Source organism: Curcuma longa, chromosome 20, assembly GCF_044706935.1.
Source record: "Curcuma longa cultivar G26 ecotype Majalengka, Jawa Barat chromosome 20, ITB_CL_G26_1.1, whole genome shotgun sequence".
NCBI classification, from domain to species: domain Eukaryota; kingdom Viridiplantae; phylum Streptophyta; class Magnoliopsida; order Zingiberales; family Zingiberaceae; genus Curcuma; species Curcuma longa.
Genome location: NC_133880.1, coordinates 3,445,352 through 3,722,896, shown reverse-complemented (window position 1 = coordinate 3,722,896; position 277,545 = coordinate 3,445,352). Strand labels below are relative to the sequence as shown.

At 36.6% G+C, this 277,545-nt stretch overlaps 38 protein-coding genes, 3 long non-coding RNA genes, 3 other non-coding genes and 1 pseudogene across 69 annotated transcripts in view; 20 read left to right on the top strand and 25 right to left on the bottom strand.

The window, feature by feature from the left end:
* The window catches only part of LOC141813330 (putative prolyl 4-hydroxylase 7), a 3,597-nt gene extending 1,624 nt beyond the window's left edge, over positions 1–1,973 (top strand). The window contains exons 4-7 of the mRNA XM_074701275.1: positions 983–1,040; positions 1,128–1,303; positions 1,369–1,429; positions 1,546–1,973. Of these exons, the coding sequence (XP_074557376.1) occupies positions 983–1,040; positions 1,128–1,303; positions 1,369–1,429; positions 1,546–1,853 (603 nt within the window). The 3' untranslated portion in view covers positions 1,854–1,973. The remainder of the gene's footprint in view (positions 1–982; positions 1,041–1,127; positions 1,304–1,368; positions 1,430–1,545) is intronic.
* A 1,140-nt stretch (positions 1,974–3,113) lies between these two features.
* Positions 3,114–12,951, bottom strand: LOC141813825 (chaperone protein dnaJ 10-like). Of its 5 annotated transcripts, none has more exons than XM_074701812.1 (11): positions 12,872–12,934; positions 12,685–12,801; positions 12,134–12,239; positions 11,601–11,660; positions 11,264–11,346; positions 10,960–11,125; positions 6,064–6,193; positions 5,648–5,806; positions 5,412–5,575; positions 5,160–5,240; positions 3,114–3,447 (listed from the first exon to the last, which is right to left on the bottom strand). In XM_074701812.1, exons 3-11 carry the CDS (start codon positions 12,218–12,220, stop codon positions 3,364–3,366), a joined length of 1,014 nt encoding a protein of 337 aa, XP_074557913.1. In that variant the 5' UTR covers positions 12,221–12,239; positions 12,685–12,801; positions 12,872–12,934; the 3' UTR covers positions 3,114–3,363. The 5 variants fall into 5 exon arrangements, with proteins under 5 accessions (XP_074557913.1, XP_074557915.1, XP_074557914.1 ...); XM_074701814.1 differs by having other exon boundaries at positions 12,134–12,235; XM_074701813.1 differs by lacking the exon at positions 12,685–12,801 and having other exon boundaries at positions 12,872–12,951.
* Positions 12,952–14,675: 1,724 nt separating this feature from the next.
* LOC141813895 (bidirectional sugar transporter SWEET2a-like) lies at positions 14,676–16,495 on the bottom strand. Its single transcript, XM_074701894.1, has 6 exons — positions 16,453–16,495; positions 16,334–16,370; positions 16,036–16,249; positions 15,087–15,245; positions 14,874–14,993; positions 14,676–14,781 (listed from the first exon to the last, which is right to left on the bottom strand). Exons 1-6 carry the CDS (start codon positions 16,493–16,495, stop codon positions 14,677–14,679), a joined length of 678 nt encoding a protein of 225 aa, XP_074557995.1. The 3' UTR covers position 14,676.
* A 686-nt stretch (positions 16,496–17,181) lies between these two features.
* LOC141813737 (OBERON-like protein) lies at positions 17,182–22,861 on the top strand. Its single transcript, XM_074701720.1, has 3 exons — positions 17,182–17,277; positions 19,637–20,835; positions 22,092–22,861. Exons 2-3 carry the CDS (start codon positions 19,668–19,670, stop codon positions 22,682–22,684), a joined length of 1,761 nt encoding a protein of 586 aa, XP_074557821.1. The 5' UTR covers positions 17,182–17,277; positions 19,637–19,667; the 3' UTR covers positions 22,685–22,861.
* A 420-nt stretch (positions 22,862–23,281) lies between these two features.
* Positions 23,282–26,102, top strand: LOC141813851 (uncharacterized). The gene is made up of 3 exons (XM_074701842.1): positions 23,282–23,410; positions 25,093–25,249; positions 25,952–26,102. Exons 1-3 carry the CDS (start codon positions 23,408–23,410, stop codon positions 25,996–25,998), a joined length of 207 nt encoding a protein of 68 aa, XP_074557943.1. The 5' UTR covers positions 23,282–23,407; the 3' UTR covers positions 25,999–26,102.
* A 1,177-nt stretch (positions 26,103–27,279) lies between these two features.
* On the bottom strand, positions 27,280–28,961 carry LOC141813738 (uncharacterized). Its single transcript, XM_074701721.1, has one exon. The coding sequence runs from the start codon at positions 28,959–28,961 to the stop codon at positions 27,411–27,413; it is 1,551 nt and encodes a 516-aa protein (XP_074557822.1). The 3' UTR covers positions 27,280–27,410.
* Positions 28,962–32,027: 3,066 nt separating this feature from the next.
* On the top strand, positions 32,028–34,677 carry LOC141813739 (uncharacterized). Its single transcript, XM_074701722.1, has 2 exons — positions 32,028–32,753; positions 34,660–34,677. The coding sequence occupies exon 1, from the start codon at positions 32,052–32,054 to the stop codon at positions 32,727–32,729; it is 678 nt and encodes a 225-aa protein (XP_074557823.1). The 5' UTR covers positions 32,028–32,051; the 3' UTR covers positions 32,730–32,753; positions 34,660–34,677.
* LOC141813740 (LIM domain-containing protein WLIM1-like) lies at positions 34,510–35,673 on the bottom strand. Its single transcript, XM_074701723.1, has 5 exons — positions 35,406–35,673; positions 35,232–35,328; positions 35,106–35,149; positions 34,951–35,034; positions 34,510–34,876 (listed from the first exon to the last, which is right to left on the bottom strand). Exons 1-5 carry the CDS (start codon positions 35,538–35,540, stop codon positions 34,631–34,633), a joined length of 606 nt encoding a protein of 201 aa, XP_074557824.1. The 5' UTR covers positions 35,541–35,673; the 3' UTR covers positions 34,510–34,630.
* A 404-nt stretch (positions 35,674–36,077) lies between these two features.
* On the top strand, positions 36,078–46,480 carry LOC141813741 (uncharacterized). The gene is made up of 16 exons (XM_074701724.1): positions 36,078–36,374; positions 36,446–36,529; positions 38,469–38,609; positions 38,707–38,777; positions 39,222–39,315; positions 41,074–41,151; positions 42,169–42,235; positions 42,928–43,013; positions 43,135–43,185; positions 44,127–44,174; positions 44,649–44,769; positions 44,859–45,039; positions 45,560–45,697; positions 45,788–45,900; positions 45,978–46,049; positions 46,132–46,480. The coding sequence occupies exons 1-16, from the start codon at positions 36,168–36,170 to the stop codon at positions 46,230–46,232; spliced, it is 1,653 nt and encodes a 550-aa protein (XP_074557825.1). The 5' UTR covers positions 36,078–36,167; the 3' UTR covers positions 46,233–46,480.
* A 3,862-nt stretch (positions 46,481–50,342) lies between these two features.
* Positions 50,343–50,795, bottom strand: LOC141813590 (protein VACUOLELESS GAMETOPHYTES-like). The gene has a single exon (XM_074701552.1). It carries the CDS (start codon positions 50,793–50,795, stop codon positions 50,343–50,345), a length of 453 nt encoding a protein of 150 aa, XP_074557653.1.
* An 18,616-nt stretch (positions 50,796–69,411) lies between these two features.
* Positions 69,412–70,103, bottom strand: LOC141813589 (histone-lysine N-methyltransferase ASHR2-like; annotated as a pseudogene).
* Positions 70,104–72,009: 1,906 nt separating this feature from the next.
* On the top strand, positions 72,010–83,286 carry LOC141813913 (uncharacterized). 4 transcript variants are annotated; one of them, XR_012600410.1, is made up of 10 exons: positions 72,010–72,268; positions 72,345–72,459; positions 73,402–74,477; positions 75,333–77,022; positions 78,023–78,329; positions 78,456–78,586; positions 79,785–80,641; positions 81,447–81,559; positions 82,409–82,955; positions 83,123–83,286. XR_012600410.1 is itself a non-coding variant. In XM_074701920.1 (10 exons), the coding sequence occupies exons 2-10, from the start codon at positions 72,382–72,384 to the stop codon at positions 82,704–82,706; spliced, it is 4,482 nt and encodes a 1,493-aa protein (XP_074558021.1). In that variant the 5' UTR covers positions 72,010–72,268; positions 72,345–72,381; the 3' UTR covers positions 82,707–83,037. The 4 variants fall into 4 exon arrangements, 3 of the variants coding, with proteins under 3 accessions (XP_074558021.1, XP_074558020.1, XP_074558022.1); XM_074701920.1 differs by lacking the exon at positions 83,123–83,286 and having other exon boundaries at positions 73,402–73,458; positions 73,527–74,477; positions 82,409–83,037; XM_074701919.1 differs by lacking the exon at positions 83,123–83,286 and having other exon boundaries at positions 82,409–83,037.
* A 423-nt stretch (positions 83,287–83,709) lies between these two features.
* LOC141813239 (putative serine/threonine-protein kinase PBL3) lies at positions 83,710–85,744 on the bottom strand. The gene is made up of 6 exons (XM_074701169.1): positions 85,536–85,744; positions 85,028–85,392; positions 84,813–84,951; positions 84,598–84,731; positions 84,408–84,531; positions 83,710–84,331 (listed from the first exon to the last, which is right to left on the bottom strand). The coding sequence occupies exons 1-6, from the start codon at positions 85,597–85,599 to the stop codon at positions 83,898–83,900; spliced, it is 1,260 nt and encodes a 419-aa protein (XP_074557270.1). The 5' UTR covers positions 85,600–85,744; the 3' UTR covers positions 83,710–83,897.
* Positions 85,745–87,149: 1,405 nt separating this feature from the next.
* On the bottom strand, positions 87,150–87,951 carry LOC141813588 (homeobox-leucine zipper protein HOX21-like). Its single transcript, XM_074701551.1, has 2 exons — positions 87,517–87,951; positions 87,150–87,449 (listed from the first exon to the last, which is right to left on the bottom strand). Exons 1-2 carry the CDS (start codon positions 87,949–87,951, stop codon positions 87,150–87,152), a joined length of 735 nt encoding a protein of 244 aa, XP_074557652.1.
* Positions 87,952–89,096: 1,145 nt separating this feature from the next.
* LOC141813234 (ATP-dependent 6-phosphofructokinase 5, chloroplastic-like) lies at positions 89,097–99,285 on the top strand. 2 transcript variants are annotated; one of them, XM_074701164.1, is made up of 15 exons: positions 89,097–89,254; positions 90,170–90,498; positions 90,641–90,722; positions 91,801–91,874; positions 92,530–92,641; positions 95,317–95,412; positions 95,505–95,606; positions 95,707–95,781; positions 95,993–96,133; positions 96,260–96,376; positions 96,446–96,550; positions 96,928–97,008; positions 97,916–98,044; positions 98,820–98,988; positions 99,081–99,285. In XM_074701164.1, exons 2-14 carry the CDS (start codon positions 90,191–90,193, stop codon positions 98,985–98,987), a joined length of 1,590 nt encoding a protein of 529 aa, XP_074557265.1. In that variant the 5' UTR covers positions 89,097–89,254; positions 90,170–90,190; the 3' UTR covers position 98,988; positions 99,081–99,285. The 2 variants fall into 2 exon arrangements, with proteins under 2 accessions (XP_074557265.1, XP_074557264.1); XM_074701163.1 differs by having other exon boundaries at positions 98,820–99,285.
* Positions 99,286–99,321: 36 nt separating this feature from the next.
* Positions 99,322–100,916, bottom strand: LOC141813236 (expansin-A10-like). The gene is made up of 3 exons (XM_074701165.1): positions 100,765–100,916; positions 100,346–100,658; positions 99,322–100,260 (listed from the first exon to the last, which is right to left on the bottom strand). The coding sequence occupies exons 1-3, from the start codon at positions 100,892–100,894 to the stop codon at positions 99,954–99,956; spliced, it is 750 nt and encodes a 249-aa protein (XP_074557266.1). The 5' UTR covers positions 100,895–100,916; the 3' UTR covers positions 99,322–99,953.
* Positions 100,917–104,354: 3,438 nt separating this feature from the next.
* On the bottom strand, positions 104,355–105,967 carry LOC141814008 (uncharacterized). Its single transcript, XR_012600424.1, has 2 exons — positions 105,707–105,967; positions 104,355–104,611 (listed from the first exon to the last, which is right to left on the bottom strand). It is a non-coding gene; the product is annotated as an uncharacterized LOC141814008 (long non-coding RNA).
* A 103-nt stretch (positions 105,968–106,070) lies between these two features.
* Positions 106,071–106,142, top strand: TRNAP-AGG (transfer RNA proline (anticodon AGG)). Its single transcript has one exon. It is a non-coding gene; the product is annotated as a tRNA-Pro (tRNA).
* Positions 106,143–107,542: 1,400 nt separating this feature from the next.
* On the top strand, positions 107,543–107,615 carry TRNAA-UGC (transfer RNA alanine (anticodon UGC)). The gene has a single exon. It is a non-coding gene; the product is annotated as a tRNA-Ala (tRNA).
* A 696-nt stretch (positions 107,616–108,311) lies between these two features.
* Positions 108,312–112,444, bottom strand: LOC141813587 (uncharacterized). The gene is made up of 6 exons (XM_074701550.1): positions 112,386–112,444; positions 110,152–112,276; positions 109,242–109,633; positions 109,042–109,139; positions 108,737–108,928; positions 108,312–108,643 (listed from the first exon to the last, which is right to left on the bottom strand). The coding sequence occupies exons 1-6, from the start codon at positions 112,442–112,444 to the stop codon at positions 108,312–108,314; spliced, it is 3,198 nt and encodes a 1,065-aa protein (XP_074557651.1).
* A 1,229-nt stretch (positions 112,445–113,673) lies between these two features.
* On the top strand, positions 113,674–113,746 carry TRNAA-UGC (transfer RNA alanine (anticodon UGC)). Its single transcript has one exon. It is a non-coding gene; the product is annotated as a tRNA-Ala (tRNA).
* An 877-nt stretch (positions 113,747–114,623) lies between these two features.
* Positions 114,624–122,164, bottom strand: LOC141813586 (uncharacterized). Its single transcript, XM_074701549.1, has 9 exons — positions 121,983–122,164; positions 121,725–121,907; positions 121,544–121,643; positions 121,416–121,446; positions 120,850–120,889; positions 119,551–119,703; positions 117,479–118,518; positions 116,392–116,885; positions 114,624–115,863 (listed from the first exon to the last, which is right to left on the bottom strand). The coding sequence occupies exons 1-9, from the start codon at positions 122,042–122,044 to the stop codon at positions 114,655–114,657; spliced, it is 3,312 nt and encodes a 1,103-aa protein (XP_074557650.1). The 5' UTR covers positions 122,045–122,164; the 3' UTR covers positions 114,624–114,654.
* Positions 122,165–125,892: 3,728 nt separating this feature from the next.
* On the bottom strand, positions 125,893–126,524 carry LOC141814059 (uncharacterized). The gene has a single exon (XM_074702062.1). It carries the CDS (start codon positions 126,478–126,480, stop codon positions 125,902–125,904), a length of 579 nt encoding a protein of 192 aa, XP_074558163.1. The 5' UTR covers positions 126,481–126,524; the 3' UTR covers positions 125,893–125,901.
* Positions 126,525–132,517: 5,993 nt separating this feature from the next.
* On the bottom strand, positions 132,518–135,361 carry LOC141812826 (protein NEGATIVE GRAVITROPIC RESPONSE OF ROOTS-like). The gene is made up of 4 exons (XM_074700785.1): positions 135,348–135,361; positions 133,852–133,922; positions 132,732–133,258; positions 132,518–132,646 (listed from the first exon to the last, which is right to left on the bottom strand). Exons 1-4 carry the CDS (start codon positions 135,359–135,361, stop codon positions 132,518–132,520), a joined length of 741 nt encoding a protein of 246 aa, XP_074556886.1.
* A 2,986-nt stretch (positions 135,362–138,347) lies between these two features.
* LOC141813338 (uncharacterized) lies at positions 138,348–155,617 on the bottom strand. The gene is made up of 13 exons (XM_074701286.1): positions 155,112–155,617; positions 153,904–154,053; positions 153,591–153,803; positions 153,417–153,506; positions 150,241–150,357; positions 148,898–149,167; positions 148,571–148,727; positions 147,846–147,923; positions 146,510–146,610; positions 144,780–144,950; positions 143,565–143,639; positions 139,765–139,857; positions 138,348–138,850 (listed from the first exon to the last, which is right to left on the bottom strand). Exons 1-13 carry the CDS (start codon positions 155,508–155,510, stop codon positions 138,527–138,529), a joined length of 2,238 nt encoding a protein of 745 aa, XP_074557387.1. The 5' UTR covers positions 155,511–155,617; the 3' UTR covers positions 138,348–138,526.
* Positions 155,618–156,604: 987 nt separating this feature from the next.
* Positions 156,605–159,719, top strand: LOC141813335 (uncharacterized). Of its 4 annotated transcripts, none has more exons than XM_074701283.1 (7): positions 156,605–156,969; positions 157,700–157,790; positions 158,448–158,617; positions 158,738–158,765; positions 158,853–158,961; positions 159,027–159,096; positions 159,147–159,330. In XM_074701283.1, the coding sequence occupies exons 1-6, from the start codon at positions 156,697–156,699 to the stop codon at positions 159,070–159,072; spliced, it is 717 nt and encodes a 238-aa protein (XP_074557384.1). In that variant the 5' UTR covers positions 156,605–156,696; the 3' UTR covers positions 159,073–159,096; positions 159,147–159,330. The 4 variants fall into 4 exon arrangements, with proteins under 4 accessions (XP_074557384.1, XP_074557383.1, XP_074557381.1 ...); XM_074701282.1 differs by having other exon boundaries at positions 158,735–158,765; XM_074701280.1 differs by lacking the exons at positions 159,027–159,096; positions 159,147–159,330 and adding an exon at positions 159,363–159,719 and having other exon boundaries at positions 158,735–158,765.
* A 1,075-nt stretch (positions 159,720–160,794) lies between these two features.
* LOC141813337 (histone H3.3) lies at positions 160,795–163,157 on the bottom strand. The gene is made up of 5 exons (XM_074701284.1): positions 163,065–163,157; positions 161,617–161,688; positions 161,449–161,525; positions 161,274–161,364; positions 160,795–161,169 (listed from the first exon to the last, which is right to left on the bottom strand). Exons 2-5 carry the CDS (start codon positions 161,686–161,688, stop codon positions 160,999–161,001), a joined length of 411 nt encoding a protein of 136 aa, XP_074557385.1. The 5' UTR covers positions 163,065–163,157; the 3' UTR covers positions 160,795–160,998.
* Positions 163,158–165,627: 2,470 nt separating this feature from the next.
* LOC141813334 (mitogen-activated protein kinase kinase kinase 1-like) lies at positions 165,628–174,093 on the bottom strand. The gene is made up of 9 exons (XM_074701279.1): positions 173,984–174,093; positions 170,735–171,638; positions 169,233–169,317; positions 169,039–169,101; positions 168,566–168,723; positions 167,942–168,017; positions 167,774–167,833; positions 166,651–166,758; positions 165,628–166,155 (listed from the first exon to the last, which is right to left on the bottom strand). Exons 2-9 carry the CDS (start codon positions 171,610–171,612, stop codon positions 165,976–165,978), a joined length of 1,608 nt encoding a protein of 535 aa, XP_074557380.1. The 5' UTR covers positions 171,613–171,638; positions 173,984–174,093; the 3' UTR covers positions 165,628–165,975.
* LOC141813585 (putative pentatricopeptide repeat-containing protein At3g13770, mitochondrial) lies at positions 174,042–176,059 on the bottom strand. Its single transcript, XM_074701548.1, has 2 exons — positions 174,383–176,059; positions 174,042–174,227 (listed from the first exon to the last, which is right to left on the bottom strand). Exons 1-2 carry the CDS (start codon positions 176,057–176,059, stop codon positions 174,042–174,044), a joined length of 1,863 nt encoding a protein of 620 aa, XP_074557649.1.
* A 698-nt stretch (positions 176,060–176,757) lies between these two features.
* LOC141813459 (uroporphyrinogen-III synthase, chloroplastic) lies at positions 176,758–183,853 on the bottom strand. Of its 3 annotated transcripts, none has more exons than XM_074701425.1 (10): positions 183,562–183,841; positions 182,567–182,654; positions 181,665–181,731; positions 180,675–180,793; positions 179,798–179,890; positions 179,235–179,290; positions 178,286–178,371; positions 177,704–177,828; positions 177,091–177,142; positions 176,758–176,985 (listed from the first exon to the last, which is right to left on the bottom strand). In XM_074701425.1, the coding sequence occupies exons 1-9, from the start codon at positions 183,733–183,735 to the stop codon at positions 177,123–177,125; spliced, it is 828 nt and encodes a 275-aa protein (XP_074557526.1). In that variant the 5' UTR covers positions 183,736–183,841; the 3' UTR covers positions 176,758–176,985; positions 177,091–177,122. The 3 variants fall into 3 exon arrangements, with proteins under 3 accessions (XP_074557526.1, XP_074557525.1, XP_074557527.1); XM_074701424.1 differs by having other exon boundaries at positions 177,694–177,828; positions 183,562–183,834; XM_074701426.1 differs by lacking the exon at positions 177,704–177,828 and having other exon boundaries at positions 183,562–183,853.
* A 705-nt stretch (positions 183,854–184,558) lies between these two features.
* Positions 184,559–191,270, bottom strand: LOC141813663 (mitogen-activated protein kinase kinase kinase 1-like). The gene is made up of 8 exons (XM_074701632.1): positions 189,643–191,270; positions 188,201–188,285; positions 188,008–188,070; positions 187,543–187,700; positions 186,975–187,050; positions 186,807–186,866; positions 185,461–185,568; positions 184,559–185,131 (listed from the first exon to the last, which is right to left on the bottom strand). The coding sequence occupies exons 1-8, from the start codon at positions 191,055–191,057 to the stop codon at positions 184,925–184,927; spliced, it is 2,172 nt and encodes a 723-aa protein (XP_074557733.1). The 5' UTR covers positions 191,058–191,270; the 3' UTR covers positions 184,559–184,924.
* Positions 191,271–193,852: 2,582 nt separating this feature from the next.
* Positions 193,853–202,614, top strand: LOC141813664 (oxysterol-binding protein-related protein 1C-like). Its single transcript, XM_074701633.1, has 9 exons — positions 193,853–194,174; positions 197,955–198,054; positions 198,812–199,272; positions 200,215–200,370; positions 201,415–201,582; positions 201,662–201,802; positions 201,882–202,100; positions 202,193–202,300; positions 202,400–202,614. The coding sequence occupies exons 1-9, from the start codon at positions 193,926–193,928 to the stop codon at positions 202,571–202,573; spliced, it is 1,776 nt and encodes a 591-aa protein (XP_074557734.1). The 5' UTR covers positions 193,853–193,925; the 3' UTR covers positions 202,574–202,614.
* A 1,303-nt stretch (positions 202,615–203,917) lies between these two features.
* On the bottom strand, positions 203,918–207,655 carry LOC141813749 (uncharacterized). Its single transcript, XM_074701732.1, has 9 exons — positions 207,537–207,655; positions 207,003–207,093; positions 206,858–206,918; positions 206,500–206,577; positions 206,171–206,244; positions 205,058–205,171; positions 204,852–204,959; positions 204,409–204,447; positions 203,918–204,322 (listed from the first exon to the last, which is right to left on the bottom strand). The coding sequence occupies exons 1-9, from the start codon at positions 207,620–207,622 to the stop codon at positions 204,236–204,238; spliced, it is 738 nt and encodes a 245-aa protein (XP_074557833.1). The 5' UTR covers positions 207,623–207,655; the 3' UTR covers positions 203,918–204,235.
* A 290-nt stretch (positions 207,656–207,945) lies between these two features.
* Positions 207,946–209,003, bottom strand: LOC141813583 (reticulon-like protein B9). Its single transcript, XM_074701545.1, has 5 exons — positions 208,916–209,003; positions 208,638–208,818; positions 208,410–208,551; positions 208,252–208,321; positions 207,946–208,168 (listed from the first exon to the last, which is right to left on the bottom strand). Exons 1-5 carry the CDS (start codon positions 209,001–209,003, stop codon positions 208,002–208,004), a joined length of 648 nt encoding a protein of 215 aa, XP_074557646.1. The 3' UTR covers positions 207,946–208,001.
* A 3,306-nt stretch (positions 209,004–212,309) lies between these two features.
* LOC141813891 (rust resistance kinase Lr10-like) lies at positions 212,310–215,462 on the top strand. The gene is made up of 5 exons (XM_074701891.1): positions 212,310–212,597; positions 212,716–213,315; positions 213,970–213,992; positions 214,068–214,568; positions 214,679–215,462. Exons 1-5 carry the CDS (start codon positions 212,362–212,364, stop codon positions 215,311–215,313), a joined length of 1,995 nt encoding a protein of 664 aa, XP_074557992.1. The 5' UTR covers positions 212,310–212,361; the 3' UTR covers positions 215,314–215,462.
* Positions 215,463–217,326: 1,864 nt separating this feature from the next.
* On the top strand, positions 217,327–220,007 carry LOC141813662 (cysteine-rich receptor-like protein kinase 44). The gene is made up of 5 exons (XM_074701631.1): positions 217,327–217,797; positions 218,115–218,325; positions 218,739–218,976; positions 219,057–219,207; positions 219,526–220,007. The coding sequence occupies exons 1-5, from the start codon at positions 217,597–217,599 to the stop codon at positions 219,907–219,909; spliced, it is 1,185 nt and encodes a 394-aa protein (XP_074557732.1). The 5' UTR covers positions 217,327–217,596; the 3' UTR covers positions 219,910–220,007.
* Positions 220,008–222,071: 2,064 nt separating this feature from the next.
* LOC141814045 (cysteine-rich receptor-like protein kinase 44) lies at positions 222,072–224,439 on the top strand. The gene is given in 6 exon segments (XM_074702046.1): positions 222,072–222,102; positions 222,105–222,253; positions 222,564–222,774; positions 223,179–223,416; positions 223,498–223,648; positions 224,071–224,439. Coding segments are annotated over 6 exon segments (1,149 nt in total).
* Positions 224,440–225,042: 603 nt separating this feature from the next.
* Positions 225,043–227,745, top strand: LOC141813491 (uncharacterized). Of its 3 annotated transcripts, none has more exons than XM_074701466.1 (3): positions 225,043–225,145; positions 226,146–226,217; positions 226,738–227,745. In XM_074701466.1, exon 3 carries the CDS (start codon positions 226,766–226,768, stop codon positions 227,573–227,575), a length of 810 nt encoding a protein of 269 aa, XP_074557567.1. In that variant the 5' UTR covers positions 225,043–225,145; positions 226,146–226,217; positions 226,738–226,765; the 3' UTR covers positions 227,576–227,745. The 3 variants fall into 3 exon arrangements, with proteins under 3 accessions (XP_074557567.1, XP_074557565.1, XP_074557566.1); XM_074701464.1 differs by having other exon boundaries at positions 226,704–227,745; XM_074701465.1 differs by lacking the exon at positions 225,043–225,145 and adding an exon at positions 225,257–225,541 and having other exon boundaries at positions 226,704–227,745.
* A 1,185-nt stretch (positions 227,746–228,930) lies between these two features.
* LOC141813863 (protein decapping 5-like) lies at positions 228,931–237,104 on the bottom strand. 2 transcript variants are annotated; one of them, XM_074701861.1, is made up of 9 exons: positions 236,892–237,104; positions 235,466–235,566; positions 231,403–231,471; positions 230,389–231,324; positions 230,099–230,161; positions 229,782–229,976; positions 229,580–229,690; positions 229,348–229,497; positions 228,931–229,261 (listed from the first exon to the last, which is right to left on the bottom strand). In XM_074701861.1, the coding sequence occupies exons 1-8, from the start codon at positions 237,034–237,036 to the stop codon at positions 229,354–229,356; spliced, it is 1,764 nt and encodes a 587-aa protein (XP_074557962.1). In that variant the 5' UTR covers positions 237,037–237,104; the 3' UTR covers positions 228,931–229,261; positions 229,348–229,353. The 2 variants fall into 2 exon arrangements, with proteins under 2 accessions (XP_074557962.1, XP_074557961.1); XM_074701860.1 differs by having other exon boundaries at positions 228,931–229,497.
* Positions 237,105–243,746: 6,642 nt separating this feature from the next.
* On the top strand, positions 243,747–244,359 carry LOC141813082 (uncharacterized). The gene is made up of 3 exons (XR_012600372.1): positions 243,747–243,827; positions 243,933–243,957; positions 244,035–244,359. It is a non-coding gene; the product is annotated as an uncharacterized LOC141813082 (long non-coding RNA).
* Positions 244,360–248,086: 3,727 nt separating this feature from the next.
* On the top strand, positions 248,087–252,125 carry LOC141813350 (phosphate transporter PHO1 homolog 1-like). The gene is made up of 13 exons (XM_074701301.1): positions 248,087–248,446; positions 248,513–248,813; positions 248,969–249,374; positions 249,460–249,508; positions 249,599–249,670; positions 249,739–249,868; positions 249,964–250,087; positions 250,174–250,423; positions 250,492–250,641; positions 250,811–250,963; positions 251,055–251,333; positions 251,506–251,642; positions 251,716–252,125. Exons 1-13 carry the CDS (start codon positions 248,087–248,089, stop codon positions 251,801–251,803), a joined length of 2,499 nt encoding a protein of 832 aa, XP_074557402.1. The 3' UTR covers positions 251,804–252,125.
* Positions 252,126–252,610: 485 nt separating this feature from the next.
* Positions 252,611–253,225, bottom strand: LOC141813096 (uncharacterized). Its single transcript, XR_012600377.1, has 2 exons — positions 253,041–253,225; positions 252,611–252,889 (listed from the first exon to the last, which is right to left on the bottom strand). It is a non-coding gene; the product is annotated as an uncharacterized LOC141813096 (long non-coding RNA).
* Positions 253,226–253,815: 590 nt separating this feature from the next.
* LOC141813095 (paired amphipathic helix protein Sin3-like 3) lies at positions 253,816–266,405 on the bottom strand. Of its 10 annotated transcripts, XM_074700997.1 has the most exons (24): positions 266,007–266,405; positions 265,321–265,488; positions 265,056–265,224; positions 264,881–264,979; positions 264,630–264,803; positions 264,124–264,433; positions 262,852–262,985; positions 260,095–260,170; positions 259,937–260,014; positions 259,548–259,792; positions 259,293–259,447; positions 259,011–259,126; positions 258,622–258,876; positions 258,044–258,445; positions 257,777–257,977; positions 257,605–257,696; positions 255,557–256,207; positions 255,384–255,484; positions 255,162–255,300; positions 254,923–255,075; positions 254,560–254,732; positions 254,379–254,490; positions 254,118–254,303; positions 253,822–253,963 (listed from the first exon to the last, which is right to left on the bottom strand). In XM_074700997.1, the coding sequence occupies exons 1-23, from the start codon at positions 266,075–266,077 to the stop codon at positions 254,136–254,138; spliced, it is 4,242 nt and encodes a 1,413-aa protein (XP_074557098.1). In that variant the 5' UTR covers positions 266,078–266,405; the 3' UTR covers positions 253,822–253,963; positions 254,118–254,135. The 10 variants fall into 10 exon arrangements, with proteins under 10 accessions (XP_074557089.1, XP_074557098.1, XP_074557088.1 ...); XM_074700988.1 differs by having other exon boundaries at positions 253,816–253,963; positions 254,115–254,303; positions 257,777–258,445; XM_074700987.1 differs by having other exon boundaries at positions 257,777–258,445.
* Positions 266,406–269,738: 3,333 nt separating this feature from the next.
* On the top strand, positions 269,739–270,822 carry LOC141813582 (uncharacterized). Its single transcript, XM_074701544.1, has 2 exons — positions 269,739–270,297; positions 270,527–270,822. The coding sequence occupies exons 1-2, from the start codon at positions 269,742–269,744 to the stop codon at positions 270,820–270,822; spliced, it is 852 nt and encodes a 283-aa protein (XP_074557645.1). The 5' UTR covers positions 269,739–269,741.
* A 2,132-nt stretch (positions 270,823–272,954) lies between these two features.
* On the top strand, positions 272,955–275,626 carry LOC141813580 (uncharacterized). The gene is made up of 4 exons (XM_074701543.1): positions 272,955–273,044; positions 273,135–273,717; positions 274,455–274,889; positions 275,457–275,626. Exons 1-4 carry the CDS (start codon positions 272,955–272,957, stop codon positions 275,624–275,626), a joined length of 1,278 nt encoding a protein of 425 aa, XP_074557644.1.
* Positions 275,627–277,545: the final 1,919 nt, after the last annotated feature.

The window sequence follows — 277,545 nt, the reverse complement described above, 5'->3', positions numbered from 1 at the left end:
TCTACAACAAATATAGATGAGTCTGGTCATTACTCAATACAAACACCCTATTCGTAACTATTAATGAACATGAGTGGCCCAATTTTAGATTATCTTCTAAAATCCTACACCACGTTGACACACAAGAGAGATACATTACAACCCAGCTGTGAAGTGGCTCAATTTTAGAACGTCTCCCTTCTTTACATTATATCAGATTATCTGATATGATGCAATATCATGTTATGAATCACTAATATTTCAACCATTGCTGTTTGTCCATAGTGTTGTTTTAGAATTTTTGATGTAATTACTAGTACTTTTTTTTTTTAGAGAGAGAGAGTTAAATGTCAGTCCATCGATCATGTCACAATTAGAGGCACATTATATGTGTGTGTAGATGGTAAATGTGATTTATAGTTGATTTGGACCCAATAGATTCCTGATGGAAAAGTTGTGATTAGCAGTTTTTCACAAATTATCTAAAAGTGAGTAAAGTTTGAATAGTCAACCTTAAATGCTCCAGGCAACTCTTGTTCTTTACTTGAAGTTGTTTCAGAATGCTAATGACCCACTGAATTGCTTTTTCTTTTTCTTCTCGGAATCATGTAAACAAATGTGCACAAGCGTGCACACACAACACAAAGCCAATGCACACTCTCATGCATGCTGACACACATTCTTATGCAGAGATAAACATTTTATATTGTCCTTTGTGATTTATTTACTTGTGTGGATAAATGTTGGGAAGAGATGGGAGCGAATAGTGGAGTAAGATGGAAAGAAACAGTACTCAGTCTGCCAATTTTTCATGTGTTTTCTTTGTTCCTTCCCCTTCCCTTTTCCCTCTTATTCATCCTCTCGAGCAACATGCCATCAGCATCATCCTTTCCACACACCCCCCCCCCCCCCCCCCCCCCCCCCCCCCCCCCTTCTGTGGTAGTTGCAGCTGAGCTACACTATGAAGATTAGTTTTATTATATTTGCAACCATCTTCTTGTAGGATGAAATTGTCGCAAGAATCGAGAAGAGGATTGCTGCTTGGACCTTCCTTCCAGAAGGTTTCTTACATCCCTTAAATTAAAGATTTGCTGTGTAAAAGAATTTATTATTCCTAAATGACCTTACTTTTTCCACCTTTTTTTCAGAAAATGGCGAGTCATTTCAAATACTGCACTATGAGCTTGGCCAAAAATATGAGCCTCATTTTGATTTCTTTCATGACAAAGCCAATCAAGAACTGGGAGGTCATCGAATTGCCACAGTATTAATGTACCTGTCCAATGTCCAGAAGGGTGGAGAGACCATCTTTCCTTCTGCGAAGGTAATAGATCCATCATTAAATACGTTGCATAAAGAGACACCCATACTCTTTTTCTATCATCTCAGGGGAAGTTATCTCAGTTGAAGGATGACAGCTGGTCAGACTGTGCAAAAAATGGTTATGCAGGTATCACTTATACCACAGCTATTGAACAATTTTTTCTGATTCTAATTCTTTCAGTATTTCATCTACAAATTGATGCAAATCCTTTTCTTTTTCCGGCCATGATTTTGTTTCTGTAGTAAAACCTTCAAAAGGTGATGCCTTGCTGTTCTTTAGCCTTCACCCTGATGCGACAACGGACTCCGAGAGTTTGCACGGAAGCTGCCCTGTCATAGAGGGCGAAAAATGGTCCGCGACAAAATGGATTCACGTGAGGTCTTTCGAGAACCCACACCAAACAAGCTCCAGCTCAGGGTGTGAAGATGAGAATGTTCTTTGTCCGCAGTGGGCCTTAGCAGGTGAGTGTGTGAAAAATCCTCAATATATGGTAGGCGTCAAGGATTCACATGGGTATTGTAGGAAGAGCTGCAATGTATGCACCTTGTAGGTGGTTATTATTTATTGTTCACTTGATAAAACTGTAGTCAATATTACCATCATAAGGTGAACTACATTATGTCTGTATACATGAGCATTTATTCTATAATTCTGGTATGATCTTTGATGAGGTTTCTGCCTCTAATGCATCAGTTTTTTCCCCCGTAGGCCTTAGAACAGCTAATAATCCAAGTGGAAGTTATTTTTCCTCCTCTCTTCCATTACCTCCCTGTGTCCTTCCCACTCCAATCATTGATCACAAGCCCCCTCCAAATTATAAATTGAAATATTGATCCATACAACTTCACCATCTAGTTTATACGTGTAAAATGGCAACTCTTGACGATCAACATTTAGTTCACTTGACCATTCAACTTACATGATTCTAAGAGGATAGTACTATTGTTGGTTAGGCACTGGATTTTTCTCCAATCCTAAACCTAAGATGCAGTTAATGCAAAGATTTTTCTCCAATAGAATGATAAACCTAAGATGCAGTTCGATGCATCCTAAAATTTTGCCACTCCTAGGAGGACAACTATGTATTTTTTTGATTTACTTTGATAGTCAGCGTAAAAAATTTTAAATTTTTATAAAATCAGATTGATCTTAAGATTTAATCGATTCAAAAAATCAGATGAATTATAAAAAAAAAGAAAAAGAAGATAGTATTATCTATGATTTAAAATTTCAAGATATTATTCTAATACATTATCAAAATTCCATACTATTCAAAACTGAGACGATGTCTTCTGCGTCAAGTAGCTTATCATATTAATACTCAATACCCCTTCACACGTTAAAATTTAGATTATATTATTTTTTTATAATTTATCTTGGTATAGAACAATATCCAAATTATAGCATTCCAAATAAAAACAAACAATAAACTAAATTATATAATTTTTTTCCCCTTTCCCTTCATCACTTTAGTTCTTCCATCTCCAATTATCATCAGGACCATACATCCGAAACGTTGACATGACACCGAAAATAATATCATTCCGATCAATGATCAAAACATCTGCACCACTCAGAGATTTCAAACCCTAATATTACCTTTGGAGAGTGTCAACGTTAACCACATGACTCCTCCGTTCAGACTCAGCAGCAACCTGTGACAAATTATATCGCAGAAACCACATGAAGAAGTCCAAATTAGCCATATAATTAGTTTCTTGGTGCTAATATTCTTGACTTAAACAAGTGAATATAGAAGGAACTTGTGAATTTAAATCTACAGACGGCTAGTTCTCAATAATCAGTCCTCTGGACAAGGGTAAGGAAAAGGAAACCACCAAACAAGCAACGTGTCTTACACAAGGTAAATTATCTTTGTGCTGCTGTCAAATCCCTCATCGAATATGCAAACATGTTATCATGCCAATAGAGATGGCCCACAAACTTAATAGAGGTTATGGAGTACAATTGGGCATTATCAACCAATGAGCTCCTTACACACTACAATATGGATTTCCTTCACCAATCGACAGAGCAATTTGGCACGGAAGTCTGAAATGCTAATTGCTTTTTTGTCTAAAGATATTGCAGGTGCTAGTCTCCACACGAAGGCTACTTTCCCTTCTACAGTTATCTTTTGCACCCTGATATAGATCAGAATAAGACTGCAGTTAGACAAACTTCATGGCAGAGATCACCACAAAAGGCACTGGCGTAATAGAGATTTTAGATTTCAGAGACGTGTTTGTGTTATAAGATGTATTGTTGATCTGTCATATCATAGCAAAATCACAGTAATCAAAATATAAGAAATTAAAAACAATGTAAAATCAAAGTCAACCTACTTTTGTTAAAATAATACTCGATTTATTTCTGCTATTCACTTGCACAATTTAGAACAATTAGAAGCTTCTAATAATTTCATTTTGTTTGAATTAATATTGATGCATATTGTACTATTTCTAAACCGAATTTAACATATTTATTTGACAAAAAAATCTTATATATTATCTGACACAATATAATTCCTTATATTGATAACCCCTTAATTAGATAACATCTGAATCTTAAACTTCCCATGCAAACTCTCTTATATATCACATCAACTTTTTCTTAATCTTCTCTCCATCCAACCTCCTTTCTCTATTCATCAAGGAAGAACTTCCTTCTGAATGGCTTAGAATGACTATTTTATTTCAGATATTTCTTTTGTTCTTTTATTATTCTAGATTTATATTTCAGTACATGGCTTCTTATTTGTTCCTATCATTCCAATCATTGCGGGACAACTTGTATTGCATTTATATATTTGTTATTGTAATATGGCCTTCAAAGAAATAAATTGTTTCAACAATACCTGGTGCAGATTTGGAGATGTTCTCTAAATTTATATTATAGTTTCATACATTATTTCATATTGTTATTAAATATTTAAGGATGAATATTTTCAGGAGGTTATTAGTTTACTTCCAATACCATGAAAAGCTACATTTTAGATTTTGTTCCAGAGTATTTTGTTACCTATGCATGACTAATGACTAAATTACTTTACAACATTATGTTTGTTAGGAAATTTTAGAAAATGATGATTGATATCTTATCGAAGATTAGAGTTGCATGTCTTAATGTCACTCCTATTATTTAAAATATTGAGCCTTCATTTCCAATTCTGCCACCAGCAACTGGATGAATTTAAATGAAATTCCATTATGCAATGCGTTGGAGAAATTATACTTACAGCTAAGATATGAGTGAAAGAACAAATATCGGGTGAAATGACCAATGAGATTGTAAGGATGTCTCCTTCAAAGTAAACATGATTACAAAATAAGGGAACGAATAAAGAAAGCAATTTGATCTGCTCCAATGAAAACAATATCAGCCTGTCCTAAGGCATCTGGGAATCCTGCCCCATCACTAAGATGAGGGGAATTGAATGAAGAAATATAACTTGCAAGCAAGATAGAGCAGGAAAGAGATAACAATTTAATGTCCCACCCCACTTTTTCCACATAAAATCTAAAGAAAAATTAAATATATTAAAGTTTATGTTGTATACTTTATGTAAATTATGTTGCCCAGCTAACTTGCCCTACTCAAGATTCAGATAGGATGGGAAGATAATGCACCGCACCTCATCTTGCCCTACTTCTTATGTATTATGCAGGATTGGATAGGATGCGCCACAATCAATTTCGTATTTAAAAACAAAAATATTGAAATCAAGAAAATCACATGTTCAAACTCCATCACATTCAATTTTATTTTGTTATTTACTTCATCTAATTCACAGTACCTAAAAACTAGAGATCAACAGTATATCTAGAATGAAATAGTTCTCAGTAAGCTCCCTTACCTGGAAAATTGTTCCCAACTTCTTCAATGCTTTGGCTCGTAACTTCAGAACATCCTTTGAAACAGTATTGTCTCTTAGAACCTGAATTCAATCAAGCATTTAATTATTCTCGTAAAAAAATCTAAAGCACGTTCTGGCACTTCCAATTATCTCACCAAAACACTAGATGAATATAGGAATTTATAATATCTAGTTTTATCCTTATGCCAATGCAGTACAATGTGAGCCATGACTTATAAGTACAGTGCTTACTGCCTGACAGACGTGTGAAAGAGTGGACTCTATGTCAAGCACATTAATTTTCCACAAAGAGCTAAGCATTGCGTCTTTTTTCTCTTCCATGATTTTCATGAGGTTCTCAGCATCCTGTGATTCTCTTTTCACCCCTTCTTGAAGCTGGATAAGTTCCACTGCCCCTAAAATGAGAAAGAATGGAAATGTCAAAACTCATGGAAAGGAAAAAAAGATGTAGAAAATCACGCGAATACCTGATGCTGCATTAACTTGTGATTTTACATGGTGACCCTTATCTCTTACCCATTCAGCTATAAATGGCACGCCCATGTATCGCTTGCTCTTTCCAATTTCTCTAGCAGCTTGTCTAGCATATATATAACCAATAGTGTGGAGCATAGGCTCCCCAAAAGCTACAAAATAAATATTTCATTTTAGCAGGTGGCAATTTGATAAAGAAAAGGCTAATCAATACTGATAACAATAGTGCAATACCAGATGCAGTTTCAAAATTTATTTTGACTGTCTTAGTTATTTGCTGATCAAAAGATTGTAGAACATTGAGGATAACACCACTCACAACCACATTTTTCCCCCAGTGAATAGGTATTATGGACTTTTACAATGATTAAAAAAATAGAGAGAAATAATGAGGTAAATGAGCATTCACCAGCTTGGGATAGACGACTTGCTTCAGAGTTCGCCCAATTCACAAATTCATTTTCTTGTCCTGACACATACAGATGAAGACGATCTTTCAGAGTTTGGATTAGTTTCTGTTCTCTTTCTCTTTGTAGTTCCTGCACTTTGATACATAGAAATTATCACAATATAGTTATGTTGAACCAACACAGCTCCTTATTAAACTAGAAAAGCTCCTTGTAGGTGAAGTATAAATAGCGTACAACATGACAGAGAGCTTGCATCTATATTCTTAGATCATACACATTAGAGAACCAATACAAATTTTGAAGTAACGAAATGCATTCGTGAGAAATTGAGTCTTAATGATTAGGACTTGCAATTGAATATGACATGCCAGCAAATCAATCTTCATCGTCCAGTACTATGATGAGATAAATGTCCCTACTCATTTCCAGTGCATGTCTATTGTTCTGTGGTAATTGCTTCCACTCAGATTTGGATGGCCATAAAGCATCATATGATAGTTATTTAAAATACCGAAGCTACATATCACTCTTCCAATAAACTAGTATAAAATGGTGAATAAAACTTTAATGAGATAGTCTAATAGATGTAAATCAAACAAAATCTAGAAAAAGGAATGTAAAAGAAAAAGTTTCAAATAAAGATAATATAAGGAAAAAAAGATGAGAAAGCAATGATTTCCATATTGCTCTTCATATTACTCATGGCACAGTAAAGCTGTAGCTGCTAATAACAGGGTTAGTTGAAAAGTAGTACGTGTGAGTTTGCATCTGCTTGTTCAGCAAGTTTACAAATCAGCTCCCAGAGTCGCATGTACAAGTATACATGATAGCAATAAGCTTATCAAATATGAGCTAGAGAGAAATAGCAAGGTAAAGAAAATCATGTTGCCAAGAGAGGCCAAAAACAATCTGAGAACGCATAAAGAAAAAAGTGACAAGGGAAGAGAAACTTGTTGTGAAGATGATATAACCTAATGTTTCATTTATTCTTTTCCTATAAGTAACAAAGGATACAGTGCTTTTTTGTCTCCTTATCATGCAAGACAAGCAATGTCAGCAGCGGCATGGTCCCTGTGAGTTCTCTCTACTGTTTTGTCCTCCCAGTACTTGCAAGTCATTTCATTAGCTGACTAATGCCCTATTCACCTGAAGAATGGATGAAGAAAAGGATGGATTGCATGAGAGTCAAGACACTTTCCTTGGTTTACTTGGCGTAAAATTAAGGAAAGCACAGATCAATTTGGATCCCTTTTTTCATCCACTCAAATCTGGCAGAACAAACTTTCTTTCCTTCCTCCTGTACCAAATACGACAACCCAGCAGCTCTCATTCTAAATCCAGCGACCAACCACCCAGACCGGTCTCCAGTGAGCCAACAGCAAGCAAGCTCGCAGCCAGCCCGGCCGCAAGTTTCTCCTCTCTTTTCCCTCTTCTCCCTTCCCTTTCCTCCATTCCTCCTCACCTCTTACTCTCTTTCTTTCCTTTCCTTTTCCATTGATCTTTTTCCACCCGTGATCCTTTTCCCTCCTCTATCCACCCTCCAAAGTAAACAAAGCCTAAGAGAGAAAGCATATGCTTCAAGTTTGTGGCATATCTGATAAAATTCAATATAGGAATGTGTACAAATAAGAAATAGGACTTTGATATGCATATACAGGGAACAACAATTAACTTCAAGAAGTTATTTTAACTAAAGCCTACTAATTGGTTCCTTTTGCAATGCTAAATTTATCATTTTTCTTTGCCATTGTTTTGATAGTCTTTATTGAGGTTTTTCTTTGATATTTCCTTATAACAGTTACACCAAAAGGGCATATCTAAGTATTGATCTTTCTTGAAATTGACTATTGGAGCCAAATTGAGATGAAATTGACTGAAGCAAGTTGATAGACATGAAATATTGAATTATTGTTATAAAAAGAACTTACTAGATTATATGTATTGAATCAACCATTACCCCATATAACAAATAACTAATGTAGGACTAAAACTACTCAACGTGTAATTATATTCATAGCTCTAGTTTTTAATAACTCTTAACCCTCCCTATCAAGCAAGAGACAAATTGTGATATATGTCCACCAAAAGGGCATATCTAAGTATTGATCTTTCTTGAAATTGACTACTGGAGCCAAATTGAGATGAAATTGACTGAAGCAAGTTGATAGACATGAAATATTGAATTATTGTTATAAAAAGAACTTACTATTGTATTGATATTACCCCATATAACAAATAACTAATGTCTACAACTACTTGTAACATATACTTGCAAGAGACAAATTGTGATATGTCCATCTTGTAACATATACTTGTAAAAAATCATATAGAAATTTAAACAAGGCACTTGACAAGGATGTAGACCAAGACACTATACAAGTGCATTGGCTTGAAAATGCCAGGTTCTAGTTTGAAAGAGCTCAGGGGTGGAATTGAGATATATTTGAGGATGAAGTTAGTGACAGTCTTCAAAAAACACTTGAGATGGGCCAATATCAGGAGAAAGACCGGGTAATAATCCATACTACAAGAGATAAAGGTGTCATAGAGGAGACAAAAATTTGATATACTTGAGAGAGAGGATACTGGAAGAGAGACAATGACGAATCTGTGTTTTCAAAGTCACAACCAAAATGGATGGCAGTGAAACAAGTGTTTTTGGATACCTGCAATTACTTGACCCATTTTAATGAGTTTGGGTACCCATAACTAGCTAATCCATCTAATCATTTCATGCCTGTTAAACCGGTTATGTTTGGGTGAAATAGTAGATATCCAACACAATAATGGAATGTGTTTAGGTTTGGATATCCATGTATATGTATATTAATTATACATATCTTAGACTTAATAGGTATTATGACTTTATCAGGTATACAACTATTAGAGCTTGACTTACGTGTCTCTTACATATCTTTAGTAGATATTTTGTTTATAAAAGATTGGATCAGTTACTTTTAGAAGTCTAATTTGTTATTATTTTGATTATTGGTGGTCCCATGATGTGTTAAAGTGGGTCTTGTCAGGCAGGGACAGGAGCGATCATAGGATAAAGGATAGAATAGTATCTATAATGGGAATGGGAGGGTTATAGGTTTGGGTAACGGCAACATTAGAGGATACTAAATTGCCAAACATTTTCCTCTAAGAGAGGGAGAAGGTGTCATAAAATTTGACACCACCTTTAAGAGAAGAGTGATATTGCAAAGGATGAACAATAACTAATCTCATCTTAAATTATTCACACAAGACGTGAGAGGTTTTGAAATAGAATCTAATGGTGCAATTTAATGAAAGTGGAAAACTTGAAGACTACATGCTTCAGATCTTTCACCCCTTGTAATCCACTACTTGCTTCTTTTATAGTATGGCCTTCTCTTATTTGTAATTTTTTAGATCTAACTGCCCCTTTTTATAGCCTCCCTCTTTCTTTCATTTCTTTTCTTAAAATTGTTTTTTCTCTCTTTCTATGAATCATTCACCACAATTTCTTTTTAAAACAGGTAGGCATCTAGCATGGACCTAGATCTGACAAGGTCAAGATACAGCAGCATGTATTGTTTGCTTTAGGTTTAAGAGCAACAATTGGCATTTGTTTGGGAGGAGGGGTTGATGCAGATTTACAGTGTGCAAGCTCCTCCATTGACAAGATGGTTGAGCTTACTATAAAGGAAAGGGACTAGCATACCAACAGGCGATATTATTAGCAAGGATGAAAAGAGAGGACAGTATTGTATTGCGACCTGCGAAGGGAAGAGGGCTTGCAAAATCTTTGATGGTAGCACTAGATGCATATCTTTTGGCAGAGTCCCACCGGCAAATGTTTATTGCTACTCAGAGATATTTGAGTGTACTTTTTCTCAAACTCGTCTATGGTTCCCACAGCTCATCCTCTTTGAATTTCTTGAGCCTCTTCCCACAGGAGAGGGCAGCAGCAATTTCATAGTGGCAATAGAGCATAATGGATACATCAGTGGTGGTAGTCTTGAAGGCAATTGGAGGGTCACTTTGATGAATACGCTTCTTGTCAATGTTGGTGAGAGTGTAGCAGGCCTTTGTAGGGAGGAAGTAAAGAGACAAATCCAATGGCAGTCTGAAGTTTGAAGCCAGGGAATGGTAAACTGGCTGGCTATGTATATGTGAGGATTGGCCTCCCCGATTACTATAGATTGACTACAGTAAGTGAGAGAGATAGGTTGTTGTGAACCTGTGGAAATATGCAATAGGAGGTAGGACATAAAAATAGGATTTCACAAAGAGAGGGTAGTGAAAATTAGGGTTCTTACAAGATTAAAACGCCCAACACTGTCTTTGCATCACATTGCTAGGACAAGATTAAAAGCCTCCCCCAACAGTGTCATTATACAAATTCGACCCTCTGACCTTTGTCTGAAAAGTCTTCTGAATATAACTCACTTACCACTAGATCAAGCAGCTATTAGTGGAGAATCTGCTAAGTTGAGAGGATTATTTTATTTAAAGATAACCATTTCAACATATATAAAGTTGTAGATCGTAACATCATATCACAAATATCCTATATGGGACTAGTCATATTCATCATGTAATTATAATTCTAATAATAGTTATGACTCAGTATTTTGAACAGAACATATTATAGATGTATGACCCTACAACATCAAGAAGAAGAAGAAAATTACACCTTAGAACCTGGTTAGCACAACGGATGATTAGTCAAACTCAAATCCACCACATGCAACACTGGATTTTTACAAATGAGCTAAGCTTAGAAATTAAGTTCTTCAGCAACATTGCCTATAACTTCATACATCAATTCTCAAGGGCATGCAGACGTGCAAGAATGTAGAGGCAGCATGATTCTATCAGAGTTCTCTAACTAGGTAATTCAGGGATTGCTGAAATACTAACTATACCTTAATTCTCTCTTGCACTCGTTGTCTTCTGTTGTCTGAAATATTTGATTCTTCTTCTGCTTCTACAGAAGCAATGGTTGCTAAAGCCAGTTGTCCAATATAATCCTCAAAGAAATCACTTCCAAACATCATTCCAAAGACAGTACCAGGATCTACCATGGAATCTCTGACATATTAAAGTTATTAGCATATAAGTAACTGGACAAAATAAAACAATGTCATTAGTAGGACCATTAATTCAGCCAAAATGCCAATGCTATCTCAGTGAAGATTCATCGTATGAAAATCCTTTCTATGAACTTACTGGAGAAAACCTTCCTTTCCGTGCTTGTCATACTCTTCACGCTTCACAGGATCACTCAAGACTTGATAAGCCTCGCCAAGTATCTTCAAATAGAATATTATTTTAATAAGACAGGAAACACAAGGAATTATAAATCTTAAATTTATTAGTATAGTTATATATGTTTCCATTTGCAAATTGCAATAAATTGTGGATTGCAAATTGCAAGGCGTATTTTTTGATCAAATAAAACATAGATTATAAAAAGAGACTATTTCTTTTTGTACATATTAAAAAATATTCGTGTAGAAAATTAGGTAATTGTGCCACTATTTTAGGAACAATCAATAGGAAGCACCTGAAAGTTATGAGCAGCTTGTGGATCTCCGGGATTTTTATCAGGGTGCACCAATCTTGCCTAAAGATAAAGAGACCAAATCAGCAATTTAAAAGGTCAAAATCTTCATAGTGACGTCAAATGTTTAACTAGATGAGACAAACTGAAATATATTGCTAGGACGGATCTGACCATTAATTTAAGCATCATATGGTAAAAGTGATTGTGGGTTCAGGATTTTCAATTGATACAAATGAGCAAGTAATCATTCCAATCCACTGACAATTAAAGTTCAACAAAATCTTCTTAACTATATGCGAATTATCAAGAATAGAACGTCATTATTATTACAAGTTTAATACTTTTACATCAGTTTGAACCTGTAAAGGGTTCAACTTGAAGAACTCATGAATGACTCGCTTTTATTATTGGGAACTACTGAACTTGTCCAGAGGATTTTCTTACTGTTCTGAGGCGGAAATAAGTGTCTTTTACAATAATATGGGAAAAAGAATGACTCAAATATATCTTCATCAGAGGAATCTTCTATTTACCTTGAGGTAATAGGCCTTCTTGATCTCAGAAGCAGACGCGTCTACGCTAACACCCAATATATCATAGTACTCGGTAGATTTCACCATGATTCCTAATTACACCTATCTGCAACACAGAGTTCAAATCATTAAATTGTGCAGCTAGTTATTCTCAACACAGGTTGTCAGTGGAACAAATCAATCAGTGGTACAGATATACATACAAACACACAAAAAGAGAAGCAGCAAATGGCATTTCCCACATTATTGTGGAAGGCAGTTAAGTTTTAGATCAGTAAGAAGCATTTTTCCTAATAAATTTATATCTTCGAAAAAGAAGAATATATATCACCATCAACGTAGGACACGGATCGAGGAGATATGATGGCACCAAGAATAAGCCCGCACAGGATAATAAGCAAATAATAAAAGCCTTTACTTGTCCCCAAAGGAAAATAGTGAGCAGAACAAAACCTTTTTTTTTTGTTTTGGAAAGAGAATAGGGAAAGAGGTAAGGGAAAATAGAAGAAAAAATCAAAGCACTAACAGAGAACACTACCTTCGATTCTTACCTCAAAGGGAAATTTCAAAAGGGGCGAAAGAGAAGGGAAGCAACAGGATCTAGGTGGGTTTGACTGAAACCAGAACAAATCGACGAAGCTTCGACGGCGAAGAGAGGATCAAACCGTCTGCTTTCGGGGGAGATTAAGCAACACGATAGAACAAGCGAAAAGAATGGCGAATCGGAGGAGCTAGCACCTGTCGATGCGGAGGCCACAGTAGAAGCGCCGGTGGAGCCGTACGAAGTGACCCGGAGCTCGGGGTGAGATAACAGTGGCGAGGGCCGATATATTACAAACTCGGGAAGACGATACAAAGCCGCCCGCTAGTATATCGCCCGTTACAAGCTGAATGATTGGAAATCGGGGGGAAAGTCCATTTAGCACCCCAAAGATTGCATAATTTTCAGAATGCCCTTAAAAAATTTTAAGGAAAATTAAGTATTTGCAAATAAGTTTACAATTATTTACAAATCAATTTGTAGGATCAAAGCTATATAACATTAAGGTGTGAGATACATTTAATTACGTCATGGGGCCGACCATGTGAGACCACTAAGGTGGCGAATTCCACCTTTGCAGAAGAAAAGATATATTTAATTACCCTTTTTTTTAATTGATATCAAATATCCAACTTACATTGATCAACAGGATAAATCAAAAAGTGCTTATAGTAGGTGACTCATCAATCTAGTATCTTAGGTCAACTATTCATTAAAGAAAATTCATCCATTACTTTATCAAATTGAGACTCAATTCTTAGATATCGAAAAATTAATAAGACGTACTACCGCTATACTATTATCTAACACTACAAGAAATTCATGAAATAGCGACGGAATTAGCGACGGAATTTAAATTCCGTCGCTAATTATCTATAAAGAGACATAGATATAATCATATAGTATGTTAAATCATTTAGGTAAGGTCATATTTTCCTCTGTTATGGTCAACTGTAACTTTTTAATTTACCTTTTTATATATAATAGTGGGACCACTGGAGTGACAGATTTCATCTTTTACTAAAGTTAAGTCATTTAGACTCACTTATTTTGTATATTTGACTCATTGAGTCTTATTTTGTATATTTGACTCATTGAGTTTAACTCTTTGAATATATTATTTGATGATCTCTCCTTAACTTATCTACTCAACTCAACTAAGTGAACTGTTTGTTCAATTTTATCAACTAAACAGGGCAAAAGACAAAGGGCATCCCAAATAAAAATAAAATCAAATCAAATGGACGTCCCTTTCAAAAAAAAAAAGTCAAAAACACTTCACTAAATATTTTATTTTTAAAATACTCTTTATTTTAACATTGTTATTGTTATAGTGATTATCAATAATTGTTATAATATATAAAAATTATTAAATAGTTGCTATAATATTATTTCATATTTCACTTTCAATATTATTATGGCAATTATAATTAATTATCATAATGTGTAAAAATTATTCTATAACGGCTACAACATATAATACATAATACAATATTATTGTAGTATTATAATAACTACTTAATAATTTCTACAACTATTCTAAAGTGATTTTAATGAATTAATAAAATTTAAATAATTTTCATCATATTGATAACAAATATTTTGACATAATAATATTCAAAATTTAAATTTAAAACTTAACTATAAAGTATAGAAATTACCAAGTAACTATTACAATAGGAAAAATTATCTATTTCAGTTTAATCAAATTAAATCGTAAATATATTATAACAGCTACTTAATAACTGCTACAACAACACTAAAAAAAATATTTTCAAAATAAAACATCTAATAAGACATCCTTCTGATTTTTTTTTAATCCACGATTTAATAAATCTAGAACGTCCTTTTGATTTTTTTTCCCCAATAAACAATTTAAATATAGAGACTAATGTATCAAAGATTTAAAAGTTTGTAAGAAAACATCAAAGAATAAACAAACACTTATTTGATTCCTCGATCAAAAAATATTGCAAAAAAAATTTAATGGACATTATTTTTATCAAGACAACAATGGCAAAGTCACCCCCTCTCTAGATTTCTTGTTGTAATAGCCATACAACAACAATTGCACAACCCCAAGGAGAGTTCCAATCCCATTTGGAATCTATGATGAAATAAAATCAAATTCATAATCTAATTTAATTATGGAAAAAAAATTTTAAAAAAAAATTAAAAGAATGAAATGATTAATCTTACATATATGAAGAAGTCATGCAATAGCATCCCATATGTAAAGAAAGACACGCTCATCAAGAAGGTGGCAAGGGATAAGTAGAATGGCATGAACTCCACACTCTTAGTCCTGATCACCAAATTCTGAAACGCACAAAATGGGTGAGGAGCATGGTTAGGGATTTCATAATTGCGAACGAGTCGATGAAGTAGGGTTAGATAGGTGTGCGGGCATACGATGATGAACAAGGGAGAAGCAAACATGGAGATGAGTGAAGCCACACTCAAGTATCCAACAAAGGTTTTCCGGTTTGGAGGGTCGAAGAACTCCAAGCTCGCGTAAACAATGGCGATAAAAGTGCATAGGACTCCAATGAGCATTGCTATCATTCTCCTCTGCACGATCAAACGAAAACAAGACTAAGAATTAGTATTTTATCATAGACACCGAGATAATACCCTCTTATGTAGTAGTCAATTACAACTTTTTGATTTATCTCCTCGTAAATGATCTTAGAACCGATCGTATAGGACTGTTAAGATAACAAATTATGTCTTTTACCGAAATATTTTATCATGGACATATTCAGAAATTAGAAATGGACTCAACTTTGGATATGAAAGAAATGAGCTTTAATGAGCTAAATAAAAAATTTACACTTCTTTAATTATACTATTAAAAAAATATAAGTAAACACTTTAAACAATATTAAATTTAACTAATTAAAAGATTGGAATATTATGCGCAACTTAACTACAATATTTTTTTAATAATAAAACAATAATATATTAGTTCATGATTAGTATCTAATTATCTATATTAATATCAAATTTTTTATAAAAAGAATAATTTTTAAAATTTTCAAACATTTATTATTTTTTAATGTTAAAATATCTCTTAAGATTTTTTTATTTTGTTTAAATTTATATTTAACAATTTAAATGTTTATGAACAAGTTTGAGCTTCAAATTAATAAAAAAACACATTCAAATGAATAAACTTAAGTAATTCATTAAAATAAAAAATAAATCAATACCTATACGCTTAAAGCATGTTAATGTCTATGATTAAATTTTAAATAAATAAAGAAGCAAATTAATCAAATATACTTCAAAATAAAAAAAAACAATCAAACAAGCTTAATAAAAGAACTAAACAAGAATTAAGCTTAAATTAAACTAGAACCTTTCGGTCCCGGTCGGCGTAGATAATGAAGAGGCCGACGTAGGCTAACTGGAAGACGGCGCCGGCGGAGTTGACGGTGGCGACGAGCACGACGCCGCCGACGCACGGCAGCCCGTACCACATGCAGATCAAGCAGTTCATCAGCGAGTAGACGTAGGGCGACCCCGAGAACTGCTGCGTCGACTCGTCGCCGACGATCCTCCTAAACGTCGGCCTGAACGGATCATCCAGTAAACATTAATCAACATAATATCGCAGCAAACCAAATGAACTCCCCTCCTCCTCCTCGATTACTCACACCGGCGACACGAACAGAACGAAGGCGAACAAGTTTCCTGGGAATACAAAAATTAATCGCCGTCAGGACGCAAATCTTCAAGCAAGTAATCGATCCTCAAAAACCGATCGCCCACCCACCTGCGATTCCAGCTGCGAAGGTGGAAGCAGAGTACTGATCCATCGCTGAAACCTTCTTTTCTTCTTCTTCTTCTCTTTCCCTCAATCTTCTAGGCCTCCGCCTCCTTGTTCTTATCGCCTTATTAATACATTATTTTTAATCACTCCTTAAACTCACTTATGCTCTGCACCGTTTAAACCCTCCCCTTAATTAACTTTTTGAATTAGGTAATTAAAGTGACAAGATAGGATGATGGTACTTTTATCCGTAATTATACATTTTTATTTATTATTATTTTTATTTAATATCTATATGACCTCACTTACATATGATGGGCGGTACCATCAAGATGAGCCAGAAACTTAAATTATTTTTAAAAAAAAGATTGAATTGAAGGCCAATATTTTTGTTAATATAAAATTAGCTGAATAATATAAAATTGTATTAGAATTTTATTTAATTTTCTATTGTTTATATTCTTGTTGAATTGAATCGTCGGATTGAGTTATTGCACCGCGGGCGGCGGTCCAGCCCGACCGGTCCGGATTTTTATTTAGAAAAATTATTTGGTCACTACAATGACGGATACCGAAAGCCACCCAAAGAATCCTCACCGTTCGTGTATTCCATTCTCGGCGAGCGAAGGCTGGGTGTGATTATCGGGTATTCGTTTCGAGTGCACGAAATACTGCGCATTTACTAATTCTGAGTCCAGCGCGTTTATTTTCAACCCTGGCGGCTATCCGAGTCCCGTGCCTCATCGCCGACGCCGGCTCGCCCTCGATCTCTCCTCCAGATCTCCAGTTTTTGTAGATCTCTCCGTTAATCCTTCCGGCGAGAATATGGTGAGCCTCCGATATGAGCTTTGATTTTAATTCGTCTTCTCTTCAGATTATTCTTAGGGGTCCGCGATTTTTGTTGGGGGTTTTTTCGTCAGTTCAATTTTATTTCTCATTTTCTCGAATGGATCTGTTCGATTCAGTTGCTCGTGCTGTTTGCTTCGAAGTTTCCAATGGAAATTTCATGCTAATGTTTAGGGATTAGCTATCTGTTGATATTGCACGGGAATTTGTAGATCTGATTCTTTTTTGTAGCACGAGGTAATTATTTTTCCGAGGGAGATCTGCTCGGGTGCGATCTGCTCGCTTGCCTTGTTCTTTGAAATAATTTTTTAGGAATAATAGTCCGTACGTACTTGGGTTGATTGAGAAAAAAAATTCCGATGAACCTATTACTTGCTCGATCTAATATATCAGAAGGTAGGATTTTTTTTTCCTGGACGCAATTTCTCTTCGTCATCGATATATTATCAAAAAGGGAAGAAATTAAAGTAATTGGCAAACTTATGTTATCAGTTTGCTGTAATTGATTATGGCGTTGAAATATTGACTCCTAAAATTATGGCATTGAAATATTAGGTATAATCCAGTGGATCTCCAGTGATGGCAACATAAAATGAAGCTTCTTAGATCATACTTCTCGACTTGCCCATAAAACAAATTAATAAATAGAGGAAATGACGGAAAAGCAGTAGAAAACTTGTGTTTGGGTTGCTCCCTATAGATAGGGAATAACAGAAAACTGTTACCGTTGGGTATGGATTAAAGGGGAAAAAAAACTGAAAGAAAATGTAACTTCCTAATTTTAATGACAGAGCGCTAATTAATTTATGCCTTTTAATTTTTTAAATGCACAATAATTGTCTACTCCTTTTGTTTGTCATATGCATCCATTTATTATAAAAGTTGATGCATTATTTTTCAGTTTCCTGTTTTGGTCTCTCTCTGACTTTACTTCTGTTTTGGACGAAGTATTTGATATTTATCTCTTGATTCGAATAGAGAAAAAGGGACTAGAATTCCGAAGGTTTTGATGTAGGCGCTCATTACTAAATCAATCCTTTTTTTTCCTCCAGTTTTGCTCTCTGCACTACTTGTATAATCAGGGTCTAATTCCAATAAAAAAATTGCCAAACTAATTTAGTAATAAATAAGGGAAATTAAGTTCCTGTTTACTTCTGCAAAATAGGAAACAAAGAAATAAGATCATAAATTCCACCTGTTTACTTGGAGAGAAATAACGACTAGGAAGGAATTCAATTCCATCCATCGCCTCTATTCATTTTTTGCCAAATGGAAATGGAAGAAAATGAATTTTAAGCATCTAAAAAAGACAAATGAATGTGATATTAATCAATGCCATCCAGGTAAACAGGATTAATGGAAGTGAGTGTAACAATACATTCTATTTTCCTTCTAAGTGCAACAGCATAGCTCAAAGTGCAAAATATGATCTTGCTCCTCAATCCCCTTTTTGTTCTCCTCCTTTGCTGAACTTTTCTCATGTTTCGGTTGACCTTGTCCTCACATGAGGCTTCTTGTCGCTTGTTCAAAATTTCAGCCTATGGTATGCAATCTTGTTGGGGGTTACCCAATTGTGTTTGATGGTGGAATAATTGTGTCCTTATGATTTTAGATTTATTGCATGTTTATTTCTTGCCATAAAGATAACCATGCCAAATTCAGAGTGAACATTTGATTGTACTGATTTATGGAGCAAGATCAGATTTTTGCGCTTTGTGCTATGTTGTTTCACTTAAGAGGGGAGGAAATAGAAGAAAAATGGAACATAGTATTGCACTCTCTTCCATTATTCCTGTTTGCCTGGATGACATTGATTAATATCACATATTCATTTGTCTTTTTTAGCTGCATAAATTTCATTTCCTTCCATTTTCGTTTGGTGACAATGAGATATAGGAATTGGATGGAATTAAATTCCTTCCTACTCCCTACCGCCTTCCAAGTAAACAAGTTTATGTTCTTATTTATTTTGTGTCGAAGGGAAGCCTTGGCGCAACGGTAAAATTGCTGTCATGTAACCTAGAGATCACGGGTTCAAGTTTTGAAAACATTCTCTTGCAAAGCAAGATAAGGTTGCGTACAATACCCTTCCCCGGGACCTTTATTGGTAGGAGTTTCATGCATCAGGCTGAATTTTTATTTCTATTGTGCCCTTTTTTTCGCACAAGTAAACACGATAGAAAATTTGGGATTTTGCAGTGGGTTGTATTTTTTCCTTCCTCTCCTTTTTTTGCACACATGGTTTTTTAATCTTTCCAGATTTGATCATTTGTTCTGTAATTTATTTCTTAGCTTTAGAAATTGTGTGCACTTGTGATGATCAAGTTTTTCAATGTCACAGGTAAGGTTATAGAAGAAAGCTAGTAATTGAGATGGGTACCTCTTCTGGTGCGAATCACCACCATCCTCAGCATCCCCACCAACCATCATTAGCTATGCTACCTCCTCGCCAGCATTTAAGGTCAACAATGCTACAGGCATCTCTCTCTTTGGCTTCATCTGACCCAGTGGCATCACCTGACACCCTGGAGCCAGGATCAAATTCTGACCAAGTGCAAGACTCGCCTACTGAGAGTGCAAGTTCTCGTGAGACCTGGCCCGTTGAGACAAACCGTTCTGATGCGATGGCAGGGAATAAAGTTGACAAGGAAAAGGAAGGAGAAAATGAAGTGGCGGAACAACAGGAGGTTCATAGGATGACGAATGCAAATAGGTTATCTCTCCATGAAGTTGCTCGTGACAGGGTTGATGTTGTTGCTGAAAAAATGAAAGGTATGCCAGATGAGCTTCTTGAGGAGCTTAAGAGTGAGCTCCGGTTGATCCTTGAGGGTGCAGGAGGGTCTCATCATATAGAAGAGTTTCTGTATCTCCAGAAGCTTGTCCAGGGTAGAGTTGACCTGAACGCCAAGTCCCTCGCTGTTACGCATCACGCACAACTGGAAATTCTTGTGGCAATTAATACAGGCATTCAGGCTTTTTTGCATCCAAGTGTCAGCCTACCACAGAGTAGTCTCATTGAAGTTTTCTTGTATAAGAGGTGCAGGAACATTGCTTGTCAAAATGCTCTCCCTGCAGACGATTGTAGCTGTGAGATATGCACCAGCCGGAATGGGTTCTGCAATCTCTGTATGTGTGTCATTTGCAACAAGTTTGATTTTGAGGTAAATACATGCCGTTGGATTGGCTGTGATACATGCACTCATTGGACCCACACAGATTGTGCCATGAGAGTTGGACAAATTGGAACAGGTCAATCTATTAAGAGTGGAGGAGGCCATACTGAGATGCTTTTCAGGTGTCAAGCATGCCACAGAACATCTGAGTTGTTAGGGTGGGTTAAAGATGTGTTCCAACAGTGCACCCCTGCATGGGACCGAGAGGCCCTGATACGAGAAATAGATTTCGTTTGCAAGATTTTTCACTTAAGTCAGGATCCTAAAGGAAGGAAACTGTCCCGGAAGTTTAGTGAACTCATAGAAAAACTGAAAAGTGGAACGCCTGAGTCCATGGTTTGCAGAATGCTCCTGCACTTTTTTCAAGGTATAGATAAGAATTATCATGTTTAACACATTAAATTTAACCTTCAAATTTCACTTGTTCTTTGATGACTTTAGCTTTCGTGTTAGATTAGTACTGCTTTGAAATATCTTTTTTGATCCATATGTTATGCCTCACTGATTTTTCCATTTGCCTCGTATATTATGCCATTCTGAATGCATTTTTCTTAGTGATAATGTAATTAAGTTTGTGAGTTAATTTTACTAGTTTTTGGTATAAAGATTCTAATAGATCTTTTGCTATATCCCGACACTCAAGAAAATTAGTTTGCCCTGTATTTTTTCTTTAGTAAGGTGCATGGGTGCTTATTCTTTCATGTGTTGCACCCTGCTCCCTAGTTAACTCAACTCTAAAGAACGTTAGCTGACATGAGGTCGAAGAGACTTTCATGTGATGCACACCTAGTTAATTCTGAGTAACTTTTAGCTGACATGAGGTAAAAGATCATTTATGTGAAGATAATTTGAACTTCTATAGCATACTGCAAATATATTCTTTCAGATGTTCGGGGACACGTTTCAGAAAGGCTTTTAGGAGAAATGCTAACTTGTTAATTGAATGAAAAAGAGGTTGATACCTTCTTATTTAACATCACATTTCTGAATGACTAAACTGTTCAAAATTCTATATAATTTCAAGTGAAGTGATCCATGTCAGAAAATGCACCGCTGGCTCATCACAATCCCAACTATCTCACTAAGCATTGTGAGCCATCAACTACCAACTCCAGTAAGCATTACAGCAAGTAGGCCAGTCTTCACTCTGCCATTAATATCATTGTTGCTGCAGCTATCAACTGTAAATCTAGGCTGAAAGAGATAGCTTTGTAAACATTTCAGATATGAAATTCTGTCAAATGGTCTCTATTCAAACTTCCAGATTAGAAGTTTGTGCATATCCTAAAACTTATTGTTGCACTATACACAGCAAAATTTTGCCTAGGTGTTTGGCACATCACTTGTTAGAATTTTTTTTATATGAGCTGAATGGGAATGGCAATATCTGACATATAGTGTGGGCGACAGAGTTTCAGATATCCCACATGCAAATGGCTGAGATAAATGAAGAGTCCAAGTAACATTAGTGCTTATTAATCTCCATTTTTACTTGGTTGTAAGCACTATAAGGAGTTTGTGGACTTCTGAGTATAGCTCATGCATTTATCTGGTCATACTTGTTTCCCTAATATACCTCATGTGTTCTACTGGTTTGAGGGTATTTTTTTTTTGTCTGAACAGAGCTCGAAATAGATTTGATAAAAAATCCAGAGAATGAAGAGGTTGGACGTCTGATTTCTCCACAAGAGGCTTGCAATAAAATCGCCGAGGTTGTCCAAGAAGCTGTCAAAAAGATGGAGATGGTTGCCGAGGAAAAGATGCGTATGTTCAAGCGCGCTCGTCTAGCTCTTGAGAGCTGCGATCGTGAGCTAGAGGACAAGGCTAGAGAAGTTCAAGAGCTACAACTGGAGAGACAGAGGAAGAAGCAGCAGGTGGAGGAACTGGAGAGCATAATCAGGCTGAAACAGGCAGAGGCCGAGATGTTCCAGCTTAAAGCGACCGAGGCAAAGCAGGAAGCTGAGAGACTACAAAGCATCGCAATGTCCAAGTCGGAGAAGGCCGAGCAGGATTATGCAAGTATGTACCTGAAACGTCGTCTGGAGGAAGCCGAAGCTGAAAAACAGTACATCTACGAAAAGATAAAGCATCAAGAGAGCCAGAGGCCGCCACAGGGAAGCAGCAGTGGCGGCGAGCAGATACTAAACAAAATTCAGGACTTGCTGAAGAATATGTATAGTGTGACAGCAAATACTGAAGGGCAACAATCAAAATGATCTACTGCTGTCTGCCTACAACTTGTTCTAATCCTATAGTGTGATGAAGGTAATTAGACTGTCATAAAGGTGCTTTTAGCTTATCAACTGGATATTAGTACCTCCCGTGAACTAATCTTGTAATGACTAAGGTAGATTATGTTTGTTTGGTGAATGTAGTCTGTTCTAAATATTAAATAGTAGAAACATCAATCTAAAACTTGGGAAATGAAGAGAAAGGATGAAAGAGATACATTCACGGATGCTTTGAAGTCTTAAATGAAAAAAAAAATCAATCAAAAAACTATGAAGAATTTTGTGACAATTCAAACTCGGAGTATCATTATAAAATTATTTAAAGGTCAAAGGTTTATTCTAAAAGTGAATTTAAATGAATAAATAAAAAAAATTCTATTAGAAATTTATTTGTTTTTTAATTAACTATATTTCTTGTTGAATTAAATAGGATTGAAGTATTACACCGAAAAAGGATACCAAAATCCACTCAAACAATCCTCACCGTTCATATATTCCAGTCTCGGCGATCGAGTTACCGAAGGCCGGGTGTGGTGTGCGGGTTTTCCTTGCGAGTGCCCAAAGAACGCTCATTGACTGATTCCGGGTCCGGCGCGTTTATTTCAACCCTGGCAGCGATCCGAGCAACGTGCCTTATCGGCGACGTCGGCTCGACCTCGATCTCTCCTCCGGATCTCCAGTTTTGTAGATCTCTCCGTTCATCTGAATATGGTAAGCCTCCGATATGAGCTTTGATTTGAATTCTCCTTCTCTTCAGATTCTTCGTAGGCCTCTGCGATTTTGTGGGGTTTTTTCGTCAGTTCAATTGCTTTTCTTCCTTTTCTCGAATGGATCTGTTCGATTCAATTATTCACGCTGTTCGCCTCGAAGTTTCCAATGGAAATTTTGTGTTGATGTCCAAATATTAGCTCTCTGCTGATATTGCATGGGAATTTGTAGATCTGATCCTTTTTCTGTAGCATGAGGTAATTATTTTTCCGAGGGATGTCTGCTCGGTTGCGATCTGTTCGCTTGCCTTGTTCTTTGAAATTATTTTTTTAGGAATAAGAGTTTGTACGTACTGTGAGTTGATTGAGAAAGGAAACTCTGATAAACCTGCTGCTTCTTAACGCATAAGTTAATGCTCGATCTAATATATCAGAAGGTAGATTTTTTTTTCTGGATGCAATTTCTCTTCGTTATCGATATACTATCAAAAAAGTAAAAAGAGAATAGTAATTGTCAAACTTATATTTTATCAGTTTGCTGTGATTGATTCTAGCGTTGAAATGTTCATTCCTAAAATTATGGCATTGAATTATTCAAATGCATATTAGAAGCTATATAATCCAGTGGATCTCCAGTGATAGCAGCATAAAATGAAGTTTCTTAGATCATACATCCGAGTTGCCCATAAAACAAATTAATAAATAGAGGACATAATGGAGAAAAGCAATAGAAAACTTATTTGGGTTGCTCCCTATATATAACAGCACAAAACTGTTAACATTGGACATGGATTAAAGAAAAAAAACTTTTTTTCCTAATTTTAATGTTTGGTGCAAGAGCTCTAATTGCTTTTAGTCCTTTAATTTTTTAAATGGACAACAATTTTCTACACCATTTCTTTCTCACATGCAATCACTGATTGTAAAAGTTGATACATTATCTTTTTCAGTTTCATGTTTTGATGACGAAGTACTTGATAGTTATCTGTTGTTTCAAATAGAGGAAAAGGGACTGGGATTCCAAGGTTTGATGTAGCCAGTTTTTTTTAATGACAACTTAAGATGAGTAACTCCCAATAATTTGGGTTTTCCTAATTCTTAAGGGTGCCTCATTACTAAATCAATCATGTTTTTCTCCAGTTTTGCTCCCTACAGTACTTATATAATAAGAGTCTAATTTCAATTCGTATAAAAAAATTGCCAAACTAATTTAGTAATAAATGAGGGAAATGAAGTTTTTCTTCCCTGTTTCTCCAAGATTCAGACACGAGTTGAGATTTAATTTCTGAAAATTCATTCTGGTATAGCTTGTTTGGAATCAATTCCTGTTGGAAAAGAATTCTAATGCCAATGATTATCTTTGGAGTTGAGAAAATGAGAATAAAAATCCCATTATTTTGGAACACTAGATCATGAATCTAACCTGCATTATATTATAGTCTGTCTTTTTTTTTCACCAAACACACATGCATAAAAGAAGAATAGAATTCCAATTGTATAAATTGATGGTCTCAAATAAGTTATTGGTTTCTTTTGAGGAGTTTGATATGCAATTCAATCAGAATACTGTGTAATAGTCTTTCTACTCTTAGAATCTATTTAATGGCTGGAATGTGGATCTCTCTGGAATGGTGTGAATGTGGATGGTTCTCTATATGATGATACCTTTGATTCCTTCATTTGCAGACAACATCAAGGCGCGTCGCCGAGAGGAAGGTAGCAAAGTTTCAGAAAAATATAACAAAGAGGGGATCTGTACCTGAGACAACAGTGAAAAAGGGAAATGACTACCCTGTTGGGCCCATTGTCCTGGGATTCTTCATCTTTGTTGTCATCGGATCATGTAAGACATCCTGACCTCATCTCCTCAATGATTGAGTTTGGATTGTAGGGTATAATAGTTCAAACAAAAACATGAGAAATAGTGCAAGCATAGATTTGTCTCTTTTATGCATGCAAGGGCACGTTATCTTTTGAAGGAGCAATCAAAATCTTCTTGCACTCCCCATCGTTTGATGAATAAGCTTTAAGTATACAGATATCTTATTGAAATTAGCTGACGTTCGATTCGGAAATTCAAAGGGAATCATAGTGTTTGCAACTTCACAGAAGCACTGGTTTAGTTTTTCTGTTACATTGAAGGACGAGTGATGCCTGTGGATAAATAGGGATGCCCATATAATTCATTAACTCGCATGAGACTCTGTATGTTTTGCTTCGCATCACCCTACCCGATATACAACCGTTCTCGTTCAGCATCTTCTCAGCATCACACACTAAATTTCTCCAGCGAGTAACATTGTATGATTTTCCTTCCTTTTATCCTCCCCCTCTTGTTTTTTCTATCCAAGTAACCTCACCCTTAATTTTGACAAAAAGATCACTAATCTTCCCTAGTCTTTCATCCTAATCTTCAACTGAACGTAAGACTAAATTACTTTGTTGGAAATTTAGGAGGGAGAGAGGCACATTACGCTTATGTTTTGTCATACTTCTACTGACTTTGTTAACGGCCTCTAAATTTTTTACCTTTTTGTGGTTGCAGCTCTATTTCAGATTATTAGGACTGCCACCAGTGGAGGGGTGGCGTAGACCAGAATTGAAGGACAATTGTTACAACTCAAGGCTACTGCTCTGTAACTTTATGACACTCATTTAAACCTGGTAACTAAATCAATGCAGATGTTTTGAATGTATTTGCGTACTGTCTCTAGATCCTATTGTTTGCAAATTGAACATTTTAGTTTTCCAGACCACAAAAGGCCTTTTTTTGCCCTAAAAAAATATTTTTACCTTGATGGAATCTGGATGGAATCAGCATAAATTCCCCCACAGCCGCAATTTATCCACATTTTATTCTACCGGAAGCATTGCAGCAAACCATGCAAGTTCTGCAGTTTCTTAGAAGGATATCAAATACTTAACTGTTAATAAACTTAGCTCTTAATGGACATTCCAGGATCCCACCTGTTATAGGTCTGTATGAATCTGGCTCAGAGAGTCAAGATCCGATCTAAAAAAAAAAAAAAGGACATCTCAAACAAAAAATATAATTTTAGGGTTGACTGACTTAGTCCTACACCCTGACTCGGCCGCTCTGGCCTTGTATTCCACTCAATCCAGGAGCGCGTGCTCGACTCGGGAGGCAGTTCAGGTCTGGGTCAAATATCAAACTCGACCTTAGACTTAGTTCGGAATTTCACACCCGGCCTCTCTCAAGGCTTGATTTCGATCTTATACTTGACTCCGAGCTCCGACTCCTAACTATTCCCATTCTATTTCACCAAGGTTCCTCTCAGCCATATTCTGTCTCAACCTCATTTTAAGCTCCCTCTGCTGACCAAGCTCTACTCGGTGCCCTACTTGATGCTCAATTGACTCTGTTTTGATCAATTTCTCAATTTGCTAAGTAGACATTCACCAGAAGAACACATGCAATCATGTGATATGTAGTTAACTTATTCCCCCATTAATGCACATGATGGTGTTATATGATGCCGTATCGAAATGAAGGATATGACTTTTTTGCTATTGTGACAGTGATGAAATATTCTCCTTACATAAATGAGATATCTTCTCTGATAAAATCTTCACTCAGAAATATTCTCCTTAATTGAGATATGATCTATTTTCATTATTCTCTCATCTATATATCTCTTTTTATCTCATAGATGCAGGTACACATGCACACATACACCCACTAATAAACTTACTCTCATCTCCCTCTCCCCTCCCATGAAAGAACTGACTTGAACATCGAAGTGGTTGAGTAAGGACATCCCTAACTTCGTTCTCACCCTCTTCTCTCTTGTTGTACAAGGCCTGAGTCACACTCCCGCATCCTCCAACATTTTACTTCTTTGTTCTGTTCGTGGATACTACCTTGACCGTCCGCTTCCCCGCCAAGCGGCCAGCGACTCGTCCAGAAGACGATCTCAACGGGAACACCACCATTGAAAAAACTTGTTCTTCTGTCTCTCCATTTCTATGACACAATCCAAAATTTAGGGTATACAAACCAAATCCATGCACATCTTGAATCCAGCTTCAGGAACAAGCTTTGTCCCGACAAGAATCGACTGCAATTCAGTTGCCAGATGAGTCTTCCCGGACGCAGAAATCCCCTCGAGAACCTCAGCAAGCAATGCCTCATCAGGCGCCATTCGCCTCCCTGCCATTTCCTTCAACACTTGGACCGCACTTTCGAAATCATCGTTCTCGCAAAAGGTAGATATCAAGAGCCGGAACGTATCGCCGTCCGGTGCGAATCCACTCCGCTTCATGGCCTTGTAAAGCTCGAGCGCCCGCTCGGAGTTCTTCCTCCTGCATTGTCCAGCGATGAGAGCAGCATAGGTCATGCCATTGGGGACCAGATTCTTGCCACAGAGCTCCTTCACCAAACAAGCAGCCTTGTTCGTTTTCCCGACATTGCAGAGGCCCCTTATCAGAGCATTGTAGGTGACGATATCGACCTCGATCCCGTTGGTCACCATCTCCTCGTACAGCCTCGATCCCTTCTCGATATCATCGACTCCACTGTAACCATTGATCATGGTGTTGTAGGTGATCGTGTTCGGCTTCAACTGGGCAGCTTTCATCTCCTGGAAACATCTGTAAGCCTCGTGCAGTTTGCCTTCCTTGCAGAATCCATGAATGAGCGTGTTGTAAGTTACCTCAGTCGGCTGCAAGCCTTTGCCGATCATTGCGTTCTTCAGCTTCGAGGCGAGATCTGGGATCCCTTTTTTACAGTGAGCATCGATCAAGGTATTGAATGAGACGACGGTGGGACTGCACCCGATCGCTTCCATCTTCTCGAGTAGGCGGAGAGCTTGCTCCGGTTTCCCCAATTTGCAAAGGGCGGATATCACCATGTTTAGGGTATAGACGTTGGGCGAGATCCGACACCGCTGCATCTCCCGATGGAAGGCCACGGCGACATCAGCCCGGCCCCGAGCGAGCAGAGAGCTCAAGAAGGCGTTGCACGATTTGACCTTGGGGGCGAATCCGTAGTCCCGCATCAGCCGGAAGGTCTCGCTGGCCTTCCTGAGCTTCTTCTCGTGCGAGTAGGCCTTGAACATGGAGTCGAAGACGGCGGGCGACGAGTCGCAGACGCGGTAGGTGCGGAGCACGGCGTCGAAGAGCTCGGCGGTGGAGTTCTGGGTCCGAGGGACCAGGTTCTGCCGGAAGATCTGCTCCGCGACGGTGAAGCGGCGGGATTTGGTGAGGATGTGGAGCACGATGGCGTGGGTGTCGAGGGAGTGGGACGCGGGGGGGCCGCGGGTGAGGCTCCAGCGGTAGAACTGGAGGGAGAGGATGGGATCGTGGCGGAGGCGGAGGAGGATGTGGGTGGTGCGGAAGGGTGTGAGGGAAGGGGCTAGCGCGTTTAGGGCCGCCCAATCGCCATGAAGGAGGTGGCTGTGAGCGACGGCGATGAAGTCGTGGTCGCGGCCTCGGGAGTCGGGGATTGAATGGAAGGGGATGGGAACTGCCGCAGGGAAGGCGGCGGAGGCGGCGGCGGCGGCGGAGAGGCGGCGAACGGCGGCGAGGGATTTCATAGCAGCAAGTTTGATCGGAAGAGAAGGAATAAATTTATCAGTGTTTTGTTTATTTAGGGTGGAAAAAAAAATGAAAAGGCCGATATTTTGTTCATTTTCATCCTATATAAAAATACTTTTTAGTTAAAATTAACATTATATTATTCATTTTTATCCCATATTAATGAAAATAAATAAATTTTATTTATGTTTGTTCAATAATATTTATCCCATAAGTTTAAATATTAATATTTATAAATCAATTTTTTGTTAATTTAAATAAAATTTAATTATATATATATTTTAAATAATCCTAACCCTTTGTGTTATTATTGATAATTTTAGTCAAAACAAATTTAATTAAATTAATAAATCAATTCCTAACAATATAGCATAATTTATTAGCAAATAAATTATAATTCGAGAATGTGATTATCTTGACAGTATAAAATTTTCTACAATTTCAAAGATTAATAAATTTTTTTCATAATTATCTTTGAATTTAAAAATTAAATTAATTAAAATGTACTTTGAAACCTAAAACGGAATTAATTAATTTAATAAATTTTAATTTAAATATATTTATATAATTTAAAAAATAATAACTCATTTATATATTTTGAAAATAAAATTAATATATTATATTTATTAATTTATTAATTAATGAATTATATTTATTATTTTAATAAATTATTTTATTAAAATAAAATTAATAAATTATATTTATTAATTTAATAAATTATTTTATTAAAATAATTATTTTAATGAAATATATATAAATTTATTTTAAATTTTAAAAAATAAAATAAATAACTTATATTATTAATTTAATAAATTATTTTATTAAAAATATATTAATTTATTTTAAATTTAAAAATTGTAAATAAATTATATTTATTTTTTATATTATCTATTTACAAAAGAATATTAAAGTATTTACATATTGTTGTAATCTGATTAAGTATTTAATCTTTGTTGTAATGATGATGATTAATCAAACATAAAACACTATTAATCTCCAAATACTATACTTTGATTGTTTTAATATAAAGTTTACTTTAAATATATATTTTTAAAGTAAAAAATATAATAAACTACCCTTTTAATATTTTTTAAGATAGGTGTAATTTTGAACACCTTTTTTCTTTGTACCATATTTTTTTATCTTAATACTTATACTATTTTAAAATCATATTACGTAGCTTAAATAATCATATATTTTTAAAATTTTCCTTCCTTTTTAATAGTTAATTAGGTCTTTAGCTCGATTGTTAGTTAAACATTTGATTAATTTAAAGGTGCCCAAATTTCTATCCTTGCACATTTTTTATTTAATTGTATATAAATACGAATGGAAGAGCTTGGATTTCTTAAACCACAAGATTCTTGATGTTTTCATGAATATATTTTATTTAAAAATAATTTGATAAAAAATGTATTATAAGCTCAGTAGAACCATTAATAATCAAAGAAATGCCTCATTTGTTGAGAGAACATTCATTCTTCATCATAGCTTTGTATTGAATCTGAAAACAGATGCAATCTGTGGACTACCAAAAGATTAAAAACTGGAAATCGGCCAAACACTTAGTCACATTTGTCAGTTTTGCAACGGATTAGAACAAATAAATACAGAACAAAAAAAGGGTCTGGATTGGCACAAATCTGCACCAAGCTTCAGTTCATAGTAAAGAGTTGTGCAAGCAATGAAAGGGGAAGAAAAAAAAAGTTAAACAAGCAGCAAAATGACAGTGACAGAATTCAAGTCTTCGTGTAAAGAAGAAGACAAGGAATGAAATGCTGTAAAAACTAAGAAAAAATTAGAAGCTTGCAACAAAACCAAAGGATTTGCTAACCAAAAATGCAAGATAGAACCAAACATATCAAAAATCTGGAAGAAAAAGAACTGGGTGAGATCTGTTGGCACATAGCTCAGACGATGCAGATCATATCACGGACACTGGATCTCATATGTCCAGACATAAATAAGTAGCATCATTCATCATGGCTTAAAGAGTAAAAATAGCTCATGCACAAAGCCACGAACACCGTACGATTCATGCGAAAGCAATGACGAGAGATGGGGAGAGGCGGGATGAACGAAAAAATGGTGAAGATTCGCTGAGAAGCCTCGATGGCAAAGCTTATCGTCGCAGACATTCGAGGAGGCGCCGCCTGATCCTTTTTCCTTTTCCTTCATCGAGAGGGACAATTAGGTTTGGAGAGGGAAAGAATCCATGGAAGCGGAGGGAGGCAGAGGAACGCCGCAGAGGGCGTGAAGGGGAGGAATGGACCGGCGAAATATTTAAACCCTAAGAAGTTGAGGACCGCCACAGGCGATCTAGGGTTTGGAGAAGGAGATTAACGGGCCTACAACGGCCCAGTATTGAATGAGCCCAATATTCATCATATTTAAGATAATCTCCTAATGAGTCGTAAAGTAATCCTAATTTTTTTTATCATTATGTTTAATTTTTTTAATAATTATTTTTATTACTTTTAGTTAAAATTTTAATTAGTAAATAATAACTAAATTTATAATCCAATTATTTATTTATTTTGGTTAAAAAATTAGAGGTATCCGATAAATTAGACAATATATTATAAAAATCTTTTTTCATTTATTATAAAAATAATACATCATCCCGCACCAATATATTTTTATTTTTAAAACTATCCTTATTTTTTATATTATTATAATAATTATAAATATATAAGTATTACAATATTAATATTTTTATTTTTATTAATATTAATAATATTATATTATAGTAGTTATAATTTATAATTATTAAAATATGAATGCTTCATCTCTTATTACATACTAATTTTAATTTTAATTTTAATTAATATTATATTATAATAATTAAGAATTATAATTATAGATTATGATCATCCATACTAATAATAATTGTTAGGGTAGATTTTATAATTATCATAATAAAATTTTAAAATAAAAATATTTTTTTTAAAGTAAAATATATAAAATTTAAAGACCGGATGAAATATTATTTTAATAATAAATAAATTTTTAAAAAAAAACCCTCATCCTAATGAAAAGGACGCCCCACTTACTTTTTGACCAGAGAAACTCTGGAAGCAGACTCGATCATGGCAACCGCCAAAGTAAACGCCGCCGCGTCTTCCGCTACTCGGAAGAACTACGTGACCCTCAAGCAACTGCAGGAACGGCGCCTCAAGGAGCAGGGCGACGAGGAAGAGAGGCTTCGCAATCTCCATCTCGATCTCAACGCCAAGCGAGAAGAGGCGGCCCGATCCAGCAAGGATCAGCCTCCTCTTGTATCCCTCAGATGGGAGGTTGCGAAGCCGGTGTCGCCCTCGATCCCAGAGCTGGACGAGGCCAAGAGAACCGCCGATGATCCCGTTCCGGCCCCTCCCATCGGCGAACCTGCTGGCGGAGATCGTAAGCCAACTTGGAGGGAGAAGAAACAGGCGAAATCCGATTCGGAGAAGCTAACCGGAACCGAGTCGGCGCCCATCGAATCCGAGGAGGCGTCTTCGGAGGAGAAATCCATCGCGGTTACGACGGAGGGCGAGGGTCGAAATCGGTGGGGAGTGGGGCAGCCCAAGTCCGTCGGGGTTCCTGGAGGCCGAGGATCTGAGTGGCCACGGCGGATCGACCGGCAGAGATTCAACGGAAGCTATGGAGCCTTTGCCAGTGCGCCGAGGAGGAGTTGGATGCCGACGAGAGGAGGCGATGGCCAGCGGCGGCTGAGGAACGGCGCCGAGGCGGGTTCGGTGTGGGTCAGGAAGACGACAGGCTCTTAACTAGTTCCGGCGGAACATTCCAAGGTATCATTACTACCCGTTGCAAAACAATTCGAATTGACCTTTACAATATTTCCTCTTTTAACTTTAGTACTACCTACCACATCACATTGCCCGAAATGTGATATTCTACGCACCTGATCTTCAATAGAAAATTTCGAATGTTCTAGAGTATTTGAAACATCTGAAATAGAAATGATATTATTGCCCCCGGTCTCAGCTGGGATATAACTGAGTTGATTACGATGAAACAAACTTACGAGAAAAGAAGACAAAGATTCAAATTAGTCGACGAAGTCGAGTAATATTCTTCTCTGTCGTAATCAACTGTAATTTTTCTTCGATTTACTTCTTAAAGATGATCGTGAGACCAATCGTGTAAGATCGTTGTGATGGCGGATTCCATCTTTTACCTAAGATATTATTTATTTTTTATTTATAATTAAGATTTCTATAAAGATCAGACGCGTAGGATATTATAATCTTATATATATAATATAATATAATATAATTTTTTATTTTGATTATCATTAAAAAGTAGCTTTTTAAAAAACTATATATATTAAAAATTTATCATATTTTATTTGTTATTTTAAAAATATTTTTATTCCGATAATATTGTAGGAGTTTAAGTTAAAAGTCTTACTTTTAAGTTTTAACATAGACAAATCTTTAATAATATAGCTATCTCAATTAATTTTGATGTACGGCTGTGTATTATTAATAGTTTTGATAAACAATTTATGTTATAAAAGTTTTACTCAAAATCACTTTTTAATTGTAGTAGTTTTATAAAATCACTCTAATAGTATTTCATCAACTTTAATAAGTTGAAGTAATTTTGATAAATCAGAGCAGTTTTATTTAGTTTTAATTATTTTTAAAATATTTTTAATTTTGGGCATATTAGGTTAATTTTAGTTAAACTATTAATATTTGGATATCTTCTTTTTAAAATAAGACACCCTATTTCAAATAATAAAAATAAAAAATGTTTTTATTTAGTCTTACAAAAATTTTCTACTGACTAATAAGATAAATTTGAAAGGTCCAATAATAAATTTTTCAAGAAAGAAAATACTCTATAGTGTGTCATTAAATATCTTGTTGAGATTCAGTATTTAGATAAATCATTGAGTATTTTGTCGCTTTTCTTTTCTTTTTTTGCAAAAGATGGAATCCGCCTTACCTATGCCCCATACGATCTTGTCGCTCTTTAATATAATTTGTGGATGATCTTAAAGTAAATCATTGCTACTTTAACTTCATCCACTTTTTTTTTTTTTTTTTTGCAGAAGAAAAGTGGATGACCTTAAAGTAGCAATTATCATAATATAATTTGATGAACGATCTCCGAGATTATCCTAATCAATGTTTTACATCGAACCCAAAGTGTTCTTGGAGTTGAGTAACAGAGATTGTCTAACTTTGATCCAAACCAAGCTCATGTAAAATAATAATCAAAATAAATAAAATTTTATATAAAAATAATAATAAATCTCAGCTCATGTAAAATAATAATCTAAAATAGATAAAACTTTATACAAAATAATAGCCAAAGGGGCATTAAATGGGCACTTAATCAGCATGTGATCGAAGGTGAAGTGTTTTGCATGTTCAATGAACCCACTGTTTATCTGTCTACTGGTCACTTGAGCTTTTATTTTTGAAGTCGAATAGAAAGCAAGCAATTGGAAATATAAATCAAGTAGTCACTTTGTTGTAGCTTCTTCACCTTCCTTGACAAACAAACAAACAAGTCGAAGACAAGATCGTTCCACTTCATTTCAACACGAGTCCAAGATCAACAAAAATACACAGCAATTCAACACATTTCGAACAAAAACACTAAGCACACACCGGGCATCAAGCAGTGTCAGTCAGTCTTCGTAGGCCATCACCTACTCACCAGGTGTTTCTTCTGGTTTAGGTGCCTCTGACTCGCCGGCTGCTTCATCCGCACTCGAACTCTTCTCTCTGTCGGCCTCGAGTTGGCTCAGGTTCCCCTTCTCCTTGATCAGCTGAGTGTGGTGGTGCTTGCAGTAGAGCTTCCCGTCGTGGGCGATGTAGTTCGAAGGGCTGATGACGCATCCGCCATGGCAGCATTTGAAGCAGCTCTTGTGATATGCAGCTCCATTAACCTTAACCTTCAAGAACAATTCAGGTACACCAGCAATCAGTTATAGATCAACTACATCGAAAAATATATATATATGCATACCCTTTCAGTTGGATAAACAGTCTTTTCGCATCCAACACACTTCTCCTTTGTGCCGACGAAGGCACTCGACACTCTGCTGGCATTCTGCAGTATCATAATTGGTGTTATTGCATTGTCAGTAAAAACAGCAATTTGATTTGGACGAATTGCTCTACCTCAGTGTCGACAGGCTTTTCTGGTTTCACAACTTTCGGGATCCCTGAGGAATGCAAACGAGAGCAGTTTCAGGTTTCAGAAAAAGAAGAGTTTCTCGCGAGAAAATAGCAGAGAATGACGGTGACCTTCAAAGCTCTTATCCAGGCTGCCAGTGCTCTTGTAGAGCTGATCGAAATGGGGCTTGCAGTACAACACTCCTTCAAAGGAATTAAAGTTTCCCAACTGCAAAAACAAACAAAAAGAAAAAAATCAATAACAAGAACAGTAATCATTGAGAAAACGAACAAGATAAAATGGACCTTCAAGGTGCCATTGCAATGGTGGCAGCGGAAGCAGGCCTTGTGGTAGGCTCGCTTGTCGGCGACTAGCTTGTCGACCAAATACACCGTCTTGTCGCAGGCAGTGCACTTGGTGGTCGTCCCCTGGAACGCCATCGTCGTCTCTACCTTTGCTTACAGAATGCGGTGTTGTTTGGCCGCGAATGAGAGGGGAGGAGGAACGATTGAGGGGATGAAGAGGAGGGAGAGGGATAAAAGGAAGAGGCGAGAGGGAGAGAACTGCGGAGGAGCCAACGAATAAGGAGGAGGGAGGCCATGATCTTGGCGGATGGGAAGACAGGTAATATGAGCTAGAAAGAAAGGGAGAGGTCGGCAAACAACTGTCTCAGGTGACCATCACTTTATTACTATTATTAATTTAATTTAATTTAATTTTGGGACCATTTTAATTATTATTATTTTAATAAATAAAGTTGGAAAATAGAGTTTGAAGAGAGCAAAGCCATCAGTAAACAACTGTCATAGCTTTACAACTTGAGTATTTTTCACAAATTTCTTCTTTTTTCTGTTTGAAAAATATTTGGCTAGAATAAATTTTAATTTTCAAAATTGACGTCAGCATTGCGTCACCGGTTGCACATTATTTATATACTCACAGTCTCGAGTAGGTTCGGGAAACACTTTCACCGTCATCGTTGCGTTCTTTTTGGGCCTTCGCAGTAACTGCGAATCGCGACCGCCTTCCTCCGTTCGGCAGATTCCAAGCCCTAGCAATCCCTTGAAATGCCCGGATGCCGCCGATGGCTGCTCGGAATCGCCACCGTAGGGACCTCCCCGCTCCGCCTCGCGGTGGGGGTTACCGTCGCCGGCGCCGCCTGGGCGGCGAGTCCTCGGCCTATCGCTGCTGCCGATTCGCCTCTCTCGTCCACGGGCGACAAGTTCGGCTCCGTCATCAACGGCGTCATCAGATCCCCTCGCGCGATCTACACGGTGGGTATTAACCCCCGTCTTCCATTCTCGTTCTTGCGCTGGGTTCCGACCATTCGTCTTCGTCTCTCCAGATCGCCTTTATAGTGGTGGATTACAAGTATTCTTTACGTCATTTACTTCCCAATTCCAGCGATTACCGTAGGAAGCTGTCAGAGGTGCAATCTCTTGTTCATTGCTTTGGTAGCCGTCTGTGACCCGCAATATGTTCTGTTTCTAGTTTTAATTCATGTCTCAAGATATTAGTTGCTTAAAATTAGTGTTTCAATTTCGTTGTTAGCTGTTCATGTAACTATTGTTAAAACTTGAAGACCACCTACACGCATCCCATCAAGTGATGTTCATGAACCAATGTTGGAGAATATTGTAAGTTTAGCCGAAGTTAGATGTTGGGAATCTAACAACAGATGTTCATTACCATTTTATAAGCGATAGGAAAATCCACTCCAATGAGTGACAATTTTTTTACCAAGCATCTCAACTGTACATGTTGAAAAGAATCAAAGTTCATTCTTACTCAGCATCCTGCAAAGGGTCTCCAGAAATTAACAAAATAACTATGCATATAATCAATAGACCTAGGCATACTGTATAATGAATTAGGGATAAGGGGAGTAATAGAAGATAACTCTGAGCCTCACACACATGATGAATCACTGGAAATGACCATCATCATGTGATGATTACCTTACACTTCCAATGAAGAAGATGAGGATGCCTCCATTTTTTTCCCATTTACCTTGATTCCTCAAGGAAAATAAGAGTGTAGAAGAAATAAAATGGATACTTGTAGTCGTCTTGCTCACCTCAATTCACTAAAGGGTGCAGAATACTCATCAGCATCCCACGTGATGTGAATTTCACACAGTTTGAACTCAACTCTTAAGATACAGAGTTTTGTTCCTCCAATGTTTATTGTTTTCATCTTGTTTCATAATCAAACATCTTACAGAAGACAACTTTATTTGATCTAATCTGGCTGTGTCAAGGCCAACAACTCACTGTTATGTTACCCAAGGGCCAAGAGCCCTTAAAAAATGTTTGATGATTAAAACCTGGCAGTTGAAACATCTGTGTCATTTCTCATTGCTGTGCATGGCCCTGCTTAAGTGTCTGGCTTCATCACGCAAAGGGTGTGTGAAGACTCATAAGCAGCTCCACTTTGGTGTGGTGAAGACTCACTTTGGAAATGCTAAACTACCTGATAATTGGTGCAATCTTGCAGATGTTGGTGACATCAGGTCCTTCCTTGACTTTAATACCAGAAATCACATTGAAACTACTCCACAGAGGATTCATGCCTTACCGTCATGAGTTGGAAACACAGAATCTTGAGTTCTTGATGATGCTCAATAAATAGGATGTGAATCAGATAGTGTCCCAGCTCAATAAATAAGATTTGCCTCCAAATTAAACCAACTTACAACCCTTTTACATTCTGGATACAGGTTTGGGAAAATACAAGAAGATTAAAATAAAACCAAATAAAAGAAATACATAGTAAACTTATTGTTGATGCAGATTACCATCAACAGTTTTCTGCCTGTCCTATCTCAGTTCTTGAAAGGACTTAGCTTAAAAATGCCAGATATAGATAATGTTGAAAGACCATGCTTTGTGAGATCAATTTGGTGAACTAACTTTTTGGTTAAGGAAATACAACACATGCACTGTTGGCTTCTAGCAAGTGAGAAGTCCAGATTCCAGATACTCAACGATGTTGGTCTACAGATGTTGTATGGCTGTTTCTTCTAGTTTAGATGACGCCATTCATAATGGGAAGTTTGAAAAAGAGACTGCCTGGATGTTCTGCAGACCTGGAGAAGAATTTACATATTAAGTTGTTTTTTTCCCAAAGATTAACTGATTATCATTACTAGTTCAGGCAAGACCTTGCTTGATCAATAAGTCTTCAACGTCTCTTTACTTTTTTCTTGTACTTTTTTTCAAGTATTTGTATATCATTTGTTATGTAGCCCGCCCTTTTTTTACTTGTATTTGATACTTAAGTGTTATGATATCTGGCTCATTGCTAATGTACTCAAACATTAACAGAACAAAGCTAATCTCCATTCTGTTCTATTATGGCTTATCCAGGTTCATCTTCGCTCCGCTAAGAGGTTAAAAAAGTTGTGTGAAGCCAATAAAGGTTTCTATGTGAAAGCTGGTCAATTTGTTTCCTCCTTGAGACAAGTCCCCAAAGAATATACTTCAATCCTTTCATCTTTGCAAGATCAGGCTTTAATTTGTTCTATACCTTTTGCTTTCCTTTTTTGTACCACAAGAATGAATGAGTTGATTTATTGTGTTATGCCCTTTTAATGTGATATCTCAGGCAACTCCATACCACTTCAAAGATATTGAAGATGTAATAGCCAGAAACTTGGGAAAGGATTTATCAGAAATGTAGCTACATCCTCTGAGCAACTTCATTTTATTTCCAGATTGATTTTTGTAGATGTTCGAAAATGGGGGCATACATGATAGCATTTGGATAATCCTGTTATTTATTATATGAAACCTATTCTAAAACACTCTTGCTGTATTATTGCTGTTAATTTAGTTTTCTCTTTTCTATTTCAAAAAGTTTTTTGAAAGGATGATAATGAGTATTACAGTAGTTAGTAGTGATGGGGGCACATCAGGTAGCATTGTGATTCACCTGTTATTTAATATTCAAAGCCTACTCTAAAAAACTCTTGGTGATTACTAAGTTGCCTAGTTGAACTGATCTTCATCTTGTCAGGAGAATAGGTGTTAGCTAGATCCACTGGCATGGAAAATATATGTTGGTTCATTGCATGCCATATATGATGAAAATTTAATGTTTCAAACTTGTTTATCGGTCAGATTTCTGGCATTTGATGAACAGCCAATTGCTGCTGCATCAATTGCTCAAGTACACCATGGACTCCTGAAGAATTACCAAGAAGTTGCTGTAAAGGTTGGCATTGCTAAAATGATAGCTGAGATTCTCAGTTGTTAGTTACTCTTGAAATTTCTGTGTCACTTATTCATTTGAAAATATATCCTATCGTGCTTGATAGCTTGAATTATGGTGAGTAACATATTTCGCATCTATATCTCTTTTGATGCATAATAACATTGAACCATCACTAGACTTGATAGCTTCTGTAATTTAAATTCACTGCATGCTAATCAGTGATAGTGTCTGAACTTTTATGTTTCCATAGATTTTAATCCAATAGGTAATAGACAATGTAAAAGTTAATAGGGAAAAGGAAAATGGATTTCTTCCCCATGGTGGTCCTCTTTGCCTATGTTTAATTCAACATAAAATTACACTTCAATATGTAGTAGTTAAGTCCCTTTCAAACTTTAAAACATGTAGTAATTTGAAAGTACTATTGTGAAGCATGGCCTTGATAGAACAACTGAGTAATGTAAGATTAGGAAAAGAGTGGTTGTTACCGAATATATATCGTAAATACAATATAAGTACTTCTATGAAATATGACAGCATCTAAGACCATCTTGAGTAATTGTGACTAATTGTGCCACATGATTGGTGTGTATAGGATGGCCTAGTGGATAGTCATGGAGGGAGTAGCACATGTCTAATTTCCCAATATTGATATATATTTAGTTGAAAGAGAACTCAAATATATTGGAATAGAAGCTGTCCTGTCAAAATTTCGTTAGAAATTATTATGTTGACTTTGCATCCAATTTTAATGTAGTATGATTCATGAAAAGAAACTTGTTAGGTTTGCCTGGACATCTAATAATTACTTGAATAATTTGAGATGCAAACCAATTGGTTATCTCCATATATCTTGATATTTAGATGCATGGATGATACTTTTTTGAAACATTGGATCTGAGTCATTCCAGGTCAACCAAATTCTTGTCAAATATTTGAGTCTTCTAATTGTATGGTGATGATTCAATAAAGAAATATCATAATTAGCATATTAATGACAAATATAACAAAAACTATTCTTCTTGCTTTTGATTGGAATCTTTAAAATTCCATATAAGAAATTTAATCACAAATAAGATGAAAATAAAATAGCTTCCTTTACAGAATTGACATCCTGTTTTCCCTAGAAACTAAAGTACCTCTATTTTCTATTTTTCTTATCTCTTATTAACACCCCAAATTTATTTCCTTAAGGCCTTGCAAGAACATGATAATATTTATTTCATACGTTCATTAATGTTGTTAAGCAGTAGTCTGCTTATGCTTGGTTCCTTGACAAAGTTCTGTTTTTTTGTTGATATAGTTTTTAATTTTGATCAAGTATGGAGGCAGTTGCAGTACATCTGATTAAAAATTATTTGTTTGTTGCGATCTTTTATTTCTCATTATTCAAATCAGATTTCTTATGGTTATTTACCATGCTAAGATTTGGCAACTTGTGATTTCTTGTATTGCTATAAGCCTATAACAAAGTTGTTGCGGATGAGTTTTGTGCCATGCATCTATTAATTGTAAAAGTTCAAGTACTTTGGAGTTTGAACATTACAATCCTAAGGATTATTCATTATGCTGTTTGCTTACATTCAGAAAGTTGGGTTCTTTTATCTAGATTGTCTCCAATAAATGCTAATGGTCAAGTTTCCTTTCATTTATTTCTTGCTTTTTAGATTACTGTTGCATGAAGAAGAAAACTTATCTTCTAAAATTTACCTTATTTTATTAATCCTTCAGTATAAAAATTATAATCTTTGCATCTAGGTACAATACCCAGGTCTAGAGCAGCAGATGAAGATTGATATTACAACTATGGCTGTTCTGTCTAAGGCAGTTGCTTGGGTATGCAAAACATAATGTGAAAATCGTCTTTACTACCAACACATTTTGAAATTATGCACTGGAAAACCAATGATGAGAATGTAGCAAATGCTTTATTTATTATGCTGGTATTTCATTGGGAGTATTCTGAGCGAACTCCTCTCATGGCACTATCAGAATGCTTATTTGAGAGAAAAATTGGCTGGTTTGGTTGCTTCTAGCTACCTTGGGAACATTGGCAAAATAAAAAAAAAATTGCAAAAGGAAGATAACATGAAACAGCCCTGTTAGTTTCCATCAGCTTGTTCTTTTTTTATGTTTTATATAGCAGATGGTTGCTTTTCCAACTCACTGCTTACTCAAACTGAGGTGTGCAAATTTAGTGGGGATTTGTATATGTCATTGGAAGTGTTGATCCACCCCAGATCAAGGTCACCTTAGAACTTCTTTCCCAACCCACATTTTCTCTCCAGATTGATAGGCAATAACTCTACTACATATTACTATGTGCTGAGTCTCGCACAAGAAAAGATTTGAGATTTTCCCTATCTAAAGGTGTAGATGACCCTAACCATATAAGTTAATTGATAATAATACATACATCATTCTTCTTAACATTCAAAATTAGAAATACAACCATGTTTATGGCCCTTGCCTAAACTAGACTTGACAGTCAGATCCTAAGTTATTGTTGTTAAACTCCATCTCTACTATTTTACCCAACAATTAGTATCAGTAAGGATTAGCTATAAAGAAAATGTTTCAAAGGTTCAAAGTAAAGTGCTCTTCAGGATATTAGTGTTATTAGAGGATTTAGGTCTCCCATCACTAATCCCAGGCAACACTGATTTCCTAATTTGTTACCTTGAAAGATTGAATGGCAAGAAAGTTTGTGTTATCATAATGTTAGGAAGATGGCTGACTTTATTTTCTAATTCGAAATTTACTCTGCAAAGTATCTGCTCCATAGAACTCTATTCGTTTAATTGTTTGGATATTGTAGATTTCGACATTTGCTTGAAGAAATAATATCTACAGGTTTTCCCAGATTATCGGTTTGAAAGAATAATTGAAGAATTTGAAAGGGCAATGTTCTTGGAACTTGGTGAGTAGTCAAAAGTTCATTATGTTGTTTGTGCTGTCAAACTTGTCTTTCAAGTCATACAATATAGAAGTGGCACTGTTTGCTTCACTGACATGATGAGTTATATACTCTTGCACTTGTCATTTATCTCATTCCTGTTTCTATTTTAAGGAAAATTTTAATCCGTACACTTCACAATGTGCAGTTTTTGAATTGACTAATCATTATTTCTATATCTGATTATTTTCTTTTGGCAAATATGCATTTCATATGTCTACAGTTGCCATTAATCTGGAGTTTTGAAATTATTGGCTCTGAGCTCTCTGTGATGTAGTGTATTAATAGCTATAGATTTCCCCTTTCCAGTCTTCCAATGGGATGGTCTCCATTTTTGCACTTGTGAAATCTCAATGGTTGAAATATGAGTTTAGATTTGCAATTTTTTTAACATGTATTTGATAGTTTGTGACCTTCAGTATTGCATGACTAACACTCGTGGCTCTCTCAATAGTGGAAGAAAGTAAAATTGTCCAAGATTGTTTTGTTGGTTATTTTTTTCTGTTCTCTCATCAAATTTGAGGATAGCTCATAGGTTTGTATTCATTAAGAATAATCCATTAATTTCTTTAACTGGTTATCTGACTTGAGCAAAGACAACTGAAAGACCCTGTCATTGATCAAGTTTATCCTTGTTTACTATTTCATATCTACAGATTTTGTTCAAGAGGCAAAGAACTCCGAGAGAACAGCAAGAAATCTTAGGAACAATAAGGTTGTCAGAATACCTGGTGTATTTTGGGTATGTGGTTTGTCAACAGAATTTGTAGTTGTGTCAGCATACTAGATAAGGTTGAATGGGCTTTTTATGATGTCTTGGTTTGAGATGCCAGTGGAATTTGACTTTGGCTGACTTTTCTCAGGATTTAACAACAAGCCAAGTTTTGACAATGCAGTTTTGCAGTGGATACAAGGTATGTGACTTGTTTAACCTATCTGGAAATATTTTGGAAACTCTTCATATACTCAAACGCCCTAATGTCGTAGCTTTGAAGACCTTGCATTCTATGTACCTCATTTTCCTAAAGCCTTATAAGCTTGTCTCTTAAATACTTTAAACTTATTGATAAAACTATTATAGTAGTAACCCATAAATTGTTCTTGAACCTTTTTTAAATTATTCTGAGGAGTTATAATATCAGACAAATATTCCCAAATCAATAAACTCTGGAGTATTTTTGCCTGTTAAGATTCAATTAATAATTTTTCAAGGGTGGAATATAATGCTTGTGAGATTGCACATCTGTGTCTTTGGACTGGTTGCTTAGAGAAGATTTAGTTACACGGTTCACACATCACTGGTGATGCAGTTCCATTGTCCTTGTCGACTATTAAGTGTGATTTAGTTCTCTTTCTGATCCATCTTCTATGTGAAGCTGTATTACCTATGTTAGTTTCTGTTGTTTTCCTTCACTGTGCTCTTTTTCCCTTGGCTTTGTTGGGTACCATTACTCAGGTTAAAAGTAGGTGTTCACATCAATGCATAGAGGAGCCATGACTTGCACGCTTCTGGCTAAAGTGAAGATACATGGGTATCAGGCCAAAGTACAAACAAGGAGCTTAGAGTGATTATGCTTACATATAATAGTGCTCTGTTTTATTAATTCAGAAGACCTGCTACTGTACAAATAAGGCTTGTTTTATTTTCGTTCAGTGGGCCTTCTTGCTATGTTAGACCTGAGTCATTCTTTTCAAATTTGTGGAGAAATGTTAATTCATTGTGCACATAGTAAGAGATTAGCATAATGTCATCCAATCCATTTGCCATGACTGTGAAGGGGTTTTCTTTTGTATACGTTTGAATGTAGTTTTCTTCTGTGCAATAATTGACACTTTGCTGTCTCAACTGATATAGGTTGATGATGTCGAGTCCATGAGAAATTCCAAGATAAATACTCAAAAGGTACCTGCTTTGATTAAAATACTTTCTTCATTTGTCACCTCCATATAATTGTAACTGCTCAAAGAATGGTCAATTGCTCTCTTGCTTTTCAACATTTTAACAATGTCTCTTCTGAAAATGGTCAGTTGCTCTCTTGTTTATCAACATGTCAAGTGTTAGCCAATTATAACTTTCACTTTACTAGTTGAAAAACAAATTCAAACTTCTTGTCAAATTTGTGAATATGAAGGCTCTTTACACTTGTCTTCTTTGAAATTTTCTATGTTATGATTCATTAATCTCCTAATAACTTTTGGTCAAATCCATTGCTTAACATCAGTTGGGATCTCTTTTGGTTGTGAAATCAATAGATTTGATGGATCAAAGTTTGATACAAATTGGTGGATGCAAACAAAATGTATCTTGCTAGTTGATGCCTTGGTGGGACTATTTTAGTTTTATCTCATATGTATCAATTTGAGGTGTTTTTTTCAGGTTGCTCAATCTCTAATTGAAATCTTTGCTGAGATGATATTTATCCATGGTTTTGTGCATGGAGATCCACACCCTGGAAATATATTGGTTTCTCCCCAAGGTCATGGTGGCTATTCTATTGGTTAGGCTGCAATCTTCAGTTCCCTATTTGATTAACCATTATGCTACTGTGTGGAAATCTAGCATTGACTACTAATTTTGGAGATGCAGTGCTATTGGATCATGGGATCTATAGAGAATTAGATGAGCGGTTCCGATTGAACTACTGTGAGCTATGGAAAGCTTTGATTTGGTTGGATTCAAAGAAAATACAGCATTTGGGTGAAAAGTTTGGTGTTGGCAACTACTCGAAGTACTTTCCTGTCATCTTTACTGGAAGAACTATACAAAGGTGAGCTTTAATCTTCAAGTGTGTATCTGGGGTTGTCATTTTCATCCATGCAATAATGTCTTGTTGGAGTTGCGTTTGCAATATCTCCTAGCATGTTGCATATCTAGAAGATTTGGTGAAATATGATCTTACTATTTTGATTGTTCGATCAGCCTGATACTATAATAAATTCTAGATCTTATTTATGGCATGACTTTCAATTAGCCATAATATAAAACTAGCATTTTGAGAAGATAAATCAATAAAATGGTGATTTTATATAGCTATTTGTGATTAAGAATCCTGGTTCAGCTATGGGACTTTATTTTCTAATGCACCAGTTTAGTACCAATATTTGTTTGACAAGAACTAATAGTGTAGCTCATTTGATCTTTCTCAATGATGTTTCAAAGCATATCAATATGCTTCTTTAAATATAGGGTTGATTTTTTGGATGTTACGTCCAATAAAACTATCGATTATTCTTTCCTTTATAATGAATTATTCATGTTTAGTTGTTACTTGGTCATTTTGTTTTCAGCAAATCAGCTCTTGGAACACAATTGTCTAATGAAGAGAAAAAACTTTTGAAGCAAGAATTACATTCCTTGAGGATGGAAGATATTTCATCATTCATGGAATCTCTACCTTCTGATTTCTTCACCATTATCCGGACAGAGTATGAGCACATTAGATGACCTTTAAGATTTGAATTTAAGATTCGATGTTATTGGAGATCTTTAATAAAAAAACGCTCATGTCTTTTCAGTGGATTATTGCGGTCAATTATCAGCAAACTGGGAGCACCAAGACATGTGCGGCTTCTTGCATATGCCAAATGTGCTTTATATGGCCTTGAAACACGCCATGACCTTGACCATGGTAAACGTTCCTACTGTTGATATATCTACAAACATGCAGTTAAACAAACATTCTGAAGGGTTTCATCATTTATTTAGGGTTAACAATTACATCTGCACTCTCCAAAATCAAACCCAACGTGAGCTATCTTTGGTTGAGGATACTTCTTGGTAAGCTTCTTGTTTTCATGTTATAATTATCTAGATTTAACTTTAAACCGAAGAATCTGTTATATGTGCCTTCCATTTTCAGAATTCCTAGCATTGGTGTTTCAAATAGGAGAGGCAAGGCATTCACTTGCGATCAAGTGGAATAGGATGCTACAGAAAATGGTAAATTTCTTTATAAGATGATTTGTTGTACAAAAGAACTAACCACTTCATGGTACATAATGGTCTTTCCCAACTTCTGGGAACACATGCTATCTTCCGATTGCCATGGGAGAAATATTTATTTTGTCAAGTAACATAGCCATGATTAATAATTATTGATCCCCTCATTTAAATGCAAGCATGATCTTGTGTACCCTTAATCCCCATCTCCAGTTAAAATCTTTATCGAGCATCAGTGGTTTTATTTGTAGTTAGACTTAGCAAACATAGCGTGACTTTTTCTGACTATTTGTATTGTGATCTACGTCAATGTTTGTAATGGTTTTATCATCGTAAGTTTATATCTTCCCAAGTGTTCGATCTTCCGTATCTTTGTTATCTGGCATTGGTTATTGCTTTGAGCAAAGCTTTGAACTTGTGTTCATTGACGTTATTATTAAATTTGGTGTCAATTTCAACTCCCAATCAAGTATAGTAATTGTAGACAAGTTGATGTTTGGACAGAAGCAAAAGATACCGTTGCTCATTCCAAGTTTGACCAATTTGGTTTGATTTGTGTGTTGCACATATCACTTATTTGGTAGCCAAGAGCATGAATTTTCTGTTGTCGAAAAACAAACAAAAATGCTACCAAAATTACAAAGAAAATTGACGGTAATTTTGAATATTCGATCATTGTAAACGAAATTGATCCGGTGAAAAGGAAATAAAATCTTGTTTATTTTTTTACTTGAAATTGAATATTATCAACACTTTACCATGATTGTTCGGTAATTTTCTCAAATCACGTACTTGATTTTGTGTATTCTTCAAAATTTTATATCTCATTTTTGGATTGACTAAATCAAGAATTATTTTTCATTTTCTTTTTCATAATACCTCCTCTTTTAGTTAGTGTTCAAAGGAATTCCAAGCTATTTTATTTTTTTTCAAAAAAAATTAATCTCTTCCTTTGTTTCTGTCCAAGAGTAGTTACTGTTTTCGAATTATTATTTTTTCATATTATTGTTTGAAGATATGATAAATTTAGGGGCATTAAATGAGTATTTGAGGGCATGAATGTATTCAGAGGTATTACATAAGTACATATATTTTCATTTAAAATTGTTTCTAATTATCTAAGACAATCAACAATTCAAAACTGATTGATAGATATTTGCTATTCAAAAAATTAAAAATTTAATATCTTTAAAAAAATAAAAGTCTAAAAAATTTATTTATAGTGTCATAGTTAGTGAGTTGAAAAAAAAATATTATTCTCAATATAGTACCTTGTGATTGTGTTTAATGACATAAATGTAATAAGGAGATTAAGTTGAGTATATAAGAGTTTGTTTGGAGTGATTTGAATATCTCTAGGTCCATCAATCACTTTTGAGACAAAATCGACTTATAGATCTAGAACATTTTAAAAATTAAAAATTTAATTTGTCTATCATAGGAGAGTCTCCTATGAGCTCATTTGTGATGTCAGATAGAAAATATCATCGTCATGTAATTTACAATGAAACTCCGACATCATTTCTCAAGGCGAGAATGGATTTTCATTATAGTGTATCCTGATTATGTTTGACGACATAAGTATAATAAGAAGATTGAGCCGAGCATATATGAGTTTGTTTGGAGTGATTTGAATATCTTTAGATCAATCAATCATTTTTGCGATGAAATCAACTAGACCTAAGATATTTTAAAAATAAAAAATTTAATTTTATACGATATAGGGGAGTCTTATGAATTCATTTATGGTATTGAATAGTGAGTATTATCGTCTTACTATTTACAATGAGTTTTCGACATTATTTCTCAAGGTAGAAACGAGTTTAAAAAAAATTGAGTTCAATACAGTGTATTGCGATGGTGTTTGACGATATGAGTGTGATAAGGAAACTGAACCGAACATATAGGAGTTTGTTTGGAGTGATTTGGATATCTCTAAATTCATCTAGCCACTTTTGAAACTAAAATCAACTAATGGACCCAAAATTTAATATTCATGTTGTAGCAGCTACGAAACTGTAACTACTACAACTACTACAACATGAATATTAAATTCTAAATTTTTGAGAAATCATAACTTTTGACTTGGATTGAACCATGAGACACATAATATATTAAACAGAAGCTTGTTCAGAGATCTTTGATTTGATATATTATGCATCCTGAAGTTCAATCTAAGTCAAAAGCTATGATCTCTCAAAGTTATGTAATTATAGCAACTATAAAATTGTAGCTGCTACAACGTATGAATTTTAAATCCTAAATTTGATAAGTCATAATTTTTGAGTCAAGTTGAACGACAAGATGCATAATATCAAATTGAAATTCATTTAGAAATCTTCGATTTGATATATTATGCGTCTCATGATTCAACTCGAGTTAAAAGTTATGATCTCTTAAATTTTAAAATTTAACATTTATGTTGTAGCAGTTATGAAATCGTAGTTGTTACAACTGTATAGCAATTACAAAATTGTAATTGCTATAATATGAATGTTAAATCCAAACTTTGAGAGGTCATAACTTTTGACTCGAGTTGAATCATAGGGCGCTTAATACATCAAATCAAAGCTCGTTCAAAGATCTTTGATTTGATATATTATACATCCCATGATTCAGTCTAAGTCAAAATTATGATCTCTCAAAGTTACGCAATTATAGCGGTTACAATTTTGTAATTATTACAACGTGATTGTTAAATTCTAAACTTTAAGAAAATCATAACTTTTGACTCGAATTAAACCATGAAACACATAATATATCAAATTGAAGTCGTTCAACGATCTGGTCGTGTCCCATGACATGGATGTGTTCATCCTATCAAAATTAGAGGTGAAACGAAGCAACCACGGAGTCCACAACCTCCGACACACCCCTTGTGCCCCTTAGCATGACTATGTCCGAATCCACAACTTCTGACACGGCCCCTTGTGCCAACTAGCACAGCCGTGTCGCTTTTTGACCCGTGGCGACCCGATGACACAAAACAATAGACCAAACTTCAAATAGGCATAACTTTTGACTCGGGATAAATTACAAGATCCACAATCTATCAAATTGAAGATAATTCAAAAATCTACAAGTTTTGTTCAAAGTGGGACCCATAAAAACCTAATTTCAAGGCTCAAAAACTGACATTCAGAGTGAAATAGCAGACCTAAATTGTTGTGTTTGCTACCAAAACAACATTTTTAGGCCTTGAAATTAGGTTTTTACGGGTTTACTCTAAACAAAACTTGTAGCGCTTTGAATTACCTTGAATTTGATAGGTTGTGGGCATTGTAATTCACCTCGAGTCAAAAATTTTGCCTATTTGAAGTTGGTATATTGTTTCGTGTCAACAGGTTGCCACAAGTTAGAAAGCGACACGACCATGCTAGTTGGCAGGGGGCCGTGTCAAAAGCTGTGAGTTTATACACGGCCATGCCAGGGTAGGGGACGTGCAGGAGACTGTGAACTCCATAATTGCTTCATTTCACATCTAACTTCTACAGGATGAACACATCCCTAGCAAAGAGTCATGCCAGAGGTAGGAAGAGTTTTTTTTTCCCGGTGAACAATAAAAAGGAAGAGGCCATATTATGGAAAAGAGAATGTAAAGTGCAACTTTACAAATTTAAAAAAAAAAAAAAGTCCTAGTTATCATGCAACAGGTGCTGGGTCTAAACTAGTTACTTCAGGTTAAGTAAGAGACGTGAGTTTCTTTTCTACAAAAGATGAAATTACGAAGGTAAATCAACAAACTATAGTTAGTCACGATAGGAAAAGGATATTGTCTTGCCTTCATCGAGATTCAAACCTTTGTCCTCTTCTATAATTCTGCTCTATCGTAATCAACTCAATTATACCCCGAGAGCAAGAGACGTGAGTTTCAATTTATATAACAGCATTTAACCCTTATTGCTTCCGCCTATAGAAATCCTTTGTCAAATTAACATCGAATATGAGGATTAATTGTTTGGAACTTCAATCGGTGAAATTGTTTCTTGCAGTGTAAGGCACACAAACAAACACAACCCAAACAATTTTATTCTTAATTATGAACCATCATTCACTCTTGCACACAAAAAAAAAAACAATCATTATGAGCACTCATAATAATTATTTATACATTGCCTACCATACTAATCATCATCTTTCAATTGCATCGGCGATTAGGTCCAATCCAGGAAATCCTGCTATGTTAGCTGCTATATTTATAACCTTCAGCACTATTTTACCCACAGTTACCCAACTTCCTCCGTTTGGCCGAACCAAAGTGCACAACGGGTGGATGTCCACGCCGCAAGGCACGCATCGATAACACAAACCTATAGCGGTTTTACGGCAAACATCGCATCGACGTGGGTTATCCTGAGAGAGGACGTGCAGGGTGAGCAGATGGTCGGAGTGCATGGGGACGGAGATAGTGGAGGAGCAACGGGCACAGTGCTCGTGGAGATCGAAGTTACAGGCGTGGCACCGGAAGCGAACGCCATGTCCTACGACCTTGCACCCGTCGCACAAGAAGTTCCCCTCGATGTGCACATGCGCCAAGCGATGTTGGGGATGCAAATAGTGGCTTATCCCATCCTCATTCGCCATTCCCTCAGTTTCCCTGCTTCTTTGGGTGTCGCGATGCTCTTATGCTCAGTTTACTTGAAAGAGTGGGTGGTGGATGGATGAAACAAACCTAAGGATAGGATAAAGAGTGGGTGGTGGATGGATGAAACAAACCTAAGGATAGGATAAGGAAAAGAGATGGAAGGTGAATAAAATCCATCCTCATCCGTATCCCTGAAACCTTGTTTACCTTAACTAAGGAAAGAAAATAAAATTTATGTTTCTGGTCTAAAATACCCATCCCATCCGTGAACCTTCTTCCTCGTCGAAGCCATCCTCTTTTCTTCGCCGTCCTAATCGCCGGTGGCTCCTTCTCCTCCGCCTCAAAGGAGAGCTCTCTGTTCTTCACGAAACAACGAGCTCAGCTCTGTTCTTGACAGCAACAGCAAGAGTGGAGGATGGGCTCCTCTCCGGCGACAGCATGAGCAGCTCTCCAGCGACAGCAAGAGCAGTTCTCCAGCAACATCTCTCGTTCTCTGTTCTTCTTGCTGGCAGAGGAGATCAGTGTCAAGCAGAGGAGAAGGCTGCCGCGCAGGGGAGAAGGTTCTGCCGGTGGAGGTGGAGAAAGGTTCTTGTGCGAGGGAAAAGACTCTGCCGCGCAAGGGAGAAGGTTATGACCGGTGAACAAGGAAGGATGCCGGTCCTCACCCTCGCGCGAATGAGACGTGACAGCGGCACACCTCTGCTCCCGAGAAAGAAGAACAGTAGTAGGGCTTCGGCTTGCTCCTTGCTTCCTCAACGCGCGGACGACAACGAAGATCCGGCGGGAGGCCGTAGGTGTCGGCGAAGTCATGGCGGAGGAGGGGAAGAGAGCAGGAGGGAGGCTGCGCGATTGGAGAGAAAGATGGGAGAGAAATGTAATTTTATTTTCCATCCTCGCTTTCCGTCCAATTTTGGAGGGCTCATTTTTGGGAGAAAAATGATCCACAGATGGATTATATTTCTTTCCTCTACTAAGATTTTATAAAAGTAAACAGTAGATGCATGCATGTAAAGGAAAATTTTCCTCAGATTTACTTTCCGCACCTTCAAGTAAACTGGGCCTTAGTGCCCTTTTATAGGCATAACGATAACACGTTGACCGAATGGTTGTGATGATTTTAGGAGACAAATTCAAACTCATGCGTTACTTTACTTGCTGAAGAGAATAAGTGACGATGGTTTTTTTTTTCCAGCGTAAGATCTCCGACGTACACCGAATAATCTTTACGTGGACGTCTCATTAATCCAGTGGAACGACTATACCTCTGGGACATAATTGAGTTAGTTACGACGGAATAAATTTGTTGAAGTGGATAAAAATCGAATCTCGGTAAAGCCGAGGTAATGTCCTCCTCCGTCGTGGTCAACTATAACTTCTCGATTTACTTCGTCACAGATGATTGTGGGACTGACCATGTGGATCTGTTGGAGTGGTAGATTCTACCTTTTATTGCAAAGAAGTGTTTATGAGACCTTCAGGGCATGATTGAGTTGGTTAGTACGGGAAAGACTTGTTAAAAAGAAGTGTTCATGGGGCTTCCAGGGCTGCAGGGCATGATTAAGTTGGTTAATGCAGAGCAGAATTGCTGAAGTGGACAAGGGTCAAATTCCGACAAAGTCGAAACAATGCCCTCCTTCATAGTGGCTAATTGTAGCTTCCCGATTTACCTCTACATAGATGATTGTGGGGCTGACAGTATGAGATCGCTGGGATGATGGATTTTACCATTTGCTGAAGAGAAGTGTTCATGGGTGGCCCCCTAGCTAATTCGCTAGAAGTTCAATCACCACGAGCCTTCAAAAGTGTCCAGCGTAAGAATTAAATCCTTGCACCTAGGCTTATCTGGGAGTGTCAAAAATAAACCGGGCTTGCCAATCCGATTCAACAACTTAAAAAAAAAAAAGTCAAGTTAGAGGTGAGGGTTTTCGGATTCGGATCAGATTTAGACTAAGAGTTTTGGATTAGAGTAAATTCGGATCAATCCCATCAGATTTAGATTAAGAGTTTTGGATTAAAGTAAATTCGGATCAATCCAGATGGATCCGAATTTAAAATTTATGGAATTTTTTTTGAGAGGTTAAATTAAATTTTATTTTAAAATTAAGATATTTTATGTAATATTGGTATAATAATAATAAAGTATTAAAATAAAATGAAGATTTATTGAAAAAATAGTAAAAAAATATCTAAATTATTTGAGTTGATCGAATTATACCGATTCGAATTTAAAATTTAGAATTTCAAATTTTTAATAATATTTTATTTTAATTCCATTTCAATTTGAACTCCTCTAATTTATCCGAATTGATAAATTAGGAGGTAAATCGAGAAATTACAGTTGATCATGACGTAGGAAGGTGTTGCCTAACTTCGTCAAGATTCGAACTCTTGTCCTCTTCTACAATTCTACTGCGTCGTAACCAACTTAACTATGCCCCAGTGGCATCTATTCCATCTCTGCACAGTAGCTGAGGTGGCTTGTGATTTGGACTTATCAATTACATTAATCAAATTAAAGGTTAATTATGACCAATCATCTTCCAATCCACTCATTTATCTGAAATTAATGACCTCATAAATAATTTTGAAATTAAAAGTAAGACTTGGCTTTCATTGTTTTTAATTAAGTCAATTATCAACTAACTCATTTTATTATTAACACGCAATTATTAATCAAATGTGAGACAATTACTATAATTAATAAAAAAACAAAATAAAAATTCTCTTTATTGTACAATTGACGTAGTTTTTTATGTCTTTCTCTTTCGTCTCATATCCTCTCGTTGTATACTTTTTTAATAATACGTTCCTTGAAGACTTGACTTTCATTGTTTTCAATTAAGTCAATATCAACTAATCATTTTCTTATTAATATATTAAATTATTAATCAAAGTGAAACAATTTACTATAATAAAAATGATCACCTTGTTCATCAAATCTTATTTTATATCTCCCATTCACAAGAGCCGACATGATATAACATTGTTACTTTTATTTAAATGGATGTGAGAATTATAAAATGATATGTCTAATTGACTCGGGTTGAGTTTTTGGCTTTTGGCTTATATATTTTATTCAGATAAATGAACTCAAATAGAATATAAAAATTAAATTTATTTTCTATAGTAAAAGATGAAATCTGCTGCTCCAACGGCTCCACACGATCGACTCCATAATCATTTATGATGAAGTAAATCGGAAAACTGCAGTTGGCCACTATGAGAAAAGACATTGTCTCTATTTACTGAGATTCGATCCTTATCTATTGTAATAAGTCTGTTCTATAGTAACCGACTCAATCACTCCCTGAAGATAAAATATGTTCTAATTATATATATACTTGTTATTTAGATTTATTTTTAATAATATAGTGAAGGTTTATAAAGTCTATATCAAAATTTTATTTTAATAAATTGTATATAAAAAAAATAAGATATGGCAATATAAGTTATATTTAGTGCACTAATAATTTTGATCCCAATTTGAAATTATGTCTATTATCTTCTAGATAAACAAGGTAGATTAACTATAAGTGATTTATGTATTATTTTTGTTTAATTTATTAATAGGTATCTATTTTGCGTATTCATTTGTTCAATAGAGCAAAGTAAAATCAGATTAGATTTAGTAAATCTTCAATTACTAATTTTAAATTTTATTATGAAAAATAATTATTGAGTTAATGAAGGGAAATGTTAGCGTTGATGGAGTGAATTTAAATTATTATTTTTATGAGAATTATTAATTAACGGATTTTAATAGCTAGGAGGCCTTCACGAATTGGGCTTAAGTGGGTCTATTAGGCCCATTAATGTCCAAGTTCCCTCAAATATACAATCAAAAAACTTATATCATAGCCCGGATAACATTAGCTATTGAACATACACATATAATCCATCATAACAAGAAACTATATCAAACACATGACACCACCAACACTAAGAGATCATAGCCCCATATGTCCACACATCACAATACTTGCATGCTCATCTAAGGAACTTTCATGCCATGATAGACTCAGGCCATAAGTTGCATTTGGCTAATGTTGGGTGTGTTTGCCAACTTTGAATCTAGTTTTTTAGATTTAAGAATATTCATATTCCAGTAGATGGATGTTTGTTTAACCATGGGATGACTGTCATACGTTGTCCTTGCAGGGTAAACACCTGAACCTTCAGATAGTTTTGACCACTCTAATGAGATCAAGTTAGTTATGAGACTGTTAAGAGAAGCCTAAGTTGAGATAGGAAACTCTGATTGTCTGTTCACATGTTACTTGCCAATAACTTAACTTGCAGGCAGAGATTCCATATTTTTATGATTCTGAGCAATGAGAGTTCAATCCTCCTAGTGTTCCAACATTTGAACTTAGTTTTTCCTAGGAAAATCTTCATGCATTTAGTTCATATCTAGTTTTTTGGCTCATAAAGTTCAATCAGATGAGTGATTATACATGGTCAGTATGTATGGATTGAATTTTCATCATTTCTGTTGTTTTGCAGGTTGATGGATCAGATCTTAAATTAAATTTACGATCAGCTCTTCATTGTTCAGAGAGTGATCTTCTGCAGCGCAAGCTCTAGCCCTGGCTCAGTTTGAAAATGCTCTCATTTTGATGTATCTGGAGGACAGTGCGTAAGATCAATTGCAGGTACTCAGTTTGCACTGGAGTCTGTTGGTAGAAATTCTTTTGGAAGCAAGCAACAGAGCTCTACAGTCTGTTACACTTCTGCAACTTGTTCTGATATGATGAGCTTACAGGGAATAGATGCTGTATTTTTAGCAACCCGCAATACACAAAACAAGATGCCTGTTGATGAAGAATACAAAGTTACAGATAGAGTAATTTTTGTTAATGGAAAGAAAAGGGAGGCAAGAATTGCTGGGCCTAGATAATTCGTTCTGTTATATGGATAAACATTTTCATAAGGATCCACTGCCATCTGTTTCTGAAGGAAACAAAGTTTCATATAGTGCTTAAGTCCATGTTGGTAGCAAGAAAAGGAAGAAGAGGGATCCAGTGGCATTAGATAAATCGTCCTATCATAAGAATACAGGACTTCATAAGTATCCACTCGCATCTGTTTCAGAAGGAAAGAAAGCTATGGGTAGCTTAGTTGATGTCTGTGGCAAGAAAACAAGGAAGCAGGATCCATTGGCATTGGATAAATCATTAAGTGACAAGGATATACAATTTCATGTTGGCAAAACAGAGGTACTACCAACAGGAAGATAGCTAATGAGAAATCCTGTTGGTCTTCCCAGATCAAATTCCCATGCAAAAAATGGGATCCCAAAAACTTCTAATAATCGGAGAGGACAACTTACTGAAATTCATGATGGTACATGTGGCAAGTGTCAAGGAAGTTTGAAGAACCCAAAAGATAAGCAGAAAACATCATGTCTAAAATGCTCTAATCCTGGTCAAACACATCAATCAGAGAGCAATTACTCTATGGTGCCATGTACAACAACAACAACAACCAAGCCTTATCCCACTAAGTGGGATCGGCTATATGGATCCTTTTACGCCATTGAGCTCTATCTCCTATTATATCATCATTTATATTTAAATAAATTTTATCTTGTTTTATTGTTGCTAACCAAGTCTTTTTTGGTCTACCTCGCCCTCGTTTGATATGCGTATTTGTCTTAGTTTCACACCGCCTAACTGGAGCATTTATCGGTCGTCTAAGTACATGTCCGTACCAACTTAAACGTGTCTCACGGAGTTTTTCCTCAATAGATGCAACTCCAACTTTCTCTCTAATGCTCTCATTTCTTATTCTGTCCATCTTCGTATGTCCACACATCCATCTTAACATCCTCATCTCCGCAACTCTCATCTTTTGCTTATGTGCTCGAGTCATAGCCCAACATTCAGCGCCATATAACATGGCAGATCTAACTGCCGTTTTATAGAACTTTCCTTTAAGTTTTAGAGGCACTTTACGATCACATAAAACACCTGATGCTCTCCTCCACTTCAACCATCCTGTTTGTATTCTATGTAAGACATCTCTCTCAATCCCTCCATCGGCTTGCAAAAATGATCCTAAATATTTAAAACTCTCAATTCCAGACAACTCATCATCTTCTAGTTTAATACTTGTCTCATTACGTTCAATATTGCTAAACTTAAATTCCATATATTCTGTCTTTACTCTACTAAGCCTAAAACATTTATCTTCTAGTGTTTCTCGCCAAGATTCTAATTTAGCATTTACTCCCTCACGTGTCTCATCTACCAATACAATATCATCTGCAAACAACATGCACAATGGTACGGTATCTTGAATGTGTCCAGTAAGTTCATCCATGATTAGTGTAAAAAGATAAGGACTTAGAGCTGACCCTTGATGTAACCCTATCTTTATTGGAAATGCTTCAGTTAATCCGCCTGAAGTCTTCACTCTAGTCGTTACTTCCTCATAGATATCCTTAATTAGGTCAATATATACTACGCTAACACCCCTCTTTTCCAGAATTCTCCATATAATTTCCCTTGGGACTCTATCATAAGCTTTTTCTAAATCAACAAATATCATATGTAGATCTTGCTTTTGCCTCCGATACCTTTCAATTAGTTGCCTGAGAAGATGTATAGCTTCTATTATCGACCTACCAGGCATAAATCCAAATTGATTTTCGGTGACCATAGTCTCTTTCCTTAATCGTTTTTCTATTACTCTTTCCCAAAGTTTCATGGTATGACTCATTAATTTAATGCCCCTATAATTTGCACAATTTTGTACGTCCCCCTTATTCTTATATAAGAGAATTAGAGTACTTACTCTCCATTGATTTGACATTTTCTTTGTTTTCAATATCATGTTAAATAATTTTGTAAGTCATTCAATACCTTGTTTCCCTAGGCACTTCCATACCTCTATCGGGATATCATCTGGTCCAACGGCTTTTCCATTTTTCATTCCATTTAAAGCTTGTTCTACTTCTGAAATTTGAATTCTACGATAAAAATTTAAATTTCTATACTCATTTGACCTGCTTAAATTACCTAAGTTAAGTTGATCACCTACACCTTCATTAAAAAGTTGATGAAAATACCTCTTCCACCGCTCTTTTATTTCTCCATCATTTACTAATACCCTATTGCATTCATCTTTAATACATCTTATTTGGCTAATATCTTTTGTCTTCCTCTCTTTCACTTTAGCTATTTTATAAATGTCTTTTTCTCCTTCTTTTGTATCCAATTTTCGATATAACTGTTCAAAAGTTGTATTTTTAGCTTCATTCACTGCTTTTTTAGCCTCTTTCTTAGCTAATGTATATTTTTTTAAATTTTCTTCATTCTTGCAAATATATAATTTCTTATAGGTTATTCGTTTTTCCTTCACTTTTTCCTGTACTTTCTCATTCCACCACCAAGATTCTTTACTTGGTGGTACATGCCCCTTTGACTCGCCGAGTATACTCTTGGCTATTATTTTCAACTTTGATACCATTTTATCCCATGTCGTAGTAGGGTCACCGTATACTTCACCTAATACTTGTCCTTCTACCTTCTCCTTAAATATGTTTTGTTTCTCATCCTTCAACTTCCACCACTTAATTCTAGGAGTAGTGGATATTTTCTTTTTATGTATATTATGCTGAAGACGTATATCCAATACTACTAACCTATGTTGGGTAGTTAAACTTTCTCCAGGAATGACCTTACAATCTTTACAAATCTTTCTATCCCTCTTCCTAACCATAAGAAAGTCAATTTGCGATTTATTATTCCCGCTTTTAAATGTGATCAAGTGTTCTTCTTTTTTATTAAAAAACGTATTAGCTAATATAAGATCATATGCTATCGCAAAATCCAGTATAGTTTTACCTTCCTCATTTCTTGTTCCAAACCCATAATCCCCATGCACCCTCTCATATTCCTCATTTTTCACTCCAACATGTCCATTTAGAACACCTCCTATTAAAATCATTTCATTTGATAGAATATTTTGTAATACTTCATCTAGGTCATCCCAAAACCTTGATTTGATATTTTCATCTAATCCTGCTTGAGGTGCATATACACTAATTACATTTATAGTGTCTTTCTCCACTACTATTTTGAGAGCTATAATTCTATCCTTCTTTCTATTTACTCCTACAACTTCATCCTTTAACGAACTATCTACAATAACACTAACTCCATTTCTTGTTTTACTCTTCCCTGTGTACCATAACTTATAACCCGAGTTCTCTATCAACTTTGCCTTTTCGCCTACCCATTTTGTCTCTTGTACACACAAAATACTAATTCTTCTCCTAATCATCGTATCTATTACCTCCATTGTTTTACCAGTAAGGGTTCCTATATTCCATGTTCCAAATCTTAGACTATTAATTTTCCTATAATTTTTATTCTTACCCAACCTATGGTGTGAGAACTTTTACTCATTTAACACTACACCCAAGTTTTTATGGAGATGTAGCGGTCCTTGCCGAGACGTTACAGTCGGACCCTGCAACGCGTTCCTTCCGGGGAACATCCTAGCATTAACACAATAGTTTAATGGATCCATTCATGAGTGTTTGCCGTAGTTTTACGCTGGCTGGCAACCTAACGCAACCCTCCTCCTTTATCCGGGCTTGGGACCGGCAATGATAAGGTAAACTTACCATAGTGTAATACTCTATGGTGCCATGTATTGCCAATAAATCATCATCTATATCATTCATAACGAAGGAAGTTAAACCTTCAACTAGAGAAGAGGATATTGGTGCTACCAGTGATAATCAGGCTGATTTTTTTTGTTCTAAGAATATAAATTTGCAGGATTGCATGACTCTACTCATGTTGGATAATGAGGATAATGAGGATAATGAGAGAAGGTACATGCAAGCAATTGGAAGACCTGTTTCACCTACCTTACCTGAAATCAGAATTTCCAATGGTCTATATGGAGGAAAGGATCAGTCTCACTGTTTGGTTGACAGCATTTTCAGAAAACCTATATCTGAATTTACTTGTGAACCTTGTCGCCATTTTGATGTTATTGACTTGGAAATTAATTCAAACAAGTTGGAATTGTTGACACCAAACCCTCCAGTATCAAAGGATACTATAGGTATCATTCATGCATCTGAAGATTCAGAACCTGATTCTGTTCTTTAAAGTCAGAGATATTTAAACAAAAATGAGATTCAACCTTTAGTTTCAAAATGTACTCGAGGTGTTGCTCATGCTTCTGAAGAATCAGAACCTAATTGTGCTCTTATAGTTCAGAGAGATTTACACAATACTGAGCCTCTTGATAAAAGTGTGCAAAAATTTGACCATGGGAAGACTATGTTTCTTGCTGTTGGAAAGGGATTCTGTGACAGGGCGGTAAATGTGTCAGCGAACACTGTTGCTGGCCAATCTCTGATGTCAGGTAATGTTATTTATATCACCTGTAATATGGTTCTACTGCATAACTTGGCGAAGTTATAATGTATAGATGAAGATCCATTTGTCAACGTGGATAATGGTTTTTAAAAGTATATTGCTTGTTTAGATCTTTTCTCAATAGCTTAAGCTTTGACTGGTGGTTTCATGAAGTTAATTGAACAATAACAAAAAGTTACATGAAGGGGGTGGTTTCAGATATGTACGCACTGGCCCCTTTTGTAACTTAAACTGTGGACAAATTTGACTTTGGTAAAGCAATTGAATATTGTCAAGTTATACTAGAAGTGAACATATGTAGTATCATAGGTGGTGAATAGTGTAATACTTTTGTAGCTTGTAATACTTTGCTAGTGATCCAGGATAACTTTTATCATAACTGATCATGATGTTGTGGCAAACCCCAGATGATTTTCTTGGTGCTGGAAAAGTTGACAACAACCAGGTTTCAAATTCCAATGTAGTGGCCAGAAGTGACAGTCGTGTGCATTTATCTGCCAGTCAGGAGTTACAAAATCCACATGGAAACAGTGCTTCGCTTGAAAATTCAACCTGGTGCTGTGTTGTCTTTTCAGATTGCAAGCATGAAAGCATATCACGAATAGTTCAAGCTAGAAATATCGTTGCATCTCAAAGTTTTAGAAGTTCTCAGGTGGACTGCAGTACTGTTGAAGTCCTACAGAGCTTAAATTCTCTGTTAGAGCTCCAACCAGAGTAAGTTAATTCATTCCATAATCCATAGAATGAAAAATTTAGTAAACTTGGATGTTATAGCCGAAGAGGATTTAGTTATGCCTTTAAGCTAAACATATAACATGTTCAATAACTCTACTTGCTTCAGGGAAAAGGTCTGTGTTTTCTTTTCATTGATGTTGGGCGACATTTCTGGTAGACTACATGCTTGTCCTGGAAGCATGATGGCCAGCAATATTCTACAGTTTGCTAAATCTTTGTCCGAGGAGATTGATAAAGGTTTGTTGATCTTTGTCAGCAATATTTATGACTTTTTGTTGCCTTGTTGTCTTAGCTGTTTGACATGTACAACATTGTGATACAATTTGGGCTATATGTCTTCACAATAATGATCAGGAAAATCAATCCAAGACATGGGGATGGTCTTATCCTTTCTAATGTGCCCTGCTAAACCCTAAATCATCTACATGAAGTCCTAGGAATACTATAAATGGACACCCTTAAATAGGTCAGTGTCTTTTGTCAAAAGTGTGTAATGTGATACATAATAACTTAGTGCATCAATGAACTTTTGTCCATCTAGGTCTGTGTTTTAGGACAAAAATGTATTCCTGAAGGAACTCAATGCACCCAAGTTTTTTAGCACTTCTCCTGAGATCGAACGAAACTTAATGCTGTGTGGTCAACGTAGAGGATGAATTCATGAGAGAAACGACAATGTCCGATGGTCTAAATGATAAAACTCTGGCAAACAAGAAGCAGTGCTGGTGGAGGCAAACTCCGGGAAGCTGAGCTTGAGAGGAAACAAGAACTGTCACTTGGAATCCGGCTTCCTTCTCCCTCGGGCGGCGATGGAGCTGGTAGAGGATCACGAGGAAGGAGGCAGCGTTGCGGCAACCACCAGGCAGAGATGGCGATCGCAAGGAAGAAAGCATCGGCTTAGGCTTCATCCCTGCTCCGGCACGGCTGGACCAGAGCAAAATAGGGGATGGCTCTTTTGTCTTCACTCTCTGCCTAGGGTTTGACTGCCGTTCTTCTCCGGCGCGGCGAGCGGAGAAACGAGGTGGCGGTCACGCGAAGCCCAGGGATTGGCCGCCGATCGCTCCTTCACATTAGGGCTTCAAGACGGTGGTCGTGCGAAGAGGAGAGGGAGGTGGCAAACAGGGAAGGAGAGCCGCGGTCGCGTGGGTAGTAGAACGAGGAAGCTACATTGTTTTTTTTTTTTTGGGTTGGTAGTTGAACCGACTTTAAATAGATTTATGGTTTGGCTTAAATCAAGTTCGATTCAAATAGTTCACTGTAGCAAATCGGTTCATTTTTTGGTTCACTTGGTTCACTATTCAAATGAATTTCGATTTGATCGAAATCAGTTTTGTTCATTTCGTCTTCACAAGACGAATCATCTCATCGCATCCGTTCTGCCAAAATCTCTTCCATCACGAACCAAACTAAATTGGTTAAATTCGGTTCAAAATTGAATCATTCGATTCACTAACCAAATGACATTCGATTTGTACGAAATCAGTTTCGTTCGTTTCGTCTTCATAAGATGAATTCCATCATATTGTCCTTGGTTTGGTCCAACCTGATTTTATTTATCTCATTCTAAGAATCCAATTCTCAAATTCGTTTTAAGTTCTTCGGAGAACTTGTAGTGTGTGTGACCCAATAGGTTCCTGGTTATGTTGGTCGTCCGTAATTAACTATTAATTACGGAACGATCATGAGTGACACCTAGTAGTACATTATGATCCCTAATTGATCGGAAAATCAACGATTGATTTCAGAACATTTCTAAATCTTTCAGCAGCCATAATGAATCGTGCTTCGTTCCTTTCACCGTCTTATACCCGCTTGGTTCAGGATATGGTCTATGTGTCGATCTCCACTAGGCTGACTACGTCACACCTAACCCAAGCTATTTTTTTGTCCTGTGGATTTAAGTTACTTGTACAAATGTCCAAGAGTACTGTACTCTTAACATGTAATGTTTTAGTCAAAGACTTTTAGTAACAATCCTGACAAGCGGCCATAGGATATTTGTCTCTTTTTTTTAAGGAGCGGTGAATCCTTTAAGGGTTATTCAAACACCTTAGGGCACTTTGACTTATACCCAATCATTTCGGGTCCACACCTCCTTGGAGATGTTTGCTTAAGATGTCAAAGTATAATTCTCCATGATCAAGGTGACTTGAATACTGCAAGTCAAAGGGATCTCGCACTTAAACTGCACTAAGATCTTCATTGACATATATATATATCAAACCATATGAAGTCTCAAGACAGGTCACTTCAATGAACTGATTATCTTTACCCAGCATCCACGTTTAACTCTCAACATCTAATATCGACAGCAGTGAGATTAGCTGCTTGGCTAACCAAGAAGCTCAAAATATGTTAGTCTCGACAGAATCGATGACGTCTGTGCTCATCAATTCCTCGACATGGGATAATTTTAATACATTCATAATTGCACATGTAGAGATGCTCACGAGTTGTGATCCAATCACAAATTCTCTCATGCTATGAGTCATGCATATTGCGGATATTCATTATTTGAGTTTAAGATCCAATCAAATATATATGGAATGTTGACTCAAATAGTGAATTGCTATTTATCCAATAAATAGTATAACCGTAAGATGATTGTCTTAGAACACCTCTCAAATCTAACACCAATTCCAGCTCTAACTCGTGAACACGGGTCAGGTTGTCCTCGACCTTCGCCTTCCATTCCTCGGCCTTCGCCTTAGCTCTCTCTTGAGCATTTTGAGCCATGACCGCCTCGGCTTGAGCCCAGTCAACATTCAGTATGGCCTTTGCCAACCCCTGTTGCATCGGGGGTTGGTCGGCTAACTCCGCCTGCATACGGGTTATTTCACCATCCATCCGAGCAATACGTTTCTCTACTCGAACTAGATGGAGGTGTAGAGCCTTTTGCTCCATGCCAGACTGCAAACATATATAAGTAAAAAAAAAAAAAGAAAGAAAGGAGAGCATGTAAAGCCAATCTGACTAACCTTTATATAAGATTCGTACAAGTGGTCGCTCAGCTCAACCATTACAAGCTGAGAAGAAGCATTTGGTGCGCCCTAAGGTGCTCGGCTGCGTCCTCCCCCACCGTCCGAGCAAACATGCTCCTCGGGTCAATCCGAAAGCTCTCAGTTGAAGAATGAGGGAGCGATGGAGGGGAAGATTGAGCAAGGCCGCCTTGCTCCTCAGACACTGCACCACCAGCTTGAGAGGCTGAGGAGGGTTGAGGTGCTTCTGACCCCTAACCAAGTCGGGCCTTCCCCTTCCCCCGGGGTACCAATAGCGCGGGATCAGGTGACGTCGGTCCCAAGCTGGCCTCGTCAACAACAGCACGGCGCTGTCGCTTCTTGGACTGTTCGACCCCGACCGTTGTACTAGGGGGTCGGGTCTTCTTCTTCTTCTGACCCTCTTCGATTGGTTGGAGTCGAGATGGGCCTTCGACACTTGAAGGTTTCTTCGGCTTGGGGGCAGCTCGGTTGGAGCCAGCTCCTTTGGTCTTGGGACGAGGAGCGTCAACACCAGTTGGTCGGCTTGTCGAGGACACGCGAGATGAGCGTAAAGCCTCGGGTTCTTCGACGACATCTCTTGTCACCCACATGCGCTCGACGCGCGCCAGATCCCACCTGAGGACCTTGTTCATTGAAGCGTTCAGTATGATGCGACCTAATAAAAAAATAGAAGGTTAGTCAGCAAAGGTAAATCCAGTTATTAAATAAAACTCTTACTTAAACGGTATCCCAGACAGATTTGGATTGGGTTGAGCTCTGCTCGATATAGTAGAGTCTCGTTCTCCACTAGATCACTGACATTGAAACTCAATCAATCTAGTGTAGTCGATGCCTCCAAGAAGGCTTGGGATTGACGGCTCTGACCCAAAGCGGGAACAGAAGGTAGATCAGTCGTCTTTTGGGTCGGCCAGGTATTGGGTTGAGGAGGTTTGATATATACAAAACAATCTTTCCATCCCTTATGGGAGGTCGGATACTTAGCTAAAAAGTTGAGTCCTTGTCTGATCGAGAAGTAGAAAACCCCACACTCGAACCGGCGCAAGGCGTACAAGACATTGAATAGGGTCGGGGTCAGGTGAATCTGGTATAGTCGGCATATAATGACGGTACCACAAATAAGGCGATATGAATTAGGAGCAAGTTGAGAGAGATTGAGTCGGTAGTAACTGGCTAATTCTAAAACAAAGGTGGGGATTGGGAACCTGAGATCGCTGGTCATCTGATCATAAAAAATAATTACATAGCCAGGGGGAGGTCGGCAAAGACGGTGATCGGGTAAAGGCACATAAATTGCATGGTCGGCAAGGATTTCGAACTGAGTTCGGAATATATCGATGGCATCCCGATCATAAACATTACACCGGATTTCAAACCACGAAGTTTTCGAAGAATTAGAAGCCATGGGGGGTCAGGATTTATGAAGCGGTGGGTAGAGGTTACTTAAAAAGAGAGGTCGGACTAACAGAACAAAGGTCGGACTTAGGTTAGACTAACAGAACAGAGGTCGGACTAACAGAACAGAGGTCGGACTTACTTAAAGAGAGATCAGACGAAAACAAAGGAGACCAGATGCGTGACAAAGCACATGCTTAACAACACTCCGGTAGACTTCGAATATGTCGGCGAGGTTCTCCTTTTATAGGGCCCGGCCGGTAATGGCCACGTGGTCGCCTTGGAGTCGTCGGATTAGAGCCGGCGCCCTGCTAATCCGCTCGTTCAGTTCTCTTCTTACTCAGATTCTTCTCGTCGGCTGGATCAACGAAGGTTGAGGTGGCATATTATTGACTGGTGGCTTGACCGTCAACGACATCCAGCCGAAACTGAGAGGTCATAACTTTTGACTCGAGTTGAATCATAGGTCGTTCAATATATCAAATCGAAGCTCGTTTAGATATCTTTGATTTGATATATTGTATATCCCATGGTTCAGTCCGAGTCAAAATTATGATCTCTCAAAATTACGCAATTGTAACAATTACAGTTTCGTAGCTTCTACAATGTTGAATGTTAAATTCCAAACTTCAAGAAAATCATAACTTTTGACTCGAATTGAACCACGATAATATATCAAATCGAAGTCGTTCAATGATCTAGTCGTGTCCCGTGACATGGATGTGTTCATCCTATCGAAATTAGATGTGAAACGGAGCAACCACGCAGTCCACAGCCTCTGGCACGCCCCACGTGCCCCTAACATGATTGTGTCCGAATCCACAGCTTCTGACACACCCCCTATGCCAACTGGCACAGTCGTGTCGCTTTTTCATCCGTGGTGGTCCCATGACGCGAAACAATAGACTAAACTTCAAATAGGTATAATTTTTGACCCGGGATGAATTTCGAGATCTACAACCTATTAAATTGAAGATAATTCAGAACTCTACAAGTTTTGTTCAGAATGGAACTCATAAAAACCTAATTTCAAGGCTCAAAAACCGATGTTCGTAGTGAAATAGCAAACCTAAATTGTCGTGTTTGCTACCAAAACAACATTTTTAGGCCTTTAATTTAGGTTTTTACGTATTCTGAATAAAACTTGTAGCACTTTGAATTATCTTGAATTTGATAGGTTGTGGGCATTGTAATTCATCTCGAGTCAAAAATTTTGCTGATTTGAAGTTGGTCTATTGTTTCATGTCAATGGGCTGCCACAGGTGAGAAAGCGACACGATAACTGGCATTCAAAAGCTGTGAGTTTAGACACAGCCATGACAAGGATAGGAGACGTGCAAGAGACTGAACTCCACGGTTATTCCGTTTCACGTCTAATTTCAACAAAATGAACACATCCCTGGTAAGGAGCCATGCTAGAGGAAGGGGGAATTTTTTTTCCCGGTGAACAATAGAACGGAAGAGGATGTATTATGGGAAAGAGAATGAGAAGTGATACTTAATTTGATCAATCCAAAAATAAAATAATATTTTAGATAATATGTAAAATCAAGTACGTAGTTTGGAAAATTGCCGATGATTGTTTATTGAATTTTTTTTATTTGTTTGAGAAGTATTGACTATTGAGGCCGTCGTCGTCTTTATATGATGATTTTAATCTGTAATCGTTGAGGATGATAGAAAAAGTAGCAACTTTAGTTTCAAATTAAGAGATGTGAGTTTTAGATTTTTTAAGTAGCATAAAAAAAAAATAGGTCCTAATTATCAACAGGCGCTTGGTTTTCTAAACTAGTTTCTTCAACTCAGTTAAGTAAGAGATGTGAGTTTAAATTTATATATCAACATTGTCGGTAAGAAGTTCACATTGTTGCTTCCGCCTATAGAAATCCCTTGTCTAATTAACATCGAATTTGAGGATTAATTGTTTGGAATTTCAATCGGTGATATTTAAGTTTCTTGTAGTGTAAAGAACACTTTAATAAAAAAATAGAAATCCGTAGTTTCAACGGCTTCACACGATCGATTCTATAATTATCTGTGAGAAAGTAAATTAAGAAGTGACTTCATCAAAATTTAACCCTTACCGAGCAGTGTAATTAGAAACAAACACAAATCAAACAAATTTATTCTTAATTATGAACCATCATTCACTCTTGCACAAAAAAAAAATAAAAAAATCATTTATGAATACTCATAATAATTATTTGAGAAATGATATGTAACATGAAAAAGTCCAACATGATACATTTAACTGTGGGTCCCATTGCATGGATGTAGAATCCATGCATGCATCATGTTGGTTTCATGTTGAACTTTTTCATGCTATCTATCATTGCTAACCACACTAATCATCCATGTCCAATCCTACTAAATTAGCTGCTAGTTTTATACCCAAAGACACCCAACCTAGTCCGTCGTCATCATGGTCATTGTCATGGTCGTCACCGTGGTCATCATTGCACTCGTTACCACGGTCGTCATCGCAATCGTCGCCACGGTTGTCGTCGCCATCGTCGCCGCGGTCGTCGTCACCATCATCGTCGCGATCGTCCTCACGGTCGTCAACGCGATTGTCGCCGTGGTCATCGTCGCAGTCGTCGCTTCTCGAATTGCTTGCATTTGGCTGAACCAAAGTGCACAACGGGTGGATGTCCACGCCGCAAGGCACGCATCGGTAACACATACCTATAGCGGTTTTACGGCAAACATCGCATCGACGTGGGTCGTCTTGAGAGAGGACGTGCAGGGTGAGCAGATGGTCGGAGTGCATGGGGACGGAGATGGTGGAGGAGCAACGGGCACAGTGCTCGTGGAGATCGAAGTTACAGGCGTGGCACCGGAAGCGAACGCCATATCCTTCGACCTTGCACCCGTCGCACATGAAGTCCCGCTGGATGTAAACATGCGCCAGGCGATGCTGGGGATGCAAATAGTGGTTCATCCCATCCTCATTTGCCATTCCCTTACTTTCTTCCCTGCTTCTTTGGGCGTCCCTCGTAGTGCTTTTTATAGCCATAAGGATTATAAGTTGACCAAATGCTTGTGATGATCTTAGAAGACAAATTCCAACTCATGCGTTACTTAACTTGCAGAAAAAGAATAAGTGACGCAGGAGAAGTGACGTTGGCCCTTTTTTTTTTTTTTAAGATCTCCAACTTCCACCGACTAATCTTCACGTGTGTCTCATTAATCCAGTTCAATTACATGATAAAGAAAAGAAGTGTTTATTGAGCCCTCGGACATAATTGAATTGGTTATGACGGAACAGACTTACAGATTTAAAAATTCGAATTTCGAGGAAGCCGAGATAATAGAACATAATTGAATTGGTTATGACGGAACAGACTTACAGATAAAGATATTTTTTTTTATAATTTCTTGATTTACCTCATCATAGATGATCATAAGACCAACCGTGTATGGTCGCTAGAGTAGCGGATGAAAATCGAACCCTCGTACCTAGGCTTATCTAAGAGTGCTAAAAATGGATCTGACTTGCCAATCCGATCCGACCTATTTAAAAAAAAATTTAAGTTATAGTTGAGAGTTTTCGGATTCAGATCAAATATATAGGTTGAGGGTTTTAGATTTGATTAAATTCGAATCAGATTTAGGTGGATCCAAATTTAGAGTTTATAAAAAATTTTGGAGGGTTATAAAATCAAATTTTATTTTAAAAATTAAAATGTTGAATAATAATGATAAAATATTAAGATAAAATAAAAATTATCGAAAAAATAGTTTAAAAAATTACCAAGTTATTTGTGTTGGTCAGGTTATACGTATTCAAATTTAAAATTTAAGATTTTTAGATTAAATTTAAAAATAAATTTTTTTAATAATATTTTATTTCAACTCAACTTGAACTCATCTAACTCATCCCAATTGATATTCCTAAATTCATCCATTCTACCTCTTACAGTTGTACAGTGCAGAGGTGGCTTGTGATTTACGCTATGTTTATTTCGTAAAGTGGATGAAGAAAAGAAAGGAATCCTAGGGAAAGGAAATCCGTAGGGAAGGAGAAAGGAAGGTAAATAAAATCCATCTTTTTGCCATGTTTGTTTACCTTGTTTAAGGAAGGAAAATTAAAAATATCTGTATTGTCTAAAATACCCCGAAGATCTTCTTCTTCCTCGGATGGAAACCTCAGCCGCCTCCGCCTCGCTGACCCGTCTATCCCCACCGTCAAACGGCTCCATCAACCCAAAGGCATTGGCTTTGTCCTTGGCAAGGAGTGCGGCAGTGAGCTCAAGGGAGAATCCAGCAGGGGGCGAAGGAAGTATGGAGGTGAAGAGTGAGTGAAGGGTGGAAGCATCGACGTCGGAGGTGGTTGTGTCGTGGAGGGAGAGCAGGCGATGGAAATCAGAGGGAGCGGTGATGGAAAGGTCATAAGCGGCAAGGAGAAAGAGAGCCGGGGAGAGAATTTGGGCGGGAGAGAAGGGGGAAAGTGAGAGAGCGCGAGGCAGAGGAAGGGAGAGTGGGAGGCGAGGCATCGAGCGGAGCAGAAGGAGGCGGCGGCAGGGGAGGTGGAGCAGTGGGAGCGGCAACGGAAGGGGAGCGGAGGAAGAGGAGGGGGATGGGAGGGATCGGAAGCAGCGAGAGCAGAAGGAGGCAGAGGCGGAAGCGGGGTAGAGGAGGAGAGGGGAGTCGGAGAGGAGCACCTCGCCGGGCTTGATATGGCGGGTGGAAACGAGAGCTCTGTCGCGTCCGGGGATCTCTGGAGCTTCACCAACAGTTCGACGGAGGCCCCATGGATCGAGGGTTTCCCGATCGCCATCGCGCTCAATCGGAGAATCCGGGGGCGAAATGTCTTTTTCGTTTCCTTCCTCCCTTTCCGCCCGATTTTGGGGTGATCAAATTTGGAGGAAAAACAATCCGTGGATGGATTCGATTTCTTTTCCTTTCTAAAATTTTATAAAGATAAACAACGGATGCATACATGCAAAGGAAAACTTTCCACAGTTTCTCTTTCCGCACCTCCAAGTAAACTGGGCCTCAATTTGAGCTCATCAATTACATTAATCAAACGGCTAATTATGACCAATTATTCATTTTCCATTAATCCACTCATTTATCTGAAATTAATGACCCCATAAATAATTTTGAAATTAAACGGTAGCCTTCAAGACTTGGCTTTCATTGTTTTTTAATTAAGTCAATTATCAACTAACTCATTTTATTATTAACACGCATAATTATTAATCGCATGTGAGACAATTATTATAATTAATAAAAAAATAAAATAAAAATTCTCTTTATTGTACAATTGACTTAGTTTTTTGTAAGTCTTTCTCTTTTGTCTCATATCTTCTCTTTGTATAATTTTTTAATAATACATGTAGAACCTTCAAGACTTGACTTTCATTGTTTTCAATTAAGTCAATGATCAACTACTCATTTTCTTATTAATATATATAATTATTAATCAAAGTAAAACAATGTACTATTAATAAAAAATATCACCTTGTTCATCGAATCTCATTTTATATCTCCCATTCACAAGAGTTGACATGATATAACATGGTTACTTTTATTTAATTGGATGTGAGAATTATAAAATGATATGTATAATTGACTCGGTTTGAGTTTTTGGCTTTTGGCTTGTATATTTTATTCAAATAAATGAACTCAAATAGAATATAAAAATTAAATTTATTTTTTATAGTAAAAAGTGTAATCTGTCACTTCAATGACTTCATGATCAATTATGAAAAAATAAATAAGTTGTAGTTTGCCACTACGAAGGAGGACATTGTCTCTACTTCTCTTGTCCACTATAACAAATCTATCTCATAGTAATTAGTAACTAACTCAATCATGCCCTCGGAGGCAAATATTTTCTTATAATATATATACTTGTTAATTTATTTTTAATAATTATTGAAGGTTTATAAAGTATATATCAAAATTTTATTTTAATAAATTGTATATAAAAAATTAAGATATGATCCCAATTTAATAAGTTATTTTTAATTAGTTATATTTAATTAATGCACTAATAATTTTGATCCCAATTTGAAATTATATCTATTATCTTCTAGATAAGCAAGGTGGATTAACTATAAGTGATTTATGTATTATTTTTGTTTAATTTATTAATAGGTATCTATTTTGCGTATTCATTTGTTTAATAGATCAAAGTAAAATCAGATTAGATTTAGTAAATCCGAAATTACTAATTTGAAATTTGATTACGAAAAATAATTATTGAGTTAATGAAGGGAAATGTTAGTGTGGATGCAGTGCATTTAAATTACTATTTTATTATTTATTATTTATATGAGAATGAATAATTAACGGATTTTAATAGGAGGCCTTCACGAACTGGGCTTAGGTGGGCTTATTAGGCCCATTAATCTTCAAGTTTACGGCTGAGTATATACTTTTAAAATATTCATCTTATTTAGAATTTAAATATTATTATTATTTTTATTTTTAAAGAGTGTTTTATCAATATTTTGATGGAGTAAAAGTAATTTTATTTTATATTATAATAATTTTAGTTATGAAATAAATGTATTTTTGGATGGAAAAAAAAAAGAGAGATGGAGTGTTATTTCGATATTATTTAAAATTGGGGCGACCAAAATGGAAATAACTCAATAAGGAAGGCTTTTTGCCCTTGTTGGTTCCAAAACCCTTGCTCATCTTCGACGTTCTTCTTCCCACAGCGGTGGCCGCCGCCTCGTCGTACGGTATCGTCGGCGCCTGAAGAGAAGCACGAGCTGTTGGGCAGGTCTTGTAAAAACCGACGTCGAATCAGGCTCCGCAGATCGCCCTTCCATTCAGTGTGTTCGCCTCACGATGTTGTGTTAGCGAAACACACCGACTCGCAAAACCCTAGAACGTTGCGCGTTGGTTAGAGTTGGGTTCGACCTCTTTTTATCCATGGCAGCGGACGTAGCCTTGGATTTTGATGCCTCGAATCCGTGCTGCGCGAAGGTTAAATCTCTGCTCAGCGTTTTCTTTAGTTTCAGTAGTTCTCTACTACTTTTCTGACGTTTCATTTTGTTTTCAGCTTAAGAAAAAGTTCCTGAAGCTGGAGGCAAGCAGGAATGCTCTTCGCCAAGCAGTGCATATCCTCGAGCAGCAAGTTGATAAGTTGGAAGGCGAGAATGCCAATCTTCAAAAAGGTAATCGCACTTGTTTTCTTCTACTTTTTATTTATTTGCGCACTTCATATTTTCTTTCCCTAATCCATTAATAAGTATGAATTGTGAAGCCTCATCGTAAGAAGCTACATCTAACAGTACGAACATACATTTTTATATACGCACAACCAACTAGCAGGGCTTTTCCGTATTTTAATTTTCTGTAGAATTTTTTTCTTAAATGTGGAAATCAATTCTTGAATAACCATTATCCATCTCTTGTTTCACATTGGCATTAAAACACCAAGGATATTTTTAGCAAGAGTTCAAAAAAGTCAATTGATTAATGCTTAAAGAAATGTTTAGGTATAACCTCTATCTGGTTATGTAGTTTGAATCTGAGTAGGTGGAGTTACTAGGTAAGATGACACTCTACTCAGAGGAAATTTTGGAGGATAATAAAAAGAAACATAAATATTGCCTGTGTTTGCATTGGCATTTTGAAGGAAGTCTATTGGCCTTTAGGTTTATTGTTGCAAGTATGTTCTTATAGAATTTTGCTCCAGCTTTTAAAATAAACGTTTTTTTTGTGCGTTCGAAAGTATGTTTTACTCCTTTTTATAGCCTGGAAAGCTACTGTTAGTTATCATGCACACAGAGTTAGCATAAATCAAAATTTCATAGTTTTGGAGTTACTTCTTCTTTGATTATATGTGGTATTTCTTCATCTGTTTTCTTCTATGAAGTGTGAAATCCAAACATTGTGTGAGCAGCATTTCTGAAATGCACAGCTCCAAAAGAATGTGTCTCCATGCATCTTGCTTTTGAGTGTTTTTAAAGTGGTACTTTGAATGCTTTATCCTGCAACTGGAAAATGTTATGTCAATAAATAATTTTCTTTTGTTTCTTCTGTGTTTCATTCTGGTCATTTTTTCTCATCAACTTCCCTAGTCTTTAGATGACTGAGTATGCTATCTTATTCAGTTTGTCAGCAACATGAGGATTTGGAACCTGGAAAAAAGGCAAAGGAAGAAGAACCAGGTATCATACTTATGTTGGAGAAGGAAATTTATGATTTGAAGGCTGAGATAACTGCTTATCACCAACAGGAAACTAAAGCTCATGGTAAGATGCCTGATGTCTGTATCTCTGAAAGGGATGTAGACATAAAATTGTTGAAAGAAGAACTTGTAAAAGAGAAAGAAAGAGGTGATACTGAGAAGAAGAGAGCTGAAGTTGAGAAAAAAAAAGCTGCAGAGGGAAGAAAGCTGCTTGAAACAGAGCAAAGGAAAGCTCAAGAACAAAGGAAGCTAGCAGAGACTGAGCGAAAGAAAGCTGAGGAGCTTCAACTCTCTTTGGAGAGATTAAGAACTGAACTTACTGATGCCAAAACAAAAGTAATGACGGAAAAAAAGCTGCTTGAAACAGAGAAAAGAAAAGTTGAAGAACAAAGGAAGCTAGCAGAAACTGAGCAAAAGAAAGCTGAGGAGCTTAAACTTTCTTTGGAGAGATTAAGAACTGAACTTGCTGACACCAAAACAAAATTAATGACAGAAAGAGCAAAAACCCATGAACTGGACAAATCAATTGAAGCAGAAAAGCATAAGACTATGATGGAAAAGAACCATGCTGATTTCGAGAGGGGTAAATCAAAAGAGCTAAGTAGTTCGTTGGAAGCACAATGCATAGAGGCGAGAGAGCAAAAGATCAATGCAGGGCGTATGAAGCAAATGCTGCAGGACAGGAATAAAAAAATAGAAGACCTAGAAAAGAAGTTATATGAGGTCATGCCAAATCTAGGGTCTGACCATGACAAAAAAATGAAGCTATGTTCAAGTGATGAAGTGGGTATTATCAGGTCTCTTAAACAGCAACTCAAGTTTGAAAAGAAACGAGTAAAGTATGCAAAAAGAATGGTTAAGCTTGAAAAGGCAGAGAAGCTGGTTATTGTCCAACAATTACATCTCGTACAGCAGGACTTTATGCAACTGTCTTGTCACATTAAGATGCTTGGTGATCAACTGTCTCACAGAAATGAAGGTACACACGGCTTTGCAAAGGTTCGTGACAATTTGTTAATTTGTATTTCACATGTTCCAGTGATGCAACACTTTGTGATTTAATAAAGTTTTGCTTTTGACAGCCTATTCTTCCCCTAACTGTGTTACTTGTCTGATCCTCAAAAAGCATAGAGAGGCTATCTTAAGTATGTATGCTGCATGACATATCCTTGTTTACGATTTGATTTTATGGCTCCATTGTTCTTGATTCCCAAGTCATCTGTGTTTCTGAACTTTTTTTTTGTTTTAATATTGTGACATGCCTCAGGAAGCTCATTTGGTCCCAGATTCAAAATTTTCTTTTATGGGTTACTATTACGTTCTCAAGTGTTCTGGCTGTTCCTGCTGAACTTTCATGCCATGATAGACTCAGGCCATAAGTTGCATTTGGCTAATGTTGGGTGTGTTTGCCAACTTTGAATCTAGTTTTTTAGATTTAAGAATATTCATATTCCAGTAGATGGATGTTTGTTTAACCATGGGATGACTGTCATACATTGTCCTTGCAGGGTAAACACCTGAACCTTCAGATGGTTTTGGCCATTCTAATGAGATCAAGTTAGTTATGAGACTGTTAAGAGAAGCCTAAGTTGAGATAGGAAATTTTGATTTTCTGTTCACATGTTACTTGCCAATAACTTAATCTGCAGACAGAGATTCCATATTTTTATGATTCTGAGCAATGAGAGTTCAATCCTCCTAGTGTTCCAACATTTGAACTTAGTTTTTCCTAGGATAATCTTCATGCATTTAGTTCATATCTAGTTTTTTGGCTTGTAAAGTTCAATCAGATGAGTGATTATACATGGTCAGTATGTATGGATTGAATTTTCATCATTTTCTGTTGTTTTGCAGGTTGATGGATCAGATCTTAAGTTAAATTTACGATCAGCTCTTCATCGTTCAGAGAGTGATCTTCTACAGGGCAAGTTGTACAAGGGTGGTTCACCCTCTAGCCCTGGCTCAGTTAGAAAATGCTCTCATTTTGATGTATCTGGAGGACAGTGCGTAAGATCAATTGCAGGTACTCAGTTTGCACTGGAGTCTGTTGGTAGAAATTCTTTTGGAAGCAAGCAACAGAGCTCTACAGTCTGTTCCACTTCTGCAACTTGTTCTGATATGATGAGCTTACAGGGAATAGATGCTGTATTTTTAGCAACCCGCAATGCACAAAACAAGATGCCTGTTGATGAAGAATACAAAGTTACAGATAGGGTAATTTTTGTTGATGGAAAGAAAAGGGAGAGGCAAGAATTGCTGGGCCTAGATAATTCGATCTGTTATAAGGATAAACATTTTCATAAGGATCCACTGCCATCTGTTTCTGAAGGAAACAAAGTTTCAGATAGTGCTGAAGTCCATGTTGGTAGCAAGAAAAGGAAGAAGAGGGATCCAGTGGCATTAGATAAATCATCCTGTCATAAGAATACAGGACTTCATAAGGATCCACTCGCATCTGTTTCAGAAGGAAAGAAAGCTATGGGTAGCATAGTTGATGTCTGTGGCAAGAAAACAAGGAAGCAGGATCAATTGGCATTGGATAAATCATTAAGTGACAAGGATAAACAATTTCATATTGGCAAAACAGAGGAACTACCAACAGGAAGAAAGCTAATGAGAAATCCTGTCGGTCTTCCCAGACCAAATTCCCATGCGAAAAATGGAATCCCAAAAACTTCTAATAATCGGAGAGGACAACTTACTGAAATTCATGATGGTACACGTGGAAAGTTTCAAGGAAGTTTGAAGAACTCAAAAGATAAGCAGAAAGCATCATGTCTAAAATGTTCTAATCCTGGTCAAACACATCAATCAGAGAACAATTACTCTATGGTGCCATGTATTGCCAATAAATCATCATCTATATCACTCATAACGAAGGAAGTTAATCCTTCAACTAGAGAAGAGGATATTGGTGCTACCACTGATAATCAGGCTGATTTTTTTTGTTCTAAGAATATAAATTTGCAGGATTGCATGACTCTACTCATGTTGGATAATGAGGATAATGAGATAAGGTACATGGAAGCAATTGAAAGACCTGTTTCACCTACCTTACCTGAAATCAGAATTTCCAATGGTCTATATGGAGGAAAGGATCAGTCTCACTGTTTGGTTGACAGCATTTTCAGAAAACCTATATCTGAATTTACTTGTGAACCTTGTCGCCATTTTGATGTTATTGACTTGGAAATTAATTCAAACAAGTTGGAATTGTTGACACCAAACCCTCCAGTATCAAAGGATGCTATAGGTGTCATTCATGCATCTGAATATTCAGAACCTGATTCTGTTCTTGAAAGTCAGAGATATTTAAACAAAAATGAGATTCAACCTTTAGTTTCAAAATGTACTCGAGGTGTTGCTCATGCTTCTGAAGAATCAGAACCTAATTGTGCTCTTATAGTTCAGAGAGATTTACACAATACTGAGCCTCTTGATAAAAGTGTACAAAAATTTGACCACGGGAAGACTATGTCTCTGGAGGTTGGAAAGGGATTCTGTGACAGGGCGGTAAATGTGTCAGCAAACACTCTGATGTCAGGTAATGTTATTTATATCACCCGTAATATGGTTCTCCTACATAGCTAGGGGAAGTTATAATGTATAGATAAAGATCCATTTGTCAACATGGATAATAGTTTTTAAAAGTATATTGCTCGTTTAGATCTTTTCTCAATAGCTTAAGCTTTGACTGGTGATTCATGCAAATTTAACATGGTATTGGAGAATGAGGTTATAACTTTAATCCTTCTATTGTCAGTAATTAAGAATTTTAGTGATCTTTTCTTTATAGCTTAAAATTTGTGATTCATGCAAAATTAACATGGTATTGGAAGAGGTCATGCCTTTGAATCTTGCTAGTGTAAATTATTAGAAAGAATTTCTGCGACTATCTAAATCGGTGCAGATGTTGGAGTTTTTCCATATAATGTGAGGGTGAGTCTTGATAGTGTACAAATGCTGTGGGATCTATACTAACTGTCTAAGGTTTTGGGAATAATCAGTCATCTAATCAAAATTTAAGATAGTTACAAACAGCACAAAATTATGTAGCAGAGATTTGGATGTTGAGATATGTGAGTTTGTAATCACTTGGAGAGCTTAAATAAAAAATGTTGTTACATATGAGCAACTAAGTACAATTTATATCGGATGTAAACAATTAGATAAAATATGTTTATTTGGCAAATACATGCTTAAAGTTTACTGAATTCCCTATTTGGACAAATAAATAATTAGAGTAAAAGTAAAAAAAAAAAATCGAATCAAAAGTATGAGAGTTAATTGAACAATAACAAAAAGTTACATGAAGGGGGTGGTTTCAGATATGTACGCACTGAGCCCTTTTCTGTAACTCAAACTGTGGACAAATTTGACTTTGGTAAAGCAATTGAAGATTGTCAAGTTATGCTAGAAGTGAACATATGTAGTATCACAGGTGGTGACTAGTGTAATACTTTTGTAGCTTGTAATACTTTGCTATGCTAGTGATCCAGGATAACTTTTATCATAACTGATCATGATGTTGTGACAAACCCCAGATGATTTTCTTGGCGCTGGAAAAGTTGACAACAACCAGGTTTCAAATTCCAATGTAGTGGCCAGAAGTGACCGTCGTGTGCATTTATCTGCCAGTCAGGAGTTACAAAATCCACATGGAGACAGTGCTTCGCTTGAAAATTCAACCTGGTGCTGTGTTGTCTTTTCAGATTGCAAGCATGAAAGCATATCACGAATAGTTCAAGCTAGAAATATCATTGCATCTCAAAGTTTTAGAAGTTCTCAGGTGGACTGCAGTATTGTTAAAGTCCTACAGAGCTTAAATTCTCTGTTAGAGCTCCAACCAGAGTAAGTTAATTCATTCCATAATCCATAGAATGAAAAATTTAGTCAACTTAATGTTATAGCAGGAGAGGATTTAGTTATGCCTTTAAGCTAAACATATAACATGTTCAATAACTCTACTTGCTTCAGGGAAAAGGTCTGTGTTTTCTTTTCATTGATGTTGGGCAGCATTTCTGGTAGACTACATGCTTATCCTGGAAGCATGATGGCCAGCAATATTCTACAGTTTGCTAAATCTTTGTCCGAGGAGATTGATAAAGGTTTGTTGATCTTTGTCAGCAATATTTATGACTTTTTGTTGCCTTGTTGTCTTAGCCGTTTGACATGTACAACATTGTGATACAATTTGGGCAATGTCTTCACAATAATGATCAAGAAAATCAATCCAAGACAAGGGGATGGTCTTATCCTTTCTAATGTGTCCTGCTAAACCCTAAATCATCTACATGAAGTCCTAGGAATAGTATAAATGGACACCCTTAAATAGGTAAGCGTCTTTTGTCAAAAGTGTGTAATGTGATACATCATGACCTAGTGCATCAATGAGCTTGTCCATCTAGGTCAGTGTTTTAGGACAAAAATGTATTCCTGAAGGAACTCAATGCACCTAAGTTTTTTAGCACTTCTCCTGAGATCGAACGAAACTTAATGCTGTGTGGTCAATGTAGAGGATGAATTCATGAGTAAGAAACGACAATGTCCGATGGGCTGGATGATAAAACTTTTTATCGTAGGTTGCATAATTTTGTTAGATTTCTTTGAGTTTTTTTGCTAAAAGATCCAACCAGATGACCTTGCCTTAGAGTTCATATATTCCTACCATCCTTAAGGCAACTTGTTATAGGAGTCATGATGGCACTAAAGTCCTTAATAAAGCACTTATAGAAGGTCACAGAGTTATGAAAGATTCCAGCCTCCTTAATTACCTTAATCTTCTTTTGGTCTATCAAAATGCCTTTTGCGAAGATAATAAACCTTAGGAAGAGGACTTAGGGTTGTGTGAAAGGATATTTCTTCAGGTTCACAAGTAACTTTTAAATCCTAAGGGTCTCATGGATGAGCAAGTGTGTTCTAGGTGGGTATCGTGATCCATGCAGACTTATATTGTCCCTGCCTTTTATTTAAGTGTTTCTTATCTCTTTTGTCAAGCATCTCTCCATGTTTTTGAGTTTATGGAAAACAAATCTCCTATCAGTCTAGATTGTTTTGCCTATGCTGCCCCATAAATATGCTCTCAAAATTTTCTGTTGTTTAGAATCACTCTTTTTTTGCAGAACTTTATTTTAAACCATCTCTCCTGAACTGGTTTAAGGTGTTTAGCTCTCTAGTTGAAATGATACTTGACAGAATTTCTCTGATAAATCAATTTATTTTTAAAACATAAGGCATGTATTGATGTAGACAGATCCCACTGCCACAACTCATGTGATTGGTAACTAACCAATATTTCTCTTGCAGTGTTTTCTGATGCAACAGCTTGCCAGTTATTTTTAGAAGTTTGCAAGATAGATATGTTATTGAACCTACTAGAAGATTTTCTTGTCAAGAGAAGGATTTTGATGTGCAAGGGTGTGGAGTCTGAGCAATTATGTTCAGTTTTATCTAGCAATTTTCTTCATGTGAAATGTGGAAACATGTTTGTGACCCAGAATGCTGCTAAAACCAATCAGCTGTTGGCTGCTAGCATCTTTTGTGCATCCATTTGTTCTATGCTCGACCAAATAGGATTTCTTGTTGAAACTTCTTATAAAGTTCTTACATGCTTTAAATGTGATACAAGTTGCAATTTGTTGATATTGCACATATTTGCTCTAGTAAGTGGTGAGAAGTTTTTTACTATGGAGAAATACAGTTTTCTTGCAATCGTCTTAAAATCAGTCATTTCCCTTCTTGAGGAAGGATATCAAACACTGCCTTCTGGTCATTTGACTTCAGATGTGGACATCAGTTTTTCTCCTTGCAAACAATGTCCTTTCTCCAAAGAGATAGTATGTGCAGAAAAAATCACTTCTTCATTGATGGATATACTGCATGATTTTGCTTTTTCTGGGAATTCAACCACGAGCTCTATATTTCCCTTGTCACTGGAACCAATTGCTGAAAGTTCTCATGGTGCAGAAGAAAGCATCCATTGCTCAAGAGAACATGACAAGTCTAATCAATGTGAATCTTCATGTGTGTTATTTAAGTACAGATATCATGCTGATCAAACATCCAATTCCACTCCTGAAAGGGTAACCAAGTATGCTCCTATGAAGCCCCTCTGCTACATCATCGATGTTGTTTCTGCAATTGAACTTTTCAGCCTCTACATGGTACCTTTCTATGACTCGTTTGCCATCATAATTTTCCATCTTATTGCTAGTCTATCGGCATATGTACCTTGTTTCTTTCTACTTCCCTCATAGGAACCACAGGTTTTTAATGGACTATTGAATGTAGCCTGGAGTTACAGATTTTCTCGCAACGATGTTAGTTTGATTGCTTGAACCATGATTTTCTTGCATTTCACCTTAGCACGCCACAATCATTCTTCTGATGGAATAATTTGTTTATTCATGAGAATTACATTATATTTTGCCTTTTAGCGTAGTTAATCAATCACGTAATTGTGTGGATCTCTATTCTCTGTTGCAATCTTCAGGGATGTCAATGTATTATTTCACACTGTTGCTTTTCCTAGGCAATTCTCATTTCCCTGCTAAACCAAAGCCTTTATTTTCCTCCTGCACATGTTCAGATATTTGTTGCAATCTTCTTGGATGTCTTAATATCCCGTGTGGCATGGCTACTTTCCCCAACATTCTCATTTCTCTGCTGAAGTCAAAGCTAATATTTTGTCCTTTACATGTTCAGATACTTTATAGATAATCTCATTTCTCTGTTAATGCCAAAGCCAATATTTCCTCTTGCACATGCTCAGATATTTTGTGAATTTACCTTTTACTTGCAGTACTAAAAAGATTGTTTATCAGGACCCTTGAGCTGTGTACAGCAGCTATCTGTCTGATCGTCTATGATTTGAGACTTCTCCTTTTTTATTTCTTTTAGATGTACAGCAGCTATCGGATTGATAGGGTTGGCAATCAAGTTAAGAAATTTGTGGCATTTTTGTGACAGGGTTGGAAATGGACATCTGACAATATTCTACCACGAATTCTTGCAATGCTAAAATTATGGCCATCAACTGAATTTTCAGCTGCTGCTGTTGTTTTGATTGGTCAACTTGGAAGGTATGCTTTCCTTGTTCTTGCATTAGCAACTACTTCCATTTCTAATCTGAATTTAACCATCAGGAAAAAAATTGCTCATGGACAAACAGAATACCTTTTATGTAGAACAGGAAGTAAGTTGCTGAAAACCCACCATGACTACTTAAACCCATCACGGGTATACAACAATCCCTTTGGCAATCACCATACACCCATCCATCTAGCCTCGTCACACATTTTTTGATGCTTGATGCCAAAAGCAAAAAAAAAAAAAACACGGAGAGGAACTCACTCATTGCATAGATCAAAATTGGGAAGTTGCAGCAAGAAGAGATGCAATGGAGGTTTTGGTTGGAGCCTGCAGATTTGACAGGATTATACAGGCTTTTTGTATCTCCAAGAAATCATTGTGTATATTAGCCGGTACATCTGGATAAACCTGCTCCATAATTTAGGATTGGATCATGTCACTAGGGGTGAATAGCAATTTCACCTTTGTATAAAGCTAATTAGGTTGTTGCATATATATATATATATATATATATATATATATATATATATATATATATATATATATATATATATATCAGATGCCTGCATAATAGGTTGTCTTGGAAGTTCATATATAAGAAAGATGAAACTTGGACATTAGTTGAATACTGTTATAATTAGGCTTTTAATTATATTCTATCATCTCACTTTTTTTTGGTATTTACACTTTTCATAGGATGTTATGTTATATATTCATTGATCTGTTATTCTTATTTTTGTTGCCTTCGTGATTTTTTATTATATTTTGTGTTATGTTTACCTTAAAGAAACTTCGTCAGAACTGATGTTTTTCCCTGCCGGTGTTTGTTGTTTGTCCAGGTTTGGTGTTGATTATGGAGGTTATCAGGAGATAGGTGTTTCACAACTGAGGTGCAATTTATCTTCTTTGCTCAAAGCTTCTTTACATGGGGAAAACAGCCTTCCAAACCAACTTGCTATCGTTAATGCTCTGGTTAATCTTCTTCCCTTAAGTTTTAAGGAAATTATGGACAGAAACCATGAGCATTTAGTCGATGCTGATCAAACTCAAGAAATCAAAGTAGTGAAGGAGTGGTTTGCTCAGCTGGACAAGAAAATGCAAGTTATGGCGTTAAATTTTTTTGGTCATGCTGTTTGATCAGGGCACTGTTTTTTGGGTTGCTCCGACATTATGCAGATTGAGTTGCCATGACCCATTGACTGAGGTTTTTTCTTCCTCAATATAATGCAGCCGATAAGTGTAGTCAGGTTTCATGGCCTTCTCGTAGATACGCAACGAACTGTTTTTTGGCGAAGTAAATTCTTTTAACAGATCTTGAAGAGCATCGGGCGGGATTTTGCTTTCAGTGGCTTCTTTCATTCCTTGTAGTTAGCATGTGTTAGTAATGTCAGTGCATATTCTCATGCTTATTTTGTATAATACATTGCTTTTTGGATATTCAAGTTTCACTGACCTGATGTTGTCCATTTTTTTGTGCTATGCATTGAATGCATCCTTGTCGATCAATGCAGCTCCAGAATCCATATTCTGGTCCATATTCAAAGGGCATGCAGCTCAACCAGACAGATCAATGCAGTCATTCTGAAACCAGATAAGCCTTTCAGAAGTTTTGGTTTGCTTTAGGATCCAAGTCAAAGCTCGGGACTAGCTTGGTGGAGGTACAAATATAACTCAAGGGGAGGAAGCTTCAACCACAGGGGTTCGAGCAAGGTATTGATTGTTGGGGTCGAACCAGTTAGGCTAGGTAAGTTCAGGTGAGCAAGAATAAGGACTTAATACGCATGAAGACCTTCCTTACAATCTCTCAATTCAGCAGGTTTAATCGCAGCAATTCATATGCATATGCATGACAACAAATTAACTAGTCACAGAAATATAATTAACTTAGCTACCATATCAATAAATCCTTTTATCTTGTTGCTATTGGTCTTGCTCATTAACCAACCATTCTTCTAAACCGGTTTATGAACATCTCCATCTGCTATTTGAAGGCTTTGGACTAACCTCTATATTGTTGCTAATCTAGTTAAGTTCTTGAATGTTTGATTAACTATGAAAATATTTTGCCATTGCACATGAACCCTAGGGATATTGCTAATCTAGCATAGATTGCATACTTGGTAGGCCATCAAACTCATAGTTTTTCTAAACAAGATCATAGTCTTCATAAATTACCACGAGACAAATGATTAGAAGAGGCAAAGTAGCCCTTACCAAAAAGATGATACAATCACAAACGAAAAGCAAAAAACTTATTCACGAGAAAATCTCAATGATAAAAGAATCTATTCTATGAAAAGGAATATTTGTAGAGGCAGTAAAGGAGAGTCATTTGCTGCGGGGCGCCGCACGCCGCGGGGAACGACGACGATTCTGGGCCGGCGACGACCGTGTGATCGCTGAAGCAGAAGTCGTCTTCCTTTGCCGCTCGCCCTGGGGAGGCCAATCCGCACGCTTTGCATCCTGCAGCTTCTCCAGCGAGGCCGCGACCTCAGACATGCTCGGGCGTTTCTTCGCGTTGCCTCCGATGCACTGCTGAGCGAGGATGCTGAGCTCGAGGGCCCGTTTCTTTGGGTACTTCCCCTCCAGCCTCCAGTCGGTGATCTGGTGCAGCCCGTGCTTGTTGCCCAAACGAGGCTTCGCCCAGTCCACGACGCTCTGCTCCGCCGCCGCCTTCGTTTTGTCGAAGGCCCTTCGCCCCGTCAGCAACTCCAGCAACACCACCCCGAAGCTGTACACATCGGCTTTCACAGAAAGCCTGCCTGCAATGCAACGGAGACAGCTCGATGCGTAAGCGATTCCTGTTCTTGCATTAACAAGGCGGCGATCAGTAATCACCTGTGGCGATGTATTCCGGAGCTGCATATCCGTGAGTTCCCATGACCTGCGTCGATACGTGAGTTTGATCGCCGGTCGGTCCGTCCTTCGCCAGGCCGAAGTCCGAAAGCTTCACGTTGAAATCCTGCAAAACAAGCTGTGAAGCTCAGTGACTTATCCGGACAGACAGTGTTCTTCAAGGCGTACGTACGTTGTCGAGGAGTATGTTTGATGCCTTCACGTCTCGATAAATGATTTTGCACTCGTCGTGCAGAAAGGATAGGCCTCTCGCAGCTTGAATTGCAACCTTGATCCTAGTTTCCCAAGGCAGAGTTGCAGGTCCTTCTGCAAAGAGAAGAATGCTCGGTCGGTGATGAACGAGAGAGAGAGAGAGAGTCTGATTAGATATTGAATTTTTTTGCTCACTTTTGAAAAAAAGTTGGTCCTCTAAGCTTCCCTTCGGCATGAACTCGTAGACGAGGAGCCGATTATCGCCCTCCGAACAGAAGCCGATCAGCTTGACCAAGTTCGGGTGGTGGAGTTGACCCAGATAGTTGACCTCGGTCTGCAAGTAATCGTTTTGAAAAGTCAGAGACCAGGAAGAACTACGCAAGAAAATGCAGCGCCATCTTCGACCGTACCAGCCATTCCTTGTGACCTTGGAATCCATCAGGTTTGAGTTTCTTCACCGCGACCACCATGGCCGATGCAGACTTCGAAGGGGCTAGGGTTTGCTCGTCGATCCAGCCTTTGTACACTAAACCGAACCCGCCCTCCCCGATGAGACTCTCGGAGCGAAAGTATCTAGTAGCAATCCTCAGATCACTGAAACTGAAGTTCTTCAAATTGGAGGACAGAATTTCCCCTTCGCTTCTCGGCGTGGGAAGAGTTCCTCTGACGACGGTTTCGCTATAGAAAGTTGAGCCAAGGTTCGATGTAGTAGAAGCTGTCAGAGTCGAAGGAAGGGAAGAAGCACTGGTTTTGCTTGTGATTCCTCTTGAGCCATCTACGAAGAGAGCTGGATTCTTAGAAACATTTACATGGCGAACCAAACTGAAAGATAACAACTTTAAGCAGTAAAACAGACAAAAACCAAAAGATATTTCGTCAGCTACCTGAAAAGGGAGTTCAAAGACTTCGAACACTTACAGGTAGAGTTTTGGGTGGTCTGAGAGCTGTCGACCCTGGGCAGCAAGGTGAAGCAGTTCCCCATGACTCCGTCGGAAGGATCGTGAGCTAGCGGAAGAGATTAGAAATCCATAGAAATGAAAGGGCGGAAAGCTGGAGGGTTGGTGGAGTTTATAGCTTCTACGCGAGTTTGACTGGCGACAGAAACAGAGGAAGGGGAAGGGGAAGGGAGGCGTAGACTCGAGGAAGGGAGCGAAGAAGGGGAAGGCCGGCCGTATGATATGGTTGGATTCGGGGTGGGTCCTCAAGTGTGAACAGAAAAGCCGATAAAACAAAAAACAAAAAACAAAAAACAAAAAAAAATACTAGAAAATAAAATTGAAAAGTATTAGTACGGTGGGTTTGACTGACCATCGAAAAGCTGTCGGTCTGCCTAAACCATCTCGGAAAAATCTAATAAAAATTAGATTTCTAATTATTATATTATAAAAAAAAATTTAAAAAAATAAAAATAAGAGGATTTAGAGATATTTAGTTTATGGTATATTTTATTATGAAAATTGAGATATTTGAGAAATAATATATATTTAATTGAAGATGTGAATGTGGAAACCATAAATATTTAGAAAAAAAGAATATTTGATATCATTGTGGATGCCCTTAATGACACAATCTATGTCATAAATAAGGTACAAAACCCATCAAATAGAGATAAAATCCACCGGAATTGTCTATGAAATTCTAAATTTAAAGCGAATCCTAACTAAATTTTGAGATTGCACATACTTTTCTTTGTCGAAGCAAGAATCAAATGCTTGGACTTTGATCTATAGCTCATGGGCTCCTTTTTTATTATTTATGAACTCTAATTTCAAATAGTAAAGAAAAAATGTTTGCGTAACCTCGACGTTTCTCCTCATTGCATAACCTCCACAATGGACTTTAACCGTACGTCTAACTTCATCTTGACCTTTTCAAACTCTTATTTTCAAATGTTTATCCTCAGTAAGTCAAACCAATCATCGAGAGAACAGATGCAGTAAGAATATTGAGTTAATTCCATTATAATAAAGTATTTTTTTTCTTTATTGAAATGCCAAAAATGTCAATTTGAATGGATCAATTTGAATTGGATCGTTAGATTTCTGAAGAAATTGCAGTGGTTGACCACTTAAAGGGGAGTGGAAGACAAGTCAAATGGGTTGACTTTTGCTCCTTTCAATTACTTGACTTTCAGAGGTTTCTTCTTCCTGCCCTGTCCGTAGCTGACACAGAAGCTAATCAACCCACCAACACTTCATGAGCCAACTGATCAACAGAAGAACATGAACACAGTGGAGTTTGGGGTGGGTATCCAGAGCTATCAGTAAATGCGAATTTGATCTTCTTGGTTTTTAAAACGATGTGATGAAAGAGGAATTGGTGATCTGCCTTCCAAGAAGAAACCTTCTGCAGAAGAGGGAGTGAAGTTGTCATTTTACACCTTTAATTCTCTAAAGACGAACTTCCTTGATGTCTGTCACCTAAAGAATTTTTGCCACTAGACTTGGAGGAACACAAGGATTCCAAATATAATTCAAGCCTAAATCCGATATGCGAACAAGTAGAATTCAAGTACTGGTAATTCTTAATGCATCAATGGAAGTTGTGGTGGTCTGGCCATGGCCAGAATGGCGCAGAGTGGTCTTCCAAGCTGCACAACAAGTTACTGAAGCTGCTGCTCTCATCCGCCGCCGCCGCCGCCGCCGCTCCGCCGGCCTGCAACTCCATCTCCGCCGGCCTAACTGATTCAGAGAAGGGCAGGATTTGGTGAGGGTGCAAGGAGGGGCTCTCCATGGCCAAGTTGATCTCGGAGCTGTTCTCGCTGCTCGAGCCTTCAGTCTCCTTGTTGAGGTTGATCGACTCCGACGTCACTCTCCCTTTGAGAGCCATGATCTGCGTAAAGTTTGTGTCACCTTAACGATCCCTGAGTTCATGTTTCAGAATCGACGAGCAGTAGTACCTCAGCTTGGAGCTTGATGTTGTGGGCTCGAAGAGCTTCGTTCTCGGATTTCATGGCCTCAAGCTGTCTCTCGAGGGCATCGTAATCCTTCTCCACCTTCTTGGTCTTCCACCGCGCTCGCCGGTTCTGGAACCAGACGGCCACCTGCCTCGGCTGCAGCCCAAGAGCCACGGCCAGCTGCATCTTCCTCTCAGGCTCCAACTTGTTCCCCTGCTCGAAGTTCTTCTCCAGCGTCCTCACCTGCTCCACGCTCAGCCTCCTCTTCGGCACCTCCCCGTTCGTCGTCGGCATGGATCTCTTCCCTGACACTGGACTCACCACTACACCAACATGATCAATGAACTCACCTCTGAGATCTTGGACAGTGAGGATGAGTGCTGCCCGTCGCTCTTCATGGTGTTGGGAGAAGAAGGAATTCAGGGATGATGAGGCCATACCATTGAAGGACCTCAATTTGCAGCAAGTATTCAGTCTTAAGCTAAGAATGCTTGGAACATGTTCAGCATCTTCTCCGGATCTTTTGTTTTCTTCTCATTCTCCCGATGAGCTGCGACAGCAAATATTCAAAGTCTTTTGCTTCTGAATTATGTTGTTCGAGGGTTGAAGAACAGTGATGGAGGTTCATTAGTGAACAAGGAGAGGGGGAAATTGATGTTGAGATTCCTGGAGAGACAAGGACAAAGTAAGCTTTTAAGGAAGATGTCCCTTGGGGAGAAAGGGAGGGGCAGGTCTCCGTCGGCGGGAAGCGGAGATGGGAAGTCTCCGGTCCAGTGAGCTGACAGAAATGGGACTGCTACCTAACACACAAACAGCTATTGTGATTTGTGAATCTTGCCTTGTCTCCTTCCTCATCACTCCTTTTGTGATTTGTGAATCTTGCTCTGCATCAAATGGATCAGAACACTCTTGGTCTATTTGACATGACACATTTCTGTTATGCAAAAGTTGAAATCTGTCATCCTAACGATTTCATACGGTTGGTCTTACGATCATATATGAGAAGATAAATCGAGAAATTACAATTGACACGATGGAAGAGGGACATATCACACTTCTGTGTTATCACACACCTCGACTTTCATCCTTCTAGTGGAATTTGGATTTTGCATGATCATATGATGGAATTTTCATTTCAATTGGTAGAAATTTAATGATAGAAAAACAAAGTAATTTAATGTGGTGTGTATTTCAAGAATTTAAATTTACATTACACATGAAAGTAAAAAATTTAATGATTTTTTTAAAAATAAATAATTAATTAACATAAGCTTAGGTTAGGAGGAGTATGGGCCAATTCGAGTGCAGCCATTTTTAATGGGCCGCATATTTTTAAATGGGCCGAACCGGACACGAAGTCACTCGCAAATGTAGCGTCAAGATAATTCCGTACGATTTCTTTTCTGGCATCGCACACGCGGAGAGAGAAAAGGACGACAAAATTCGAACCGTCTGGTCTGGTGGCATTGGAGTTCCGAGTCGTCTTTACCTACGTGGCGTCATCCTGATCGTCAATTCCGTCAGCCTAATTCCTTCAAGCTCATAATCAGGCCGCCGCCGTCGTTTACCGATTCCCAAATCAATCGGTCGCCGATTAAATCGGTGGGCGGCTTCTTGGACATCACTCCCATCCTTCCCGGCCGCGTCTCCTCCTTTGGACTCAGCGGATTCTTCGAGGAGAAGAAGAGAGCTCCCGCAGCAGCGAGGAGTAGAAGGATCGATCTGATCTCGAAGTGAGCTGGTAGAGATCTTGCTGATATTACCTGTCTTTCGTACCTTGTGAAGTGATTCTTGTTCTTGTCTGTGTTCCTTGAGATACTTCGGAAGGATCGCGACGGTCCTACTGGGGTTGGTGCTGTCACGGGCCGTGGGGTTATTCTTTGTGTTTGCGTAATTTCTTTGGTGGATCTTGATAGCGTTTTTGTTGGGGTGACGTTGTCTGATGACGATGGGAAATGTTGTTTGTTGTCTAGCTTGTGCTGCTTTTGATTTCTTCAAAGCAGGACCTTAATGCTTGTTTTTACTTTGGACATGCTGCTGAAGGTTTTGTTCGTTGGGGTTAGTTGGAAAAGGAAAGAGGCATAGGAATTTGATAGAGAACGGTTTGGGACATTCTTTCGTTTCTGTTTGGATCTTTCTAGGGTCATTATCTGCAGCTATTGCATAGATCCAATCTTACTGATCGCTCATGTTGTTCTGGAATCTAGATAATTTGGATGTTAATTCTGGAGCCTCTAAGTTAGGCTTTTGTGCATTTCTTGATGATGATTGATGCAAGCTTCTTTGTAAAATTGTTCTTTATAATTTAAATCTTGAATCTGGAGTTTTGAAGTAAAATCTTTTTGATTGCTACAGTAGTTCAAGGTTGAAATAAACTGAACTTCTCTACATCTTTACTTTCTGATGATTCATTTCTCAACTTCTGTGGAACTAGATATACTGTTCCAACTTGGCTATATGGTTGTGTAAGCTTGAAAAAGGATATGGCTATAGTTAATTTTGTCCATTTGTATGTTTTCTTGGATTTATCGTTTTTTCTTTTTTCCTCATGATTTCAGTGCCTAATTGGATTCTCCACAATATCACAATTTAACTAAAGCAAGAAACTGCAATATAACTGATCTTAATGTGCTTTTTTTCATATTTTTTCCATCAGAATCTCTGCTGCATTTGCCCAATGGCTTTTACAATAGCAATTAATGGCGTTGATTTAGTTGACTTGCGTCAACATTCTATAAAGTTCTGTTCCAGTTCTCGACTGGGAAACCCCCACCGTGCAAGGATCAGAAAGTTTGCTAGAGCGATTAAAGCTGAATCTCAAATTACAAATTCTAGACCATCTGCTGTGAAACCACAGATTGACTTTAGTGATCTTGAGTGGAAAAAGAAATTCCAGGAAGATTTTGAAAAACGATTCAATTTACCACATTTGAGGGATATTCTTGACATTAAGCCGAGGCCAACTACATTTTCACTTAAAAGCAGGTGATCTGTTTGTATGCACAAGAAGCTTTTTTCTATTAAGGAAAGTAGCCATTCATTTATAATGTTGTTAACTTGATTTTCCTTCATAGCAAATATTTTGCCACGTCCTGTTTATAAAGAAATTGCTGTTTGATTTGTACAGGATCCCTTTAGTTGATGGTAATGGGGCAGCAAGTGACATATGGAATGGCTATGTGAATGATGACGACAGAGCACTACTCAAGGTGTGTACTTCTTGACAGGAGCATTTGGTTATTCTACTTATCAAATACAGTTTTCTATAATCTCAAGTACTGAATGACTTGTTCTGCAGTTCTTTCATATACTAAATACTGATAGTATGCGGAAGAGTTTGCTTTCATGATAAGAGATTTTTTTCTCTTCCAGGAAATACTCTTATTCTACTGTATTCTTAATTCATTGCAGTTCAATTCATGAATGATATGGATGAGAAGTGGAAACTAGTCTCCTAAACTGAAATATGTGTTGCATTATGCCACTTTATCTCCATGACATTTATGCTTAAGGAGTGAGAGCGGATTAACTGAGTTATGAAGTGTTGATAGTTGCAATTCAATCTCGAAATTGATAAAAAGAGAAAACTGGTTTCTAAAGCCGAACATATGTTTTATGCTGGTTATTCTTCTTATCAGATACAGTTTTCTATAACTCTCAAGTACTGAATGACTTGGTCTTGCAATAGAAACATCTATTCAAACAGTTTCTTCCTTATACTAAATGATGATAATATGCTGAAGAGTTTACTTTCATGATAAGAGATTATTTTGCTCTTCCAGAAAACACTCCTATTCTACTGTATTCTTAATTCATTGCAGTTCAATTCATGAATAATAGGGATGAGAAGTGGAAGTTGGTCTCCTAAACCAAATATGTGTTGCATTATGCCACTTTATGAAATGTTGATAGTTGCAGTTCAATCTCTAAAGGAAATTGATAAAAAGACAAAACTGGTTTCTAAAGCTGAACATATGTGATATTATACTGGTTTATGCCCATGACAATGACACTGAAGGAGTAAGAGTGAATTAACTGATTTGTGGAAGTGTTTATTGCCATCAACTAGTTACTGATGTATCTTAATAATTGTGAAGTCAATACACTTTCCTTTTCCAGTATTATTTATAGTTCACTCACCATACCTGATGGATCTTAGTGTTTTTATCCTTCTTAGTTCTTCCAGCTGGAAAAGGTCAATACTCACCAACATTAAGAGATTGACCCTGGATGGCTGTAAACGTTTAAGTCTAATAGAGCTTCTAATCTTTATATTATTCTTACCAGGTTATTAAGTTTGCTTCGCCTACTTCTGCTGGAGCAGAGTGCATTGACCCTGATTGTAGCTGGGTAGAGCAATGGTATGCCTGTTTCTTGTAAATTCAGAACAATTGCATCATTAAACTTTTTTCCTTTCAGTAAGTACATTTCACGTGGCTTGGAAAAGGATGGTCTTGCTGGTTCATGCTCTTAATTGATCATTGATGTTTTTCATCACAGCTTGTAACATGATTTATATATGTTTAACTAAAACATTATATAAATTGATTAGTCACATAATTCAATTGTGTTCTTTTGGGGGCATTTCATATATGCACCTTAATGGACATGGCTAAAATGAATGCAACCTGTGAGACTACAAGTATGCTTGAAGTATTTAGTCTTACGCAGCTGTATCATCTTCTTACTCTCAGCTGCTTAGTGTCCTGTCTGCTCAATGTTGACTTATATTTCATTTCTTTCCTTATGTACCTAAGTGTAGTAATGTTCATTTCTGACTATATATAAAGAATTAATGTCCAAAAGTATGAACTGCCTATGTATCTACAGTTGAATTGGTCAAACTTTCATGTTTATGTGTATGTTGTTTTGTATATTTTTTTCTTATATTTCATCTCCAGAATAGAGGTATTTCTTTTGTAATATATGTTAAAGTAGTCTAAAATACATGAATGTCCTTTTGTCAATGATAACTGTCCTGCATCATCTTTTATTGGTTAATTGTGGTCCTAATAGGGTGCATCGAGCTGGTCCAAGAAAGAATATATACTATGAACCTGGGGAGGTAAAAGCTGCCATTGTTACTTGTGGAGGGCTTTGTCCTGGTCTCAACGATGTCATTAGACAGGTTAGGCAATTTTTCGTGCATTAGTTAACTCCTATTGTTGTTACAGATAGGTTTTACATCAGTCCTTTTGTGTGTGGATTCTACTTGTCATACATAGATGCTATGGATTTGCTAAATCAATTGACGTAGTGTTTTGAAAATATGAACAAAAACAGCATAGATAGAAGGTTAAAAAATGCCAATCTGTGAAATATTAGAAACCTCTCTGAAAAATTAAAGCATTATCTGGGGTTGTAGGTTATATATTTTGACTTTAGCATGAAAAGCTTTGTTAGCTTTTTTTTCTTCTTTTCTGTTAAAACTTTATGAATTTTGCATGATGAACTTGCTCCTTGGATTGGATTATGGGATATATAACCTATTTGAACAAAATATCAGGTGTTGTTTTAACTTCTAAATGTTCAAAAAGTTAAACTAAAAGAGGTGGCCTTGGATAGTAGATCTATGAATGTATATATGTGTATCCATATGAGAGGGAGAGTGATGATGGAGGTTGGGAGGGAGAGCCAAGTTGCCTACTCTGACACATTGTTTACAGTTGCTTCATTCTTATGGAAGCTTCATAAATTCTTCCTGTTGGGTAGGTGAAGATCATCTTATTTAACTTCACATTTTAGCTTTGAAGTATTCCGTATATTATATTGATTGGACACAAGTACTAGTAATAGAGTTAATACGGGTATTATTAGGTGGTATTGGGTCTAGTTCCACATTGGTACTTCTAGGGCTAAGGTTTTCATTAGTCATATTATTGTATGTATATCTTAATAATAGTTATCTCATATTGAAGCAGCATAATATTTCCCTTAGTTGGCGTCCCTCTCAACTCTCAATCCTTTTCTTTCCCTCTAAAAATCTTCTTTTCCTACATGCTTTTTGGCTTCAAATAAATTGATGCTCAACCAAGAGGCATCACTTCACATCCTTCTTCCTAGCATTCATTCGGACGTTCTTCGCTGTGGTGTCGTCAACCCTAGCTTCCTTGGTGTGTACTTGTTTCCACATTGCGAGGTCAACCTCTCTCCCACTTTCAAGAATTCCAAATCTGACAAAGCTAAATTTTGCAGATTTGTGAGCCTTCATGAGCCATCTTCAACTTCTCTCTGTCTTCCTGTCACTATCTTAATCAGGAGAAGATGATGGCTCAGTTCCGTAGGTCCCAAGCAAGGGTAGAGGAGGATTAATGAAGTTAATCGGCTAATCATGCTCCTTTGCTGGCCTCCCTGGTGTGGCTCATCTTTGGAGACTCTGGATCTATGTCGCCGTCATCTCCAGGTTCACAGTGACAAGAACTACTCTTGGTGCTGAGGCACCAAAGCTATCCTTCTTTGTTTCCTTCAACTCCTTTTCCATGTGGGATAGGCACATTAGGTCTCTTCTTCTAGTGAACTAGTAAACTTGGCATGAATCCTTGTTATAGTGTTATGGTCTGCAACTCTCATGCATCTGTGAGCAGAGAACATGGGTATTCCTCGTGCAATTCTTCTGCTCTGCCTTAAAATTATCCTCTCGTCTTCGATTCATCATTTTGACATGCCATTCATCCTACATCTGACTAGATCTGGTTCTTTACATTGACAACTCTGAAGATGATCTTGTTCTTACTCTTTGCCGCCTTGAGGTTTTTGACAACATCAAGTGGATTGTCAGGCTCATCTCCTGGAGCTTCATCACCAGGCAACATCAGTCATATGAAAATTGGATGTTTTACCACAAATGTGTCCAACAAGTCATCGACAACCTCATCAGCGTCACCTTCAGAAATCCTGCATAAGGACCTCTCTTTACACTCCCAGGCACAATTATTGTTCCGCTTCCTCTCTCAGCATTTTTCTGTTCTATTCCAATGCAACTTGGTCCTGTTAAATCCAGTTTTCCAGAAATATTCTTTGTTTTTTTCCTCTCTCTTCCTTCTGGAAAAAAATCAATTCTGTTCTGTTTTTGTGCTGCATTTGTGTTGCTTGAGCGAGTAAAGACGAACTGAGTAAATGTCATGTTCTCAAATTGCCACTTCTAGCAAAGGGCTGAAAAGACAATTAGAGAAAATGTCTCATTCTCAGTTTTCTACTCCAATACAGGGTTGAGCTATGCTATGCATCTTTACACAGGATTTTCAAGTGACATGATAGATTCTACCTTCCCAAGAACTTTTGATTTAATTTAGTTTTAAATCAATTGAGCATAAATTTTGGCCATTTTGTTTCTCGTGTTTGGTTGGAAGATTTTGCCTTGGTGTCAACTTGTTCAGACAAACAGTGCAGGTTGCCACAGGTCAGTTGTGACAATTTACTGCAATATCAAAGGGGAATTAAAAAAAAATTTATCTTAATTAGACCATTTTCTACTTTAATCGGGTCTGCTTTATTTTTGTCAAAGGGAAAATTGAGAGAAATTTTGATCTGAAGAATTAAGATAATCATTTTCTTAACTGATTACCATGATTCACTGCAAGGTAGAGACCCTTGGGCAATCATTTAGTGATCTAGATACCCTATGTCAACATTGTCAAGATTTGTTACATTACATTCTGTTAAGACTTACTGGACTCAATATTCATTTTTCACTTTTAGCCAATTCATCACTACTTTTGCAGCATGAATTTTTCTGCCCTTTATTGGCAAAATTTGGTCATGATAATTTTCTTTCTTTTTTTTTTGTTTTTTTACATTCTGCAGATAGTTCTTACACTTGAAAAATATGGAGTGAAAAATATAGTTGGAATACCACATGGTTATCGAGGATTTTCGGATGAGAGATTATCTGAAGTACCGGTACCATGAAGTCCTAAATACTTTCTGCTATCCCTAGGAATGTCTGCACATGTGTTCCTTGAAATTTAATAGTACCCTTTTCTCTTTTTTAGCTCTCTCGTAGAGTGGTTCAAAATATTAACCTTGCTGGTGGAAGCTTCCTAGGAGTAGCTCGAGGAGGGCCTAGCACTAGCGAAATAGTTGATAGCATTCAGGTAAGGTGGCTTGCAAATTCATGGGTTAGACTTAATTGAGTATTTTCTACAGGATTAGAGGAACCATATACTGATTTGTGTTTTCTATTGGACAACACAGGCCAGGAGAATTGATATGCTTTTCATACTGGGTGGAGATGGAACACATGCAGGTGCACTTGCGATACATAATGAGGTATTGGATCGGTATTTTAATGTTATAAATTTGGTGTCTACATGAATTAATTTGGCAATCACATGCACAGACAACTTCTTTGCTGGTAGTTTCTTTTCTTTTTAAATTGTCATGAGGTTGCAAATTATTTTTCAACTTTGCCTTATATGTTGATAAACCATGGTTATCATTGTAGTTTGACTTTAATTTCATGTTGATATTATAACTTCAGTGTCGCAAGAGAAAGCTGAAAGTTTCGGTTGTCGGTGTGCCTAAGACCATTGACAATGACATACTTTTAATGGACAAAACTTTTGGTTTTGATACTGCTGTAGAAGAAGCCCAGAGAGTGATCAATTCTGCCTATGTTGAGGTAGCATATTATTCTACTGTCCATAGCTATCATATTACTTTTGAAATGATTACTAACATTTTCTCTCCCAAAAGAAGACATTTCTGTTTTGCTTTTTTGAAGTTGTTTATATTTCTTTCAACCTAGGCTCGCAGTGCGTACCATGGCATTGGCCTGGTCAAATTGATGGGAAGAAGCAGTGGCTTTATAGCCATGCATGCATCACTTTCTAGTGGTCAGATTGATATCTGTTTGATTCCAGAGGTTAGTAAAATCCATTCCCATATTTGGTTTGTTTCCTTGATCAATTCACTGAAAATCATGCAAACGAAGGTACCTTTCAAACTAGAGGGTTCCAATGGAGTCTTGCAACATCTTGAGCATCTCATTAAAACAAAAGGAAATGCCGTGATCTGTGTTGCTGAAGGAGCAGGACAAGTAAGCTGCTATGCTTGATAATCTATTTTGTTTGAGATTAGAACAAAATGCTTTCTTGTATGAGCAATTAGATTGCTTTTCTATGAGCCAACCAATTTTGTCCATGACATGTTTACACTTAGATTTTGGACAGTTTTTGTGTCCTTGGAAGTTGAACTTAGGATTTCTTTTTGCGGTTCACCACTCAAAATTTTGCTAAAGTTTTCCTGGTTGCATTACATTCTGTCCACTCATTAATTTGGATATCTAGGACAGTGGACAAGTAGCACTTCAATTTAAGCAAATCAGTGTTTGATTTTGTTGCTAATGATTTTTTGAAGATTAGTTGGAAATTTTCATTTCAGTTAATTTAGTGACGGCCTGTAAATGTCTTTCAGGAATACCTACAAAAGTCAAACACAACTGATGCATCAGGAAATGTGGTGCTTAGTGATATTGGAGTTCATCTTCAACAGCAGGTGCTGTCACATTATAACATCTATTTCATTCTTGTTGTAAAGAAGAAAATGTATTTGTACTGTGGATTCTTTGCAAGGACTGAAGGGAAAATGATTTTTTGTTAATTAATTAATTAAATTTTGTTGCCAAAATTCAAATTTTTTTGGCCTCTCTCTCTCTCTCTCTCACACACACACACACACACACATGCGCACGTGCGCGCACATACACATATCACAAATTCAGAAGACTGCTAATAGCCTCCCATTTTACATTGCTTGGGTTTTGCTGATAGATAGTCTCTCTCTCTCTCACACACACATACACGCGTGCGCGCGCACGCACACACACACACATCACAAATTCAGAAGACTGCTAATAGCCTCCCATTTTATATTGCTCGGGTTTTGCTAATAGATAGTCTCACCAAATCTAGGCAATCAGTATGATTTATTGAGGGTAATGTGTTCATATCTTTGCTTTATAGAGACTGGAATCATGCTTAATGCTTTTTCATGTAGTAAAAATTTTAATAGGATATCCAAATTTTCATTTATCTTTAAGATATTTCTCAAAATTTCTATTTCATCTCTGGATGTGACAGATTTATTACTAATAAATTGTTCTATCTGCTTGAGTGTTTCTTCATGATTGAAACAAGGAATTGATGAAATTATTAGATAGGCAAGACATGTTTTTCTTTTTGCACTTATGATTCCTCTTTTAACCTTCTTATCTTATTTTATTGTCTATTTCTCAGTTTTTTAAAATATGAATTCTTACAACACCGGCACTATGCCTTTGTATCTGAAAAATATTGATTTTCAACGCTAAGTCAGATTATTATTCAGATTCCTAACCATACAGTTGGTTTATACTTTGCTTACACTGATTGCAGTTTTTTGGATGATGTCATTTCTTTCACAGATCAAAAATCATTTCAAGAATATTGGTATCCCAGCTGATTTGAAGTACATTGATCCAACTTATATGATCCGTGCCATCCGTGCCAATGCATCAGATGCAATTCTTTGCACTGTACTAGGCCAGAATGCAGTAAGAATCTCTATTCTACTTCACATCTAATAAAATATTTATTGTAAATTATTTGTTCTCTGAATGTATCTTTTTGATAATAAACTTTGACACCAGAGTTGTTTTCAATATCTACATGTTATTCAGTTATGTTCAGTTTCTAGAGATGAAACTAAGGAGGTACAGAAATTTGCCAATATCTGCTCTATCCGCCTCACTTCATTATACATCTGGAATTTGCAACTACCATTTCTGTTGTTGGTGGTGCTCTTTGTTATTATTTTGACCTCTCTCTTCTGCCTTCTATCTGCCAATTCCATCTTCAAAGAGAATCTTCTGTCCATTTAAATTCATTCTCAGTGATTCTATGGAAATCTAATCATACTGTTTGAGATGAGAATCTTCTATACTATCAATTCATGTCCCAGTGTTTCTGTGAAAATCTAATCATTCTGTTTGAGCATCTCAATCCTTGGAATAGTTAAATTTTGTTGTTCGCCTAGTCTTGCAATATGGTCTAAAAACTTCTAACTTCTTTGGCTGTGGTGAGGTATCTTTTCCAAGAATTTTGTCTACTTTTACTCTGTAGACTTCTCATCTGGAGACTGATCTCTTCAATTTATTGAACTTGACTAAATGATTGAGTTGATTTATCATTTGTTCGAGTAATAGTTGTGTTCCAATAACTAAACTACATTTGAACTTGCCCATATTAATCTCGTGTCGAATATTTTAACATTTGATGAAATTTGCTTTTCTGGGGTACTATGTTACATTTTGCTGTTTTTATGTTCAGGTACACGGAGCATTCGCTGGGTACAGTGGCATTACAACTGGGATATGCAACACACACTTCGTCTATTTCCCAATTACTGAAGTCATAGCATCTACTAGGCATGTCGACCCAAACAGTAGGATGTGGCACCGTTGCCTTACGTCAACTGGCCAACCTGATTTCAATTAAGGTATATTGACAGCATAAGCACATCAACTATATCTCAATTAGTTTTTTGATAAGTTTGATGAGGCCTTTCATTCACTGATTCACTGGTTCAAGGTGTAACATTTTGTTACCTGCGATGGGATCTGATAAAGTCAAAGTAAGCATACTGTTGTTGCTTGACAAATAGTTTTTTCTTTTTCTTTTTGAGCAAAATAAGAGTAGGCACAGTGGCACTTAAGAACCGTCGCCCAAATATGGCTTTTTTACTTGTAAAGATACAAGACTGTTAGTGAGAGCTACAAGAGCATGTGTTATTGTACCGGCCTTCCATATTGCCTTCATCTACTTGGTGGACATGACAAGAAAACTAGGAATGAGTAAACTACATTAAGGTTATTTAAATCTTTATCTTCATTATTCTTTAATGTACTAATGACTGACATTTATTGATACTGTGGGTTAAGAACACGCTGCAAACCTAGGTGGGTATGGCTATTGTTAAGAACACGCTGCAACTGAACAGACCAGCTCCTCGATCCATTCGAGTCTATTATTAACTCAGCCAACTACCTGTTCACCAACCAACTTGCTTCTCTTAAGTCTCTGACAAAAAGTTTTGACACAGTTCAGGAATCCACATGCAGTCTCAGAATCCCCTGCACCAGAACTCGTACAGAAAAGGTCCGTTCTTGCATTTGACTGCCTCGTCTCTAGGTTCGTTCTCAAGGCAGCAATCCAAGGTGAGAGATTTAATATGCTTCTGCAACATTCTATTCTTTTGTAAATTTAACTCAGCAACAGTCGTAGCTCAAGTTCTTCGCCTTCATATCATATGCATGCATGGCTGTAACTGCCATGTAGATGGCTCAATACAACACACACTGATCCAAACTAGGGTTCTAAGTCCTCTCGACACAAACATGGAGGGTGGTAATTAAGAGTCCACCACTACCAACTTTTGACCCATGTTAGCTAGTTGTAGAAGTGCTAGTCAAACTGGCCGCCGCTGTAGGTCTGGCCGAACGACCACCAAGCAGGGACGACGTTGTAGGAGACGACGGAGAGGCCGTCGCTGGTGGTTACCTTGAAGGAGAGTGCTTGGCCGTCGAGGCGCGCGCCGCTCTGCCAGTTCTGGCCCCAGTTCCTGGACATGGATTGCCACCCTGTTGCTGACCCTTTGACGGAGACAGCATGCACGTCGCCGGCTCCCCCCACGTTGGTGATGAGCACCAGGTTGAAGTAGGAGTGGCCGTTCATGGTGAACCTCATCCCTCCTCGTCTCCGGCACGGGACCCTGCAGCCCACCCGCCCACCCACCCACCCACGCCCCTGGTCACAATGAGGGTATCGATCACTGAAAATCAGTGAGCAGCACTTACCTTCGGTAAGAAACCGGCACGATTCCGGCCCTGTACTGCGCAATGCGGAGGAAGGCCGGCTGCGAGAGGTCGAAGTGCTGCCGCGGAGGGTTGCACCAGCCTCCGTCGTCGTTGGGGAGGGCGTAGTTGGGCGGGCAGTAGTTGGTGGCGGTGACCACGATGGAGCCTGGAATGCACCACTGCGGATCGTCCACGCATCTGAGTTCGTAGCAGGAGCCGCAGCCGAGGCCATCGTCGAAGAGGGCCGTGCTCAGAGCCGCTGTGTTGGTGCCGTAACCTTGACTGTACAGATTCCCATAGCCACAAGCTCCCCCTGCATCCAAACCAAACCAAAAAAAAAAAAAAAAACTATTTCATCAGATCATTAATGGATTGACTGAACAACAACCTGAAGGGATGACTCTCTGTGAAGAAGATACCCATTGTTCCTGAGGCATCACTTCCTCCATAGAAGGTGGCATGAGCACCGGACCATCCTCCGAAGCCATACCCTTGTGCAGCAGAGAACAAGGAGATAATGGCAGGCAGAAGAAGCCCGACGAGAGCCATGCTAGCTCCGTAGTCTCTGTTGTTTGTGGTTTAGGGAAAGAAAGGCGAGAACAAAGGAGAAGAGAGGGTTTGTGGAAAGGTTTACTGTGGGTAGCTACTGATGGAGAGGGAAGAGCTAGCACATATATATATAGACGAGTTTTTGTTTTGTTTTGTTTTGTAGTACCTTTCTAGCGTTCCATTTGACTGGCTTTTGGACTTGTTTGGGATGCAGCAGTAAGTCTATTCACCTTTCTCTGTGAGGAAGTTAGGTGTTTGGAAATGGATCAGTGGTTTTGAAGGTACCTTCTAGAGGCCATTCATTTAGAATTAGAGAATCAGAGAAATGAGCCATTCATTTATAGGGCTTTGCACAAACCAAGCTAGGGTGCCTTGCAGTTGAAGGTTCCTCGAGTTAAGCTCGACACGAGTTTTTGTGCCAAACCTTTAACCTTTTGTAGTGCAATGTGCCGCATTGTATGTTAACATATGTAGCATACAAGGGCAATGTGACAAATGAGACTCGTATATAAGGCAAAATATGACACTTGATTCACACTCTACGCTTCGAATGCAAGCTTAGAGGTGAATTAAGCTTTAAGGTAGTGTCGAACCGCTTCCCGATCAATGATCGCTTATGTTTTAACATAAACCCTAAACTTGTAGTAAATGGTTTTTGTTGAGCAATCAATGTCACATTTTATATCACAACCCACTTGTTAACAAAAGACTGTCAAGGTTGCAATACCCTATTATTTACCAACCCTAAGTTTTTCTTTCATTGATATAGCTGGTTTCAAATATGGAACATTCTTGTGATGAGAGAAAAAAAGAGAATGAGAGCATCTCAATTCTCAGGGCATTGTAGCAACCGTTGGCTAAATATGCTGCTATGTTTAACAAATGAATAATCTTCTTATGTCATCTCCAATTATAAAGGTTTCCCTTTCATTATCACGACAATAAAAGAGATAATCCAAGTATCCAGTTCTTATCAATTAATCTTGAAGATGACTAGATCTATTCGATCCCATAAAAATTTTTCATCGACCACTAAGACATCCAACCTCCATAATTCTTTCCACCACTATAGAAGTGCCCGGACCACGAACCAAGTACTTCAATCATGGATCCATCAACACAACTTACTCTTTCAAATTAACCGTCCAAGCATGCTCTAGTTGATGATCAAACCGCGATGTTCTAAATTTCTCCCAAATTATCTTACCGCTATACCAAAGTCCGAGGGCAAGCATCGTTAGTTATTGCTTTAAATGCTGATAACCAACTTTGTTCCTTTGCGACTTTAATGAATTCCTTTCTCTAAACACCACTCTTTTTGGTGCACTTTCATCCATGATGCCTTCAACTCCTCTTTTTGTTGTTTCTGCGGCTAAGTTTCCATAATTCCGTGCTCAAATATGAAATCCCATTTGGTCAATAGTAGACAAAGGAGATATTCCAGTGAAAGGTGGTGAGTGATTTCTGCTGTATCCACAGCACATTTACTTTAAATAGATTTGGTGGGTTTGGCTTTGGAATAATGATCTTTGTGAGCAAATCGAAAGGTAACTTTTTCATATTATTCATGTCACTTTGTGAGTATGACCTGCCTTTGTTTTTTTGTGTCTGATTTTTTATACTCGGATATCACCTCTAAAATATTCATTTTTATTGAAATTTAAATTCTAATCTTTTTATTTATTCCTTTGAATATTTTACCATTACATCACATGACCTTTATTGCCCCCGAAACATAGTTGAATTGATTATGACGAAATAAACTTGCTGAAGTGGGCAAACATCAAATCTCGATGTAACCGAAGCAATACCCTCCTCCGTCATGGCCAACTACAACTTTCCAATTTGTCTCCTTACAGATGATCGTGAGATCAACCATTAAAACTATTAAGATGGCGAATTTCATCTTTTGCTGAAGAGTGTGACCTTTATTACTCTAGCCATTGCTTGCTCAAGGTCCAAAGAAATTTCTTCGTTCCTCCTTAGAGAACTCTATCGAGGGACGTAAATAGGCTTAACACATTCTTTTGCTTGGATTATTACCATCAAATTCACTAATGATATTCTTGTGTTGTTTATGGAAATTCAAGGTCATAAGAAGTTTGTGGAGACATTCTTTTCCAATTGCATTATCCAATAATGCTAGAATTATTCTTCTATTAAGATAATATCCTCATTTATTATACCCCCTCCAAAAAAAATAAAAGCTATCACAAGTTCAACTCTTGGTATTTTCAAACAGACAGCTTTTGTCAATTTAATCTGAAAGAATGTCAAAACTCCTGGAAAGCTAATCTCTACTCATCTTGATTAAACTATTTGGTTATTCTACCTCCTAATTTGCACAATAACAACAGGCCACTAACATAGAATGGAGTTCTTCTTCACAGTGTGCTTCCTAAAAGGATAAGGATGTTAAGTGCACTCAATTTTAAATGTGGGTGCATCAAATGTTGAGTGTTAGATGCATCTATGCATCACAGTTTGGGTACGCTACTCATTCCTCAATTGATTCTTCAATAATAGGTACACAGATTCTTCTTCGATACGAATACACTTAGTATTGAAGAAATTGACACATCTAATATTGAAAAAGAGAGAGAGAGAGAAAGAGAAACTCTTCCTCATCAATGTCTAGCATGCTGTAAAATCATTGGTAAACAAAACATTGTGTTAGTGAATGAAAAATATAAGAGCTTTTCAAGAAAAAAATTCTACTTGAAACAAGACAAAGTTATTTTAGAAATAATATTTTTAAGAATGTGATTACTAGGAATCAACAAATGTAAATATGAGATTCACTTGTATGATTAACAATATATGACTGACAAGAATGTAAAACTTATCATATTTTGATCATTTTTTTCAACAAGAAAACGAGCTTCTTCTTCAACAGGGATATTATTTTATGTGGATACTCATTATACTTGAACTCAGCTTCTTCACTTTTGCCGAAAATAATGCAAGTGATAGCGAATGACTTATGACTCTAGTTGTGATGAACCATGTGACTATATATGCAATAGTCACAGTTGTTATTCTTCATATTGTGATATGAAGAAATATGGAAATATACATATATGCTATAACAGCGAAAAGCATACTGTAGGGAAGATATGGAAGGTTACGTTCAGAGAGATTGGTGCAATAAGGAACTCCTTGAAGTGTACTTTTGGTGTTGTGTTATAATCCATCCATGAGTATATAAGCACAAGAAGTCACATTGTAAACGAACAAATAAGCATAAATCTTGTACAAAGAAAAATATAATGGCAAATCACAATATCAGGTAGCACTCTAAGCACAAGAACAATGTGCTTGATGCTAATGAAAATGTAACTATTCGGGCTGTTACACCTCGTGCCCATCAACAGAGATATTTAAAGAACACATGACAAAATCAACAAAGCTTAAAATCATTAACAGGCACAGAAGAGAAGTTAAGTGAATGTTGCTCTACTAATAAAAAGTATAACTTCCTTTTATTTTAAATTAAAATGGAAAATATATGTCCTTAGTAATATTAGGAAAAATTTCCTAATGCAAAACAAAAAAGAAAAAAGTATTACCATCATCAAGCTAGAATTGATACAATCTGTAACTACATTTAATCCCAATCCTTTTCCATCGATGATCAGAAATCAGAATAGCCTCTTCAAGGTCAGAAGCTTCAAGCTTTTTCTGGTACATGGTATGAAGCAGAGAGAGATATTATTCCTAGAATTCAATGAAAAATGTTGAGGGGGGGGGGGGGGGGGGGGGGGGGGGGGGGGTGGGGGGGGACTCAGACCCCAAAATAAGTTTGGCATGATTCAAACTCCTTTTAGGAGTAGCTATTATCTAAAAAATTAGTTGGAAATAAAAAACAAAACAGCATGGGTTGTAAAAGAAATGTATGGTCCAGCATCATATTTCCAGTAGGACAACATAAACATGTGTGACAGAAAGACACATTAATTCACATTTTACATAATCTGAAAGGAAAAAACCGAGTTTTACTAGCAGGTCTGCTGACATGATATTATAATTGATCACAAGAATACTTATTCGATGTTTTTGATTGTGGAGCAACTGTCAATCTGGGTTACAAAAATTATGCAACCTGGAGCTGGTTTGTGCTCTTTTATATATGCAGCTGTTCTAACTTACTGCCTGGCAATGCTCCAACCAGTCAGCTCGGCCAGTTGCAAAAATCAAACCACTGAAGAATTGCAGGTATACTAAACCTTAAGCATGGAAAAAGGTAACCTATGAGTTTGTGCCAGCAATTGCAAAAGCATACAGTTAATATTTTGTCATTGTTTGATCATATGTAGTTATATTTCACTTAGGAGAAAGATCAGATACTTCCGTTAGCAAAATCTGCACACCATTCCATTTTTCGGAGGGATTAAAAATCAGTAAAGAAAGTAAATCAACTGAAAGAGAAAAATGTAAAAGAGCTCAATCCAAACTGCTCTTCAATACACATGAGTAAACTCAAAAGTCAAAACTTCTGCTATTAGATTCTTAGCTTTCCAGAATAGCGCCTGATAGGCATATTCCTGCTTCTTGAGAATTCTGATTGCCAGGGATCATGAGCTTATTTGATGTTTGATCCAGGATGTTTACGACAATGTCGACTAGTTAGCCAAAATTGATATATTTTGTAAGATGTAAGAACATGATAGTTTCAAATGAGGATATGTAAATATTACTAAAGGCATTTTCTCAATGAAAATCAGTAAACACAGTCCTAAAAATCAATGAAATTGACATCCTACTCCTCCACAAATCAAACCAAAAAAGGACAATAGAGAGCGAATGCTTAACCTCGCGCTGAATAACCATCACAGATTTGACAGATCGGAAGGCAGATACCCATGCAGTAGCGTCGAGCAGCATGGTCGCCAGATTATCCCGATACGGGAACAGGGACCCACAATGGAGATTGAGCGATGAATCGAAAGCCGTTGCGGTAGCGTCTCCGGAGGGGAAGACAAAGAGGCGGCAGCAGGGTCGTCGCATTCAGCCGCCGGAGCAGGGACGAATCGGGAACCGAAAGGGACGCGGCGGCTGAGACCGAGGACTCCTCCATAGTTTGCAGCCTTTTCCTCCAGCCTTGTGCATTCTAGGGTTAAAAAGGAACTAAATATATACCTATAAATATAAATAAATTAAAAGAATATCATCAAGTGGGCATTTGGTCTAGTGGTATGATTCTCGCTTAGGGTGCGAGAGGTCCCGAGTTCAATTCTCGGAATGCCCCATTTTTTGATTTTTAAAATAAATCAAGGTAAATTTATATAGAACTCAATATTAATGAAATTTTGGTGAAATTAAAATTTGTGCTATGCTATTTTTCCAATATTTTTAATCTCAATTAAATATCTAGAAAACTATTTTTATCATTAACTAATCTATTTTAAAATATGAAAGTTCGAATGTTTAGAATATTTATAACTTATTAACCTATTAGATTTATTAAGGGAAAAAGATGATGTAATTTAGTTGGGTTATATTAAATGAACTATAATATAATATATTTGGAATAACATCGTATAGATAAATAAATTAAATATTCATAAACCAGTTTAATGTTCATCTTAATAAGAACTTATTTATATTCGTTCAATATATACAAGATTTATTAATTTAAATAATTTATTAAATTAAATAAATAATCTTAAATATATATTTATTCAGTTCATTAATATACATAAATAATATTCGTCAATATTAACTCATATTTAATATCATATATATATATATATATATATATATATATATATATATATATATATATAAATATATATATATCTATTTAAATATTCATTCATGCATAAAAATAATTTAAAAAATATTTTGAAAAGACAAATATACTCACCTATATGTGCAAAATTATCCTAAACATTTGTTATCGAACTTTTTAAAAACTCGAATCTATAAAAAAAATAGATTAACATTTTAATATAGTCCTAAATGGCATGAGTAATTAATCCCTAATATTATTTAAATTAATCAAATGATTTAATCAATTTAAATTCTTTAATTTTATTATTATTAAATCATTTATAACTTAATTATTTGACAACTCAAATTCATATTTTATTTATCTTTCAAATTCTCATTTAATGAATTAAAATTATTCTCAATAATCAAAACTTTCCCACTTACAATTAGTGCATAGATAAGCCTCTGGATTTGGATAACTCTACGGTGGCAAAAAAAAATTATAAAAGTCAGTCTGTCAGTATAATACTACGATACTTTCAGATTTATCCTATGGAAGGGGGAACTGTTGGATCAAACTTCGCAATTCATGATGAAAAAAAATTGGAAGGTTAAAAAATATCAGGGTTACTAAACTAGAAATCTACTAAGTTAAGTTTGTAAGGCTAATAAGCAATAACACTCCAATTTTGCAAATAAGAATGAACTTTTAATAATTATGAATTAACCTCACCATATCTTAATAATTACATAACTAGTTAGTTTTATTTCGAGTCCTTGATTTTAATTTTTTTCTAATAATAATGATAATAATTTAAATTTAAATAATTTATTGTAATTGATTTGAATCGTGTTAGTTACTTTTACTTCATTATTTATCTTTATGTAGCTTTGTTTATCAGGTGATGAATCATAATTATGATGGCAAATTCATATGGGGATGTAGCTCAAATGGTAGAGCGCTCGCTTTGCATGCGAGAGGCACAGGGTTTGATCCCCTGCATCTCCATTGTTTTTGATGGTTTTGCCATTAAATTCAGATATCCTTCAATATCTAGCAAATTTCAAAGATGAAAACCTTACAAGAGCTTCACATGTCACATGAAACAAACAAATATTTTCAGACAGATATCCTGCTTTCCATTTGCACAAATCAGTCTCACATATTCTTTACTTCTTTGTATTGAAACATTTTGATATATAAAAGATTTCAGCAAATATATAGAACATGAACTCACAAACAAAAAACTAGTAGGATAGCCTACAGCAGTTTTTTTCTACTGAATTGTATCCAATGTAGTGTAGCAATGTATACCAAAGAGGTGAAGTATCATACTTTTGAGCTCTTTGGTTATCCAATATCATCTAGGCTTATACTCCTTGCTCCAGGACGACGATAGAGATAACGATGAGCGTGGTGCTGAAAAGAAGTTATGAAGATGGCCAATGATATCAGGTCTAAAATCTGAGTCTCATTATCTCATTATGGATTGGTTTGCTAGTCAAAAAGTTTAAGATTTAAATTTGCAGTATAGCAAAACGCTAAAAGGTAGACTAGAAATAATTGAGTTGGGAGTATAATGAACTGCTGTAAGGAATCATGATCGATAAAACTAAAGCTTTACGAAGGCAATATGGAATTCCATATATGATGAATAGTTAAGAAACAATCATACAGCAAAATCAAGGTACCTTGTTCCCAAAATTATGCTGCAATAAATGTATTACGAGGAAGGGAGTAGCCCATTCGTGACTGCCTTGAGTTATGATTTCGCTGCCAAGCTAAATTATGGCCATCTTCTGCATAGTCATCATGGCCATCAGAAGCTGTTGATCTTTCAACACCCTTAGTCTTCCTTCCAGACTTAAGTATTTGTTTAAAGCCTTCTGTGCCATTCTTGAGTGATTGTTGGGATTCATCACTAACAAAGACAGTAATCTGTCCAGATGTCCATTTCTTTCTTGTTCGAGCAGCATGTGTCTCCATCTTTTGGTTTGTTTGTGAATTTGAGGATGCTAAGCTACCAATTGGAGAAACTACATAAGTATCCACATATGTTACTTCATATGAATGATGTAGCTGTGGTTGACATGATTGAAGGCTTTCCTCTGGCAACTCCTGTTCATTACCTGGAGAAATACTTAACTTGAGAGGAACAGGAAGAATATCACAGCCTACTGGACTTATAGACCCTTGACCATCATCTTCAAATCCAAGGTAATCAGAAAATTTATATTCCTGGCCTTGACATGACTTTTCAGTATCTGAATTAACAAGAAAATTGTCAGCAGCAACTCTTTCAGCTGCGGTTATCTCAACTCCTGAATATTTTCAACAAGAACAGGTGAATGCTCTAGGATGACCATTCTCTCCAAATCCTCTCTATTTTTGTTTGGCTCAGAAACCTTGAAGCCCTTAAAATTATTCATATAACCTCCTAAACCAGTAGCTTTACCTTTCCCTTCAACAAGGAAGGGTTTAAACTCCCCATTCTTCTGGACTTTATCGATAAAATTAGCATCTGTTTTTGCCCTGGAAAACCCCAAACTCACAAGATCAGTGTTTTTACAATTGAGAGGAGAAAGGTCCTTAAGTTCACAAGCACTAGCTGTATTTTTTTTCATAGACTGTGACCTGCTTGCTTTGCCTGCCTTATAAAGCTTACCCTCTTCAATCATGCTCTTGCTTCTAGAAATTATTTTTGTTCTCTCTCCAGCATTTACACTATTATTTGCTGTAGTTGGCTTTGCATTTTCCTTTCTGAAATCGGAGTTGGAAAGTGATTCAGCAAGAAAATTTTCAGTTTGAGCTCTGCGCTTTATGGAAACTGATTTCACAGACTTTACAACAGGCTTAGGCACAGGAGCAACTAATGTTTGAGGGATGGAAGAAGATAATGTTTCCACAGGTAATAGTTTCAGGCAATCTGCACTTCTAAAAGAACGATGACCAAAAGGAACAATGCCAGACATGTCTTGGTTGTGAACTTCCAGGTCTCTCTCTTCCTGAACAGACATAACTGCCTGCTATCAAAAAGAAAAAAAAATTATCAAAAACTACAACAAGAACAACTTTCTATGTCATTGGACTTATCCCCTACTATATTATCATCTATATTTAAATAATTATTTTATTGTTCTAAACCCTAAACACTAAAAGGAACAAGATTAAACTAAACATTAATGTCACATAAATATGTTCAGAAAAGATGAAAGTAAACGGTTTGTCAACTGCAGCAAACAAACAAACAAAAAAGAGTAACTATTATTCCTAGGAAAAAAGAGGCATCACACACGCGTTAGAAAACTTTCACAAGATTTTTTTTCCAGTAACCAAAGAAGGAACCTAACAGACAATAATGTCCTTTTCCTCCCTCTCCCCGTCTATACACACTTGATCACTGTATTCTTTTGATATCTAATAATGTAAACATGAGAAGCTTGCATAATTAGTATGCATCTATTGCTAATCTAAAAATTAAGGTAAGTAATGTGGTTTTTGCTACATGAAGTTGAACTATTAATAGAAGGTTCCAGACTTTTACCTGGTCATGACTGTATCTTGATCTCTGTCTATAAGCAGATCCTGAATATCTGGAGTTCATCTCAGCTTGACTAAGTTCTAGGCTGTCATGCATAGCCTTCATTTTTGCTTCCTTCTGAACCCTGTTGGTTCCCCACTTTTCTTGTAGCATTGCATCCCGTTTTTGCATGTACTTGTGATACAACATGCCTTGGGATTCAAAACAAGGACTTAGTGTACTAGATTTCTGGTTTACAATACCATACACATTGTCGACCATGTTCAGCAGGAAAGTGGCATCAGATTCTACCTCACCTTTAGCAGTCTCCTTTAAAGAATTATGGTCAGGTGATTGGTTGGCAAATGTGACTGATCTTTTTTCCACTTCCATAGGATCACGATCCTCCTGGACATTCATAGGCCTGCTTCTTCGAGATGAAGTAAGCTCACTGAGACTTCTAAGCTTATGTGCAGTAAAAAGTTTTTCCAACTCATTAGCCTTTATCTGTAGCTCATCTTTTAGCTCTTGATTTCCTTTGGATAGCACCTGAAGCTGTTCCATAGAACAATCAGAAACTGGTTTGACGATGTTCAGAGTATTAGGCGTCCAGACAGGAATGCTAGGCATGAAGTTTATTTTAACAAATCTTACTTCATCTACACCTGAGAAGTTTGTTTTACTATGTAGTAGTTCATCTGCTTCAGTCTCTAATTCAGATGATTGATGCCAATTCAAATCATGGTGACTGATATGTCCACTTTTCTTACCTACAGAAGATCCAAAAGTTCTATGAGAGGCAATAGAATTTCTAACCATTGCTTCCTCTACTTTTGCAGGGAAAATTATGTGCTGAGATTGAGAAGTTACTAAATCACCTTCTGTAGACAACTCTGGTGAATTTTCAAAGCAAATCTGAGAAGCTGACAGACCTTTTGTTGTTTCTTCATTATCTATTGTTCTCCCAAATGTGCATAATTGGTTTACTATCTCCCTGTGATCTTTGAACCTAACATCACTGGCTTGAGAAGAAATGCCCCCAGTTTGAATCTGCTCACCTTGACCTTTCAATCTAACCTGCTCAGTAACAGATGCAGTTTTCACTATTTGCACATTGTTGTCTAATTTCAATTGACTTTGACCAGATCTGAAGCTCTTATAGCCAGTTTTTTTGTTTGTTTCTGAAAACAAATTTTGGTCAATACTGAAAGCATCTTGATCATCTAATCCACAATGATACACCCTACCAAGGGAAGCACTCAGGTAATGTGTGCCCTGATTGTTCTCTGAGATTGTTCTGGCCATGGTCATGAGGTTAGAAGCTTTTTGATCTTCCTCATCACAATTTCTATCCCCTGTTAAAGCATTGTAAAAGGAGAATGATGATGTCAAAGTAGAACAGGTACTTGGTGCCTTGTGTCCTTGAACATCTAGCCTGCATTTACATGTTGCACTATCCTTCAAGCTAGTAATCTCAGTGACTTCGGTTCTATTTTGGAATGGATATAGGAAATTACCAGGTGTAGAAGTTTCAATAGCAACGCCACCCCTACTCTTGCAATTGAAACTACTGTTGCTTCTGCGACTCTCAAAGCCCGTGTCACCCCATCTTCTGAATACCGACTTTTCTGACACATCAGAAGAAAGCCTCTGGGGCTTAGCTTTAGTCTGTATTACCGTATTAGAAACACTTGATGGGCTGATATTCTTAGAACTTGCAGAGAGCTCTTTCTGCTTGTTTTCAAAGAGGTTAATTCGATCCTGCACGCTTAACCGCTGATAGTTTCCTCCACTCCATGGAGAAGGATCTTTGGCTGATGAACCAGATAGAAAAGGCTCCTCTGGCACTGCCATATCAAAATGCTGTTGAGTAGGTTGGGCATGCTCCAACTTCTCTGATAGCTTTGTTGTGTTTGGTTGTGATGGTTGGATAATGCTGGCATTCTGAAGCTGAAGACCACCAACAGTCCCAGAAGCACTCTGCTCAGCTTCCAGTTCATCTGCAGATGCATCGGAGCTAAAGCAGGATCTAATTTTCCCATCAGCTGAGCTTTTGTAATGTAAAGGCAGAGACTTTGACTGCTGCTGCTGATGGTCACTAAGATCAGGGTTTCTTTGAGAAACCAAGATGAATTTGTTGCATGCCTCACTGATGCCAATAGTGTTAATTATAAAAAAATTCAGTTCGTCTTTTCAGAAATGAAGGAGATTACTAAAGCATCCAAAAAATGCAAGCAAGATAGCATAATCAATCTCACAAAAGTACCACAACAGTTTGCATAATCAATCTCACAAAAGTAGCACAACAGTGCTGCATGGCTCATTGATGCCTCACTACCTGCCTATTTGCTAGCAATGGTAGTTAGTAACAAAATAATAAATTGAATTGTTTACGTCAAGGTAAATTTATATAGAACTCGATATTAATGAACTTTTAGTGAAACTAAAATTTGTGCTATGCTATTTTTCCAATATTTTTAATCTCAATTAAATATCTAGAAAACAATTTTTATGATTAGCTTATCTTTTTTAAAATATGAAAGTTCGAATGCTTAGAATATTTATAACTTATTAACCTATTAGATTTATTAAGGGAAAGAGTAGATGTAATTTAATTGTGTTATATTAAATGAACTATAATATATTATTTTTAACAACATCATATAATCAAATATTTATGAACAAGTTTGATTTTCATCTTAGTAAAAACTTGTTTATGTTCATTCAATATACACAAGATCAATTAAATACATAATCTTAAACATATATTTATTCAGTTCGCTAATATTTATGAATCATATTCATTAATAAAATTTTTATCAATATGTTAAATAAATAAAGAAAATTTTAAAATAAATAAAAAAATTTATATTATCAAACTCAATAATCAATCAAATAAGTTTAAAGTGTAAAATTTTTAAATAATCAACAAGCTTGAATTGAGAGCTCAATAAAATCTAAACGAACCAATCTCAAGCTTAAACTCATAAAAAAGAAATCAAGTCAAACTTAAACAATCATTTCAAAAGCTTGATTCATTTTAAATTCGGCTTGGCTTTGTTACTTTATCAAATAAGCTTGAACACCATAAAGTTTGACTCAACTTGACTTGTTTACATCCCTTAATCACACACTTGTAAAGGTTAAGATTGAGTAATTTTTAAAGTCCAGGCGATGCTATTTTTAATTATTTTGCCCCCGATTATGATGCAACAGTAAAGTAACTTGAGAGAAATCTACTAAACTAGAAATCTACTTAAGTTAAGTTTGTAAGGCTAATAAGCAATGACACTCCAATTTTGCAAATAAGAATGAACTTTTAATAATTATGAATTAACCTCACCATATCTTAATAATTACATAACTAATTAGTTTTATTTCGAGTCCTTGATTTTAATTTTTTTCTAATAATAATGATAATAATTTAAATTTAAATAATTTATTGTAGTTGATTTGAATCGTGTTAGTTACTTTTACTTCATTATTTATCTTTATGTAGCTTTGTTTATCAGGTGATGAATCATAATTATGATAGCAAATTTAAATGGGGATGTAGCTCAAATGGTAGAGCGCTCGCTTTGCATGCGAGAGGCACAGGGTTCGATCCCCTGCATCTCCATTGTTTTTGATGGTTTTGCCATTCAATTCAGATATCCTTCAACATCTAGCAAATTTCAAAGATGAAGACGTTACAAGAGCTTACAAAAACCCAGAACCATCATATTCATAATCCAAATTTATTTCAGAATATTTTCATACAGAATTCTTTTAAACAAAAAAGAACAATCATAATAAAATACACACACACATGTCACATGAAACAAACAAAACAGAAGATATCCTGCTTTCCATTTGCACAAATCAGTCTCACATATTCTTTACTTCTTTGTATTGCAACATTTTGATATATAAAAGATTTCAGCAAATATATAGAACATGAACTCACAAACAAAAAAATAGTAGGATAGCCTACAGCAGTTTTTTCTACTGAATTGTATCCAATGTAGTGTAGCAATGTATACCAAAGAGGTGAACATGAACTTTTGAGCTCTTTGGTTATCCAATATCATCTAGGCTTATACTCCTTGCTCCAGGACGACGATAGAGATAACGATGAGCATGGTGCTGAAAAGAAGTTATGAAGATGGCCAATGATATCAGGTCTAAAATCTGAGTTTCATTATCTCATTATGGACTGGTTTGCTAGTCAAAAAGTTACAAGATTTAAATTTGCAGTATAGCAAAACGCTAAAAGGTAAGAGTAGAAATAATTGAGTTGGGAGTATAATGAACTGCCGTAAGGAATCATGATCGATAAAACTAAAGCTTTACGAAGGCAATATGGAATTCCATTTATGATGAATAGTGAAGAGACAATCATACAGCAAAATCAAGGTACCTTGTTCCGAAAATGATGCTGCAATAAATGTATTACGAGGAAGGGAGTAGCCCATTCTTGACTGCCTTGAGTTATGATTTCGCTGCCAAGCTAAATTATGGCCATCTTCTGCATAGTCATCATGACCATCAGAAGGTGGTTGATCTTTCAACACCCCTAGTCTTCCTTCCAGACTTAAGTATTTGTTTAAAGCCTTCTGTGCCATTCTTGAGTGATTGTTGGGATTCATCACTAACAAAGACAGGAATCTGTCCAGATGTCCATTTCTTTCTCGTTCGAGCAGCATGTGTCTCCATCTTTTGGTTTGTTTGTGAATTTGAGGATGCTAAGCTACCAATTGGAGAAACTACATAAGTATCCACATATGTTACTTCATATGAATGATGTAGCTGTGGTTGACATGATTGAGGGCTTTCCTCTGGCAACTCCTGTTCATTACCTGGAGAAATACTGAACTTGAGAGGAACAGGAAGAATATCACAGCCTACTGGACTTATAGACCCTTGACCATCATCTTCAGATCCAAGGTAATCAGAAAATTTATATTCCTGGCCTTGACATGACTTTTCAGTATCTGAATTAACAAGAAAATTGTCAGCAGCAACTCTTTCAGCTGCGGTTATCTCCAACTCCTGAATATTTTCAACAAGAACAGGTGAATGCTCTGGGATGACCATTCTCTCCAAATCCTCTCTATTTTTGTTTGGCTCAGAAACCTTGAAGCCCTTAAAATTATTCGTATAACCTCCTAAACCAGTAGCTTTACCTTTCCCTTCAACAAGGAAGGGTTTAAACTCCCCATTCTTCTGGACTTTATCGATAAAATTAGCATCTGTTTTTGCCCTGGAAAACCCCAAACTCGCAAGATCAGTGTTTTTACAATTGAGAGGAGAAAGGTCCTTAAGTTCACAAGCACTAGCTGTATTTTTTTTCATAGACTGTGACCTGCTTGCTTTGCCTGCCTTATAAAGCTTACCCTCTTCAATCGTGCTCTTGCTTCTAGAAATTATTTTTGTTCTCTCTCCTGCATTTACACTATTATTTGCTGTAGTTGGCTTTGCATTTTCCTTTCTGAAATCGGAGTTGGAAAGTGATTCAGCAAGAAAATTTTCGGTTTGAGCTCTGCGCTTTATGGAAACTGATTTCACAGACTTTACAACAGGCTTAGGCACAGGAGCAACTAATGTTTGAGGGATGGAAGAAGATAAAGTTTCCACAGGTAATAGTTTCAGGCAATCTGCACTTCTAAAAGAACGATGACCAAAAGGAACAATGCCAGACGTGTCTTGGTTGTGAACTTCCAGGTCTCTCTCTTCCTGAACAGACACAACTGCCTGCTATCAAAAAAAAAAAAAATCTATCAAAAACTACAACAAGAACAACTTTCTATGTCATTGGACTCTATCCCCTACTATATTATCATCTATATTTAAATAAATTTTATCCTTTTTATTGTTCTAAACCCTAAACACTAAAAGGAACAAGATTAAACTAAACATTAATGTCACATAAATATGTTCAGAAAAGATGAAAATAAACGGTTTGTCAACTGCAGCAAACAAACAAACAAAAAAGAGTAACTATTATTCCTAGGAAAAAAGAGGCATCACACACGTGTTAGAAAACTTTCACAAGATTTTTTTTCCAGCAACCAAAGAATGAACCTAACAGACAATAATGTCCTTTTCCTCCCTCTCCCCCTGTCTATACACACTTGATCACTGTATTCTTTTGATATCTAATAATGTAAACATGAGAAGCTTGGATAATTAGTATGCATCTATTGCTAATCTAAAAATTAAGGTAAAAAATGTGGTTTTTGCTACATGAAGTTGAACTATTAATAGAAGGTTCCAGACTTTTACCTGGTCATGACTGTATCTTGATCTCTGTCTATAAGCAGATCCTGAATATCTGGAGTTCATCTCAGCTTGACTAAGTTCTAGGCTGTCATGCATAGCCTTCATTTTTGCTTCCTTCTGAACCCTGCTGGTTCCCCACTTTTCTTGTAGCATTGCATCCCGTTTTTGCATGTACTTGTGATACAACATGCCTTGGGATTCAAAACAAGGACTTAGTGTACTAGATTTCTGGTTTACACTACCATACACATTGTCGACCATGTTCAGCAGGAAAGTGGCATCAGATTCTACCTCACCTTTAGCAGTCTCCTTTAAAGAATTATGGTCAGGTGATTGGTTGGCAAATGTGACTGATCTTTTTTCCACTTCCATAGGATCACGATCCTCCTGGACATTCATAGGCCTGCTTCTTCGAGATGAAGTAAGCTCACTGAGACTTCTAAGCTTATGTGCAGCAAAAAGTTTTTCCAACTCATTAGCCTTTATCTGTAGCTCATCTTTTAGCTATTGATTTCCTTTGGATAGCACCTGAAGCTGTTCCATAGAACAATCAGAAACTGGTTTGACGATGTTCAGAGTATTAGGCGTCCAGACAGGAATGCTAGGCATGTAGTTTATTTTAACAAATCTTACTTCATCTGCACCTGAGAAGTTTGTTTTATTATGTAGTAGTTCATCTGCTTCAGTCTCTGATTCAGATGATTGATGCCAATTCAAATCATGGTGATTGATATGTCCACTTTTCTTACCTACAGAAGATCCAAAAGTTCTATGAGAGGCAATAGAATTTCTAACCATTGCTTCCTCTACTTTTGCAGGGAAAATTATGTGCTGAGATTGAGAAGTTACTAAATCACCTTCTGTAGACAACTCTGGTGAATTTTCAAAGCAAATCTGAGAAGCTGACGGACCTTTTGTTGTCTCTTCATTATCTATTGTTCTCCCAAATGTGCATAATTGGTTTACTACTTCCCTGTGATCTTTGAACCTAACATCACTGGCTTGAGAAGAAATGCCCCCAGTTTGAATCTGCTCACCTTGACCTCTCAATCTAACCTGCTCAGTAACAGATGCAGTTTTCACAATTTGCACATTGTGTCTAATTTCAATTGACTTTGACCAGATCTGAAGCTCTTATAGCCAGTTTTTTTGTTTGTTTCTGAAAACAAATTTTGGTCAATACTGAAAGCATCTTGATCATCTAATCCACAGTGATACACCCTATCAAGGGAAGCACTCAGGCAATGTGTGCCCTGATTGTTCTCTGAGATTGTTCTGGCCATGGTCATGAGGTTAGAAGCTTTTTGATCTTCCTCATCACAATTTCTATCCCCTGTTAAAGCATTGTAAAAGGAGAATGATGATGTCAAAGTAGAACAGGTACTTGGTGCCTTGTGTCCTTGAACATCTAGCCTGCATTTAGATGTTGCACTATCCTTCAAGCTAGTAATCTCAGTGACTTCGGTTCTATTTTGGGACGGATATAGGAAATTACCAGGTGTAGAAGTTTCAATAGCAATGCCACCCCTACTCTTGCAATTGAAACTACTGTTGCTTCTGCGACTCTCAAAGCCCATGTCACCCCATCTTCTGAACACCGACTTTTCTGACACATCAAAAGAAAGCCTCTGGTGCTCACCTTTAGTCTGTATTACCGTATTAGAAACACTTGATGGGCTGATATTCTTAGAACTTGCAGAGAGTTCTTTCTGCTTGTTTTCAAAGAGGTTAATTCGATCCTGCACACTTAACCGCTGATAGTTTCCTCCACTCCCACTCCATGGAGAAGGATCTTTGGCTGATGAACCAGATAGAAAAGGCTCCTCTGGCACTGCCATAGCAAAATGCTGTTGAGTAGGTTGGGCATGCTCCAACTTCTCTGATAGCTTCGTTGTGTTTGGTTGTGATGGTTGGATAACGCTGGCATTCTGAAGCTGAAGACCACCAACAGTCCCAGAAGCACTCTTCTCAGCTTCCAGTTCATCTGCAGATGCATCGGAGCTAAAGCAGGAACTAGTTTTCCCATCAGCTGAGCTTTTGTAATGTAAAGGCAAAGACTTCGACTGCTGCTGATGGTCAATAAGATCAGGGTTTCTTTGAGAAACCAAGATGAATTTGTTGCATGCCTCACTGATGCCAATAGTGTGAGTTATAAAAAAATTCAGTTCGTCTATTCAGAAATGTAGGAGATTAGTAAAGCATCCAAAATATGCAAGCAAGATAGCATGATCAATCTCACAAAAGTACCACAACAGTGTGCATAATCAATCTCACAAAAGTACCACAACAATGTGCATAATCAATCTCACAAAAGTACCACAACAGTGTTGCTGGCTCACTGATGCCTCACTGCCTGCCTATTTGCCAGCAATGGTAGTTAGTAACAAAATCAATGAACCAGTATGCAAGTCATGCTGACTAACATAGCTTTTAACATAGGCCATTCAGTGTGCATGTCTTCAACAGGCTTGCCAGACCAGATCACAGGCAAATACACGATCCCGGTTTTAATGGATTATGTTACTTGTGTACGGTAGCAATCATACTCTTGTTTTGTATTCTTGACTAGATTTTTGGCTCTCTCAAGAGGAGAAATGATACATATTGAGAACTAGTTACCTACAGGTTGCATATTCTTAAGATTGCATTCATTTAGTGACTTCGTCAATGCATGTTATCATATTTAATTTTCTTTCTTTAGTCATTCTGCATCTGACCATTTCAGTACCATCATAATGATGGCTTCGTTGCTGACGAGAAAAAATGTTGACCAGAATTGCAGTATGCAACCCCACTAAAGTAATTGTCATGAATGTTAAATCTGAATTGATTCGATTAAACTGGTTTACAAGGCAACCATGTAGAACATATGCTCCTCATACTAGTGGACGAATCACATGTTACACACTTTGCCAACACATACTGAACTACAAACTAAGAACTTTCAGCATGTTAGATAAAAAGTAGACGATGTTGTTTCCACACATTAAAATGGAAGTTGTGCAAACAATAAAGCCTAGAAGAAAAAATTCAGAGCGAGTAGGGTAACAATGATATCCAGAATATTGATGCATACCAACTCCTCAACAACTAAGAAAACAATTCGAAGCAAGCTAGGCCACTAAGATAAGATGATTGCAGTGTCTAAGTTCAAAAACTTACTTTAGTCTGTTTGCACCAAAATATTCAGCAAACCGAAGCAGCTCAGAAACACTTTTGTCACAGAATCCAGCAGAAACTGCACGGGAACAAGATGTGGCCAGATCTTGCTTAAGACTGATCAGCCGTATATCAGTAGCTTTTAGAAGCTCCTCCCTGCACAATATATTAATAATGGTTCAAATAAGTAAGAAGCTAATTTTGCCCCTCTTTCTCTTCCACCTTAAGTTTCATCTGTCTTGAAACATTTGGCTAAAGCAAAATGGAGTTTCCAAAGTCACAAAGTAGCAACTGATGATTATTTTGGTTTTCAAAGAAAAGGTCACACTACATTTCAGAAATTAAATTGGTGACATTTAGCAAGGGCATAATATAAACAAATTAGCATGTTGACAATCTCTGACCTAAACCGGCACCTTGATGTTGCCGCGGATCATATAAAAAAGCCTAATATCAATTGGAATCCAAAAAATCAATTTTTTAATGCCTAAATCATATAAGATGCATCTTAAAGAAACTATGTTATCCTTTGAAGAAAGATAAAAGTGATGGATTAGCAAGAATGCAATAATTTCATTCTCTTCGTTTTGAAATTCAACTATTTATATTCAAGTTGCCTAATTAGAATTTAGTCTCTCTTTTTCTTTACTTGTTTGCTTCTTCAGAAAAATCATCTGACTAGAGTTTTTGCTTAATCCACACTACATGGAAGTCCTTAAGTTAATTGACCAAAGTGTTAATAGAATGTTTACTATAACATTCTGTTTTCTATTTACCTAGTTTCTGGTGCAAAACATGTACAAGCATAGCACATTCACAAGTTGAAACTCCAAGATAGGTTGCTTGTTATGAATGTTAATACCTGGCCAATGGCTCCTGTCTCTTCAACCAAAGTTTTGGTTTGTGATTTTCCATTGCCATTGATAGTGCAATTTCACCTTACACCAAGTTTTTCAATGCCCCCATCATAATAATTTTATCTTCATGCTTGGAAAGATTGTTTTTCCAAACTAATATGTTACCACAATCTAACAACTTGTATTTTTTTCACGATAAGATTCCATCCACATTTATAGGCTTTCGGTGAGTTTGAATGAGTTATGGTTTCAATGTGATCTAACATCATCCATTATCAAATTTGCTTCATGTTTCTTCAATCCTCTTTGTCCAATATTTCATGCCTTGTTCCATTTTACAAAGTTTTCAAAAGAACTCAAGCAAAATAAAATAATATTTTTAGTATCATTCCACAACAAATAATTGGACAATATTTTTGGTGTATGCAATCAGAAATGAACTTACATTGTTACATCTGCAGCTTCTGAAATACTATCCACTTTGCCTGTAAAAAATTCACAAAGACAATAATAGTGTGATAAGAAATCATGAACTGACCAATCAAAAGGGAAAAAGACCAAGCACAAATTATGTCCAAAAGAGAAATTTTACAGAACAAATATTATAGATGTCAATTTCATATTCTTATACAGTTCAGTTAGATGTGTAATAGAGATCTGTTATCATGAAATTACAGCATAGCACACACTACTGAAGGAGGAAAGTGTGAGGCAGAGCTGCAATTTAATGGATATACCAGAAGGCATAACTTGCAAACCAAAAAAACATCACATGCAAAGGACAATCAATACATTACATGCTAGTCATCAGACAATTCACCCATGACATGCAACTCACCATATGTTCTTCTGCTTTGATTAGCTATAATGAAATCAATTATGGGGAATCAGGTCAGTTGCAAAATGCAGAGACAAAATAATCAAATAAAAATATCAAGATCTAGTACAGAATTTATATCAAGGAATAAATTTAGTGAAAAATTGACATGTGGAAAACAAAAATGAACATACCCATTGAATGAGCAAGTGGATCTCCAGAAGCCTGGAAAAATAAAGAGTGATTTATTCAGCAATGCCCAAGGTACTTGCTTAAAAATTTAAACCAAAGTAAATGCTGCTCCTATCATCAAGTACAGTACCTGAGAATATATTCTTCTGGCCCCTTCCAACTGTGATATCTCAGTATCATACACATTGGCTGATTCAAGCACCTCTGGCTGACAGACAAACTGAACAAACCTGCAGTGACTAGTACTCGTAAGAAAATTGAACTAATGTATTTTTTCAAGCAAGTTCAGGAAAGCACCATATCACTTCGACCTTTCAATTGTCCCTTTATTGAACCATGAATTTTCATTCCTTGATCTCTCAACCTCAAGTTTTATTGATGTACTTCCACGTGCAATCTGTTCTTCGGCAACCTTCAAATGGGAGATGAATGGCTGGAAGAAACCAGATGCAAGCTTCTCAGTCTCACCATTCCACGTGACAAACAATTCGTACCTGCAAAAATGCGCCTTTTTCAGAATTTCACAGGAAAACAAATTTCCAAAAGCCATATGGACTGGGGATCCTCACCGTGAATGCTCAGGGGAGAGCTGGAACACAGCGTAGTCTATAGAAGTGTCCGAATTCATCATCAAACCCAAAAAATTAAAGCATTTTCTTTATCAGTCAGCTAGAAAGCTCCACCTCCCATCGTTCTAATCAATCAAACCCTGCTGTCACGCTACTTCCAACAAGAAAAGGTGATAAAAATCCCAACTCCACTGGATAATCCATCACGGGTCACAACCCTTGAACAAAAAAAGACACATCCGAAGCGAATTCGCCGCAATGCCAGAGAGTGGAGCGCTGGGAGGGGCCGAGGACCGCGCAATATCTCTCTCGGAGGCACTTCCACAAGAATACGACCACCAAGAAAGCTCCTTGGATGAATATGCTCGGATCTCCGAGCTGGATCGGGCTGCCACGGCGACGACAGCTGTGGAGCGGCGACAGTGGGATCTTATAGCGGCGAAGCGAGTAGCGGTTGGTGGGTGGAGGGGACGACGATCAATTCCGGCTCCTAACGAGAGGATCGCGTCTGGTCGAAGACTTCGTCTTTGAGTTGGCGTCCGCTTTACTTCTCCGTCTCCCTCTTTCTCCTCCAGCTCCAACCTCAACGCTTCTTCCGAGCTGCTCTCGATGGCAACTGACGAGTTACCTTCGTCTTACATTTACCACCTGTTTAATTTAATCTTATCGAGATTGTAATATTATTTTTAGAAAATATCCCTCTAATTCTAACAATGACATTTTTGTGTGTGTAAATTCACCTTCTTCCTTGCCATTACCAGCGGACGGATGGTTCCATAATACTTGTGAATTATCGGAGGTATTCTGAAAAAAAACAGTAGAAGTGCACCCAAGTTTCTCAAAAGTTCCAATTTATTTATTTTTTTGTTTTTTAAAATTATTATTTTTTAATTTCTCAAAATACTCGTCCATCTAAATCGAAGGATTGGTCAACTCGTGCGAGATAGTCTTCTATTGACTTGAGCCACATGGATTGTTATTGAATCTTCCCCTTTAATCAGGTTGACCCACCCTTTGTGATCGCGTTTACTCTTTAAAGGGTAGGGTTATAAATGAATTGAACATTTCTTGTAAAATTTGATGTTCAATTTAGTAAGAATTTATTTATATTCATTTAATATACATTATATCAATTAAATGAATAAGCTTGAATAATTCATTAAACTAAATAAATAAGCTTGAACACATATATGTTCAGCTCGTTAATGTCTATGAATAAGGTTCATGAACAATGTTAATGAATAACATTCGTGCACAATATTCTTGAACCATGTTCATCGATAAAACTTTTATTAGCTTATTAAATAAACAAAGAAACTTTTAAAATAAATAAATAAGTTTGTATTATCAAACTTAATAACCAATCAAATAAATTTAAAATGTAAAAATTTTAAATAATCAAACAAGTTTGAATTGAGAGCTTGATGACATATAAACGAACCAAGCTTAAGCCAAGCTCAAACCAAACTCAAGCTCATAAAAAAAAATCAAGTTAAGCTTGAATAATTATTTCAATGACTTCGTTCATTTTAGTCTTGGCTTGCCTTAACTCCTTTACAACCCTATTGACAGGTGGAATAGTAAAACGTAGTATTTCAACATGTCAGAATATCTCCTCTCTTGACATTGTTACCTTATATAGGGAATGAGGGGGTAAGTCGAGTTTCCCAATAGACGCCTCCTTTGTACCCAATGGGCCTCCTCCTTTAATTGTCGCCATTATAAGTGTGGGCTCGCACGTCACCTACTACTTGAGAGTGCCATCCACTCAAGCTCGCGCATCACCTATTCAAGTTCAAGTGCCACCCATAAGCCCAATGATATCTCAAAATTGGATTGATGAGCAAGTTTGAGTTTGTTCTAAATAAATTCTTTATTAATTAAGTTAAGAGATCTTCTATAAAGTCTATGTTGATCAAGTCAAGGCTTGTCAAATTAATTACTCTTACTTTCCTCCTCATCACTCATTTAACCTATTCACTTATTACAACCAAATAATCAAAGATAAAAAAGAATAATATCAACTTACGGTTAAACTTATCCTGAAATCCTACAAAAGGTCATATGTTTATTCTAGACGCTCCACACGACTGATCTTATAGCCATCTATAGAGAAGTAAATCAGGTACGCAGTAGGCCCACAAGAGGGAGAACCTACTTCCAAGATGATGAGACCCTTAGGAATCAATCCTTGTCCAATTTTACAAATCTACCTCTTATAAACCAACTGGACTAAACCCTAGGTAGCTCATCAGATAGTCGCTCAATTAGACATCAAATCTTACGGTTAAACTTATGATAAACCGACTTGATATCACGATCAAATGACCGTAGTCACTCTTCTGCAAAAAGATGGAATCCGCTACTCCAGCGGCCCCACACGGTCATATCCATGATCATATGTGAGGAGGTAAATCGAGAAACTGCAATTGACTATGACGGAGGAAGATATTGTCTCGGCTTCGTCGATATTCGAACCCTTGCACACTTCTATAATTCTATTTTATCATAATCAATTTAACTATACCCGGGGTAATGATCGTAGTCACTCACTCCATCAAATAGTCTCTCGATTAGATAATTATGAAATCATAGTCAGACGGTTGAACTAACCATAAAATCACATTTAAGAGACCGTGTATAATTAATTGGATAACCTAAAGGGCTATTTTGAAAATTTGATGGATAATTCAATGATTTGAAAAGGAAAGTGGCTGAATTTTAAAAAATAAAGTGCCACTTAAATTATAATAAAATAATAACTAATAATTTTAAAAACAATCAGCATCCACTACGGTGCCTGAATCAAATATAAACCATATTCTTTTATTTTATTATAATTTTAAAAATAATTAGGTTGTCGTGCTTGTATCCGATCCATTGGATGCCATTTGGAATTTGAATTGACCCATCTGATCGATCTTTTTCATCAAATATTTTAAATATATTAAATTAAAATTTTATTAATTTATTTAAAATTATAATCTAAGACTATAGAAGGGTCGGCTTGTGACAGATTTGAATTGATTTACAAGTTGAAAAAAATCAAAAATTAAAATTAAAATAAAAAATTTAATAGACTCATGGGATAATCTATCTAATCTACCATCCAAATTTAAAAATTTTAATATTATATAATTGATCTATCTAATTCATAATCCACTCTGCATTAAATAAAATTGAAGATTTTTTTAATATGTCTTGCCCCATCAAATAATAAATTTTTGATGAGTCGATCTGTCTGGTAATCCTATTTAAAACTTATTCTTGTCAAAGTTTGGTTAGATTTTGAAACCTAAATCAAGTATTTTTATTGGACAAAAAGAGTTGTAAAATTAAGTTTAGGCAGTTAAAATTGATCCCTATATATATCTAGTAATTTCCAAGTGATGCATGATAAACATAAAAATAATAATTGATTTATCTAATACATTCTCTAAACTTATTTATCTTGAACAATAATCAATAATATCCTACCAAACAAACTGTTTTAACTATAAAAAAAATGCCACTAAAATTTAATTAGTATAATAATCTATTAATATATTTTGTGGGCCCATAAATCTCGATCCATTAATAAATATAACATTAATGACAAATTTTAATGCTAAAATGACATTTTTAATGTAGCGTATTAAGCTAATTAACTGTTTTTGAGATATTTTTTGGATCTATATTAAATGTGAGATTATTTTCTATGATATCGATATATTTGTTGAAATAATGATTACAATTAATAAAAAAAAAGTATTTAAGTGAAACTCGTGAGAAATATTGGATCATCTATCATATCATATATGTTATACTATAACAATTTTACTGTTGCATTAAAGCTCGCCTTCAGCCTTCAATTATGATAATTAATATGTAGATCATAATTGACGAGCTCATTTTTCTTAAAGCAACTGAATTAGTTAATTCAAAAGTTCCATAGCGGAGAATTTCGATAAATGTCATCACAAATAGCAAACCCCGGCCAAAGCTCATCGTCCTCATTGAACCACCACCCAATGCCCTCATTTGCCTGCAAGTAAACCCCCGCCGGATCAGGCGGCTCCGCCGCCGTCGAAGGCAGCTCCTCCCCCGCTCGGCACGTCGTCCCCGGCTCCTCTGCCTCCGTCGTCTCCGCAGCTGCCTCAGCAGCCTCCTGAGGAGGCGGCCGCTGCACTGCGCCGCCGTCGTGCGCGAACCGGATCGCCGCGGCCCGTATCTCCTCCCGGCTCATCCCGCCGGCGGCGGCAATAGGAATGTCGGGCGGGTGGTCAGGGAAGTTGAACTCCGCGCCGGGGCCGCGCAGGCAGTACAAGGCGGCGTCGAAGGCCCTCGCGGCCTCCTCCGCCGTGGAGTAGGAGCCGAGCCAGAGGCGCTCCCGGCTGTTGGGGAACCGCACCTCCGCCACCCACGCCCCCCACTTCCGCATCCGCACTCCTCTATACCGCCTCCTCTCCCCCGGAGACCCGCCTCTGGCTCCGCCGCCGCCGCAGCTGCTGCCTTCCATGCCGGACTACTCCACTTTCCTCTTCCACGGTCGGATCGTCTGGAGCGAAGAAGAGAGCAGTACAGAGGCCAGGAAGAAGAGAGGGCGGTTATAAATAGGAGCGCGCGCCGCAACGACGACCGCCGCGTTGCCAGATGACATGGAGCGGATTACAGCGTGGACTGGAATTTCAAGTGGACGGCTAGTTAAAGCGCCCGAATCGAATCTACTCACTCTTGAACCCGCAGCTCCAGGCGGCCGCGTGGCGAATCCGCGCGGGGGAGGAAGCGGGTACGCGGGTGTCCGATGGTCGGAAGGTCGAATCGGAAATTCTAAAAAACCGCGGTAAAATGTCTTGATAAGCCAACGAGGCAAGATATAGACCCAAAAAAAATCTACGGGATTTTGTCATTGGGTCCACTTGGGTTTTAGATTTTTTTTAAAAAAACCCATCATAGTTTTATATTTCCTAAAGAAGACTTTATTTTTTTCCTAATTACAAAATTTAAATAATTTGTACATGCGGCCAAGGTGATCGCGTGGTCTAGTTAAGCGGCTACGGTTGCACGATCACGATCATATTATCTGGTTGCATGACTATCTAGTCATGAATATAGTTAAATTGGTACTCGAATAGTAGAAGTGTTGCATGGTTGCCTAACCACGCGATAAGTGTATCACAATTTTTTTATTTTTTAAAATAAAAAATAGATTTTTTGAAAAATATGAAATTATGACACGTCTTGGCTTTTGAGAAATTCCAAAAGGCAAGTGCTCCAGTGTTGAGAAAATGACGAAAAGCGTATATGATTTGACGTCACTAAATCCGTCGTTCGTTCATGGCCTTTTTGGGTTGACCAAAAGAGCAACGGTCGAAATGCAAACCGAGCTTTCCAGAAGCTTGACCAGGGAGAAAAAACAAAGGCAAAAATAAAATAAACAATAAAAACGGACAGATCAGATATTTTATCCCTATAATATCTATTATTTCAACCGATCGATAACTATTACGCTGTAGAAATTATTATCGAGAAATTATTATAATATTATTTTTTATTTTCATCATTATTTTAACCATTATGATTCACTATTATAACATACAAAAATTATTCTGTGACCATTACATCATATAACACTTAATTATTTTTAATAATTTTAATGAAATTTAAATAATTATGAGTAGATGTCATAATATATAGAAATTATTCATGATAATTACTAATTGTGAAAAATTATTTATTTTTCTTTAATTAAACTAAATTATAAATCATAAATTTTTAATAGTTATATAGTTGCCGTTATAATAATATTAAAATAAGATAGATGCTCTCTTATTTGTATAAGTTGGGATGTCCTTTTTAAATGACACTTGTTTTGACTACGTTAAAATAATTTTAATAAAAAATATACATCATAGTATATCTAAAATTGTTACAATAATTTTAATAAATATTAAAATAGTTTTGACCTGAGTAACCATTATAATTTATTGGTTAATCTCATAAATAAAGTATTTTTAATGTAAAATTAAGATTAGAATGAAATTCTTTTTTAATATTTTTTCAACAAAAGATTTTTTTTTTAATGATAATAAAGTAAAAAATAATAATTTGCACAAAGGACACATTCAAGGACTTATCTTCTACATACATAAGGTGAAATCCATCACCTCAACAGCCCTACATGATCTGCCTTACGATCATATATGAGGAGGTAAATCGAGAAGCTGTAGTTGACTACGATGGAAGAGGATATTGTTTTGGTTTCACCGAGATTCGAACTCTTATTCTCTTTTATAACTTTATTCTATCATAACCAGCTCAACTATGCCCTAAGGGCACATTCAAGGACTTATCTAAACTTTAACTCGGGGTTCAATGATCAAAATCGAGCGAGAAGATATTAATTTATTGAAAAAGTAAAAAATTTTAATCATAAGAACTATAAGAACTTTCTAACTTGTACGAAAAGATAACTATAGTGATGGGAGAAAGGGAGGGACCAGTAGCGGTATAAGGCATAGGCATAATGTACCCTAATTTTTATTTATTTATTTTATTTAAAATATTCATTTAATTTAAGATCAATTTAAATAATATATACTTTAAATTTTAAATTATTTTAATTTTATTTGTTATTGCTTTTTAAAATTATATATTTTATTTTTTAAAATTTAATTTTTTTTTCACATCTATCTTTTAAAAAACATACGCTCTCACAGTTCGTCTTTTAAAAAACATACGCTTTCTCACTCTTTGTTTCTTTTTCTTGATAAGAATAATTCAACATAAAATAGTATATTTTTTTAATAAAAAATTAATATATAAACTAAAAAATGATCAATTTTAATTTCTCATTATATTTTTAAATATATATATTTTTTTACAGTTTGCATGTTTTGAATCTTAAATTATTTTAAAAATATGACATGTTATATTAAATATTTTTTTAAAAAATAATAATATTTAGAATAAAAATAATATTTGAGATATTAAATCTTATAAAAAATAAATATTTTCCCTAATAAAATAATATTGACAATACCTAATACTTTAATATATATATATATATATTTAAAAAAATTAAAATTAATAAAGTTTTTAATAATATCTAAAGATTAAATAATTTAATAATTTTATTAATTAAAAAAAATGATTATCAAAACTTGAATATACAATTTTATTAGTAATTTTACTTCTAATTTTTTTTTAAAAAAAAATTAATATTATTTTTTAAATAAATAATTTTTGTCTAGGACCTCTAGAAGGGAAGAGTGCTAAGGATTTATCTCACTGTTTTTTTACTCAAATTAATCATGTGAAATGCCTCTTGTTTTTTTTCTTCTTTATTTTCTACTTCCCTTTCACATCATGAGTTCTGTTCGTTAACATGGTTGAGTTCAATACGTAAAAGGTCGTTGACTGAATATTCAAAGTTCAAACCCTGCTCCAAACAACGTACGGTCTGTCATTTCATTTGGTTGGCAAGAAAACAAAAAGGCCTCGTAAAATATTAAATGTACGAAAATGAAAGGAGTTTTGTCGACGTGGCATTAGAAAAGTCAAACCACTCGGTCGTTGACTTTTTTGTTTTTTTTTGCAGATGGTAAACCCTGATTAAGTTTTGTTGATGTGGTATTAGAAAAGTCAAACCACTCGGTCGCCGACTTTTTGAAAACGGTCCACGTGATAACATGCCGACAAAAAATATATATCAAGGTAGTTACAATTATACATGGTCAACGAGATATAATAAACATACATATTAATATAGAAAAAGATTGTAAACTAATAATTAATAAGGTAAAATTTATTTAAATTTAAATAAAGATATTATAAAAACATTAAATCCAATCACTAGCTTAGTGGAATAATAAATTTATTGTTGTATCAAAAAGCACGTGTTTTATTACACTCAAGAGCTAAAAATAAAAAATAAAAAAAAATCAAATAATGATAAATCAAACTTAACCCAAGCCCACCATATCCCTTGTGTGAGCAGCATGGATAGGGTTAGACTATGTCGAGCACAACTGACCATGTTGACTCGCCTGACCACGTAATGATTTGAGAGAAGGTATTTGGGAGAAGATGAGGGAAGCAGGGCTAACCCTGGGCCGAGGCAACCAGGGCGATTGCCCAAGGATCTACAAATTGAGAGGATCCTAATTTTTAAGTTAAATTTCATATTCTTAGCTTTTAATTATTGTCTCTCAAAGAATATTAAAAGTATTCTTTGATCGAACGATCAACTCAAAAAAAAAATTGAACTCAGCCCAGTGTAGCCCAGTAATTTTTTATTTATTTTGTTAAATTGAAATTTACAAAATTAAATAATTAGTTTACCCAATACAATTCAAAATCCTAATTACGCCATTGCATCTGTCCATAAAAAAAAAAGAACGGTCAACTAATTTTTGAGTCCTAATCGTCGATCCTTTTTCTGTTCATTCCGTTAAGCACAAGTACCAGATCTTGACAAGTTGTGGATCTTGTCACTAGGTGCTTTTTTTGTTCATTCCACGGATTGTGAATCTCTGTCACGATTGCCTCCATAAGCCACAACCGCTTCTACAGTTTCACACGCTGCGAAAGTGCCCTTCCATATTAGATTTTATTATCATCATGAAATAACTTCTATTAAGCTGTAAATGTATAAATTAGTACCTTCCAAAGCAGCACGGAACTTTTAACGAGTGACTAGTTAATCAACTTTTTTCAGTACGTAGTCCATATGTTTAATTTTTACGTGATAAAATTATTATCTCATTATCAGTCAAGTGAGATATACAGGTCTTTGAACTGTGTTGCATGTTCATCAACTTCATGCTTGCAACTTGTGTTTTTATTTCCTTCTTTTATTTTTAACCATACAGGTCTTTAAATTTCCTCGTTGTATATTTTTCCTTGTGCATCAAAATGCTTTTTTTGATGTTTTGATATGACGAAGTTTATACCTTTTGGTGGAGCAGACAAGGAAATATTATGAGTGGTTATCAAAAAAATTCAATGTTCGATGACGACCTTCATTCAGTTTGGAGCTTCTTCACTACGAAAAAGAAAAAGAGTATTTCAATGGAATTTATAGTGACAATTCAAAAAATCTTGATTTTTTTTTGTATGTTCTAAATATTATTTAGAGTATTGTTATCATTTTAAATAGGAGAAATTATTCTTTTTTTTTTTGGAACTCTAGTTGTTTGGAATGCATTGTTTCGTATAAAAATTTTTTATCTTGGAACTCTTATTGATTGAAAATCATAATTTATCAAATTCTAAAAATTAAATATGCTACTGTGCTAGGACACAAAAATTATAATTTCGCCCAGGGTCCGTGTACAACAAAGATCGGATCTGGAGGGAAGGGGAGGAAAGGGTAAATAAGAAGAAGGAGATTTTTAATCTTTGTTTGGGATAGAGTGAGGTAAGAAAGGGAAGGAGAGAGAAGGGTAAGTTTTATCCTTATATACTCATGAATCATTAGAATTTCTTACACTTTGATTTGGAGTGTAAGGAAAAAAGAGAAACTTTTAAATATTTTATTTATATTTTAAAAATTAATTATCAAATTAACTTATCTATTTAGATTTAATTTCTTGTCTTTGCGTCATCGCTTTTCATACAATGTGCTCATCACCGTTCAGTATTCAATCGTTCGCACTCTACGACGTTGGCGTCAACCCTTGTCACAGATTTCTTCGAGGATAAAACTTAATAGAATATAGACAGATAACTTTAATCTTCTTCTCCTCTAAAGACATAGACTTATCTAAAAAGTGCATTGTCTATTTTAGGACTTCCATATCTCAACTTCTACATGCAATATTAATAAATTTTAAAAAATAAAAATATTTTTATAACTTTATCTATTTAATCTTTATTTCCTTTCTTTCGTCTCAAATAAGACAACACATGTTATATTAATGAACTTTCATTCCTTTTAAAAAAAGAGAATATAAATACTTTACTTCCTCTTCCTTCCCTTCCATTAATGAATCTTCTTTCAACCCATCCAAACAGAGCGTGAGGCATAAATTATGAAGTGCAACTACTAAGCACAAAAAAATTAGCAGATAAACAAGATCAAGTTACCAAAAAAAAAAAAATCACTGAAGCATATCTTACAATCTTCTCTATTTATTTTCAACTCCCTTTAGATATGTACAACCGAAGACTCATCAAACAATATTCAGAACATTCAAACATCTCTGCGTGGCGTTGACATTAATGATGTGAAGCTTGCAATTCCCTTGGAACCACTGTCACTGAGCAGCTGCAGTCTCAGTCACAAATTGGCAAAGCATGTTTGTGTTTGCTGCGTGTCCCGGGCAACATTTGAGTTTTTGCTTCTGGGTATTAGGATTGAAATCTTACGCGATGCGCGTAGGTTTCTGTTCATCTTCAACAATCGGTTGCTCGATCTCTAGAACGATAACTGGAGGCAAGGTAAACACACAATCAATCAAGCCATGAATAGACTTGCAAAAATAGTAAACACGAGCTGAAAACTTAAGTAGCAATGGTGGTTGAACTAACACTCTGAGTCTGTTTTGACCCATTTAGATTTCCTCCTGGACTCCTCTTCCTCTGTGTGCTTGTTCTTGTGGTGTATTCTCAAGATATTTCTTTGGTGGAATTGGCGCAGAGCAGTGCTGGCAAATCGTCTTTGTGAGAATTGCTCTTAATATCTGTTAATTTAATCTATTGGTTAGTTGCCTCAATCAAAAATAAAGAAACAAAAAAAGAAAAAGAAATCAATGAATGGAAACACACCTTGTCCATCCTTGACTCAATTATGGGATCCCTTAAGCTTGGAGCAGGTGCAAAGCCACTGCCACACTTAAACATCTTCTCCAGAAGAAAGGAAATAGATTTTTTCTTAATCGGGTTGTGGTTAACCAACAACACATCTTTCAGTTTGTATAGTATGAGCTTGGTGTTTGGTGACAGATCCCCGTTGTTTACAGTAGCAGTCCTGTTAACCTCCAAGCTCGATGGACAATTGAGGAATCTGTCCAATGGCAAGTTGGCTCTATCTTCTTCACCCATCTCCGATCCAACACTAGTTTTGGACTTGGACTTGGACTTGGACTTGCGCGAGAGTAGCTTTTTTAGTTCTTTTTGTAATTTGTTAACGTCTTCAACAGTGAAATCAGATAATCTGTCTGAGGAGTCCAGGTTTGGAGGCTCATCATCTCTCTGAGGTTCTTTCTTCAACTCATTATTTCCAAATGTGCCAATTGACAGCAATGCACGTGGCTGCTCATTCTGTTCTTCCAGAGTATCAGGCATGGAATCATCTGAAGAGCATATTGGTATATATGAGTTTATGCCCGATAATACAATGTGATGGTTGATTGATACTATGACACATCTTTGCATGAAAATTCCTTAGTAAATAGTATAAAAAACAAAAATCTAAGAGCCAGCATGTTTTTACTTTTAAGACTATGCTCACCTAATCAAGTCGCCATAGAATTTGAGTGAGTTTTGTTCATTATGATATTGTTTTTTGATTGTTTAATGACTAGGTATGGATCCATTAATGCAATGTCTGCATTCATGGATGCTTAGTTCAGCTTACTCATGAGGGATGTTATACCTTAATACTAATGTTAGTTATTTTCTAATATCTTAAGTTTTTAGAGTAAGCAACAAAAATTCAAATCTTTAAAATGTTGGATAATATTTTCGGGTGCAGTTGAGTGAAAAACACATTTTGAAAAACAGAAGTCTTTCAATAAAGATAAAAAAAAAACTGTGTATCATAGCAACATATGCATCTTTTTCATTCTGCAAGCAAATGAGTTTTAAAGAAAAGAATGATTAATGGAGAACCAACGAAAACAAATTAAGTAGCATATCTTTCATGATAGATGAAAGCATCACTTACAATGGGCCGAGTTCATTCCTGCATCAAATCTCTTCTTCTCCTGCCTCCCATTGAACTTGTTTTGCACCCAGCTGAAGATCTAATCTAAGAAATAACATCAAAACCAAAATTCCAGCAGGCTTAAAAGCTAGTTCAAGTGTTTTCGGGTCCTTACTCTCATGGTTTCAATCCAACCAAACAGCAAGATGCCTTTGAGGATCACTTGACAGGTGAAATTGGACCCAAAAGCCTTCCTTGTTCTTGTCCAAGAATGTGAAAGTATGAGGGTACCCTGTTGCAGTGGATAAAATTGAAGAAAAGAAAGAGAGGGGACGGTTAAATAGACTGAAAGGAATTCTCTAGTAGCAGATGACTAATCTCCATTCCCCATTTGGAATAGTTTAAGCTCCAATTCCCTAGATGAATACTTCAGCTCCTGAAGATATATTTTTTATCCTTTTAGGTTGCTGAATCCTTCTTGGCAACTGATACGGCAGCCCACAGAACAATACTTCTGTAAAGAAACAAGAAGAGAAAAAAAAGTAACCATGAAAAGAAATTCCTTGCAGATATCTGTCCAAGTGATAAATCCAAATTGCAACTTTGCAGCACTAAACATAAACCAATTGTTTTTCTAGTATTCTGGAAAATTTCCATCCATTATCCAAAATGGTATAAGAAATATTCCTAATCTGCCAAACTAGCACTTATACAAAAAGCCCAAAAAGAAGAAAAAAATAGAAAAGTTTTGATTTGAGCCAACTTGGAATGCATGACAAAAATTTTGATTGCTATGGCATAGCCTAGACAGATTTTTTGCTTCAACCATTGACTAAAATTTCCATAAGGGCCAACTTACATGTTGATAGTTGTCGATTGAGGTTGTCTGTATTTGGATGGAAAGCTAAAAGGGGAAGATAAAAGCTCACAAAAATATGTATGAAGCTCCAGCATTACGTACCATTTTCATATCACTTTCCTTTTATATCTTCCATCTAAGTAATCTGACTTGACGATGACCGCAATGTATAACCACATTTGTATAACAATGTGATGAATCACATGCATATGCATAGGCATCCTCTTATGTGATTGCATGGATCTGTTCAAGACAATTTTTAGTAGATTGTGGAATAATCTTATCTTGTAGGCACATGTACTCTTCTTTTATGCTTCACACTGCCCCAACCTGCCAATCTCATGCCAAGAAAACCAACATAGGACATGAAAGGTTCCAAAGCATAACACTTCTTGCATCCCAAGTTCCTCTATGTTAAACATTTCCTTGCAAATTACCTCAACACTTTTATCTCTTCTAAACCTGCTTCTACCTTGGCTATCAATTATAATTTCATATTACGTCAATGTTTTTGCATATCTCTATATTACATTAAGACACTGATAATTGTGCTAGACTTCTAAAGAATGATTTAGTGATCTCAGGCTTTCAAGATATCACTCAACTACTCTAATTACCAGGATCATACGAACAACCAAATTGCAGATTAAAAATAAACTTTATGATGAACATCTATACTAATTTGTCCCATCAAACTTCCTATGTGTGGCTCTAGATCTTAGAAATGGGCACTTGGAATCACAACAAACTGCACGTTTCTATACCAGTAGATCCAGTACTATGTGCCCTGAACCTTACAAGTCTATGAGAATTTGGCTACAAATCCATAGCAATTATTAACAGTTACATGGATTGAGCCTTGCTAGTATGTAGCAGTATAGCTACTTCTTAAATCTACCAAATTAATATATATAATCCTTCCCCAGCTCTAAGAGCGTGTGGTCAGGATAACACTAGCTTATGCTTATCACTCAGATACTGATGCTATAAATCAATTTGAAATTATATTGTTCTTTATGAATCGACGTTGGTCCATCCATATGGCTGGTACCTATATTAATTAACCAAACTCTGCAGAGGACAGAATACATGATTAAGATAATCTTACTTTAAGATGAAGAATTAATCACGAGGTTAACACTATTCAGATGCTTGTTCTGACACGTTTATGATGTTTAGGCCACAGAAGTGGTCCAATTAGGGGAGTCTATTTCACCTGCGGCTCTAAAAGGTGCATAAAAAAATGAGGAAGCAGTGATCAGCTAACTATAACTAGGAGTTTGAACAGGGCAACTTTAAGAACCCCTGCGTTTGTTAATTGATTGAGGAGACAACACCCAAAGGCCCTGAGGCTTAGAAACTAAACACGTAAGATTTGCAAATTGTAAAAAGCAGTCTTTGAGCTAAAAAATAAAAAAATCTTGCCTGGTGTTCTTGAGATGTCCGTAGCAACCAAGTGTCATTCTTTTTTGGATATTTAACTATAGATAAGAAAGATAACATTCCCAAGGAGGAGTTATAAATTATCTGCACAGTAATGAACACCAAGCTGAATATCTAGATTGACCAGTAATTTGTTTAGGATATGATAGATCATCTAGTTGAAGTATTCAAATCGTGAGAGCATAAGTCAGAATATGAATATGATAAACTAGGAGAAAAAAAAAGATGATAAGATCTCGAAAAAAGCGCATCTTTTTGGGGGTGGGAGAGAAGCAGCTCCTCCATGTGGTCCTGGAGGGGATAGATATCCTGCAGCCAGGGCTGCTCATCATTCTCCTCGAGATGCATGATGCTGAATGGAGAATGTGGCAAAGGATGGCACACAGTAGGATGAATCAGTAAAAGAAGGCAGCATGTGATAGCGCTGCTCGCTGTCCATGCATGTTTTAGGGTTCCGACGCAGCTGCCTTGAGGATCGGATGAAGAAGGTGCTTCGCCAGAATGGAAAGATTGCGAGTGGGATTTGCGGAGGCGTCGTCTGATTTTGATTGTATGAATGCTGAAGAGCACAGAAAATGGCGGGTTAGCTGGCTAAGCAGTGACATCAGTGGCGTGACTGCTGCAGGTGGCGTGCCTTCCAAGTGGGGTTGCATCTCTTCTTTTAACAATTCTGATTGGATCTGCAATTTAAAATAATAATAATAATAATAATAATAATAATAATAATAATAAAAACAGTCGAATCGACAGATTGAACGTTTTCTAAGCAGCCTACTTTTAGACACTGAATTTTTAAAATCAATATTAAAATAGTAGTAAACCTTTAAAACTAACAATAAAATATATTAATTTCTCAAATTCAACATTTTAAAAATCAATCTATCCAGTAAAAGATGAAATTTACCATCCAACAGTCTCGTAAAATCGATTTCACGATTATCTATGAGAAGATAAATTAAAAAATTATAATTTTAATATAATAATATTGAATATTCAAAATTAATACAGTAATATTATGATTTCTCGAACCTTGCAATACAATGATATTGAATTTTGAAAATCGATAATGAACTTTCAAAATCAAGATTTCTCAAACCAATAATATAGTGGTATTATCATTTAAAAATTAACACAACAATAATACTGAATCTTCAAAATCAAATTCAAATTTTTGAATGAATATAGTGATATTGAATTTTGAAATTAATAATTTTGAAAATAAATAGTAAAGTGATAACTTGAAATATTTAATATATCCTATATGAAATTATGACTTTGTGTTAATTAGCACGTAAATTGAATTTTTATAAATAGGTTCTGCATGGATAAGAAGGTTATGAAATTGAGACTTTAGGACATGATAAAATTCAATGGGAATATAAACATCTTTTAGACTTGGGACTTGGATTGAATCCAATCATAACTAGTTAAAGTTATCGATAAATTTTGATCGAAACTTGATGAATCTAAAAAATTTAAAATACTAAAACCTAGTATGGATTAAAAAAAAAAAGAGTGTAGAGAATCTATGGTGTGCGATATTATATCTAAGCTCTGTATATGAAATTATGACTATGTGTTAATTGAGTACAAAGCAAGAGGTTGTTAATTTTTATAAATAAACTCTCATGAATAACAAGGTCAGTGGAACATAAGGCAATTAATAGAATTGACTATACAGAGTCCAATCAAAGCAAGATAAGGTTGTTAATGGATTTTGATTGAAAATCATTATATACTTAAAAAATTTGAAATAGCAAGGCCATGATTGACTTCCTAGATGCGAAATCACGATCAAACTGTGCAATTTTGTAGCTAGAGGCCCAACGAAATTGAGAAAGAGCTATACGAAAGAAAGTGAGAGAGAATATATTGTTGGAGAAGACTTAATCAAATCGGGAACTATAAAAACCTAATCAACCCAGAGGCCTTTTTTTCATTCAACCTGAGATCAACCCTAGTAGACATTAATTTCTAGCTCTACCATAGCTGATGACCACAATTTTGCAATCTATCGACAAACAAAAAAAAAAGAACACTCTTTCATAAATATCAAACTTTAAGTGAGATTTTAAGGTATCTTTATAACCTAAGTACCCCATTAGTAAAAGATAAAATAGTGTGGTAGATAAGAACTAAGTGTTCATATCCAAATGCTCACGAGTTTATGAATACTTATCGTAGTCAATCAATTTTATACAATAATGTTCTCCTTTTTTTTTCATAATTTTTACAGGAACCATGAATACATACAAGAGGGATTATATCATACAACTCACTCATCTATGTAACATTAGTTTGCAACTCGAACAAGAACACGAACTGCATACACATAAACATAACAAATCGCAACAATATACGTACGAAGAGACAACGTGGGAGGAATATAATTAACTAGTCGGCGCCACATAAATCACTACAGCATTCTGAGCAGGCAAGGCATGATAGAGCTGCACAGAGCTGTGTCAATGCAATCACAAGCTGATCGTTAAGCTTATTGCATGTTTTTATGCAGCACGGGCAGCAGCAGCAGTAGGCTATCTTGCTACAGCAGCCAATGGTCTTGTAGATGGCAAGCATCTCGGGCTCCTTCTGAGCCCCGAATTGGCGATTTTCTTTGGTTGCTGTTGGATCTCCGAAGCCAATGGTCACTCCATGCACCACAGTTGGAAAGTTGTATCCTTGGCCTGCACGCATTCGGGAACTTTTCTTCTTGACCTGTCCAGTTCCATAAAATCCATCAGCTTGGGGTTTGATAAAGGAAATAAGGTGCTGAACTCCAAGGCTCTAAGAAGCGTATCAGGAAAAGGTAAATGAAACTGAATAGTTTTTCAGAACTTCACTATATAAAGTAATAAACTATAATAAATAGTTTATGCCTGCAAGACAAATAACAAAATGCCAAAACTCTTCATGACATGTACTAGATAAGATCCAAGTTTCTAATAGAGCGAGGGGATCATGAAGAACTTATGGGTTGCAAAATAATGCGCAAGAACTAAAATGATATCATATCCATTACTTACATTATTTAATTGATACTAATAATTATCACCCTGTTCCCTCTTTCATTTGAATCACGTATGATTCATTGGTTTCTCCTGGTTGAAATAACTAGCTAACATTCCAAAACTTTTGAAATAAAATTTTGCATTAAGCTTGATTTGTGTAGTATCTCTCTTATCTAAACTGTCAACTAATAAAATATAAACAACTAAATTATTTGAGGAGATCGACAGGGGATCAAAGCAATATGACTGCATATGAAAATGTGAGCTATCAGATCTGACAAAGCATACACTCATATGAGAAGGAACATCAAGCACAGTTTTTAAAAACATACCTTCATCTTTTTGGATCCTGGTAGTTCATAGAACAAAATTAAAGACAGGTGTTGCCAAATCCCTATTTGATAGCTAAAGCATGTCATATCATTATTTTTTAATGCAAGTTGTTAGCTATTAGGCGCCGTAGATTGGGAGATATTCTAGGAAAAAGTAACAAGGATGATTTTTTTTTTCGTTCGCAAGACCTATTTCTCAGTTTGTTCGAGAATAGATGCATTATTTCTAGCAGAAATTTGAAAATCTCACATTGCATGAGGTATAAGTGCACTAGCACATAACCTGTACCTGTTTTACTGCCTCCTTTACGGTGTCACTTTGGAGTAAAACCATACATGTATACTCTGAAGGAATGCTACTGTGTATGCTTAATTTCGCCACCTGTAAAATCAAGTAAACAGAAAAAATTACGAGATTATAAGAACCACTCATCTACTTTCTTATGAACATTGAAATATATTTCAACATTATCATGGGTACACTGCTAATTACTAAAGCTAGACGCACAGCAAAGAAATGACATGTCTTATAAAAGAGAATCTCAGTATAAGAAAAATTGATCATATTTTCTTTTCAGAATGTTAGATGAATTTTTTAGTGTATTAAAGAATTAAGTTAGTGATCATGTCTTAAAGAAGGAACAAAGACTTGAAACTTACTCAACAAATACAAAACTTCAAAATTTAAGAGGAATAAAAAACACACAAAAAAGAGAGGAACTTTTGGAATGGAAAACTGATGGAATATGCTCGATAAATCAAATAAATTTTTTCTAAAGATAATATGATGGTGCAGGTCGTTAACTCCAAATTGATAGGAACAACCTCATTGCAAAGCCAAAGAGTGATATCAGTTGCCTTGGCTTTCCATTTTGACATTGTTTTATGAAGAAAGTTAGATTGAACTGCTTTAGGGAACTTAGGTTTGTCTACTTAGTTGAATGTATCTTGTCGAAAAATGTTTTATCAATGTGGCAGAAAATTATTGTCAAATATTAAATATAATTAAAGCATTTTGGGAAAAAATGACTTTCACTGGAAACAAGCAGAAGTCATTTCCCCCACCCAAGCAGTTTACTCACTCCTCTTTCTCCCCTAGGCCCCTCCGCTGCCTACACTCAAGTCCAATGGTCGGCTGACCTTGTTGGCAGGTAGGCTGATTGATGACCATCCTTGATGGTCAACTGTTCTTGCCGTTTGGCAGGTGACCACTAACCATCCTTGTTGACCAATCATTGGCCGTTGACTGTGGATTTTCAACCATACCTACTAGCTGACAACAACCATTAACCATCCCAATTACTAGGCTGGCCAAGATCAATAATCAACGAGTGCCCTACTCGACCGATTGATTGATGACAATTGACTACCCCTTGGGATGGACCAGTCATCCCCATTGATTGATTGATGATCGCCAACTGACCCTGCTGATTGGTCAATCGGTGACCACCAACCGTCTTGGCTGACAATTTTCCCTGCCAACCAACTCGTGTGAAGGGAAGGGAAGGGAAAATATTTTCCCTGTATCACTGCCAAACAAGGAAACACAATAGATATTCCCGTAAACATTTTCTTGGAAAAATATTTTACACAAATTATTTTCCATAAAAATACAAACTCTTACGGGGATATTCGATCCTATAGAGTTTCATTTTTTATGTGTTTACTTTTACTGAACATGCGGGTCGAAATAATTTTGATTGCCTAAAATCAGACAACTGTTTATGAATATAGAATCAAAGAGTTCATGTCTCATAAGAGATCTTTCACGGACATGCATGCAGTGATGAAGAGGTTTGCTGCTAGAAAGTTCAAAGAAAAAATGGGCATTCTTCAAGCCAACGTAGGCAGTAGTATTTTAAATTAAAGGATGTACTAATAATAAAAAATTACTCACTGTATTTATTTAGAGATTATGGACCTACAAAGCTCCAGACAGATACATGATTTTGATTTTTAAAAAAACATATATAAGTGCAGATGTATTTATGTAGTCGTTTTTGGTGGAGCGTGAGCTTATTTCATAGAATAATTTGAAGTTGGGAAATGAAACTTTACCAGATTTCGGTATTAAACCTGACTGAATTGCAGCATTTTTTCTTCAAACTACCAGAGAATCTTAAGAACATTGCTACTTAATATCATTAAGTCAGAGGAATTGCATAGTCAATCATTTCAACTACTAGTGCATTATCATAAACTGGCCCCAAAGAACTCATACTGTTGCTTTTATATTCAGATTGCTTAAACTTGGAGAACAATGAGACTTTCTGATTGCATTTTATGAATTAATTAATTTCAAAAAAATGTATTGTGATTACTGCATTAGGATAATAACAACGAGAAATTTTCTGGGAGTAGTTGCAATAAAGTGAAGGATTAATTTAAGTCAGATATAAGGTTTAGATGCATGATACTTTTGGACAGTTTGATAAGGCAGCCTGACACTCGAGGATGATGCCCACAATTCTAATATAATTTAGTGATGTACCAAGTCTGATATTGGTAAACTGCCCACTCTATGCACACGCAGACATGTGTTCAGACATGGGTGATAAATTGTGTGAACGGGGTTGAATCTGCTGGTTCATAATGTACAGAGTGGGAAACAGTGCCGGTCAACAGTCAAAGTCCAGGGATTCCACATGTAACTCGGGAATCGGATGGCAACTCATCACGCTGCAATAACTTTGAAGGTTTAAAATAACTCTACGCAACTCCAAGCGATAATTTGTTGCCCATCTCCACTTCAATCCACACCCATCCCCATTCTCATTCATCTCCACCTTAAACCAACTAATTCTATCAGACACCCAGACCCAGAAACTCCTCCATCAAGGCCCAACCAAACTAATTCTATCACACACCCAATAGCTCCTGTCCTAAACTCTCTCTCTCTCTCTCTCTCAAGTCAGCTTGGCACAAGTTCACTCACTTTGGTAGAGCAAAATTCACCTTGACTGATTTAAGTTCACCTTGAACGAGCTCCCCCTAGTTTGGTTGAGTTAGCCAGCTACAATTCCTGAATCGACTAAACTCCTCTCACCTCTATCTATTCTAGCCAACTTCCCCCAATCAACATTCAAGCCAACTCTAGTGGTTGATAGACTTCTTTATCCGTTGTGATTTATCCATAACAAGGTCAACTCAACTAAAGTGCTAATGGAAACAGAGATCCAAACTTCCAATAAAGATTTCATATAGGTGGTGTAACTCCTAATTAAAAATCAAAGGCAAGTAAGTCCAAGTGAAATGAACTAGTAAGCTAAGCGGAAGTTTGATGAGTGGTGAATAACATGACTACAAGAGAACAGTGTCGAATAACATGACCAGAAGAGATCAAAGAAATCATCGGAAAGAACAATTTTAGGCACCATCCCTTTCATCATTTAGGCTTCTTTTATCTTTCATGCACACATGCAACTTCTCATTTTTTCTTTTCAACTTGAGCAAAGGCTTGAATAGGTCCAACCTTTGCATCAAGAGAAAACATAAACTCACTGTACAAATAAAACATGTAGAGAAATTAACTGAACATTAAACTAGAATATACAAAGTTAAAAAGGTAAACTAGAATGAACCTAGTGTGGGACATAATAGCAATAGTTTTGTGTTGAACTGATAATGAAACAAAAGGATGAGATTGTTGTCCAGTATCAAACACAAGTGGACACATGTTGCTGGACTATTAACAAAAAATAAGTTGATTCCATATCAGCATAAGAATACTAATTTACATCTAGCGACTGCAGATGCAATATAACTGGGAAAATCATTGCATGCAGAAAATTTTCAAAAGTTTATTTTTCCATAAGAGCAACTAAACATCAAAGTAAATGTTGCTAGATATTGCTCTAGGGGGCATGAGGATAATAATGACCAACAGCAATAATTACAGCTTACATTATAAATCTGAAACAGTGACTCTGATCCACAGTAAGGTTAAAACACACATGAAAGAATAGGATAAGATTTCTGGGACAATAAAAGCAAGGTAAGACAAAATTTATGCAAATAAGTTTTCATTGCTTAGATCCTATAAACAAGAAGTATAGCTTGTCATAGTTTAATAGTATAGTTGCATCAAACCTTTTCCTCAAGTTGTTTACTCTCAGTAAACCATGCCTGAGCTGTAAGAAGATCAATATGCTGCTTGACCAAAGCCTGTGAATACATTCGATAAAAATATTATTATACAGGGGTCTGTAGAAAGTGGTGGTAATCTGATACAGCAACTACATGGGCATAAAAATATATAAAGTGATAAAAAATCTTGAAGCCACAATTGTATTTGCGGTACTCAATTATAAATTACAGTACCAACATGTTTCTGATAACAAAACCCAGTTCCAAGTCAAACGAAGTTCATGTGATTACCTTTCAAAAGTTTAAAAAATCCATTTCCAAGTCAAACATGAAGATCATACCTTCTTAAAGTTTAAAGATCTGATCTTGCCCTCTAAAGTATATGATTTTGATTGCTATTCATTTTATGAGCCTCAAATAGGATCACTTTTATCCTAGCAGATTTTTCACATTCTAAGTCTACGTGGTTAGAGCTGCAATGTTTATTGCTCTATAGCATGCACAAGTTAGTTTACCAATGATTTTTCTCGAACCCCTAATAGAATCTAGCTTTCTTGTTATGAGTTGTCTTCCATTTTCTTAAGGCTCCATCTTCAAGCCTGCCATCTGTCAATATCAATTTCTAGCTTGTGCACAAGCATCCATGCATAATATCTGATAGCAAGAGACACGATCACATAAGCATTACTGGGATAAAAAAATATACTGTTTGGAAGAGTAGGGTGGTAATATTTATGCAGACAAACAAGAAATCAGCATAGATACAGGGTCAGTACATCGCTTTATGACTTAGGAATTTAGAGGCAATTGCAGCAAAAACTCCATAAAGGTTCTTTCTCAAGACTAATTTTTTTAAAATCAGATCTTACTTCTTAACCTTAATCTTATTGTGAAATTTTAGATTCAAACAAATAGAAAGCTAAATAGGAACCAGCATTGGTTTCCACACATAAATATTACTTGCTGATCGATGCAAACATTTAGTCAGCATGCTTAGTGATTATTGTGTGGGCAACTAGCATTGTACTAACATATCGTAGTTTGTTGAATCCAAGACCAGGCCACTTTTACCAGATGATACCATGCAGCCAAAGTTGTGGAGATTAATCTTTGATAAGAAATTCATGTCACGCTTGCTAAGGATGTTCAGATTAAAATATTTGGCCATAGGTTCTTTTCATATAACACAAAGGAAATTTTACTAAATGTGTTTCTTACTTTCTCAAGAGGAAAATCTTTTGCGTTGTGCAACTTCAAGTCGATAGCAATATCAGTCATGTCAGCCAAGATTCCCTTAGCTTGAAGAGTCTCTGGAAATCTTCCATAAAATCGGCCTGATATTATCAGTGGACATTGAGCTGAAAGATCTGGAATATTAATAGAGTAGACCTGAAAGAACAGTTAACAGTCTTTGAGGTTGTTTTATCATAGAAATTAATGTAGAACCAGATAATGAGGTAAATGCTAGATAAATTTGATATATATATATATATTCATAAATTTTGACACTAACCTGCATAAATTGGATTATCCATTATTGAGTTTATAAGGTCCAAACTATTAATTCGTTTGGCACCCGAAGGGTCACACGACTCCTCCGACCGCGCTAGAAGGTTGCTTGACCCCGACGATCACGCTAGAAGGGTTGCCCGACTATGACGACAACTCTGGAGGGCTTGCGCGACCCTGATGGCTATGCCGGAGGTGTCGCGCGCTGTTGGGTCGTGGGTCGCGGGACTGACGTGCGTGAGTTTAATTAAAACTTTGATTAATAATTTCAATTAACTCTCGACTATAATTGAGATAATTTAAATATGCTTTATTAAATCCTAATATAACTATCATATTAATTTAATATATATACTATTTATTTTAATTCAAAAAATATATAATAAAAATTATTTATTTATATATTTTTTAATTTTTTTCAATTTTTTTATTTTTTTAAATATTTAAGTTAATTTTTTATTTTTAATAATATATTTTATATTAAAAAAAATCAAAGTCATATCAGCACGGTAGGATATGATACCAAAATAATATCATTTCGATCTGAAATTGAAACCTCGACACGGATCAAGATTTTAAACCTTGATTAACCATTCTTTTTAAATTAGATATTACAATTTTAAGTTATCTAGAGGCATAGATATGACAATAATTTATAAACTACATAATATATGTACACAACTATATCTATAATTGTCAAAGTTGATTAGCTAATCACTGATTTTAAGAAGTTCAAACTGTTGGGACCTATGCTCCAATTTATAAAATGGGCCACTGCACTTGTCCATGTGAAACTGATGAACATAGAACATGCTACCTCTAACACTCCCCCTCACGCCCAACATGGCTTATAGCTACAGGCCTAATTTTTTTTTTTTCTACATAGGAGGATTCGAGCCATGCATGGACTTCGTGCTCTCAAGCCATGTTAAAGTTGATTGACTAACCACAAGCTGAAAGCGCAAGCTGTTAGGAAAGATATCACAATTTATATAATGAACCACTTCACTTGTAAATGTGAGACTAATGGACATGGAGCATCATACCTTTAACAATAATTAACTAACTATTATATAAAATAATCAATGAAAGAGACATTCTAGTATTAGTAGGGACTACTAATAAGAAGACATTATTCAAAGTCTCTTACTAGTATAGTATGCTAAAGTTAAAATGTTATTGTTTTTGGAAGTAAATAAACTAGGAAATTAGTATCTAGAAAGGTATCTTTCCGGACTGATACTGAATCTGACATCAACACAGAATTTTTAAATGTTATACTTGAAGTTGCAAGTTTCATCAAGATTTTGGAAGACATGAAAGAAGATGGTAAGAGATCTCACAACACAAAAACAGGAACATGGTCTCTCCTTTTCTGCCAAATCGATTTCAAATAATAAGAAACTCTCATAAAGATCACCTGAATCTGCAGAACATACCTCAAATTCATCAAGGTCAGTGAAGCTGTCAACTGTCAGGTTTGCGACTATGGTTGATGAAGCTCTACTAAACCATTTCTTAATACGTGTTCCTATTGAATCTATATAAAAGCATATGGGGCAATTAATAATGAATATGAATAGAAATATTAAGTTAAAGACTACAGAATATAAGAAAATTTTAACCAAATATACAACTGAAGTATTTTAAATTATAAATAGATCTAAAGCCTGGCATTTAACCCAAATCTATTTCTGGCTGTATATATAGACTAAAACATTGTAGTAATAGTTTAAGCAGTAGACAATAATTGTTGATTAATCTTGTGCCATATAAAAATTTAAAGCTGTAACATGTAAGTAGTCTGCCGTAATTTCATAGAAAATGAAGAATTTAATTGCATGGTGTTTCTACCTTGTACACAATGAATCCAGGAAGTACGCTAAAAATATAACTATATGGTTTTCCTATTCCTAAAAGATGACATAGTTTTCAGTACAGGTCCCAAAAAGGCAGTTGGTCTTACAAACAATATAGAAAACTGGAATAGTACAAACTTAGAAGCTACTTTTTGATCCACTTTACTTTTTCATAAACAAAATTGTGTAGAAACAGATTTTATTCATTCCCCTCACGATGATGCTTTTAACAACAAGATACTAGACATAATCACATAACAATGGGTGACAAGAAAGCATATTAACTGGTCCAAAATTACACCATTCGTTAATCTTAAGATTTTCAAATCATCGGATTACAGAACTAATTGCAAAAATTTTTGTCAAATAACCAGAATCATACAGCTAACCCCAATAAGTTAGGTCATTTATAGCAAGTTTTACTTGTGTTAGAAAAATGAATCATTTAGTAACCTAAAATAATTTTGATGAAAGCACCACTATTTCATCATCACCAACATTATCAAGCCTCGTTAGTCCCAACTACTAAAGATTTGCTATAGGAATCTTTTCCCTCCATTGAACTCTTTGAAGTAGCTAGGTTATATCCCTTAAATCACATTTGATGATATTAAGCAAAGTTTTCTTTGATGTACATCCCGTAGCTATAGCTCTGACTCATTTAACTTGTTTAATTATAGAATCAATTAGGTGTTGGCATGACTATGTCATTTTAGACTAATTCTCATATTATCATTTTTTTTAAGTTGCACCTAATTGCTCTTAGATGATATAAAATTTGTTTTATTTCATCTAATATGAAAATTGAAATGGTTGCCACATAAGCAATCACTGTAGCAATAACTCCTAAATTGACAACATTAAACCAAATTAAGGATGCCTGAGGAACTTTGTTATAATTGGAAATGTAACTGACCTGGATCATATACAGCATCATACAACCCCCTCCCAATAGAAGCCAACATCTTTAAGAAATAATGGTTGCAATAAGAACCTAAAAAATTATTTTCAGCATAATGAATCTTCTGAAAACAATGTATAAGGCATAGTCTTCCAAAGAAGTAGCAACGATGAAGTGGGAAGAGACGTCACAAAAACCTCAATAAAAAAACTTAGAACCATCGCTGAGATTCATATGGATTGCATATTCCACAAATTTATGATAAGCCAAGAATAAATGAATCTTACACAATAAAAAAAATTCAAAACAAAGGCAATTTACCTATTAGCTACACTTAGTACTAAAAAATGTTGTCATGAAGTTGCAAATTCCAATGTATTAGAGATTGTTGACAATCACTTCCCTGAATCCTGGTTGCATAAAACAGCTAGGAAACAGGAACAAGAGATTATATATATATGTACGAGAAACAGAATCGATTTGTTATTTCAAAATTTCATTGCAGTTAGTCTCAAGGTTAACTTTATTTAGTTAAACTTTTTAACTGTCACCCAAAGTACATGAAGTGTGAGCTGATAGCAAATGTAAACAGCGGAAACCTATCTAAGAAATTTATGGCAAACATTCCTGATTTAATTTGATGCTTCACATATGCAGTCCAATCACAAGAAGTACTGGGATGGAGCAGTTTCCACAAAATCATGCAACTTAATAAGAAGCTACTGATCTATATAACTTACCTATGCCAAATGTAGAAATCCGAGGAGATATAGATCCACTATTTGCCAAAAGAGTTTTAATGGTGCTACAGATGTTGCGCTCATCTTCAACAGCTCCATCAGTTATGAGAAAAATTTGTGGAATCGAACAATTTGTACTTGATAGTAAACCAATTGCCTATAAGAAAAGAAACAATAACACAACAATCGTTATTTTAGATTTACTAATACAAACAACAATGTCTAGAAACACAATTAAAATTCATCCAGAAAAAGTGAGTAGGAACTTGAACAAATAGCTAGGGAACATACATAGATATGTAAAGTTTGTGCTAAGCAAGAAGTTACCTCCTTTAAGGGGTGCATTATGTCTGTTCCACCCTCTGCAATAAAATCTTTATCCATCCACTGGATAGCATTTTCTACCATTTCTTCCGTAGCATGCTCCAAACATGGTGAAAAAGAATGCAACTCATCATTGAAAGCTATGATATCAAACAAATCGCCTGGTCTGAGCTCTAACAGTGACGCAGCTAATGAGCTCTTAACATTCTCGATTAACTTTCCATGCATGCTTCCGCTTACATCAACGACAAAGACAATTTCATTTTTGAAAGCCTGTTTCAATTGACAAAAAAAAAACCAAATAGAAAATTTATACAATAACTTGGCAGAAGTTTTTTCAAGGAAAATATACAATTACAAGTAACCTAACATTAAAAGGTGTTCCCTGATATGTAAAGTACCATATGGTGTGCTCCCTTTAAAGTAATAAGCTTATTCTTTGCGTGCTCAGAGTTATATATGGAAGTACAACATATATAAGATCATGGAGAGAGAAAAGGAGAGCAAATTAGAAGCTTAAATAACACTTACATGTTCTCTGATATAAACAATAGATGTTTAGTAAATCTTTTCAAAAAAATCAAGATCTATGGTAACAACTAACAACAATTGTTTTCTTGACCATGGTTTGAAATTTAGTGCCATGCCAAGTAGCATAGTCAAAACTTACCATCCTAATAGATTATAGAAACTCAATATTGATCAGCATGACTTATATCTATGATGCAGATTGAGAGATACTTTTAAATTTGGTTTTCAAATTCAATTTTAGTTGTTTGAAAATAATTTGAAATGTTTGGTAGTTTTTTTTTTCATTTGTTATTTTTTTTAGGGTAATCAATTAACTAGGACTATTGTATTTCCTTATTTCCTAGTTTCTTGAAAGGTCAAGTTTATAAAAGTGGTGCATTGCCTATGTAATTATCATAGGCAATAATAAGACTTCCACTATCTTCTCTAATGAGGGGTTTCCCTTTGTATAAGGTTGTGTGTATTGATGCTACATCACTTGATGTCACAGCGGAACCTAGTTTGATTCCTATACTAAAATCCAAAGTGACTCCCTATCTTCATGCGAGGCCATTCCCTTCAATTGCACCCCACCATTTTGTCGCTGCCCACATCCACCCAATCGATAGCTTCCTGTTCCCATCCAAACGGCCACCCACTCCCGCAAGCTTGATCCCCACTACCGCACTCAGTCGTGTTGTAGCCACATTACACACTATGAACGCAACAATGGTCCCCAGTTGAAAATTAAAGTCACATATCATTGGTAGGTTGGAACCAAATAAATGAATTGAGTTGAACACGAGAAGCATTGTTGAAATTGTGGAGAGGCTGACCTTTTTTTGCTGATTACTTCCTGGAAAAAGATAAAAGCAGAACATATCTCTCTGGTCACCATCATGTGTTGTTGGAGATTTTAAGAGTATACCACCAGACAAGTCATTTGAATAAAGCTGATGAAGACAACAAAAAAATGATAGAACTGTGAGCCTCATTTCGTAAAATAGCACAAGGTTATTTTTTTCATTTCCTTACCTAAATTGTCAAATGAGAGACAAAATTAACTGCACTAAACACTCAGTTGTCGTATTGTGCATATTCAAATTAAAAAGGTTAAAATAATAACCCACATAATTAGGACTTGCATCTTGATGTTCAAAAGTTCATCTTGCATATCTATCCTTTTGTGCTACAATTGAAAGAAATTTCAAGTATTAAAGTAATATTATTTTCGACCACAGTTCAAACAAACAAATGTTAACTCAATGTGACATAAATTGATGAGATTGACCTCTAACTAATGCAATTTGGTTGAGTCAATTATTCTCCATTACTTAAGCATTTGCTAGCTCTAATGTTTGGTTAACACTGAATTGATCTAAGCACAAGAGCAAGATTCTGTTTATATTTCAACTAATTAAAAAAAACAAAAAGAACATATTATATGCAGTAGGCAAAACTAGTTTAAAACTTTAGGATAAGTGCACATGGCATGCTAATAACGCATTGAAAATTTTATTTGGCATAGAAATCCACGGTCTCAGCCTTTCAGGTTATAATAGAATAGTAAATAAATTTATGACTGTTCTAAGCTATCACTTGGAATAAAAGTTTAACTACCAAGTCACAATTGCAATTGGCAATGCAGTTTCCATGGTCATGTTTTGCTACAAGTTAGTAGATAATGTAAAGCAATGAAGTAAGACATGACGTGGTTTCAAATTTTGTTCCTCCTTGTCAACTTGAGGAAACCACTACTCGTGGACTGAAATTGAAACAATGCATTCTTGGGCAAATTTATGTATTCACCTATATCATACAAAATCAATCATTATAGATACCCTTGTTCATGTATGCATTAAACAATTCAGACTCCCAACTGTGACCAGGAAAGGAGAGTGACCTACCGAGATATTTTTTTGTTTATGCTTTTATTCTCCTTCCCCTTCCTCCTCTTCTATTAATTTTCCTCTAACCTACTCAATTTCTTATTTCTCCTTGTCTGACCACACATTGATGCCAAGCATGCTAGTCACCTAGCCAATGAGATCACCATGTCCTTTACCCTGGAAGTCAAAAATTGCAATCTAGAACTTTGGATCTTATGATTCTATGATCCAAATTGACCTCAACGTTCTAGATTCCAAGTAGAATCTTATGAACCTATGATTTAATCTTCTTGTTGTTCATGTGTAGGATCTCGATCAAACAACCTTAATTAGGATATATTTAAATTCAATCAGATGCTTTAACAATCAATATTTAATATAGCAAGTATTTTTTTTCATGACATATCATTTAAGGAAATTTGCAATTGTATATGATCGTTTGTGACTCCTAAATAAAAGAATTTTTCATAATTATTGTTACTATCATATATCTCGAACTTGAAGTAGAAAAATTCTTTTAATTATTGTTCATCTCATAGAAGTTGCTACTTGTATAAAGATAGAACATTAACAGTTGTGTTGTATTTTTCATATATTACTATATGAATAATTTATTTATGTTTCATGATATTGAAATGAATATTTGAAATATTCATATTAATACAATATATTGAAAATTATATATATATATATATATATATATATAAACTATAAATGTTAACTAAAATATTCTTAATTGTAGTATTTTACAATCCTACGATCTAAGCCTATGATATTGTTTCCATTTCTTGGTAGGATCTCAATCCTACAATCATGTTCTCCATCACTTAGCAATCAATATCATGTGATTCTCCTCCCCCCTCTCTCTCTCTCTCTCTCCATCTCATGTAGATACGAAGTTGAGAAAGAAGATAGCTCCCGAGGCATAGCTGAGTTGGTTACGACGCAGCAGACTTGCAGAAGAAGTTGAGAAGAAGACGCCCTCGGGGCATAGCTGAGTTGGTTACGACGCAGCAGAGTTGCAGAAGAGGGCAAGGGTTCGAATCCTGGCGAAGCTAGGCAATACCCTCCTGGTCGTAACCAACTACAGTTTCTCGATTTACCTCCTCACAGATGGTCGTGGGGCCGAGTTGGTGGATTCCACCTTTGCAGAAGAAGTTTGAGGAAGACGCCCTCACAAATTGGCGCAGTTGGCTACTACATGGGAGTTTGCCAGATGAGGTCTTGGGGTCAATTTTGAGCGGCGAAATACTTGTTGGGTTCTTGACCTCCCCATGTAGGGGCCACTACATCAAGGCAAAGTCCTCCATGATTTACCTCTCTACAGATGTTGTGGGACCGGCCGTGTGAGGCGCCCGGAGTCAGAGTATGACCTTTTGCCACATAAAGGTGAGAAAGAAGATAGTTAATAGTATCTTTGCCCAACTTATCTTTACCTAGATCAATATTAATTTGTTCACAATTGAATTTAGTACAATTCAAAATAATTCAGCTGAAACTAAAGTCTAAATTAAGCCGAAGTTGAATCCATACCAACCTAATCAATAATACTTTGATTCCTCTCATAAAGCTCATCTTAAACCCTAAAGAACCCAATTCAAGTCGTTACACCTATTATAGATCTGATTTCCAAGAATATCTTGATTAAACCTGCATTTTGGATCAATCAAAGACTTAGATATAATAATAGCTATAAAAATACATTATGATGCAACTATTTATAAGTATTACACTTGAATAACATGGTATCATTTCGAATTGTTTTTGCATAGTATGAAATTGATATATTTCTTATTTTAAAAAACAATAGGCCAAGTGTGAGGAGATCATGTGAAGCCAGATTAAAATTAGGTCACAATGAACTAACAGCACCAACCAACAGCCTGTGTTGAAATGGGCGACATGAAGCCAGTCTAAAACTAGGTCACCTTGAACTAACAGCACCAACCAGAAACCTATGTTGAAATGGGTAGGGTGCTATAGATCAAATTGATAATGATACTGATATTTTATACCTTGATGTTTGATTAGTCTCATAATTGTAGATTTGCCATGAAGACAACCAATTTCAGAAGAAAGAAACATTCAATATTATGCAAAATGAAAATAAAATTGGAACTTACACTATATGAGAATTCAAAATCTTTATTTGACCAACTATCAACATTTGCTTCATACAAAAAATTTAACTCTCCTGCTTGGCGATTTTTTTCCTGGAAAAGGAATTAGAAATGTCATTAACAGATCTGACTGAGTCCATGTATTCCAAATGTTCAATAATAAACCACAATCATCACCTTCAGAAGATGGCTTATCTTCTGGATCAGAAGTTCCTTTCCGAAACCGCTATTCAGGTTTAACTGAATTTTTTCCTTTTTTGCAACAACTTTTGAAAATGGTGTGACATATTCTGGAAAATTGAAAGGTATGCTAACCAAGAATTGGCCATCATTATATGTCAACTTTTGTGACCATCTTGCTTTGATAGAAATGTCTGATCCTCCATTGACCTTGGCAAAACAGACATTACAAAAATTGCCTATATGAGTAATTTGAACTTTAGAAGAGAGCATGTGGCCAGCAATAGACAGATGTTTATGGCTGAATCACCTGAGGAATTGTTAAGTAAAATATGCGTCCTTTTGGGAAGCCACTGCCTTCATTTTCAGCAGTATTTCCAATATTACGTTCTTCCTCTTCAATCATCTGGGTATGGTATGATCTTCCACCAACCTCAATCTCAACACCTAGAACTGAACCCTGTTAGCGACACCCTTCTTAGTTTATAAGAAATAGATTCAAAGGCTTGTAGACTTGCAAAGCAACAATACAACCATGAAAATTTGGAAGAATGCATAAATTTCAGATGATTCATACTATTACACGATTATTTGACTTGGAACTGTACCACAGTACCAGTACATGATTTATAGTCAAACAGTCCAGGAAACAAAATAAGCTGTATATCAGTATTGATATTAAAACCTGCTGAGGACGTTATAAGTTGTAAATCCCTTTTATATATTGAAGATATAAAGACCTACTGAGGAAATTTACAATTAGTTAAGTATATTTCCCCTGTGGAAAATTCAGAAGTTACTAAATACCATATGGTTTAAACCTACTGAAGAGAAAATTCTAAAGGGTTAGTTAAATATATTCCGTCTGTGTCAAATTCAGAAGTTAATAAACACCATATTTATGGTTTAACTAGGCTATTAGGGCTAACTTAAATCGCCTGTTTATTATCAACATCAAGCAAATTGAAAAAGACAAATGTCGATGAAAATTTATGCAAATCATAGTCTATAGCAGTGCACTTCATTCGTTAATGTGTAAACAAAACTAACTGCAAGCCCTAGCAGAAGTTAGGAATTTATAAGCCTTTAAGCTATCCTATCTTAGGTCTATTGTATACCTAGTATTATTACAAACCTTCATCATTTCAAGATAATTTCTCTAGTGCCATAACACCACCTAAAACCATACATTAGTATTTTGGTCACTATGGCTAGAAATTGGGAGCAATTGGAGCTTCAATCTTTCAACCAAGATGATATCAGAGCAACTAACGTGCTAGACTGTTTATCAACGCACTACACCATGGAAATCTTCATTTGTAGTCTATAGCAAAGTAGGAACAGGATGTAGAGGGACTACATTTTTGGCGATAATATTTGCTTCTCCGCAATGACAATTCAATATTTACAGAAAAAAAACTTACTCTTCCCGATATGAACGGCAGCTTCGAGGTAATCCTAGGGTGAAAAGCAAACGCAAAAAAATTGTGGGGGAAATCAGAAACAAATTCGCTCTACCTGATCGCCTATAGGGACAGCCAACCGGCAGTTGCAACTCTTATTACGCATCACGCAATGAACCCGCCACCGGCCGTGGACGGAGACGAAGGCCGAGTCGAGGAGGCAGTCTATTTCCATCCCGATATCCCCCATATGGAGCGGGATCAGCGCCGGCGGATCGCACCGTCCATACACGTGCGGCTGGTAACTGGGAATGTCCGGGTTGTCGACGATCCGGGGGTCGGATATCACCGCATACACCATCGGCGCCGAAGGGAGGAACGACTCCGCCTTCCTGTCCATCCCTCCCAGCACTATCGGCGGCCCCGCGACCTGCCGATCCTTCCCGGCGTACACCCGCTTCGCCAGCTTCAACCCATCCTCAACGGCCCTCGCGAACTCCTCTTCCTCCGCCATGCCCGTGCGATCTCGACCCCACAGTTCGGGTCCCCGCAAGAAGGTCGCAACCCCTGAGACGCGGAGCGAGAGAAACGATGAGAGAATCGAGAATGGGAAGAAATGCACGACGGCGAAGCGGAGGAGAGAGAGAGAGAGAGAGAGAGAGAGAGACGAGGGGAACGGATAAAATGGGGGGTCGCTTTCGAAGCGGAAGGGCGTTTTGTTTTGTAATTAACCGAAAACGACAAGAAATAACGCTAACCTGGACAAGGAGGAGATCTGAGCGTCGACGGTAATGGTATCTGCGAATTCTCGCCGTTGGATCTGGTGACCTCCAGATTTATATGCGCCTCGTCTTCACCGCAAACGGTAACCGGAAAAGAGGCCTATTGTACCCATCCCCGTACCAATAGACGAGTACAAAGCGGGCCCCGTCAGCAGGAAAGTGTACGGAAGGCGGGTGGACGTTAGGAGAGTGTTAATGACTTTTATGCCCTTTTTGGCATGGACTATGGCGTAGGTGGTAAAAGGACAGAATAAAAGATTGTGCGGATTTTTTATCACGAATAAATGAAAGTATTTCGTAGCTAGAATATGTGAATAAACTCATAAATCATGTTTATGTGTGTAACTTATAAATAAACTTCCAAAATAAACAACTAAATAAATTAATATTAAAATAAATTGAAATTAAGCTTAAATAAGTTTTAATACTTTGATTATTTTTAAATTTAGGATCAATTATCTTAAAAATAATTTGAACATTACATGAATGAAAACATTTCTTTGGAAGTGTTTCAAGACAAGCACTAGCTAATCTTACAAAAATTGTTCTAATAATAGAGTTTTAATTAGATTAGCCTAATTTTAGTTAAATGTATTTTTAAAAATTTTAAATTAATATTAAAATAATTTGATTATAATTATTTAGTAATTTTGAATATATTTGAGCAACTTTGATTAAACGTATTAAAATAATATTATTTTAAAATTTAAAGTACTTCTTAAATATTTTTTAAAATATTATGCATATAAATAAATTATATATATATAGATATATAAAGAAGGGGTACATTTTGAAAAATTAAGTAAATCTGGGGCAGAAAGTAAATGTTTGCGAGATAGAACCCCCGAGGCAGCACGGCACCGCAGTTTGCGGCCCTCGCCGTCGGTGATTCGTCGATCACCTTCAAGCTCCATCGCCATGGATGCCGCCAAATATTCCTCCCCGGCGAACCCTCCTTTGAATCCACGAACCCCTAGCCCGGCGCCAGCCAACGACGACCACTTGCGCGTCAGGCGACGGGCCCTCGAGGCCGTGCTCGAAAATTGCAGGAGGGCCCTCGAATTGCTCGAGAACCCCGACCTGGACCCTGGTATCTCCATACCCGAAGCTCAGAACCCTTCCGCTCCGGTGGATCAGGGGGATAGTTCGCCTCGGCGATCGCGATCTGCCATGGATTTAGAAACCGATGAGGTATGTGAGGGATTCATTTAGGAAATTTCAATAATCTCAAATCTAATTCTGTTTTATGGTGATGCATGATTGGGGGTGGGGGTGGGATGGGATTCAGGGATCTCAGGATCTAATTGATTCTATTTGATCTCATGTCCATTGAAGAATGCTAACTTCTTCGCTGGAAACAAACTGCAAATTTTTCTGTTTCAATCTATGCATATGTAGAAGACATGTGCAGTTGGGTGTCCGGAATTTGTTGCCAAAAGCTTGTCATACCTATTGATTATGGTAATAAAGACTAACCAACTTTGTGCTAAGCAAGGAGAGAAGAAAAGTATGCTTCAGACTGCTAATCCATTGCATATTTACTTCTGGCTAACATTCTGCCAAATCAATGTGAATCAGTTCCCGATGTAGAAACATCACTTGTTTCAGTTATTTCTATTCTTCTGTTTAATTCCTTGCCCATTTGTTTAATGGTCAATTTTTTGTATATACAAATAGGTAAATGTTTATAGATACTTGCAAGATGAATCCACTTCTACAAGTTTTAATTAAGGGATGATTTATTTCTCCCTTTTCAAAGCAAGAATTAGCTCTGCCTCTTTGTTTTATGAAATGACAAGCAAGAATTAGCTCTGTCTCTTTGTTTTATGAAATGACATTCTTTCTTGAATGACATTTTTTCATAGGTTATTTTTATCATAGTTTCATTTCTATAGTCTTTATTGTCCATTTGTTGTGTCAGCTATGTTCCCTCCTCAAATCAAAGGTAGAATCGCCAAACTTCCTAGAAAAGCTTGGAAATATCCGGTCTTCAGCTTCTCAAAATATTCAAGGTATGCCAACCTATATGAATGCCAATCAAAGGTGAAATGCCTAATGTTGAACATATTTAAGTTTTAAAAGTCTGTTATAATGAAAAATGAATGGTAAAAAATAAAAATGTTTTGAGGTTCTAAAAGTTTATTACAAAGTCATTAGTATGTTTTTACTAGGTGTTATAAACCAGGTGAAGTTAGACCATATTTTAGGAAAATTAGCCTTTCTATTTTATAAAAGGGCCCTCGGCCCCTCATGTAATTTATTCTGCAATTTCACTCATATTTCCTCTTAGCGAGTTTTTAATCTGTGATTTGTCCCTAGTGCTACAAAGTGGCATTAGACCTCATGTTGTATCAGTGCCTCTCAACTACTATGGCTTACATGGATAGCGTGGGCTGTGGATTGTCGCACACAAACAACAACTGAATTAAGAAATTTCATTCTATTTTCTCATTATTTGTGGTTAATAACTCGTCATCTAGTAACAATTATCCTACTATTGCTTTAGAAGTTTCCATTGCTCTTGAATGTGTGTTCTCCTTGCTTCCTCATAGAGAGTATCTCTTTGTTTCCAAGTTTCTTCTATTCGGAAATTTCAAATTAGAGAAAATGTGTATTACATTATTTTGTAATCTTGCCCGTGAAAGACTAATATGCTCTCTGGGTGGCAGATGATAATGAATCTTGGAACATTATTACTGCCACCGACTCATGGGAAGATAAGCACATTGATGGGGGCCATGGCTCAGATGATGATTACGTTTTTGTGAGTCAAGAGGATATTGTCGACAGCATAGCATCTTTCATGGCAGCTTACCTATTATCGCTGAAGCAAACTAAAGTATGCCAAAACTCTTCAAACTGAAGTATTGTCAGTATTTGCTTCTTTTTCCATCTATTTATCTGTGTCTTGATTGCGGTTTATCCTTTAATCCATTCAATGATGTTGTTCATTCAGCAGGAATTAAGCCCGAATCAACTTCAAGAAGGTGAGTTATACAAAGTACTTGTGGCATCATAAGAACTATTGGAGTGTACTAAGTTGCTAACGAATACCCTTTTTTCTTGCTGTATAGCTCTTTGCAAAGCATTTTCAGTAAAGAAGAGGAAGGGCAGACTCCGGAAGGCCTGGGAGGGAAGCCAAGTTATTTACAATGTTGCCTCTTGGGGTGCCACTGCCATAGGGTAAATATCTCCTAATCTAAACATCGGAGTTTTTTTTTCAATTTACTGGTTTATCCTTCAGCCAGGGTATCATGCCGGCATCATCTGCCACTTGCAGAAAAGTTTTCCTAAAAAATTAGTCCATTGCCTTGTTATATTTGTTGTGTTCTATTATTATCTAACCTTTTTGTTGGGCATCTCCAAATGTTATCTTCAAGGCTGATTCAGTGAATCCAGTACCATTTTTTTTAAGTAAACAAATTTGCAGCCCAACTAACATAAGCAAAGTTCTGGCTGGCAATATATATTGTTTAAATGACCTCTAGGGAACTGGGTTGCATCAATTGTAGATTTCTTTCACTTAATTTAAGAAGTCAAATATCGCTGTGCATTATGTAATCGCCGTTAATAATTGCCTTCAGGATTTATCACAATCCAGCAATACTTAAAGCAGCCACTGTCGCCTTCTGGTCTTCTTGCCGTGTTATCTCAAAGTTACTGTAAGGTGAATCTGGCACATGCATAAATTGGAATTTGACGTGGTGACATCGTCTATGATCGGCAAAATGGTCCGTATGAAGGAAAACAGTGTATCTGCAGACTTTAATACGGCTATTATTGCTCTGCCACAGCTTGCATCTAAATCAACCGTCTGACATGTCAATCAATTATTGTTTGTTGAATGCACAGAATCGCTTATCTTCCATATCAAATTTGTTTTTCTAAATGTAAATGTCTGTACATATGTTTACATATTTATAACATTTGCAATAAGGAAATTGATCTCCTGCGCTCCGCTATCCTGCACTCCCCGTGCGCGAAACAATCGAGACCGTCCGTTTTTCCGATCGACGCACAGTGTTTCTTCTCGGACGTTTGCTCCTTCACCGCAGCTGTTCACCGGCGTCCGGCCATCTCCGGCCACCGGACCGGAGCCGATGGATGCGCAACTCACCGGCGCCGGGTCCGGTGGTCGGATTCCGGCCAAATTCGGCCTGAATCCGGCCGGAATTCCGGCCGAAACAGGGCAGACACGGTGGCGCCCGCTTTCGCCGGAAATCGGCCGTATTCCGGCCGAATCACGGCCGGAGACCGGCCGAGGTCGACGCGCCCGGCGCCGGCGCGTCGACCGCGGCCGGTCTCCGGCCGTGATTCGGCCGGAATCCGGCCGATTTCCGGCGAAAGCGGGCGCCACCGTGTCTGCCCTGTTTCGGCCGGAATTTCGGCCGGATTCCGGCCGGAATCCGATGTGTGCGCCGTCGAGTTGCGCTTCCAACGAGTCCGGGATTGCGGCCAACGGTGATCGGACGATGAAGAACGTCGGCGATGAACGGAAGGAGGTCGGCTGTCGCGCACGGGTAGCGCAGGTGAGCGGAGCACAGGAGATCAGTTCTCTTTGCATTAATATGGTAGGAACTTGATCACATTGACATAACTCGGTTAGTTCTGAATCTCAACACCCAGGTCGGCTAGCCATGTTGATTACAATTGTAACTTGTCCAACCAATTTCCGTGGTCAATAGATTCGTTCAGATGCTCGTCATAAAATTAATAAAAATGCAGTACTCGCTGCAACTCATAGAATTAACAAAACAAAGTTGCTTGTTACCTTTCTTTAAATTTTCACGAGCTAGTATCGTCACCTATCGGAAACACAATAACCATTACAAAATCTACGACACGGATAAAAGATGCATTATCTGATTTTCTATGCACCACTTCCTGCCCAGTCTTGTCATATAAAAGAAAACTTGTTTGATCACTTCGTACTAAACAACCATTAAGACAATAAGTTAACAAACATATGCCTACCGTGCACACCGACATGTTAATGATAAAAAAAAATTCACAAGATGCAAGCAAAGATATAACAAGTCACGCAACTAATTCACAACGAGTAGTTAAGTCTGCATCAGTATGTTCGCCACAATCACAAACAAGCTAGACCAAGTGTTCCCGAATAGACCAATTACATAGCAGTCATATACGGATTATATTCCTACAGCAATTCAAAATGATAAGAGCGGAGACTGACTTCATGTTCAGCAATGTCAAAGATCAAGCCCTCTCCCCACGAATCCTCCTCGCCAATTGAATATCTTTAGGCATAATAGTGACTCTTTTTGCATGAATTGCACAGAGATTGGTGTCCTCGAAAAGCCCCACGAGGTAAGCCTCAGCAGCCTCCTGCAATGCAAGAACAGCATGGCTCTGGAAACGAAGATCAGTCTGCACACACAATCAAAGAAGACAACCCGGCATGAGAAATACATCAAACTAATAAAAGTAACTGTAACACTCGAAAAGAAAGAAGGGAAAAAAAAACATTTCACCTTGAAATCCTGTGCAATTTCCCTCACAAGCCTCTGAAATGGCAGCTTCCTGATCAGGAGCTCAGTGCTCTTCTGGTACTTACGGATCTCACTGCACGGCCGTCCAAGTAATTTAGATGCCACTAACAATGATAGATCAACAGAATTAATCGTAAGCCGTGCAACACAAACTCACCGAAGAGCAACAGTTCCAGGGCGATAACGATGCGGCTTCTTCACACCTCCAGTGGTAGGGGCAGACTTGCGTGCAGCCTGAAACCACAAGATAAATGCTATTGAATAACACAAAACTATGAATTATAAAATTCAGTAAAGCAAGTGAATATAAACCAAACCACTAAACCTTTGTCGCAAGTTGCTTTCTGGGAGCCTTCCCTCCAGTTGATTTACGCGCGGTTTGCTTCGTACGAGCCATCTGACACACAATATAATTTTCTTACTGACAGAGAAAAATCAAGCGCATTAAATCCATACCCAAAAATACAAACACACACACACAAACTAATGCTGCTCCAATAACCATTAAATGCAAGAAATCACAATTCCAATTTACCATGGAAAATCAGTGTCTGTACGAACTAATATGTAAACAGTGCTTAAGATCACCACAGAAACCTCAGACAAGAGGATAGTGGTATGGATTATAACACAACATCCCACCATAGTTCGGTTAATTAACATGATTCATATTCAATTCATCTCTTGCCAATAGCACATGAAGATCACAGCAAGAATCAGGAAAGCAACAAAGAAACAGAAAACAGTAAAGCATCCTAGAAAAATACAACGTCAATGTTCCCTATCAAACCCACCCCAACAGACCAACAGGCAGCATCATAAGTGCAACCGCTCGTTGACAGGGATGAACAAAACAGCATACATCATAGATATTCTCTTCGATACAAACTTAAGAAATGAACAAAAAGTACAATACCGCCACATTCACTATTACATTAGCAAGTGACATGATCAAGGAAAACACAATTTGACACCAACTTAAATTTCACCCAAATTACAAAACACATTATCAAAATCACTATTTTGAAACAAAAGACTGTTGTGATTAGCTTAATTACTAATTCTAATCGATGGTAAAGAAAATATGAGGTAAAACTTGGCTTAATTACTAATTCTAATTGATGACAAACATTACGTTTAGAACTATTGAAGGATAAGCATTAACAATGTATTATACATTACATATAAATTCAGTATTAACTAAACTTCATATTAACAAAACAAAATCTTGCTTTGTAATTCAATACAATTTTTTCCGTTTGAAAGAAACTACAAGCAAGATACAAATTTTTAAGCACCAGAACAGTTGTTCCAATCCAAACTATCAAGCTACATGTTTGTAATTCAGCCAATGTCCATAATACCTTTCATGCCTCCACTCGCATTCATATTATAATTGATAGACTACCCATCGTTTTGCAATCCAAAAGGACAAAAATATTCGAACAAGATTACTCTTTGCAATCAACTGTCTCCTCAATCTACCGTTATCTAACATGTTTCCATCCACGGATAACTATTCATCAATCGTTCATGCATTATCTCGTCGGAAACATTTGCAAAATGCAAAGAATAGACGGAAAAAAATTCATTCGCCTTAACCTAGAATCGAGTTTCTGGCACCGGAAATCACCACCAAAGTTAGAGGAGAAATCCAACCGATAAACGCCTAAAAACCAACACACGAAAACGCTAACCCTAATCAAAAACACGATTCAAGAAATACAGAATTAGAAAGAAGTAAAGAAACTGGATAAGAAAGGCAGCTCATACCTATCTCTCCGCCGAAGGCAACTCCCCCAACCAACGACCTTCGATCTAAAACTTGAACGAATTGGGGGCGAAGCAGTATTTAAAGGGCGCGTCTGGGCGAGGGATCGTGGCTTTCATTTTTCCTTCCAATTGGACGGTAGAGATGGTCGCATTGTGTGTTTCCTTTCGGCGCTTTCGACGGTCAAGATCGTCGGCGATAACCGACTCGGATCGCGGGGGTTAAACGCTGGAATGCTATTGGTGGAGCTCTTCGTTGCTGGATCGGGAAGGAGTTGGCTGGATCCGACGGCTGATGCTGCTGCGACGCGGCAGCTGGCGGCGCAAGGTTGGAATCTACGGACTTGATTGCCAAATTATCTGGGTATTTTTGAGTTTCCGGAAATTAAATGAAGTGAAATGAAATGAGACAACAATTTCAATGGCTACTTTCAGAAAATGAAAGTAAAGAAATAAAAATATTCTTTAATTTAGTTGATGAAATGGATATCTAAGTACTACCTAAATAAACGTGTTTAGGTTGCGATAATATTATAGATAAATAAAAGATAAAATAATATTAAAGCCCTAATTAGTAAAATAATTATAAGATATCCTTTTTTAAATAAAAATAAAAAACGTTAACCATTGAAACAGGCACAAGCTCTGGAAACTAAATGTACCTCATTCAGACCATTGTGATCCAAGCTTCCACTGCTTGTTCTTCCGTGTAAAAAGATGAAATTTATCACTTTAGTAATCCCACATGATAAATTCTATAATCATCTGTAAAAAAATAAATCGAAAAATACAGTTGATCAAGATCTATTCTTCTAAAAAAAAAAAATGAAATCTACCACCTTAACAACTCCACACGATCGGCTCCACGATCATTTGTGAAGAGATAAATCGAAAAACTGCAGTTGGTCATGACGCAGGAGGTATTGCCTGACTTCGTCAGGATTCGAATTCTTATCCTCTTCTACAAGTTTGCTACGTCATAATCAACTCAACTATGTCCCGAGTAGAGCATTCTAAACATCCCAACTTGCATAATGCTCTACTTAGCATAGTGCATCATTTCGCTCCGGTAGTCCCCTCCATCAGCATAGGCCTTCAGCATCACAGCCCAGGCAGCAAGATCTCTTTCAGGAATTTGGTCGAACATCTTCCGTGCCTGCGACAGAAACCCACACTTGGCGTAGAAACTCACGAGGGAGCACTCTGAGCAGCAGGTGCGAGCATTCCCTCCGGTGCGTCTTATCAAGTAGCCGTGCAATTCCCGGCCGGATGGGACGGCGCCGAGTGAGGCGCAGCAGTTGAGGAGGGTAGAAAAGGGGACGTCCTGGAGTCTACGGAGGCCGCTGCCGGAGACGGCAGCATCGCCGAAGAGGAGGAGGGCCTCGTCAGGAAGCCAGTCGCGAGAGCGTCGCCGCCTGGTGGGAGACGGTTCTTTGCGGCGTTTCGTCGAACGATGAGAAGGAGATATTAGAGGGGGCCGGCAACTGGGTCGACTACCAGCATTCCTGTGAGTTTCAATTTTCACAGGGGCGGAAATTGAGGGGGAAAAGTAAGTTATAAAAAAAAAATTCATTTTTGGTTCTTTAATGGAATAGGTGAAAGATTATAAATTTTACTTTGGTTCGTGGTAAAATTATGAAACCATATATAAAATACTCTTAATTTAACAAAATTAATAGTTTTATTATTTTAATAAACTAGAGTAAACTCGCCTACTTAAAATAAGATTATTCGAGTTGAAATGAATCATTTTACATTATTAAAAATTTTTTGTGCTAACCATGTTCTCGCATTACATTAAATCTGATTATTTTTTATAGTTGACATCTATTTTCAATTTCATCCATTAATTATGAGAGTGATCAATCTGATCGTATAAAAATTTTTGATTGATTATTAAGATAAATCAAAAAAACATTCGTAATAATCATTTTCTTTGATCCGTTTGAGGACTTCAACTGAGACACTGTTATCTCGGGAACGATCATTTATGTCGGAAGCAATAATATTACAATTGACCACTACGATTATTTATGTCGGAAGCAATAGCCTTGACCATTAAGCAAAACTAAAGTCTTCTCTCAATTTCAGTCATTCATTCTTGATTTGGATTCAGTTACTCCTGAAAAACAAGCATTCGAGTTTATAATCTTAACTACAGTGTTTGTTATGCACGCTACAAACACATTTTAAATAAGAAAAAACCTTCCAAAACTTTATATGATTAGTAGCATCAAAAGAAATTCAAAAACAAAAAAAAAAAAAAAAAAGCACACACACAATCTTCCCAATTTGTTTCTCGTGAAAAGTCAACCCATATACTCTCGTAAAAATGTACATGCAACTAAACTCAGGAGCCATCCAATACATACTAGCTTTCCAAGACTTCAGCATATTGCATTTGTCCACCTGCAAATGTACACAAAGCAATATAATGCATAAAAATAATGGGATTACCAAAATGGAACACGTAAAGAAAACGCAATATGTTTGCACATTTAATATCCCTGAAAAAAGAGTCAGTCTTCATATAGCCATTTACCAACCAATAAACAAAACACTTGGAAGCAGTAAAGAAAATGTCACTAAATCATATTTGGCCCCGTAATAACATCTACATCATGGCACATTACTAATATCTCACTATCACAGTATCTCAAATTGTATAGCCAACCTCAAATAGTTGTAAAAAAATCTCAAACACATTTTGATGCCGGTCCTTAATTTCAAGCTATTTCAGGAGGATTAGCATGACCGCTAATAAGAAATTCCAATCATGGATGTCAAGGATCCAACAAAAAGGAATTAGGAAAAGCGGCACTTCCATGGATATGCGTACATCTAATATTAACTTCAAACCTAAATAGCTTATTTAAATCTCATCGTTAAATCTTGGGACATCGCGCAAGAAATGCTATCCTGGAATAGAGATTCTAGATGTCATCACAAACGGGTGGTCCAACAGTTGAGAAACAGTGGGACGATCCTCAGGGTTCACTTTCACGCACAGGCTAATGAAATCACAGGCATTTTTAGACAAGCAGATCGGTATTGTAGGTGGTTCGCCACGGCCAATCCTAAATAAAGCTTGTACCTGCAATTAAAAGGAATTTATATGTATTAAAGTTCAGCAGGCCAATAAAAAAAATCTGAAAAACAGACGAAAAAAAAAACAATGAACATTGCCGAAGCTTCAGTCAAGAAATTAACAAAGCAGAAAACTATAAACTGCAAACTGAAGACAAAGATATTAAGTTGAATTGAACACAATTTAGTAATCAGATTCACACAAACCAGTCAGTGAATTTGATGAAGTCCAAGAAAACATCATCTATGAACCAAACATAAGAATTTTGGTCTTTCAAGTTCTTTTTTCACGACCAGACACAATGAAATGTTTATTGCATGAGAACTTATAAGGAATACAGTGGATATTCCAATGAATCACATGCCCCATTAGAGACAATAGGCTATTGGATAGCTAGAAGAAGGTGAAGAAAAATGTCAACAAACTACTGGCAAACTGGTTTGATCTAAAGCATTTTAAAAGGAGAATAATCTTTACATAATCATGACACAAATTACTTACCCACTCCAGGTCAGGATACGGTATCTGACGAGTAAGCATCTCCAAAACGGTGCATCCGAGGCTCCATATATCGGCAGCAAGTCCATATGACATTTTGGGATTAACAACCTGGAAAATTGAAAATAAGAAGTCACTGACCAATGTCGTATCTGCAGAATCAGTGACTTCACTATTTGGTTTGCAACGTTTTGCAGAAACATAGAATTTTAACTTGCGAGCAAGTAAAGGTTTTGGCAGGTTAAAGTCTGAATTTCACAATAAATACTACAGTTTTTTGGGTGTTTTAGTAAGAAAAGCCAGATTCGAAGTGAACACAAAAATGTCAGAATGTCGCATTTTCTTCCAAATAGTGCACTAAAGAAATATCAAATCAATTAACTCTTTGTCAAATACCATGGCTCAGTACTGCAACCCTACTATACAAGCCGACCAGAACCAAAATGCAGTGGTTGAGATAGATCCTGTGTGATGATCGTCAATCATTATTTTAAAACTGTTTTTATCCTCTGACTATTTGAGTTCAGCTAAATATAAATCTATCCCTACATTGAGAATATCATCAGTAATGATGTTAAAATCAATTAAATAAATTAATTTACCACTGACTAGTATTTTATAAACCTTCAACTACTCGGTACACTTCCCCACTGTAATCACAAGCTATATAATCTATTGTCATCTTCGAATGCATCCTACCATCTTAAGCTGTTCTTTTTTCCCTTATTTTATCATAGAGCTGTATCCAATTGCTTCAATAGACTAGCTTCTTATTTTAACAGTTATAATATAACTTATTTTATTGGTTACATTCTAACATTACAATAGCCTCGACCATTAAACAAAACTAAAATCTTGTCTCTATTCCAGTCATTCATTCTATATTTGGATTTAGTTACTGATATGAACTTCCTGTAAAACAACCATACGAGTACATACTCTTTACTACGGTGTTTGTTATGCATGCTACAAGCAGTTTTTGCAATAGAGGACAAAAGAAAGAAAAAAGATTTCCACTACCTAATATAATTAGTAGCATCAAAAAATAAAAACATACAATCTTCTCTACTTGTTTCTCATGAAAAGTCAATCTGTATGCCCTCAAAAAAATGTACATGCAACTAACCTCAGGAGCCATCCAATATACACTGCCTTTGCAAGACTTCAGCACATTGAACTTGGTAATCTGTAAATGTTCACAAAGCAGTTTTATGTATAAATATAATGGCATTAACCAAATGGAACCCGTATTGACACAATAACATGCGCATATTGCTATAGGAATTAGACAGACCTCCTTTGCCAATCCAAAATCAGCAAGTTTCACAGAGCCATTTGCATGAACCAATATATTTGAACATTTAATATCTCTGAAAAAGACTCAGTCTTAAGATAGCCTTTTACCAACCAATAAACACAATAACACTTGGAAGAAGTAAAGAAAATGTCTTGAAATCATATTTAGTCACCCATATTAACATTTGCGTCATGATCCAAGAGATGGAACACTACTAATATCTCTCGAGTGCAGCATCGCAGACTATATAGCCAACCTCAAGTAGTTGGAACAAAGTCACACACACGGTTTGATGTCGGTCATTAATTTCAACCTATTTCTGGAAGATTGGCATAACCGCAGGTAACAAGTTGAAATCATGGATGTCAGGCTGTAGCATTCCACCAAAAAGGGATTGGGAAAGGTGACACTTCCTTGGATATGCATACATCTAATATCAACTTTAAACTTTAAATGTTTTAAGCACACACATCAATATTCCAGAATATAGCTTATTTAAATTTCATCGTTAAATCATGGAACAATGCACAAGAAACACTATCCTGGAATAGAGATTTCATAACTTCAGCATTATATGTTGCGGGAAGCAAAAAAAAAAAAACAAAGAAAAAGTTGCATCACCTATGCATGACATTCCGATCATGAAGGTACTCCAAGCCATTTAGAATCTGTCTGGTGTATGCTGATACCTGAGAATCTTGCAGGGGATACTTTTGATATAAGGATGCAAGAGAGCCTTGAGTCATAAGTTCCAGGAAGATAAATAATTTTGTGTCTTCCTATAAAAAACATGTATTAAATAATTATAGAATGCACAAAATTAGTTTCAAAATCGACTAGAGGCATCGAGATAGAACGCAAAAGATTCCACTGCTAGATAAACTTGTAACATTTTCTTACAGCAATATTATACTTCTCATAACTAAGGCAAATTAAAAGGAATGAGATTCAAGATAAAAAAAGGTTTTCAGCAAAGAAACTTTTTTTGTTGATGAATCTGTTCATTGACTAGTCTATTAATGCAAAGTATCAATCAGAAGAGAAGATCATGAGAATTGAGAAAGTAAAAGAGCAGGATTGGAGAACCAGGATACCGTGTCTGTGCCATAATACTGAACTATATTTTCATGTTCGAACTGGCTCAAAAGTGCAATTTCCTGGAAGGTAAATCAAAATCATAACACAGAAAAGAACTGTTAGCTAAACTTTCACTTACATTCAACACCACTAAGAACAGATAAAAGTGGAAAGAGAAAACAAATCTCGATTCCAACTAACATCCAATCACCTGCTCAAGTTGAAAAATACATTGCTGGGCATTGGTTCCTTGGTCAAGCAAAGACACTTCTTTAACAGCGAAAAAAAAGCCCTCCCTGTATGTGGAAAGAGGATAAAATACATGGCTTAGTTGAAGAAAAATAGACCAGTGATGCATAACTATCAATGTTAGCAAAGGAAGGGCAAAAAAGAAAAATTCTGAATGCAGCAAGATTCGCCAAATAGCATCATTATGGCATTTACCAACAACAGTAACAATACCCACTAAAATAAATTTCATTTGACAACAAATAGATCACATATAAAAAATGAAATATCACATATAAACACACAATGAGATTTGGATGATTAAAAGCTAAATTGCAAGCCCACAAAGAGACTGAGACGGATTAACCACACAGAATCCTTGACTTGGATGGAGAGAGGAGACCAAGCAGATGAAAAACAAAATGATCTTCGGTGTAGAAAATAAGGCCATCAAACTAGTTGAAATGTGAAAATATTGTTCAGGTGCAAGTCGAGATAAAGGTTATACCTACAACCTCCTCTTACTCATAAAAATTGGCATTTGAAAGCCAAATATACTTGCACATACTCAAGTTTCTAACTTAGCTCATGTTGAAAGAACAGTCAAATATTAGTCAGTCTCAGCTACCAAAATTTCACAACTACTCCAAAAAGAAACAAAAATAGAAATGAACTAACATGTATTTTTTTTATCTAAGTAGTAGTTTCCCATAAAATTAAAGCAGTTTCCCATGGTGTTGGACTCTTTGTCTATGGATAAGTAGCACAATTACTTCTTCAGACGCACCTCAGCATAGAGCTTAGGAAAGACTTGACTTGCCATTTGGTTTGCAATTTTTAAATTTTTTTAAACTAGCCTCCAATTCTACCAGTAACTTACTTATCATGAGTGAATGTAAGAAAATTGAACAAGGAAACCCATCTATCTCATGGGTATATAAAAGGAATTGACATCCAAAAGTAAAGTCGTTTTCCAAAAAAAATCCTAAGCCTGCAACTTAACAATCATAAACATGAGTAAAAGAACCTAAGTACATGGCTAATTCATAGAAAATAATCAAAGGGTTATTACACATGATTAAAACAAGATGGTACTCATGATAATTCAAATTAAACAACTAAGACGTGCTGAGGCATGAAAATAGTCATAACTCATAACCCTTAGACACGATAATAGTCATGACATATTGGTGAGCAAACTATTGGGTTAAATTCTAAGTTGATCAATATGTAAGATTGAGCACAACTTACAAAAACTGGATATTTCTAACAAAAATCAAGAATGGAAAGAATTCTGTTAAAACAATCATAATCAAATGCAATAGATAAAAAGCTTTCATTCACAAAAATCAACTAACTTAATGAACATAAATCCAACTGTAAGTCATCATAATCATGCGATAAAAGAATTAAAGCATCAAAGATCTAAGCTATAGATAAGCTAACAAGGAGCTGCAGAGGTGCTGATTGATCATCGATACTTACTCGCTCATCCCTTCATACACCATGCCATAGGAACCATTTCCCAGGAGAACACCAAGCGTCCAGGACTTTATCTTTCTTCCTAACCTCCCATTTGCCGATATGGTAAGCGTTGTCTCAGTAGTTATGCATGATTCATCATCTCCAAACGACAGCTCCTGCGACACCTCCTCATTGACTTCTTCAGCCACATGAATCTCCTGCGACACCTCCTCATTGACTTCTTCAGCCACATGAATCCCCTCATCCTCAATATTCTCCAAATCCTCTGGCTTCCACCTGCCTGCATCAAGATCACTTTCCTCTTGCGCAAATGACCTAACAATGTCCCAAGTCGAGCTTTCATGATCGATAACTGGGCGGTTCATTGATGGTGGTGGTTTAAGAATTGATGGTGAATTGTTGTCGAGCCTTGGCCTTGGAGAAGAAAGAGCCGGAGGCCTAACTCCTCTGATTCCTCTATCTCCACTAGTAACAGGAGTCATAGGAGACTTTGCAGGTTCGGGGTCAGAAACTGTAGCTCCAGCTGTTTGAAAATAAGGAAGCCGTACATCTTTCTCTGCAGGATCCATCTGGTGACCTTGTTCTTCCACAGGTGCTGAAATGGGCTCAGAAGGAACTGAGTCAGATGCCGGGCTGAGGTCTTCGGATGGAAAGATGGGATCTATATGGGCTGAACTGTCTATCTGGAGAAGCCTTGAACGCGGGCGGATGTCGGAGGACGACCTCCTCTTGTGCCACTCCCAGTCATCAATAGAAATGCCAAAATCATCTGGTCCGTCGAGGCCAAGGCTGCGGCATATCCTATGGACCTTGCCCTCGATGCTACTTCTGATCGAGAAGTCGATCTGGTTGGCGTACACCAACGGCAAGCTATCCATAGATCATGTGCTGTGGAGATTGTATGCTGCATTGGGAAAAAAATTTACAAAGAATGTCAGATGAATTCTGTTTATCCCTTGATTATCTACAGAGTTATTTTTTCTAAACATTTACAATTGGTGCTTATAATTGTAAAGTTTCTTTAAGTACAGGTTTATAACTGTCAAATTTCTTTAGTATCTAACAGAATCTGTACCCCCTTCCTTATTTTTAAATGTTCTGTTCATACTTGTAAGTTATAACTGTTTTTTTTCTTTTTTGGATGGGGTGGGTTGTGCCCTTCTTATGTTACAACACAAAAAGTAAGGTAATGCATGAAAAATGCTACTGCAACTGGGAAAAACATTAAGATATGCTTTGGAAGTACAATTTAATAGATTAGCTTTGGAGTTGATTGATATCCACTCACTTAGGGAATTTTTCCAATGAGGGCAGGGCACTATGAAGGAAATAAACAACCGAAAATAATTGATAGAAATGTCTCCAGTGACACTTTCACTCCATTTTCTTTGGCAAAAAGAAGAAAAAAGAAAATACTTTTTCTAGTTTTTCTTTATATTGCTTTCATCTGAGTTGGACAGAAATCTCAAATCTAATATAAAAAAAATCATTATTTTTAATCTATTTTTTATTCATTTTTTAAAATTGTTTTTAACAAATAAAATTTTGAAATGTTTTAATTTGTTCTCCCTCTTTCCTTCCCTCCATGGAAATAGTCGAATGAAAATATTTTGCAACTTTTATCCTATAAATAATTTTCCATCCTCTTTCATTCACTAGCTGTTTTCTTTCTTTGTAGGAGACAGATTTTAACGTGCAGCATAAAATTATTGTTATATATGTTTATGCCCCAAGCAATTTAAATAGAAGAAACAATTCTGCTGATGTTAAGCTATGTTATTTATCAATAAAGTGGGTAATTTAACATTATGGAATATGAAAGAATGGGATGATGTGGCATCGAAGAGGACACTCCTTCTTCCAGATAATTACAGTGAGGACAATGACTTGTGCTTGTTTGCACATAAGGTCTTTTAGTGAAGAGGGAAATTCAGTATATCATGGACAGAGAGTGAAGAAAGCACCTCACCTTGATATGATACCAAGAGAATAATTGTTAGCCTAGATAGTTGCAACAGTTAGCACTAATAATATTTGAGACAGAACATCTTTTTTGAGCTAAAGAAACAGATGATTTACATATTTGGACAGTTGAGACGAAAAGGAGGTGAATTAGGTATTATCTTGTGACTTTTGGACAATTGAATGCTTGTGTAAAATTGATTTTATAGCGAAGTATATGTATCTAGAATTTTCTGTCTGGAAAACTATCCTAAGTGGTTTGAACTCAAGATGCCTGAGATGGTACTAGTCTTTCACCAATATGATTTAAGTACCATTAGAATGAATTTTTAATATAACTAAATCTTTAAAACTAAACCCAGCTTGAATCATAAAGCTGCATATACAAGATGAAAGGTATTCTGCTATCATTTTAAATTTTCATTTGTTCCTGCACTTTTTTCTTATAAAGTTAGGAACTATTATTTCTATTGGAAATGTTAGTATGCATTATTTTATATGTGCTCACTATTACATTTTTAGTTTGACTAATATCTGTTAATCTAGGGTGACTGGTTGATACTGGCGCAATCCCAATGTCCATTGTTTTGACCTATTTAACTGGCTGGTTGATTCATTAGTTAGGATTTAGATCATGTTGCTTGTGATACTTCTTATGGTTTTTTATGCAATAAAAGATCATACTTCTGAAGGTAAACTAGAATATATTGTTTTGTGTACCAATCGTGTGGAATTTAAAAGCACACATCCATCAATAGGCAATAGATAGTTACTAGCTTGCAACTTTGTCAACATTTTAATTGTTAATGCTTGAACCTTTCAAGCTACATGTCTACCATTCAGCGAATGCCCATAAAACCTAACACGCCTCCACTCGAATTCATATTGTGATTGCTAAATAACCACCGTTTTGCAATCCCAATGGACAAAAATATACGAACAAGATTACAATTTGCACTCATCTGTCTCCACAATCTACCGTTATCAAGTCAGACAACAGGACTCCATCCACGGATGACAATTCATCAATCGTTTATGCATCATCTTGTCTTAAATATTTACAATTAGGCAAATAATTGAAGGAAAAAAAATTCATTCGCCTTAACCTAAAAGAGAATCTGAATCGAGCTTCTTGGACCGGAAACCACCGCGGAATTAGAGAAGAAATCCTACCAATAAACGCCTAAAAACCAACATATGAAAACGCTAACCCGAATACAAAACAGGATTCGAGAAATACAGAATTAGAAAGAGGTAAAGAAACAGGACAAGCAAGGGAGCTCATACCTATCACTCTCCCGAAGTCAACACTCCCGACCGATGGACCTTTGATCCAAAACTAGATCTAATCGCCGGCGAAGCAACATTTAAAAGCGAGCCGAGGGTCGGTGCCTTGATTTTTCTTCCAATGGGACGTTGAAGTGGTCGCATTGTCTGTTGTTCCTTTCGGCGGTTTCGACGGTCGATTGCTGCTGGATCGAGAAGGAGCTGGCTGGATCCGACGGCTGCTGCTGCTGCTCCAACCCGGTCGCTGGCGGGTTAAAAGATATTCTTTTTTAAAAGATAAAATAATAATAAACCCCTAATTATTAAAAAAATTATAAGAAATCCTTTTTTAGATAAAAATAAAAAACGTTAACCATTAAATCAGGCACAACCATGCAAGGCTCTAGAAACCAAATATACCTCATTCAAACAGTCGTGATCCAAGCTTCCACTGCCTGCTCTGAACTTGTGCACCATTCCACCGACTTCGATCCAACTGTGACCGGTATCTTTCGATATATTCCGATCATCCATCAACTCTCTGACGGCGTTCGCCTCCTGCCATCGCTTCCCTGCAGAGTAGATGTTAGACAGTGCGACGTATGATCCTGAGCGCTCTGGCTCTAGCTCAAAGAGCTTCTGCGCCGCCATTTCCCCGATAGTTGAATCTCCATGGAGTTTACAGGCGCCGAGTAGAGCACCCCATACAGAAGGTCCCAGCTTGCATGCTGCTCTACTTATAAGTTCGTAGGCTTCCCTCACCATACCTGCTCGCCCGAAGAGATCCACCATGCAACTATAGTGCTCCTCTCTGGCTGGGATCCCATAACACTCCTGCATCGAGCAGAACAATCTCCGGCCATCGTCTGCCAACCCTGAGTGGCTGCAAGCTGATAGGAGACAGGTGAAAGTGATGTGATCAGGATGAACAGAGGCAGATTCCATGGAACCAAAGACTTGTAGGGCTTCCAGACTGCGCCCATGCTTTCCGTAGCCGCAAATTAGTGAGTTCCAAACAGCAATGTTCTGTTTAACAGTAGACGTATCGAAGGCAGTGCGACCAGATTCCATGTCGCCACACTTTGCATACATATCAACGAGGATCACTTGGATAACCTCATCGAAACTGAATCCCTGTGCGATTACTTGAGCATGGAACTGCTTGGACAGGCCGATCAAACCAGAATGTGCACATCCGTTGAGCAGTCCGACAAATGTAGATTGATTTGGCATCAATTCCTTCGAGCGCATTTCTGAGTACAACGATATGAGGCCCTCTGGTATCCCAGCTCTTCCATACCCTGATATCAAACAGTTATAGCAGACTACATCTGTCTGAGGAATTCTGTCGAACAACTGGTGGGCAAGACCCAGGCTCCCATTTCTAGAATAGACACTCACCAAGGAACTCCCGACAAAAGCATCAGAATCCAATGCCCACTTAACTGCAAATGCATGGAGCTGCTCACCCAGATCAGGTGTAGCATTGCTCAGCATCAAACTGAGGGTGTGGGAATTCGGTGCGATGGCTTCGCACAACATCTCTACAAATAGGTGCATCATTTCGCTCCGGTAGTCCCCTCCATCAGCATAGGCCTTCAGCATCACAGCCCAGGCAACAATATCTCTTTCAGGCATTTGGTCGAACACCTTCCGTGCTTGCGACAGAAACCCACACTTGGCGTAGAAACTCACGAGGGAGCTCTCTGAGCAGCAGGTGCGAGCATTCCCTCCGGTGCGTCTTATCAAGTAGCCGTGCAATTCCCGACCGGATCGGACGGCGCTGACTGAGGCGCAGCAGTTGAGGAGGGTAGAAAAGGGGACGTCCTGGAGTTTACGGAGGCCGCTGCCGGAGACGGCAGCATCGCCGAAGAGGAGGAGGGCCTCGTCAGGAAGCCAGTCGCGAGAGCGTCGCCAGTTGGGGACAGCGGCGCGGTGGGGGACGGTTCTTTGCGGCGTTTCGTCGAACGATGAGACGGCGCTAAGCGGCCGCAGAGGGTGGCGGATAGCGACGTCGTTGAAGGGGGTGGCGGAGCGCGAGAGAGTTGTGAAGCCGGAGAAATCGGCAGGGCTGGCAATTGGAGCGACTACCAGCATTCCAGTGAGTTTCAATTTTCAGAGGGGGAAAAAGTCAAGTTATAAAAAAATAGATGAAAGATTAAATAGGAATATATATATATAATTTTATTATTTTAATAAATAATAGCAAACTCACATACTTTAAATAAGATTATTCGAGTTGCAACGAATCATTTTATATTATTAAAGTATTTTTGTCTTGGCCATGTTCCCGCATTACATTCAATCTGATTTTTTTTAGGGGGCGTAGATAAGTTCGTTAGGAGCAAAATTGTTGAAGTGGACAAAGATCAAATCTCGAAAAAATCAAAATAATATTCTTTCCCGTTGTGATCAACTATAATTTCTCAATTTATCTACTCATAGATAATCGTAAAATTGATCGTTTGAAACTGCTAAAATGATGAATTCCATCTTTATTGAAAAAATGATTATTTTCTATTTGTGTCACGAAATTCTTTTTGATGATATTATTATACAGATTTAAATCCAACAGATTCTGGATTTGTCTTTCTATTTACCAAGATTAGGTTGATCATACACCACAATAACTTTTGACAACTTGGAACATCACAGTTGGCCAGTTCACCCTTTCAGATGTCCAGAAATATAATTTTGTGACTTAATAATGCAAATTGATTTATAAATCAACTTGCAACAACAACTTCTAAGTAGGAACAACATGTTCTGAAGACAAACAATCATTTTGTTGCATTGAATTCTAACAACCTTAATGTAATTTCTCTTACATTACAGTTATGAACACAAAGAATGACATTTAGTCGATACATTTCTTAGTTAGGATTGTGTGATAGAATACCTAGTTAACTCGTTCGAACACTCTACAGCATTTGACTGAAGATCTGTCAATCTGCATAGCCAATAAATGACCAGAAAAAAAACTTCTTGGTTCCCTGATTGTTTACTTCTCAGCAAAACAGTGCCTGATAACACAAAAACAAAAACAAAAGACTGCATGGATCTTTGTCATGAGAGAAAGGTCTCAGAAAGAAATATTCTAAAAGGATCTTAGAAATATATATATGAACCTGTTGGCCTTGACCATGAACTCTCAAAGCTTCTAGTATGCTGTCAACCCACCTGTCAAGACCAAAGTTGTATTTTGAAAATATTTAGCTTTTAAAGAACACAAGTGTATGGAAACATGTGAATAAACAGTGCATGGGGACTAAAAATTGTTTCCCTGTCCAAGTTCTCTCTGTATTAATTCAACATTGATACTGACCTGGTACTGCTTGACACATGCAGAAGCACACATTCCATTGGCTACCATGTGTATGTTTGCAAGACTTCACGATAAGTTAATGATTGGCAATAACAAAATTATCTTGATAATGGTGTCTTGATTTCCAAAATTTTTGTGTGGGTATTTGAATTTTATTTCTTTTCTAATGTCTTGAATTGATGAATGGTTAACCACTTTCTTTAAAATGTCATATGCGGCTGCAGATCTAAATAATATACAACAAGCAAACAAGGCATGAGTTCCAAACTATCAAATAGATAGCTAATGTCGCAGTTACCCAAAGAGAACATATAGAAATACAAATAATGATAAGGATGAAAAGAAGGAAATATTTTCTTGAGGCGATACAAACTTTACTGCAAGCTAAAAATGAGGGGGAGAATACCCTTCAAGACCTGGATTTTTTGGATAGTATACATTCTTCAAACCTAGTTTTTTGGCAGCTAAACCAGTTGTCTCGCCAATACAAGCAACTGAATTGTCCCAATTCTCTGCTTTTGGGATAAGATTAACCCATGCACTGTTGACATTGGTAAACGAACTGTTCAATTATCTTAAAAATTAAAAGCAGGCAAAAGAACATGCCATTTCAGGTAGAAGGGCAAAACAAATTGAAGCGCCACTCAGAGCAAAATGATTTCTACAATGATCAATATCAAGAAGGTAGGTATAAAGTCACTATCTTTCCTAGTTTCAAATATACCGCTAAAGAGCCAGAAACTACAAAACATGCTCAAAACTTTCTTACAGAAGTAAAATACAGGAATGTCGTTCCATTCTTGGCTCTTTGCCTCAAAAAAAAAAACAACACAACAAACACAAAAGAAAAAATGACAAGAATAGGCAATTGTTTGTACTGGACTGTAGAAGGTAAAATACCGGAATGTCGTTTCATTCTTGGCTCTTTGCCTCAAAAAAAAAACAACAATGCAACAAACACAAAAGAAAAAATGACAAGAATAGGCAATTGTTTGTACCGGACTGCCGAAGGGGAAGCCACAGCTACAACCGGAGAAGAAAGAGCTAGTTCCAAGGTCTTTTTCTCCACATGTTCAACAGCTACCTGACAGGAAGTCATGCAAAAAATTTATCTTTTAACCAGAAACAGGATATAGTATAGTGAAGTGTAGTAAGATGTAATAAGAGTACAATTTAATAATAGGATGAGAGCAAAGGAAGGTGAAGGATAAGAATGGCCCATCTATAGCTTTTCATAAAAATCTTTTAGTTCCAACTTCCAAGTTATCGAGTCCTAAGTTGTATAATTCTAGGTCAGCCAACTACTAGTTCCAAGGCATAACTTCCAATCCATTTAACCCTAAATTATTTTAAACTTGAAGTAAGCCTGGGCCCTTAATGTAGTTGAATCATCTAAAAAAATGAGAAGGGAGCTAGCATAAGGTAGTCAAGTGAGTTTGCACAATGGTTCTTATCAAAGAGCACTTAGTTTTTTTTTGTACAAAGCTAGCACAGTTCAAAAGTAGCTGACTGTTATCACTATTTTTTTCCCCCTAGTCCGTTTTAGGTTTTCAATTTTTCTCAACATCCTAAACGCTTCATTTGCATCTTATTTTCACAAGGAGTTGCCTTGAATTTGCCTATCTCAATACTCAGGTGATCCCTATAAGGAAATCTTCTTAAACATCAATTAGACATGCGTACCTCTATAAAAGATAAGTCATTACTAATCTTTCTCTGTCATAAAATTAGGGAGATATAGCTTTATTCCTGGTGCATGAGTCTGTTATCAAACTTGAATACTGATATTAGAATATAAAAATAAAAGTTGGACAAACAAGTATACCTATGTAGAGAGAGAGAGAGAGAGAGGAGTAAAATAAAAAAAAAAATTCACTCGTCCAGTTCTTAGAAGTGACCAAAGAAAAAAACACTTCATGTGGTGGTTAGAATGATTAAGAATCTTACAGTATTATAGGTATTCAGCCTTATGACATCAAATCCCCGAGAAGACAATCCTTCCTCTAAATGAATGACATCAATATCAGTATATTGCCAATTAGTAATGAAATTGCAGACAAACAAATATCTAGACCCTGTAATATAGGTATGTGAAATCATATGCACTTCATGCACAATCAAGTCAAAAAACCAATAACAATAACACAAGTAAACTAAACATTTTTCCGTCATCAGCTACCATGTGGCAATTATTGTTCTCCAATTTTTGTATCATTCATTCTGCAGAGTCAATGATTTCAAGAAAAAATAATTAAAAATATATATATTTCCAGCTGCAAAGTTACAAAGAAAAATGTAGTGTGCTGCTTCATGCAAGGCAGAATTGATAGCGTAGAATGCGTAAAGTGTAGCATGAGAACCTGAGCAGCTGCCAAAAACAGTTGGCTGAACAGAAACTCATAAACTGAATTAGGCTCTAGCTATGACTCATGTTAAACAGTGCCCTATTTTGTGGCATGATGCTTTTTTGTTCTGAAAATAAAATAATTAAACCAGGAAATGTTACTGACCAATTTCACTGCCAGCCTTTACAGATGCAGGATACAAAACTTTACTGTTCTCACAATATTTTGGCAGCTCAGAAGCTAACACTTTTCCAGTTGCTGGAGGGAAAAAGATAGTGTTGATTTAATCAAGCAATGAAGTAATATAATGCTACCAAAGTCAAGATATAGAGAAGTAAATGAAAATCTTATTGCAATAGGAAGTTACACATAACAATGGATCATCTGTGGACATAGTATTTTAAGGAGCATATCTAGATTTTGGTCCTTCAATTCCTAATCTTCTCAGACAAAATAATCGAGTCCAAATAGAGAAGGATTCATTTAGTGACAGTTTAAAGTTCTAGGATATAAAAGCCTTATAGCAATCAATTTAATTGCACTAAAAAGGCCAACTGAACGATCCCTATGATGCAATTTTCTTCAAAGCAATTGACCTTTATCATCCCCTATAGAGTGGTAAATTACATCAGTTATATAATGATGGAACAGCCCCATGCCCCCATGTTGGCCTTGGGTAATGCCATGCATTCATATATGTCAGCTGAGGATCTGCATGTATCTTGACTATTAAGCGCAATTTATTCTACCAGCAAGCAGCACCATTATTGGGGAAACAAGGAACTGGGATGAAAGTTCACCCATACAATTGCTCATGAATCTTTGCTTTATCATGGCGTAACAACTTTCCAGGTACTCTCCATCAACTTCGGGCAAAAGCCCAGAAATTAAAATTTTATGGGAAAGCAAGTGTGCAAACTAATTGTAACATTGCCGTGACTTCCTCCAAGTAGGAACGGATGTATATGACTTCAACTGACATGCAAAGGACCTCTTATGGAAATGAGATAGCATTTGGCTATCTGGCAGCAACATTTAATACCTTTCGAGGGGCAGAAAGCGATCTCAAGCGACTGCTCAGATGACTGCAGCACATCCTGGAAAACACTTGCTGTACCAGCTCCAACAACACCAATGCGCACTTTGGGAGTTCCAGCAACCCTGATCTAGTTGAAACTTTCATGAGTGAGCAGTCCAATCCTACCACACTGAGATTTATATGTTGCACTTTCAAATGACAAAAGCCTACATAATTCCAATGACCGAGCGGTTCGACATAAGAATTTTATTATTTCAAGTTCATAATTAGTTTTGCACTCCAATCAATTCAACTTGTCTAACTAGAAAGTTCTTGGGCCTACACTTAATCACCCCCTAATAGTAATTTGAGATGGAATATAGATACATACAGAGTAACATACCATTGAAAATTTCCTTCTCAATTTTTTCCATGTCAAAATGCCAAGTTGTGGACATGTCATTTTATAATATCTAAACCAACCCATTTACCTTTGATTCATTTAAATATTTCATTAAGATGGCAAAACCAGCAAAAAGGAATTGCATAATGCGTAGATAGAAATTGCATAGATACAAAATCATTGGCTGCAATTTAAAAGATTGCAGGAAAAACAAATAACATTTTAGGAAAAAGATGTAAAAGCAAACAAAGAAGGTGAATGTAAGAAACATGCACTGGTTCGAGACAAATTGGCATAGTGTATATTCAAATATCACAATTACATGAAAAGAAAATTGAAGCTTGCTTGTTTTAGGGTCTAACTTGGAAGTACTTTGAAAGAACAAAAAGAAAGGCCCTTAATTTTGAGTATTAGCTCATTCCAGATTATTGGTTTTAAAAATCTTATAAGAAAAAACCTTAAAACCTGATGATCTTATGTCTTAAATCCATTATCAAGAAGAAAAAAAAATGTAACATCGCCATAGAGTTGACAGAAGGTATAGATCTTTTATAATTCATCATGAAAATCATCATGAAAAACGGTGCACGTCACAACTTTATAATTCATACTTCCAAGCTTCAAGGAATACTGCTGCAGCTTCAGGGGAAGTAGTGATGATCCAATCAAATTCAGATTCTGAGAAAATAAAAATAAATTGGATTATGGATCTTACATATGTTACCAATCAACTAAGATCTACTTTTGTTGCACAGTCAATGCCTTCTCGAAACCCTTCTAGCAATTCCCAGATGAAATAATTTTCATTATTGCGCATTCTATATCCCCTTATAAGAACACAAATAATCTCCTCAAGTTACCATACCACTTATCTTTTTATCATTGTCAGATATACATTTTAGCACACATGTTTCAGCATGACGAAAAATTGGATATGGCAAATGTTTTAATACCATCACCTATAGGTAGAACACATGTTTCTATATGAAAGAATAACTTAATGGTAACAGAAAATAACTTCCAACGTCTCTATACACTAAATAAGCTCTCTTTAGTTTTGATAACCTAGAACGCTTCGAGGCCATGGAGAAGGAAGATGTTCAGATCAACCATTTTCCATGCATCAAAAAGAAAATATCTATCTTCTCTTAGATTAGATGTAGGCTAGTGGTTTCATCTGAATCATGTGTATAACTCAATCACTAATGTTACGAGTCTTCAAACAATATGTTTGCATACACAGTCTAAAAGAACTTCATAAAGGTAGATGCATAGTTGTTTCTTTTAGTGTTTAGGGACTAGGAATTTTGGTTTCTAAATAAGAAAGCGCTAAAATAACACAACCTATAACAAGCTTCCACAATTTGATAGGCAATTCTTGCATATTTTCAGGGTACCTCAGATGACTTGCCTCACTTTTTAGCTAAAAGGGAGACAAGTGCAGTTGATAAGGTCAGACCAAGTATTCACGTTTAACAAAATGGAAGAATAAGTTCATAATCTTAAAACTCACCACATAACAAGGACGGAAGTTTACCCACATCAGGTCCTTCTGTATGCTCAATAAGAGGAACCTCCAAACACCAAATGTCGTGTTTCGCCTACAGCAGAACATAAAAATGAGAAATTATGCATCACATAATTAATTAATTATTTATTTGCAAAAAAAAGTTGGCAAAATTTAGAAATAGTATCCAGCTATTGTGCAAGGAGAGGGAGTAGGATCTAATTAGATGATCCAAGCCCACATAAGTGTGTGAAAAGGGGGCAGGATTTGTTCCCACAAGAATAATTGCTGGCTAGCATTGTTTGTTATTTGAACTTAATATCATTAATTAGGAAAGGTTCCAGGCTAGCCTTACATGGGGTGGATAGTGAAAACACTAGATTAGTTCAACATGGAGAATCCTGAGCTAACTGTGTTATTAATATGTACAATTACATGGTTCAACCACAATTCAACATGCACTTTGGCTAAGGAGTAATCGACAAATAAGGTGGGACGTTAAATATTAAAAAAGAATACTAGGAACTACAAAATCAGACTATATCTTCTAGTCAGTTCTAGAATGGGAGGCGCATGCAGAGAAGTAGAACAAGTAAAATTTAGCTTTTTGAAAACATTCCAAGGGAATAGAAAAGTGCTCAAAAAGTGCATGTTAGGAAATTGTCATATATAAACAGCATAATACGACACAGTAACAAATCGCTAATTGATTTAATTGACATACTAATTTGAAAACTAAGAAAAAACTGATCAACATAGCAAAACTAATAGGAATAGAACTACCCTTTTGGCTTTATTGTGGAAACAACGAGCACCCTATTCTTTTCTGAAAGGCAGCAGAGCCTTATAGTTCAACAAATTATAAAAGAACATGTACTTCAACAACATTGCATTATGTACTACCCTATGGAGAATTTAGAAAATCAGGAGCAGCCACAAGAAGAACATTCAAAAGAACAACGGCCAGTGATCAATCCGGCACAGTGCGGCGAGAAGACTACCAGAGCGCTCATGAGCTTCGCATTCTTGCCTCGTTCTCTGGTGACGACGACCTCAGGCTTCGAAAGAGACGGAGACAAGGAAGAAACGTGGAGTCTAAAAGAGGGCCTCCCATTTGGATCTAGAGAACGGGGAGCGGCAATGGCAGGCGGAGAGAAGGGGCAGATCGAGGCCATGGCGAGTCTGGAATCCCCCCTGACCGTAACCCTATCTAACCGTGTCACCGCGCTCTCTCCAATTGCAGCAAAATCTTCCTTTTTATTTCATTTTTTAAGTTTTCCCCCATGTTTATTTATAAAAGAAAAAACACACCTAAATGAATAATTAATTGGTGCAAAATGATTGCATATATGCAATGAACACTACTAAATTGTCATATTTACCTCCTCTTTTCCTTGTGTTTTAGCTTCATTCACAAAAGCCCTTCTCAATTGACTTCGATTGTTATTGTTTCGCCCCCAAGGCTTAATGCTCGCTTAGGTTGCAATTGGGACATGATTGAATTGATTACTATAAGATAGATTTATTAAAGTAGACAAAAGTCAAATTTCGACGAAGCCGAAATAATACCCTTTCATGATGACCAACTATAACTTTTTGATTTACCTTCTATCGTAGACTCGATCATATGGAAACGCTAAGATGATGGATTCTATCTTTTTGCTAAAGAGCTTAGGATTGCAAATAAATCAAATCTATTTCATAACTTTTTAAGTTGATTTAAAAAATATTTAATTTATATTCAAAATTATTAAATTCAAACTGGAACATGTTTAATAATTTTTTCGAATCAAATTCGAACACGTAATATTTTATTAAGTTTGTAAATCTGTTTTCCTCCCCTTAACTTTCCATCCAAGTACACAGCCCTTTCCATTAAGGACATCAAACCCACAAGAGCAAGGGCAAGGCTTCTTTTTTTTTTAAATAATTAAAGATCATTTGTACAAGCTCCAAATAAGTCAAGATTCAACCTAATTGTTAAAATAATAATAATAATAATAATTAATAAAGACTAATTTACCAACTTAAAAGGGAAATGCAAACACTCTTACACCAAACACCACCTTGAAGAGGGCAACATTAGAACACTCCTGTCTCAACTAAACTAAATACAACTTGATAATACTTGCTCAAGTCAAGAACGAACACAAAGTTCATGCATGCATTCACCTTTTGCGATAGTATGCATATCGATGTCGATCTTCCTGCGCGGCCAACTTCCATGGATCACCTCTTCCTCCTGTGTTGTGTTGCTTATGATCAATCAACTTTCGAGTAGACGAGAGATCAACTGTGCAACCTGATCGCATTGACTCGCCAGCTTGTAGCAGTGTTTAAGATTACTGGCATGTATGCAAATCCTCATCGCTCGTTACTGAAGGGAGAAGAGTTAGATCCTGGAGAAACTCTAGATCTCATGACGAATGGGTGCTGCAACAGTTCTGAAGCAGTGGGTCGATCCTCGGGGTTCACTTTCACGCACAGGCTGATGAAATCACGGGCATTTTTAGACAAGGAGATCGGAATTGTAGGTGGTTCGCCACGGCCGATCCTAAATAAAGCTTGTGCCTGCAATTATAACCAGATTTTTAGTTGAATTTGAAGACGAGTTCGTAATCAAGAATACAGCATCTATGAACTGAACCAAACATAAGAATTCATTCTGGTCTTTCAAGTTCTTTTTCGAAACCAAACACACAGAAATGTTTATTGCTTGAGAATTTATGAGGAATAGAGTAGCTATTCCTATAAATCACATGCCCCATTAGAGAAAATAGGCTATTGGATAGCTAGAAGAAGGTGAAGAAAAATGTCTCCAAACTATTAGCAAAGTGGTTTGAACTAAAGCATTTTAAAAGGATAATAGTGTGTACATAATCGTGACACAAATTACTTACCCATTCGAGGTTAGGATACGGTATCTGATGAGTAAGCATCTCCAAAACAGTGCATCCGAGGCTCCATATATCGGCAGCAGGTCCATATGACCTTCTGGGATTAACAACCTGGAAAGTTGAAGATAAGAAGATATCAAGCCCAATATCATATTTGCGAGGTTTTGCAGAAAAATGGAATTTCAGCTTGCAGGCAAGTTAAGATTTTGGCAGGTTAAAGTCCGAATTTCACAATAAATATTACAGTTTTTTGGGTGTTTTAGTAAGGAAAGCCAAGCCAGCTTAGAAGTGAACACATAAATGTTAGAATGTGGCATTTTCTTCCAAGTAGTGCACTACAAAAATATCAAATCAATTGACTCTTTGTCAATTACTATGGCTCAGGACTGCAACCCTACTACACAAGCCCGACCAGGACCAAAATGCAGTGGTTGAGATAGATCCTGTGTGATGATCCTGTTTAGTTCTGTTCAATATACTGCCTTGAATAGTTGAGCAACTTCAAAGAGTAATTTTCGAAGCACTGGAACTTGCTTACAAGGAGCATAGGAATGACTAACTTTCGACATCTCAAGGCAATCTTAAGTCCATTTAACTCTATCAAATGGAAAGAAGTCAAAGGGAGAGAAAGAAAAAAATCACACGAATATCAAGAGAGAACGAGCAATCTTAGTTAACATCTCAGATGAGAGCTACTCTTTCCCCTAGGTCCGAGCCTAAATCTATCATTATTTTCAAACTGTTTTTATCCTGACTATTTGAGCTCGGCTATATGACTCTTATCCCTCCATTGAGAATATCATCAGTAGTAATGTTGAAATCAATTAAATAAAATTTTTATAATAATTTATCCACCGACTAGTATTTTTTAAACCTTCCTCACCGACTAGTATTTTTTAAACCTTCCACTACTTGGTACCCTTCCCGCTGTAATCGCTAGCTATATAATCTATTGTCATCTTCAAATGCATCCATACCGTGTTAAGCTGTTCTTTTTCCCCTCATTTTATCATAAAGCTGTATCTAATTGCTTCGCTATAGTAGTTTCTTATTTTATCAGTGGTTACTTTCTAACATTACAGTAGCCTCGACCATTAAACAAAACTAAAATCTTCTCTCTATTCCAGTCATTCATTCTTTATTTGGATTACTGATATGAACTTCCTGTTAAACAACCATACGAATCCATACCCTTTACTACGGTGTTTGTTATGCATGCTGCTACAAACACTTCCACTGCCTAATATGATTAGTAGCATCAAAAGAAATTAAAAAAAAACAATCTTCTCAACTTTTTTCTCGTGAAAAGTCAATCTGTATACTCTCATAAAAATGTAGATGCAACTAACCTCAGGAGCCATCCAATATATACTGCCTTTGCAAGATTTCAGCATATTGATTTTGGTCATCTGTAAATGTTCACAAAGCAGTATTAGGTATAAAAATAATGGCATTACCCAAATGGAACATGTATTGAAAAAATAAAATGCGCAGGTTGCTATAGGAAGTAGACGGACCTCCTTTGCCAATCCAAAATCAGCGAGTTTCACAGAGCCATTTGCATGAACCAATATGTTTGCGCATTTAATATCTCTGGAAAAGAGTCAGTTTTAATATAACCTTTTACCAACCAATAAAACATAATAACACTTGGAAGAGTAAAGAAAATGTCACTAAATCATATTTGGATCCTTATTAACATTTACATTATAGCAATATCTCAGATTATATAGCCAACCTCAAATAGTTGGAACACAGTCGCAAACATGGTTTGATGTTGGTCCTTAATTTCAAGCTATTTCTGGAGGATTGGGATATCCGCAGGTAAGAAGTTGAAATCATGGATGTCGGGGTGTAGCATTCCACCAAAAAGGGATTGGGAAAGGTGACATTTCCATGGATATGCATACGTCTAATATCAATTCTACACTATTTATGTTTTAACCACACACATCACTATTCCAGAATATAGCTTATTTAAACTTGGGACATTGCACAAGAAACACTATCCTGGAATAGAGATTTCGTAACTTCAGAATTATATGTCACGGGAACTGAAAAACAAACAAAGACAAGTTGCATCACCTGTGCACGACATTCCGATCATGAAGGTACTTTAAGCCATTTAGAATCTGTCTGGTATATGCTGAAACTTGGGAATCTTGCAGGGAATACTTTTGATATAAGGATGCAAGAGAGCCTTGTGTCACGAGTTCCAGGAAGATAAATAATTTTGTGTCTTCCTATAAAAAACATGTATTAAATAATTATAGAATGCACAAAATTAGTTTCAAATTCAACCAAAGGCATCGAGATAGAATGTGAAAGATCCCATTACTAGATAAACTTGTTCTTATAGCAACATTATACTTCTCATAATTAAGGCAAATTAAAAGGAATGAGATTCGTGATAAAAAAAGGTTTTCAGCAAAGAAACTTTTTTGTTGATGAATCTGTTCATTGACTAGTCTATTAATGCAAAGTATCAATCAGAAGAGAAGATCATGAGAATTGAGAAAGTAAAAGAGCAGGATTGGAGAACCAGTATACCGTGTCTGTGCCATAATACTGAACTATATTTTCATGTTCGAACTGGCTCAAAAGTGCAATTTCCTGGAAGGTAAATCAAAATCATAACACAGAAAAGAACTGTTAGCTAAACTTTCACTTACATTCAACACCACTAAGAACAGATAAAAGTAGAAGAGAAAACAAATCTCAATTCCGACTAACATCCACTCACCTGCTCAAGTTGAAAAATACATTGCTGGGCATTGGTTCCTTGGTCAAGCAAAGACACTTCTTTAACAGCGAAAAAAAAGCCCTCCCTGTATGTGGAAAAAGTAAAAAATGCATGGCTTAGTTGAAGAAAAATCGAGCAGTGATGCAAAACTATCAATGTTAAAAAAGGAAGGACAAAAAAGAACAATTCCGAATGCAGCAAGATCCACCAAATAGCATCATTATGGCATTTACCAACAACAGTAACAATACCCACTAAATAAATTTCATTTGACAACAAATATATCACATCTAATAAATTGCAAGCCCACAAAGAGACTAAGACGGATTAACCACACAGAATCCTTGACTTGGATGGAGAGAGGAAACCAAGCAGATGAAAAACAAATTGATCTCGAGGTGTAGAAAATAAGGCCATCTAACTAGTTGAATAGTGAAAATATTTTTCAGGTGCAAGTTGAGATAAAGGTTATACCTACACCCTCCTCTTACTCATAAAAATTGGCATCTGAAAACCAAATATACTTGCACATACTCAAGTTTCTAACTTGGTTAATGTTGAAAGAACAGTCAAATATTAGTAAGTCTCAGCTACCAAAATTTCACAACTACAAAAAGAAACAAAAATAGAAATGAACTAACATGTATTTTTTACCTAAGTAGTAGTTTCCCATAAAATTAAAGCAGTTTCCCATTGTGTTGGACTCTTTGTCTATAGATAAGTAGCACAATTACTACTTCAGAATAGCACCTCAGCATAGCACTTACGAAAGACTCAACTTGTCATTTGGTTTGCAGTTTTTCAATTTTTTAAACTAGCCTCCAATTCTGCCAGTAACTTTCTTATCATGAGTGAATGTAAGAAAATTGAACAAGGGAACCCTTCTATCTCATGGATATATAAAAGGAAGTGGCATCCAAAAGTAAAGTCGTTTTCCAAAAAAATCCTAACCCTACTTAACAATCATAAACATGAGTAAAAGAACACAAGCACGTGGCTAATTAAGCAAAGGGTTAATACACATGATTCAAACAAGATGGTACTCATGATAATTCAAATTAAACAACTAAGACATGCTGAGGAGGCATGAAAATAGTCATAACCACTTAGACATGACAATAGTCATAGATATATTGGTGAGCAAACTATTGGGTTAAATTCTAAGTTGATCAATATGTAAGATAGAGCCCAACTTACAAAAAGGAAGAACTGTGTGGATATTTCTAACAAAAATCAAGAATGGAAAGAATTCTGTTAAAACAATCATAATCAAATGCAATAGATAAAAAGGCTTTCTTCACAAAAATCAACTTACTTAATGAACATATATCCAACTGGAAGTCATCATAATCATGCAGTAGAAGAATTAAAGCATCAAGGATCTAAGCTATAGATAAGCTAACAAGGAGTTGCAGAGGTGCTGATTGATCATCAATACTTACTCGCTCATCCCTTCATACACCATGCCGTAGGAACCATTTCCCAGGAGAACACCACGCGTCCAGGACTTTATCTTTCTTCTTAACCTCCCATTTGGCGATATGGTAAGCATTGTCTCAGTAGATGTACTGCATGAGTCATCATCATTGATTGTTGAGTAAGAAGAAGTCCCAGTGAAATCTTCAGATGTATCTCCGAACCACATCTCCCGCAACTCCTCCTCACTGATTTCATCTGCCACATGAATCCCTTCATTTTCATTATTCTCCAAATCCTCTGGCTTCCACCTGCCTGCATCAAGATCATTTTCCTCTTGTGCAAACGACCTAACAATGTCCCAAGTCGAGCTTTCATGATCAATAACTGGGCGGCTCATTGATGGTGGTGGTTTAAGAATTGATGGTGGATTGTTGTCCAGCCTTGGCCTTGGAGAAGAAAGAGCCGGAGGCCTAACTCCTCTGATTCCTCTATCTCCACTAGTAACAGGTGTCATAGGAGACTTTGCAGGTTCAGGGTCAGAAACTGTAGCTCCAGCTGTTTGAAAGAGCCTTGGCCTTGGAGAAGAAAGAGCCGGAGGCCTAACTCCTCTGATTCCTCTATCTCCACTAGTAACAGGTGTCATAGGAGACTTTGCAGGTTCGGGGTCAGAAACTGTAGCTCCAGCTGTTTGAAAATAAGGAAGCCGTACATCTTTCTCTGCAGGATCCATCTGGTGAACTAGTTCTTCTCCAGGTGCTGAAATGGGCTCAGAAGGAAAGATGGGATCTCTATGGGCTGAACTGTCTATCTGGAGAAGCCTTGAACTCGGACGGATGTCGGAGGACGAACTCACCTCGTGCCTCTCCCAGTCAGCAATAGAAACGCCAGAATCATCTGGCCGAAGCTGTACATCTTCATCTGCGGGATCCGTCTGGTGAATTTGTTCTTCTCCAGATGCTGAAATAGGCTCAGAAGGAACTGAGTCAGATGCCAAGGTGAGGTCTTCAGACGGAAAGGTGAGATCTGTATGGGCTGGACTGTCCATCTGGAGAAGCCTTGACCTCGGAAGGATGTCGGAGGACGACCTCACCTTGTGCCTCTCCCAGTCGGCAATTGAGATGCCAAAACCATCTGGTCCGTCGAGGCCAAGGCTGCGGCATAACATATGGACCTCGCCCTCGATGCTGCCGCCGATCCGGAAGCTGGTCTGGTGGGCGTACGCCGACGGCAAGATATCCAAAGATCGTGTGCCGCGGAGATTGTGCGTCTCTTCCGACGGGGCGGAGGCAAAAGAAGACCACGACACCTCCGCCGCCTCATGCTCCATTTTCTTGACCGCGTTTCGCCGCTCCAGCCGCGGCCTTCGCTGCTGCTGCTGCTTGGAATCCATCTTGCCCCGCTCCGAGCGGGAGTCTTTCCTATTGTTGAAGAAAAACATAGATCGATCGCAGCACCAACCCCATCAAACGGAAATCGAACAAAAGGAATCGCCCAAAGACGCGAGCTTTAGGAGCTCTCGCTGCAAGGGTACTGCAAACAAACAAGCAGAATCAAGAGGAAAAAAAAAAGCCGATCAAAAACAGACGGACTCCAACGACAGAAACAAATGAGGATTCCGCAACTGGCTTGCTTTGTGAATGAGGACTAGAAACAAGAACGCGAGAGGGAGGAAAGCGCAAGGAAAAAAACAAAACAAAACGCGGCACGCAAGACTCGATCTTGGCGGTCGGATCCATCAGCTCCTCGCTCAATCGCCATTCCTCGATTGGATCTCCTACTTCTGTGCCGTCACGGAAGCAGCCATTGGACTTGACGGACGCCAAATGGTCCTCCCACCTCCGCCTCCGTTCCCTGTGCGGTAAAAAGGAAAAGTAAAAAATCGCAGGCCGAGCTTTTGCTTTTGGAAGCCCCCTTAAAGTTGTCGCCCACCAAAATATCTGCGCGTGTTTCACTGTAGATCCAGAGATAAAGCTCCATGATTTCCACATTGGCAATTGGCGACTGGGCGAGAGGCAAAACATTTGTCAACTGGCAAATTCGAAGAAAACATGAACAATTAAGCGCTAGATCTGGATCGGACGTATGAATGCGAAAGTTTACAGATCAAAATTGAGTCAGAGACGAAATTGATGAACACCAAAGAGAAATTGAATCGATTCTACTACTCTTTATAAGATAAGATTTAAAATCCTCATATACAACAAACTATATATATTAGATAAGAAGTTTTTGGTCAAACACAAACATTTTCCACCTTCCTAAATATTTGAAACTCCAAATGGAAGATTGAATTTTGGAGCCGTCAGATTTCACAGTTGACTTTGACAAAAAGCTCCATGTTCTTGGAGTTGGAGCATCTACGACATTTTGCAATTTTAAACTTTCATCATATTTTTTCCCCATTATTTTCTCATCCGCGTTGAGAGATTAAAAGTAATTATGTGGCTTTATTATTAAACAAAGTGTAATTACCATGGTCAAACGGACCAACCTGTAACGAGATGGATTAATCTATTAAAAATTCATCATATAATGAGACAGGACAGATCAATTTACCAACTTAATGAGTTAAAAAATCTTCAATTCAATCCAATTCAAGATGAATTATAGATTAGAAGGATCAACCCACGGATCTGTTAAAAAATAAAAATAAATATTAAAAATTTTAAATTTAAATTATAATTTAAATTTATCCAAATTGAAAATATTAAACTTGAATTATAATTTAGACAGATTAATCTCAATAATTCATTGAATTTTCTATTTTAATTTTAAAATTTAAAATAAATAAATAAACTTTCCCTGTAAAATATTCATTTGGTCAAAGACTTCCAAATATCATAAACTAAATCCTGACGAATAATCAATCCGCAATGAATAAGAAAGGTATAGTAATGCTATGAATGATCCAGTATCAAATATTGATGATACTATTAGCAAAAGAACATTCTCGCGAATCAACCAAGTCTATCGCTGATCAATCCATGTAATCATGAACGTAGGTGAGTTAATTTATCTGAACTCATCTTAAAATAAATTAATAAAATTTTAATTTAATCTGTCTAAATTACTTGATGAGATAGACTAATCCGACTGATAAATCTAAATTAACGATTATAATTTTTATACGCCCCCTTAAGCTGCTTTGGTTTATTGAGTGCGTAAGAAACGAAGAAATTTAATTTTCGGGAATTACTTTTTAATGTGAAATTAAATAAACAGCACGGCGAACGGTCAACGCTCGATCGAGCGTGCTCCGACGCGGAATCCGCATCCTCTCCTGTACGGCACGCAGCGTCCGTAAGCGAAACTCGCTCCGCACCGTCGGTTGATTCCTCCAGATTCGCGCTCGCGGCCGCATACATCGTCCGGAAAATGTTTTGATTCGACGTGTGAAACTCGTTTTAACTGGGATCGCTCGTGGGACCCACGCGATCAAAACCAATGACGGGATAGGTCGAATTGTGGGTCTGGTAATAGGTCGATGGTGCCGGGCCCGGCTTCGTTTCTTCGGTGGTGAGTTATTGTAGTGCGCCCCGTCGCCGCTCCTTTGTAAACCAAACGCTGCAGCGGATCCCGAAACCGCTCCCGTTCATCCGCTACAACCGCCGCCTCGTCGCCTCGGATGCGACCGCGCCTCCATGGCCCTCCCGCATTCCTCCTCCTCCTCCTCCGTCGCCGTCCGCCACGACCACCCGCACCGGGCCGCCTCCCTCTGGGCATCTCTCTCCGTCGGCGACCACGGACGTCCCATCCGCCGCCGCCGCCGCCACCTCCCGCAGTCGGAGCCCTCCTCCCCGTCATGCCTCTCCCTCCGCGACGCCCGCCTCCAGGGCGACGTCAGCCTCAACGACATCGTCGGCAACGGCGTCTGCGGCGTCCTGCATAAGTGGGTCAACTATGGCCGCGGTTGGTGCCCGCGGTGGTTCGTCCTACAGGATGGCGTCCTGTCCTACTACAAGATTCGCGATCAGGGCCGCATCGAGCTTGCTCCCAATGCCGAGGTGGCCCGCAAGATCATTGGCGAGGAGTCGTTTCGTCGCATCTCACGCCGTAAGAATGGCAGTCCTCGTCTCCCCAGCAACCCCGTTGGTGAAGTCCATCTCAAGGTAAGAACCACCCACCCTTTCTCCTCTCGTTACCGCCCAAGTCGCATCATTGCGCCATTTCATGCTTCCTTTTCCTGTTGTTGCTTTAGGTTTCCTCGATTTGGGAGAGTAGATCGGACGAGAAGAGATTCTCGATATTCACGGGGACGAAAAGACTACATGTGAGGGCGGATACGAGAGAAGAACGCGTGGCTTGGATGGAGGTGCTGCGGGCAGTGAAGAGCATGTTTCCCAGGGTAATGAATAGGGAGCCTATGGCGCCGAGTGATTTGGTGGTCGTCTCCACTGAGAAGCTGAGGCAGTTGCTTCAAGAAGAAGGATTGAGAGAATCGGCTATACAGGAAAGCGAGCATATTATGCAGAGAGAGTTTGCATCCCTACAGAATCAGCTTATGTTATTTAAGCAGAAGCAAACTCTTCTCCTTGATACCATTCGCCAATTAGAGGTAAAAGATTGTCCCCTTTTAATCTGTACATTGCATTTTTTTTAAAATTTTTTTGTAGACATTGTTCACTTATAAAAACTTTTGCATTGAATGATATTCTCTTGATTGATGAATTCTTATGGTTTCTGTATTCTATATACACCTTGACGAATGGGAAAATATTTCTCTTAATGCATTTAATAGGCATAGATTTTCCTTGTTGCGTGAGAAATATTTCTTGTGGCATTTTTTATGCTAATTAATAATGTGCAAGAGTAGAGAGAATACTATTGAATATTGCTCATCCTTTTATTTTATTGGTCTGCTAAGTCATGAATAATATTGCTATTACTTCATCTTCAACCATTCTTAGCTAAACAAATTTCTTCTTTGATAAAAATTTCCAATTTTCACCAGAATTTCCATAGTTGCCTGATTGCAGAAGGAGCTCAGTGCAAGCAATCAGAGGTCATATAATTGGAGTTATAAACTGATAAAAAAACAATTTTCTTTAGAAATGCTTGAATCTGACAAGAAATGTAGATCTATAAACTCAAAATATCCAAATCATTCAGCTAGGAAACATATGTTCAGTGCACTATAATAAGGTTGTCTTCAGATTGTCATCATGAATTATTTTGGTGGATTTTCAAATCACTTATTGCATTGAATTAAGAATTATAAGGTTGTTGGGTTTAGATAAAAATCCTACCTTGCGATTGTTTTACATCCTTTTCTATCTCTCCATTAAACCATGCAAGGACATATCTCCCGTATAATTGAGGTTACAATCATGCCCCCGGGGCATAGTTGAGTTGGTTACGACGAAGCAGACTTGCAGAAGAGGGCAAGGGTTCGAATATCGGCGAAGTCGAGCAATACCCTCCTCCGTCTCGACCAACTATAGTTTCTCGATTTACTTCCTCACAGATAATCGTGGGGCCGACCGTGTAGGGCCGCTGGGGTGGCGGATTCCACCTTATTGCAGAAGAGGTTACAATCATCATCATAAAGCTATGTTTGTCCCAATTGATGTTGGCTACATGATTGTTATCCTTCTAGTGTGCTCTATACAGCGAGAGATTAAGTTAATTGAACTATTTTTTATTACAGCAACTAATGCTTTCTTTTGTCTCCTACTACTCTTTACACCTTCTACTTTACTAAATGCAACTCTTCTAACAAAAAAAATCTAAATTGCCGTCTATGAAGATGTCCATGCCATTGTAACATATCTTTTGTAACCTTAACATCTAAAGCTACACCTAATTATTGCCCATGTTAGTATATTTTTTATTTTATCAATTTTAGTAATTCTACACATTCATTTTAACATTCTCATGACCATCGCATCAACTTTATATGCATATCATCTTCTTGATATACAAACACTCTGATCTATAAAGCATGATAAGTTGTACCATAATCATATAAAATTTCTTTTGAGTCCAAGGGGCCTACGACAATCACACATGATTGAATAAAAGTCCTCTCAATTTCAACCACACATTTTTACTTATTAATGATTTCCTAATCAATATTCCTCTATGATAGATCCAAGATTAAATGTGAGTCTATTTACTTGGACGGAGGGAAGCTGTTTATGTGAAAAGTTGGTGGTGCATACACCTTTTTTGTTGTTTGCATCTTTCAAATGTGCAAAGAAAGGAACAGACTTGACACTCAATGGAAGAAATTTTCTCAAATCATGTCCACCCAAAATAGAGAGGAAGGGACAGAGTGAGTTTGACTTTGAAATGTTAAGATCACCCTATCTAGTGTTTGTATTATCAAATCAAGCTTTACATGAGCTTGAGATCCTCTTTGACCATTCCTTTGCCACTAGCACCAGCTAGAATAAGCCTTCTAGGTTGCCTAGGAGAAGGTCAATGCAAGGTAGAGTAAGCTGAGGAGGCCAAGTTCAGCGAAAACAAGCTTGAGGGGGTATATTTTTAATAGAATGATATTGAGCATCTGTCCTTCAAACTCCTACACAGGAATGCTCAAGGAGGTGTGCTCAAGCTCAAGGATGCTAACAGGTGAGCAGGACGGCAAGGAGGGTGAGGGCTAATTTGTACATTTCCTCCCCATCCATGACCCTTCCCTCTTCCTCTAGCAATTACCTAGGTAAACAAGTTTCTTACCACCTCTCTCTCCCTTTTTCCTTTTCTCCTTTCTCTCCCTCTAGCTTCCTTTTTCCTAAGTAAACATAATATATAACTCCAGCTTCCTTCCTCTCTCTCCCCTTTCCTTTCTTGCCTTCCTCTTCCTCTTAAAAACTTATCTTAAAAACTTTAGTTTCTAAATTTTTCTTCACAATTTAAGCTTTGTATTAATCCAATTATGCTCTTATCAATTAATACTATAACATTCACAAGTTGCTCGTACCCAAAAAAGCTTATGTTCCATATGATTTGTCACCTCATCTAATACTATATAGATAGCAAAGGACTTAGTGGAAGGAAAAGGTAGGGGAAAAACTCCTAGGAAAATAATTGTAAAATATTTTCTATCCGACCGCTACTTTGAAAAGAAGGAAAGGTGGAAGATAACATAAAATTTAACATGGTTTAATAAAAACATAGAAAAAATAGATTAAAAATAAAAAGTAATTTTAATTTTCTTTGAGTTCAGATTTCAGCTCCATTTATTTGCGAAAGTGAGTTGTTCGTCCAAATCAAATGGAAACAATATAGATAAATTAGGATAAATATTTTATCTTTTCCTTTCTCTCTCATTTTTGCCAAAAGGAAACAGAGGAAAAGTGCCACTAGAGATTTCTTTTTGTCATCTTATGTCCTTCCCAATTTCCTTCCCTCATAGGAAACACACTATTAAAGTCGACCCTTGATGTAAACCTACATTGTCAATTTGCATATTTAGTAGCTCTAACACTAGTACAACATTATCTTTTGTTTCTTTTATTACATCAATATAAGTACTCAGTTTCCTTTCTACTCCCAAATCCACCACATAACTTGTCTAGGGATTCTCTCATGAATTTTTTCCAAACAATTAAAAAAATATACAAATCATTGTTCTTTTTTTGTTCCATTAATCCTCTTATTAAATGGACAACATCCATATGTTGATTTCCAGATATGAAACGAATTTGATTTCCAAAAATGGTTGTTTCATGTATTCTCCTAAAAGACATAGAACAATCTAATGAATAATAGAGCTAGAGGTGAGCAAAAATTCGGTTAAACCGAATAAACCGATCAAATCGAACCGAATTAAAAATTCGGTTCGGTTATTTCGGAAGTTCGGTTATTTTTTTTAAAAAAAATCGGTTAATTCGGTTTTAAAATTTCTTATTCGGTTAAACCGAATTAACCGAATTAATTAAATTAGAAAAAATAATTTATAAATTTTAAATAAATAAATTTATAAATCCCTAATTCATTAGTAAAATTTTTATAATATTTAAAAAAATTCGGTTAATTCGGTCGAAAACCGAATTAACCGATAAAATATCGGTTCGGTTTGTTCGGTTTTTATTATAAAATTCGATCGGTTCGGTTGGTTTGAAAAAAAATCGGTTTATTCGGTTTTCGGTTAATTCGGTTCGGTTCGGTTTTAACCGAATACTCACCCTTTATAGAGCACATTGATGGTGATCAACAACAAAAATGTGGGTTCATATTTCAACTTGATCAAAATCAAAATAGAATGAACATGCTACTAAACATTACCTCTATGGAACTAGTATGATTTGTTTCTTAAGGCTCTGTTCTCATCGATATGCTTCTTTTTTATCACATGTTTAATCAAATATTTTACATTTGGTTTATTATGCAGACAGAAAAGGTTGATTTGGAGAATACCTTTATTGATGAGAGCAATAAAGAGTCCATAGAGTATTCATCCTCTTCTATTCCAATGCATGAGCGATTTAATGGTATGCCACATTGGAAAAAAAAATTTACTAAGAAAGTCAGATGAATTCTGTTTATCCCTTGATTATCTACACAGTTATTTGTTCTAAACATTTTCAATTGGTGTTTATAACTGTAAAGTTTCTTTAGGTACAGGTTTATAATTGTGGAGTTTCTTTAGTATCTTACAAAATCTGTACCCCCTTCTTTATTTTTAATCGTTCTGTTAATTCTGGTAAGTTATAACTGTTTTTTTCTTTTTTGGGTGAGGTGGGGTGCACCCTTCTATGCGATACAACATAAAAGGTAAGGTAATACATGAAAAATGCTACTGCAATTGGTAAAAGCATTAAGATATGCTTTGGAAGTCTGATTTAATATTGGAAATGTTAATATGTATTATTTTATATCTACTCATTATTACATTTTTGATTTGACTAATATCTGCTAATCTGGTGTTTGACTGGTTGATGCTAGCGTAATTCCCAATGTTCATTCGTTTGAGCTATTTAACTGGCTGGTTGATTCATTCGTTAGGACATGTTGCTTGTAATACTTTGTTATGTTTTTTGATGCAATAAAAGAATATACTTATGAAGGTAAACTAGAACATATTGTTTTGTGTACAAATCGTATGGAATTAAAAAGCACACATCCATCTATAGGCAATAGTTAGTTATCAGCTTACAACTTTGTCAACATTTTAATTGTTAATGCTTGAATCTTTCAGCTGGTTAAGCAATGTTTCTCAGTTTTTTTTAATTTATGTTTTGTTTCAAGGATATTTTTCACCAGAGGGAACTGCTAGTGAATCTGATGACAATGAAAGGCATGATGCTCTTAAGGGGAACACAGATCAAGAAGATAATACATTTTTTGATACAAAAGATTTTCTCTCATCAAATTCTCTTGAAAGCTGTGGCTCTGACTTTCCAAGATCTCAAGAAGAGTCTGATGATGAAAACCAGCACAATCTTAGTTCTCTTGATAGTACTGACTCCTCTATGATGTCGCTGGGAACCAAGTGTGTCCATGTTAGGAGGCGCGAAAAGTTGCCTGATCCAGTGGAGAAGGAAAGAGGCGTGAGCCTCTGGTCAATAATCAAGGACAACATTGGAAAGGATCTCACAAAAGTTTGTCTTCCAGTTTATTTTAATGAGCCACTTTCATCTCTACAAAAGTGCTGTGAAGATATTGAATACTCCTATCTTGTTGACCGAGCATATGAATTTGGCAAGAAGGTAGACTGGTGTATCATAATGTTGAGCCATTTAAATATGTCTCTTGAGATAGATTGACTTCGAACTGGCTTTATCATAGTAATGAGCCAAATACTATATGCAAATTTTACTGAAAAACTGAATCTACAAATTCTGATATTTTCAATCTTTGGATGTTATCAGAATTTTTTACTTATACATCAGGGAGCACAAAATAAATTCTATTAGCTAATGTGCCTCAAGCAAGACCTAGTTTAATCTATTATTCTTAAAAATAAAAGCAACTCACTCAAGAGGGTTTGTTTCCATTCTGACTCCTTTTGATGTTGGTTGTGATTACATGGATCTTTTATGTCATTTATTCTCCTGTTATAGCTTCCATTCAAAAAAACATAGTCATAGGGATTATATGTTGTACACTCAGAGTTGCTTCTGCAGACAAGTTTTTGAGTGGTTCTTAGTGCTGATGAATTTGCAACATTGGATTATATCCAGTATATTTTACCCGCTCTAGTATATTTTCATGATCAACATTGTTTTATCCTATCAATTGCTGATAGAATTTCTTGCTGTTATCATCCTAATCTGTGAAGTGTAATTTGATATGGTTCTCATTTACATTTATAGATTGGTTTTAGGTTTGTGTAATGCAATTTGACATGTTAGGTTTACGAACCATTTATAGTAGAATGTTGAATACATTTCGGGTTATGAAATGGTTAAAGCAGCAACGTTCCATTATAAATCATTTTGGTAGAATATTGATTGGAAACAGAGCATTTTTGTCTGTAGAAATAAACATACATTTATTGCTTTTTTATCAAACCCTTAATGAAAGACCAAAATGCCATTCTGGAGGTAGCATGCTTGCCTTCTTAGTTTACATATCCATGACGCTTTCCTGCATTTTTAGTATACATTTCCATGAGTGTTTTATAAATATGCGTAATATTGTTATTCTAGGGAGATAGCCTTATGAGGATCCTCAACGTTGCTGCATTTGCTGTTTCTGGATACATGTCAACAGATGGAAGAAGCTGCAAACCTTTTAATCCACTTTTAGGGGAGACATACGAGGCTGAGTTTCCTGAAAAAGGCCTTCGTTTTTTCTCAGAAAAGGTGATATGTTGTTTCTTTCCAAATGTCATTTAAATTTTTTGCATAGGACTTATCTTTTGGCTCTTCTATATCTCCTGGGATCCATATCTATATCTATCTATTTTTAATTTCTCCAATCAGGAAGGGAATCTTTTAGAAATTTTTTTCTAGATATGTGTTTGTGATCTTCTTGTAGCTGGCTCACCAAACAATTTATCACATGTCTATTCTGTTGATTCAATCTGACCATACTAAACTTCACCTTGCATATTTGTTATCGGCTTCATCATTGCTTCTGTTTGGATATTCTACTGCACAACAAATGGATGTATAAAGTATCCTATTTAACAGAAGGATTTTCTCGATTATTGTTGACTACTCCTATATTCAGTGTTTCGTTACACATAACATCTAGTAGAAATTGCTTTTTCACAGCTACAGACTATAATAGGAGTAATTTTGTTTAACTGAATAAGAAATTTTAAAATCAAAACCGAACCGAATTAACCGATTTTTATAGAAAAAATAACCGAATTTCTAAAATAACCGAACTGAATTTTTTAATTCGGTCGATTTGGTCGGTTTATTCGGTTTAACCGAATTGTTGCTCACCCTTATTTGTCAATCAATTTGACAAATTTAATACATTAGAGATTAAGATCTTAGCAAATATATAATTAAAACCTTAGCAATCAATGAAAATACCTTTAAAAGATAAGGTGTGATAAAGAAGAATAGATGGAAAAGAAACGATCAGTGAAGACTAAGCAGATACATTTAACAGATTATATTGGGCCTTCCTATCTCAAACACAATTTTTTTTCTTTTCTTTTTCATCAAATAGCTAAAGTTTTCTCATTTTCTCGCAAACATTAATTATATTTTATTTAATTTTTGTTCCTAGTTTAACCTGTTTATCTGTGATAACAAACCCTATAAGCTACACAAATCTTTATCTGAGTGCAAGTTGAGCTGTTTTTCTCAACTATTTCTGAACTTGGTTTCACTCTATCCTTTAATTTATGCCAAGTATTGAATTAGTTCTCCCATTTATTACATATCCAGGTCAGTCATCACCCTACTATTCTTGCATGTCACTGTGAAGGTAATGGATGGACGTTCTGGGGCGATACCAATTTAAAAAGCAAGTTTTGGGGACGTTCCATTCAGCTTGATCCTGTCGGTCTTCTTAATATCGAGTTCGATGATGGCGAAATGTTTCAATGGAACAAGGTACCACTATTTCATACGAGACATTATACGAGGGAGCGAGTTGCTGTCTTCTTGTTCACATATCTATCATGCATTTCAGGTGACCACTTCAATCTACAATCTAATAATGGGAAAACTGTACTGCGATCATTACGGGACCATGCGAATCCAAGGAAACGGCGAATATTCATGTAAGCTGAAGTTCAAGGAGCAATCAATGATAGACCGGAATCCCCATCAGGTGTTTTATTTATTCATTTTTCTTACCAATTTCCTGACTTAATTCACAAAAAACAAGGAATTAATATTAACCTTTGCAGGTGCAAGGTGCAGTCCAGGATCGCAGCGGAAGAACTGTGGCAACTCTGATAGGAAAATGGGACGACAGCATGCATTGCATGATCGGAAATGGCTCCGGGAAGGCCAGAGGAACCGAAGCTCAGTTATTGTGGAAACATAATAAACCGCCCAAGTATCCTACTCGCTATAATCTAACGCGCTTCGCCATCACACTGAATGAACTGACGCCTGGATTGAAGGTGAGAAATGCTCTCGTCTCATATATCTAGTTTCTCTTTCAAACTTTCAGAGCATCCAACTTTCTTGCGTTCCTCATTTCGAACAGGAAAAGTTGCCGCCTACAGATTCAAGGCTCAGACCTGATCAGAGGTACTTGGAGAACGGAGAGTATGAAATGGCAAACGCAGAGAAGTTGAGGTTGGAAGAGAGACAAAGACAGGTATTTCTTCCGAAACTTGATAATTTGTCGTTTGTTTGTTTCTCTGCTGCCCCGCCCCTCTGAATCTTGCGGCATCGTATCGACCATCACACTGCCCAGGCGAGAATGATGCAAGAAACAGGCTGGAAACCGAGGTGGTTTGAGAAGGACAGAGGGAGCGGCGCATATCGCTACGTCGGCGGGTACTGGGAGAGCAGGGAACAAGGTAACTGGCAAGGGTGTCTCGATATCTTTGGCCACAATAACAGGAACAGCAACCGAATGGTTGACTAATTAGTATCAACCTGTGAAATCCTACGGTTCCTCTTTTTCTTTTTCTTTTTTTTGGTTTTATTGTTTTTTTATTTACATTTTTGTTTCTTTTTTTGTCATGTTACCGTGTCGATTCAGATGCTCGCAATTTCGAGCAATTAAATGCCTTGTAAATCTGATATTCTCTTTTTGGGATAATGGAAAATTTTTTCCATTTTGTTACACTTGGGCAATTGAATCAAGTTTAGTTGATTATTCAAGTTAGATTTGATTTTTTTTATGAGCTTATTTAATCTGATAAAAAAGTGATTTCGCTCATTCAAGTAGTCTAGTATTGTCGGCTCCATAGCAAGATACAAGTAGTAGATAAATTAGATACCGAATATGCTCTCAAATGGAAGGGCATTTCCTTAGTTATTAACCCTGCATATCGATCTATGACTAATTTGATAAAATTTTCATTTGAGAACCAATTTAGTTATACGCTAGGAGTAAATGCTATTGGCTTCTGGGACATAGCTGAGTTAGTTATGATGGAGTAAAGTTGTAGAAAAGGACAAGGATTCAAATCTTAGCGAAGTCGAATAATATCCTCCTCCATTGTGGTTAATTATAATTTCTCGATTTATATTTTCACAGATGATCGTGAGACCGCTGGGGTGGCAGATTTCATTTTTTTTTATAGAAGTAAAAGTAAATGCTATCAAATTTACTTCTTATTCATTTAGATGTTATTAAATTCTTAATTCAAATTTATTTAATTATTTAAAATTTTTATTCTTAATTCAAATTTATTTAATTATTTAAAATTTTTATATTTTAAACTTATTTGCTTTGGTTATGAATATTATTTATAAATATTAATGAATTAAAGACATATATATTTAAATTTATTCGGTTGTTCAAATTCATTCATTTAATTAATTTTATCTGTGTTAAATGAACAAAAATAAATTCTTATTAAATCAAACTTATTCACGAATATTAGATTCATTTATATCCCTAATTACACTTCAAATCAACCTACCTGACCAAATTAAGTTGAGTCAACGAAATTGAATATTCACTCAATGAAGTCAGTCAAACCTATCTTGTTCTAACTTGTTGACTCAATGATGTCGTTCAAACTTACCCAGATTGGACTAGTCAACTTGACTTCAACTCAATTGACTTCGTAGAGATGACCAGATCAATTGAATCAAAATATCACATTGATTAAATTGAATCAACGTATTCAACTTGATCAATCAGATTACATTGATCTTCGACCAATCATAGACTCCCTGTCCGAACAATTATTAATGTCATGGCAATTTTAACAAGTTTGGTCTTTGCTTTGTGAATAAACTATAAAACGACACGAACTATTCAAACCATAAGATTCACTTGCTGCCTGTAAATGTGCACTACAAACCTATTTAATTACAAATTGGATTTGGCATCCAGCAGTTAGTATATAAGCTGAAAAAGATTTAATAATAACCTGTCAAAGACCAGCAAGTGATTTAATCATCCAAACTGGCGCACAAAGCAACTGGCAAATGGAAATAAGAGAGTACTAATTCGCTTTGCAACTCCAGTGTACAACTCCAATTAATGTTAACAACTTGACAGCCGGAGTAAATATAACATTTAACTGAATCCAGCATGGCAGACTTATCAGATTTTGTTGTCGCGAGATTCTCAACCTCGATTTACTGGCCTTTGCACATAAGACTTGTTTGGATCTTCTGTCTTCAGTTTGGGAGGCCGTATCTCGCCTTTTTTACCCTAAAGAAATGGGAAGTGAAGTTTGGGTTCAGAGTTTGTATGTCAACTCCTGTCAGGAAAATTTGAGGAATTCATATGATGCTCACCTTCTTTCCAGTCTTCATGAAATCTCTCCAGCTGGAAACCTGTCATAGAGTTTTTATCGATTTAAATTTGACAATTCATAATAGCAAGATCAAAATTGAATGAGTGCCAAAAAGAAGCATCATATGGTGTGGACCTGCTTTTCAACTACACCAGATGAGAAATGGTTACTTGGAATATCAAAATCGACTTGCAATGTAAAGAAAAGAATAGCCATATTGACATCAAACTGCCTTTCCACCGTTTAATGGATATAGTTTGAACTTCCAACTTCTACAAGAAGGGAGCAAAAATCTTGACATGGAAAAAGAATGATTCTAGAGCATTTTATGCATCCAAGTGCCTAATAATTAGCTCATGTCCTAACTACTGATGTAATACACCACACCATTGAAACACGAAACATAGTTCAAATAAGGAAAAATGTTGAAGATAGAAGACATACTCGTTTATCTCTTGTTTCCTCCCACTGTTCCTCATGCTCACGTTTTCTTTTCCACATCTCCTTTGTTTCTTCTTCATCTTTCTTCAGTCTTCCTTCCTCTTCAGATATCTATTCAGTTATGATTACATGTTCCACATATGATCAAGTATTAACAGCATAGAATCAAATGCAAAAATATAATGGCACAGATGGGTAATATGGCTGACCCTCATTGCCATTTTCCTCCTCCTCCACTCTTGTTCAGTTAAAATTTCACGCACTTTAATTTTTAACTGTTGCTTGAACTCTTGTGATTGTTCATACTGCTGCTCAGATTTCCCCTGTTCAATCAAATTGACATTTATTTGAACAATGATTTACCTCAGATTATCTGATAACCTCACAAAAATGATACACTGATTGTGCACACAAACATACAAAAATTCAAGAACAAGATAGTGCATGAAGTAACTGACAAGTAATTAATTTAATGTGCCTAGCGATAGAATTTGTCCATCATATCTGTACATATTTACGTGTTATCCTAATTTGTTCTCATTTTCGAAACTATCAGGGGAACACCTAATTGCTTGGTAGTGGAAACAAATTTATTTTACTCTCTCTCCTATAATTCATACATTCATATCAAGAATTACATTTTAATTTTTAACTTTTTTTGTTGTTTGTTTCTCAGATCCACAAGTATGGTGGGACACGTCACACGATGAGTTTCTTTAACTTTTTTTTTTATAAAAAAAACAGCTTGTTGCTGTTGTTGGGCATCTCCACTTTAGCCACTCAACATCTATACTATGAATAAGATCTTTATCAATCGCCATTTTAACCATCTTCTCTTTATCCAGTGAACAATTCTTAATACTAGATGTCCTATAGAGGTTTCATGTCCATATAGCTCGATTATTTATTCATTTTATTTTGTTATCCTTCAGGTTACATTTCATATACTTAGTAGATTTTTTTTTAACTTTTTATTTTAACTTAACTCAGATCGTTAGCACACTGTCATCTTTAAACATGCATTGAGGCAGTTTATCTTGATTTGGCTAATAAATCCATCTACTACATTCATTTCTTTCTTCATTTCCTTGTTCATTTATTCTAACAAGGTGATTTTCTTTGTTCAACATTCCTTAATCTATATATGGAACTAGAAAATAGCTTGCCTTTTTTCATGGGAAAGATCTATCCCAACATGGGAAGAAAATTTCAACTAGATTGAAATCAGATACATTTTCTAAAAATAAAATACTTAAAAGAGGGGCTTGCAAGAAATGGAGCACTCTGGTGAAACTATGCATACAAAAGAGCACACTAGATACCTCATCTACCAGTGCTTTTATTTTAGAAGCATTATCTTTCTTCAGCTCTTTTTTCCTCTTTAGCTTAAGCTCTTCTGCAAAATGAAGCACCATCAGTTGATTGTCTCATTTTGTGTCAAAAGCACCCAAACTAAACTAAACTTAACAAATACAAGCACACAATAAAGCCAGAATAACTTCAAACAGGGTTTACTAATTTTGTCGATAAAATATAAACTTGGGTTAAAGATTTGTACAGAATTTTTCTAAAGCTGACAATTCAATAAAGTTGATAGTTGAGAAGAAATAGTCTACAACTATGAGATAAAATAAAATCCACTAATGCTCACGTTTAGCAGCATCAACTTGGCTAAGAATGTAGTCTCTTTCCTGAGGATCAAGGAGTAGCTGCTGAGCTTTTGCCAGTGCTGCACAACAATATCATTCGTCAATAACCTCCAAACATAGAAGATGTCAAAGTGAAGCAGAAAAGAAACAAGCTTTCATGATTCGGAACACTCATTTTTGGCTGAAAAAATGTATAATGTAATATCATGTCCTTTTTGTGCCAGTAACCAGACTACAACAAGATGAACTAGCATATAAGGTACTTTAAGAATGGTATTTTGCTGAGCCATTAGCATCAAAGCTATATGCAATAATATGAAAAGCTGAATACGCAGACAAATGTCAATGTAACAATAGTACCTCCAAAAGCCTCTTTTGCTTGCGGATGCTTGCACTTATCAGGGTGAACCAGCAAGGACAACTACAAAACACGACCAGCATTTGATTACAAAACGGGTAAATGATCCAATCGCAAACCCGTTTACAGCTCAGAAACTAACTTTACCCTTCTATACTGCTTCTTCACATCATCAACCGAGGATTCAAAGGACAAATTAAGATGCTCAAACGGATTCAGCTTGAAGCATGACAATATCCTGAATTGAATTACATTTGTTAGCAACTGAAAGGTTAACGTCAGGTCAAAATTATCAGAATGCTCCAACACCAAGAATATCTATCGAGCCCAAGAAAAGGGTTGCGCAATTTCTAATTTCCCTTAAAAAAAAACATCTTTCTCGGGGAAAATCCACAACTCTGAAACTTCAAAACACAAAACTCGTATCATCAAAATGATGCAAGGAAGATAACAAATATACGTTGATCTAGAGACTGCGCCAGATTTATATTAAAAAAAATTACAACTTTCCAATCTCCCCCCAGTAAAGCAATTAAACGCAAAACCAAAAGGCCGAAACACGTATTTCCCCCTCTCGACGAATAACAAATTCCTTCACAATCTACCAAATTAACCAGAAACCAAAAGGAAAAAGGTAAAACCTAGATGTTTCCCCTGCGTGGGAGCCGATCGGCGACTTACCTTGTGACCTCGTTATCCCTCTCCACTTCGCTGACCTCGGACATGAAGCTCTTGAGCAGGAGATCCTCCGCCATCTCGGCAGCCATCGCGACAACTCCGCCACCGGCACCCAACCGCCCTCCGTCCCCCCCTTCGCAACCCAACAAGAAGCTAAAAAGGCTTCTCTCGCCTTATATTGGGCCTTATATGGGCCTTTATGGCAATCAAATCATTAAAAAAATCCATTGTTTATGGGCCCATTCCTCCTTAAGGCCCACTCGAGCCCATTCCTAATTTAAAAAATTAAATATATATATAAACAAAAAATGGTTATTTAATTAAAATATCAAAACGAGTCATATAATTATTGTAAATTATATTACGTCATAAATAATTGTATAATATGTTACATTCCATTTTGCCCCCCATTGTCTCTCATATTGCATTTTAATTACATAAATTTAATATATTCACACACATGAATAATCAGTTTGACTTTCTCTTGGCAGGTCCTCTTGGAATCCTCTCGAGAACTCTAGAGTCAACTCTCCTGAAGAACTCCTTGAGATCATGGCTTCCCCTGCTTGCCAAACGGTCAACTTCTTCCTCATACCTCTCATACAAAGCTGGAATGGTCAACCCACAAACAAGAACTAAAAAGAAAAACACCAATTCAGTCAGTTCGAACAAAAAGAATACAAATATTTCTTCAAAAAAAAAAAGAATTATATTCCACCGAAAAATAATAGACTTATGGTGCTGCACCAGCTTCCTACTACAGAGAGTATCCACAGAGAAAGAACAGTCTGCAAAAGAAAAATAAAACGAAGGAAGATTCAAGTAAAAACTAATTTAATTAATCGATCTGAATATTTAGCTCCGAGTGTTCGATACCAAGAGGAACCATTTGAGATCGTTCCCACATGCGACGTAATGGAGCAAGAACAGGAACTGTGTGAGCTTGGCTCTGAAGGTTAACGCCGCTCTGGTGAAGGCCTTTTCGGATAAGATCAGCTCAGGGATCTTTGGAGGTGGTCTGATTTTAATTATGATATTAATAAAATGTTTCAGGAAAAGGAAAAGGATGATCGAGTAGATGAGGAGGGAGGGGTTTTGAATTACTGTCCGAGAAGGGCTGCGCCATTAGACCATATGAACACCAGAAGCATCGCAGTGATGGAGATGTGGCAAAGGAAAGAAAGGAAATTATACTCCAGAACCTCGAACAGTGTCCATATGATCGATACGCCGACGAGGATGGAGGCCGACGCACGTTTGTCTCTCCAAAGAATGATGTCCGCGACTGCAATTCACGACGTACGATAAGTTTAAGCGATCGAGGGAGAGTTTGTAAGAGATCGGCAATGCGATCGAGGAGGGGAAGACTAGCTAGTGCTGACCTTTTCCGCCGCCGAAGAGGGCGTGAAGAGGCCTGTCCTGGCGGAGGAGCCTTTTGATGGGCGAAGAAGAAGAAGAATAGGGTGGCATGTTTATGTGGATTGATATCGGTTTGATGGTAGATGAAGTTGGTTGGTTCTTATAAGGAAGGAAGGTTGATGCTATACTTTTCAAGTAAGAAATTAAGTTCTAAATGAAATCGGAAGAAAAGGATAACTTTGGTGGGTTTATTGGTTTCAGCACGAAGCTAAGTGAAAGAATAGTTTGGTATTTCTTATTTTATATTTAAATTATATATATATTGAGTGAAATATTAATCTGCACATCCATCTATGAGCATCTAGTATTAATTATTTTTATTTTTATTTTTTAAATTTAAGATTTAAAAGTTAGTCTTTAGATTAAAGAAAATAAAAATTAATGAACACACACAAGGGTGAATACCTGATGAGGTGACATATGTACACACTTAGCAGATTCTTAATTTTTTTCTATTCTATCCTGTGCACTATGCGTGTTAATTTTTTTCTATTGTTGTTGATGATGGATGAAATGTTAAACTTATATTTCGAGTATGTATTTTGGTTTTGTATTGTTATGATTCTATAGTATGTTTTATTTATAGGGAGGTGATGCTGGACAGAATAATGATTATTCTGAAGACAGAAAATAGGAGGAGAATTGAGAAGGGATCAAGATCAAAAAATTGGAAAAAAAACGAGTAGAAAAGCCGCCAACGGCACCGCCTCTAGATTTTTGCCAAAAAACAGGAGGTTATGCCGGTATTTCTATATAATTCATACTTAAATTTTCAAATATATCTAATCATTATTTCAATGCATCCATTTTTCATCTGCCACACACCAAGAATTGTCAGCAATATAGACTATAACTACAAGTTCTTGAAAGGATTAGTTTCTTAGATGGTTTTGGATTGATCCTATACATAAAAAGTGTCAATTTGCAACTAGTTTCAAGTTTGAGAATGCATGGATTCTTCAGAGGCTATCAGGTGTTTTTGAAACCTGATACAAGTTCCTTTGATAAACTATCTGCTTCAGTGATGAGCTATTTGAAATATGTCAATTTGTTCAACATCTTTAAATGTGAGACTTTGACATACTGCAATTTAATCCCTTAAATTAGAGCAAAATCAACATTATTTTCCACTAACAAGTCTATTAAAATCTTTTTTTTTTTCAATCTACAGACTCTTTTGCATTTTAATATATCACTTTTATTTGGTTTGAATTTAATAAAATTTCAATAATCCAGTTAATTACCAATTAACAAATCTAAAAAACTTCAGAGAATCTTGTGCAATAATTTCATTGGTCGCTAGCAACATGGATTCTTCATCCAAAGCGCTAGACTCCTATATTGACAATGCCCTCGTCTGAAATGTACTCCACCACTTATTCAACCCTGCTAAGCTTCATTTTGTTACATTAATGCCTTTCCTTTTCTTTCTTTTTGAGCTATTTGAAATTCCTATTGTAGCTTAGATTCTTTAATTATGATAATCTTTTGCAGTGTTGTCTTTCTAAGGTTTCTAACAGAAATGCTCTGCTGCGCGTTGATTTCCTACGCGCCCGTGCGTGACAGCGGGATCACCGTCCATCATACGATCGCGAGTCCATCGGACCGTCCAAAACTGAGAATGCATAGTAAACACGCCCCCGACCCCCAGCCACTGTCGCCGCTGCCGCCTCGCCGTCCGGCCACCGCCGGCCACCGGACCGAGACCGGGACTGGGCCCGGTCGACGCGCCACTCGCCGGCGCACCGACTGGCACCGGATTCCGACCGGATTGTGGCCGGAATCCGGCTGAATTCGGGCGGAAACCACTGAATCGCAGACCCGGCCACTGTGGCCCAAATCGCGGTCGGTTTTCGGCCGAATCGCAGTCGAAAACCGGCCGCGATTTGGCCCACAATGGTTGCGTGCCACTGGCAGCGGTTTCTGGCTGGCCGGATTCCGACCACAATCCGGCTTGAATCCGGTGCCGTCCGGTGCGCCCGCGAGTTGGCCGTCGATCGGGCCCGGTCCAACGGCCGACGGTGGCCGAACGGCGACGTGGCGGCAGGAACAGTGGCTGGGGGTCGGGGTGTCGCAGATGGGTCACGGAAATACCCATCGCACAGCAGAGCATTTTCGAGGTTTCTAATATCTCTTAGATTCATGCACTGCATTTATGTGTAACTATAAATTCTTCGAAGGGTCGTATCAGAATGGATTACTCAAATAATCTTCATCTAAATTCTTCTTGATACCCTACTTAAATATTTTATTTTAATATGTTTTTATTAGTTATTTGATATTTATTTTTTATTATCATTTTTAAATAATTTACTATTATGTGTAAAATTCATCTTTTATTTATTATTTAACTAGTTTTTAAAAATTTACCGATTATTATTTCGTATAAATGATTCATAAATTGATAAGAATAATTCAATATTTAAAAAAAAATTAACAGCTAAATATATTTTTGTCAATAATTGAATTGTATATTTATATTTTTTTAAATTTTTATTTACATTTTTTAAAATTTTATTGGTTTTATTTTTTAAAAAAATTACTTTTCATCAATATATATTTTTTTCTACTTTTATTTAATTTTTATTTAGTTATTTTTTAATCATTTGTTTGGTGGATAATTTTTATTTTTAAATTTTATACCAATTTTATTTAGTTTTATTTTTAATCAATTTTGTTTATTATATTTTTTTTAATTTTATATAAATTTTATTTATTAAAATTCATATACTTGTATTTTTTCAATTTTTTATTTTTTAAACCTTAATCTTTTTAGTGATAGATTTAAGTGTTGAATCGATAGGTAATTTGATGGAGTTAAAAATTATATTGATAAAAAATAATAAACAGAATTGATTAAAGAAATAAAACTAAATAAAAATTAAATAAAATTTAAAAAATAATAAACAAAATTAATTTAAAAAATAAAACTAAATAAAAATCAATTAAAATTAAATATATATATATATATGTAAAATAAAAGAAAAAAACAAAGAAAAAAAATGGTAAAAATGACATTTGAATGGGAAAAGAACGTGCCAAGTCAAATAAGTTCAGCAAATTGTTTATATATAAAAATCTTTTATCATCAATAGTTATATTGCTTATAATATTTGGTTACTATAAAGATCAAATTTTAATAAAATTGAGAAAATATTATTTTTCGTCGTGATCAATTGTAGAGATTAATTATGTGGGATTGTTGAGATGATGAATTTCATCTTTTACTGAAATAATATTTTTATTAATTAAATATAAAAATAACACTGGTGAACTTTTTTTCCAACATTGTTTTTTTCAAACACAATGATAAAGTTGTCCATGGCTAGTCAAGTCGCCGGAGCCACATGTTGATTGAGTTCATCGCTAGCCGTAACAGGACAGACTCATTCTTCAATCAGTCCATCCGATGAACGGCGTCGTCATCTTCTTGTTTTTCTTCTTCCGCTTCACGCAGGAATCCGCCTCGCAGGGGACCGCCGACTCCTTCTACTACGACGCCTGCGTGCCGTCCATGTGCGGCGACGTCGCCGTCGCCTTCCCCTTCTCTTCCTCCGAGGCCTTCTGTGGCCTCCCCGGCTTCGTCATCGCCTGCAACGCCTCCTCCTCCCTCGCCACCATCACCCTTTCCGGCCGCCCCTACCGGTTAGTTAATTAATTTATTCGCTTATCAAAATCTCATCTTTATAATCGAGGAACACTTTAATCAGTTTCCCGATCGTAATTGGTGAATCAAAATCAAATTTTGATACGAATTCGACAGGGTGAACGCGATCTATAATTACAGGGAGGGCGAGTTGTTGCTCACCGTCTCGGACCTCGAACTCGCCGGCCAAATCCGGTCCAACTCCTGTACTGCGGCCGCCGCCGCCGGCGGCGGCGGCGGCGGCGGAGGCTTGCGCGAACACTTCCTCCCGCAGTCCAGCTTCGGCCCCTTCCGGCCTTTTGATGGGTACGCCTACCTAAACTTCACCTGGTGCGATCGGGGCCAAGTTCCCCCCAATTCCGTCAATCTCCTCGCCGACTGCCCCGGGAGGAACAACGCCAGCGGAAGCCTCTTATTGCTGCCGCCGGGAGGGCCTCTGAACAACGACAGCGAGCTTCCGTCGGGATGCGACCACGCGACGTTGCCGGTGCTGCAGCAGCAGCTCAACCTGCCGGGCAAGGACGTCACCCACCGGGGCAATCTCTCCGACGTGATAGATCAAGGTTTCGGGCTGGTGTCAGCGGAGTGGGACAAGAACTTCGCGGCGTGTAGTAGTTGCCAGGCGGCGGGAGGGCGGTGCGGGTATAACCAGAGCTCCGGCGAGCAGCGCTGCTTCTGCAGGGGAACCTGCGGTGGAGAAGGCAACGACAACGACAAGTAAGACTCCCATCCTTCGTCTTTGTTGACTATTAAACGACTGCCAAAATCAATTATTTAATTTGACCAAAAAATTAATAATTAATCATTGTGGAAATTCTACCATCCTATTAGAAATTGGGGACGTAATTGAGTTGGTTAATACGGAGCAAATTTATTGAAGTAGACAAGAGTCTAATCTCGACATGAAGCCGAGCTAATGACTTAACTAGGCAATATCCTCCCTCGTAGTAGTCAACTGTAGTTTTTCGATTTATCTTAGCTTCACAAATGATTAAGAGGTTGATCGTGTGGAAATATCAGATTAATTCCATTCATTTAAAATGGTTCCTATTCATATCAGATTTTAAAGATCGTGAAATTTTTGGAAGAATATCTACAGCCGTGGCAATGAGCACTCCTATAATACATTACATGAAAGTGTAGCAGTACAAAATTCAACATGACCAAGCTGAGACAATGCTACATGCATGAATGTGGTCATGAAGTCGATCGTGTGGGACAGATAATTATTCTTTATGAGATGTAGAACCCATTGCATGGAGTGTGTTATGTTATGTTTTCATGCTACATGTTCAGGTAGTGTATCATTTATTCTATACTAAATAGTCGTTATAAAATTAATAAATTTTATTTATTCGTTTTTTTTTGCAGGTTTTCATGGAAGATCATCGTAGGTATTAATCGCTCTGTATGTGTGTATTTCTTCTTGCACTCTTTCTCGTCTAATTTTTTTTCTCTTTACCGCGCAGCCATTGTTACCCCAACAACAATACTTTTAGTAGCGGGGCTGATTGCATTCACCAAGTTTAGGTCATCACTCTTTGGGATACTCATCAAGCCTTCGAGCGACAATTCGAACGTCAAGGAGTTCATTAGCACCTACAAGTCAACGTTAACGACGGAGTACTCATACTCTGACTTGAAAAGAATCATAGGGCGGAGCAAGGAGAAGCTCGGAGAAGGAGGATACGGTAATGTGTACAAGGGGAAGCTACAAAACGGGCTTCCGGTGGCCGTCAAAATCTTGGAGAAATCTAAAGACGATAGTCAACAAGATTTTATAAACGAAGTAGCTACCATTGGACAGATTCACCATGTGAACGTTATTCGTCTTCTAGGGTTTTGTTGTGATGGTCCACATAGAGCTCTTATATATGAACTCATGGACAAAGGATCACTAGCCAAGTTGATATCCAATGAGGAGATGACACGTCTAGTTGGTGCCCAACGGCTACTTGAGATTGCTCTTGGTACGATGCAATTCAAATAGAAATATACATATTATACTAAATTTAAATATTATATATATTATTTTAATGGATATTCTAATTTTTATTTATTTATTTTCAATATTTTACAGGTATTGCTAGAGGCGTTGAGTATCTTCACAATGGTTGTGAGAGGAGAATTTTGCATTTGGATATCAAACCACAAAACGTGTTGCTCGACAACAACTTCCATCCCAAGATATCGGATTTTGGATTGGCAAAGCTTCAGTCGAGAAAGGAGAGCACGGTGACATTAACCGGTGCCCGCGGCACCATTGGCTACATAGCCCCTGAAGTGTTCATGAGGAGTCTTGGAGGTGTCTCTCACAAATCAGATGTTTATAGTTTTGGAATGCTACTTCTCAAAATGGCCTTAGGGAAGGCGAGCCCCGAGTCGGTGAGCATGCAAGAAGTTGGATCCAACAGTGACAAGTACTTCCCCGATTGGATTTACGATCAGCTGCACGAATGGCAGGGGTTGGACTCAGGGCTTGTGGAGGTGGAGGAGAATCAAATTTGGAGAAAGTTGGCGATGGTGGGGCTGTGGTGCATTCAGGCCAATCCGGTAAGCCGGCCGTCAATCGGCAAGGCTATCGAGATGTTGAGGGGGGAAGTTATGTGGATTGAGATGCCTCCTAAGCCACTGCTGTTCTCATTACCAGATCAACAACAAAGTGGCCATGGCTCTCAAACTGCCTACTTCTCAATTGAGTGCTCTTCTTTGTAGCTTGTTTAAGCAATTGGATTGTTGGAAGAGTAAGATATTCGAAATCTATCGATATGTTGGGACTTTGTTCATTCCTGAGACAAGGAACTGCGAAGGGAGGGTCATTCGAAAGAGTGATACCTGAACAGGATCAGAAAGATCCTCGAGTGGACGACCCGACACTGAATTTATTTTATAATTACATCCTGATTTGAGGTGTTAAAATTCATATATGAATTCACTTGACAATTTATTTCATGTTGATTTTAATATTTTTCATGTAAATCAAATATAAAATTTTATCTGATTAATTTTAAAGATACTCTTTATAATTTATATATTAAGAAATTGGCCTTTAAGAAATTCAGTATTTAAAATTCAAATTCTAATTTCCTATTGACTGTGAAATAGATTTTGATTCGAAGTTACATCCAATTGGCACTCTGCCTTTGTAAAGACATTAATCGATAAAGATTTATAATAGGAAAATAAAAGTATTTTTTTTAAAAAAACTATTAAAACAATTTTTTATTCATAATTTGATGTGTGCAATTTTTTTATTTTTAATTTTATTTATTAAACGATTAGTTTTAACGGCTATTAACGGTTAGTTTTAATTTTTATTAAAAAATTATAAATTTTAAAATTAAAAATTAAATAAAACAGTTATTTTTTAACAGCTAGAGTGGACGATGAGACCCATAAATAATGAGTGTTAATGTTAAAAGAAATGTGAGTGAAAAAATATCTTGTTATAATAAATATGTGGTAGTGGATCCCATACTTTTAATGAGGTAAAGGGTGTTATAACGAAGATGGATTGTGGATGCCCTTACAGCCCTAAAAAAAAATAATTTGGACCTTAATATATATTTTTTGAAAATTAAATATTATTTTTTAAAAATAGTGTTGTATACAAAATATTATTGAAGATATTTGAATTTGTTAGTAAAATTTAAAAGAATAATTTAGTGCGTTGTAAAAGATGATTTTTGAGATTAAAAATTATTATCACTAATTACATAATAATAATTTTATCATTGCATCAATTTTATTTCTTTATTAATAAAATTTAAAAATACTTCACCTAAACTTTCAAATATAATTTGTTAAAAAAATAATATATTTATCTAATAAATATTTTAAACTAATTAAATAAAGTTAATTTTTGTCAATGAAATATTAAAAATATTAATTTAATTTGATAATAAATTATTATAATATTAGATAATATACATAAATTATCAATCAAATGTATCTAGTTAAAAATATTTAGTTGATAATTTTTTTTTAAATATTTACAATATATATTATTAAAAAAGAACAGGTGTATATAATAATTATGCTGTTGATTGTATATTTGAGAGTCTAACCTCTCTTATTTTATTTATATATATATGAATTATTTTTTTAAAAAAAATACAATAACAAAAGTATAAGAATGATGATGAAAAAAAATTAAAGATGGACAAAAAAAACTAAAATTTCAAGAGAAATATTAAATATATTTTTGAACTTAAAAAAATTATAAAAAAATATTAATTACTAATAAATAATAATTAATTAATATTTTTAATTTATTGGACAAATCTAAGATCGATAAATCAGATTTTGATCAATAACAATAATTATTAAACAAATTTCGATTTGAATATTCTATCGCGGATGAGTCACCTATTATAAGGCGTGTAGGATATTAAATTCCTATCTGATACCTTGCGTGCTTTATAATACGCAACTCATTGGGACACCTAGAATAGTAATAATCCTTTCTTTTAATTTTTTATTTATTTTTTTATTTATGATTAAATTATTTAAGATTTTTTTTAAGATTTAAGAGTTAGATTGTTATCTCGTATTTCTTATTTGGTATTAAAAAAAATTTAAAAAAATAGTGTTATTATTTCGGATGTTCAAAAATCTTTTCTGACGTAGAATATTATATATATATATATATATATATTTATATATATTTTAAGCCGATAAAATAAGAAGACATAGACCTTCGAGGTCATGCCTGCAGCCCGTCCTGGTTTTGTCAACGTAGTTCTCCCTCCCCAATGAAACAAGTGCAGGAGTCCGCGAGCGAGTTGAAGACCGAAGAAGTTTCCCCGCTTGATGCATGGTGAGACTTGGTAGCGAAGGCGAAGTTACCTGCGGTTGATGCATACGGAAAACCTCGAACGCGTACGGCGTACCTTCCTGTCTTTCTTGGTCAAGATGGGGCTTTACGCTTCTCGATCTTCCCCTGACGCAGCAGTATACAAGGCCTGAGCTCCAGGAAAGTGGTCCGAGGTTGCAGAAATGATGGTCGAGTTGTGTGGATGCTGGAAGAGGAGGAGAGGAAGAAAGGAGGGGAGCGGAGGCGGCGGCGGCGATGCGGAGCGTAAGAAGTCATCGTCTTCGTGGAACTTGTTCATCAACCTCCAGGAATTGGAGGCGGCGACGGGTAACTTTTCCGAAGCTAATCTTCTCGGCCAGGGCGGCTTCGGTCCTGTCTACAAGGTATTCTTGAATCGATCAAATATGTGTTCTTGCGCACATCTTTATTTCTAAAAAGTTCGTGCTTTCAGATCGGAGGAGTTGCAAATTGACCTAGGGTTGACTGTTCATTGACAAGCACAAATTAGAGTTCTTGCGTTTTATTACCTAAATTGTTCGACAAGCACAAATTAGGGATCTTTTTGCATTTCAACTGTTCGCTTTATTGTTCTTTTCGATTGGTAAACGAAGAAGGTTGCCAAAGTTAACATTATCAAATAGGGAAACAATGATTAGATCACCTTTTTCCCTAATGATGGATGGTTGGCCGATTGATGCAGGGGGTGTTGGAGAATGGGCAGGAGATTGCAGTGAAAAAACTCTCTTTGACCTCTCGGCAGGGCCTGCGGGAGTTCACCAACGAGGTGAAGCTACTGCTCAAAGTTCAACATCGCAACCTCGTGTCACTGCTCGGTTGCTGCATCGACTCGGATCAGAAGATGCTTGTGTACCCCTACTTCCCTAACAGAAGCCTTGATCACTTCCTATTCGGTTTGCATCTTGCTCCTCTTTATACTTGCCATTGAATCTTGTTCATTTCACAATATGCAATATAAGATAAAAACACATTTGAAATTACTAATAATTGATAAAGAATGATTTGATGGTATCTATTCTCCATAAGAACAGATGATTTAGTTTTTTGAAGGACTAGAGTGAATATAAAGGGTTTAAAGGGAGTGATGATTACTTTCAACAATATGAAGTATTGAATAAAAATCAAGTGTATGAACAGCGGATGCAGAAATTTTGTTTTAATGTTTTTCTTCAACAATATTCACCTTACTGATCGAGTAAGATTACTGTCTGGTTAAGCCTTCATGCATTCTTTTAAGGAAATAAACAGAATACAAAAACTGGCCATACTGATCTCAACATGTCCACTTATTTCTTGGTTTCACTAGATACACATCCTCCAGCATTGCTTGATTGGCCACGGAGATTCGAGATCATTGTGGGAGTGGGAAAGGGACTCCTCTATCTCCATGAAGAATCTCCAGTGAAGATCATCCACCGGGACATAAAAGCAAGTAACATTTTGCTTGATGACCAGTTAAACCCAAAGATAGCTGACTTTGGCTTGGCAAGACTCTTCCAAGGGGATGACACACATATTAACACATTAAAAATTTCTGGCACCTAGTAAGAGCCTCTGAGGATGCTGTTTATACAACCTTTTAAATCCTTGAGATTCTGATGTAACAAGGCTTAGTGATTTGCAGTGGCTACATGGCTCCAGAGTATGCAATGAGTGGCTATTTGTCCGCGAAGGCTGATGTTTTTAGTTTCGGAATATTGATGTTGGAGATTCTGAGTGGCAGAAAAAATCTCAACAAGAAATTGGGAGAAGAAAAGCACGACCTACTGAGTTATGTAAGTGATTCTTTTTGTGTTTTGATAGTTTCCCTACATTTAGAGGAGTTGGTAATGTTCATAGGCGACTACTTTCGACTTTAGTTATGCCAGTGTGGTCACTGAAATCGGTTTGCCTGGTTATTATATCAACCCATTGAACTCATGTTCCTTGCTCCACTAGGATTATATCAAGAGCAATTGCTCTGTCCAGTTTATTCCTCCAAAAAGAATGGATTATCCATCGATATTGAATAACTCTTGCTTGCAGACACAAAGTGGAGTTGTGGACATACTGTTGGTAAATTAAGCTCTTCCCGTTGTTCTGATTCTTAACAGGCATGGAAGCTTTTCGAGAAAGGCGACTCATTGGAGATTATGGATCCCACCATTTCCTCCCTTCCTTCATGGAACAGTGATGAAGCTGCACTTTGCATCCAAGTAGCATTGCTGTGCTGCCAAGCGATTGTCACAGATCGACCCGACATGTACACTGTCCATCTCATGCTATCCAGTGATTCCTTTTCGCTACCAAAGCCAGGCCGGCCAGGAACTCGTGGGAGGGTCGGCCGATGGACTTCCACGCCTTCATCCATGCTCACAAATACAAAAACAACTGCTACTTGCTCAAGTTCTGATGCTACCAAAACTGCATTTCACAGTGCAACTGAAGACTACTCTCGCAACTCTATATCTGTATCTTTTACCTCGGAGGGTCGATGATAGGAAGATTCTTATACATGTTCCCAGGTCTTGTGCGTTTATGAACTAAATATTTTTAAAAATTGATTGATGTAATTTGGAAGAAAAGCTTGAGTGACCCGTTCATGAGCATCTGTTGTTGGAGAAAATGAAACAGCACAGCAGGCTTCCAAGGGTGAAATATATTCTGAAAAGGTGAAATCCGTCATCTCAGTGGCCCTAAGATGGTCCCACGATCATATCCTAGTTGATCATATGTGAAGAGGTAAATCGAGAAACTGCAATTGGTCACGATGGAACAGATCTCCAAGGGTGAAACATAGTTAAGAAGTAGAGTTGTAAAATGAGTCAATTCAGAAATTTATATTATATGGCGAGGCAGGGTGAGACGAGCCGATCTATCAATTTGATGGGTTAGAAAATTTTCAATCCAACCTAACTTAAAGTGGGTTGTGGGTTAGGCTGGCCAACTCACAGACATGTCAAAAAATAATAAAAAATAAAAAATATTAAAAATTTTAAGTTTGGATTATAGTTTAAATGGATCAAGTTAAAATAGTTTGGATTGCGATTTAGATGGGTCAAGCGATTTACTAATCCACTCATTGAATTTTCTCTTTTAATTTTAAATTTCAAAGAAAAAAATAAATTTTTTAACTTGCGGGTCAATCCACGCGGATTGTGGGTCGATCCACATGTGTCGCGGGTTGATCCATGTGGGTCGTGGGCCTAAATAGGTTGATCCACCTGAATTCATCTTAATATAGGTTAATAAAATTTCAACTCAACCTATTTAAATTGTTTGATGGAGCGGATTAATTCAACGGATCTAATCTAAATTAATAACTCTACTAAAATGACCTTGGAATGAATGAAATAGGAGTGCATTTATAAAAAAAAAAATGAGAGGTGCTTTTCCCACCCCCTGACACCGCACCCCTCCCCCCACTTCCTCTCTCTCCCATTCTAATGACATTTCTATCATCTTCTTTTTATTTATTTATTTTTTATTTTTAAAATTTTATTTAATTTTATTTTTAATTAATTTTATTTAAAAATAGCTCTCATATATTTTTAATTTTATTTAATTTTATTTTTTAATTAATTTAATTTATTATTTTTTTCATCAATACGATATTTTTTTATTTTATTTATTTTTTATTTAGTTTTATTTTTTAATCAATTTTGTTTATTATTTTTTATCAATACTTTATTTTTAGAATTTTATATAAATTTTATTTAGTTTTATTTTTAATCAATTTTTTTTATTATATTTTTTTCAATCCTATGTTAAAAATTATATAAAATAAAAAAATTTGATAAAAAAATAATAAACAAAATTGATTAAAGAAATAAAACTAAATAAAAATTAAATAAAATTTAAAAAATAATAAACATAATTAATTTAAAAATAAAACTAAATAAAAATTAAATAAAATTAAAAAAATATATATAAGTATTAATGAAAAAATAATAAACAAAATTAATTTAAAAAATAAAACTAAATAAAAATTAATTAAAATTAAAAAATATATATATATAAGTAAAATAAAATAAAAAACAAAGAAAAAAAAGATAAAAATATCATTTGAATGGGAGAGAGAGAGGAGGGGAGGGGGGTGCGGTGTTGTCAGGGGTGGGAAAAGTAATTTGCTAAAAAAATTTAGAGTAATTTTGATTAAGTTAAAATGATTTTGATAAGTTAATAAAAAAAGTTTTTCAGTATTTTATATTTAGTATTTTTTTTATCAAATTGAATTTGTTTAGTCTGAAGAAGATATTTTTGGATGAAAAATATGATGGAGTGATATTTTAATTTATTTTTTTTAAAACGAAAACAATAAAACATCATAAATGCCCTTATATAATAATTTTAATAAGAAAATAATTTTCAAGACTTTTACTCATCATAAATTAAATTTATATATTTATATATGTTAAAAAGTATATTACTTATTGATTTAATATGTTAAAATTATTATATATATATATTCAAAGTCAATTTTTAAAATTATATCATATTCAAAATTCAAACTCCAATATATATCATATTTAAAAGCGCTTTTCAAGTCTACGGAAAATCTCGAACGCGTACCTTCTTGTCGTTTTACTTTTCTCGATCTTCACCTGACGCAGCGGTATATAAGGCCTGAGCTCCAGGACAGTGGTCCGAGGTTGCAGAAATGAAGGTCGAGATGTGCGGATGCTGGAAGAGGAGGAGAGGAAGAAAGGAGGAGGCGGCGGCGATGCGGAGCTTAATAAGTCATCGCCTTCGTGGAACTTGTTCATCAACCTCAAGGAATTGGAGGCGGCGACTGGTGACTTTTCCGAAGCTAATCTCCTCGGCCAGGGCGGCTTCGGTCCTGTTCAAGGTATTCTTTAATCGATCAAATATGTGCCCTTGTGCACATCTTGCTCCCTATTTCTAAAAAAATCATGCTTTCAGATCGGCTCAAGGAATTGCAAATTGACCTAGGGTTGACGGTTCTTGCGTTTTATGACCTAAATTGTTCGAGAAGCACAAATTAGGGGTCTTTTTACATTTCAACTGTTCGCTTTATTGTTCTTTTCGATTGGTAAACGAAGAAGGTTGCCAAAGATAACATTATCAAACAGGGAAACAATGATTAGATCACCTTTTGCCTTAAAGATGGATGGTTGGCCAATTGATGCAGGGGATGTTGGAGAATGGGCAGGAGATAGCAGTGAAAAAACTCTCTTTGACCTCTGAGCAGGGAGTGCGTGAGTTCACCAACGAGGTGAAGCTACTGCTCAAAGTTCAACATCGCAACCTCGTGTCACTGCTCGGTTGCTGCATCGACTCGGATCAGAAGATACTTGTGTACCCCTACTTCCCTAACCGAAGCCTCGATCACTTCCTATTCGGTTTGTATCTTGCTCCTCTTTATACTTGCCATTGAATCTTGTTCATTTTACAATGTTAACACAACCTGCACCTTGATTATATGCAATATAAGATAGAAACACACTTGAAATAACTAATGACTGATAAAGAATGATTTGATGTGGTATCTATCCTTCATAAAAACAGATGATTTAGTTTTTTGAAGGAATGAAGGGAGTGATGATTGCTAACTTTCAACAGAGTATAAACTATTGAATAAAAATCAACTGTATGAACAGTGGATGCGGAATTTTTATTTTAATGTTTTTCTTCTACAATATTCACGTCACTGATCGAGTAAGATTATTGTCTGGTTAAGCCTTCATGCATTCTTTTAAGGAAAAAAACCCCTAAAACATGTCTGCTTATTTCTTGGTTTCACTAGATACACATCCTCCAGCATTGTTTGATTGGCCACGGAGATTCGAGATCATTGTGGGAGTGGGAAAGGGACTCCTCTATCTCCATGAAGAATCTCCAGTGAAGATCATCCACCGGGACATAAAAGCAAGTAACATTTTGCTTGATGACCAGTTAAACCCAAAGATAGCTGACTTTGGCATGGCAAGACTCTTCCAAGGGGATGACACACATATTAACACATTAAAAATTTCTGGCACCTAGTAAGAGCCTCTGAGGATGCCTGTTTATACAACCTTTTAAATCTTTGTGATTCTGATGTAACAAGGCTTAGTGATTTGCAGTGGCTATATGGCTCCAGAGTATGCAATGAGTGGCTATTTGTCCGCGAAGGCTGATGTTTTTAGTTTCGGAATATTGATGTTGGAGATTCTGAGTGGCAGAAAAAATCTCGAGAAGAAATTGGGAGAAGAAAAGTATGACCTACTGAACTATGTAAGTGATTCTTTTTGTCCTATACAATTCTCATGCCCAAGTTTATTCCCCATTGCAAGTTGTTTTGATAGTTGCCATACATTTAGAGGAGTTGTAATGTTCATAGGTGACTACTATTTTCGACTTGAGTTATGCCAGTGTGGTCACTGAAATCGGTTTGCCTGGTTATTATATCAACACAAAAGAGCTATTTGGATGCTAGTTCCTTGCTCCACTAGGATTATATCAAGAGCAATTGCGCTGTCCAGTTTATTCCTCCAAAAAGAATGGATTAGTCCTGTATACTTGACATAGATAAATGTACTTCCATGAAATCGTTTAATTATCCATCGATATTGAATAACTCTTGCTTGCAAACACAGTGGAGTTGTGGGCATACTGTTGGTAAATTAAGCTCTTCCTGTTGTTCTGATTCTTAACAGACATGGAAGCTTTTTGAGAAAGGCGACTCATTGGAGATTATGGATCCCACCATTTCCTCCCTTCCTTCATGGAACAGTGATCAAGCTGCACTTTGCATCCAAATAGCATTGCTGTGCTGCCAAGCGACTGTCACAGATCGACCCGACATGTACACTGTCCATCTCATGCTATCCAGTGATTCTTTTTCGCTGCCAAAGCCAGGCCGACCAGGAACTCATGGGAGGGTCAGGCAATGGACTTCCATGCTCATCATGCTCTCAAATACAAAAACAAGTGCTACTTACTCAGGTTCTGATGCTACCAAAACTGCATTTCTCAGTGCAACTTGCAACTCTATATCTGTATCTTTTACCTCGGAGGGTCGATGATAGGATGATTCTCATACATGTTCCCAGGTATTGTGCGTTTATGAACTAAATAATGTAAAATTTTGATCAATGTAATTTCAAAACAAAGAAAGGAAAAAAAGCTTGAGTGACCAGTTCATGAGCATCTGTTGTTGGAGAAAATGAAACAGCACAGCAGGCTTCAAAGGGTGAAACAGAACTAAGATGACCTTGGAATGAATGAAATGTGAGTGCACTTAAAAGGAGAATTTTCCAATCTCAATAAATAATTATCAATAATTTTAGAGTAATTTTGATTAAGTTAAAATGATTTTGATAAATTTAAGAAACTCTGATAAGTTAGAAAAAAAGAGTTTTTTTGATATAAAAGTATTTTATATTTTATATCAAATTTGTTGAAGAGGGTATTTTAGATGAAGAATATGATGGAGTGATTTTTAATATATATATATATGTTAAAAAAAAAAAAAATAATAATAATAAAAATAGAAACAGCTTGTAAGAAATAATCCGAGTAAAAGCTAAAAATTGGTTTTGAAATATAAATAAAAAAAAATCCTTTTAAATGTCTATAAATATACGATTGCGTCGGCATCTTCCGTTCCGTAACGCTGGCGTGATCCAGTAGGAAGGGGACAACAGAGATTGCGAAGAGGCGAGGAAGTCGCGAGATCGTTTGGATTCTCGTCTCTCCGCGCCTCCTCCTTGGTAGTTTCCGTTGCCCTAGGTGAGATCCCTCTTCACGTCTCTCGTATTTCTTATATTACTTGTTTGTTTTTCCGATCTACGTCTCTGCAATCTCGAGATCCTCGTTTTTTTTAGGGTTTCATCGGTGAGGAGACCGTTCGCTGCTTGATTGTTTCAGTTTTCACTCGGGCAGATGATCTTCGCGCTCGATCTGTTGATTGTAGCGAGATGATAGATGTTTTAGGTTCTAGGGCTTCGTCAGATCTGGGTTCTGTTTTTATTCTCGAATTAGGAGTTGTGTTTTCGATCTGTCCTTTTCTGCGTCTCCCTTTCTTTGTGTGTTGCGTATCGCATGAAGGTCGGCTGGTTTGTGGATTTGTTTTTGATTTATTTTGGCTGCTGGTCTTACCCATGGCTGGATGCTCATTTTTGCGAGGTTTAGATTCAATCTGCCTGTTTTTCCTATTATGTTTTTAATTTGTGTACTTTTGGAAATGCGTAATTAAGATATGGTCATACGATTCGATTGATGTAATGCTGGATAAAGATCTCTTGTTGGTAACTTGCTTTAGTATTGTAGGTTACAAGTGTTGATTAGAATAGAACTGTTCTTATGCAAAGAGCCTGATATCTTCGGATGTATGCTTTAATATGTTATAGCTACTTGCTGCAAAGTTACTCTATATGTAACTCTAGGAAGTTATCAGAACTAACTGTCAAATGTCAGATACTAGCATTAGAAATTAGCTAGTTGGCTTTTGTGATATCATGCCCCTCGTTGCTCAGAAATTCTCTGGTCTATAAGGGTATTGGACGAGATTCTGTTCAATATTTGACTCTGGAAGTTCTTTCAAATTTTCAGTTGCAGAAACATGAAAGTGCTTTTAGTATCTGTTGGATAACAAGGCTTTCCTTTAAATACACTTGCAGTTTTGTTGGATTTTGTTACATTTACCTGCATTTTCTTTATCCATTTAATTTGCACTTAATATTGTTAAAAGTCTACAGTTTCTAAGCATTGTTTTGCATCTGTGTGACAGAGATTCATGTTGATCTGTTCCAAGAAGTGAATTGGCTGTTTGTTCAAGTGTGCCTTCTCACATCTGCATAAGGTAAAAATTTGACCCTATGTTTCTTACTTATCATTCAGAATTCATTCTTTCTTAGTATAATTTTCTTTCTAATGAATTGTTTAGTATTCAATACCTCTCAAGCACATGCATATCTATCTGATTCTTTGCCATTTTCCCAAAAGTTAGTTTATAGATGAAGAAAAATTTACTGAATTTACCCAATACTGGGCATTTACTTCAGGGGTCTGTTATTTTGCCAACTATAATCTTAGGGCAATTGTCAAAAAGTCATTATCATGGTTATAGATAAAAATTGATGTAGTATCTGCACTAATTTTCCATATTCTGTCTGGAAATGTTTTCTCACTTATACATGATGTTTGACATATATGGTAGGAAAATTGAGCACTATGTGGTAGTTACATTTTAGAAATTATAAGATTATGCTTTGTGATACATTGAATCCCTAGTGTTTTGACTCATGAGATACTAGAAGAGTTAACATCGATTTTTCTCTTTTGTGAGATGCACTTCCTTGCATCATTTCACGGATATGCAGGTTTCAAGTTGTTCTTGTATAGTATCAAATGGACTGCAAGAAGTTCTTGCAATTGGTTGAAGAGAAGAAGAAGAGAATTCTGGATAAGAAAGAGGCCCCCTTGAAATGGGAGCAGAAACTTGAAGCTGCTGCCAAGGCAAAGGCTGATGCAGAGGCAAGGGAGATGAAATTAAAGGCTTCCACAAAGCACAAAAGAAGATCCTACTCTGAATCAGAGAGCGACAATGATTCTGACAGCAGTTATTCCGATAGGAGGCATAGAAAAAGGAGAGTTCATAAGAAACACAGGAAACATGGCAAGTCCGACTCGGAAGATGGTGGTAGAAGGAAACACAGATCCAACAAAAGGAGCTCAAGCTCCAGTGATCAAGATAGCAGTGAGGATGATTCACACATGAAGAGGCACACTCACAGGAGGAAGCATAGACGATCATCCACAGTGGACTCCAGCAGCTCAAGCAGTGAAGACGACGAAAAGAGATCTAACAGGAAAAGTCATTCTAAGCACCACAAACACCATCATCTGTCAGGTGATGAGGATTCTAGTTCAGACACTGAAATAAGGAAACGAAGCTCTAGCCACAAGAGACAGCGCAGGTCAAGTGCAGAAGTAGTAACGTCTGATTATGATGATAACAAACACAATAATTTTTCCCTGGACAAATTGTCAGATGGAGAGCAGGAGACTGGGAAGCCAAGGGATACCAAGAAGTCTCGTCATAAGCATGGGCACCACCATCACCAACATCATAACCACAACAAACATGGTCATAATCATAATCATGATCCAGTGGAGCCAAATATGGTTACTGGGACAAAGGGAGCTTGCAAAAATTAGATTGTCAAGCATTGATGAACATCCTGATTAACTTGACTGTGCATGGCAGCATTCATCTAAACTTATTCCCATGCTAAATTACTGATTGCTCGATTTATTTGACTATTTATGGCCTTCGGATTCTTCAGTATATACTGTGATTCTATCTGATTTGTGTTTTTTCTGTTCAATTTTAGAGCTACTATTTCTTTCTACGAGCTGAATGAATGCATGTCATTTATTTTTATTATAAATTGCTAGGTGAACAAAAATAGGATTACTTGGATTTTAGCATTCTGAAGAAGTCACACCCATGTTGCTGCATTGACAATTTAGATAACTGTTTTTTTACAGACTTCGCAGACATGGAGATGGAAATTTTGGATGACTACAAAGCTCATTTGATCGACTACAAATTTGATTTCAGATTTCCATAATTTAGAACCGGTGAGATTCCGATTTCCATTAATTTTCATGAGTAACCTTCATGAAGGTTATAGTGTTGAAGGAAGTTAAGGCGTACTTGTAGAAGTCAAAGGGGAGATTAGGGTACAATACACTTTGAAAGAAGGAAGGCTATTAAATCTAGGTTTGTAAATAAATCAAATGTATATGTACAAGGTCAATTTTTGCAAGCACTCGATCCCTATTGTCCCCCGAGTTACGATGCATCACACTCAGGATGCTTATGCAATCTCTCTGAAAATTGAACTGTTGAATTGCCCGATGCAAGCGCTTTCAAATTAACCTTGATGGCCGATAGAAAATTTCTATAGGACCGAATTGATCATCTTAAAGATTAATTAGTTTTAAGAGCCAGAGGTGACCGACTCAATCTTATTCAAATTTTTCTCCAACCATCTAAGAAAGATTATGAAATTTTCAAAACTCACTCTATTATGGAATACAGTGGCGATGCACACTGAACCCCTGATGCAAGTATTTTATCCCTATTGATGATTACAACGCCTCCTTTTCAAACTTGTAATTCAGATAAGCCACCATAGTGAAGATCAAAAGGAAGTTAGGAGCATATAGAAGGTACCAATTTTATTTACCCGATCAAGGTACCATAACAAGGAGAAAAAGATGTGGACTGGCGGTCGAATGTGGCAAGATCAGTAGGCCAGTAGGGTCACTCGATCTAAGCAGGCCACATGATAGAGGGACCGACTGAACAAATGGGTTGCAAGTCCAGGGGCAGATGGAATGATGAGCAGATATGTCGACCGTGCCAAGCAAACTGAATGCACATATTTGTAAAATTCAAGAACAAAGAAAACATGAATCGTGCAGTTTAGGAAAGAAAAGCCCTTGCTCATCCCTAAACAGAACATAATTCCTATGTAATATCACATAAAAAAATAATTATTATTAAAAAAAACTAGGAAGATTCCATTAAGCAAGTCACAAGATTGGGGAAAACCCATTCCTTTTGCTGTTTTACATGAGATTGGTCTGAAAACCGTCATATGTAGCTAATGAAAAACATTAACCAACCAAACCTTGCATTCAAGTAATATGAAGCTAAACTACGCAGAAACATAAGTTTTGCCAGCGACAGAAAACTGCTACAACGAAAAATGTATTCCCGACGGGCCATCCATCGACAAGGAATGTTTTTGCAGCATTTTAGCTTGAGGTTGCATCTGCTTATTCTCAGTGTGACAGTCGCACGGCCAAGGAAACACCGACTGGGAACATATTCTAGGCATAGCCCTATGACGATCAGGCTAATTCGATTCCGATTAAACGGAGTTTTCTTGCATAAACATTAAAGCTAGTGTGTGTACCTTGCCCTAGGGAGCACGATGCGAGTAACCATAACCACGGCCTCTGCTGTATCCATAGCCACCTCCGTAATAGGATCCTCGACGTCCTCCACCACGGAAGCCACGTCCGCCACCGCGACCTGGTCGTAGTCTCGTAAAATCCCCAAAAGTCTGCATGTGCAGTGTGGAAAAATACTGCATAAACATCGAATACGGTGGCAACAAGACCTCTGAAGAGAGATTCCTAATATACCTCTGTGTCTATTTTCAACTGCTCCGAAAATCTTGTTCTCCCACCCCGAGTTCCTCGATCAAGAGTGGCGCAAGAAAGAGTATCAAAGAAATCATCCTTTACATACACAGGCTTCAAAAAGAAAAGAAATAGACAGCAGTTGAAAAGAAGAGGTGAGAATATGTAAGAGCAAAACCCAAAAAATTCTAGTGAAAATATGCACCTTGGACGTGAGCTTATTTTGAGTATCCTCTTCTTCTTCCAGAGTATCATAAGTTTCATCTTCTTGAAACACTCCATCATTATCCTTCAAATGGGTTTTATTTTTACCAAGGTTGCCCCAAACTTCATCTTTGTTGAACCTTTCGTTCATTGCCATAAAGTCAAAGTCTTCAGTAAACTTTGTCACATGGCGTGGCTGCAACCACAACAAACACGAATAACCTATGAGTAGTTATAAGCGCATCAAATCCAGAACTTTCCAAGACAATGTATTTATACTGTCAATTCAATATAACTCAAAGGGAAGTATTTCAGTACGTCATTTCCTTGCCCTCTTCCACGCCCTCTATTGTAGAAATTCTGTGAGGCAGCCCCATTAGCCTGCAAAAGATAATAGCTCCATTATTAAAGTCAACCAACAATACTAAAGAAAATTTTGAAATAAAAATTATCGCGTAAAGGGAATGTCGACATTAGAGTCTGATGGCTGCTAGTCCCACAAATAAAATTGGAAAGGCATCAGTACTAGAATATAGTTTACTTTATAAAGTAACAACTTGACAAACCCAGTCACTACAACCATCCACCATACCAAAATATTAGCATACCTTGTGCGAGTTAGATTTTGGCAGCGGCAATATTGGCACCTTGGTTTCTGCAGGTGCACTGAGTGTTGGTTCAGAAAGCAATGGTTTAGCTTTCTCATCAACCACTTTAACATCAGCATCTATCTTGCCTGTCTGCAATGGCTGAGATGACGGAAGCACAGAGGTGCCAAGTGGCAAGAGCTTATCTGGAGTCACTAAGGCTACTGATTTTTCAACTTGATTAGAACTTGATGAAACAGTGGTAGGAAGTTCTGGCTGTGAAATGGATAAATATGGCAAGGTAGAACTATGTCCGATGATAGGGTTGGAACTAAAAGCAGATGCAGTTGGAGGGATAACTTTCTCAAAATTAGAAATGGATAGTGAGGCCAAAGGAAGACTAATGCCAAAAGCTGATGCAGCGATAGTTGTTACAGGAGCCTTATTTTGCAAAAGAGTGGATGACGTTTCCATAGATAATGAGCTTGTTGATGATGGATCCAATGTCAATGGCAAAGGACTAGATGTCAGAGCTGGGTTTGAGCTGGCTAGTGGAAACAGAGGAGGAAGCTCAGGCAAACTTTGAGCTCCAGATGGTAAAGAAGGATTTATTCCGGGATATTGAAAAGGGTGCTGCATTGAATGAGGCAGAGGCAATCCTGGTGGCGGTCGGAGCAATGTTGTCTGTTGCAACTGTGGCAGCCCACTAGATGGGCCATAATATCCTTGCCAATACATTGGTGGCATTCCAAGCCCAGAACCATTTGCGGTTGGTGGGGCGGGTGAAGAACCCCAAGTCCCTAAGCCTCCACCTGGCTGGTAAGGAGGTAAACCGCCCTGAAATGTTGGCCTTGGAAGTCCCAACTGAGCCGAATGGGAAGTAACATCTGTTGTTGTACTTCCACTTCCAGCAGTAGGCAGACTTGTAGAGGTAGATACAGGATGAGGATAATGTGTCTGTCAATAATTTTAAATATATCCATTATTGAGGACTTAAAAGTCAAGTATTCTAAATGAGTAAGATTATCTCCTTGCCTGAATTATAGCAGGATCATTGTTTATGGTAGTCGGCTGAGCTGGTGGAGAGGACTTAACTTGCAAGTCCTGCAGTAGTAAAAATGATTAAATCATCAAGCATTTGATCATTCAGAATACATTAACTGCATCAGTCATCAGATAAATAGAAAAACATTATATAACAATGGAAAACAAAGGCAAACCAGCATGTCTAAATTAGAGTTCAAGAACAGTCAACGAGCAGAGGGAATTATGAAGCAAAACAGCTGCAAACGGCAAAGGTAAATTCAAATTTAACAACTGACAACATTTCTAATTAGCTAAGTTAATTACTGTCTTTAAAAAATGGAAATAACATTAAGAATTACAAGGTATGCAATACAAAACAAATAGCAACCTGAAACAAAAATATCATTTGAAAATGATTTCAATTTTTTCAATGAGTGGCATGTTGACTGTGAAAGTTGACTAGGATCTTCCAGTCATGTTAGTCCAACTATTTGGTGTAACTCTTTCAAGGTGGCTTGCAAGTTGCAGGAACCAGAGTCATTGGTATAAATGGAGCAGGAACTCCTACCCTGCTGCTTTCTCTGACAATATTCCTGCACTAAGACTAAGTTATTCTTTTTTTTCTTTGTTGTGTTGTGTTTTTCAAACTCGCATGTTGCAAAGCAATAACTTACTGCTAATCTAAACGGGATCATATTCAATCATATGAGATCTATTAACGCTTCTCATCCATCCAAAGGTTGTCAATCTACATCTTACAGTTGTGAACGTAAATTTTAACACAGAAAACTTGGCTAACAGGAATTTCTCAATGGCTGTCTATAGAAATAAGTATCAAACTTGAGGAAAGAGCTATAAAGTTCTTCCATATTCTTACATTCTACCAATTTTTGTATTATTTGCACTATCCAATCAGACATTTCAACATATTACACCGAAACATTGTGCCTCAGATCCTCCACATCTTGTAGTATCTTTTAATGGTCAACTATCATTGCACGCCCTTTTTGTATCTAGATGTATCACATAGTTCAAACAAACTAGAAGTTTAACATTAAAATAGAGACCTTTTTCTATACAACAAACACTTCGTCAGCTACAAGAAAAAACTATATTTTCAGGAACCCGCATTAGCTTGATAAGTGAAGAAAAGAAAAAATGGAAGTTGCCAAAAGAAATATAAATTTAAAGCAGACTTGAGGAAGAAAATAAAAATTGTGATATTTGAGTCTGCAATTGATGGGATAATCATTGGTTAGCTCCATAGTAATGACACCTTAAATCCTTGTAACATACAATGACAAATAGTGTACATGTAACCAGGATCATAGTTCCCCATGAACTCTTGGATTTAGGCCTTACAGATTTAAGTATAAGGCAACACAGAAAAATTCCAGACATAGAATCTAACAGCACAATTCTGGAAAGCAAGAAGACGTATACAATATTTCCTAAGATAAAATAGAAGCTAACAAATGAAGAACTCAAGCTACTTTTCAATCTAAACTTTGTGCAAAACCAGCAAAACAATGCAATGTTGCAAAGATTTAGAAAAAGTTTAATTTAAATGTGACAAACATTAGTAGATTAAAAAAATACATTTAAGTCAATCAAATTTAACTAAATTATCAAATAATGATATTGTTTTTTGTTCATAATAGAAACACATGAATATTTATTTAAATAGAATTTATAAGGTCATTTCCCCAAATAATATTGATGTACATTTAGAATTTTCATTTAATGCTGCAAAAGCTAATTTTATAGATTACTGCAACATGACGCAAATGATTTGGACTATATTATCGTGCATGATTTGGTTATTTTTACAGACATTTTATGAAGAGCAAACACAGGTTGTGTGCAGTTCTGAATTTTTTGATGAATTACCGAATCATGAATCATAAGGTTCGCTTAAAAATTATAAAATAGGTTTAAAACATATCTCTAACTTAGCTAAGTTATCTTAAATAATTTAGACATCCTATACTATATTAAATAATATAAAATCTTAATTATTGAAATAATTTGATTATTAGAGATCATGATCCATAGCCAATGAAAAATGTAGGTCTCCATCCCACATTATACCAAGTTAAAAATTGCAATTATTTTAAAATGAAATGGACAACATGATATTTCAGGTCCACTGATTCTTCTGCAAAAAGGTGGAATCCGCCACCTTAGCGGCCCCACACGATCGGCCCCACGACCATTTGTGAGGAGGTAAATCGAGAAACTGCAGTTGGTCACGACGCAGGAGGGTATTACCTGGCTTCGCCAGGATTCGAACCCTTGCTCTCTTCTGCAAGTCTGCTACGTCGTAACCAACTCAGTTATGCCTCGGGGGCCAGGTCCACTGATTCTGACAAGAGATAAACACTGTAGACTGAACCCTAGCCATCAATTCTGAGTGTCGACAGTATCAACACAACTAAGAGAGGAAGGGGGAAGTAGACCACATGACCAGACTTCTCATCACTGTTGAATGGAAACTATAGACTTTGATCCTCCAGACAATCAAAAAGAATGTTCATCAACACAACATATTTCTTCCATATCACCCTCTTCCAAATAGACACAATAATCTCCACCTCCATGCAGTAAAATACCCTTAGACTCTTTCATCATGGAACTCTGAGATTTCACCCCCTTGACCTCTCAAATCTGCCATCAAATAAAATATTCATCTTTTTTCCTTTTTATAGTAGATTAGTTTTAGCATACTGTCTGTCGAGTTCAATTTAATGGATTGTGTTAGGTCTAATTTTGACAATCCAAATTAGTTTCTGTTGTTGAAATTTCTGTTTAAGAAAATCATCTAGGCATCTGTTTGTATTGAATCATGAGTAAACCATCACAAGTCTTTTAATTCTGTTTCATATAGTATACACATATTCTTTTACAATAGGATTGGCATAGAAATCATGAATGAACGATTCTAACAAGGAAAAATTGAACTTTATTACATGTTTATAGCATTAGAGAGCAGCTACCACACCACTAAGTCATTGAATGTAATGTCACTTATTATGCCTACGTAATTGATATCTCTTATAGTTGAATAAGAATTTGGTTGATATTTTAGCATCTATCTATAGACATCATTAACTTTCATTGATTTAATTTTTCCCACTACTAAAACTAATAGATATCTTTGATAAATCCTTGTTTCCTATACCTTAATATAATTTCTCTTACCTTATTTTATCTCTCCTAGTAACCCCACACTTCAATCTCAAACATTTTCATACCTTCAAGTTTAATTATTTGAATCTATTGCTTCTTAGCTATAAAACAATCTTGCCCATAAGAAATAGCAAATCAATACTGTTAAATAGTTGAGTTTGCTTGTTAAATATTGCATATGCCTAAGCATTATTGTTTTTAATTATTCATTTTTGATGTAACCATTGCTGACACCAACTGACATATCACTAGGTTGAAATTTTTATACTTGATTCCAAAATGAGTGGAAGATTCAAATATATACAAAAGAACAAATGGAAAAAAAGCCAAAAAGATAGTCCAATTTATGTATCTACTAATTAACTTTATAGAGGTGATAATACCTTCATAAGATAGGTTATGAAATTCAAACATGACATGAACATGACAACTCATGTCCTGTCCATTTAGTATCTAAGGACACATGATATGAAAACCTTGAGTTCTAAACTCCTGCTAGCATAATATCTGACACTGTTAGGAAAATTTAAAGTTGATTGTACGCTCGACAATGCTTTTGGGTGTGAATTGTTCCCCTATGGACTCATTTTGTGGGTAACAGTTGTCCTTACTATGTTTGTTGCCTCGTTTGCACTACATATTCAGTTGGTAAGAATTGACTCTAATACTTGGAATCTTCATTTACCACCTTCATGCCCATGCTCAGACAGAGAGATTCTGAGTTGACACTTGACGACCACATTATAGACGCCTTCATGATGAACACTTGAATCCATGAGTCTAAGTTACATAGACAATTGTACACATAAATTACACTATAACTAGATCCAAATTTTATTATATATCTGGAAGCAAAAATTGTGTCATTTCATTACTCATTTACCTTAATGTCAGTTCCTCGAAACAGTATGTACTCATATATCCTGTCACTAGAAGGAATTTGTGGCCCCTCCTTCTTTCGGCCTTCAGTTCCAAAAGAGCGTACTGCAACCATCAAAAAAAGGCTGAAGAAAACAAACACTGCAAAGTACTCCATTGATTGCCAGCAAACACAGTAACTATAGGAAAAAAAGATTGAAGGAATGCTAATTTCCCCTGGTTCAAATAGGAGAGAAAAACCATATGCTTAAGTAATATATTACAGGAATAATTCAACACTAACTCTACCATAAAATAGAAACAAAAACATTATTCAGTATGCAACAAATACTGAAACATGAAATTGGGAGGCCTATAGCATTGACAACAATAAAGCAGCCCAAAATTTTGATAGTGGGGATTGGAGAGAGAATGTGCTCACAAGTGTGTTGTTACATGCATCTAATAACTCAAGCTAATAAGTTATAACATATATTGGCCAAATATCCTCGCCGCAAAATTGACTGGCCACTTTCATAAGGGTGGCTTCTCCAACTAATTGGCCAACGGATTACTCAAAACTTAACAATTTGGAACTAAACGATGCGCATACATATCCCAATGAGCATTTGTTGTGGATCATTGCAAGATATTCTCTCTCCACCTACGCCAATCCACTCAAGGACTCAATCGCCTGAGACACCTGACTCAACCTACCAAAGCTTGTTAGTAAAGAGTAAAGAACCACACTGTCTCGCTTATTATTAAGCAAGGAAATGATCAAATCAAATCAACTGAGCACTTTATTGGAGTATACCCTCAACTCAACTAACTCATCAGCTATCACCACTTACAATGTGCACAGGTGTGGCGTGAAAGAGAATGTGTGTGGAATGGTTTCACCGTGTTGATAACAAGGTAAAATTTCAATCCATTTAATTGTTGAGATAATGGATTACTCATGTGCTGCAGAACAACTCTGCAAACCACATTGATATTCTCATATGAACTCTTATCACCTCTGTTAATAATCAGTAAGAAGCGTCACATGCTTTATTTATTGTTAGCTCAAACCAATGTGTCTTTCCTAGATGAGAACTTTTCGTGAAACATTAATAAGAAATCAGCAGCGTGAAGAGATAATCAACGACAAACAAACTGCAGTTTCATGTTTACTGGTACACAACCACTGTGCAATCTAGGCCATAACCACATTTTGCACATCAAAATTATCCTGAATGTAGAGAAAACTATGCCCTAATCATAAAATCAAGAAAACGGGAAACTTCCTCAAGAAACAATTTCGTGGAGCGGAAGCCCCTCGGACAATAGAAACCCCAAAATCCAGAGGAAAAAGTTCGAAAAGAGCTCTCTTTGGAGGGGAGCAGCGCAAAAGAGAGCAGGAAGCGGAAGCGACGACGCAAGGAATCGGGGAAAAGGGAAAACTGTACCGTTGCGCAAGCCTATGCTGGATTCCTCGGTGTTGATGCTGTAGAGGATGCCCTCGTATCTGATCTCGCTCTTGGAGGTCAAGCTTATGAGGCTCCCTATGTAGGAGTCCGCCGACGCCCCCGATCTGGAGGTCTCCCCTGCCATCGCCGACGCCAGAGAGAGAGCGAGAGAGAGAGGGGAGATTGGATTTGAAAGGAGAGGAGTTCACAAAACCAAACCCTCGTCCGCGTTCCCCTTCCGCTCAGATGCTCTATCGTTATATAGGCCAATTAAGAGTTTTTTTTTTAATTCTCTCAAAAAACAAATAAATAATTTAAAACACATTTAAAGTTAATAAACTCCTTCTTAAACAATTTTGAATTTTAAATTAAGAAACTAAGATAAAGGTTTTGATCAATTCAATGTTCAATTTTAAAAATATACAAATTTTGTAAAACTATTTATTTGGAATTCTTTTTTTAATTATTAATATTAAATTTATTGTTTACTTTTATTGACCTTTTTAATGATGCTAGGGGTGAGCAAAAATTTAGTTAAACATGAATAAACCAACCGAATTAAAAAAATTCAGTTCAATTATTTCAAAATTTCAATTATTTTTTCTAAAAAAATTGGCTAATTCGGTTTAGTTTCAGTTTTAAAATTCCTTGTTCGGTTAAACTGAATAAATCAAATTAATCAAACTAGAAAAATAATTTATAAATTTTAAGTAAATAAATTTATAAATTCTTAATTAATTAGTAAAATTTTCATAATATTAAAAAAAATTAATTAATTCAGTTAAAAATTGAATTAACCGATAAAATATCGGTTCGGTTTGTTCGATTTTTATTGAAAAATTCAGTCGGTTCAGTTGGTTCGAAAAAAATCAATTAATTCAGTTCGGTTCAATTCGATTTTAACTGAATACTCAGTCCTAAATGATGCTCCCACTTATTAAGTCGTCGATATGATAGCAATATTAACGTTAGGAAAACCTTGATAACCATAAATTTATATTAATTTCTCATTGTCTTTAAACTATTTATTATCAACCACAACAATCGTCTTATCATAGGATTAATTATATAGAACTTTCTATATCATTGGACTCTATCCCCTACTCTATCATCATCTATATTTAAATAAATTTTATCTTATTTTATTATTATAAAATCTTTTTTAATTATAAAATCTTTTTAATTTCTATATCATTGGACTAATATATATATATATATATATATTTATTTATTTATTATAATTTTGCATCGCCTAACTGAAACATTTATTGATATCTAACTACATCTTCCTATCATCTTAAGTGTGTCTCTCAAAATTTTTTCTCAATAGATATAACTTTGACTTTCTCTCTAATACTCTCATTTCTTATTCTGTTCATCCTCATATGTTCACGCATCCATTTTAACATTCTCGTATAACATAGCAGGTCTAATCGATGTTTTATGAAATTTTCTTTTTGAGTTTTAAAGATATTTTACGATCACATAAAACATCCGATGCTCTCCATTTTAATCATCTTACTTGTATTCTATGTCATACATCTCTCAATCCCTCCATCGTCTTGCAAAAATGATCCTAACTTAAAACTCTTAGTTCCAGACAACTCATTATCTCTTATCTTAACAATTGTCTTGTTACGTCTAATATTGTTAAATTTAAATTTTATATATTCTATTTTTATTACTACTAAGTCTAAAATCTTTCACTTCTAGTATTTTCTGTCAAGATTCTAGTTTAACATTTACTTCTTCACGTGTCTTATCTACTAAAATAATATTACTTACAAATAACATGCACCACAGTACTGTATCTTGAATGTATAGTTTTTATTGTTGACCTTTTAGGCATGAACCCAAATTAATTTTTGATCACCGTGGTCTTCTTCCTAAACCTTTTTTCTATTACTCTTTCTCAAAATTTCTTGGTGTAACTCATTAGTTTAATACCTTTATAGTTTGCATAATTTTGTACGTCTCCCTTATTCTTATATAAGAGAACTAGAGTACTTACAATTCATTGATAAGGTATTTTTTCACTTTCAATATCATGTTAAATAATTTTGTAAGTCATTGAATATCTTGTTTCCCTAGGTATTTCCATACTTCTATCAAAATATCATATAGTCTAACGACTTTTTCATTTTATATCTCATTTAAAACTTCTTCTATTTAAAATTTCTATATTCATTTGACCTACTTAAATTACTTAAATTAAGTTAATCACCTAAACCTTCATTAAAAAGTTGATAAAAATATCTCTTCCATCGCTCTTTTATTTCTCAACTATTTTACTAGTATCATATTCATTCATCTTTACACCTTATTTGGATAAAATTGTTTGTCTTCCTCTCCCATACTTCAACTATTTTATAAATATCTCTTTCCTCTTCTTTTGTATCTAATTTTTTATATAACAGTTCAAAAGCTTCATTCACTGCTTTTTTAGTCTATTTATTGACTACATGTATATATTTTTTAAGTTTTTATCATTCTTACAAATATACAATTTCTTATAGGCTATTCATTTTTCCTTCACTTTAATTTCTCATGTACTTTCTCATTCTACTACCAAGATTTCTTACTTGGTGGTGCATGTCCTTTTGACTTACCAAGTACACTCTTGATCTATTTTCAACTTTGATACCATCTTATTCTATGTCGTATTAGAGTTATCAAATATTTCATCTAATACTTATACTGCTACCTTCTCCTTAACTATATTTTATTTCTCATCCTTAACTTCTACCATTTAATTTTAAGAGTCGTATATATATATTATGCTTCTGTTGATACTATGTTTGAGACGAATATCCAATACTACTAACATATATTGGTAGTTAAGTTTTCTCCAAAGATAGTCTTAAAATCTTTATAAATATTTCTATCCCTCTTCTTAATAAAAGTCAATTTGTGATTTATTATTCTCACTTTTGAACATGATCAAGTGTTCTTTTTTTAAAAAAATATATATTAGCTAGTATAAGATCATATATTATCGTTAAATCCATTATAGTTTTCTCTTCTTCATTTCTTATTCTAAACTCATAACCCCATGCACCCTCTCATATTCCTTATTTTTCACTTTAACGTGCTCATGTAGTGTTGGGATACAATCAAAGTTCCACGTTGAAAATGCATGGAAAAAAATGATGGGTTTATCAAATGAAAAATATCTCCATTAAATGAAGCCTTTTGGGTTGAGCCCAAAAATAAAACCACGAGGATTTAGGCCGAAAGTGGACAATATCATACCATTAATATTGTGGGCATATATTGATTCCATTGGTACTAACATTTAGATCGTCTCCTATTAAAATCATTTCATTTAACAAAATATTTTGTAATATTTCATCTAAATCGTCCCAAAATCTTGATTTAGTATCTTCATCTAATTCTACTGTATTAGTGTATATATATTAATTACGTTTCTTTCTCTATTACTATCATGAGAGTTATAATTCTATTTTCTCTCTAACTAATTACTCCTATAACTTTACAATACCCACTCCATTTCTTATTTTACTTGTTCATGTGTACCATAACTTAAAACTCGAGTTTTTTATTATCTTTGTCTTTTCGCCTACTTATTTTATCTCGTGTACATACAAAATACTAATTCTTTTTCTAATTATCATATCTACTACTGTTATTATTTTACCAGTGAGGATTTCTATGTTTCATGTTCCAAATATTAGACTATTAATTTTTTATAATATTTATTCTTATCTAACTTATGACGTGAAAATTCTTGCATAGTTAATACTACATCCAAGTTCTCATTGAAGATATAGTAGTCATTGTCGATACATCTCAATCAGACTCTACAATGTAACTCTTGCATATTTTTCACTATACCTAAGTTATAAAGATGTAGTGGTCCTTGCTAAGACATTACAATCAGACCCTATAACGTGTTCCTTCAAAGAATAATCTAGTATTAACATAATATTTTAATGGATGCTTTCATTGAACATTTGTCTTAGTTTAACGTTGACTGACAATCTAACGCAACTCTCCTCCTTTATACGAGATTAGGATTGATCATGATAGGATTAATTCCTCATGAGCAGAATTCTTTATTAATTAGATAAAATTTATATATTCATACATTATCTATAAATAAATAATATTCTAGTGATAGTCCTATTTAGATATTTTGGAGAAAGAATTTCTAAGACATGTTATTGAGCAAAAATCAAAATGATCTCCTTATTTTCATTATCACTAAATGGGTAAAAAATTATATTTTATATTTTAAAAATATTTTTATTCAATGTAGCCATTTAGTTATACGTGTTGTAATTATTTTAATTAAAACTACTTTCCATATGATATTACTTTAATTATAATAATTTTAATTAAAACTATCTTTAAAATAAAGAAAAAAATATTTTCCCCTCCAATATTCAATTTTCAAATACTTTAACAAAAGGTAAAATCTATTATCCAACGGTTCCACAGGGTCGATCTCACGACTATCTATGAGTAAGTAACTCGAGAAAAAAATATTTTTTCTTTAAATATTTAATTTTTAAATACTTTAGCAAAAGGTGGAATATACCACTTCAACGATTCCACACAGTTGGTCCTATAAATATATGTGAGAAAGTAAATCGAGAAAGACCACTATAAAGAGAACATTGTTTCGACTTCATTGAAATTTGACTTTATCTATTTCAATAAATCTGTTCCGTAACCCCTTCAACTATGCTCCAAGGATTCAATTTTTATGGCGGATCCACTTTTTTGCAGAAGAAAAGGATTCAATTTTTAAATACTAAAACAGCACAGGTAAAACTGCGTGTAATATGCCAGAAATTTCCTACACCAAACCTGTCAAAATATATTCTGGAACGAACACTACAAAAATATGGCACATTTGGGACAAATTTTAGGGACGAAATAAATTCGTCGCAATTTAGGAACAACTTTAGCAACGAAAAAGTCATTTGTTGCTAATTTCCGACAACTTTGGCGACAGAAAAATTTTGTTGCAAAATTGGGATGAAAACTTTATTGTCGTAAAATTCGTCGCCAATCTGCAACAAATAAATTACTTTGTCGCAAACTTTGCGACGAATTCATTAGTTTGTCGCCAAAATATACCGAAAATTAATACAAAAGAAAATTGTAAAGCCGATTTTGCGACGAATAGACTTGTTCGTCGCAAAATTGCGACAAATTATAATATTCGTCGCAAACTTTGCAACGAATAACATTATTTGTCGCTAATTTGCAACGATTTTTGAGTTTGTCGCAAATAACCCTAAGTTATCGGATCCCTTTTCTTTTTCCCTCGCGATTTGCTTCACGTTTAAATTAGGTCAATTTGCGACAAATTATAATATTCGTCGCAAAAGTTGCAACGAATAACATTATTTGTCGCTAAATGGCAACGAACTTTGAGTTTGTCGCAAATAACCCTAAGTTATAATTAGGTCAATTTGCGACAAATTAGAATATTCGTCGCAAAATATGCAACGAATAACATTATTTGTCGCAAAATGCAACGAATTTTGAATTTGTCGCAAAATACCGTAATAATTTTCTCCGAGTTAAGTCATTTTGCGACGAATAGATATGTTCGTTGCAAATTGCGACAAATTCTGTTTTTGTCGCAGATTTGCAACGAAAACTTGTTTTTTGTCGCCAATTAGCAACAAGTTTGCGACGAATACGAATTTGTCGCAAAATGCCCTAACTTAAACATCCGGCCCGATCCCTTTTCTTCTTCCTCGCGATTTTCTCCCCCTTCTCCGCTGCGAATCCCTCTCCTCCGCGCCGAATCGCTCTCCTCCGCTGCTTCTTCCTCTCTGAGCCCTCCTCCGACTGCAACGGCGACGACACCGGCCGGCGAAGGTGATTTTTTTGGGTAAGGTCCTCTCCGAGCCCTTTCTCCGCGTTTCTTTGCTTTGTGGTTGGTCGGGCGGCGTGGATTCGTTGGCCGGCCGTTGGTGTGGCGGCGGCCGCTTGCCTACGTTCTGTTGGCGCGCGCTGGATGGCGGAGGTGGCTGGCCGGCAGTGCTACGGTTGTTGGCCGGCCGGCCGAGCGGTGGTGGTGTGTTGGCCGGCCGGCCAGCCACTGGTGGGCTGATGGCCGGCCAATGGAGGGTCCTGGCCGGCCAGTGGTGGAGTAGGGTTAGGTTTACCTATGTTAGCTTAGGGTTAGGGTTATATTTACCAATGTTAGCTTAGGGTTAGGGTTAGGTTTATCTAGGTTAGCTTAGGGTTAGGGTTAGATTATGTGTTTGCGCGTAGAAACGAGTGCACATGTTGGTTAGCTTACAGATTAGAGTTAGGGTTAGTGAGAAAATAGTATTAGAGTTTCTAACCATGTTTTTTTAGACTCAGGAGATGGGAAAGGAGCCAGTATTTATGGAGACATTTACCCGCACTTTCCAGAAAAAAGATAAGACTTGGAGCGGGGAAAGAGCTAGAACACTAAAGGTTTAAATTTTAATATTTAACTTAAATGAATTTTAAAAGTTATGTATCTTCTTTAATAGGAAATTAAATTTATTTATCTTTCAATACAGGAAAAATATGATGAGCTCGAGCTAGCACAGAGAAGTGAAAGTGCTAGTATTGCTGATGGATCTGAGTCCTCCGTAGGAAATGACTTGAATATTTGGTTGGAGGTCACTGGAGGATCGAAGGGAGGGAGGATATTGGGATTGGGTTCTCTGAGCAGAACTCATCATGTTCCTACCACCTCTTCTCCTTCCAGCCAACCAGCAATGAGGGCACAAATAAATAGTCTAACTGAAGAAGTCTCTCATTTAAAAGGAATAATATTGCAAAGGGATGAAGAAATGAGAGAAATGCGTAGACGACAGGATTTACTTTTTGCGCATTTTCAGTTAGACTCCGCTCCAAGTCAGTTGCCTGATCAGCCTTCCCATGATGCCGGTGATGACGACGCTTCTTCATAGCCTAGTTGTGTATTATTTTATTTTTCCTCGCATTTCATGTTACTTTATTTTTTGTTTTTATAACTATATAATTGTTTACTAATTAATATTTTTATTGTGTTTTCAACAGGGGTTCATCCAAGGACGGCAAAAAGGTAAATTTTTCTATTTTATACTTTATTTGTAAAAATTAATTTTCTAATATTTCTAATACTTCTGTTTGCTGATGTAGGAAAAGAAAAAACAATTTTGATGAAGAAGCGATCAGTGACGCAGAAAGTATCACCCGAGGTCGCCGTGGACGGTGATATTTCTGCATAGTTTTTTCTCTGGTCTTTTACATACTTTATCATATGGATGTATTGATTTATGGAGTTGATGGATTTGATATGGATGTTAGTTTGTTGGATACTTTTGTTTGGAGCTTGGATATGGATGTTTGATACATTTAGATGTTGTTTGATATTGTTGTAGCTTGTTGTTTTTTACTGAAGTTTGTAGGAACTTGATATTATGGATGTTTGTTGTTTGTGAATGTGAGTATATTTATTTTTGGATGTATATGGATGTGAGTATTTATTTTTGGATGTATATGGATGTGATATTTATGTAAACAGGTTTCATATTAGCAAAAACAGATTGAATCTGTCAATTTTTTTTTTAAATTGCGACGAGTTTTGCGACAAAAAACCATTTTCGTCGCAAACCTATCGAAACTACTGTGCGGCTATATTTGGCGACAAAATCCTAGTTTTCGTCGGAAATTTGCGACAAAAAAATTGTTTTCGTCGCAAATTTGCAACGAAAACTAGTTTTTTGTCGCCAACGTATCGTAATCACAGTAGTTTTTATAATTATCTACATTTTGCGACAAAAAATATTTTTGTCGCAAATTTCCGACGAAAACACTATTTTTTTGTCGCACATTTGCGACAAAAAATGGTTTTCCGTCGCATATTGGCGACAAAAAATATTTATGTCGCAAAATCGCGGTAGTTTCCGACGAATAATTTGGTTTTTTGTCGCAAATTTGCGACAATTTCTAGTTTTTCGTCGGAAATTTCCGACGAAAATAATACATTCGACGCAAAATGATTTTATTTTGGCAACGAATTTAGTTTTTCGTCGCAAAACTTCCCTTGCTAATCTGCCCATCATATGTGTCCCCTTTGGCGACGAACAACATTTTTTGTTGCAAACTTTGCGACGAATTATTTTTTTGTCGGAAAATTTTGGGACGCGTTTATTTATTTTGTCCCAAAGGTTTGCAACGAAATTTTCTGAATTTGTCGCAAAGTTTGCGACGAATTTAGATATTTTCGTTGCAAAACTTTGCGACGCGGCATTTGCAACAGAAAATTTTTCGTTGCAAAATTCGTCCCTAAACATGTTTGCGACGAATATTTTCGCATTTTTTCGTCCCAAAATTCGTCCCAAATGGGAGCAGTATTTTTGTAGTGAAAGTCATCCTCTTCGGACCGTTGGATCTTAACATGGACGACGGATCTAGGGAAACGACGCTGAATTCGGTTAGCGTACCGGGCCTGCCTCAAATGGGCTGGGCCGATTCGGATCAGAACGGGCTCGGTCTAAAACGGCCCAGCAATTAGCATTTTCGAATAAAATTTCCATTTACTATTTAAATTTATTTCATTATTAAGTTCAGAGTTTATAAATAAATCTAATCTGATATTTTTTTTTAAAAAATCTAGCACAATATTCAAGCTTAAATAGTCAATATTTGTTCATTTATAATTTATCAACATGGATAAAGCATATTATGTAATCTTCTCCTAAATGGCATTATTCCAAGCATAAACCATTTAGATTGATTTATGCCTACAAAACCCAATTTGTTAAGAATAAACTCGAACGAGAATATACCGAGAAAATGAATTTTCTACATAACACATTATGTTGGATAAAAAAAATACTTCCTTCCAACTTAAGCATGTGCAACATAATCTATATATATATATATAAATAAAAGAAAATAAGTTAAAGAACATATTCGTAGTTACGATGTATTATTCCCTTTGGATTTGTTGAATTCATTATTGGGAATCAAAGTTGAAGAATCATATTCTCCGAAGGTCAGGTATCGAATTGAGTATGTACTTCAGTGATTGGATCAAGTAGGGTTTGAAATGCTATTTGGTGTCATGAAGGAGATGTTGAAGGAATTTTCGGGCACGAAGAAGATCGAGCATTAGGTTATTCTACCTTGCAAGTTTTCAATATTTGTTTTTGCAAAATTTATTTCGTAATAGCCAACTCAACTCTATCTTGGGGGCGGAGCATCCTAACTAATGAGTACTCTCGCAAGTTGCTCTTGCCTTCCATTATCATCCATGACTTCTAATGATCAAATTCATCCAAGGCAACTAAACCAAAAATAAAGGATTGTGCATCTTACGGAACCTAATATATCGATCTACTCCTTCGTGCAGGAGCATCTTGCAAGTTGCTCTTGCCTCTTCACAAAATTTTCACTTTGAAACACAATTATCCGATTCGAGATCAAGAGATGAGATAACTCAGTAGAATAATCACACCCGAGTATTTTCTACCGGTTGGATACTAGTCAAGTTGATCTCTATCAGGTTGAGTTTCAGTAGATCTGACTTCCTTCAGTTCAAACTTCAATCAAGTCAACTTTCTTTATGTCAGACTTCAGTTAGGTCGGCTATTGTTGAGTTGACTTCTCAGTAGATCGGCCTTTCGAACATCAAGTACTTTAGAGATCTTTGGACAGAAGTCTGCAAAGACTCAAGGACGATGTTAGAAGGGGGGCCAATTGGTGAACCTTGGCAAGGTCTTTTCAACGCTCAAGTCAGACATTAGAGAAAAGATAGAGAAAATAAATAACAAAAATGAACAATAAGGAGAGTTAAAAATAATGAAATTACTTGTTTTGATGCTACAATCGATTATCTTTACTTTTGGATCCGGATGGACTTTACTTGAGGTCTTCTCGCGGGGACCCACTCGCCCCGAGCTCAATTTGATCGGACCCAAACTCAGCTTGACTTGACCTCAAGCTCATCTTGATTTGATTTCTAATTCAATTTGACTTTTGACTCAACTATGTCACGTAACGCCGACCATATCCATTATATCAATTCTTAATACGACAACAAGTATGCTACTCATAAAAAAACATCCTTTTTTATAGTACAAAGTAAGAAAAATAACAGCACATCATTGTAGCAAAAGGTGGAATCCGCCACTCCAACGGTCCCACACGGTCGGCCCCACAATCATATATAAGGAGGTAAATCAAAAAGTCATAGTTGACCACTGTGGAGAGGACATTTTTCTTGACTTCATCGAAATTTGACCCTTATCTATTATAGCAATATCTACCCTATAATAGTCAATTCAATCATACCCAAGGGCAAAATAATTAATGGAGGGGGGAATGATGACTCTAATGTTGTGCATTGCAGTCCATCTCAGACCACACCAATTGCAGTGCCTTGCCATTCGATACGGAAGCAAAAAGGACAAATGAATCATGGAACAAATTCCAAATGCTCCTTGCAAAGAAGTGGAACTGAAACCTCAAAGGCAGATGGCCAGCATTTGTAGGGGCATCGAGCCATGCATGAGACTTGGGTTGTCCATTAAAGGTAGAAAGATTAGGGTTGTCCATTAAAGGTAGAAAGGCATTTAGCTTGTGGACTCCATGTATGAGACTTTTGACGTAGCTAGGGATCTCAAACACAATCCATCCCTCTGTGAATCAAGATCGAGGGTTACAAAAGATTTGATGGAATGATCATGCACAAATTATGATAAGACAAGATATGATAGACTAGATATTTCAGTGCGGCATAGTCATGTTTTATAAAAGTTAATGGAAGTTTCATGTATCGGATTGTCCTTTTTTTTTAAGTGAGAATTACATATGTGAATTTTTAGCTAGCAAAGCATTTCAAAGATCAAGGAGAGATCATTGAGTGTGTTCGTGTTTACATTCAATATGTTAAATTGTTCTTGTCTTTCACTGTGTTCGTGTTTGTGTTTGTGTTTGTGTTTGTGTTTGCGTTCGAGCTCGTGTCGCTTTTATTGTATCGAGATGGTCACTGAAACCTCAAAGAGGTCACCAGAAAGCTCCTACAGACTTAAAAAGGTGTCACCTTTGGGCAACCAACCCTCCTCCCTTCACTCCTTGTCTTTGTTTTGTTCCTTCCTCCTCACTCTCTCTCTCTCTCTCCCCTTCACTGAGCATCATCCCTGCCACCAAGTGGAGCAAGGTGCAGCAACATCAACCTTAGAATTATGCACGGTATATTTCCTGAGAATGTGCTGCACCACCAGCGACGCCGAATGATTCCTTCAGTCTCGTCAGTTATAAAATGCTTTCATGGCTTCCACTCCACCCACCCACCAATCTCCTCCACCATCCAGTTGAAAGAAATGGTGAAGTTCTCGAAGCAATTCGAGGCGCAGCTCGTTCCCGAGTGGAAGGAGGCGTTCGTTGATTACTGGCAGCTGAAGAAGGACATCAAGAGAATGCAAGCTCCCCGCGACGAGAACACTGCAGCACCGCGGCCTTCTTTGGCCCTCGCATTGCTCTCCTCTTTGAGGAAGCTCCCTCCGTTCGATTCCATTCCGCGGAAGGAGCACGAAACTATTCAGGCACTCCCTCTCTTTCGCCTTGATTCCAAAGCCGATTTTTTGTTTATGTGTTTGCGGTTGATTTAGATTCACAGGAAGCTGACGAACTCAGCGAGCAGGGGAGTCATGTACGAGACTGAATTACTGGAGCAGTTCGCCGATACTGATGCCGCGAGGGAGTTCTTCGTGCGGCTGGACCTCCAGCTCAACAAGGTGAATCAGTTCTACAAGAGCAAGGAGAAGGAGTTCGTTGAGAGAGGGGAGTCGCTCAAGAAGCAGATGGAGATCCTCCTCGAGCTCCAGGCGGCTCTCAAGAACCAGAAGGGCCAGGTTTCAGTGGGTGATGATCCCAAGGATGATCCTTCCATTTCCTGCTCGATCATCTGTGGTGAGGAAAACCAGCATTTTCTTCATCATTTCTTTCGAATTTTTGTCTTTCTTTTTTGAAGGAGTTGGGAGAGAAAGTTCATGTGAGGATGAACACAGAAAGCATGCCATTTGATACTGTAACTGAACTGTTTTTACTGAATATGAAACTGATAGAAGAAGATGCTATGAAGGAAGAACAAGAACAGGGCCAAGAGATCCTAGCAACTGAATATGAAAGTGGTGATTTCCAGTTTGTAGACCCACCTCAGGGATCCAACGACTTGGGGAAGTCGAAAACCGACGGTCTAGACGAAGGGAAGAAGCTGAGGAGTTTCTCTGGAAGAGCATTCAGCTTGCAGGGAAAGAACCTATTGATCAAAATCCCCCTCACTACACCTTCAAGGACCATCTCTGCCTTAGCATATTTATTCAGAGAGGACTCAGGTAGCCAATTGAGGAAATGTGGATCGCAGAGCGGCAAACTCAACATCAACAAGACCAAGATCCACCGTGCCGCGAAAATGATCAGAGGGGCCTTCGTCGAGCTCTACAAAGGGCTGGGTTACCTCAAAACTTATCGGTGAGTTTTCGAGTCCTTATTCATATCTTCAGGTGAACTGTAACCTCTGCATTTCTAGTATCTTGTGTTGAGTTTCTTATTTCAGAACTTTGAACATGTTGGCTTTTGCGAAGATTCTGAAGAAGTTCGACAAGGTATCGACTTACAAAAGCTAATCGAACTCGCTGCAAAATGATTATTGGAACTGTAAATAATGAGATACAGATTGCAAAATTCTATTTCAGGTGACAGGAAAGCAAGTTCTGAACACATATCTCAACGTGGTGGAAGTCTCCTACTTCAATAGTTCAGATTTGGTAATCAAGAATCTTTGAACTTCACCAATGACTCAATATCGAGTTCTAATCATTCATGTCGACAATAGGCAACGAAGTTCATGGACGAAGTCGAAGAACTATTCATCAAACACTTTGCTGATGACAACAAGCAGAAGGCCATGAAGTACCTCAAAACCCATAAGCATAAAGAATCTCATGGTGTCACCTTCTTCATTGGTAATAAAATGAGACTTCTATCACTGAACCTGAGACATTGGAAGTATTCGAAACTCGATCACCATTTCTTACAAGTCGCTAATGATCTCGAACAGGCCTCTTTACCGGATGCTTCATCGCGTTGTTCATCGGATATTGCATAATGGCACACATGGCCGGCATGTACACCGGGCAATCAGATACTACTATCTACATGGAAACAGTGTATCCAATCCTAAGGCAAGCATTGCACTCAAAGCTGTAACTTACAGTTCAATGTGATTATCTCATCTAACATGGCACAAACTTGTATCTACTAATCGCAGCATGTTTAGCCTCTTGTTCCTACATCTGTTCCTTTACGGATGCAACATCTTCGTGTGGCGAAAGACGAGAATAAACTACGCCTTCATATTTGAATTTGCCCATACAAAAGAGCTGAAGTATAGGGAACTCTTCCTCATCTGTACCACAGCCATGACTGTGGTGGTCGGAGTGATGTTTGCTCACTTAGTCCTTATTGCGAGAGGGCACTCCTCGACTCATGTCCAAGCAATCCCTGGATTCCTCTTCCTGGTAATCTCATTCTTGCGATTCTAAAACTTGTAGCATAGAGTAACAGGATTTGTTCTTGTGTTTTGCAGATGTTTATGGCATTGCTCATTTGCCCATTCAACATTGTGTATCGGTCGAGTCGGTATCACTTCTTGAGAGTGATCAGAAATATCATGTTGTCCCCTTTATACAAGGTAGTAATGGTGGATTTCTTCATGGCTGATCAACTCTGTAGTCAGGTATTCGTTTTAACCGAGCATTTAGTTTCTCTTTTCCTTTACAAACTCCCGAAAGCTACAACGACACGATAAACAAACAATTCCTTTCTCATTCTCTAACCGAAGATCGTCCCTTGATATCTCAAAAGAAGCTTGATGCTTATGAAGTAGTTCTATTGCTATAAAACAGGTCCCAATGCTCAGAAATATGGAATTTGTGGCTTGTTACTACATCACTGGTAGTTATCGAACGCAAGATTACGGGTATTGCATGAGATCCAAGCATTTCAGAGACTTATCTTATGCTGTCTCATTTCTTCCCTACTACTGGAGAGCTATGCAGGTCTTTTTCGCTCACTGCTTTTCACATTTAACGCGACGATTTCGTGGTTCGATACACGAAAAGTCACAGATTCTATGCTATGATCATGCAGTGTGCTAGAAGATGGTTTGATGAAGGGGAGACAAGCCACCTAGTCAACTTGGGGAAGTATGTTTCTGCCATGCTCGCAGCTGGTGCCAAAGTAGCCTATGAAAAGGAGAAGAACATCGGCTGGCTTTCACTTGTCGTGGTGGTGTCAAGTGCTGCTACCGCGTACCAGCTCTACTGGGACTTTGTCAAGGATTGGGGTTTGCTCCAACTCGACTCCAAGAACCCGTGGCTTCGAAGCGAATTGATCCTCCGAAGAAAGTTTGTGTACTACATTTCTATGGTATGCCATCCTAATGACTTGAGTAGTGAAAACAAAACAACTAAATGCACAAAACATACTGAATTCCAATGTTCAGTATAAGGAAACTACCAAACCTTCACTTAAGTAGTGTCTGTCTTCTTTAGTTCCTTTCCGAAAGATCAGATCAAGTAATGTGCCCTCGACTTTGCAGGGTCTGAATTTCGTTATGCGACTAGCGTGGTTACAAACAGTCCTCCATTACAATTTCGGAAATGTGGACTATAGAGTTACTTCATTCTTCTTAGCGGCTATCGAAGTGATCAGACGAGGGCAATGGAACTTCTATAGGTAAATCCTTTGCACCTTATTCAGATTTGTCGATTGCTAAGTAGTCTAAGGGCAAAATCTACTGATGTTTCAGGTTGGAAAATGAGCATCTCAACAATGCAGGAAAGTTCAGGGCTGTCAAAACTGTTCCACTGCCTTTTCATGAAGTGGATCAGGATTAGTGTTGAACAAGGATTGAAAAGGGAGTTCATATTAGGAATTATACACACTGATTTGTTCTCCAGATGTATACAGTGGAAAGCATCATTCATGTTCTATTTTTTTCGCAACATGAGTCTTTTGTCTATCGATCATCGATTCTCATCATCGCCTAAGGACCAAATGATCATGTGAGATGGTTCGACCTAAAGAGTTAAACCTAACTATTTAGCCCTAAGTATTGATGCATACCTCATCAACATTGTTGATCATGGTTGATCATTTGTATACAACTATTATAGTTGTTTTAGTCGATGATATCGGCACACCAAACCTACTTCAAATATTAGCCCAAAAGGATTTTACTGTTTCTTTTAGAAGAAACCATTTGTGATTCTATGGGGGTGCCAATATAGCATTGCATCTAAGGTAGTCACAATGGCCTTAGTAGAGCTGCTTGTATGAGCACAAATCTAATAGAGAAGCACTCGATAAGGTTCCCTTTCGATGCGAATCTGACATGAATCTAAAGTTTAGGTGTTCAGTATGACCATATTTAGTTTAAAAAAAACACACACAATTACTAAGTATTTTCAGGAAACAGAAAAACAATGGAGAGAACAAGTTAATCCAACTGAGAGACAAATTGTTTCACCATCAATATTAGCAACCCTAATTTAAATAAAATCGAATTAACTAGAGGTGAATGGTATCAAAAGATTAATGATAACTATTTTCTGTTTCTCTTTCAAACCTCAAATTTAACCACAATCCGAATTTCCTAGCATGAGGCATCCATAAACACATGGAAGTGCACTGAAACCCTACAGTTGTTACAAAAATAATAATGATAATAAAATAAAAAATATAAGCATTTTATAACTGAACATTACAGATTTGTTCTGGTAGACTAGCAATATGGTAATCAGGTGGAAAGAAAATAGAGTATGAATAAAGAGGGGAAAAGTTAAGGGTTGCATATGTACAGATTTGTGATGCCAACAGCCATAGAATAATCTATATACAGTGTTGACATGTGTACCAGAAATCCAGCAAAGCGAATTCATCATGGTTGCTGGTAGATTCTTGGCCCGTTTCAGATTCATCACCTGAAGGAAATGATGAAGAGATAAACAAGCACATTATAGTTTTTTTATCTCTAATCTTTTGTGCAAATATATCAGAAAGTTATTCTAATAACTGAGGAAATTGCAATTGAATGAAGGAATATTTGTTTCCTCTTTGTGGCTAAAGTCTTACCACCTGTGGCATTGCATTGCGTTAGGATCTGCACATGAAACTGGAAACGAAGTTGCGGAATCGATGTGCTTTAGCGTCGTATGCTTGTGTCAAGTTTGTTTGGCTTCTGGACATTGTTCCGTCGCTTGAATATCTTTTTCTCTTTCTCGATCGGAGCAATAAATCCTCGGTATCTAGCACGTAAGACACCTGGGAAGAAAAGGGGAAAGAAATAAGATAGTGTGATCGAATAGGCAATTAAACTAAAAGTTCATTCGTGTGTACCTTTTATTTTTTAAAATTTAAAATAAATTCATATATATTTAAAAAATAATTCATTAAATTAATAAATATAATTCGTTATAAATATTAAATATTTTCAAAAAATTAAAATGTTTAGTGATTTTTAAAAATAATTATTAAAGAAAATGTAGCCTAGTAACTTAACTCTAGAGTTTGAGCTTATGTTAGCCCTAGCCCTAGCACGACTCAATATGAGTCGGATAAGGTCTAACCTAATTGTTGCATGGTCTAACATTGATCACGGTTGAATTAGTCAAGTGTGTAAATTCCTTTTTGATTCAGATAATAAAAGACTAATAAAAGACTTCCCAGTGTAAACAACAAGGCAATTGAATACATAACTTTCTAAATTGATTTCTCCCTTATTGATGGTTCTAAATCCATGTTAACTTTAACAACAAAATTCTTTTAAAATTTAAAAAAAAAATCAACCTAATAACTTTCTTTTTACAACAGAGTTTCCCTTGTAAAATAGAGTATGAATAACAAGACAGAAGAGTTACGGGTTGCATATGTACAAATTTGTGATGCCAACAGCCATAGAATAATCTATATACAGTGTTGACATGTGTACCAGAAATCCAGCAAAGCGAATTCATCATGGTTGCTGGTAGATTCTTGATCCGTTTCAGATTCATCACCTGAAGGAAATGATGAAGAGATAAACAAGCACATTATAGTTTTTTTATCTCTAATCTTTTGTGCAAATATATCAGAAAGTTATTCTAATAACTGAGGAAATTGCAATTGAATGAAGGAATATTTGTTTCCTCTTTGTGGCTAAAGTCTTACCACCTGTGGCATTGCATTGCGTTAGGATCTGCACATGAAACTGGAAACGAAGTTGCGGAATCGATGTGCTTTAGCGTCGTATGCTTGTGTCAAGTTTGTTTGGCTTCTGGACATAGTTCCGTCGCTTGAATATCTTTTTCTCTTTCTCGATCGGAGCAATAAATCCTCGGTATCTAGCACGTAAGACACCTGGGAAGGAAAGGGGAAAGAAATAAGATACTGTGATCGAATAGGCAATTAAACTAAAAGTTCATTGGTGTGTACCTTAGATGAACTGCAAGATATCTTGCACTCCAAGCCGTTGATGACTTGAATCCCTTTCGTGGCTTTGCAAGTAGCAGAATACTCATCAGCACCGCTGTTTTTGCGCTTATTCCTGCAAAAGTTCATCCGGTAAAAACATTGGGTAATGTAAGAACTTAGGATTAGTGTTGATAATACTCACCTTCCCATGAAGACGCCTTGCAACCGCTTCCTGAGTGGCACACTTGAGAGAAAATCGTTGTACAAGTAAGATGAGAAGTTGGGATCAATTGCAACTGCCGTAACATCATGTTTTTCATGTCCATAGTCCATGAGTTGGATTGACAGTCGGGTTACATCTGAAGATTGCGAATACTGAAAGAAGAAAACATTTGCTTAACTAGGGATACAGCACGAAAAAGGTAATTAGAAGAAGACTACTGTTTGTATGTATTTTCCCTCTTTTGATAAAAAAGTGAATGCTGCTTAGTATGAAAGATGAAGCAAGGATGAAACTACAAGCGGAAATTTGTCCATAAAAGGGCTAAGAGATGGAGAAACTCACACTTTCAAATCTGTATATACTCTCATCGTGTAGAAGAACCCGGGCATTTTCATGATAAACAACATCAAAATGCCTCCCAGCTCGCCTTGATTTTTCATACAAGTAGAGATGGAGAAGTTTATTATTCATCTCATCTGAGACTATTGCCTGAAGCTGTAAACAAACAAAGACGTATATATACTTTAAAACAAAATGATACAATAGTTTGAGAGCCATCTATTAATATGTTAAAAAGATACCTGTTTAACAACTTTGTAGATTAGCTTGTCCAATGTAAAAAGTACATATGACTGGGTCCCAATAATGGAACGGCAATCATCTTCAAATTTGGTATTGTCAGCAGAACCATCAAGTAGATTGAATAGAGCACTCATAAATCTGCGAAGTGAAATATATTAAGCCTTCGCGCATAACCATCTGGAAACCCAAAATAACTGAGGAACATGTTTAAGTGACATTACTTAGCATATAAATCAGGATGGTTTGAATCTTTAGAATTTCTCCATTTATTTTCAGCAGCAGATGAGTTTGTCTTAGCAGAGAGTATCCTTTCATACAATATCTGCAGTGAAGATAGCACATTAGTCTACTATCTCATATATTGGAAAAAAGAATTAACTAAGGACTATCTGACCTGATGAAGCCGAAACAACACATAGAATGAATCATTTCCATAAAATATCTTCGAAGATTTTTCATGCTTATCATGTAATGCAGCGTGCACATGCCTAGCAAGAGGTTTCACAGTGTTAAGAAATCGTTCTGAATATGGTAATGATGTAATTTCCCCTTCAACATCATGTGCTTCAATCGTTCCTTCAGCCTCCCCTTCACTTTCAGCCTTGGGCTCCTCATCATCATGCTCTGCATCATCCTCTTCCTCATGATCTTCATGGGAGCATTCCTCCCCATTTCCAGATTCACTGCCAGATGCATCCTCACCAGCCTCTGATGCATTTTCACTGGCATCAGTGAATCGTTGAGGACTTTCTTCATCCTCATCATCAGCATTATTCTCACCAGCAGCATCACCACATCCAGGCCTGACTTGGTACTCTCTGCTAGTGGAAACGTCTTTCTGCTCAGCAGCTGCAATTATGGCAGTGTCTCCAAAAGCCACAAAATTATCCTCTTCAAAATCTCCAGTAGGTGACAATTCACCTTCTTCTCTTTCAATCTTAGAATTCCCAAGGGATGTAGGACTTTCAGTAGGCTTGAAACCTTTGCTACATTCAGCAGTGCCACCAGTATTTATAGATATAATTGGCCTTCCAGAGTGTCCACCCTAGTACATTAAGAGACATGATGGAATTCCAGATGAAATTGTCATCTCTAAGTAAAACATCAAAGTTCCCTTAACAGGGCAAACATCACTAGCATTCATGAATACACATGGCCAAGAAAACAATGTGTTCTAAAAGAGTGGTTTAGGTGGTCAAACAACAGGTGCATTATTTCAGGAAAGGGATGGTTAATGCGTTCGCCTTAACCACATATATCCCTTCAAGTTGTGCATCCTTCTGAAAATGCATATGACTGCTGTACATTACTCAGATTTAGGACTGAGTAACCAATGCAGATCAAAATATTTGACATGGCGACTTAACTTTTTTACACATGATCAATAGAAATATTGTGCCTAACTCGTAGTATCGTTGTCCAAGCGTTGATATTTGACACAAGTATAGAGGAGACAAATGTTGAGTATGAATATGAGAGGAAATCACGTAGATTGATTAATATTATACTGCAAAGATTGGCATATATTTTTGGTATCTGAAATTATAGATGCATTAAATTATGTAGAATTATAGATGCATTGATTTAAACATTATATTTTCATTACAGTTTGCTGCACAGATTTTATGTATTTTTATCAACATAATGATTTATAATATTTCTTAATATGGACAGCATGGACTACCACACATAATGATGTGGAGTACAGGCAAAGGATTTAATCATGATCAATTTAGAAGAACTCCGCCTATGATGAATAAACTCCATCATGATCGGCCCTAAGCCAGATAAATGAGGATTGCGTTAGGTTGCCAGATAGCATAAAACATAGACAAATGTTATGTATATATGGATAAATTTAGAGAAGGTGAAAGAGTCAAATTTGTAAGTCAGACAAGCCAGATCTGGCAGGTTCTTTTGGAAGAACAGAATTAGACCCTCAAGAGTTTGAAAAGTATGCATTCCTGTTGTATTCTTATATAATTTTTAAAATGCCAGAAACATCCCAGCAACCAAAATATATTGTTTGTCACCTGATTTAACTGTTATCATCATCAATTATGCCTAAAATTAAGGCAACATAATAATAGAGAAAAAAACGTTTCCAAAACATGGGCAATGCATCAGTCAATACTCTCTTTCAACTATAATGAGCAACATTTTTAGTTCCCAATTGAAGTAGGATAACAATTAATGTTTAATTTCAAATTCTGCTAACCCAGCTGAAAAAACTTTATATCATATCCAATAAATAACCATAAGGCACAGTGGTACCTTGGCAAAACATGGAGCATACTGTCATATTCATATGGCTAAGACCTTGGGAAAACATGGAGCATGCTGCCATATTCATATGGCTAAGTACAATATCATGATTCATGTAAACATCAATCATAAGCCATATATCATGACTCAAACAAGGACAAAAGATCAAAGTTATACCTCTGAAGAAGGTAAAGTTTCACTGGTTGCACGGGGTTCACCTTGTAGCTCTGTTCCAACATTAACAGTTCTCAAAGAAGCACCAGTAATCCCTACCAGATAAAAACCAGAAAGTAAGAAAAAGGTGAACAAAATGGAAAATTAAAATCTTTTGATAAACTAAAAGTAACACCAATGCCTGTTATATTCTCTTGATTTGATTGAGTATCAACTTCTTCAGCTCTATTTACAACATTGTTACTATCTGGCAACTCTTCTGAATGCCCATTTGGCAAAGTTCCTCGAGAAACTTCATCAATCATAGGAACGCTACTCTGCACAATTCCTTGATGTGGATTATTGATAAGAGTTTCACCACGCCAAATGGCACGATCTACATCATGAGAGCAATTTTCAGTAGCAATCATGTCTTCATTTAGTAAGCCAGTCCTGTCACAACCTGCTTGTTCATGTAGAATATTATTGCCAGTTTTAATTTGCTTCATAGCTCCAGGATTCCCATTGCTTTCAGCCAAATCTGCGATATTGGTTTTGACAGCACGACTCTTCAAGTTTATTTCTTGTCCATCTCCTACACCTTGATTTCGACTTGGAACACCCAACAGGGACTCCAAAAAAGTACTCCATAACTTCATGACTTTGTCCAACTGATCTGAAGATGTGCACACTTCTCCACTTGAATATTTTATGATTCGATATAAATCATCATGGACATCTACATCTGCATACTTAAATTCCATATTGGGAATAATTGGGTGCCTATTTTTGGCAGCAACAGCATGAAGAATGTCATCATCCTTCTTCATCTTGTCATTAATTTCTTTAATCTCAGCCAACAAAGCTATTCAAACAATAAACAAATAGATAAACAGGATTGGAGAAAAAAGAACAAAGAAAATGACATAGAAGGCTAGAATATATGCACTATCACTTTAATATGTTATGAGAACTTCTGTTGTTAATTATGTCTCTTAAAATACTCAAAAAGAACTGTAAACAAAATAAATGATCACATACTTTTTGTGCTCAAATTCTTTGAATCCTGTTGCTTGAAATAGAAACTGCGATGATCAAGTGACTTATGATAATTCTTGGCATATATCTCTGCCCATACTTTATTGAAATCTGACCGACACCTAGACCATTCCTCTTGCTTTTGCTTCAGACGAGTTAATATGACTGGCAATGCAAGACTAGCATTTTTCTGAATTACATCCATGACATCAAGACCATGGTCTCCATATAGCCGTTCAATACATCTCATATTCAAAGCTATTTAAGAGGGAGAAAAAAACAGAGAAATTCAAGTCAAAGAAAAGATAAGCATGTAGTCAACGTAATGCAGTAAAATGCTTAAATGAAACATAAACCACTTTTTAATAGGTGAAATCGCGATGTATACTAACAAGTAAGATGGTCTTCAATGCGTATAGGATTGGCAGGATCTTGCATCATTTCCAGCAGTTCCTCAACTCGCTTAGTGGTGGCATTCACCGATTCCAATAACATATCCATCTCAAATCTGCACGTGCATCAATAATAAAATAAAAGTTAATAAAGACCAAATATGAAATTAAAAGATGGTGCAAAGGATAAAATGCACTTATAATAGCAAGCCATTGTTAATAACCCCAAAAGAGACGCTGCAATAAAAGAAAAACAAAATTGGCAAGGATTTATGTCATTACCTATCATCTTCACATCTAAATAAGCTTTCTTCATATTGATTTTTTCTCATGTGCTTGAAAGAATAATCCTCACTTCCAGAAGTCACTGACACCCAATGATCATTTAATACCGACTCTCCTAGTTCTGCTCTGTGGCTAGTGGAGGGTATAGGATACTGGCAAGCAATAATCAAAGTATTCAACATTAAAATGAACTCAAATATGAATTACATAAATAAAAGTATACACATGCAAAATATTAGGGATAAAAATTACATTTTTTGGAAGAAGGCGGTAACTTGGAGTACAACATTGACAATCTGAGAGATCAAGCTCTGAAATTGGTTTCCATAAATTATATTTTTCTTTGTTTGAGCATAAAGTAGCCTTGTGTGAGATGCCTTTATCAACTCTTTCCCTTTCAGAGTTTCTCTCACTTTCATGATCTTTCTCCCGTTCAACAAGTTCTCGATCCCTTTCTCTGTCTCTATTCTCTATCTTAACTGGCCTAGCCATATGCCCTTCATTGAACAAGCTTATGGTTAGAATAATAATAAAACTGAAACAAAATACATGTATTTCAAAGTCCTGAATTTTATGGACATAAAAAAGTCCAGGAAAACAAAGAAATTATCAATTTCAACATATACTAGAAAGAAAAAGACCTTTGAACGTACTTTTGTTGAACACGCCTTCTAGAAATCCATCTGCAGAAAAATTTTGGGGTAGAAAACTCTGAAAGCCTAAATTACCAAAATATATTAATAAAAACAGATATCAAGTAGTTGGATGGCTGATATTAGAAGGATGTATAGGCACACACCTATATTCTCACAGTGGCCCAGAAATTCATTGAAACCTTCCATAAGCTCTGGATACTTCCCTAAGATGTCGCTAACCTGTAACAAGCATGGAGTTTTAGAATATATAACTTACTGTATCTTCAAACAGAAGACAATAAAAAATTACAAATATTGACAAAAATGTTAAGCATAATAGGATAGCCATAGAATTGTTGTCTTTCCAAAAATAGATTACTGTCTTAGGAACTTGCATTCTTTAGCAAAGAAAATTGAGACGTATATATATATATATATATATATATATATGCACAGCATGGGTACACAGTCCATTTGTAACCGAAAAAAGCTGCTAGAGAGCCACCTGTACTCCAAATCATAAAAGAATTTATTTGGTCCATTCTAGATTCTCTTTTACTGGATAACTACCATGAGCTTCAAGAAACACGAGGTAAATTTTGAAGGTAAGCATAACATAAAGGTTATTGCACTTGGGCGATATTGATTATTTACTAAGAGATCCTTCTAAATACATATATTTTTGTGAACTAAATCTGCTAATGCGGAGTGATGAAGCTATAACACAATAATGACGATAACTCTGGATATGGTACAAAAACTGGCTGCAAAAGGAGAGTTATTAAAAAAAAATATCACGATAGGAAGACATCAACTAGATTAAGATAATCTTTGATTAGTGAAGTTGAAATTCCCATGAGATGGGAGTTGGTATAATTATTTATTTTAGAAATCCATGTTTTTTTGTGCAGCTACAAAACCTACCAATTTAATAGAGATACCTTAAGTATCATATGTATTGGGATTATTTACCATTTTTTGCCTTAATAATTTTCTAATAGTTCACAATTTTCCCTTTTTGACACAATTCTGCCTATCTTATTTTACTATTTTTTATTTTATCCATTTTGGTTACTCGTTGAATGGAAGTTGAGATTCTCATCTCGATGATCAAGTTAAATCTTTACAAATCAAAATTGGGTCTTATCAACTAAAAAACCATAATTGCCTCATATACAAAAGTAGGAAGTGTTTTGCACATTTTCCCAATGTTGCATGGAAAGATTGATGAACAAAGGGCAGCCCGGTGTACGAAACTCCCGTCAATGTGGGGTCCCAGAGAAGGGTCGGACCACATTGGTCTATTGTACGCAACCTTACCTTATATTTTGCAAGAGATTGTTTCTATGACTTGAACTCGTGACCTCAAGGTCACATGGCAACAACTTTACCATTGCGCAAAGGCTCCCCTTCTAGAATACAAGCCTCTATGGAAAGCAAATCCTTGGTTAAATATTGTTAGGGATATACAACATCCATTGCCATCAATGAGGACAAGTAGTGTTTGACAATAGATGAGAGAACACGATAATTTAGATTTGGAAAGAGGAGAAAGGGATTAAAGTTTCATGAAATTATCGATGTAAAAACATCAAAACCCATAATTTTTGCCCAACTCCTATAAATTTAGTGTAACTCCCGACAATAAATCCATTCCTAATACTTCACTCCATGGAGGAACAACTCCATATGAACCCTACAATCTGTCATGATTATCTCATCACGTAAAACCAAAACTGACAAAAGGTAAAACAAATAATAAAAATACAACCACGGCCCAACTTTGGTGGACACAGAGACCACAATAATTCAAGTGACTGCTTGATGATTGAATTGGTCCCCGATGTGACATACAAGCAGAATTGGTCCAGGAAGAGAAGGTTGCACTAAAACTACGATGGGGAGAAAGCAACATTGTGATAGGAAGAAGTGGTGGAGAGAAGGGAAGGTAGAACCAAGATGGGGAATAGAATAGGTCTCGCGAGAGGAGCATTCTCGAGATAAACAAAGGTCTCTAGGATGGGATGGCAAAGGCAGGAAGAGGTTGCTTGGTCGATGGGAACTAATAGGAGGGTGTACTACTAGATCAAAAATAAACAGTGTTAGAAACATATTGATCACTATAAGCAGCAAAACTTGAGATGTATATATATATATATATATATATATATATATATATATATATATATACAAGAACTCCATATACTTCATAAATTTTATCATTATCCCTGCACATGAATGTTTTATATAACCTCTAGTATGTGGATTATATTTGTAACACATCATATTCTCAGCAACGTTGAGGTATTGTCCGCTTTGACTGATACAATTTTGTTCTACAGTGGAATACAACTCCAAGGTGAGGAGCCTCCCAGTGACCATTCCGGAACTACTTTACACAAATCACAATTAATTATGGAGTTCTTATAGAACCCAACCAATTCTACTAAAAGGTGCCTCGTTAACAAGAGTTGCCTTATACCCATGGCCCAGTCATATCTTTTTTCTTCTTTTATGTGTGTTTTGGTTCCTTCCTGCCCCCTGCGTCCTATATCACTGCCAAAAGGTACGCCTTGTTCAAGATCTCTGTCCGAGCAACCACTTCCCATCCTCCATAGACGGTGTTATCAATTTCTGTGGTGGGTAAAAGTTGTAATTTATCTTCTTAATGCACTCAGATGCCAAATATACATCTCTAGTTATTTTATTCACTACATGTCGAAAAGCCATTTTTTTGTAGTAGTTCAAAGGTCAACCATGATAACAGGTAGTTTAAATATTGAACCATAAAAACAAAAGAGAATAATAACAGGTTACAGCATTTGACACATTAATGCAAAATAAAGTTGATAAATTTCCCAGGCATTGCAATACTGGCATAGAGGCCATACATATGCTTGCTTCTTGAATCAATTGCTTACCAGATTCTTTAGCTCTGTTCTAGTTACTATTTCTTGGCTGTATATGTGAAGGCATTTCAAAAATTCCTGGTAGGTGTCAGGATGCAACTTTTCCTTCACTTTTTCGCAGAAATTAAATTCTCGAGTATATACACCTGCCACATATCAGTTGAATATTAAATAAGATGCAACAAGATGTAGCATTTACACCAGTAAGTATATATAGACATATAATTAGACAACTGACAGATATCCAGCTAATAGAAAAAATAAGCAAGTAATTTTGATGAGCATGGCAAAATTGTCATTCTACAGTTGAACCTAATGTAGGGAATTGGCCAGGCAGGATTTTTAACCCAAAAGCAACCCCAACTTGATCGTATATTCTCAACTTCTAAATCCAAGTCTAATTGAACAGGGTTTAACCAAATCTAAGCAAATGGAGTATACTCCAGCAAACTATCAAATATCAACTCCATCCAGATAGACATGTCATGATGTCACCTACACAACACTGCATTATTCCAATTTTCTGCATAATTTTGTCCAGTAAACATTTCACATTCCATTACACTAGATAAAGTAAAATACCTTCAAGCAACCCAATTTTTATTATCATTTTCATTAGTATTTAATAATAAATGAATGAATCATTATTTTAGTTTCTAGTATAGAACTAGACATCTTTTTGCAAATATGGAAAATTTGATATTTCAGATTTGGCTGAGTCACTGTACAGTCCAGGTTTGGCAGCAGGAAGCTTTAACTGAAGCCTGTCTACAATCTAAAAGAATATAGCTCTAATCTCGAAAGAGTGTGGTACATCATGCTACAGCAAGCCTTAGACTTTGGAAAAGTCAATTTCCCTCGAAAGGCATACTTTTTTACTGATTAAGGCAAAAAGTAACAAGATAGACCAGTTGTAAACAATCAGATTTTCCTAGAGAAAAAGAAAGCAGGGAGAAAAACAAGGCCTTAATCAGAACAAATTAGCTTTATCACACAAGCTGCACAAGTAGAAGAAACATGGTGAGCATGGCATCATTAAAACATAACAACAAGTTAAAACACAATTTACAATCCATAATAATCTACAAGTTCAGTCAACGACAAATGTCTGGAGGGGCATGGTTAACAATATTGCATGAGCATGGATGTTGAAAATGGAAAATTTATATCAATGCATTAACTATGCAAGCTAAGAAAATTATTGTCAATGCATCAAATACGCAAGCATAAGAAAATTAACCAAATTAAACATCTGAATCGACTGGACAATGATATGAGACTTACTCTTCAAAGCATTTTTATCATCAAATGTTGAAGATGAAATGCCATAAATGCCAGGGCCATCAGCTCCTTGGTGCATCGGCTCAGCAGTAGAATCATCAGTTATTCGAGGAGAAAGTTTACGCCTATGCTGTGCATTATCTAAATCACCACTATCTAGCTCCAAGTCCTCATCTCGTTCATGATCTTTCCTGTCACTATCATCCTTCCTATCTTTTTCTCTATTTGGATGTCTTCTTTTTCTATCGTGCTCTATATCAGGGCGATCGACACTAAAGTTGCGGTCAGCATGTACCAAATGAGCTCTGTCCCTCTAGAAACCAAGATGAACTTAATTTAGTATAATAATCAACAATAATAAATTAATATCTAATTCTTTTAGAAAAATTTGCACCAACACCAAAAGTGCAAGTTTTAATTAGTATTCACTTTTTTTAGCCACAAAAAGAAAGACTTTAAAAAGACTTCCAGAAATGAATAAATCAGCTTAATAGGAAAATACAGGGTACCTTATCCACATGAAAATGCCTTACTGCAGGCATCATAGAGCTCCTGTCATCTCGACGTGGAAAAGCTCGACCAGCATGTCCATGATGCAGCGGAGCATATGTTGCTGAGGTATCAGGCAAAAAGTGTGTGAATTCCTCAAGCAAATCTTGATGATTTTGAAAGAGGCCTGCTACCTGGTAATATCAGTCAATATGTTCAAATCACACTTAGTTGTAGTCACAAAGTACAGTGCTAATTATGAGAATAATACCTCTTCATAGACCTCATGGATTGACTTATTCTCCCTACGGTACATATTCAGGATATCTAAGAAGGACTTGTAAACATGTTCATCATTCTCAAAACGATTCTGCAACAGAAGAAATGCATTAAGGTAGTTGGTTTAATTGTTATACTTCTAGAATAACCATTAGTTGCATCTGTACCTTGATTTTATTAACAAAATCAATTGCCTCCTCAAACTCAATTGGTTTCTTTTCTTCTGGTAGCTTAATCTCATATCCCTTTGGTAAGAAGGTGTTAAACCCCAGGATCAAATCCCGGTGCCCCTTAAATAACTCCTTCACCCTCATAATTACTCCATTTGTATCAATCCTGCAAAGGGTCCACAGTAAAATACACATGTACTTAACCATGTAATAAGGCAAGGTGAGGGAAAAGAAAATTAAACCATAAGGATAAAGAGCAGACCTCTGGCTCTTGAAGTCCTTCATGACCTCAAGAAATTCATCATATTTTTCTCTTTTGTCCTGAAATATATCCTTCACGGCCTTCAGATAGGCAAGGGCATCATTGGTCGTAAGCTTGGGTGTAGTACCAACAGCTGCTGGTGCTGGCGCCATATGGGTTTGCCCAGACCTGTAGAAGAACACCAAAATCCTTCTAAATCTAACAGATCTAAGCCCACCTCGCACCCTTCCTAAATCAAAAGCGACAATGACCAAAAGGGCGACGAAAATACAGGAGGCAATCAGTAAAATGGAAGATAAATATTTTTGTTCTTCTCCTTTCAAGATCACCAACAATTTATGCATATGGATTGTCAAACCTGAACAAAGATCGTGAAAGGATGGTTGTCACGGAGACACTTATCATAACAAGATGAACAAGGTTGAAATAAACCTACTTGCATAGAAAAGGACTCACTTTTCCTGCGTATCCAACCTTCTCATAGAATAAAGTTCTAAAAATTTCAAAACGTCCTTGATATAAAAAATATCGGACAAAAATTGAAACTATCAGATACAGTATCAAGCTTATAGCCAACGAGACGAACCAACCATACGACGAACAAACTAGACTTATCTCACAACAAAAAATCGCAGAAACATAATCAATCCACGCGCTAGCGACGTGGAGAACTAGAAGAAACTCACGGATCCGCTCGAGAAACGGTCGGTCGCTTCAGCTGGGAACCCATACAAGCCTCCTCCCGCAGCCCTTTCATTCAGCCATGAAACGACCGACAAAACCAAAAAGGAGCACGCACACAAAAATCCCCCTTCTTCTGTACCCTATTCCGTCGATAAGCCGCCTATCGGACCCGGAACCAAGGCGATCCTCGATCTTCCTCCTTTCACGGCTCCAATTCCGATAGAACCGATACGAGAGCAGGAATTCAAAGGGATCAAGGCGAAGAAACCTCCCAAGACAACAAAAGCGCGCGCCGTGAGACCAGCAAGGAGAGACGGAGAGGGAGACGGCCTCTCCGTCGTCGCTATCTCCCGAGATGTAGAGGAAGGAGAAGAAGCAAGCGGGGAAACGGAAGAAAGGGCTCGAAACCAAAACAACACAAGGAGATACGAAGAGGTGAGAGCTCCCTTATATATACGGCGAATTACCGTAACCACCTCCAGTGTTACTCTGTTTCTCGTGACCGTTAGATCGACAATCGACCGTGATAACGTGATCGATGTAGGGTGGGAGTGGGAGGCTTTCTCGTATTATCATACCGCAGAGGTTAACTTACCGTCCTTAATAGTATTTGGAAGAATAAAAGGAAAATATTAAATCTAAATGCATTTTTTATATCCGGCTTTTATTATATCCTTGACTTGGACTTGAATTTTTTTTTTCCAACTTTAAATATTTTATAAATTAATTTTTTAAATAAGACTCATAAATCCTGAATTCTATTTATACTTTATACAAAGTTTATACGATTATACGTACGCTATGTTTAGCGGCCACTAAATTACTAAAAACGGAAGCCACTAAATAGAACAAATTAAATTCAAATTAATCAATTTTTTTTATAAATCAAATCGATTAAATTTTATCATTAAAATTAAATTAATATAAAATTCATTAATTCAAATTCATTAAATTTTATAGCAATAGATTAATATGGATTCAGTTTAATTAGTTTAATTGAAATAATTTAAAATAAATTAATTAATCCTAAATTGAATGGATGAATTATTTTGATTTAATTTATATTTTACTAATCTTATAGGACTAAATTAATCGATTATTTTGATTTGATTATTTTGATATTTACGATTAATCTATAGTAAATTAGTGCAAACTAATTATTATTATTGAAAATAAATTTATGAATCATTTTTTTTTCTTATACGTTCTTGTGTTTAAAAGAACAAATTGTTAGTAAGGATTAAAAAAATCAAATGAGAGATTTTTTTTTTATTTACCATTTTGATTTTATCTAAATTATTTTCTCAAAACAATATTCTTAAGTAAGTACTAGACGACTTTGTGAGTGTTACAACTCGACTATTTTTTTTTCTTACACGTGTTTTGATTAGAATAAGATGTCAAGTTGAGTGGGATAATTAATAGAGCTACACAATTTATAGGGTGGAGTGAATAAATTTAAGCTCATTTATTTTGATTAGACGAAGCATTTGGTTAAAAACTAAATCGATCTAATCGAATAAATTGAAATTAAATTAATTAATTTTTATAAATCAAATTATCAAACTTTAGTGTAAAAATTATCAAGCATTTGTTTAGAGAGTTTTGATTGTTTTTAAGTTGATTTATCACCAAATTGGAAAGTTTCGGCGTCGGGCTACCGATGCCTTCGTGGCGTCGGCACAATCGGTGCGGGCAGGTTGAGTGTTGTTGGAGTCGAAGTTGGTGTCTTCGCATGTTTTTTCGTATTGTACCTCCTTCGATGTTATTTTTTTTGGTGATGGAATTAAAGATATAGAACAAGTTGTAACCCAACAAATTTAAGATGGAAATATAATTAAGATAGTAAAAAGAAAGGAACATCTTGATTTTTACGATCCATTACACATTAAAAGTATGGTGTCTTCCCTCTTCTATACTTAACATTCTTACTTTGTTAAACATTGAGTCGAAGTTCTTTCATCTATTTTATGTTTTTTAGATTGTTTTTCTCTTCCTTCAATTTATCGTGGATTCATAAAATATTCTTTTTGTTTAGATTCACATCACTTGCTCATCGACGGAGCAGGTGCGGGAGGTATCACTGCCGACGAAAGCGTAGCTGGAGCTAGCATCAGCAAGGGAGTGATCGGAGGTGGAGGAACTGGCAGCGACGATAGTACTCCATTTCCGATGTTGATTGGTGTATATAAATAAGATCCAAAGGTTGGCATCTAATGCGTATGTGATGTGTGATGCAGCAACCTCATTGATAAATCACGTCCCAAAAGTCAAGAGTCAAGTGAAGATCAAAGCTCATGCTCATCTAACAGTACGAGTCAAAATAGCTCAAAAGAAAATGACTCCACCACGGTAGAGCTTGGGTAAGCCCAGACATCATATTGGCCTCAGACACCATCTCGATCCTAGACGTCATCTTGGTTCTAGACGTCATCTCGGTCTCAGACGTCATCTCGACCTCAGATGTCATTTCGGTCACAGATGTCATCTCGGCCCTAGACATTATCTGGGTCCCAAACGTCATCTCGCCCTCGATGCCATCTCAGTCTCAAATGTCATCTCGACCCCAAGCTCTATCTCGGTCCCAAATGTCATGTCGACCTCAGACGTCATCTCGGTTCCTAGACGTCATCTCAGGTTCAGACGTCATCTCGGTCTCAGACGCTATCTCGATCTCAAACGTCATATTGGCTTCAGACATCATTTTTACTCTGACTCGTGTCCCAATTTCGCACATCCTTAGGCTCTTTCCCTATCTTAAGTACGAGTCTATGTCTTTCGTGACCCTTAAACAGGAGTTGTGAATATTCTTGAGACACGCAGCAACTTAAAAATAAAAAAGCGGTTACGAGATTGTTAGATCTGATTCCCTCGGATACCCTCCTATTTGCACATAATGCTAAAAAGAAACGGAAGCAATCAACGACTATCAAATCTGATTTCCTCATATACTCCCATAATGATGTCGCTTTTGTCGACATAAAGATGCTCTCCTGATGGTTATATAAACCCTAGAAGAGGTACATCTAAAAAGGAGTTTTTTCTCTTCTTCTGCTTCTCTTTCTTAGACAACCATATTTTCTTTTGAATAACCCTAACTTGAGTGTTGGAGTAGTCGCTTCAGACTCCTGCTAAAGTGTATTTCAGGTTCTCTTCATTTTCTCCGACAGAGTCTTCTGAATGTCGTGCACATCGAATCATTCGTTGACTAATGACTTAACCATTCATGGTATTTAGTCGGAACAACATCAAAAAGATGATTGGTTGGTTGGATGCTTGGAGGATGGATTTTAAGGATGCTTGAACAACTCCAACAAATTATCATTCAAATAGTCCACCTCACATATCAATCATCATCTATGCTCTTGAGAATACAAGTGCCTTTAATACCACTAAATAACTAATATAAGTTAGGGATCAATTTGTGATGTCCAAGATTCATTTTTTAGATTCATATCCAATGTTTTGAAAGATCGATATAGGGATTTAGAAAGGCGATCGATCTATATGATAGTACATGGTCTAGAGATCGAGTACATATGAAACCTACTCGGATAAGTATAGTATTTGAGTATCAACGAGGGAGGAGGGAACGAACTTCTCCTTTTTTGGGCAACTTTATTCTTTGCTTAAAAGAATAAGCAAAAAAATCCACTAATTACTATTTTTTTAAAATAAAACCTCATGCATGGCTTTAGGTGCCCGTTTTCTACAAGTGGCCGCCGCCGCGCATCCTCATGCTCCTCCTCAGGCTTGCGGCCGCCGCCGTCACTGGCGTCGCGGCGCTGCTCTCTGTACGCCGGTACCACCGGGAGCGAGCCATCGCTGCCCTCCGCCGCGATCTACGCGACGCGCTCCTCCTCCTGGACGACCCGCCGGCGGTGCTGGTCGCCGGGTTCCGGGCCCACGGCAAGAGCTCGTTCGTCAACACCGCGTGCCGCGTCCTCTCCGGCGAGTCCGGCCAGCTGATCCTCCGGGCCCAGACGGCCCCCGGGGGCGGCGCCACTCTCGAACGCCGCGTCGTACGGGCTCCCGTGGCAAGGCCCCCCGAAGGCGAAGGCGGCGAGGAGGAGGAGGAGGAGGATGCCGACGACGGTGCGGTGGTGGATTTGGTGGACGCACCGCCGTTTCCTGAGCCACGGAGGCTGACCGATGCTGACGTGGAGGCGGCGCTCGCCGGCGCCCCGACGGCGGAGTGCGTGGTGCTGGTGCTGCGCTGCGGCGGGTCGTCGAAGCAGCGCCACGTGGCGGTCAAAAAACTTGCTGAGGTGGCTAACGCCATCCGCCAACGTGGTAGGTTCCAAATAGACCGAACCGTGACCAGAATTAGTCCGGTCCGGTTCGACTTTGATTTTGGTTTCAGATAATAGGGGACGGATAAGGAGCAAATACTCAAATACGCCCCTGATATTGTAAAAATCTTAAATAGGACCATCCAAAATGCTCTTTGTTTGGTGCTATATGAGAAGAAAATACTATTTTTAGTGCAATCAGTGAACTAACTTTCGATAAATGTCGATAGGGTTGCAGTTTGTGGTTGTGCTAACCCGAAAGAACAACCTAAAGAGCAAGAGTGAAGCCTCCAAGCTCCGTCGAAAGGTCGTTGCTCGAGCTCAAATCGATTGTGTCTACTTCCTCGAGAACTATATAGTAGACGAAATGCTCAACTTCAAAAGACCTTGGAGCACAAAGAATCAATTTGAGACGCATTTCACAACGCTAGTGATCATGAGGCAATGTGTGGAATTCGTCAAGGTACACCGAAGTAATAACTCCTTGAGAAGTAAAAAAATTGAGAACAATGTAATCATCAAGTGATGAAAATGTTTATGGAATCAAATGTATGGTTTTAAAGATACTGTAATATGCGATAAAACTTTTTTTTTTAATTTTAAAATATATGATATTTCGTAGAGCTTAGAGAGATATGAATAGTGCTTATAAATAGAGCTGTAAATGAATTGAGTATTCATGAATAAATTTGATGTTTGATTTGATAATTTTATTTATATTCGTTCAAATACACACGAAATTAATTAAATGAGTAAACTTAATAATTTATTAAATTAAATGAATAAACTTGATTACATATGTGTTTAACTTGTTAACGTTTGTGAATAAACATTCATGAATAATATTCATAATAAAAATTTTATTAACATACTAAATAAATAAATATAAATAAATAAATTTGTATTATTAAACTCAATAACTAATCAAATTTAAAATAATAATTAAACAAAATTAAATTGATAGCTCGATGACATCTAAATGAACCAAGTTCAAGTTAAATTTAACCAAACTCAAGTTCATAAAAAAGAAATCAAACTAAACTTGAATAATCATTTTAACATCTTAGTTCATTTTAAACTCGGTTTGACTTGCTTGAATTTGACTTGAATCTGAAACCCTAAACTCAAATCCGAACCTAACAAACCCGAATAATTATAGAAAAAACTTTTTTTACTATTTTCTCTAAAAATTATTCATTTTATCTTAATATTTTATCATTATCATACTAATATTACATAAAATATCTTAATTTTTAAAATAAAATTTGATTTAACTCTCAAAAAAATCCACTACACCTTAAATCTGGGTCAACTCGAACCTGATCTAAATTCAATTCGAATTTAATCTAATCCAAAACCTTCAATCCCAAACTCGAAAACCTTCAATCCTAACTTAATTTTTTTTGAGTTGAGATCGGGTTGACAGATTGAATCCATTTTTGATACCCTTCCATATCTATATTCACAATTTTCTTTATTTATATCGCTAGTTGCACCCACTATCATACTCGTATGGATAAAATTAGAGGTGAATAAAAATTTGATTTAACCGAATAAATTGACTAAACCGATCGAATTTAAAAATTTGATTCGGTTATTTTAAAATTTTAATTATTTTTTCTAAAAAAATTAATTAATTCGGTTCGATTTAGATTTTAAAATTTCTTATTCGGGTAAATCTTAATAAACTAAATTAATCAAAATAAAAAAAATTAATCGATAATTTATAAATTTTTAAAAAATAAATAAATTTATAAAATTCTTAATTTGGTTCGATTAGATTACTAACTAATTAATAAAATTTTCATAATATTTAAAAAATTTAATTATTTTATTTAATTTGATTGAAAATTAAATTAATCAATATTTTATCGGTTCGATTTGTTCGATTTTTATTTGAAAATTTGACGATTTTAGTTTAGTTCAAAAAAATTTAGTTTTAATTCAATTTTAATTAATTTGATTCAATTTTAATTAATACTCAATTCTAAATAAAATTTTTACTAAGTTAAATTTTCTCGTTTTATATTTTATACTTAGTTCATATTTTAAAGTTGAATAAGATGGATAATTTGGACAATTGACTGCTATTTTTGCTATCTTATAAAAATTTAGTAGAATATGAATAGAAAAAAGATTTCTTTTCCTTTTTTATTGGAAAGAAAAAGAGTCGACCATGAATCGGTGAAATGGTCGTCTGCCAAATTTAGGTTAAAAAAATTTCATAGATTGCGCGGCAAAGGCGCGCGTTGACCATGGTTGATTTAAACTCCTGTAAAGAATTTCAAAATGGGACCTACATTTAGAATTATCAAATTGAGGCCCATCCGACGTTATCCATTAGAAAAGTGTGTGGTCAGATTTCCAATACTACAAGGGTAAGAATGTAGTTTTTAAAACTTTCAGGGTAAACCTAAAAGTTATGAAAATTGTAAGGGTGTCAATGAAATTTTTCTCGTCTTCTTTGAAATCGCGAGGGTTGTCCGTCCATGTCTTCCTCCTCCGAACGAATAAGGTCAAGTTTCCGATTCTTGCGCTGATTCACCGGCATCGCGCGACTCCTTGAATCCTACCCGTTCTACGCTGTTGTAGATCTCAATTCCTTCTTCCCTTTCGCCAATCTGATTCAAGTTTTTCTTCCCCAATCGTGGTGAGCGTATGCTAGCAAAGTTGCTTCTTTTTCAAACATTTGCTAAGGATTTGTTATTGTCGTTGTTGTTGTTACGAATTAATGGTGGGAAATTTATGGTTTAGTGTTGCGTGCTGGTAAAGCTTCCGTCTTGATTCGTTTCTCGTGCTTCTCGATCGACGATACCGTCATTTGCCGTGAGCTCGCAGTCGGAGAGGCTCGCCAAGCTGGATTCTCGAAGTCCTCCCCCCAAGCGGCCGCTGCCGGTGACATCCACCGTGAATCGGCCGCTGTCCCCGCGGAACTTGTCTCCCAAGAACAACACCCCTCGCCTCAACACCTCCCGGTCTTTGAACTCCATCCCGGAGTCCACTCCGCTTCCGGACTCTCCCTCGTCCTTCCCTCCGCCGTCTTCTCACATCGTCAACCAGAAGCCGCAAGGCCCACGCCTCCTCGACGGCGTGCCTCCGAGCGATGCCGGTGAACCGGTCGCCGAAAATGGAACCCGCAGCGATACTGGTGACGTTCACGGGCAGGAGATCGAAGGGGAACAGAAACCTGGTGCTTCAACAGCGGAACTTCTGGAAGAGAAGCCTGAAGACACACATGTGGATGATGGGCCTGTAGAATCAGATGAATTGGCTAAACCCGGCTCTGTCGATTTTGGAAAAGATAAGGAGATTAACAATTTATTCAATCCCAATTTCTCAGTTAATAAGCTCGACAGAAGTCGTGATTCTGCGATCTGGAAACCTTCTACTCCTTCAGGGGAGTATTTTGATGCCTTCGAAGGTATGCTGTCATACCCACATTCTTTTGGTTTCAGATGTCAAGCATGAGTGCCTAGATAACAGCTTATAGTTTCAGTCATTTGTTCTAGATTGAATATACTTAAACTTTTGACCCACAGAAGTGAAGATAGAGCACTTATTTTTAACTTTTTCAACATAAACAGATTATTGCAATAGGTCCATACTTCTCTATGGTTTTGTTGGCACCACAGTGTAGAGGTTGGGATACCACTGGAGGACTGAATTGCTCTTTTATCTGCAGTTACTGATAGAGATGACTCCAGGGACTGTCTGAAAGATGTTAATGTTCTGATCCCTAAATTATCTTGCTGTAGTATATCTGTGCCTACTGTTTTGTTAGGAATAGTTTTAGTGGCTGATCCAAGAATGCTATCTTACTTTTCTGATGGACAACTATTCTTGTAAAGAGCTTCATCTAGCATTGTTCCACCATGAAAGTTATTCAATCACTTCAGTTCTGTTTATCCATTGTACCATTGTCATCATATGGAAGCTGATCATTGTTCTGGTTTTACTACCTGGCTCTGTGTGACACCTCTAGGATCTGTCAATTTATACAAATATCTGATCTGTTAAAACTCTTCAGACATACTTTGCTTATCTGATCTCAGTCTTGATTCTTCATACCATGCAACTACTTCAATTTATATATTCTGTTTATTTATATGACAGTCTATTATGTCCAGAAGTCCTGTTTTATTCCTTGGTGTGGTGCAGAGTTATCCAGTTGCGGTACTTCACGATCTTACAGTTGGAAAGCTGAAGAACTGCGTGACTTGAAGCTGAATACATTGTTGGAAGTAGAGAGACGCAAGCAAGCTGAAGAAGAAACTGAGGCCTTGCAAAACCAATGGCGGATGCTGAGTCACCATTTGTCGCTCGTGGGATTGAAGCTTCCTGCTCCTCCAACTTCTACTGGTGATGTAATCGAACAACCGAACATGAATCCTGCGGAGGATTTGTGCCAACAGATTGAGGTTTCTCGCATTGTGGCTGATGCTGTAGGGAGGGCCATTACTTGTGCCGAGGCTGAAATGGCTATGCAACCTTTGGTCCAGTCCAAGAACTTTGAGATTGCTAGGCTGCAGGATCGGCTCCAGTATTATGAAACTGCAAACAGGGAGATGTCTCAGAGAAACCAAGAAGCATTAGGTGAGCATATCAAACTTGATCAATTGCCATTTCATTTATTGTTTCCAGAATCTCACTTAAAAAACAAATAGTTGCTGTTGTTCTTCCTTCACTTTTAGTCTTGATCAGAATACAATTTTGAACTTATGCCTATGTCAAGAACAGTTATCACAGTTAAGAAAGATAATTCTCACCCCTAAGCAGTTTACCAAATGAGGAACCATTTACAAGTTGAAAAGAACTGCATTGGGAAATATTTGGTAGATAAAATGACTAATCACAAGACAAAAATTAGAATTCTGTTGTTCCTATCTCAAAGTCATACATTCTTAATTCGTTGAGAGCTAACTTCACACCATGCTTTAATAGTTTTGCACTACAAGTTCAGAAAGGGTTAGACATAATTTTCAAGTAGAAGCAAAGAGAGGAATTTAGTTTAGGAGGCCAGTTATTCTCAATCCATTTAATATAATGCTGACATTTGGGATCATATCCATACAATCTCTGAAGCTACTCGTTCTTAGTTTGATGTTCTCTATTCCTTAACATCCTTCTACAAAACAACAGTGGGGTATGTTTCTGGTGCAGAATTGGCACGCCGCCGCCGTAGCAAGCGCAAGAGGAAGCAGAGGTGGATTTGGTCCTCAATTGCCCTGGCTGTGGTCCTTGGCGTCGTTGCTATTGCATGGCCGTGCCGTACTGTTTCAAGGTCTGCTGCAGGCAAAGGCGATGCTACAAAAGAAGATACTTCAATTTAGTCGCGGCTTCCACTCTCGGAACTGAACTTTGTTGATCACCTCAGTTATACACACATCTCTTTCTTTCTTTCTTTCTTTTTTCTATATTTCCAGTGGCCACCATTTCCATGTCTAGCAGATCAGTTGTGCTTTGGAGTTCTTGATCCTTGCAAAGAATTTTGGTTCAAATGCAGATGGCCATTTCAATGAATGGGAGATTTGAAAATAACCTCTAGCAAAGCAAGGTAAGACTGTATACAATAGACTCTTCTCTAAGATCTCGTATTGACGGGAGCTTTGTGTATCGGTCTGTTTTTTTTTTTTTTTTTTTTTTTTTTGCAGATGGTTACTGTCCCTGTTCATGGCATCTGCTTCCTTCCATTTTATGTTTGTGGAAATTATTGTGCTACGATATAATCACCAGTATTAGTATTTTCATTGCAAACATTTTGCCTTATTTTTATGTGGAAGTGTGTAGTATCTTTTTGTGTTTATGAATCCATAAAGACTCATAATTCTAAACCAGATCAATATCATTGATGAATTGTTGTATGAAATTTCTAATCTGAACTGAGAGTTATCGCCATTGAATTTTGTGTTTATGAAGTTGAAGCCTTGTCCTCGTTGTGCTCGTCCCAGTTGCCCGTCAAGTGTTTGTTATAATGGACGCAGTGGCGCCGGAGAAGATCGCCGCCAGGCGCCGCCGCGGCCTCCTGCGCAGGCTCTTCCGCTGCGTTGAGTCGTTCCTTGGGCTACTCCTCGTCTTCTGGCTCCTCTCTTCGAGGGTACGCCGCCGTCAGGCTCGCCGGCCGCCGCTTCGCCTTCCTCCTCGGCGACGCCATAGTGCTCACCTTGCTTGCCCTCTCCTGCGTGCCAAAGCAGGGTGATACCGTCGCGCCCCCCGCCTCCAGTGGCGGAGGAGGTGGCTTCCTTATCGGGGAAGGAGAAGGTCAGGATAGCTGCCAGAGGAGCCGGTCGGTGAAGATGAAGCGTCGGCGGAATGATACGCCAGGTCTCCGGCGGTCTGCCTCGGATGTCTCCGGCGTGGAAGCGACACTTGACGCGGACGCTGAGGAATTCCGGCGGACGATGAAGCATCGTTCATAGAGACGCAGCAGAAGAAGAAGTTCCGGCGAGAGGAATCCATGGCCGGAGTTGTCAGTTGCTCCGGCGAACGATATAAAAATTTCATTTTATTAGAGAAAAATAAGATTTGTGAATGCTTGATTAATCTTTTAAGTTCTTTCCTAAACATTGTTTAAGCTTTTAAAACTCGACTATCAATATTGTTATTCTTATAATTTATATTGAATTTTTATTTATTCATAAAATTTATATTATTTCTTAAATTGTTCATAAATATTTTTCATATATATATTTTTTGATACTTAAATTTTACATAAAATTAATAAATGAATTTATTTATAAATTATTCACGAACAAATGACCAATCCACCCCACAGTATTCAAACTTATTTATTTTATATAATCTTTTACAATTGAAGGAATATAAACGAGTTTTATCGAATAAAAAATTTTGTTTATGAACGTCTGACGTTAGCCAAAATGTGGTTTAATTAGAACTGTACAGATATCGGTCATCTAGATGACCAAGCACTTAATCAATTGTTTGATCAAGCTGATATAGTGGGTCTTGGTAGAATTATCAAACGAGTCCATTTATATCGAAAATCTATCATAAAAAAAGGCAAAGTGGGTTGACTCATCATTTTGATAGGTTGAAAAATTTTCAACCCAATCCAACTTAAGACGAATTGTGACAGTTAGGCAGGCCAATCCACATATTTATCAAAAAATAAAAATATATAAAAAATATAAAAAATATTAAATTTAGATTGTAATTTAAAAAGTCAAATTAAAAATTTTAAATTTGGATTACAAAACAAGTCAAACCCACTAATTCATAAATTTTATTTTTT

Bases quoted from the DNA above. Each gene is read 5' to 3' on its own strand.
- LOC141813825 (XM_074701813.1), bottom strand. From the start codon at position 12,220: ATGGTGAAATCTACCGAGTACTATGATATATTGGGTGTTAGCGTAGAC. The intron at 11,661-12,133 runs GTAAATAGAAGA...CTTTATCTTTAG, and splicing joins AGAAGGCCTATTACCTCAAG to GCAAGATTGGTGCACCCTGA. The intron at 11,126-11,263 runs GTAAGTTCATAG...TTAATATGTCAG, and splicing joins GGAAAGGAAGGTTTTCTCCA to AGATTCCATGGTAGATCCTG.
- LOC141813895 (XM_074701894.1), bottom strand. From the start codon at position 16,495: ATGGATCAGTACTCTGCTTCCACCTTCGCAGCTGGAATCGCAG. The intron at 16,250-16,333 runs GTGAGTAATCGA...TGATCCGTTCAG, and splicing joins GTTCTGTTCGTGTCGCCGGT to GCCGACGTTTAGGAGGATCG. The intron at 14,994-15,086 runs GTATGCCCGCAC...TGTGCGTTTCAG, and splicing joins CTTCTCCCTTGTTCATCATC to AATTTGGTGATCAGGACTAA.
- LOC141813737 (XM_074701720.1), top strand. From the start codon at position 19,668: ATGGGTACCTCTTCTGGTGCGAATCACCACCATCCTCAGCATCCCCAC. The intron at 20,836-22,091 runs GTATAGATAAGA...TTGTCTGAACAG, and splicing joins GCTCCTGCACTTTTTTCAAG to AGCTCGAAATAGATTTGATA.
- LOC141813851 (XM_074701842.1), top strand. The intron at 25,250-25,951 runs GTAAGACATCCT...TTGTGGTTGCAG, and splicing joins CTTTGTTGTCATCGGATCAT to CTCTATTTCAGATTATTAGG.
- LOC141813738 (XM_074701721.1), bottom strand. From the start codon at position 28,961: ATGAAATCCCTCGCCGCCGTTCGCCGCCTCTCCGCCGCCGCCGCCGCC.
- LOC141813739 (XM_074701722.1), top strand. From the start codon at position 32,052: ATGGCAACCGCCAAAGTAAACGCCGCCGCGTCTTCCGCTACTCGGAAG.
- LOC141813740 (XM_074701723.1), bottom strand. From the start codon at position 35,540: ATGGCGTTCCAGGGGACGACCACCAAGTGCACTGCCTGCGACAAGACG. The intron at 35,150-35,231 runs GTCACCGTCATT...TGCATTCCTCAG, and splicing joins CCTGGATAAGAGCTTTGAAG to GGATCCCGAAAGTTGTGAAA. The intron at 35,035-35,105 runs GTAGAGCAATTC...ATGATACTGCAG, and splicing joins AAAAGCCTGTCGACACTGAG to AATGCCAGCAGAGTGTCGAG.
- LOC141813741 (XM_074701724.1), top strand. From the start codon at position 36,168: ATGCCCGGATGCCGCCGATGGCTGCTCGGAATCGCCACCGTAGGGACC. The intron at 41,152-42,168 runs GTATGCAAAACA...TAATATCTACAG, and splicing joins TGTCTAAGGCAGTTGCTTGG to GTTTTCCCAGATTATCGGTT. The intron at 42,236-42,927 runs GTGAGTAGTCAA...TCATATCTACAG, and splicing joins GGCAATGTTCTTGGAACTTG to ATTTTGTTCAAGAGGCAAAG.
- LOC141813590 (XM_074701552.1), bottom strand. From the start codon at position 50,795: ATGGCGAATGAGGATGGGATAAGCCACTATTTGCATCCCCAACATCGC.
- LOC141813913 (XM_074701919.1), top strand. From the start codon at position 72,215: ATGGCAGCGGACGTAGCCTTGGATTTTGATGCCTCGAATCCGTGCTGC. The intron at 72,269-72,344 runs GTTAAATCTCTG...TTTTGTTTTCAG, and splicing joins CGAATCCGTGCTGCGCGAAG to CTTAAGAAAAAGTTCCTGAA. The intron at 77,023-78,022 runs GTAATGTTATTT...GACAAACCCCAG, and splicing joins AGCAAACACTCTGATGTCAG to ATGATTTTCTTGGCGCTGGA.
- LOC141813239 (XM_074701169.1), bottom strand. From the start codon at position 85,599: ATGGGGAACTGCTTCACCTTGCTGCCCAGGGTCGACAGCTCTCAGACC. The intron at 85,393-85,535 runs GTAAGTGTTCGA...CTCTCTTCGTAG, and splicing joins GACCACCCAAAACTCTACCT to ATGGCTCAAGAGGAATCACA. The intron at 84,332-84,407 runs GTGATTACTGAT...GTTGCATTGCAG, and splicing joins TCCGGAATACATCGCCACAG to GCAGGCTTTCTGTGAAAGCC.
- LOC141813588 (XM_074701551.1), bottom strand. From the start codon at position 87,951: ATGGCCTCATCATCCCTGAATTCCTTCTTCTCCCAACACCATGAAGAG. The intron at 87,450-87,516 runs GTACTACTGCTC...AACTTTACGCAG, and splicing joins ACATCAAGCTCCAAGCTGAG to ATCATGGCTCTCAAAGGGAG.
- LOC141813234 (XM_074701164.1), top strand. From the start codon at position 90,191: ATGGCTTTTACAATAGCAATTAATGGCGTTGATTTAGTTGACTTGCGT. The intron at 96,551-96,927 runs GTAAGCTGCTAT...AATGTCTTTCAG, and splicing joins TTGCTGAAGGAGCAGGACAA to GAATACCTACAAAAGTCAAA. The intron at 98,045-98,819 runs GTAAGAATCTCT...TTTTATGTTCAG, and splicing joins CTGTACTAGGCCAGAATGCA to GTACACGGAGCATTCGCTGG.
- LOC141813236 (XM_074701165.1), bottom strand. From the start codon at position 100,894: ATGGCTCTCGTCGGGCTTCTTCTGCCTGCCATTATCTCCTTGTTCTCT. The intron at 100,659-100,764 runs GTATCTTCTTCA...GTTTGGATGCAG, and splicing joins TGATGCCTCAGGAACAATGG to GGGGAGCTTGTGGCTATGGG. The intron at 100,261-100,345 runs GTAAGTGCTGCT...GGTGGGCTGCAG, and splicing joins GTGCCGGTTTCTTACCGAAG to GGTCCCGTGCCGGAGACGAG.
- LOC141813587 (XM_074701550.1), bottom strand. From the start codon at position 112,444: ATGCAGCACTGTTGTGCTACTTTTGTGAGATTGATTATGCAAACTGTT. The intron at 109,140-109,241 runs GTCACAGTCTAT...GGGGTTTTCCAG, and splicing joins AAGGCAGGCAAAGCAAGCAG to GGCAAAAACAGATGCTAATT. The intron at 108,929-109,041 runs GTTATATGAATA...GAAAATATTCAG, and splicing joins TAAAGCTACTGGTTTAGGAG to GAGTTGAGATAACCGCAGCT.
- LOC141813586 (XM_074701549.1), bottom strand. From the start codon at position 122,044: ATGATGAATTCGGACACTTCTATAGACTACGCTGTGTTCCAGCTCTCC. The intron at 121,447-121,543 runs GTACTGTACTTG...TTATTTTTCCAG, and splicing joins CCAGAAGAATATATTCTCAG to GCTTCTGGAGATCCACTTGC. The intron at 116,886-117,478 runs GCAAATTGTGAA...AATAGCTAAAAG, and splicing joins ATTGAAATTAGACACAATGT to ATGAGCTACAGATAAAGGCT.
- LOC141814059 (XM_074702062.1), bottom strand. From the start codon at position 126,480: ATGGAAGGCAGCAGCTGCGGCGGCGGCGGAGCCAGAGGCGGGTCTCCG.
- LOC141812826 (XM_074700785.1), bottom strand. The intron at 133,259-133,851 runs GTAAGTGATGCT...TATGCTCTTCAG, and splicing joins AGGAATGAACTCGGCCCATT to ATGATTCCATGCCTGATACT. The intron at 132,647-132,731 runs GTGTGTTTCCAT...TTAAATTAACAG, and splicing joins TTGAGTCAAGGATGGACAAG to ATATTAAGAGCAATTCTCAC.
- LOC141813338 (XM_074701286.1), bottom strand. From the start codon at position 155,510: ATGGCGGAGGAAGAGGAGTTCGCGAGGGCCGTTGAGGATGGGTTGAAG. The intron at 154,054-155,111 runs GTAGAGCGAATT...TGTCGCTAACAG, and splicing joins CTGTCCCTATAGGCGATCAG to GGTTCAGTTCTAGGTGTTGA. The intron at 148,728-148,897 runs GTAACTTCTTGC...CTTTTCTTATAG, and splicing joins TAATGCACCCCTTAAAGGAG to GCAATTGGTTTACTATCAAG.
- LOC141813335 (XM_074701280.1), top strand. From the start codon at position 156,697: ATGGATGCCGCCAAATATTCCTCCCCGGCGAACCCTCCTTTGAATCCA. The intron at 158,618-158,734 runs GTATGCCAAAAC...TTGTTCATTCAG, and splicing joins TATCGCTGAAGCAAACTAAA to CAGGAATTAAGCCCGAATCA. The intron at 158,766-158,852 runs GTGAGTTATACA...CTTGCTGTATAG, and splicing joins CCCGAATCAACTTCAAGAAG to CTCTTTGCAAAGCATTTTCA.
- LOC141813337 (XM_074701284.1), bottom strand. From the start codon at position 161,688: ATGGCTCGTACGAAGCAAACCGCGCGTAAATCAACTGGAGGGAAGGCT. The intron at 161,526-161,616 runs GTTTAGTGGTTT...TTGTGGTTTCAG, and splicing joins GAAAGCAACTTGCGACAAAG to GCTGCACGCAAGTCTGCCCC. The intron at 161,170-161,273 runs GTGAAATGTTTT...TTGTGTGTGCAG, and splicing joins AAATTGCACAGGATTTCAAG to ACTGATCTTCGTTTCCAGAG.
- LOC141813334 (XM_074701279.1), bottom strand. From the start codon at position 171,612: ATGGATAGCTTGCCGTTGGTGTACGCCAACCAGATCGACTTCTCGATC. The intron at 169,102-169,232 runs GTGATTGGATGT...TTTACCTTCCAG, and splicing joins GTATTTTTCAACTTGAGCAG to GAAATTGCACTTTTGAGCCA. The intron at 166,759-167,773 runs GTTAGTTGCATG...TCAATTTTCCAG, and splicing joins TATATTGGATGGCTCCTGAG to GTTGTTAATCCCAAAATGTC.
- LOC141813585 (XM_074701548.1), bottom strand. From the start codon at position 176,059: ATGCTGGTAGTCGCTCCAATTGCCAGCCCTGCCGATTTCTCCGGCTTC. The intron at 174,228-174,382 runs GTATATTTGGTT...TTAACCCGCCAG, and splicing joins ATCACGACTGTTTGAATGAG to CGACCGGGTTGGAGCAGCAG.
- LOC141813459 (XM_074701424.1), bottom strand. From the start codon at position 183,735: ATGGCCTCGATCTGCCCCTTCTCTCCGCCTGCCATTGCCGCTCCCCGT. The intron at 180,794-181,664 runs GTATGAATTATA...CAACTAGATCAG, and splicing joins GTATTCCTTGAAGCTTGGAA to GGTTGCTGGAACTCCCAAAG. The intron at 179,291-179,797 runs GTCAGTAACATT...TCATTCATTTAG, and splicing joins AAAGGCTGGCAGTGAAATTG to AGGAAGGATTGTCTTCTCGG.
- LOC141813663 (XM_074701632.1), bottom strand. From the start codon at position 191,057: ATGTTTTTCTTCAACAATAGGAAAGACTCCCGCTCGGAGCGGGGCAAG. The intron at 188,286-189,642 runs GTAAGTATTGAT...TTCCACATACAG, and splicing joins GTGTATGAAGGGATGAGCGA to GGAGGGCTTTTTTTTCGCTG. The intron at 187,051-187,542 runs GTGATGCAACTT...ACTCTTTTCCAG, and splicing joins GATCGGAATGTCGTGCACAG to AGATATTAAATGCGCAAACA.
- LOC141813664 (XM_074701633.1), top strand. From the start codon at position 193,926: ATGGAGGTGCTGCGGGCAGTGAAGAGCATGTTTCCCAGGGTAATGAAT. The intron at 200,371-201,414 runs GTGATATGTTGT...TTACATATCCAG, and splicing joins TTCGTTTTTTCTCAGAAAAG to GTCAGTCATCACCCTACTAT. The intron at 202,301-202,399 runs GTATTTCTTCCG...CACACTGCCCAG, and splicing joins TGGAAGAGAGACAAAGACAG to GCGAGAATGATGCAAGAAAC.
- LOC141813749 (XM_074701732.1), bottom strand. From the start codon at position 207,622: ATGGCTGCCGAGATGGCGGAGGATCTCCTGCTCAAGAGCTTCATGTCC. The intron at 206,919-207,002 runs GTAAAGTTAGTT...CGTGTTTTGTAG, and splicing joins TGAAGAAGCAGTATAGAAGG to TTGTCCTTGCTGGTTCACCC. The intron at 206,578-206,857 runs GTACTATTGTTA...ATTGTTGTGCAG, and splicing joins AGCAAAAGAGGCTTTTGGAG to CACTGGCAAAAGCTCAGCAG.
- LOC141813583 (XM_074701545.1), bottom strand. From the start codon at position 209,003: ATGCCACCCTATTCTTCTTCTTCTTCGCCCATCAAAAGGCTCCTCCGC. The intron at 208,552-208,637 runs GTAATTCAAAAC...AATTAAAATCAG, and splicing joins GGCGCAGCCCTTCTCGGACA to ACCACCTCCAAAGATCCCTG. The intron at 208,169-208,251 runs GTGGAATATAAT...TTTTCTTTTTAG, and splicing joins CATAAGTCTATTATTTTTCG to TTCTTGTTTGTGGGTTGACC.
- LOC141813891 (XM_074701891.1), top strand. From the start codon at position 212,362: ATGAACGGCGTCGTCATCTTCTTGTTTTTCTTCTTCCGCTTCACGCAG. The intron at 212,598-212,715 runs GTTAGTTAATTA...CGAATTCGACAG, and splicing joins CTTTCCGGCCGCCCCTACCG to GGTGAACGCGATCTATAATT. The intron at 214,569-214,678 runs GTACGATGCAAT...AATATTTTACAG, and splicing joins GCTACTTGAGATTGCTCTTG to GTATTGCTAGAGGCGTTGAG.
- LOC141813662 (XM_074701631.1), top strand. From the start codon at position 217,597: ATGATGGTCGAGTTGTGTGGATGCTGGAAGAGGAGGAGAGGAAGAAAG. The intron at 218,326-218,738 runs GTTTGCATCTTG...TGGTTTCACTAG, and splicing joins CCTTGATCACTTCCTATTCG to ATACACATCCTCCAGCATTG. The intron at 218,977-219,056 runs GTAAGAGCCTCT...AGTGATTTGCAG, and splicing joins TTAAAAATTTCTGGCACCTA to TGGCTACATGGCTCCAGAGT.
- LOC141813491 (XM_074701466.1), top strand. From the start codon at position 226,766: ATGGACTGCAAGAAGTTCTTGCAATTGGTTGAAGAGAAGAAGAAGAGA.
- LOC141813863 (XM_074701860.1), bottom strand. From the start codon at position 237,036: ATGGCAGGGGAGACCTCCAGATCGGGGGCGTCGGCGGACTCCTACATA. The intron at 235,567-236,891 runs GTACAGTTTTCC...TGATGGTTGCAG, and splicing joins CAGCATAGGCTTGCGCAACG to TACGCTCTTTTGGAACTGAA. The intron at 231,472-235,465 runs GTAAATGAGTAA...TTACTACTGCAG, and splicing joins TTCGAGGAACTGACATTAAG to GACTTGCAAGTTAAGTCCTC.
- LOC141813350 (XM_074701301.1), top strand. From the start codon at position 248,087: ATGCACGGTATATTTCCTGAGAATGTGCTGCACCACCAGCGACGCCGA. The intron at 249,509-249,598 runs GTATCGACTTAC...ATTCTATTTCAG, and splicing joins TTCTGAAGAAGTTCGACAAG to GTGACAGGAAAGCAAGTTCT. The intron at 250,964-251,054 runs GTCTTTTTCGCT...ATGATCATGCAG, and splicing joins ACTACTGGAGAGCTATGCAG to TGTGCTAGAAGATGGTTTGA.
- LOC141813095 (XM_074700988.1), bottom strand. From the start codon at position 266,077: ATGAAAGGGCTGCGGGAGGAGGCTTGTATGGGTTCCCAGCTGAAGCGA. The intron at 259,127-259,292 runs GTAATGACATAA...ATGCACGTGCAG, and splicing joins TTTAGATGTGAAGATGATAG to ATTTGAGATGGATATGTTAT. The intron at 254,733-254,922 runs GTGAGTTTCTCC...TTCTTCTTTCAG, and splicing joins GTATATACAGATTTGAAAGT to TATTCGCAATCTTCAGATGT.
- LOC141813582 (XM_074701544.1), top strand. From the start codon at position 269,742: ATGCTCCTCCTCAGGCTTGCGGCCGCCGCCGTCACTGGCGTCGCGGCG. The intron at 270,298-270,526 runs GTAGGTTCCAAA...AAATGTCGATAG, and splicing joins TAACGCCATCCGCCAACGTG to GGTTGCAGTTTGTGGTTGTG.
- LOC141813580 (XM_074701543.1), top strand. From the start codon at position 272,955: ATGCTAGCAAAGTTGCTTCTTTTTCAAACATTTGCTAAGGATTTGTTA. The intron at 273,045-273,134 runs GTTTAGTGTTGC...GTGAGCTCGCAG, and splicing joins TTAATGGTGGGAAATTTATG to TCGGAGAGGCTCGCCAAGCT. The intron at 273,718-274,454 runs GTATGCTGTCAT...GGTGTGGTGCAG, and splicing joins GTATTTTGATGCCTTCGAAG to AGTTATCCAGTTGCGGTACT.